Source organism: Xyrauchen texanus, chromosome 35 (genome assembly GCF_025860055.1).
Source record: "Xyrauchen texanus isolate HMW12.3.18 chromosome 35, RBS_HiC_50CHRs, whole genome shotgun sequence".
NCBI classification, from domain to species: domain Eukaryota; kingdom Metazoa; phylum Chordata; class Actinopteri; order Cypriniformes; family Catostomidae; genus Xyrauchen; species Xyrauchen texanus.
In genome coordinates, this window is record NC_068310.1 from 19,634,190 (window position 1) to 19,921,596 (window position 287,407).

At 39.6% G+C, this 287,407-nt stretch overlaps 6 protein-coding genes and 4 pseudogenes across 12 annotated transcripts; 7 read left to right on the forward strand and 3 right to left on the reverse strand.

The window, feature by feature from the left end:
• The first annotated feature begins 68,278 nt into the window (after positions 1 to 68,278).
• On the forward strand, positions 68,279 to 124,252 carry LOC127628369 (voltage-gated potassium channel subunit beta-2-like). 4 transcript variants are annotated; one of them, XM_052105078.1, is made up of 15 exons: positions 68,279 to 68,658; positions 108,638 to 108,681; positions 108,889 to 108,926; positions 109,337 to 109,416; positions 111,937 to 111,981; positions 113,048 to 113,092; positions 113,663 to 113,706; positions 113,864 to 113,950; positions 116,013 to 116,057; positions 118,242 to 118,327; positions 118,965 to 119,085; positions 120,552 to 120,646; positions 121,055 to 121,175; positions 122,619 to 122,707; positions 123,708 to 124,252. In XM_052105078.1, exons 1-15 carry the CDS (start codon positions 68,279 to 68,281, stop codon positions 123,795 to 123,797), a joined length of 1,410 nt encoding a protein of 469 aa, XP_051961038.1. In that variant the 3' UTR covers positions 123,798 to 124,252. The 4 variants fall into 4 exon arrangements, with proteins under 4 accessions (XP_051961038.1, XP_051961039.1, XP_051961040.1 ...); XM_052105079.1 differs by lacking the exon at positions 116,013 to 116,057; XM_052105080.1 differs by lacking the exons at positions 68,279 to 68,658; positions 116,013 to 116,057 and adding an exon at positions 94,097 to 94,305.
• An 11,812-nt stretch (positions 124,253 to 136,064) lies between these two features.
• LOC127628365 (ER membrane protein complex subunit 1-like) lies at positions 136,065 to 150,729 on the forward strand. 3 transcript variants are annotated; one of them, XR_007968651.1, is made up of 23 exons: positions 136,065 to 136,188; positions 136,701 to 136,828; positions 136,959 to 137,024; positions 137,100 to 137,193; positions 137,267 to 137,395; positions 137,557 to 137,683; positions 138,083 to 138,238; positions 138,326 to 138,493; positions 138,658 to 138,729; positions 139,915 to 140,013; positions 141,209 to 141,305; positions 141,614 to 141,730; positions 142,369 to 142,568; positions 142,797 to 142,946; positions 143,025 to 143,186; positions 143,262 to 143,381; positions 143,476 to 143,613; positions 143,695 to 143,868; positions 143,976 to 144,186; positions 148,049 to 148,181; positions 148,308 to 148,578; positions 148,925 to 149,009; positions 149,138 to 149,153. XR_007968651.1 is itself a non-coding variant. In XM_052105070.1 (22 exons), exons 1-22 carry the CDS (start codon positions 136,097 to 136,099, stop codon positions 149,601 to 149,603), a joined length of 2,895 nt encoding a protein of 964 aa, XP_051961030.1. In that variant the 5' UTR covers positions 136,065 to 136,096; the 3' UTR covers positions 149,604 to 150,729. The 3 variants fall into 3 exon arrangements, 1 of the variants encoding a protein (XP_051961030.1); XR_007968650.1 differs by having other exon boundaries at positions 148,049 to 148,578; XM_052105070.1 differs by lacking the exons at positions 148,049 to 148,181; positions 148,308 to 148,578 and adding an exon at positions 149,424 to 150,729 and having other exon boundaries at positions 149,138 to 149,267.
• A 423-nt stretch (positions 150,730 to 151,152) lies between these two features.
• On the forward strand, positions 151,153 to 219,084 carry LOC127628364 (E3 ubiquitin-protein ligase UBR4). Of its 2 annotated transcripts, XM_052105067.1 has the most exons (105): positions 151,153 to 151,277; positions 153,644 to 153,741; positions 153,854 to 153,957; positions 154,046 to 154,175; positions 155,752 to 155,891; positions 156,385 to 156,487; positions 156,568 to 156,709; positions 156,818 to 156,942; positions 157,081 to 157,205; positions 157,317 to 157,376; positions 157,464 to 157,654; positions 159,417 to 159,516; positions 159,602 to 159,739; positions 159,831 to 159,948; positions 160,817 to 161,004; positions 162,101 to 162,257; positions 162,375 to 162,460; positions 162,591 to 162,760; positions 163,237 to 163,516; positions 164,078 to 164,210; positions 164,375 to 164,454; positions 164,542 to 164,670; positions 164,789 to 164,971; positions 165,073 to 165,195; positions 165,277 to 165,506; positions 165,596 to 165,714; positions 165,875 to 165,972; positions 166,062 to 166,219; positions 166,790 to 166,996; positions 168,022 to 168,123; positions 168,229 to 168,329; positions 169,180 to 169,567; positions 169,893 to 169,956; positions 173,392 to 173,583; positions 175,619 to 175,689; positions 175,786 to 175,933; positions 176,708 to 176,941; positions 178,651 to 178,821; positions 178,930 to 179,112; positions 179,601 to 179,759; positions 179,907 to 180,059; positions 182,542 to 182,769; positions 182,884 to 183,041; positions 183,157 to 183,328; positions 188,328 to 188,529; positions 188,636 to 188,799; positions 188,932 to 189,148; positions 189,326 to 189,542; positions 189,888 to 189,920; positions 190,224 to 190,287; positions 191,116 to 191,250; positions 191,343 to 191,517; positions 191,630 to 191,770; positions 191,869 to 191,990; positions 192,105 to 192,216; positions 192,324 to 192,454; positions 192,753 to 192,930; positions 193,064 to 193,168; positions 195,637 to 195,774; positions 195,894 to 196,062; positions 196,597 to 196,801; positions 199,648 to 199,761; positions 199,899 to 200,108; positions 200,201 to 200,350; positions 201,206 to 201,433; positions 201,529 to 201,607; positions 201,797 to 201,997; positions 202,077 to 202,245; positions 202,648 to 202,792; positions 204,556 to 204,641; positions 204,733 to 204,820; positions 204,920 to 205,113; positions 205,250 to 205,489; positions 205,605 to 205,743; positions 206,011 to 206,136; positions 206,372 to 206,500; positions 206,594 to 206,937; positions 207,440 to 207,530; positions 207,671 to 207,755; positions 207,879 to 208,006; positions 208,119 to 208,248; positions 208,344 to 208,501; positions 208,600 to 208,709; positions 208,827 to 208,968; positions 209,062 to 209,143; positions 209,279 to 209,452; positions 209,536 to 209,657; positions 211,486 to 211,683; positions 211,921 to 212,001; positions 212,087 to 212,174; positions 212,285 to 212,412; positions 212,517 to 212,624; positions 212,731 to 212,850; positions 212,960 to 213,150; positions 213,267 to 213,440; positions 213,584 to 213,683; positions 213,789 to 214,007; positions 214,641 to 214,754; positions 214,879 to 215,021; positions 215,126 to 215,251; positions 215,550 to 215,744; positions 215,963 to 216,187; positions 216,596 to 216,686; positions 216,786 to 216,948; positions 217,850 to 219,084. In XM_052105067.1, the coding sequence occupies exons 1-105, from the start codon at positions 151,153 to 151,155 to the stop codon at positions 217,912 to 217,914; spliced, it is 15,465 nt and encodes a 5,154-aa protein (XP_051961027.1). In that variant the 3' UTR covers positions 217,915 to 219,084. The 2 variants fall into 2 exon arrangements, with proteins under 2 accessions (XP_051961027.1, XP_051961029.1); XM_052105069.1 differs by lacking the exon at positions 189,888 to 189,920.
• A 580-nt stretch (positions 219,085 to 219,664) lies between these two features.
• Positions 219,665 to 241,710, forward strand: LOC127628367 (intermediate filament family orphan 2-like). The gene is made up of 9 exons (XM_052105072.1): positions 219,665 to 220,484; positions 233,690 to 233,750; positions 234,354 to 234,452; positions 236,817 to 236,993; positions 237,166 to 237,311; positions 238,247 to 238,454; positions 238,907 to 238,996; positions 239,078 to 239,214; positions 241,423 to 241,710. The coding sequence occupies exons 1-9, from the start codon at positions 219,937 to 219,939 to the stop codon at positions 241,556 to 241,558; spliced, it is 1,602 nt and encodes a 533-aa protein (XP_051961032.1). The 5' UTR covers positions 219,665 to 219,936; the 3' UTR covers positions 241,559 to 241,710.
• Positions 241,711 to 245,753: 4,043 nt separating this feature from the next.
• LOC127628366 (taste receptor type 1 member 1-like) lies at positions 245,754 to 252,945 on the forward strand. The gene is made up of 7 exons (XM_052105071.1): positions 245,754 to 245,917; positions 246,198 to 246,480; positions 247,941 to 248,699; positions 249,502 to 249,723; positions 249,912 to 250,032; positions 250,466 to 250,836; positions 252,136 to 252,945. Exons 1-7 carry the CDS (start codon positions 245,754 to 245,756, stop codon positions 252,688 to 252,690), a joined length of 2,475 nt encoding a protein of 824 aa, XP_051961031.1. The 3' UTR covers positions 252,691 to 252,945.
• Positions 252,946 to 258,091: 5,146 nt separating this feature from the next.
• LOC127629224 (transcription factor HES-5-like) lies at positions 258,092 to 259,477 on the reverse strand. Its single transcript, XM_052106353.1, has 2 exons — positions 259,383 to 259,477; positions 258,092 to 259,287 (listed from the first exon to the last, which is right to left on the reverse strand). Exons 1-2 carry the CDS (start codon positions 259,449 to 259,451, stop codon positions 258,877 to 258,879), a joined length of 480 nt encoding a protein of 159 aa, XP_051962313.1. The 5' UTR covers positions 259,452 to 259,477; the 3' UTR covers positions 258,092 to 258,876.
• A 4,799-nt stretch (positions 259,478 to 264,276) lies between these two features.
• LOC127628525 (transcription factor HES-5-like) lies at positions 264,277 to 265,130 on the reverse strand (annotated as a pseudogene).
• Positions 265,131 to 268,571: 3,441 nt separating this feature from the next.
• On the forward strand, positions 268,572 to 269,923 carry LOC127628523 (transcription factor HES-5-like; annotated as a pseudogene).
• Positions 269,924 to 273,936: 4,013 nt separating this feature from the next.
• LOC127628524 (transcription factor HES-5-like) lies at positions 273,937 to 274,818 on the forward strand (annotated as a pseudogene).
• Positions 274,819 to 276,950: 2,132 nt separating this feature from the next.
• Positions 276,951 to 284,572, reverse strand: LOC127628559 (transcription factor HES-5-like; annotated as a pseudogene).
• Positions 284,573 to 287,407: the final 2,835 nt, after the last annotated feature.

The window sequence follows — 287,407 nt, forward strand, 5'->3', positions numbered from 1 at the left end:
TTGATATGGTATATGTATAGTTGTGTAAACACACGCACGCATGCACGCACACACACACACACACACACACACACACACACATATTGTGAAATACAATAATTACGAATTAATTCATTCATAATTAAAAGTAATCGGTGCAGAACAGTTCACTTACTAGCACACGTGTGTATTTTTCTTTATAATTTATAAAGGATTTATATAAATAAATCCTTTAGTCCTAGGCTTTTTGAATTGATGTTGACCACTGGTTGGTAACAATGACAATCTATAAATTAGTTACTACCGTGGTCTAGTTGGCCAGAAAGTACTGCAGTTATAAAAACTTTACAACGTTTGACCTTATCATACTAGCAATAATTATATATAATGTTAACGAACTTTGCCTAACACTTGCAATGTCATTTATTTAAAAACATCAATGTTTCCAATAAGTCAAAACAACAGCAAAAGGTATGGCACTTACTTGCTTAGATGACGTGTTTTTGGATAGCCGTCTTTTCTTTTCCTTTCTTTTATTATTTATTTGTCCATTCGCTCTGATAAGATGTCCTTTATCCATGTGTACACCGATGCCTCGAACCACATTCATCCGCACAGGGGAGCAGAGCCAAAGCACAACAAAAACAATGTTGTTCCGCAAGATGCATGGAGTTTTATTTTTTACATAGTGGGCTAAAAGTTACATAGTGTAGCTTTAAATGCATATAATTCTGTGAAGCATGTTTTAAGGTGACGCATGATGAAGTCTACGGGTAAGCTAATGCCCTGTTTTTCCTTTGATTTGGACATTAGCCTCTACCGTATTTCATTTTTTTATTTCATTTTTTGTAATTCAAATGTATATATCGACTGCTCTTTTTTTTGTTTGTTTGTTTTTTGTTTAAGAGACAGACATCAGAATAAAACCCCCAAAGATATTTTTGTATCATGTGGTGATTATTTTCAACCCACCTGCTTCATTTTTGGTACCAGGCTTGGGGTATCAGGACTGTTGGGAGCCAAAAGGTAATTTTATTTGTCTTTTTGAAATACAGTAGAGGTAAACATAGGTGCCTGTTGAACACAGAGTGGAGGTTGTCTTCCTTGGTACAGTTGTCCAGTGAAGAGACATCTGCTAGAGGTGACAATGCAAGGTGACAAGACTGCTGGATGAGAGAGAGAGAGAGAGAGAGAGAGAGAGAGAGAGAGAGAGAGCACCTGATTTCTGCTGATTTCACAGGGGTAATTTTTGATGAGATTCCTATCCAGTGATTGTCTACAAGGGAACATAGAAGTATTATACAGACATTTGCAACATATGCTTTTGCTCTAGAAGAGAAAAAAACAAAAACAATGTGGACTGATTAAGATACTTTTTGTTTTGCCCACAAGTGAACTGACACAATTTTTTACTGCAATGAACTAAGATAATTTGAAAATTTCAAAATGTCTCAATCTGATGATGATAGTCCAGTATTACAAAACACTGATGATGAACATGGTGCAGGTAGTAGTATGTATGATATTCAGAGATGGATTCAAGAACTCAACAGAAGGCGTGAAAGCCAACCAGGGCTTATGTATATGAGCGTCACATCCAACCATTTAGAGGCAATTTCAGCAAAGATGGGAGACATGTTGATGAGTTAATTGACAAAGTAGACAGGATAATACGTGCTAGAAATCATACCACAGAGGACCAGTTAGACCTTGTAATCTCCCTCCTAAAGGGTGCAGCCTTAGAAGACGTCAGATTACAGATGGGGAATGAACCAAAGCAACCATGTGACCTCTTTGTGTGTCTGAGAGAAGCTTTTCGAGAAAAGTGCAGTGTGTCTCAGTTATTACAAACATTCTATAACCGTAAACAAATGGAAGGCAAAGATGTTCGTGCTTACTCTCATGCTTTGTCTCAAGTTCAATTCACATATTTAATTCAATAACTGTATATACCCCTACCTTGCACATACATTACCACTTGCACATGCACATACACCATTCTGTTATATATCCTATTATTTTTATGTATATTTATACTCTTACCTTGTTTATATTCTGTGTTTCACTGTAATGTTCTGTGTGCACCAAATAAATTCCTTGTGTACTTGAGAACACTTGGCAATAAAGTTCATTCTGATTCTGATTCTGAAATGATGAGTTCTATCCTGAGGCAATCATCAAATTCGATATCAAATGTGAATTTGGCAATCCGAGATCAATTCATTGAGGGGATTAGGGATGCAGGCCTTAGAAGGGAGCTTTGTAAGCTTGTGAGAGACAAGAGTCTCAAAATTAGTCAGCAACCGAAGTGTTATGTCTGAGACAGCAGAAGCTCAGTGCGCTGCTGTTGATATACCTGAGAAAAACCCTGCTATACTTAAAGAAGTTTTAAAAATTGTATCAGAACAAGGAAAAGCTATAGGAGAGCTAACACAAGCTGTTGAGAAACTCACTTTGCCGTACACGAAGTCAGGACCTATGTCTCATAGTAAAGCCAAGATGAAGCCAAGGTTTACAGATGATGGCCAGCCAATATGTTTCTGGTGTAATGTTTAGGTCACATACGTAGCTAAGAGGTGTGTGAAGAAAAAAAAACAGACTATCACAAAGAATGCCAAATCGTCAGAGCAGATGGAAAACTTGCACCCTCGCTTGGTTTGAGCCAGGCAGTGCAAGGGCAGTCCACAGGCTCAGTCAATAGTGATACTTGCCATAACCAACTACTCCAGCGTGCTGTGGGAAAATGTCCTGTCGCTAATCTAAAGATTAGTGGATTAATGGCCTCTTGTTTACTTAATACAGGAAGCAAAGTCAGTACTATTTCTGAGTGTTTCTTCAGGGAATACCTGTCTGCTGAGGATAACGTTCTGCTGTCCACAGCAGGTTGGCTGAAGATTACAGCTGCCAACGGTTTAGACATACTTTATCTAGGTTATCATGCGTTGGAGTCGAAACCATGGGAGTGACTGCTAGAGTGTGGTTTTCTAGTAGTCAGAGACTCACAAAACTCTTCTGCTGTACCAGCCCTTAATGGCATGATCATCGTTAGCAGATGTAGACAACTGGTTCATGCAGAATTTGATACTATCCCAGGTGGAGAGTTGCAGTCTTATTGGATGGAGGCATTTTAGCAGATGCAGAGTGCCAGCAGTCTAGAGAACGAAGCGTAGTCCGACTAGCTGTAAAAGACATGGTAAACATTCCTGCTTTAACAATTACAATAAAAATGGTCAAAAGAGCAAAGACTATATTAAATGATGGTTCACGGGACTTCCTTTTAGAACCATCAAACACACCCTTACCTACAGGTCTGATTGTTGTTCCTTCTATTTTGTCTTCAGAGAAACTGTTGATTCTTGTACAGGTTGTGAATCTCTCTCCAGAAGATATCTGTTTACAGGCCGGAATCAGACTTGCTGCTCTGTCTCGTGTTGTGAACGTGAAGTCCAATGAGACATTTGAGGTGAGATTTCAGAGAATTTCTGATGATATTGAAGAGACCAGTGTAAACACAAAGACAGTCAGTTATTGGAGGACAACTCCAAAGATTTTCTCAACAAGCTACACATTGGTGGTACTCCTGAAAAGCAGGCAGAGCTGAGTGATTTGTTGATGAAGTACTCTGATGTTTTTGCTCTTGAGGATGTAGATCTTGGTTTTCAGACAAAGGGCAACATGAGATTCACGTGGTGGATGATGTACCGGTGGCCCAGCCTTACAGGCGTATCCCACCCACTCAGTATAGGGAAGTCAGAGAACACATCACCAAGCTCCTTAAGAAAGGAGTGATCCAAGAAAGCACTAGAGCGTATGCTTTACCGATGTTGGCAGTCTCAGGCTTTGTGTCGATTATAGGTAACTGAACTCAAAGACCAAACGAGATGTGTTTCCTCTGGCTAGGATAGATGAAAGCTTTGAGTCACTACAAGGAGCAAAGTTCTTTTCTTACATTGATTGATTTAGCTAGTGGATATCATCAGGTTGCTGTCCATGAGCGAGACTGCATTTACAACTCCATTTGGGATCTTTAAGTATTCTTGGATGCCCTTCGGTGTTTGCAATGGTCCTTTAACATTCAAACACCTTATGCAGGCTTCCATGGGTGATTACTTTTTTCAGATCATGCTAGTGCACCTAGATGAAAAACTAGTGTATTCGCACACTTTCCCTGAGCACTTGCAGAGACTGGAAATAGTCTTTAACAGACTGAAAGAAATAGGTCTCAAAGATAAACCTGAAAAGTGTAATTTCTTGCAGAAAGAACTTTCTTAGGTCGTCAGATGTCAGCTCGAAGTATTAGTACTGATCCAGGTTAAGTTGATGGAAAATTCCCAGTACAGTTAAGCAATTATAGTATGCTAATTCTTAGGGTTCTGTAGTTACTACAGAAAGTTAATTGAGGGTTTTTCTAGAATTGCCAGCCCCCTCCATGAATTTGTGAACCTGTGTATCAAGCAGTTTGGCACCACAAGGAGAGAGTTTAGTGCTTTGTGGTCATCAGAGTGCCAATCAGCATTTGAGCTGCTGAAGGAGAAGCTTACTTCTGCTCCTGTGTTAGACTATGCAGATTTCAATCTTCCTTTCACAATGGAGACTGATGCAAGCAGTGAAGGCCTAGGTGCTGTTTTATACCAGCAGCAGGGTGAGTTTAGGAGAGTCATAACTTATGCCAGTAGGAGACTTCGTAAAGCAGAAAGGAATGACAGAAATTACAGTAGCATGAAGCTTGAGCTACTGACTCTCAAGTGGGCTATCTTTGAAAAATTCTGTGGTTATGTGCTGGGTTACACGTTTGTGTTCATCACAGGTGACAACACTCTGTGCCATCTAAAAACAGCCAATCTCAGTGCAATTGAACAAAGATGAATCGCTCAATAAGCCATCTATGTTTTTGATGTGAAATACCGCCCAGGATGGCATAATGCAGCTCCTGATCCCTCCCTAGGCAGCCATCAACAGGGGACCCTGCCACTCCCAAGGATGCAGAAAATGATTACTGTATTGCCATCTGCAATATAATTAACAAATGAACAGCCTTAGAGCCAGACTTAGTGATGGTCAGTGAAAAGTGCTGTGAAGCAATGGAGGTTCTAGAGAGTTGGGTGGCATGATTTATCGCATGGTGAATGATCAGCATTGTGGTGGATGTTAACTCTTACCCTTATGTCTAAAAGAACAGGTTCTTGAAAATATTAATGACAGTATGGGACATCAGGGCATTGAGCGCACGCTAAACCTGTTGAGGTAACAATGCTTCTGGGTTGGCATGTATAATCAAAAAGTTTCAAAGGTGCATCTTAACCAAGATGCCACAGTCAAGGATACGTCCTCCTATGCAGCCATTTCTGGCTTCAGTGCCCCTCGAAGTAGTGGCAGTAGATTTTACTGTGCTTGAAACTGCCTCTGATGGCTGTGAGAAAGTGTTAATTGTGATTGATGTTTGCATGAGAGTGAGGATCAGAGGGCTGATACCACCGCTAAGATCCTTCTGAAAGAGTGGTTCATGAAATATGGTGTGCCTGAACGGTTGCATTCTGATTAGGGCAGAGATTTTGAAAGCAAAGTGATTGCTCTGCTGTGTAAAATGAACGGTGTAAAGAAAACCTGCACCACACACTATTGGCCTATCAGGGTAATGCTCAGTGCGAGCGCTTTAACAGAATGCTCCATGATCTATTACATCAAATTACCCCTGAAAAGAAAAGCATTGGCCAGAACATTGGCCATTGACCTTCCTGAGATGGTCTATGCTTATAATGTAACACCACATGCAACCACTGGATACTCACTGCATTACTTGCTGTTTGGAGTCAACCGGCATCTTCCAGTTGATGCATTTTTAGGTGAAGAGCAAATTGTGGACAGAAAACATGATTGGTTAGTGATTCACCAAGACAGATTGAAAAAAGCTCTTGAAAAAAACAGGGAACACAAGGCTGCTGAAAGACTTGAACCTTTGAATGACAAGGACCTATTGCCTTGTTATTGATATGGGTCAGCAGTAGGAACAAAATATAAGATTCATGGGGTCCTACTGTATACAGGGTCATAGATGTGTTGGGTACCACACATACTGTTGATTTTGGCACATATTGGCGGCTGTGGCTCAGGTGGAAGAGCGGGTTGGCCACTAATCGCAGGATTGGCGGTTCGAGTCCTGGTCCAAATGACACATACATGGGAAAGACACTAAGTTGCTCCCAATGGTAGGCTAGTGCCTTGCATGGCAGCTCTGCTATCATTGGTGCGTGAGTGTGAGTGTGAGTGTGAGTGTGAGTGTGTGTGAATGGGTGAATGAGAATCTGTTTCTGAGCAGGTTGAGGTTGTGCATTCTAATCCTAATTGTGTTGTGTTAGAAGAGGTCACATATCCTTGTCTGCAAGAGACAGAGAATGTAAACCCTGAAACCCCTGTGTCAGCCGCTGAAGCCCTTATAGGTGAACCTGTACTGATTTCAGGGAACATTGAACAACAAGGTTCGGTACCAGAAAGAGTTGAGTCTAGCAATGACACTCCTAGAGTGTCTGGTCCAGAGTGGGTTGAGTCTGACACTGACATGGCTCCTAGAGTGTCTGAACCAGAGATGAAAAAGCCTGTACCAGCACCAAGAACTAAAAGAGGCAATGCTGGCATACACTCAAATTTAATGAGCAAAAATCAACATGGAATGCTGTTTCACTCAGTCCAGAAGTCGTCGCTTAGGTGTTAACAAGCCTGGGTAGTGTATTCTTTAGAGAAGCTTTTAAAGAAGTGAAAATATGAATTAAGTCATCAGGGACAATGACTTTTAGCAGGGGAGAATGTAGCCAAATGGAGAAATTTCAATAATTTAACTCTGGTCATAAATTGTACGTGGCACTATTAAGAACTGGAATTTTGTGACAACTGCTTTCTTCCGGCACTTTCTCATGTTGCACATGTGTGCTGGTTAGAGATGTAAGAACATACGTAGTGCAAGAGAGCTACCAGTTCCCCTTCTGTCACTCACTCACTCAACATTGTGTCGAATGTAGTGACACAATGGGTCTTTCTTGAGAGTACCTCTGAACTTGAGAAAAGGCCAGTGAGAAATTGGCAGACAGAATTTGCATGTCCTGCCCCCGGACATACGGGTATAAAGGGAAGCGGGCGTGTGTCTGTCAGTCAGATATTTTCTTCAGAGCCCAGCGGTTGTGCAGCAGCAAACTGAGTCTCGCTACTGTTTCACTCACCTCTATAAGAGCATTGCTGTTGGACCTATGGTGTATTACCAGCTGTTTTCACCCTCTCTGCACGCTGTGCAGTCCACGCCCCTGGGCGCTTCGACAGTGCTTCTGAAAAAGAGTGTATACCTCTACAAGAGAAGTATATTTCCCCTCTAAAAGAGAGTATTTTCATTCTCAAAAGAGCAATACACAGCAGGTGTTGAATGTCCTTTTCAGGACACATCTTTTTAAAGATGTCTTTCCACCTCTGTGTAGTTCCTGGATGCGGCTGTTTTTGCGATCACACAGAGGCAGCATTTATTAATGGTTAATTTTCTCATTGCGTGAACATAGCCATGGTAATGTTGCGATCACGGCTTTCTCCCTTCCGAGGGAAAGCCACTTCAGCCGCCCCCCGAGCCACGCCTTCTTCCTTCGGGATTAAGGGTGGTGCGGCCAGTCATGAAGGCAATTTTGGGAGAGCAAAAGGCTCGGTTTCGCCGGGTAAATCCCTATGATCCACCTGCCACCAAGGAAAATCCTTGTTTTCCCACATTGTTAATAAAAGAGCGATTTCCTCACTTCCTGGTTCATCTAGCCAGTGTGCACCGTTCTCACGGCACCCTGGCACCAAAAAACACAGTCCTGATTTTAACCTGCGTTCAGAATCAGATTGTATCACAGCAGCAGACCTGAAGGACATGTACTTCCACATCTCCATTCTGCCCCTTCCTACGGTTAATGTTCAACTGCCAGGCATTTTAGTACAAGGTCCTCCCCATCGGCCTGTCCCTGTCCCCTCTCGTCTTCACCAACCACACTCCCGCTATGGAAAGTGGGCATCCGCATACTCAATTACCTCGACAACTGGATCATTCTAGATCATTTTTGAGAGTTACTATGCGCACACAGGGACCAGGTGCTCAGGCAACTCAGCCATCTAGGGCTTCAGGTCAACTGGGAAAAGAGCAAGCTCTCCCCGGTTCAGAGCATCTCTTTTCTCGGCATGGAGACTCAGTCTCAATGACAGCGCACCTCATGAATGAGCAGTCAGTGCTAAGGTGCCTCGCTCCCTTCGAGCCCGGTACAGTGGTTCCTCTAAAACAGTACCAGAGGCTCCTGGGTCATATGGCATCCTCGGCCGTGGTCGCGCCACTCGGGTTGATGCATATGAGACGTCTTTAGCGCTGGCTTCAGACTTGAGTCCCGAGATGGGCATGGCACCACAGCACATACCGTGTGATAATCACCCCTTCCTGCTGTCAGACTTTTTTTTGGACAGACCTCTGTTTTTTGTGGACTGGAGTCCCCCTACAGCAGGTGTCCAGATGTGTCATGGTCACCACAGATGCCTCTCAACTGGGTTGGGGCGCTGTGTGTAATGGGCATGCAGCTGCTGCCTCCTGGACAGGGCCCCGGCTGAGTTGGCACATCAACTACCTAGAGTTGCTGGCTGTATTCCTTGCCCCACGAAGGTTTCTCCCGATGATTCGGGGCAATCAGGTCTTGATCCATTCAGATAGCACCGCGACGGTAGCATACATAAATCGCCAAGGCAGCGTGCGCTCTCATGATATGTCACAACGACTCAGGTTGCTGCACGGCATTCATATACTGGGAAACCTCAACACGACAGCGGATGCGCTGTCGCAACAGGTCTCGCTCAGCGGAGAGTGGAGACTCCACCCCCAGGTGGTCCAGCTGATTTGGTTGGTTCGGCATGGCACAGGTAGATCTCTTTGCCTCCCAAGACAATTCCCACTTCCCGCACTTGTACTCCCTAACAGAGGCCCCTCTTGGGACAGATGCGCTGGCACACAGCTGGCCCTGGGTGCTGCGCTAGTACACATTTCCCTCAGTGAGCCTTCTTGCATTGGTACTGTGCAAGGTCAGGGAGGACGAGGAACAAGTCACCTAAGTGGCTCCTTACTGGCCCACTCGGACTTGGTTCTCGGCTCTCAACCTCCCTGGCAAATTGAGGAAGTACCTTCTTTCACAGGGACGGGGCACCCTCTAGCATCTGTGCCCAGACCTCTGGAACCTCCACGTCTGGCCCCTGGATGGGACGCGGAAGATCTGAGTGACCTACCACCTGCAGTTATAGACACGATCAACCAAGCCACTCCCTCTACCAGGCAGCTTTACACCCTAAAGTGGTGCTTGTTCGCAAATTGGTGTTCTTCCTGGTCTGAAGACCCGCAGAGATGCACAGTTCGGTCAGTGCTTTCATTCCTGCAAGAGAGGTTGGAGGGGAGGCTGTCCCCTTCCACCTTGAAAGTGTATGTAGCCGCTATCACGGCCCACAAAGACGCAGTGGATGGCAAGTTCTTGGGTAAGCTTGACTTGATTATCAGGTTCCTTAGAGGTGCTCGGAGGCTGAATCCTCCCCAGCCAAGCCTGTTCCCCTCATGGGATCTCTCATTGGTCCTCTCGGGCCTTCAGAGACCCCCTTCGAGCCGCTTCTCTCAGTTGAGCTCAAAGTCCTCTCCTTGAAGACTGCCCTCCTGATAGTGCTAGCTTCCATCAAGTGGTTTGGGGACCTGTAAGCTTTCTCTTTCAGCGGCACTTGCCTGGAGTTCGGTCTGGCAGATACTCACATCATCCTAACATTGCGACCGGGCTACATGCCCAAGGTTCCTACGACCCCCTCCAGGGACCAGGTTGTGAACCTGCAAGCAAGCTGCCCCGGGAAAAGGCAGACCCAGCCTTCGTTGCTTTGTCTGGTACATGCTTTGTGTATCTATTTGGACTGCATGCAGAGCTTTAGATGTTCTGAGCAGCTCCTCTGCTTCGGCGGATGGCGGAAAGGGAACACTGTCTCCAAACTGAGACTGCTCGATGGGTCGTCGACACCATTTGCTTGGCCTTCCAGACTTAGGCCGTGCCCGCCCCCTTGCGGGTTTGAACACACTCGACAAGAAGTGTGGCATCCTCATGGGCACTGGCCAATGGCACTTCCCTAAGCAGACATCTGCAGAGCAGCGGGCTGGGCAACACCCAACACCTTTGCGAGTTTCTACAATCTCAGGGTTGAGTCGGTCTCCTCCTATATTTTCTCAGGTCCGAGCTGGTAGAACTCGGTAATACGGAACAGCTGACTGGGTGTTCTGCTTGCACCTAGCGGCCTTCACCAAGTTGATCCAGTGCGCTTTCTCTCCCAGGTTAGCCACTAGCTCTCGCTTCCTGGATGTCCTTCCTCCCTAGCATTCTGGCCTGCGAATTCAGCGGAGGAATTTGCGACCAGACCCACTATTAAATATATATATACATGTAAAGGGATCAATGGAAAGGAGGAGGCGAGCACCGGCTTGACGATATAAATAATATTTTAATTAACAACTTAAACAAAAGACAAACACACACATATGACGGACATGTCCGTAAATTATCTCTCGCTCCTGCACGATCCTCTGTAGTCGACCTTTATCCCTCTCGAAGGCTTGATTAGCCTAATACGGGACCGGGTGTGTAGGATCACGACCCGGCCCCGCCCTCCGCCCTGCCACAATATATTTAAAAGGGCATATATAGGCAACTGACACATATTTATAAAAATCAAGTTGCCCTTACTCACGTTATACGTTATTCAAGGACCCTGTAGCATTCGCTAAGGAAATGGTTAAATAATCAAAAAACATATAAATTTTTTACTACTACTAAAAAAAAAAGTAATTGTTTTTTTTTATCCTTCCACCCCTGTCCCTGCTAAGATCTTTGCACATCACTGCTCTTCACTGAAGGAAAACTTGGCACAAACCATGTGACCAGGAAGACAAATTAAGCAATTTCCTCTCCCTGGACCATGTGTTGAGTAGATGTATTTTAACATTTTTAAATAGTGTTGTAATGTCAGAAAGCATGGATTTGTTTTAAAAAGTGTCATTACCGAACTTGTTGTTAGTCTTATAAATCGCAAAATGCGCTTTTTTTTCTCCCCTTTGCATTAAAGCATTAGAATTAGTTACATTCTACCTTCTGTTTTGGTAATCAGCCATAGTGAAAGTGTCAAGTGTTGCATCAAACTACTCTTCTTTTTTAATTAAATGATTGATCACAACAAATGTCATATTATTTAGTAAAATAATAAAAACAATCTAAGTAATGAGCTCCAATAAGTTTAAATACATACGATATGAAGCTTGCAGAATGGCCGAACACCGCTGTCCTATTGTGTGCAAATTGTTTCAGTCACATTTACATCCAGCTACTGTACAGGGATCAATAATTGAGGAAAACAACAACACAAGCGATTAATTTTAAACACAAACAAACACCAGAAGATGAAGTTAGGGAGACAGTTCATTGCTCAGCTGAGGTTTTAGTGCTATTCGCAGGGCAATGATACACGAGAACACTAGAGCTCTTACCTGTACTGTTTTTTTAATTATTACAATTTCAAAGGAGCTCACACACGAGTAATTGAGGATTGATTAATTTGTATTTAATTCATTTAAACGAATCGGTTACCTTACGTAACCTCGGTTCTCTCTAGAAGAGGGAACGAGTATTGCGTAAGCTAGCTTACGCTACGGGAAAGATTCATCTTTTCTGAGATATTGAAGCCAAAAAATTATCCTTAATTTTGTATCCATTGTCAATGCAGTGCAGCAACTGCATACCTTGAGCGGGCTAGCTAGCAAGCTCATAGGTTGCTCTGCGGCAACTGCTGCAGCCTATAGATGAACTTGAGTGAACTTGCGTCCAATGACAGGCGCCCGCGCCATCACTGCATCAAAGCCCGCCAAAATGGGAGTGGCTAGAGTGCATATAAGTGTAAGTTCATAGGCTGGAACCCTGGTTTTCATTGAATGAAATACGCAATACTCGTTCTCTCTTCTAGAGAGAACCGAGGTTACGTAAGGTAACCGATTCGTTCTCTTACGAGAGGTTCTCTCGTATTGCGTAAGCTAGCTTACGCTACGGGAACCCATTGTCAACGCCGTGCACGCCAAGCATCCACTGCATGAGCCCTGGGGGTGGGGGGACCCGGGGGAGCCCTTGTGAGTGGGGGAATAATATTTGGCCGGCAAGAGTGCGGGCCAGTGTGTGTGTAATACATAAGCACATAGTGGGAAGGAAAAGACAGAGTGGCGGTGCCGGTCTGTGTGGAATGTGTCCCATCAGTGCAGCTCACCAGGGGAGCTGTAGCATATTAAACCGCTAGTAGTTTCGCCTGCAGGGCGGGCACTTCCATATTGTAAAATCTGACAAAGGTGGAGGGGGAAGCCCAGCCCGCTGCCACACATATGTCATGAATGGAAATCCCGCTGGACCATGCCCACGAGGAGGCCATGCCTCTAGTGGAGTGAGCCCTAATGCCTAACGGGCATGGTAGGTCTTTTGACGCGTACGCCGCAGCAATAGCGTCCACTATCCATCTAGACAGTGTCTGTTTCGAGGCGGCGAAACCCTTGGTGCGCCCTCCGAACGAAACAAAAATCTGCTCAGAGCGTCTGAAAGAGGCGGAGCGCGCAGTATACAATCTCAGTGCTCTGACTGGGCAAAGGAGATTGGCGTCGCGTTCGCTATCGGATGCTGGCAGCGCCGATAGGGAAATGATTTGTGCTCTGAAAGGAGTACCAATCACCTTGGGGATATAGCCGTGTCTAGGCTTTAAAATGACCTTGGAGTCACTTGGTCCAAACTCAAGACACGCAGCGCTGACAGACAGCGCGTGAAGGTCTCCCACACGTTTAACTGATGACAGGGCAGTCAGAAAAACGGTTTTGAGTGAAAGGTATTTCATATCCACGGATTGAAGCGGTTCGAAAGGGGGGCTTTCATAGCTTCGAGAACTACGGAAAGATCCCAGATAGGAACCGATGGGGGGCGCGGGGGGTTCATCCTTCTAGCTCCCCTGAGGAAGCGGATGACCTGCTCGTTTTTTCCCAGTGACTGGCCGTGCAGGGGTTCAGCGAACGCCGCGATGGCCGCCACGTACACTTTGAGCGTGGATGGGGATCTGCCCTTATCCAGCAGCTCCTGTAAAAACACGAGCAGCGACGACACCCCACATGTCCGTGGGTCCAGGTCTCTGTCGGTGCACCATTTTGAAAACACAGACCATTTGGACGCATAGAGTCTTCTTGTGGAAAGGGCTCTAGCGTGTATGATAGTGTTTATTACTCCTTCTGGCAAAGCGACGGGTAGTCGTTGATCACCCATGCATGCAGCGCCCAGCGCTCTGGGTGGGGATGCCAGATCGTGCCGCGAGCTTGAGAGAGGAGATCTGATCTCACTGGAATGGGCCACGGGGCTGTCAGTGACAGCCACGTAAGCTCCGGGAACCATGTCTGATTCTCCCAGCGTGGGGCTATGAGGAGCACCGAGTGACGCGTTTCCCTGATCCTCTGCATTACCTGTGGCAATAGCGAGACGGGAGGGAAGGCGTAAAACGGGCGGTTGGGCCAGTCCTGGGCCAGCGCATCCTCGCTTTTCGAGAAAAATACTGGGCAGTGAGAATTCTCTTCTGACGCAAAGAGGTCTATCTCTGCTCTGCCGAATATACTCCATAACTTCTGGACTGTTTGAGCGTGCAGGGACCATTCCCCTGGGGAAATATTGTCTCTGGACAGTCTGTCTGGGCCGCCGTTCAGGTGGCCTGGCACGTGCGTCGCCCTCAGCGAGTGCAGGTGGCACTGGGACCAACTCAGTATGCGTTTTGTCAGATGGAAGAGGTTCCTGGATCTGACACTGCCCTGACGGTTTAGATAGGATAGCACAGATCTGTTGTCCGAACGGACCAGGACGTGGTGACCCTGAATAACCGGGAGGAAGCGCACGAGCGCGTACTCGACCGCTATCATTTCCAGACAATTTATGTGAAGGAGCTTTTGATACCATTCGGCCACTGCCCAGGGCTGCAGAGCTGAGATACAGGTCTGAGTCACTCTGATCGGCTGGCGGGCCGTGGCCCAAGCCCGGCGAGACGCGCGGGTGTTTAGCCAATGTTGAAGCGGGCGCATGCACAGTAAGCCCAGCTGAAGTACTGCTGCGGCTGAAGCCATGTAACCTAGCATTCTCTGAAATTTTTTCAGAGGCGTGATGCTGTTCATCTGAAAGGACGCGGCTAGTCGCTGAACACGGCGTGCGCGCTGTGTAGATAAGCGAGCCGTCATCGCCATGGAGTCTAGTTTTATTCCAAGGAAGGAAATTGCCTGACTGGGCTGTAGTGAGCTCTTGGTCCAATTGACTGCAAGGCCCAAACTGTTCAGATGACTGAGGAGAACTGTCCTGTGAGACAGAAGCTCCGTATGTGACTGTGCCAAAATCAGCCAGTCATCCAAATAGTTCAGAATTCGCAAGCCCTGACTCCGCAGGGGTGCGAGCGCCGCATCCATGCACTTCGTGAAAGTACGGGGTGCTAAAGACAGGCCGAACAGAAGGACGGTGTATTGATAAACCTGGCCGTTGAAGGCGAATCTCAAGAATGGCCTGTGACGGGGATTTATCTGAATCTGAAAGTAGGCATCTTTCTGATCGAGAGAAATAAACCAGTCCCCCTGGTGCACATGCACGAGGAGTTTCCTGATTGTAAGCATTTTGAACGTTCTTTTTGCGAGCACCTTGTTCAAAACCCTGAGATCTAATATTGGTCTGAGGCCGCCGTCTTTCTTGGGGACAAGAAAATAACGGCTGTAAAACCCCGACTCGCTCAGAGAAGGTGGCACTCTCTCTATGGCCCTTTTGCACAGAAGGTTTGCTATTTCTGAACGAAGCATGCAGGCTGCTTCCGTGTTCACAGTAGTTTCGAGCCACGCTCTGAAGCGGGGAGGGCGGCGATCAAACTGTAGCAAATAGCCCTGTTTTATTGTGCTTAACACCCATTTGGAAATCCCTGGGATAGCTTTCCACGCTTTGAAGCGTAACGCTAGAGGGTGAATGGCCAAGTCGCCCTGATTGCCGCACACAGCGAGCTGAACAGAATGTGTGAGCGCGCTTACTGTGCTTATGCATGACTGCTCGCAGACAGCAGGGACAGGCTGTTCTGTGAGTGACTTCCCGATTGAGGTGAATGGGGAAAGAGTCACATCTGTGAAGTGATGCGCGTGCATAGTCACGGGCATGGGACTTACATACAGAGAGGTGTTTGCTGGCCGTGTGACAGAGCGGGCAGAGAAGGGGCGCGCGCACAGATTCGTGGCCGCGTTTATTGACTCTAACACTCGAGCTGGCTGTGCCTGCTTTATGTGAGTGGGCTCTGATAGGGACACGGGAAGTGTAATGCTTGTGTGTAGGGGTGAACACTGGATTGTGGGCACATTTTCTACACATAAGGCATGTTTGCTTTTCACAAAATTTATTTTGTTCGCCGTGAAAACGGCATTTGAGTGCAGGCAAGCGGGCAGTATCACCGGCTTGTTGGCTGCTGAATCCACCATTGCAGTAGCCTGAGAGAAGGGGACTGACAGGGGGGCGAAGCTTTGACGGTGGTCCGGCCGCGGCGGGACTGAGCCGTCGTTTCCTTAACAAAGCTAGGAGGACTTCGGTTGCTCAGGTTTCAGTGCAATCTTAGGCCGAGGCCCGCAGGGTGGCGGCGGTCTGCGGCGGCTGTCTGAGCGCGTTCTAGGGCGGCCGCCCTGTCGACGCTGAGAAGTCTGGCTTTGCTGAGCTGGGCGCTGTGAAGAGGCTCGTGCAGGAGGCTGGTCACGTGGGCGGCCTGCAGAGGAGCTAGCGCGACGAGGCAGGAAGAGATTCATGGCTTGGGTGGCTTTCTGGACTTCCGAAAAACGGTCAACAATGCCACTCACCGCGGAACCGAAGAGACCGGACGGAGAGAGCGGCGCGTTGAGGAACGTGGAGCGCTCAGCTTCTCCCATATCGGCTAGTGTTAGCCATAGGTGTCTCTCGGTCACAGTCAGCGCGGCCATGCACTTCCCTAGGGCTTGAGCTGCAGCTTTGGTGGCGCGAAGGGCGAGATCCGTCGCGCTCCTTAGACCTGAAACAGCCTCTGGGTGCCTGCCTTTCTCATCCCATTCTCGGAGAAGGTCCGCTTGGAGGATCTGTAAAACGGCCATGGAATGCAGAGCAGATGCGGCTTGGCCGGCGGCGGCATAGGCGCGGCCAACACAGGCGGAAGTAGTTCTGCAGGCCTTAGACGGGAGCACTGGCTTAGACTTAGGGCAAAGGTGTGCTGCTACCGAATCCTCGACCGGGGGGATGGAAGAGTAGCCCCTCTCGGTGGCGCCGTCCACCAGAGCAAGAGAGGTGGAGACGTGGGATCGGTTCCTGGCCGAGAGAGGCGCGTTCCACGATTTAGAGAGCTCGGCGTGGAGTTCCAGCAGGAAGGGCGCGGCCCGGGCCGCGGGCACCACGCGGCGACGGCTCTGAAGAAAGCAGCCGTCGAGTCTGTTGGGAGCCTGCTCAGAGGGCGGTGACCATTCGAGCCCGAGGCGGTCGACGGCCTGTGTGAGGAGGCGCGTTAGTTCTTCCTCGACTCCGGCGCGGGTCCTGATGGATTCCTGGGCCGAGGAGGAGGCTTGGGAGCCTGACCACTCCTCGCTGTCCGAAGCCATGATGGAACAGCAGCCCTTATCCTCCGCCTCGTCATCCGAGATGGCAACAGTGCGGCCGCTCGGTGGCAACTGCGCGTCCCGGGAGGGCGGGGAGGGTGAAAGCGAGGCTCGAGGGAGAGGCTCCGGCGAGGTAGTCGCTTCTAACACCGGTTCCGGCAGCCTTTGGGAGCGGCGCTTCTTTCTGCGCGGCGAAATGAAAGGCTCTGCAGTTCAGAGATGCGAAGAGCTTCGCTGAATAGATGAAAATCAGGGTTCCAGCCTACGAACTTACGCTTATATGCACTCTAGCCACGGCCATTTTGGCGGGCTTTGATGCAGTGACGGCGCGGGCGCCTGTCATTGGACGCAAGTTCACTCAAGTTCGTCTATAGGCTGCAGCAGTTGCCGCAGAGCAACCTATGAGCTTGCTAGCTAGCCCGCTCAAGGTATGCAGTTGCTGCACTGCGTTGACAATGGATACAAAATTAAGGATAATTTTTTGGCTTCAATATCTCAGAAAAGATGAATCTTTCCCGTAGCGTAAGCTAGCTTACGCAATACGAGAGAACCTCTCGTAAGAGAACTGTAATATTACACTACCTTATTTAATATTAAACAACAGTAATGACACAATAACGCAATTTCATAGTTAACTGTCACTTTTTTGATTTTGTGCAAATAAAAGGGATAAAGGGAGAATAAATGTTTACTAGTATCCATTACAAGGGCTCTCTTCAGTTCGGCAGAGCCCTGACCGCAAGCATGACAAATCTCTCCGAAACAGGACATGAGTTTTATTCATATAAATGATAGATATACTGAAAGTGAAGATTTTATGATATACTATATACTCCATAAATACAATTAAATATATGAAATCTCGTTGACCAATTTTGCTCACTAGCAGGTGCTTCAGCACCCTCAGCACCGCCTTTCCCGTGCCTTAGTATATATGGCCCCATCAACCACAGGTTTTATGTTTAACAGACAGCTGTCAGAATAAAACCCCAAAATATATTTTTGTATTTTGTGTTAATCATTTTCATCCCACTGGCTACATATATTACGTAATACAGTTTATCCTTAAAAAAATATGTGTGTTCTGCAGAAGGACGAAGGTTATACAAGTTTGTGATGGCATAAGGGTGCGTAAATTATGAGAATATTATAATTTTTGGGTGAACTATTCCTTTAAGAAAACCTTTTTTTTTTTGCAGGTGACAGAGAGGACACACAAAGAGATATGTGCTTCTACCATTTAATTAATGTCATTTTAGTTGGTCCAAAACTGGTCATAAAATACGGAACTTGGTCAAACCTGGGAACACAAATAAATCCTCCTCTCCTGTTTTCTTAATGTGGATGATAGGATTCAGATGCTCAGATTACATACAATATCAGTTTGGGCCATGTGACTCTTTGCTGTCTGAATTCCTCTGCTCTTTAAACAGATTCTACGATGCGTGCATCATGAGAACAAACGTAACTTTATAGTGCCAGTTTAACAGCATCAAAAAAATTCATTCATTGGATGTGGCAAGCTGGAGGGTGTTTTCCTGCAAATCTAGTCCTGGCCAAAGGCTTTATTATGAGTGAAACGCTGAGAGCAGCTGTCAACAGTACTCTTAGCCCTGCAACTGGAGGTGGGAAGATAAAGTTATGGTTGTCGGAGGGGGGCCTCCCAAAATCCAACATCTGTTCATATCACCATCATTGCTGCAGCTGGAAGAGTGTGTGATGTCATCACAGGGCAGCTGGCCCCTCGTAGACAATACAGTGAGAGGGTGCGATTGTGAGAGCATGAGAGAGAGAGAGTTGGTGGTTGAATAAAGTGAGGTTGGTGGATTTACCTTCACTACTGTATGAAACATAGTTCAGTTACTCACATTCCTGGGAGTCTGTTTAAAACATTTACATTTACATTTATGCATTTGGCAGACGCTTTTATCCAAAGCGACTTACAGAGCCCTTATTACAGGGACAATCCCTCCGGAGCAACCTGGAGTTAAGTGCCTTGCTCAAGGACACAATGGTGGTGGCTGTGGGGTTTGAACCAGTGTCCTTCTGATTACCAGATTACCAGTTATGTGCTTAGACCACTACACCACCACCAATAAAGGGCTAGTATTTTATATTATCATCATTAATTTAGTTCATCATTTATTCATCCTCTTTTTGCTCAAAACTTGTACGACTTTCTTTTTTGCATGTTAGACACAATGCTAGGGACTGACAGCCTTCAATTATATAATTAGTTGTATTTAATTATTTTCATTTAAAATGTTGAAAACCACTGGTTTGCAACGCAGTGCATCATTCTTGATGTTTCAGATATTTTTATAGCACCGATGTATATCCCCTAATGATCATCATACTAGTTCTGTATCAGAAACACAGAGGCTTTGTAGCTTATTCAGGAAATTGAGGAATTCAAGTAAAGGGTGGGCTTTACCTTGAATGTTAAGCCTGCACCCGCAGAGAATGCTCTTGAAGGGAGTCAATAGAGCTATATCCTATATTTCAGAGCAGATGTGATGTCCGATAGGACCCCAAAATGATGCGATTGTTCTTGACTCCAAAATCACACACAGTCACTGTGTTTAGTGCTTGATTAATAATCCACTTTAGTAGAATATTTCAGCTGGTCTATACAATGCAAGTGGATGGTGATTAGCACTTTAAAGTTCCAAAAAGAACAGACAATCATATTAAAAGCAATCCATAGACTCCAGTGGTTAAATTAACTCAATATAAATGAACGGAGCCACATTTATTAGACTGTCTGACTGATGGCCTATTATGTAAGGGTTGTTTCGGCTCATGAAACGTACCTGTGATTGGCTGGATGGTCACTTAATCAGCCCAAAGTAACAAAATGCACAGAATACTGTATACAAATACACTAAATGGACTCTGTATGGGTGTAAATGATGGAAGAATTTTCATTTTTGGGTGAACTATTCCTTTAATAGGACATATGTAGCTGCATAATTGCTGCTGACATGACTAACAAATTACAAGCAGCACTAAAACATAATTATCCCTGTACTTAACATCTGATAAAGCAAAGGTCTTATTAAAGTGCTGTCACCTTTAACATATAATGTGGATATCTTTTAGGTACTACTGTTATTGTCAGTAAAAACCATTGTATGCCTGTCATCCATTTTTGGTCCATAAGGGTTTCTGTGTTCTCTTTCATCATCTCGTGTTCGAGATCCACCTATGGGAAGGGCATTTGTACCTGACCTCTGCAGAAGCATCCAATTGCATCAAGTCTGGCTAGACAGACAGAAGTGCTTGACCTATGCTCAGTAAGGACCCACCCCCTTACCTAAGAGCATATAACAACCTGCACGTGCTGCTGCTCCTCAGTTGACATTCGCTTCTCGCGACCTTTGTTTTCTCTCAGCTCGGTTGGATTTGGACATTCACTAATTTGTCTACAGGAGGACACATCGCTCAGATCAGCCAGACGTGACTGTCTTGTTTCAGCCAGGTTAGCTGTTTCTTGTTTATTGCAAGCCGCCCACTCTCACTTAAACTACCACCAGGCTGCCTGCCTTTCTCTCTCACCACTTCCCCTGCTCCACGCAAAGGATTTTACGGAGTTAAAATAAAATGCCCTAAATATGGCATTTTCAAAACCTACGGCTTCCTCCGGGGTCAGCCTATCGCGTGCCTGCCCGGCAGCGTGCGGTGCCCTCATTGCAGCCAGAGACCCTCATCCTTTCTGTGTCGTGTGCATGGGTCTCAAACACGTGGAGGAGGCTCTAGAGTTTCCGGAAAACTGTAGCCACTGCCTGGCGCCGCTCAAATTATGCCTTCCTAGGAAGGCGGCACGCAGCAGGCGCCTCCCATGCGACCACCCAACCCCCCTGCCTCGGGGCATCCTTTCATCACCCCGGTAAGGCAAAGCCACGCAATAAGCCACATACTCAGCAGAGTAACCCATCCTCTACTAAGCCCTGGGGTAGAATGTCTTTCGCAACGGCTGCGGCCAAGAAAGCCCCCAACTCTACCCACTCCGACTCTAAACGTAAGTGGCTGGCCTGATGCACAGCCTCAGGGGGCTTTGAGTCCACGTTCGCGGGCCACCAGCCCCCCGGAATCTTATTCTACCCTCCTAGTTCCCAAAAAAAGGAGGTTTTCACTTGGTGGGGTCAGTCCCCTCCCACCAGTGGGTGCCCACCCTGTGTGTTCAGTTCAGAACAATGTGTGTTCCCCTGTCCAGCTCATGTCGGGGAACCTCCCCGTGCTGGAAGTGTTTACAGTGGGAAAAAGTATGAGAGCAGTGTCACCACACAGCCCCTATTACATCTCTCCCCCGCATTTAATAACGGCTTCGGCCCCAGTGTTTCACAAAAACACAAAAAAATCAAATAAATCCATTACAGAGAGAGAACATCTCTCTGCAACCCCTTATGTTGCCCCTAGGTTGTCCACTAGATGGTGCCATTGCATTTCAAATGAGCAAATCGGGCATAAACGCAGCAATAAGCACTTCCCCGGCTCAGGTGGGGTCACTTGCGAGCCACACAACAGCTTGGCAGGCTGTGTCGGCTCCCAAGTGGGTGATTCGAACCATACAGACTCCAGTTTGCCAGGAAACCCCCGCCTTTTGGCGGCATTATCTTTTCTCACACAGAGAAGAGCGCTGCTCACATTCTGAAAGAAGAAATCTCCTCCCTCCTCACGAAGGGGGCGATTAACATAGTACCCCTAGATCAATGCAATCAGGGGTTTTACTCCCGTTATTTCCTAGTTCCAAAGAAGGATGGCTCTCTCCATCCTATTATGGATCTCAGAGTGTTAAACAAACATTTGAGTAAATACAATTTCAGAATGTTAACACACGGCACACTTGCACGCTCAATTTATCAGAACAACTGGTTCACATCAGGCGATCTGAAAGATGCTTTTTTCCATATCAGTATCTACCCCCGCACAGGAAATTCCTTTGTTTTGCCTATCAAGGCATATGCTACGAATTCACAGTCCTCCCTTTCGGCCTCTCACTGAGTCCGAGGGTGTTCTGTCCGAGGGCATTTATGAAGTGGGTTTTATCCCTCCACTTCAGCCCATTACGCGACCTCTGCCGCTCTGTCACAGTGACGCGCTCGTGCACAGCAGCCTTGCGCCACTGGAGGAGCGCAGACATTTACGCACATGGGACCCCTCTCTGGGCTGTTATGTTGCGAAAAGTGGTAAAGACAGATGCGTCCTTAACAGGGTGGGGAGCCACTCAGGAGGGCAGGACGGTGAACGGTTCGTGGCCGAGCGAAATTCGTTCAGCCCACATAAATTATTTGGAGCTCATGACTGTATAGAAAGCTCTGAATCATTTTCTTCCCCGCTTGCAGGGGCATGATGTGCTCATTCGCTGCGACAATACCACTCGTGCTCGCCCAAGCTTCATGCCCTAGCTCACAGGCTTTTAGTGTGGAGCAGGCGGCACTTCCTGTCGTTATGCGCGACCCATGTTCCGGGCATTTTGAACAGGGGCGTGGACCTTCTGTCGAGGGGGAACCCGCTCTACAGTGACTGGCACCTCCACCCCCAGATAGTGGGCATGTTGTGGGAAAGATTCGGACAGGCAACCGTAGGTCTCTTCACCTCGCACGAAAACTCCCATTGCCCTATGTTCTTCTTGCTAAAGGACGAGGACGCACCCCTCGGCGTGGACGCACTAGCCCACTCGTGGCCCAAAGTGCTGCTCTACGCATTTCCTCCCCTGTGCCTGTTAATACCTACCCTGGCCAGGGTGAGAGAGCAGGGCCTGTCCCTCATTTTGATAGCACCCAGGTGTCCCAAGGCACCATGGCTGGCAGAGATAATTCCTCTTCTGCATGCCCAACCGTGGTCCCTCCCTCTACGCACAGACATGTTGTCTCAGGTGAACGGGGAGATATATCACCCACACCCGGACAGGGTGGCTCTTTGGGCTTGGGTTTGGGTTTGACGGCTCAACGGCAGGGCAGCATCCCCTCATTCATAGATTTATGAAGGGTGTCCACCGTTCTCTCCCAGTTACTAGGAGAACTGTCCCTGAGTGGGACCTTTCCATGGTGCTGGAGGCTTTATGTCAGCTGCCTTTTGAGCCCCTGGGAAGCATTTCCCTAAAATTACTGTCTTTCAAGACAGCGTTGCTCCTGGCCTTTGCATCAGCTAAACGTGTCAGTGACCTGCATGCACTCTCTGTTCATTCCTCGTGCACTAAATTCTCTCTTAGTGGAGATAAGGTTTTCCTTAAGCCTAACCCAGCCTTTATGCCAAAATGCTTCCCAGCATTCTCGTGTGAGGTAATGGAGCGTTCCGCTTTTCATCCTCCTCTTTTTTCATCTGCAGAGGATCAGAGGCTGAATGGTCTGTGTCCGGTCCGTGCCCTGTGGGCTTACTTGGATAGGACCAGTGCTTTTCGGAAGAGTAATCAGCTCTTTATCTCTTGGGCCCCCCTCACTCGGGGAATCCCATTTCTAAGCAACGCCTCTCGCATTGGCTTGTGGAAGCTAAAATTTTGGCTTATGAATCTAGGGGAGTGTTGCCTCCAGAAGGCATCAGAGCCCACTCCACGAGGGACATGGCCGCCTCTTGGGCTCTGTTCAAGGGAGTTTCATTGCAGGACATCTGTTCTGCTGCCAGCTGGGCTTCTCCCCATACTTTTGTACATTATTACTGGCTGGATGTTACCAGGACCCCGGTAGCTCATTCTGTCTTGGGGGTGGGTTCTTCATAGCCCCTCCCCTGTTAGCTCCTTTTCTTTATATATATATATATATATATATATATATATATATATATAGAAAGTAAGAAAAAGGGGTAATGGGCCGGTTGGCTGTGCACATTCATGTCACAAAGCATGCATTAACATTCCTGCCTGGGTGTTGTCTTTACTGTATGCTGCTGGGCTGATTTTTATGTTTATGCCACTAACATGTTACTTATGCTCTGCCTGTTCACAGTTCTCACTTGTGTGCTTCAGGGTTGCCATGAGTGTGATTATGGGACGTGTCAAGCACCGCCTCCTTGGGGCGACCGTTCCCTTAACTGGCTTGCAGGACCTCGCTGTGAGTGTATTGTGCAAAAGGAGAGCTGTCCATGTCTCCCATAGGTGGAGCTCAAACACGAGATGATGAAAGAGAACAATAGGTTACTCACGTAACCCCGGTTCTCTGAAACATAGAGTGGAGAGATCCACCAAGCTTGCCCCGCTTGCTGCACGAGAAGCGAATATACTTTAGCAGCAGTGCGTGCAGATTGTTATATGCTCTTAGGTAAGGGGATGGGTTCTCACCGAGCATAGGTCACGCACTTCTGTCTGTCTAGCCAGACTTGGTGCAGTTGAATGCTTCTGCAGAGGTCAGGTACGGATGCTCTTCCCATAGGTGGATCTCTCCACACAATGTTTCAGAGAACCGGGGTCACGTGAGTAACTTATTGTTTTTACATGACCTTCCTCAAATGACCAATCTCAAAACATGCCATTTCACATTGCATGGTCTGAAAACAAGTTATTGTATCTATGTCACATTTCACTGTTTGGGGAAGCTTCTTATGATTATACTGTTTCATATTGATGCTTAAGGTTTTGACACCATCAAAAAGTTTTGAACACTCTACATGTGCTTTAAGGGCTGCCAAAATGTATGGGGCTTTGCAGGGGTCTTTCAACTATTTTCAATATGCTTTTGGGTGGCAGGTTGAAAGTTATCTTCTTGTGTTAAAGAAATAGTTATGCCCTGGTGATGCTCTTTTGATACATTTATGGTGCTTTTGTATCAATTTGGAACCTGACAGCTCCACTCTTGATTCACTTTCATTATATGGAAATTTTGAACTTTTGGTGTTTTACAAAAGAAAGTTTGGTAAACTATACTTGAGGATGTTTACATTGCTAAACAGTACCCCTCTACTACTTTGCGTTTGTTCAAACTAAAGATTAGGTTTCCTTACAAAGTCCTGGCATGCAGCACTGGCGATATCTCTTCAGCAACATTTTTGGGACTGTTTTTAAGTACCATACACCACATCTATTTGTGTCCCACAATGATTTTACATGACCTTGTTTACATGGCCTGTCTCTGCAAACTACCACGCAAAACATGCAGTCTCACATTGAGGAGTCTGAAAACAAGTTGTTGTATCTATAATAGGACTAGTGCTTTGTGGCAGACTGCTCTTGCCCCAGGAGATATTTTCCCCTTGGACACTGGGCTCACAAAAGCAGCCAGTGTACTTGCGGCAATTCCCCTCCTAATCTTTAGTATCCTCTTAACCCCACCACACTCCCATCACTCTCTCTCCTTCATCTTCTCCATCAATATAATAATAACTCTACAGTGCCCATACTTTGGTGTCATGTCTCTGACCTCTGGCTCATGAGCGGCAACAGTGAGCACCATGCTGATAAGCAGAGGGATCCATTTTTCGGCATTGGATTTGGCTAATAAAGATAGACAAGCAGCTTGTTGATAGCCCTCTGCTCCCGACGCCTCGCCTGCAAAGCTGCATTGGGTATTTGCATATAAACTCTGTCACTTAACTGCAGAGGGCTGGGGGTGTTTATGACAGTCCCTGCATCCAAAAACGCATACTGTCAGAGTATGTACTGTATTTTATGAAGGATGCACTACTTGCCCCATAAAATAGTATATTCTTTTAGGTATGCATGTGAGTGGTATGAATAGATTTTGGATATACTGCATCCGAGGATGTGGGTATTGACCCCTTTCCCGAATATATGAGAACAACAACTGTTGAAATACTCCCCTCTGGTTTAGTTAAACAAGCACAATTTAACTTTCTTGGAATATAATATATCACTTACAGTTTAGAAGAGCCATCGAACTCACAGGTCTCCGCTGTTCTTTTAAATCCAGCGTTTGAACGTGATGTCGCCTCAGTTTACGAGGGATTATGGGATCGTAAATTGTAGTCAATCCGTACTTCATAATCTCACCAGAAATAGTAGGTCATCCGGGTATTTCTCGCTCACTGCTTTATGAATTCTGAGGATTCGGACATAATACTTCATTGGCACACTGTTATTGCCAAAATATATTGTAGGGAAATATGGATATTCGGAGGCAGCTAGTGTGTTTTGCTCAGGAGGGTGTGAAAGATATTCTCTTGGCACAATATCAACAAACATTTACTATGTGTTTTGAACAAAAACATGCTTTAAGTGCAGCTGTTTCTACCAGTCATACTAGCATTGTAAATTCCTTGTGAAGACCCAGTAACATATTTTATGTGTGGAAAATGTATGTGTGTGTGTGGGTGTGTGTTTGTGTGTAGGACACATTATATATATATATATATATATATATATATATATATATATATATATATATATATATATATATATATATATATATATATTTATTTATTTATTATAAAAAATTTTTACAGATGTGCCTAGTGGAAACTTTGAGGTGAGTGGTAAATGTTGCAGATTAAACTGCAGACATTTATTGCTAGGAAATCCTGTGAGCAGAATACGGTAGATACTCTCCTAAAGAAGTGGGAGCATTTTTTAAACAGATGCATCCTTTGTTTTTAGTACATTATGGACTTTTCAGTCTTGGCCAATTAAATTTAGGTCATTTTCTCTGCACTAGCATACTCTGAAGCCCCCAAATAATTGATTAGGGTGCCCTCTGCTGACATGATATTGTATTGCAAGTTACTGTTTTAGCCTACACGAAGAGAACGGTTGCACTTTTGGTTTTGCTTCAGGGCTAAGGAAGAGCAATATAACTTTATATAACTGTAAAACTTTAATAAGTAAAAAAGAAGAAAAAAATGCCCTTAAACTCAAACATTATAAATTATAATTACTATGTATTATATTAAGCCAATAATTCTCTCACTGCACAAAACACCAACCAAGTGAACCTGAAAAGTAGTTTATTGGGTCTAATTTCCCTCTACCTCGCTTAGTTTTGTCCATGTTGTTGCTGTTGTCTGCCTAATTTGACTAGATTCTATCAATTGACGCATGAATTTGCTTCAAAAATCGTATATTGTAAGATTGTAAGATTGTATTAGATTTGCACTACGTGTGTGTATGTGGGTATGTATGAAGGTGAGTGTATGTACGTATATGTATAATTATTTATTTTGTGTTCTTTTTTTGTTTTTAATTACCTATGTCTTGCTGCTGTTTTTGGTATTGTTTGTATTGTTGTAGACTGGAAGCTCCTGTCACCAATACAAATTCCTTGTATGTGTAAGCATACTTGGCAATAAAGCTGATTCTGATTCTGATTCTGATATACGTAATTACATGCTTGGTTGTATTTTATTATTTGAATTTAGCATTGCTATCCCTGTTGTCCGTGACCCAATCAGAATCTGAGAAAATGTTTTGGGTTGTTGTGACACATCAGGACTATATTGTCAGTATTTATTCATTTAAAAAAATATATATATATTTCCTAGTTGCAATGCTAATTAAGTTTACACTTACATTATAGGCTTTGTAAGGTCTTATTTCCCAGTTAAATAAGTGTGTCTTCTTCTCACAGACACAATTACAGCCACTGCACAAGAGAGTAATGGTTAAAGCACTGACAGTAGCCAACAGCAGACATCAGGAAGCAACTGGGTGAGCAAATCCTGGGGAAGCGGAGGCACCATGCACAGTACAAGCCTGGGTTGGCAGCTGCATTACACTGTCCTTCCACTATATCCAACAATGAGCACATAGCTGACTGATACAAACGACATGCTCTGCTCTGCATGCTGTGTGAGAGAGGCCTGGGGACGGACACACTGACCTGCATTAAAAAGGTTCAGCCAGCCTCTCCAGCTGTGACACTTGGACAGTGACTATGTCTCCATTGGTCAGTTGTCTGAAACATACATTTTTCATCCTTTTTAAAGGGACGAATAGCCATTCAAAATTTGATCAAACTGAATCAGTGTGAATCATCTTCTGAGTTCATTTTGAAGCCTTTACAATTATGATCAAAGTGAGCTATTCTGTTTTAATTTTCCTTCTTTTTTTAAAGCCCAAAATGTGCATTATTAACTCTTGTGAATATAGAGAAAGTTTTAGAATAAACGGTAAAGGTTAGTTGTCATATTGGTTTGAAACAGCATGCGGGTGAGTAAATGACTATAGAATTTAAATTTTTGGGTGAACTAACCCTATAAATGTGTGGGCTGAATTTGAGAAGGGCTGACATCCATTGTTTATGATGCAACTCATTGAGTAGCCAAACAGCATAAGATTAATGTTTGTGCTCAGCTCACTGTGATGGTGAGTGACTCACTGAAGACAGAGATTTGACACAGCTGACTTGTCTAATGGCATGAAGGATAGAATAGAGGCAAGAGAGGGACGTAGATAAGGAAACATCTGTCCTGTTCATCAACTGTCTTCATCTCCCACATGGAAATGCACATTTGTTTCCAATAAACAGGTGTTCAGAGAGTTGAGAGAGAGAGAAAGAGAGAGTAGAGAGAGAGAGAGAGTGAGAGAGAGAGAGAGAGAGAGAGAGAGAGAGAGTTTTTGAAACTTTCATGCCAATAAAGCCCATTGAATTGAATTGAATTGAATTGAGAGAGAGAAAGAGAGAGAGAGAGAGAGAGAGAGAGAGAGAGGAAAACTTTCACACAGGAAGAGAGTCTGAGTTGGCCTTTGGGTCAAGTTGTTATGATCCCGTGTTGTCCTTCCCGTGTTCTCCGTTTCCACTTATCACGTTCCGTGTCACGATCCCTCGTTGTCTGTACCGTGTTTTCTGTTTCACCTGTCACTAGTCACGTCCATGTCATGCTCCCTTGTTGTCCGCTCCGCGTTTTCTGTCTCACCGCTCACGCTTCCTGTCATGTCTTCCTTGTTGTCCTCCCGTGTTTCACTGTCTCTGTGAAAAACTACACTTCCCTTCTTCCCGTCATTTCCGGCCTCGTCACTGTGTTATTGTCCGCACCTGTCCGTCATTTTGTCATTACCGTGTCTCGTTATTTAAACCCCGCTGTTTTCCCTTCCCTTTGTCGTGCGTTGACATTTCCTGTTTGTTCTCATGTTAGCTCATGTTTATGTGGATGTTCGTTCGTTCGTTCGTTCGTTCGTTCGTTCGTTCGTTCGTTCGTTGTTGCCTTGCCCTCCGTGAATGTTTTCTCAACCCTCGCACCCCTTTGGATGTCTTTCGTGTTTTAGTTTAATTTTCCCATTGTGGACTTTCATTTGTTCCTGTGTTTGTTTTGGTTGTCTTTATAAATAAAAACTGCGTTTGGATCTGACCCACCTGTCTGCCTGCTCCTGCTTCCCACACTAACGTTACAGAACGCACAACCAAAAGAATGGATCCAGCAGTTTTACAGGCAAACTACCGGCTGCTCTGCTTGCGACAGGGGGACCGTCCCATAGAAGATCACATCCAGGACTTCCTTGCTCTGGCAAACCACTCCGACTTCCTGGACTCTGCCCTGGTGGTTTTCTTCTGGGATAACCTGAACCCTACACTGAAGGAGCGGTTGCCTCAGGCGATGCACGGCTGGACCCTCTGCGACTTCCTGGAGGCGACCCTACTGGTGTGCGGCTCTCCGTTTATGTGGGCGTTTCCAAGAAGGACTCAACTTCACCACCGCAGCGGAGACTCTCCAGCCGCCCCTGGCGCACCCTACCACACCAGCCCCACCTGCGAGCCAGAGCCCACGCCTGCCCCAGTCTACGAGCCCTTGTCAGCCACGTCAGCCACGGTCAGCGGGCCTGAGCCCTTGTCAACCATGGCCAGCGAGCCTGAAGCCACGCCAACCAGGAACAGCGTTCCAGCGTCGCCAGTCGCATCAGCCCAGAGGAAGAGGAGGAGGGGAAAGACCTCTGCTCTCCAGCCTCCGCCTGCCGCAGCCCCGTGCCCTAAACCCCCCGTGGCTCTGCCCTCAGCGCCCAGCGAACCCAAGCCAGCGCATACCACGGTCAACCAGCCAGAGCCTGTCACCTCAGAGGTCAGTGAGCCAGCGCCTGTAGCCTCGACCGTCCCTGAGCCAGCGCCTGTGGCCTCGACCGTCCCTGAGCCAGCGCCTGTGGCCTAGACCGTCCCTGAGCCAGCGCCTGTTGCCTCGACCGTCCCTGAGCCAGTGCCTGTGGCCTCGACCGTCCCTGAGCCAGCGCCTGGGGCCTCGACCGTCCCTGAACCAGCGCCTGGGGCCTCGACCGTCCCTGAGCCAGCGCCTGCAGCCTCGACCGTCCCTGAGCCAGCGCCTGCAGCCTCGACCGTCCAAGAGCCAGCGCCAGTAGCCATGACTGTCCAAGAGCCAGCACCAGTAGCCAGGACCGTCCAGGAGCCAGCGCCAGTGGTCGTGCCCGTCCTAGAGCCAGTGTCTCTCAAGTCTTCCAGGGCTCATCCTCTCGAGCCTCCCAGAGCTCTGCCTCTCGAGCCTTCCAGGGCTCCGCCTCTCAAGCCTCTTGAGCCTTCCAGGGCTCCGCCTCTTAAGCCTCTCGAGCCTTCCAGGGCTCTGCCTCTCAAGCCTCTCAAGCCTTCCAGGGCTCCGCCTCTCAAGCCTCTCGAGCCTTCCAGGGCTCCGCCTCTCGAGCCTTCCAGGGCTCCACCTCTCGAGCCTTCCAGGGCTCCGCCTCTCAAGCCTCTCGAGCCTTCCAGGGCTCCGCCTCTCAAGCCTCTTGAGCCTCCCAGGGCTCCGCCTCCCGAGCCTCCTGCGGCCCCGCCCCCAGGGGTCTCCGGCGTCCTTGCCTACGCCTCCTTCGGCACCACCACCCAAGGCCATGACTGCTCCGCCTCAGAAGTCCACCTTGGCTCCGCCAGCTTCCCCAGTGGCCACTCCTCCTCCCAGGCCCCCCGAACTGGCCCTTGCCTTGTGGCCAGCTCCCGGGCCACCCAAACCTGTCCCCATAGCGTGGTCGCCTCCCAGGCCACCTAAACCGGCCTCTGTCCTGTGGCCACCTCCCAGGCCTCCAGAACCGGCCCTTGCCTTGCGGCCACCTCCCAGGCCTCCAGAACCGGCCCTTGCCTTGTGGCCAGCTCCCGGGCCATCTAAACCTGTCCCCCTATTGTGGCCATCCCCCAGACCACCTAAACCTGTCCTTGCCCGGTCGATACCCCCCTGGCCCCCTAAACCTGTCCCTACCCGGTGGACGCCCCCCAGGCCACCTGACCCGGTTCCCTTCACACACCCCCAGAGACTGCTTGCCTGCCCTCTCGGCCTCCCTAGTCCGCCAGTCTGCCCTCTCGGGCCCCCTGGTCTGCCTGTCTGCCCTTTGTGCCCCCGTGAACTGTCTCATTTCCCTTTTTGCCCCCGTGGACTGCCTAATTGTCCCTTGTGCCTCCTTGGTCTGTCTCTGTGTCCCTTGTGCCTCCTTGATCTGTCTCTGTGTCCCTTGTGCCCCTTTTGGTCTGTCTTTTCTCCCCCTCTTCTAGCCCCCCTCTTCTGGAACATTTTGTGTTTGTTGTTTTTAGGTTTCTTTAGACCGTCTGGAATCCGGTCCTTTTTGAGGGGGGGCTATGTTATGATCCCGTGTTGTCCGTCCCGTGTTCTCCATTTCCACTTATCACGTTCCGTGTCACGATCCCTCGTTGTCTACCGTGTTTTCTGTTTCACACGTCACTAGTCACGTCCATGTCATGCTCCCTTGTTGTCCGCTCCGCATTTTCTGTCTCACCGCTCACGCTTCCTGTCATGTCTTCCTTGTTGTCCTCCCGTGTTTCACTGTCTCTGTGAAAAACTACACTTCCCTTCTTCCCGTCTTTTCCGGCCCCGTCACTGTGTTATTGTCCGCACCTGTCCGTCATTTTGTCATTACCGTGTCTCGTTATTTAAATCCCGCTGTTTTCCCTTCCCTTTTTCGTGCGTTGACGTTTCCTGTTTGTTCTCATGTTAGCTTATGTTTATGTGGATGTTCGTTTGTTGCCTTGCCCTCCGTGGATGTTTTCTCAACCCTCGCACCCCTTTGGATGTCTTTCGTGTTTTAGTTTAATTTTCCCATTGTGGACTTTCATTGTTCCTGTGTTTGTTTTGGTTGTCTTTATAAATAAAAACTGTGTTTGGATCTGACCCACCTGTCTGCCTGCTCCTGCTTCCCACACTAACGTTACACAAGTCAAGTCAAGTCAAGTCAAGTCAATTTTATTTGTATAACGCCTTTCATAACACACATTGTTTCAAAGCAGCTTTACAGAAGATCAGCATTAACAGACGATAAAACTGTAATGTCTATAAAGTCGATGAATCATCATTGTGTAATTAGATAAAATACGATTCTTAATCGTCTTTAAAAATAACTAAATAATAATTGTATTAATAACCCCAGTGAGCAAGCTGTAGGCGACTGTGGCAAGGAACACAAAACTCCATAAGATGTTGATTAATGGAGAAAAATAACCTTGGGAGAAACCAGACTCACTGTGGGGGCCAGTTCCCCTCTGGCTAACATCAGGAATATAATGTAAATATTACTTATGTATAGTTGAAGTCATGGTTTAAAATTATTAAACTAAGTAAGTGTTAAGGGCCAGTGTTTAAACATCGATTGTGTTTGAACTATAAGATTAATGACCAAAGTCTTTGAAGTCCATACTTGATTAATTGCTGAAGTTCACATTAATGTCCTTGTTAATTGGCTGATGAAGGGTTTTGTTGGCAATAGTTAGTCTATGCATTCTATTTCAAGATCTTAGTCCATCAATACACCGAGGTGATTCAGGTTGGAGTTGGCACCAGTTCATCCTCTGAAGTCCATCATAATAGACTGAAGTGATGTTTGGCTGGGACCGGCTGCATTTAGTCATCATCATTCAGCGACATGTAGCAGTGGAGTCCAACACGAAGCAGGAATGGAGCTGGATCCAGCCGGTTCTGGTGACCTCAGGATAGGAGTCCCGAGGTTGAGACATGAAAACAGATAAAATAAAATTAGCATATATGCCATTACATTTATTGCAGAGTTAGAGATCATGCTCGATGTTTCTGATTTCTGGTTCCGGCAGACCCAAATAAAGCAGCCTAATTGTGGGTTGGAGGATAAATTCGGTGTATGCCTGGCTAAATAGATGAGTCTTTAGTCCAGACTTAAACTGAGAGAGTGTGTCTGCATCTCGAACAGTGTTAGGGAGACTATTCCATAGTTTAGGAGCCAAATATGAAAAGGATCTACCTCCTTTTGTGGATTTTGATATTCTAGGAACTATTAACAGGCCAGAATTTTATGATCTTAATGAACATGTTGGAACATAGCGTGGTAGAAGTTCACTTAAGTACTGCGGAGCTAGACCATTCAAAGCTTTGTACGTAGTTAACAGAATTTATAATTTAATACAGAATTTAACAGGTAGCCAATGTAATGATGATAAAGTCAGCCTGATTGGATGTAGAGGAAGCAAACTTAGCTTCTTTTGGACCTTAATGGCTGTGCTGAAATTTCTCAATGTGTAATTTTGTGTTGACAGAGTGGAAGCAATGTAAAACACCTCAAACAATTAGTTAATTTACTCTGATTGCACAAAGGACTTAAATTTGTCAACATTGCTGTATCCAGCGGTGTACGTCTGGATGTACGGCATCCAGATATTGTACATCTAGGATGAATAATTCAAGACTCTTTGCAAACATTTAAATTCTAAATCCAGTGCATGCTGTGATACAATTTCTGATTTCATGTGTTAATTAATATGTATATATGTTTAAATGTGTATGTTTGCATGCATGTATATATGGTTGCGTTCTCTTTGCACTAGAAGCTTCTGTCACCATGACAAATTCCTAGTGTGTGTGTGTGCCATACTTGGCAATAAAGCTCATTCTGATTCTGATAGGTGTGTGTTCTTTCTTATAATATAAAATATGAAATATGTTTAGAGCAAGAACTCAGTTCTGGCTAATGAGGTGTGAATAAACATGTAAACCAAGCCAAGTATTAACAGAAAAACCTCTGTTCTCCATTTCCATTGCTGTGTGAATCCAGAGTACCATGACCAACAGCCTAAATGCAAACATATTGGCAGAATATAAAAGTCATGGAAAGAGTACAACAAGACAGAGAGAAACATTATACCAGGATGTTTTGGGTGTAAATCTCCTGTGTGTAAGGGGATTTTGAGGTTTTCAGTGGAAGGTATGGTAAATCGATGGGGTCCATATGTTGATGGACGTCAGGGTCTTCTTACGCACTGCAAACCCAGAGCCAGATAACAGATGAAGGCAAATGCAGCCTGTACAAAGACTACTGTGTAAAACAAGGGGAAGAGATATCCGTCATGCCATGGCAGCATATTTGTCTCTGACCTGTACTTAAAGGCCCAACAAAGCCAAAACGCAATAACTACACCAACACTGAGGCTATGGAAAATGGCTTTAAAGTCAATGTGGATTAAGATTCTCGCCCCATTTTTTCTGAAGCTGAGCATAGTTGAGCCAAACATGTCCATCACAGCACAGGTTATAGTCTAAGAGACCAGATTTGAACTTAACCCAATTTAAGCTAAATGTGTACTGTAACTTTGCCTTCGCAGAGCAGTAATGGTGTCCAACTCAGGCTTCCTACTAAACTGTATTCTGTAAATTCTATGATCGACTCATTTCCTTTAAGTGGGCAATCTGGAAGTATCTTAAAGAAATTGCTCACCCCAAAATGAAAATTCTCTCATCATTTACTCATCCACATGCCATCCAAGATATATATTACTTTCTTCTGCAGAACACAAATTAAGACTTTAGAAGAATATTTGAGCTCTGTAGGTCCATACAATGCAAGTGAATGGTGACCAAAATGTTTAAGCTCCAAAAATAAGGACTTAAATATTGATCTGTTTCACTCCCACACATATTATATCACTTCTAAAGATACAGATTTAACTACTTGAGTCTTATAAATAACTTTTATGCTGCCTTTATGTGATATTTGGATTTTCTAAGTTCTGGTCACCATTCACTTGCATTGTTTGGAACTACAGAACTGAGATATTCTTCTAAAAGTCTTCATTTGAGCTCAGACAGAAGAAAGAAAGTCATACACATCTGGGACAGCATGAGGGTGAGAAAATTATGAGATAATTTTTATTTTTAAAATGAACTTATTCACGTGAGAGTCACAACAATGTTAATCTCTGTTATGACTTTGTGTCCCATGGTTCAGAGGAGTTCCAACTGATTCATAGTGAATTTCCCTTTCCCTCAACCAACTGTAAATCTAATCACAGGCTTATCCAGCCTCCCTCAAATTTCCACTCAATGGCTCCGCTTGTTTCAACATTCAAATGAATTGCACTATGCAACATTTCATCACTATCGCCTCATAAAGACATCAGTCTCACCCATGATGGCGGGAAGATGGACACAGCGAGCAGTGAAGCTGTGAGTCATTGCTTTAATCCCTGTGTCTTTATTACATCGTATGGCAACATTTCCTACAGCTGTGTTCTGTAGTAGGATCAGTTGTCTCCTTCGTGTGGGAGGTGGCTCTTTCCCGTGGGTGGTGTAATGGAGGCAGAGGGTAGCTCGCTGAAAGTGTTGATTTGACGTTGAGGTGAGAGTGATACAAGGCACGTGGGATTGGTCGAGAGAGAGAAGAAACTAAACCTCTACAGGCGTACATGTCAGGGATATTGTATCTAAGACATGTTGAAAGCCTAATAAAAACAACCAGTTATGGTATATGAAGCCACACAGTGGTTTGTTATCTTGCCCTGAAAATCAAGGCAGTTTAAGTTATGTTGGAGTATTAAGTATGTATTTTAAATGGAAAGAGCTGCTTAATCATTTATTTCCATTTCCTTTATCAACATGAGGAGATGAGCCTCCTTATATGGTGATATTTCCAAAACTATACACGCAAAAAGTTAACAAAAGTAGCAATAACATACTCTGAATTTAACCAGTTTTCATTTTTCAGATTCCATTTAATTTCACACTCTTGTCTGATCTGAAGCCAGACAGCACATTTGGATTAAAATCTGGAGAGTTTGGAGAGTTTTGATTGTAATATAATATGTTGCATCTGCATACATTCTTTTCTCTTTTAATAATAGTTCTATATGCATTATGTATAATGACATTTTGTGAGATAATTTGTCATTGGTCAGCATGTAAAATTACCTCCTTAGCAGATTTTTGAAAAGTGTGAATATCTACACCATCAAATACTGTACTGAGAATTATTAATCACTTTGGCACTCCAATAACACATTTTAGTCTTAACACATTTATTGCATTCTGAAATAGCGTTTAAAATGAACCTGATAACATATCCAGTTCCTGTGATCACATAGGCTGACATTTGTCAATAGAATGGTTTTATGTGGGTATTAGATTATAATTTGGTACCCTTTATTAGCTCTGGGTATAATTTTCATACTCGGAGGATGCCAAGACAGCCATGATCAGCTGTAAGCAATCCAATATACATAATTAAACATAGTATGATAGTTTAGTTTCTTAATATGTAGAGCAAATAATATACAGTACTGAATATCACATTTAAATACATTTTTAAATCTAGAATTCAGAATAAATATTCATCTAGGTTATTTATTTGAATGCCTACATGGAACTTCAGATTTGGATGACTAAGTGTTACTGTGAAATTATAGTAGAGCAAAGAAGACAAACTTCAGAAGAAAACTGTCCTTATTCTCAAATAAAGAAAAACAAGCAAAGTTTTGAGGCATGCTGCATAATACAGTGGATTGTTCATTTCTGCTGTGTAGGCAAAGTCAGACTCATTCAGTACAAATCTGTATTGATGATAAAAAAAAAAAAAGATGTTTTTATTTGCAAGAAGGAAAGAATAGCTCAGAGTGTATAGTAATTAGTTTACAAAAGGCTTTTTGTTTCTTCCCTATTTGCTTCTGGAGCGGCTTTACTCTGCTTTACGACAACAAAGAGGGCTAAAAAAGAAAGTTGGGCGTTTAAGAGGATGCTGTGCTGTGCCTGATTTAAGTTTGCAGCATTTCACAGATGGCACAGCGGGTGAATTTGCATCGTTAGTGTTTCTGAATCTAATCCCCATTCTTATGAGGTTACCTGGTTTACAAGCCAGTTTAATAGGCGTTCCCTCACTATGATCATATGCATCCCATAAGCTTCTTTTGTGAGAAATAAAATAAATAAATTACGAAAAAACACTCAAATGCCAGTTTAGGGGAAATGGTGAGATCCCAAAGCCCAGCCCCAGTTACTAATAGTGGCTGGTGGATTTGCACAGACTCACAGAAAATAGGCTGGCTCAAGCTACCCAAATCTTTGTTTAATCAATTTTTTCAGTTAGTTTGTTTATGTTCTGGGGTACACAATGAAGTATACTGAGTTAATTTCAGACTCAATGCTCTTTAACCAGTTAATCTCTTACCCTCCAAATTGACCTTAATTGTGTAGTTTGAACTTGATTTTATATACACACTCAAATGCACAAATACACCTCATAAAGAAAATATATATTTATATTCTGTTTATATATTTGACCACTAACATAAATGAATAAAACTCAAATCAAAAACATTTTCTTTTGTATTTATCCACACTTTGTATAATGTATAGTACATTATTCAGCAAGGGCACAATACCTCACTCTTAACTAAACACATACTACCATCTAGTGGCAGAGTTAGAAAAAAGTCCAAGTGTAGCGGATGACACAAGTACATTTTGGAAGGAGACATACAAAAGAAAATCCCAGTCCTCAAACTGTTATATACAATTGTATAATTAACATGCCATAAGGGGTAGAGCAAACAATAAACATTTAATTAATGCCATCACATTTATAAAAGTAGCCCATTTACAAGACCTTGATATTGCTGTGCCTCTGATCAGAAACTGAATATTCTTTTAATTATTCTAAATAATTATTCTTTAAGTCTCTTTAGCAAGTAAAGGATAATGCTTTTAGGCTGTCTAACAATGGCTAAACCTAAATTACTTTAGGCTACATTAAGCTTAGGGTCAATGGCATGACGCTATTTTTTTTTGTCCAGATCTATCAACTTTTACACCTCTTCTATGATGAACATGTTTTCAAAGACTGTGTTCAAATTCAACTTATATATATATATATATATATATATATATATATATATATATATATATATATATACAGTGCATCCGAAAGTATTCACAGCGCTTCACTTTTTCCACATTTTGTTATGTTACAGCCTTATTCCAAAATGGATTAAATTCATTATTTTCCTCAAAATTCTACAAACAATACCCCATAATGACAACATGAGAGAAGTTTGTTTGAAATCTTTGCAAATTTATTATAAATTAAAAAATAACATGTACATATGTATTCACAGCCTTTGCCATGACACTCAAAATTGAGCTCAGGTGCATCCTGTTTCCACTGATCATCCTAGAGATGTTTCTACAACTTGATTGGAGTCCACCTGTGGTAAATTCAGTTGATTGGACATGATTTGGGAAGGCACACATCTGTCTATATAAGGTCCCTCAGTTAACAGTTAACAAACCAAGCCATGAAGTCCAAAGAATTGTCTGCAGACCTCCGAGACAGGATTGTATCGAGGCACAGATCTGGGGAAGGGTACAGAAAAATCTCCGCAGCATTGAAGGTCCCAATGAGCACAGTGGCCTCCATCATCCATAAATGGAAGAAGTTGGAACCACCAGGACTCTTCCTAGAGCTGGCTGCCCAGCCAAACTGACTGATCAGGGGAGAAGGGCCTTAGTCAGAGAGGTGACCAAGAACCCGATGGTCAATCTGACAGAGCTCCAGCATTTCTCTGTGGAGAGAGGAGAACCTTCCAGAAGGAAAACCATCTCTGCAGCACTCCACCAATCAGGCCTGTATGGTAGAGTGGCTAGACGGAAGCCACTCCTCAGTAAAAGGCACATGACAGCCCGCCTGGAGTTTGCCAAAAGGCAACTGAAGGACTCTCAGACCATGAGAAACAGAATTCTCTGGTCTGATGAAAGAAAGACTGAACACGTTGGCCTGAATGGCAAGCGTCATGTCTGGGGCAAACAGGCACCGCTCATCACCTGGCCAATACCATCCCTACAGTGAAGCATGGTGGTGGCAGCAGCATGCCGTGGGGATGTTTTTCAGCGGCAGGTACTGGGAGACTAGTCAGGATCGATGGAAAGATAAATGCAGAAATGTACAGAGACATCCTTGATGAAAACCTGCACCAGAGCGCTCTGGACCTCAGACTGGGGTAAAGGTTTTCTTCCAATAAGACAATGACCCTAAGCACACAGCCAAGATAACAAAGGAGTGGCTACGGGACAACTCTGTGAATGTCCTTGAGTGGCCCAGCCAGAGCCCAGACTTGAACCCGATTGAACATCTCTGGAGAGATCTGAATATGGCTCCCCATCCAACCTGATGGAGCTTGAGAGTTCCTGCAAAGAAGAATGGGAGAAACTGCCCAAAAATAGGTGTGCCAAGCTTGTAGCATCATACATAAAAAGACTTGAGGCTGTAATTGGTGCCAAAAGGTGCTTCAACAAAGTATTGAGCAAAAGCTGTGAATAAATCTTTTTGTTTTTTATTTTTAATAAATTTGCAAAGATTTCAAACAAACTTCTTTCATGTTGTCATTATGGGGTATTGTTTGTAGAATTTTGAGGAAAATAATGAATTTAATCCATTTTGGAATAAGGCTGTAACATAACAACATGTGGTAAAAGTGAAGCGCTGTGAATACTCTCCGGATGCACTGTGTGTGTGTGTGTGTGTGTGTGTGTGTGTGTGTGTGTGTGTGTGTGTGTGTGTGTGTGTGTGTGTGTATATATTCTTCTGGGGCTTAAAGTAAAAAATGTCATGTGGCGTAACTGTCCAGAGACAGTAAATACTAAATGAAATAAATAAAAACGGAAACACTTGAAGAAATGTTGGCATGAGTAGTGCAGAGATTAATATTTTATTCATATTTATGAAAATAAAAGCAGCAAAGCAAATTTGTTTAAAAATATTAGTAATATTTGAAAAACGTTTGTCCACCAAATCATGTGGTGTAACCAACATGTAGGTTCCCAATTTGTTTTCATGTGACCAAGAAAACAAGCAAACAAACAGATGACCAGTTTAGACCCTCAAGACTGATATTTTGACATTTTGAAGACACATTTTGTTCAGGTCATATGGTGCAAAACCCAAGAAAATCTCTTGATATTCAAGACACTTTTTAATTAATCATATTTATAGAAAAAAAAAATTATCTTGAAAATTAATGAAAAAGTTGTGCACACTCTTGTATTCTATGTGTATTTTTAGGTGCAAAACTTACAAAAATACAAAATATGCAGAAAATGTTGTAAATGTTTTTAAAAAATGCATGAAACCAAATTGGGCACAAACTCTACATTCTTACGAACACGTATATTTAGACTAAAAACTAGATTTAAAAAGGATTTCTCAATTTACTCGCACCGGGCCTTATTTGTCAATGACAACTAAAAATAATAATAATAATAATAAAAACAAAACCATTTTTTTATGCATAACACTATTAGGGCCTACTCTATGCTTTATATTTTTTAAACTCTTCCATATCGAAACTGTTCAAGCCGAGGAATTTTTAAGAATTTTAAGAAAAATCTGTAAAAACAGATAATTGGCTACTTTAGCAACGTCTGCTGAAATGTTACGTCAATTCTACAGACAACATTATCCTATCGTTATTTGTAGGCCTATTCGCTTACTAATGACAGATTCAGTGAATTAACTTTGACAATGTTGGTTACCACGGTGACGTCATATCAGAACGGTGAGTGGATCACCTCATAGAAAACGATTCTGACCAATGGCATTGTAAACACCAAGTTGCTATTTACAACTGATGCCCAAGGACAGCTGCTCGCGGGCATCGTTCACGAGCCTGTGGTGCTTTGGTTTGCTCTAGAGCTGAGAGCACCGGGTAGTGGTCAATCTGAATTTGTTTTGCATGAGGTATTCTTTGAGAAAATATCACAGCGAGGACTCACATTTTTAGAGGTAAGGCAGCGCTCGTGAACGTTCACAGCAGCGTGAGCACATATTTGTTGACAGACTGTATCAGAGATAGGCTGAAAAGCGATACGAAATATTTATTTTAGAAGTTACTACAAGGCCCGCATTTCTCTCCTTCCTGCAAATAAAAACACGAGTCATAGTAAAAGGTTTATAAATTATATTTTAAATAAGGTTGTTATAGGTCGCGCAAGCATCGTTTGGGGCACTGCGCGTGCTCCAGTCCATCTGACTCACCAGTGTGATCACACAGCAGTTCAACTAGTCCTGGTTTATCTATTATTCCATCGGATTGTTACGATATGCATTTAAACATTTTATTGCATATAACTCAAGTGTACTTAAGTATTTCAACTGTACCAAAGTGCAGCAGGGAGCATTAGTGGTAGCTCAGGTCTATAACATGCAGAAATCTAATTGTGAGCTAACCTGATTGTAAAAACAAGACTGGTACTGTAGCATTTCAGTTACCATGTACTCACCTGTGTGATGTTGGGGCAGGGCAATTTACTTTTACGTTTAGATTTCATGAACGTTGTATTGGTTTCCTTTGTAGTCGTCTCATTTCATGCGCCCATAGTGGTATACTATATGCCTACTGTATGCTCTGTTATATAGCTGGAGGCTTATCACCTACTATGTAAAGAGATTTTAGAGTATTACACAGAGAAAATTCATATTCATCCCATCTTTATGGAATTTGAAATTATTATTGTTAGTGGAAACACAACACAACATAACCATATTGCACTGGAAGTGAATATTCTAATATGTGTGAAATGGATTTTACTTTGTGCAAAGTGGATGGCAACATGAGATATTAATATTTGCAAAATACAACTTTTCCCAAAAGTTCAAAGTTGTCTTTATGTTTTTAATAATCTTAAATACATAAATAAATAAATATAGTGTATACATTGATCTGATGTAACTATCCCTACTTGTTAACAATTAGGCATCAGATTTCTGTTTTAAGAGCCAGTAGCAAATATCGCTACCGGAACTCTAACTGAAATTTAATCTCCAGTGCCAAAGAACCCTTGAAAATGTATTGCCAGTCATGGCTTTTCTGCTCAACACTATTGACCTTGGTAAAAAGACAATCAAAAAAAATATATTTCAGAGAAAGCTGATAAAAGTACAATAGCTGTCCATTCAGCTCTGCATATTTTTTTATATGCCTAAGCTATGAATAACACTTTCTGCCAAATTATTTTTAAAGAGTGTGCATGGTAACACAATGCACCTAAATTTAAGATGTTGTTATTTATATAGCAAAGTCCTTCTCAAAAATTTAGAATTTTGGTGAATAATGAGTGCTTTGATAGATTTAAGTTATCATTAAATCATTAAACCTGATTATCTGTTTTTTTTTTTTTTTTTTTTTGCTCAAACTTAACACAGTTTGATCTTTGAGCTGCGGAGGTCAAACCACTACACAGTTAAAGGTTGAGTGTGTAATTTTTGCGCTACTGGTGGAACCAAACGGAATTACAAAAATAAAGTATGTTTTCAAACAACCTTTTCCAACACCCCTCAGACTCATCATGCCCAGATTTATTTTCAGCGCACACACAGAATGGACAGCTAGCGGACTGTGATGAGATATTCACAGAATTTGACAAAAAGTGTATTGGATTAAAATTACACACTCCACTTTTAACTTTCTTAGTCGTAAAGTCTGAATTCATATTAAATAAATCAATTTTGAAAAACACAAATTTTTTTTTTTTTTTTTTTAAGGAATAACCATTTTTATTTTTATTTAAAGCAGTAAATGAGGACTGGGGATGTCAAGATCCAAATATAATTTTTACTTATAAAACTGGTCAGAGTTAAATCATTAATCGAAAAGAACAGCTTGGACTTTCTACTATAAATAACTTGATTAAACGATTACAGAATTTGTATTTTTTGGTGGGTAAACTATTTAAGGCCCTCCTTTAAGGCACAGCTAAAGGTTTGATACATATTTTGTGGAACTCTTAACAACATAAAGGATTGTTGTTTTCACACTTTTCCTTATTTGCATGACGTAAGTGCTCTGACATCAACTGCTTCAAGCAAGTCTATCACTGCAACTCTTAGACCAGAAGTGACAGAGAGGATGGAGATGTGCCTGTCTGTGTACTTCAAGGACAGGGCCTCTGGCTGAGTTTGCTATCACCTCTATTTCCATTGATGCTTCTTGAGCTTTGAGTGAGAGCTTCAGTAAAGTGTTGAATGTTTAGTTGGATGGAACAAACCCTGTGATGCAGCGTCACATTATACAGCCCGGACAGAAACTAGAGCTTATCTATAGAAAGTGTTCCTTCACCTCTGTATCCCTGGCAGCAAATTGATAGCTTAGCCTGGTGGAACTTGACATATAAGACGATCAGACATGATAACACATACTTCGTGTTTGAAGGGTATGAAACAGCATTTAAACAATTTGTGTATTCTTCTTTCAGTAGGGGTTTTCTTGTCCAAAATGACTTGGTTCTTTTTTTGCTACAGGGACAAATAACCTGGGGTTAAGTGCCTTGCTAAATGTGATAGCTCACAAATCTATTTCAAGCTTTGGTCTGGTAACCGAAAAATGGTAGGTTTGTAGGTAACAAGGCCAAAACTTCTCCCTTGTAATACAATAGATGTTAGGCAGAATGACTAAATCACCATTCATTTTCATTGTTTGAATTTTCTTTTTTTTATGTGCAATACATTTTCGAGTAGTGCGAATATTTAAAGTTGAGCGTGTACTCGAGTATTCGATTAAACATGCACATCCCTTTTCACATTAATGAGAAAAACAGTGTTGTTGACTTGACAAAAAAGTTGTAAAAGTGGAACTGTTCATTATAAGAATATAATCCAAAATGCTCTAATCCTGCAGACTTTGACCTTTGAGACCTCTGTTTATCATATTACAATTTAAATCATCTTGCATCCTCTTGTCGGCAGCGAAAAATGAATTTGATAGTTCCCAGCTACCTTCTCTCCCCTTCTGTGCAAAACAGCTGAATGTCAAACCATACATTCCTCACAATATTTTTGGGTGAGTAATACGGGGCTGATGAACGATGCTGTCTTTTCTATGTTTCCTGTAGCTTCAAAGTTGATTTTAAGATGGCGCTGCATGACTTGATGATGTTGTGATGTGATTGTTAATCTTAGCTCTGAGACTATATTTGTGTCTATATTAGGTCATTTGAATAGAGGCATAAAACTCTCACAATGTCTCATTACGGAGGACAGCAGAGTAGGAGCATTAATGTAGAATGGTGATTAAAAGTGACTGGAACTACCTGTGCATTAAATGGTTTTAACTGTCACATTCAATCCAATCAGAATCGAGTATTCAAACAGACCATGGTATAAATATAGGCTCCTATAGCACCATTCATGCAATAAAAAGTGCTTCAGTGTACTCACTGTATTATTATTATTAGTCATTACTGTCAAATTGACTTATGTCAAAGTGTCTCGTCCTTTGAGACATTCTGAATGGCTCTCCTTTAGTTTACTCAGCACTCAAATAAGCACATCAGCAGTATTTATTATGACTGTGTGTTTCACCCCCAGATACATTACACACACACACACACACACATCTGCATAGCCCGTGTAGCAAATTTGCTTGGAGAGGAATATATTACCGCGAGCCAAAGCATTGGCAACATCCTGAGCGCAGTCCTCCATTTCTCTCTCTCTCACTCATTGCTGTCTATCTCTTCCTTTCTCTATATCTTACACCTTTCAGAGAGGATTCTGCTCAGCCTATCTGTGTTTTCACAGTGAAAGACAAGCTGGAGTTATCAGGCAGCAACACAACACAAGACACTGGTAAGTGTAGACCTGCAGCATGTCTTTTTATCCATTCTAGAGTAATATACTTTATTTGAGTGTGTCCTATGTGTGTGATTTTTGCATGTTTGGGGCCAAATATATATGCAAAGAAGAAATGCAATACTGGCAGTCATATGAACCTTTATGTTTTTTGATGCTCATGTGTTAAAACCATTTTCATGTGTTAAAACGTGCTAAAAACCATTACCTTAAGCATATGCCATACCTGGTAATGCTAGATGGGAAGATGTGTTTCATCTTTGTTTGTACAGTAATGCATCCCTCAGGTGTGGATATGCAGTCACATTGTGGGAGATAACTGTCAAGTTTTGGCTTGGGTTCAAACTCTGTTGTGCTGTGACTGGTTTACTGCAGATGTGGAGTTGCAATATACCTCATATATCCAGTCAAATTTACACTCAGGATGAGGAGTTGTGATATTCTTTTAAAAACTTTTATATGTAATTTGAAAAGAAGCATACAGACTTTAGAAATGTCTGAATTCCCTGTGTACAAAGTTTATGTCCAGGCTGCTTTGTGGGCTCAGCTTCTCTCTGTATTTCAGAGTTGAAATGAGTATGAAGGAAAGCTTATAGTACTCAGTTACGCATCATTTCATTCTGCAGTTTTGTTAATGTAGCACTGTGAAGTTAAACACAGTTTTTCAAAATTTCTGAATTACACACAATTTATATGGCTCTATTTGTCAGGTTAATTTCACTGCAGTGATTCAGCTCTGAGTTCTTCTACAGCTTATCATGTTAAGTCAATCAGAACCAGAACCCATAAACCCATGTTACTTTCTTTCTTCTGTGTAACACAAAAGGATATATTTTAAAGAATGTCTCGAAAGCCGATTTCCAAACAATAGCAGTTGATGGTGACTCACTTCAAAGCTTAAAAAAATCACCCAAAAGTGTCTTAAAAGTAGTCCATAAGTCTTCTGAATATGTACAATCATTTTGTATGATTAACAGACTGAAATTTAAGTCATTATTCACTCTCTAATCAAATCATTGATCAACCGATGTACAGTATACAGAGCCCAAATCAAATATGGTGACACATCAAAAATATCAGACCTCATTGTTTCTTGAGTCACTGATGTTTGGCCTTGAGACATGCACAACCAATCAACATTTTAACAGAATTCCCATTTTTGGGTGAACTACCACTTTAAACTCTAGCAGAGCAATAGTTTGGTGAAAGTTGAATTGGTGTTTCTAGATCACAATCACATTTTTCCAAGTCTCGAGATACATTGAGATTGGGGAGAGTTTCTTTTGTTTTGGAAATGACTTGCTTGGCTCTGGAAATGACCTCTGTGTGTGTTGCAGTGGTGCTCATGCCTGATTGAGTATGGTATCTGATGATATTAGGGATGTCCCGATACAGAGTCCCGATCCGATACTTGTAATTGTCTAGATAATCGAGCAGCAGACTGTTTTTTTTGTTTGTTTGTTTACAAAAATAACTAAGTACACAAAGTAACTAAAAGATGTCTTCAGCTTAATGCATTTAACTTAGTGTAGCTAGCATTTTTATAAAACTCACATATTAAAATCAACTTCTACTTAGAATATGTAATCGCGTATTTTAACTTTAATATTCAGGTACAAAAATAAAATCCACCGAGTTCTGTATGGATGAAAAGAAATCTTACATACACTTACAAATGGTGTAAACAGCTTGACTTGAATAGTCAAAACAAAAAATTAATTCAATAAAAAAAATTCAACTTAAAAGTGGCGTAAACAGTTACACTTGATCAGGCCCAAGTTCAACAATAATGAGACCGTTATTAATAGTTATGTTGTCAATATCAAAATGCCATTGTGAAATGCTGACAACCAGTAAAACAAATTAAAAGCATCACACACTGCAGAGATACATTAAAAAATAAGAAAAATATATTTATAACAAGCTCTAAAACAGCTCCAGTGAGAAATCATTAATATCTATGGTTTGTTTACTGTCTTTGAGTTGTGTTATTGAAGGTTAAAGGGGTCATGACATGGGTTTTTTTATTGTATTATTATGTTCCCTTAGGTGCAATTATAGTATTAATATATTTTTTTTTTAAGAAAAACTTTTAAAATCTAGTGATTTATGACCTTTTCCCACCCTGTTTCTCATCCTCTGATTCAAACAGTCTGTTTTGGGGGCGTTTTCCATTTAAGACTTCAGTGTTAACGCCCACTGTTATGATTGGCTAACGTCAGTGCCTATGTATCAATTATTGACGCCCCCAGCCAGAACAATATGCAAGTAAACTAAGTAAAAACACTGTGATTATTCATAATGAATGAAATTGTGCTTTAAAAAGTAGTTTAAAGTTTAAAATAGATTACTTACAGTTTGCGTCGTCGTTGTTCCCAGAATAGTCGGCACGGACTTATCTTTGAGCAACAGTTTTCTGGCAAAGCCAGCATCATATTGAGATTTGTTCTCAAAACAGTCATCCTTAAAATGTACAGAACAAACGCTTAAGTTAACCCTGCCGTGACTGGGACGTCCGCAAAAAATAAACTGCATCCATTTTTCCCTGACGTCTGGATCTTTCGGCAGCTTATTCAGAGGTTTTGTTTGACCACAGCCAGGAACAGCACATCTGTGTGGCATCGTAATTTTCCTGTGCACAAGTAGTCTCTGTCAGAGCTCGCTGTCCATCGACTGAACACTTGTGAGGCGCACGGCGATACTGAAATGAGCGTAGTTGTCTTGCGCTTAAAGCGTAGTTATCTTGTGCTGGAGGCGGTCATATGCAAACGCTGGTACGTCACTTCTAACCGTCACGTCACTTCTAACCATGAATCCAGAACGAGCTGTATTTTGAGCTTGATTAAATAAATGATTCGTTTAGAATGGGGAGGACGTCTTAAAATATTAAACTTTCAGGACGTTTTAATGATACAAAGACCTCTTATATACCAAAAGATCAAGGCAAATTTGGTTTCTCATGTCATGACCCCTTTAAACAGTTATATTTATTATTAGTGGTATTGTGACCAATATTAATCTGATTTAAATTGGGATGAGTGACCGATAATGAGATATTGAGAGCACCTGAAGAGTGCATGGCTTTGATTGACACAGAGAGCGCTCATGTTAAAGAGAGTGAAGCTAAAAGCAGTCATGATTGCTCAAACAGTCTCTATCACTCAACACAACGTCTGATTGTCACAACTCATGTCATGTATCATGTATTTGCATGTTTATTTGTTTTTAATTTGTTTTTAAACCTGTTAGCAGCCTCTCTATCCTCTTCCTGTTCACTGTGCAACGAGTTTGAATAACTACTTTAGAAAATGGGCAAATTAATATTCATATACTTGTAATTCTTACACAATTTTAAAAACAAACCAGCATATTCATCTCAAGTACATCATGTCTGAAAGTTTAAATTTGTGAATGCTAAGAATTGCCATTAACTCACGCTCCATAGGCCATTCTGTCATGCTTCAAGGGCTGAGAAAGCGCTCATTCATTAGAGGAGCAGTGTATGTGTGATTGCCTGCATGCTGCAAAAAAGATCGGCCCTAAATCTAGGCACGATCGGCCAAGCACAGATCATGGATTTAAGACGAATATCGGCCGATTTTGATCGCCGGCCGATCGATCGGGACATCTCTAGATAATATCCTCCCCTTTCTCTCTTCATCATCTCCTTTCTCAGACTTTTTCCTCTTCTTTCCCTTTCTCTCTTAACATCAGCTCAGAAAATGTGGGAAAGTTCCACAGATTCTGTCTGGACTTAAATATATTTTTACTAGGGCTGTCGATTTAACGCGTTAATTCAGTGCGATTCATTTGACAAAAAATAACGTGTTAAAAATCTGTACGCAATTAATCGCACCATAATAAGGGAGATTCCTGTACCACCTGTTTACTCCAGAGGCCAGTAAGTGAAATTTCAGATGTATGAGCAACGCACAATATATACAGTGAAGAAAACAACCCACACCACAGACATGCGTTACGTTCTTGCGTTCAAAACACTTGAAGGAGCGTAAATGCGAACTAAGGGATCTCAAGATGTGTTTAAAGATTGAGTATTAAACTATATTTAACTTGAAACTGTGAACTAAAATTTTTTTGTTTATGATGCAACGCACCCGAGAGGCTACACAAGCATGTCCGACACAGGTGTAGATTGACGGGCTCTTAAACAAGTCCTCATAATAATTCTCCAACTGATTGACAAATTCACTTGTGAAATGGATTGCTGTGAACTGTATGCCAATGATTCGGTATGATTATATATATATATATATATATATATATATATATATATATATATATATATATATATATATAATTTTTAATATTTAAAGATAACTATGTATAATTATATATTGATATAAATATGTATAATCTTTATATATTAAATTATTGTCATATGAGGATCTTTCTCAGCAAATATTTTTAAATACGATTAATCACGATTAATTAATCGGAACACCATGTAATTAATTCAATTAAAAATTTGAATCGATTGACAGCCCTAATTTTGACATTTAATGAATTTAATCAGTGGCAATCTATGGCAATTAAAACAACAGTGCAACTAGTAAAAACAAATTATGCTACTCTGACAGGTCCATATATAGTAACTTTTTCAGCAGTTTCTGTTCAAAGGTCTGGTTCAAATTAGTTAACTAACTAACTAATATTAGTTCAAATCTAGTGGGCACAGTTATTTGCTAATGCCAATTATTTAAAAATGGAAAAAAATGTCTATATTGGTGAACCACTAATGTGAACACTCATGCAAGCTCAGCGCATTGATTGCTTTTATCTGGTGAGCCTTAAGCTCTTGTTGTCACCGTTAAACATACAGTGCATAAGGTTCCATGCTGAAGCCATCTGGTCTGAAGCTTTATCAATAGGCTAACTGTCTACATACACTATATGGCCAAAATGTTGACACCCCCTTCTAAATAATGAGTTTGGTTACTCCATTAATTCCAGTTAATGCAATTCTAAATACCTCTCCATAACAGTTGCCTTCTAGGGCTTTGTATGCTTCCAACTTTGTGGTTATAGTAGGAGAAAGCCCTTTTTTCAAGCATGACAATGCCCCTGTGCACAATTCAAGATCCATAAAGTGGAAAACATTATGTCCATAAAGAAACGGTTTACTGTGTCTGGTGTGGAAGAAGGCTGTTATTGCAACAAAGTGTGAATTGATGCCTGTGGTTTTTAAATTAAATGTTCAAGCACGTACAGTATGGTGTCTACACATTTTTGGCCAAATAGTGTACTCTGTATACTCTGGTCTGGTCTTGTGTATATAGTCTCTCTCAAATATACACAAGACCAGACCAGAGTATACAGAGTACACTGGTCTGGTCTTGTGTATATAGTCTCTCTCAAATATGCTCATAATTTTCAGCAGTTTCATGGGTGTGCAGTGGAGTGTGTTCAGGTCATGCAGGGTGATTACAAGTCCATGCCAGCTGGAAGCTCAACGGTCACTTGAGCAAACATTTCGAGGGCCAGATTGTTGTCTCTTTGTCACAAAGACATCTTAAACCAAAGCGTTAGCCATCAGACTAAAGATGAATTAACTAGTAGCCCACAGGGTTGGCTCAGCAGGCCACTGTCATTATGAGACGTATTCTGATACAAGAGTCGTAAGACGTGACGTGATAAAGACTGGTGAAACGTACCTAACTGCTGGTGTATATTTCATGAGGTTGTTTGAGCTTCTTTGGGGTGTTTTACTGGATTTCATGTTCAAGGTTCTGTGTAGTGGCCTGTCACAGATGCAACTTATTAATCTACACAATATTGTATGCTGTAGCATAAAAAAAAAATCCCCAGAAACAGTGGAATAGCCTCTAATAGAAAGTGGTGTCCACATACTTTTGGCCATGTAGTGTTATTCTTTAATAATGTAACTGTACATTTAAATTAAAGTTTGAGGGATGAGGGATTGTGATTGGAACCCTATCCCCTCCTTATCACTTGTGCACTATATTTTAATTGTTCTGAAGCTATATGAAAGAATTATGTAAGAAACAGTTCAAAATCCTGTCTTGAATCAGCTATGAACACGAATTCGGGCACTGGCAAAGGTGATCATTCACTGAACATTGGGACACTTATGACTCAATCACCTGCGATACAATAACAAGCTTGCATTGAAGCACAGGGCTGTATCGAAGGGCGACTTAATACGCTGTAGGGCTAGTTTCGAATAGCAGTGAACCAGGTGTGTCAGTCAGAACACTACAGAGGGAGTATCAACTTATTATTATTTATTGCCACAATTATGCAAGTATCAACATCAGAGGGAGAAGTCAGCCTTTACACCCACATTAGTTAGTGTCTGCTTAACAAGTGAATAGCGCCACTTCTCAACTCACGCTACGCGCTTCCAGTCCCAGCCAATGTAAGCGTGACAGCGCACATACATTCTCTTACTAAGTGACCTTTTTCACAATACCATCACTGTATAAATTACACTATCGTTCATTTTCGTGGAAGAAATATATTCAAATGTAGGCCTACAGTGTAATTATAACCAATAAATGGCATAAATATAGAAATTAAAATATATAGGAGTGCATTTGAAACCTTTTAACAACTTAAACAGTTTATAAATCTATATTTTAAAGTATTGTTTCACTTTCATGGTAATTATGAATGAAAGACATTACATACAACATCTTTTTAAAGAGAAAATATGGCTTGGACTTCATAGTTTTACATTTGTGCTTGACTTCTAACAACTTGAGAGACTTCAGAAGACATGACGACATTTCCGGTAAGGGAACCGTAATGAGGAAGCGGGAGATGGTGATTCCAACTGTCACTGTTATTAATAAACAAAAACAAAACACGTCTACATCAAGCGTGATGTTGAAGCTCTGAGGTCTGATCCCTTTTATTTCCCCTGTGTTTCACTGCGAACACAGAAACAAGCAATTAGCAACAATTCATTTCAGGTGAGAACTCTTACCACTTACTCTCTCTCCAGACGAACACTTGACAATGCCCGCCTCCACAGGAACGGTGAGCAACGATGCTCCCTGGTTTTTACGGGCATCTTGGAATTTTTTTGGGAACGAATGTTTCAGTGCACTGGAACGATTTTGCGATTGAGCCCTAGAAATGGCCGACTCCCTGATCAGTGCCCTGACTATTGAACTAGGGAGTTGATTGAGAGACACCCTAAGTGTTAATTAACTTTTCACCCATTTTATGTAGTGCACACACAAGAACGTCTTTGTTTACATACTGCGTTGAGCGCACCTGATGTCACTTGGTGCCAGCAAGGTATAAACAAGGCTTAAAGGAATAGTTCACGGTTCACCCCAAATTGAAAATTCTCTCGTCATTTACTCACACTCATGCCATCCTAGATATATATGACTTTCTTTCATCTGAAGTCAAATGAAGATTTTTAGAAGAATTGCTCAGCTCTTTTGGTCCATACAATACAAGTGAATGGGTGCTAAAATTATGATGCTCAAAAGAGCCCCCCACTCACACACACACACACACACACACACAATACCACAGCACCCTAGATCCCCACATTTTGAGAACCACTGCTTTAAAGTAAATAAAGAATAGTAGTCCAGTCAATTGCTACAATCAGAGAGCAGATTGATTTGTGATAAACTGGAGCTGCTCTTCAGAAACACCTCTCTTTACATTACAATTGTCTACAACTTAATAGTCTCTATTTTCCTCCACCACCCTCCTATTTCAGCCTCTCTCTTTCTCTTATTGCTGGAACACTGTATCGCTCCGCTGTACCGTCAGACCTACACCAATCAAACAGAGCTGTGTGAAGTGTTGACCCTACATTTTCTACACTTTCTCTCACTTCTCTTTCCAGACTGTTATATTGTGGCACATCTCTGCAGTTTAAAATGTACTGCTGGTAAAATTCTGCCAGACTAGAGATGGGCCAGTCGGCGGTGCAGTGAGGGCAGACAGCAGGTGGAACTCATCAGGCTTTCAACCGCAGAGCCGCTTTTTCAGTATTAATTGGAGTCGAGTTCACTCATGCTGGAAATAACCCACAAGGATTATAATTTGATGCCTCATGTTGCTATTTGTTGTGGTGGTTGAGTCGTACTACTGATCAGGGGTATAAAGTAACAAAATACAAATACTCATGTTAGTGTAATTAACTACTTTTCCCCAAGAATTGTACTTTTGTAAGTAGTTTAAAAATGTTATACTTTTACCTGAGTGTATATTAAAGGCCAACTGCTTGATCGTGTCATGTGAGTTTAACTTGCTCAAGCCAGATATCAGCATTAATCCTCACCATTATTTTGAAGAAACATATCTAGGTAAATTTCATATTTCTGCTCACTAGATTTTGTGTGTCTATAACATAGCCTGTAATTTCACTATCTATCACTGAGATTATTGGACTTCTGTGAGAGTTTAATGCAGTGTTATCAATAGGGCTGGGCAATAAAATGATAGGTGTTTATCGGAAAAAAGAGCGATGTCCTTGATCAAACTTTTGAGTAGTTTTCTATATTTAGCCTATGTTCTTCATCTAGAACAGGGGTGTTCATTTCATCAATCGCAATAGATAGAGCACCACTGGTTGGTTGATCTAGATAGAATATAAAAGATTGACTTTTTATTTCCTGATGTCTGTCGCTGCATGTTGTTTGATGGACATCCTGCTAATGTTTAAGCACTAATGCGTTTTATAATTCCACCAATGCCTGTCTTGGTGAGGATTTAATGTAAGCACAGATGTTTACGTCTAAAGTGAATTTAAACAGTGGGACAAAAAGCGTATTTGTATTTGTATCAAAATGACGGACTTTAAGTGTACATGTAACTGAAATGAGCAGTGTCTAGTAGGCTATGTCATATAAAGGTTATTAATCCAACAACAATAACACTGGAATACCACTCACTACTTTTGGCTGAATAACTTTTGTAGCATTAAAAGTATTAATGTAATAGAATAAAACAGTGACATTTTTATTAATAATATTTTTTAACAATATTCTTAATCTTTTTTATATACCAACCCCTGACATAGAGAGTGTGATAATTGGAATAATCAATTACCAGGAAAGTAAAGATGATAAAATAATGTATAATTATGCTTAGCCTTTATAAAAATAGAAAAGTATCAACATTTGCAGAGCAATACTTCAGCAGAACATCTCACCAGTCAAAAACTTCAGAAAATTGTGCATCATGCATTAGAATGAGAACACAATTATTTCTTGGCTTAAAAGATACAAGAACTAAATCAATGTTGAACATTGTATCTCAAAAAGAGGACAATGTTGCCCCCCATATGTTTTTTAAAGGAATAATTCACACAAAATTAAAATTCTCTCATCATTTACTCATACCATCTGTCTATGACTTACTTTCTTCAGAACAAAAAGTAAGATTTTTAGAAGAGTATTTCAGCTCTGTATGTATGGAAGTGAAATGAAATGACAGGTTTGGGTGAGAAACCATAATTCAATATTTAAGTAAATCTTTGCTAGAAATTCTGCTCTCTGACCAGTAGGTGGCGATATGCATGAAGAATGTGAATCTAGTGGAGACTGACTGAGCATGGAGGAGAATTAATAGTAAAAAAGAATTAAATATTGATCTATTTCTCAACACATCTATCATATCGCTTCTGAAGACGTGGATTAAATAACTGGAGTCACATGGATTAGACTACTTTTATGCTGATTTATGTGATTTGTGGAGCTTCAATATTGTAGCACCAATTCACTTTCCTTGTATGGGCCTAAAGAGCTGAAATATTATTCTAAAAATCGTAATTTGTGTTCTGCGGAAGGAAGAAAGTCATACACATCCAGAATGGAAAGAGGGTGAGTAAATAATGAGAGAATTGAATTGATGAGAGAGTGTTCATTATAATGGGGCATAGGCTTTGCAACTCGGTACTCAATACTCACTACTCATGAGTAATTTTAAATTAGCTACTCTTTTACTCTTACTTGAGTAGTTTTTAGGACCGCTACTTTTAGTCTACTCACACGACATTTTTTGGGAAGTAACAGTACTTCTACTTAAGTATGATTTTTCAGTACTCTTTCCACCCTTGCTACGGATTAAAACTTTGTAATTTATCATAATGTGCTCCCATGGACAGGTTCTTGAAAAGGAAAAAATATTGACGATGGTTAGCCTATGTGGGATAGTGGTGTGCCGTAGAATATTTTAGTTGTAAAAATTGTGCCGTGGCAGAAAAAGTTTAGGAAACACTATTTTACACAGATGTATGTGCCCAGGGTCCAAAAACAACTTTTTGCCTTACCTGCCAATAGCGGGTGACTTGAGAAAGTTTATCTGCCATAAATACTTTGCTGCCATGAAACTTTATTTTTCCTTGTATTTTTATCAATTAACAACTTGCATATCACTTTGGCAATAAGGTCTTTGTGACTTACAGCATCATAGACGAGATGGACCCAGTAAAGTCGCTAACACATGCTAGCCCTTTACCTTATACAATGCTAGCAACGCCCTTGGATGAGTCTGAGCCAGTCTCTGTCTCTCGGTCAAATTGCACCCATAATCAAAATGTAAAGAAACATTGTGATTTTGTTCCTCATATTAATTTAGCTACAAAAACAAAAAACAATATAGGGCCAAAATATTTATTTAAAAAAAAACTTGAGCTACTTCTGATTGTAAATCATCCACTAAAGTAAAAATTGTTAGAAACCACAACATGTTTTCAGTGAGGGTCATATTGTCATTCTTACCATGGGCGCCTGCAGGATTTAATCTGAGGGTACACACAGAAATCTGCCTAATAAACCTTATATCTAGGGGGGGACTGGGGGCATGCTCCCATGTGAGTTATGTTGTTGCATAAAACAACACCAAAGCATTCAATTCTGGTGACTTTGAGATAAGCATTTATTTATTTTCTCGAGTAGCATTAATGTATCTATTGGCTAAAACATTTCTTCCAGTAACCATTCATACTTTTTCAAAAGTAAAACGCACCACAATGAATAGAGCAAAATGCCAGTGTCTCGAGATGTGTTTTTATCAGTTGAAGAAGTTTTTTTTAACTTGACAAAAAAACATTGAAATGTGACGCAGTTGTCAAAAGACATCCATTTAGATAATCTTTACATGGAAAACGATTGAAAAACAGTGCAAGTGGACACAAAAACAAGTGCGATTTGAACAGCCCCTTGTTCATGTGACAAGTTTCTCAAAGTTACCTCTCAAAAAGACAGCCTTTTTTCAGTTGAAATGTCCACTGTATTCAGCGCTGTTTGTTCTGTGTTGTTGTCCTGATACTGTTTTACTGTGAGAAATGATTCAGTGAAAGAGCGCTCTGAACTAATTGTACTGAATCACGAATCAATTTAGACTGTTTTGCAAGCCCGTTTCACCAATTCACTGAAAAGAACCGACTCAAAAGAATGATTCTTTCACAAATTCGGCATTGCTAGTTCTTGTAAACAGAAATACGGGACACATTTCATTATTGGTGAAATATTCTGAGAGTACATATTTCTCTGGTCAGTCATGGTACGCACAGTGCGTACGGCTGTACAGCTGCAGGCACCACTGATTCTTACAATTTGTCATGTAAGAAGTCATGGACAGTATGTTGCAATTCCTTATAATGTTGCCAACACATTTTCTAAATTTTTTGCCTGTCACATCCTCCTTTCATACCTTGGAATGAATTAGTTTGAGTCTTTGTTAAAATTTTATTTTATATGACTGATCTTTGTCTGTTATATGCAGACTGAGTGAGACCTGGCAGCTGGTCTCTCCTCCCTCAAGGCACAATGTACCCTGAACCGAGCACAGACTCCCTGGCTGTACTCTCCACCCGGCAGATCGGCACCCCAGGGGACAACAACATGTAAGCAAAACCTTCTTACAGGTGTGGTTGAGTCTTTCACCCTTAGAGAGTGCTTTGGCCTTGCCTGCAGTAATGCCATTCGAGACAGTATTGTTGGAAGTTCTTCAGTATATGCTGACTATATTCAACATTAAATGTCATTACCAAAGTTGCATACAACTGAAGACCAGTTCATGACTATTGAGCAGGCTTGGGGAGTAACGGATTATTGTAACTGCATTTTGTAATCAGGATACAAAAATTAGGTAACTGTAATCGGTTTCAGTTAAATACAAACCCATTACAGTTACATTTTCCTAAAATTGGGATTAATGTCAGGATTAAAATTTTTAATTTCTGACAAAAGAAATTGTGAATTTTCCTAACATAAAGTGATACAGACAGTTTCTTTAGAGTGAGAGATGGTTTAGATATGCATTCTCTTTCTCTCCTATGGCTCACTTGAGTCAGGAGCGCCTCCTACTGTCGCATGCACAAATTACCCCTGTCTCACATTCAGCACTCTGCTCTTGAGGCAAACAGCTGTTTCATCGCGATGGCCACGGAAGAACATGATTTATTTTCATTGAAATTTTGACATTATTTGCTCTTTAAAAGAGAAAAGAGAAACAACTTTCAAGTTTAGTGGAATTTATGCCTTCCAGCTGTGAAGATGCTCTCATTATCCAAGGACCTGAGAATTTGAAGGTAATAAGAAGCCACACAGAAATCACATTAGCTAGGTTAGCTAAAATTAATTAATATTAAAATGTGTTAAAATTAGTTAAAATGAGTTGCTAAAATAAATCTGTGGCTCTCATCATTTGGCAGGAGCAGGAATTGTGATTCCTGGTTGTGATTCTACACACCTGGTCCCTTATCAGGCTAATCAAACCTCCGAGAGGGATGGGCTGACTACGGACGGTGGAGAGAGAGAGAGAGAGAGAGAGAGAGTGAGAGAGGGAGAGAGAGAGAGAGAGAGAGAGAGTGAGTGTATGTTTATGGGCAGCTGACCTTCGTGTGTTTATGTGTGTATCTTTTTGGTTCAGTTTACCATTAAACTATTATTTGTAGTGTCAAGCCGGTTCTCGCCTCCTCCTTTCCATTGTCCCTTTACATTTGTGCCGAAATCCGGGAAGGAAGAGGCATACGCTGTAGTGGAGTTCTCGCCGCTACCATCAACCCCAACAGAGCAGCCATGGCCATCGTCTGGGGGACAGAGGAATTGGTCACCAACCGCGAGTTGAGAAGGAGCTCCTAGCCGACCGCCAGGAGCGGTCAGGGGTGGAGGAGACCCCTACCTGCCGCTGAAACGCGGCGGGGTCTGAGACCGCCAATCGCGAGCGGGGAGGGGCTCACTGCCGACAGCCTGAAGTGGGTGAACCACTGCCAGTGTCAGGGGAGACCCCTTCTGTTCCCCGAGAACGCGGCGGGGCGTTACGTCCGCCAGGGGCTGGAAGACTGCTTCCAATCCACCCGGGGAGGCACGGCTGTCGTCCACTATAGGGTAGAGGAGTGGCCGAGGACCAAGCTACGGCGTACTGGAGAACTAGCGAGTAGGTGTTTTTTTTCTTTTCTCTCCTCTCTCTCTCCCACTGCCGCTCTGTGTTGGCCTTTTCCCTCTCTTTTAAATTTTACAGTCTTTTTTGGGGGTGTACAACACTGTTACGGGAAGTACCCCCTATTTTTATAATTTTTGTTTTCCTCCCCCTGTCCCCTCCCAGATTCAGGTAGACGGGGCTTAGGGCACGCCCTCTCCTAGGGAAAGAAGGGGGGTGGGTGTACGCTCCCCGGCCTGAGAGAACGAGGGAGGAATGTGACAGGGCGGAGGGCAGGGCCGGGTTGGATATTAACACACCACCAAAAAACATGGGTTGTGTCTCCATCTTCTGATTGGACCCTCAGCAGGGTTGCCCTCTTTCCCCATAATTGTTTTGTCTTGTCCTAGAACCATTAGCAGCTGTAAGAAATGAGAATGATTTTCCAGGGGTGGTGGTGGGAGGTGTGGGGCAAAACCTTTTGCTTTACGCAGATGATATTTTACTATTCGTCACCAACACTACTATATCTATGTCTTGCCTCCACTGAATTATTAATACCTTTCCTAAATTCTCAGGATACAGAGTTAATTGGTTTAAATCCGAAGCTTTGTCTCTAACAGGGTACTGCCTGGTAACAGCTTTTCAGCAGGGCACCTTCCAGTGGCCCAAACTAGGCATAACATTTTTCGGTATTTTATTCCCAGCAAATTTGAGTGATTTAGTTAGTTAAATTTTACCCTTTAATAAAAAGGTTTTCAAGCAATGTTGGCAGGAGGGCTTCATTACATTTATCTATAATTGGGAATGTCCATATTATTAAAATTAATTGTATTACAAAATGATCTACCTGAAGAAGTATCTCCCTATAGATGTCCCCCTTTCTTATTTCAAGCAATTTTATAGCATAGCAAAGTCCTTCATTTGGAATGGAAAATGTCCCAGATTACATTTCAGTAAGTTACGTGGCTAATTGACTAAGGTGGGCTAGGCCTACACAAGATTTTGTTTTATTATTCTGCATTTGGTCTCAGACATTTAGCTCATTGGTTGCTCCCACCTGAGTTTTGTATTGAACAGAAAGTTCTTGCCCCAATTTCGGCATTGCAAATCTTTTCTAAAAAACTAGCCGGAGAAGTTAGGTTACACAAAATTATGTATAAAGTCCCCTGTCTGCTGGTCAGAGTGGATTGTGAGGGAGGTTAATACACTCGGTGACCTATATGAGATTGGAGTGTTGAGGTCTTTTGAAAATTTGGTTCATATTTTAGGATTCCCTGATCTCAGTTTTATATGTATTAGCAGCTGCACCACCTGCTCTGGCTCATTTTTGGGAGTAGTATACACCCCCCTAATGTGGCAGAAACTCTGTGAATGGTGATTACTGCTTTTGGAAAAGGTCATGAGGCATCAGTGTATTATTTGCTGCTAATTCAGAGACTGGGGGACAGAGATTTAACTTCTATCAAGAGATTATGGGAGAAAGATTTAAAATTGGTTTTGGTGGAGGGAGTGTGGGCTAGGATTCTAAGAAAATATGTCTGCATCTAGAGATGCAAGGGTGCACCTTATGCAATTCAAGATTTTACATAGATTCTATTGGACCCCCTCTAGATTGTATAGTCTTGGTCTTAAGGACATACCCACCTGCTGGTGATGCCAATCAGAAGATGGAGACACAACCCATGTTTTTTGGTGGTGTGTTAATATCCAAGAATTTTGGTTGAAGGTTCAGAGTTTTCCACCCCTGAGCACTCACGGCTTGATGATTGGTTCCTGGGGTCGGGGCGCCGCTCACCCCCAACCCCCCGGTCCCTTTCTTCCCAGAGGTGCACGACAAGCTGACGAGGTTGTGGGGGACACCTTTCACTGTCCGAACCTGAACCCTCATCTCGTCTGCTCACTACCCTTGACGGTGGGGCGGCCGAGTATTGGTGCACTTGTGCCCTCAAAGCACCATCACCTGGTGCAGTTGCCCGACACTCCCTTCCAGGGCTTGTAGGACTACGTCATCTCTGGCGGCCAAAGAGTACAGCGCCGCTGGTCAGGCCGCCTTCGCCTGTCAGTGTGGCATCCTCGTGGGCACTGGCCAATGGCACCTCTCTAGCAGACACCTGCAGAGCAGCGGGCTGGGCAACACCCAATACCTTCGCAAGATTTTATAATCTCCGGGTTGAGCCGGTCTCCTCCCGTGTTTTGTCAGGTATGAACAGGTAAGTTTGGTAATGCAGGACAGCTGGCCAGGTGTACCGCTTGCCTATAGCACCTTTCCCTCCATGAGGCGAAGATGTGCATTCTTTGTCCCATGCAAGTTCACAAACCAATAACCCTTCCTCCCTAGCCCTCTGGCTCACAAATTCAGCTGAGAAATTGGTAGTCGGACCAAGTATGTGTGCTAACATGCCCTGTACTGTGGTAGGCGCTCCACAGGTGCAGGTTACCTCGATAACCTCCTGTGATGTATCTTCCGTGGTACTGTCTCCCTATCGGTAGACTTGCGTCTCCCTTGGGCAGAGCCCTCCCTGGCCCAGTTGCTGTGTTTGTAGAGCTCCTCTCCTTCGAGGCAGGACCAACCACCGCATCTCTACCATGTGCGGCTGTGAGCCCATGTGATGTATTTGCCACATGTTAACCTCCCCTTCAGGGTGTAGGACTTGGTCTCTGCGGGGTCTTTTCCCTCTGAAAATCCCCCAGGGATGTGGGGATATGGGGAGCTATACAACGTTTTTTGGGGCGTTGTGGGAAGCTACTTGCAGTCTGAGTGCATCTGCTTTTACGCACGCAGTAGCCTGCTTGCACCTGCATCTGCAAGTTCAGCTGTTGTGGCATTTTGTATAGGAACCCTTAGTGTCACTACATCAACACAAGGCAGAGTGAGTGACAGAAGGGGAAAGTCTCTGTTACTGTCGTAACCTCTGTTCCTTGATGGAGGGAACGAGACGTTGTGTCCCTCTTGCCACAACGCTGTACTACCCGCTGAAATATCTGGGACCTTGTCTTGGCTCCTCAGCACAAAAGCAGAATGAGTGGATGCATTCCAGCTCCTTTTATACCCATATGTCCAGGGGAGTGGCACATCTTTTCTCAAAGATCTGAGGTGTTGGGTCTCCCAAGAGAGACCCCTAGTGTCACTACATCGACCCAACGTCTTGTTCCCTCCATCAGGGCAAGGAGGTTATGACAGCAACCGAGACGTTTTCTTGGTAGAAGGCAGTGTACATGTTTATTTTCGTTATATGTATAATAACAGCTACAACGGTACTCATAATATAACTCCAAGTTCTGTTTGCATTCAACTCATAATTAAAAGTTTTAGCGTTCATATTGATTTTATTTTGAATTTATTTACATATGTACCAATATGTGTAATCCAAAAGTAGTGAAAAGTAATTTTATTACATTACTTTCATATCACTAGAATTGGATTATGTTACTGATTACATTTATTGTTAAGTAATCAGTAATCTTTATCTGATTACATTACAAAGTAACCCTCCCAACCCTACCAATGAGGGGCATTATTCTTAACACGTTAATACATGTTTATGTAGTCCCCTCAATGGAGTATTTTATTCCCCTTTACAAGACTTACTAACACAACTTCTGTATTTCTCTTAATCTCTGCTTGCTGTTCTTGCTGTAGATCACAATATGGGAGTCCACAGAAGATGCTGCAGTTTTACAGGTACTGTATATCTGCCCCTCATGTGTAACTATAGCCGTCTCTCCATGAGATTGCATAAAATGCACCAGGCAGCTTTTAGCCAGAGTACTATACTGTAAAATACAGGGATGGTCCCCCTGGAGCATACTCTAGTTAAGTACCTCACTCAAAGGTACAGTGGTGATGGATCAGAATTGTAATAACAGTACAGTAATTCTGCAAATCCTGAGTCACATGTGCTTGAGATGGAACCTTCTGTCTTAAGCCCGGCGTACACGGTGCGATTTCTGACAGTGCAGTAGCTGAAAAATCATCTACCGATTTAAAAAATGTATAATTAATGAAATATGGATAATTATTACAAATGCTGTCCAACATTTGACAGATTCGGATTTCGAAGGGATGCTGTGTGATTTTATGACTACATACATCAATCATAACGTCAGTGTTTTGCTGTTGCCAGCTGCTGCATGATAATAAAAGAGCACAATATGTACAAGATTAAAAAGAAAGTGTGGAAAATTCACACACCATTTCTGTCGGTTATACTTGGATTTAATTTAAGTGCAAACATGATTTTTAGTGCAGAATTCTAAGTTAATTTAGTGGAGTTGGCTACCTGAACTATTCAGCTTTAGATGTAGGCTACATCCTTGTCATCTGTGTCACTGCTTGCATGTTGATAGCAGACATTCTGAAGAAGATCGTGAGGTTTTTTCCATGTGAATGCGATTTAAAGCCGCACACAGCAAAGTTTAAAAATCTTGTTTTAGTGCAGAGGTTGATTGACAGGTAGAACTTTCAACCTAGAAGTCCTTGGTTTCACCAGACTCACGCTTGTGGAGTTGAGAAAAATCTATCACCTATCCACTATCGTGTGCATATACAATTATTTTAGATGCTATATCCCCCTAATGAAGCCCTAGAACAGAGAGTGATAAAGATTGTTTTCTAGTGCAACCCGTTTGGCAAATTATTTGTTTTAAGAATAGAGAACAGCATGGCTTTTCTGTAGAATCATTCCCAGTGATGTGGTTGTGAATAATATGCACAGTTTTAACACACCCATTTTCTCCTAATGTGTGAAAGCTTCATGAACAATCAGTTTACATTGATCATGTGAGTAAGAACCTTTAAAGAGTGTAGACTTCCACTGTTATAACCTACTCACTACAATTACTAACCCTAATTCTACAATTCTACCAATTCTTATTTTGGAAATGTGTGGTGGCAGAATAGTATTATGAATCTGAGAAGGTAATAATTCCCTCAGTATTCCATACCATTTTACCTGTTTTTTATCTAGCAGAACAATGCTGTGGCTATTGCTGTCTTTTTTCTGTGTTCATATACAAGATGTGTGCCACAAAGCCAGAATTTCTTAATGAGGTCTGCTGAGTCATTTGAGAGAACATTGAAATGTCATGTTTATTGGCAGTGTGTTTCGGTGACTAAGGCAAGAGACAGTCCCCAGAGTGAGGAATACAGAATTGTGCTGGCCTATGAAATTAGTTATATATTTAGAGTAGATGTGACATCACTCGCAGGTCTATACTAAATAATAGATGCTATTGTTTCAAAGGCATGCCAGGAGTCTTTAGTCAGATGAAAATAAAACAGCAGTGATTGCAATGTTTTCAGAGTTGCTCAGTATAAATTACTGTAAATAATCCATCCATCCATCCATCGTCAACCGCTTATCCTGTGTACAGGGTCGCGGGGGGCTGGAGCCTATCCCAGCTAACATTGGGCGAAAGGCGGGGGACACCCTGGACAGGTCGCCAGTCCATCGCAGGGTACTGTAAATAATGCAGGAGGAAATAAACTACTGTGCTTTAAATTTTCAAAGACTAACATATTTCTTGCTGCAAAATGCTACCAACTACTGAATGAAGAATTTTATGTGGTTTTACTTCCTCTTATTTTATATGTTGTCTCTTTCTTCCTCTCACATTTCATTCACATCCCCATCATACTTTGTTATCTTTATCCGAGGCATATCTGCATTTGACAGCATTGTAAAGTAGGTATATGCACAGCCACACATCACCTCTTTTGACCTATGTGACATTTTCAAATTCACTGTTGTAGAGATCGACCGATCTTGGTTTTTAATAGCCAATGCGATATTCATAATTTTTGTGTTGAAGTGTCCATGAACCGAGACACCTATTTCTATTTTTCATTTTATTTCTTCATTAAGGCACAATAAATACTTAATAATTTATTGCTGTCCTCTGAAGGCGAATAGACTGCTTTACAAAATTTATATTGAGCACAGTCTACAAAGAATTCATAATAAAAACAAAATTAAATAAATTATTTTAAGTTGCAATATACACTTGTTCAAAGCCCCTCACTTAATAAATATTTAAAAGTATTTTTTGTCTAACTTTATAGGAAAACATGATTTTAAAGAACCAATAATCGATAATTAAGTGGGAAAGTGTAAATATTGTTTAAAAATATTGATTATCCCAATTATCAATCTAAGTTGCAATATACACTTGTTTAAAGCCCCTCACTTAACAAATATTTTAAATGTCATGTCATTTGTCTTTAACTTTATAAGAAAAGAACCAATAATTATGTGGAAAAGTGTAAATATAGGTTAAAATGTGGGTTACAATGATTATCGGAATATCTATATCTGCAGCTCCTTGTGTAGTGTCTATCCTTTGTGTACAGGACTATATGTACTATAATCAGGGTTGGGGAGTAACGGAATACATGTAATGGGATTACATATATAAAATTGTAATTAACTGTATTCCACTACAGTTAGAATTTAAATAATTGGTCATTAGAATACAGTTACATTCAAAAAGTATTTTGATTACTGAAGAGATTACATTGCATTTCATTGTCATTTGTTTCATTTAATATTTATTGCTTTCAGATGGAAAACATTTATACGTATAAATGATGCGATCCAAAGTGCATTTGAACAGTGGTGAAACACTTTCTTATGATGTGTTATGATGAGCAGACAGAGAAGTCAGTTTGAAGTAAGTTTGGAGCAGAAGAAATAGAAATAAACATTGTGTAAATTGTCAGCTTTACGCTAAGCTAAAATGCTATTTCTAGCCATTTTACATGCACGTTACCAGGCCCGGTCATATCTTTTATCAAGAAAATTCATGTTAGATCATAATTCGTTTTTTCTAGTAAGACCTTTAATATTAGGGCAAAAATCGTATTTTGATAATCATTTTTGTATTGTTTTCCTGTAAAAATCTATTTGATCTGACTATAATATCTGTATATGTTGGATTTCCTCTTTGCACCTTGAACTATGTAAGAAAACATTGTTAGGTTGTACTGCAGCTCTTTCAGGACTGGATCACAATGCAGTGCTTTTTGCAATGGTTGGTAGCACGTTACCTTGGTTGTACTTTAAAAATGTGTACTTGCACGATTTTATTACACTTTCTTTTGCTATAACATCAAAGGCTTTTAGAGCAAATTTTGTTCTGAATAATTCAGGTTTTCAGGGTATTTCTGCTCTGTGATTGGTGTGGAAAGCAATCTGTCATTTGCAAGAAGTGGGTGGTGTCTGACCTTGTCGGGTGGTGAAGCTTTCTTGCAGTTCTCCAATTGTTAAGGCTCATGCTAGAAAGGCATTCGCAGTTTAGGTGAAAAAGGTCTTCAGTAGTGTGCGGACCAGCATTAGTTAGTCAGATGAGCAGTGTAGTGCAAAATCCGTATGTGACTCGTCCTCCAAGGAACCGGGTAAGTACAAGGCTGGTGCTTAACTAGATATGGGTTCTGCTTGAGGATGTTGCATGGTGATCCTGCCCACACCCACAGCACTCTCCCAGGTTTCAGGCATCAGCATGAGGAAGAATGGAGAGTAGGAATTTGATTCACATAAGGAAAGGCTGCTGTGCCTTTGTTTACTCTGAGCTACTGCACCATGATGATTTAGTTATGAGAAAGAAGAAAGCAGGTTAGCTTCAGAATAAGTCCCTTTCTATCCACAGTACAGCATTTGCTATAGGACGGAAGACAAAGTAAGCTGTGGATAATGAGCAGAGGGTGCAATATTTTATGTGATGGACTACATGTAGATTTCTTATAGCTCTTTGGTTGACACACTTTTGTGAGATTGTGGAATGTAAAGCTTGATGCTACACTTTTGATGGAAGAAGGGTACTTCTGGACCAGGACCAAATCATTAAGGCCCAGAGACCCTCATGAGATGTGAGCGCAAATGAACAGATTTAAACAAGCAGGGTTGCAAAATGAAACGTGCCCTATAATTACTCTTTGAGTTCAGTGGCATTGTTTAAAGTATTATTATTATTTAATTTGTTACAGGCATGTTGTTCTTATTGAATTGTTTTAGTGGCTCTAAATTGTCTATTCTCACGATTTGTTATTGTGACCAAAATGTATACTCCGTTATTAAATACATATGTTTTGTGGGTGTTTTGGTGTTCTTATCAGGTAAATTATTAAGTGATGTTCTAGGTATGCAGTTCTGAGCACAATGGATTCTTGTATACAGTTTTAAATTTACTTCTGTAGTATTTCTTTTTTTAGCATGAGTACAAGTCAGTTTGATATTTGGTTGTCAGTCAAGCATACATATTGGTGCCCAATTACAGTTGCACACTGTCAACTCTTTTTCTAAAAAATTTTTTGGGACTGATCTTGATGATAAAGATTAAGAGACTAATTCATCAAGGCCACTTAGACCACTTAACAACTGATAAAACATCTCTTTTAATATCTTTTTTTATAAATATATAAATGTATTTATTAAAATATTTTAACAGAAATCCTGCAACAAATTTGAATAATTTTATGACCAAAGTAATACAAAATTATAACAATATATGTTTAGAAATTTTATATTGTATTTGTAATTTTATTAAAAATACAAAAATGTTATGCACTAATAAGTTTGTTTGTTTACATTAGTTAATGTAGTAGCTAATACGAACTAACTATGAACAATATTTCACAACATTTATTAATCTTGTTATGCATGTTAATTTAAAGGGGTCATGACATGGGTTTTTTTATTGTATTATTATGTTCCCTTAGGTGCAATTATAGTATTAATATATTTTTTTTTAAGAAAAACTTTTAAAATCTAGTGATTTATGACCTTTTCCCACCCTGTTTCTTATCCTCTGATTCAAACAGTCTGTTTTGGGGGCGTTTCCATTTAAGACTTCAGTGTTAACGCTCACTGTTATGATTGGCTAACGTCAGTGCCTATGTATCAATTATTGACGCCCCAGCCAGAACAATATGCAAGTAAACTAAGTAAAAACACTGTGATTATTCATAATGAATGAAATTGTGCTTTAAAAAGTAGTTTAAAGTTTAAAATAGATTACGTACAGTTTGCGTCGTCGTTGTTCCCAGAATAGTCGGCACGGACTTATCTTTGAGCAACAGTTTTCTGGCAAAGCCAGCATCATATTGAGATTTGTTCTCAAAACAGTCATCCTTAAAATGTACAGAACAAACGCTTAAGTTAACACTGCCGTGACTGGGTCATCCGCAAAAAATAAACTGCATCCATTTTTCCCTGATGTCTGGATCTTTCGGCAGCTTATTCAGAGGTTTTGTTTGACCACAGCCAGGAACAGCACATCTGTGTGGCATCGTAATTTTCCTGTGCACAAGTAGTCTCTGTCAGAGCTCGCTGTCCATCGACTGAACACTTGTGAGGCGCACGGCGATACTGAAATGAGCGTAGTTGTCTTGGCGCTTAAAGCGTAGTTATCTTGTGCTGGAGGCGGTCATATGCAAACGCTGGTACGTCACTTCTAACCGACACGTCACTTCTAACCATGAATCCAGAACGAGCTGTATTTTGAGCTTGATTAAATAAATGATTCGTTTAGAATGGGGAGGACGTCTTAAAATATTAAACTTGCAGGACGTTTTAATGATACAAAGACCTCTTATATACCAAAAGATCAAGGCAAATTTGGTTTCTCATGTCATGACCCCTTTAATGTTAATTGCATTAAAAAAATGTGTCTTGAGTGTCTTTAAAGGATTCAGTGATTAGTCTATTTGTTTTTATGTTGAAATTAAATTAAATAGATTAAAAATAGATTAATACATTTTTATATTAAACGTGTATGCTACCATTAGTTAATGAATTATGAACTAACATGAAAAATATAAATAATCCTGTAAAAAAACAAAGAACAAATATTGTTCAACATTTGTTCAAGATACCTAATGCATTAACTAATGTTATTGAATAGAATCTTATTGTAAAAGTGTGACCCAAAAATATCTAAACACATTTGATAAGTCTGATATTTAGATATATTTCAGGTAGGCCTCTATTTGTGTATGATTATAATAACAGCAAAGAACATCACGTTTACTTTTAGGATTTTAGTCTTTGTTGGGATCAGTGCCAGTCTATTTTCTGACTGTCATTTGCTAGGAGGCTGATTTAACTGACTGGATTTACCATTCATATTCTCTGCAACAACTGTAGCAGGGCTCACATGAAGCATTCTTTGTGCATGCCTGAATGTCCACTCTCTTTTGTGTCTTGAGCATGCATGCTTATGAAAGAACAAAATTCACACACACAAATACCCTCTACAAAGATCATTCAGTTCAAATTTGATATCATATTTGATTCACACAAGGGAGAGCAGGGACAGTATGGTCAGCTCTGATTACAATGCATGAACGTGTGAGTATGGTGTTGATTGCCAAGATAGGCGAGCACTATTTAAAGCTAGGGTCTGACCTGTATGAATCTGCTGGTCTCTGTCATCCCACTTGCTGCACTGTCTTGCGGTTCAGTGTTGGGCACTAGGTCACCTGGTTTCAGAGCATGTTTGCTACTCACAGAAGCAGTTTGACTGACATGCGTGTTGGGCACGTCGGCCGTCGCCTCAGCCTACAACTGAGTATTCCTTCCGAACAGATCCCAAAGAATGGACCACCGGGTAACAGCGTGCGAAGGAGCAGCAGCATAAGCAGTGGCAAGTTGCTGTCCCTGTCCTTCAGTGAAAGCATGCAGAGTGACATCAACCGTTACCTGTCTGACCAGGGCCTGTACCCTTTGCGGCAGGGTGGGGAGGAACTGGGCGAGATTAAGAGCCTGCGTGAGGTGCGGGCAGCTGCCCAGCTCAAAAATCTGGAGGATTTCTTGAGGACCAATGGAGTGTCTCTACAGGAGTCTATCTCATTCCAGACTGGAATGAGGTACAGGTAATGCCTCCTACACACTACACAACTTTCAAAGAAGTTGAATTGTGGTACTATTCATATTACACAACTGTCTGTCTTGTCATATATGTCGTAGTGTTTTCAAATTACACGAGGAATCGGCGACATGGGTGAACACATTACAAGACATTTCACTGTTGACGAATCCCCAACAGAGTACATGCGAGAAGTGATACAAGATATGAAAACACATGCATGATCACGTTATGCATTTCAGAATATGATGTGTATGTTTTTAATAGCTTAAAGGCATCATCAATTGTATTGGTTACAATATGAAAAAGTACCTCATACTGAAAAATCTGTCTATTTGTTTACCTGACTGTCCAAGAGAATTGGCAATTTCTCTCCAACTCTTCTCTTTCTCCACCCGGTTATGGTACAGTTCAGATGAAACATCAAATCTAGTTCTCCTGCCAATGTTCCACTAATTTGTCCTCCATTGCTTCAGTCCAATGTGACTTTCTCGATACCCCAGCCTGTTGCAGGTATCTGAAACTTCCCGTGCCCTGTTTCTTGCTCTCTCATTGGCTGTAGGTCAACGCTGCAGTTGTATTCGGTTAAACATATTTCATATTTCAATTTGGAATCGCCGACTGGTCCAGATATTTAAGAATCTAAATATCTTGCTGACATCTGCAAAACGTTGTTTTAAAGAAAATTATTTAAGTTTACTCATTGGGTTTTACAGGCTGCTTAGCTTAACCAGCAATACTGCCTTTGGTCAAACTGCTTCATCATAAAGGCCATGGTGGCTGACCAACTTTACCAGCCATGTGGTTCATCTGCTGTCCAGCACCCAACCAACATGAATAGCATAATTTCTGATCATATAAATTGGTCTTTGCAGCAAGGTACCAAACCTTTAGATGACAATTTTTAAAATTATTTAGTTTTTTCAGCTTCTGTCACTTGGGAAGTGTAATGGAGTCTGTTTTGTTTCAATTGTGCTTATTTGAGTCACCCAGAGAGAATAACATGTCTCAAGTAAAGTCTGAATGGGGTCTGGACCAGCTGTGTGGCTTGGAATAAGTGCTTTGCTTTTCTAAGCCATTGAGAGGACATTGCTCCCATGTTGACCTGCTTGTATATCTTCACATAACTACCCTGTCAATAGAATCAGAATCAGATCAATAATAGATCATATTGATATATTTACAGTAAATATTGCTTCTGACAATTTTTGCTTTTTGACTGATTAAGCTACAATGTAAATCATAAATACCTCTACTTGTATTTTGTGTTGCTTTCCACTGATCCTTGTGGAATGTTTTGGAATTTGGGACAGGAGGTATTTGCACTGCTGATCTGCATGCCCTGACAAAGGCAGCTAGTCTGTCGATATGCATTGGCTTTTTAATGTTTTGATGCCTATTAAATAAACATTCTCTATTGGAGATTGAGTGCCTTGCTCTTTTGCTATCAACTGGCATTTCATGTTTTGACAGTAACCCCATGTGGCAATGAGCACCTCTCATCAAGCCTAAGTAGCAGTCTTCATTTTCTATTCCTATCAGTGACTGTTGATGTTTTGAAAGAAGTGGTGTAGATTGTCAAAAGTTTGTGTCCATGCCCTCCTATTTATATCAAATGTGTTGTTTCAAAGATTCGTTAATGTGACAGGTCATTGTTGACTAAGTTTATGACAATGGTTTTAACAATACAAATGGTGAAGCAAAGGTGTTATGTCAAGGACAAGCCACATGTCCTGCTTTTAGTCATGTGCGAATCTGACATTTTTTCATGACTGCACTAAAATGGATGAATAGCAGTGTCGAAATAGTTCCCTATATAAAACAATGCAAATGATGCAATGCAAATGGTCCACCTACTGAAACCTTTCTGAGCATTATCACAAATGTTTACAGTGCACATTTTGGACTGGTTCCTTTCATAGTGTTGGTATTCTTGGGTGGAAGGTTGTGACTGAATTGTTTAAAGTTGTTGTCTATTTTCTACCTGCCACATGCTCAGGTCATACAGCTATATCAGTCTATTTAAACACTATGCATATCATCAACTTCCTTAGTCTCTGTGTTGTCATGTCTAAACAGTAACGTAACTACACAAAGAACATGATTATAAATGACTATGAAGAGGAGATATAGATTAAAACTCAAGAAAAAAACATTTGTTTTTCTAAAGTCTAATTGGAAAGGTTACAATTAAAGATTTTTGTATGATTAAAAAAAAAATATACATTCTTGATTGAAAAAGACTGAAAGCCTATGCACTGTTTACTTGCTCTGTCAGTCAAAATGGCATATTTTAGGAAGTAACATGCAGTTAAAAAGTTTTTTATTAAAGGGGTCATGACATACTCTTTTATTATAATTTTATTATCTTCCCTGAAGTCCAGTTATAATGTCAGTCATTTTTTTTGTTGCACCAAATAAATAAATAATAATATATGATAATTTTACACCCTGCCTCTGGCCCTCTGTCTGAAATGCTTGGTTATAAGTTTTCTGTACCTTTAAGACTTCCATGTAAATGCCCACTGTTCTGATTGGCTAACATCGTGCAGCCCCTCAAATGCAGCCATATTTAAAACAAAATCGAAAGAAATTTAACAAGTTTCACATTATATAAAACGTCCTGGTTGCTTCCGTAACCCTCATTCCCTGATGGAATGAACGAGACGTTGTGTTGATGTAGTGACACTAGGGGTCACTCTTGGGAGCCCCAAACACCTCTGATCTTTGAGAAAAGGCTAATGGGAATTGGTGAGTGGAATTTGCATTCCCACTCCCCCGGATATATGGGTATAAAATGAGCTGGCTCGCAATCACTCATTCAGATTTATTTCTTCGGAGCAGACCGGTTGTGTTCAGTGAGCTGAATTCCTCTGCCGAACCATTCACCTCTTGTATAAGCTATTGGATTTACTGTGCATTACAGCGGTTTCTGCCCCTTGTGCACCGGTGGAGTGCAGAGAACACCCCTGCATGCTTCAGCTGCTAAAATAGTATATTCTTCCTAATTAAAGAGTATATTTCCTACTAAAAGAGTGGCTCTGACGGAGCATCTTTTTAAAGATGCCTTTCCGTCTGTGTTTATTTCTTGGTTGCGGTCATTGCCTCTCCGCTTCCGAAGGCCACAACCGCTGTACCAGTAAAAATCCCTGTCCCTGTCCCCTCGCACATTCGCAAAAGTCACGGAAGCAGCCCTTGCCCCGCTAAGGGAAATGGGCGCCAGAATCCTCAACAATCTCGATGACTGGCTGATTCTAGCTCACTCTCGAGACTTGTGGCAGACGATGTCCATCTTTGTGTTCCAGGAGCGCCACCTTTGGCTCAACCTGGTCAAGATGAGGGAGGCTGACAAGGTACGATTCCTTGATGCCCCATCTCCCAGGTTGGCCTATTCGGCAACACTAAATGAGGACTTTGCCCATCAGTTCTCGGCAGTTAAGAAGCAGATGAGGCTATTCAGACATCCTGACCAGGGCGGATCAAGGTACCGCACCCCATCTGCTCACCAAGGGTGTCCTCCTGTGGTTGGAGTTAGACTCAGTCACTATGATGGTGTGCCTCACGTGCGAGCTTGTGCAGTCTTTGCTGAACTGCCTGAAGTTTTTCAGGTGGAAAATGGTGGTTCCACTGAAGCAATTTCAGAGGCTCCTGGGGCATATGACGTCCTCGGCGGTGGTCACGCCTCTCAGGGTGATGCATATGAGACCGCTTCAGCACTGGCTTTAGACAGTAGTGTACAACAATGTGCGCTCATGCCGCATGTCGCAACTCGCCTGCCGTCTCCTCCTCTGGAGTCAGACTCAGGGGAGGTTGGAGACTCCACCCCAGGTAGTCCAGCTGATTTGGAGTCGTTACGATAAAGCACAAGTAGACCTGTTCCCTCTGCCACTGGTCGCTGTGTTTGTAGAGCTCCTCCCCTCAAGGTAGGACCTACCACAGGGACTTCTCCACATGCGACACTGCCAACAAGGCTTGGTAAGACCATGTGATGTATTTCCACACATTTACCTCCCCTTCAGGTAGGGTGTTGTCTCCGCAGTGTCTCCGCGGACACTTATGGTCTCCAGCTGAACAGTTCCATTCTTTTGTAGGGAGAAAAAAGAGAAGAGGCCACTGCTGGGGCAGCCTGTCCCCATTTTTTTTGAGCATTCGACTTGTCCCCAAGGTACGTTGTGGGAGGTTACGTGACGGCCGGGTGCGCTAGCTACGAGGCATGCAACAGCTTGCCCATCTCGCACCGCCAGTCCACGTAACACAGTTCAGCTAGTCATGGCATTTCATATAGAGACCCCTAGTGTCACTACATTGACACAAAGTCGAGTGAGTGACAGATAGCAAAGGTCCTGGTTACTTTCGTAACATCAGGGAACCAGATGTTGTGTTCTTCCTGCCACAAGACTGAACTACCCGCTGAACTAAATGGCTGGCACCTTGTCTCGGCTCCTCAGCACAAAACCTGAGTGAGTGGTTGCGCGCCAGCTCCTTTTATACCCATCTGTCCGGGGGAGTATCATGCAAATAGTATAGTGTGTATACTATTATGATGATAGTGAAACTTTGTAATATGGCACTTTTTGTACCATTGTCTCCCTAAGATGATTCGCTGATGTTCCTCCTCTTTTGTAAGTCGCTTTGGATAAAAGCATCTGCCAAATGATTAAATGTAAATGTAAATGTAAATTCCACTCGCCAATTCCCACTAGCCTTTTCTCAAAGATCAGAGGTGATTGGCGCTCTCAAGAGCGACCCCTAGTTTCACTACATCGATACAACATCTCGTTCCTTCCATCAGGGAACAGAGGTTACTAAAGTAACCAGGACGATATTCATGACTTAAAAATCTATTACAGTTGTAAAATAAAAATGTGAAAACTTTATCATAAAACTTTATAGTATCTTGATTTTTTTTTTTTTTTATTATTGTGATTAAGACTCACACATGTGTTTTTCAGGTGAAAGGAAAGTATTTTAGTACATTTTTACTTTGCTCAATTTTACGGTCATTCAATAAAAAAAATTATATAAAATTATTTTAACAATTTTCAAGAATGTATTAAACTAACATAAATAAAAAGATTAGATTCCTAAAAATGTTGCACATGTGTTCTAAACTAGATTTTTGAAAGATTTCCAATTTTTTATAATATCAGACATCCTTATTTGTCATTGACCAAGTCACACTTTTCAGGAAAATCATCCCACAGATTACTTTCTGCATTTTAAGGAATATGCTGGGATCAATACACGTTTGGCTAAATTGACAGCATGTGTGGCAAAATGTTGATTACCACAAAAAATACATTTGACCCGTCGCTCCTTTTAAAAATTATTTTAAAAAATCGAGGTTATAATGAGTCACTTATAATGGAAGTGAATGAGGCCCATTTTTGCCCATTCAAGGCAGAAATGAGAAGCTTATAATTTTATAAAAGAACTTACATTAATTCTTCTTTTAAAACTTTTTTTAAGCTGTTTGCAAAGTTGTTTAAAAGTTGTTGGTGGTTAACAGTTTACAGCACTATGTCATCGTGGCAACGAAGTTTTAAATTGGATATAACTTGACACAAAAAGGTTAGTATGTGATTTTTATCACACTAAAATCATGCCACCATCCATATTGTTTACATCTTGTGGAAATTATTTTTGAAAAAGTGAGTATTTTAACATTTACGTATTGCCTCATTCACTTCCATTGTTAGTGCCTCAATGTAACTGTCACAGTTGAAGAATGGGAAGACAAGAGGTGTGGATCCAAATGCGGTTTTTATTAATGAACACAATGGTGAGGGTAAACAGACATGAGCAAATAAAACAACCACGTTGGGTAAAACGAAACTAAAACAGGGAGACATCAAAGGAGCATGGAACGGATAAACCTGGCAAGACGGGGAGCAGAGCGAACATCAAGACAGCAGCATACACTCGGGAACAAACATGAAACGGTAACGATCGACAACGGAGAGAGGAAACGACGGGGTTTAAGTAGACAGACACAGTGATAACAAAACAAGCGACAGGTGCGGACAATAACGCTGTGACAGCGGTGATGAGGAGTGAGGAAGAAGGGAAGTGTAGTTTTTAACAGAGACAGTGAAACACAGGCGGACAACAAGGAAGAAATGACAGGGAGCGTGTTAGGTGAAACAGAAAACACGGGACGGATAACAAGGAAGGGCGACATGGAACGTGACTGGCGAGGGTGAAACAGAAAACACAGGACGGACCACATGGAGACGTGACAGGAGAAACAGAGAACACAGTGAGGACAACGGGGAATCGTGACAGAATCCCCCCTCAAAAGGGCCGGATTCCAGACGGACTTAATAAACAGACGGGAAAAAACAGCAGGGATAAACAAATGTTTAAGGCGAGAGGGGCTGGACAAGGGGAAAAACAGACGGACCAAAGGGGGCACAAGGGACACGGAGACAGTCCAAGGAAGTTCAAGGGACATGGGGACAGACCACGGGGGCAAATAGGCAGTCCACAGGGGCACAAAGGGCAGACGGGCAGCCCAGGGGGGCCGAGAGGGCAGGTAAGCAGTCTCTGGGGGTGTGTGCAGGGAACCAGGTCGGGTGGCCTGGGGAACGTCCCCCGGGTAGGGACAGGTTTAGAGGGCCTGGGAGCTGGCCACTGGGCAAGGGCCGGTTCAGGGGACCCGGGAGGTGGCCACAGGACCGGGACAGTTCGAGGAGGCCTGGGAGGCGGCCACAAGACAGGGACAGGTCTAGGGGGCCTGGGAGGTGGCCATCGGACAGGGACAGGTCCAGGAGGCCTGGGAGGCGACCTCAGGACAGGGACAGGTCTAGGAGGTCTGGGAGATGGCCGCAGAACAGGGGCCGGTTCGGGGGACCCGGGAGGTGGCCACAGGACCGGGACAGTTCTGAGATGGAGCGGTCGAAGACTTGGGTGGTGGCGCCGAAGGAGGCGCAGGCAAGGCCGCAGGAGACCCTGGGGGCGGAGCTGCAAGGGGCTCTGGAGATGAAGCTGAGGGAGGTTCTGGGGGTTCAGGAGGCGGAGCTGAGGGAGGCTCTGGGGCCTCAGGAGGCGGAGCCGAGGGAGGCTCTAGGGTCTCAAGAGGCAGGGCCGTGGGAGGCTCAGGAGGCAGAGCCATGGGAGACCCAGGAGGCAGAGCCGAGGAAGGTGGCGCCGTAGGAGGCTCTAGAGGTGAAGCTCTGGAAGGCTCTGGAGGCGGAGCCGATGGAGGTGGCGCCGTAGGAGGCTCTAGAGGCGGAGGCCTGGACGGCTCTGGAGGTGAAGCCGTGGGAGGCTCAGGAGGTGGAGCTGAGGAAGGCTCAGGAGGCGGAGCCGAGGGAGGTGGCGCCGCAGGAGGCTCTAGAGGCGGAGGCCTGGAAGGCTCTGGAGGCGGAACCGATGAAGGTGGCGCCGTAGGAGGCTTTAAAGGCGGAGGCCTGGAAGGCTCTGGAGGTGGAGCCGAAGGGGGCTCAGAAGGCTCTGGGAGTAGAGCCGTAGGGGGCCCGGGAGGCGGAGCTCTAGAAGGCTCTGGAGTCTCTGGTTGCAGAGCCGTAGGGGGCTCTGGGGGCGGAGCCGAAGGAGGCTTGAGAGGCGGAGCCGTAGGAGGCTCAGGGGGCGGAGCTCTAGAAGACTCGAGAGGTGGAGCCCTGGAAGGCTCGAGGGACTTGAGGGGCGGAGCCCTGGAAGGCCCGAGTGACTTGAGGGGCGGAGCCCTGGATGGCTCGAGAGGCGGAGCCCTGGAAGGCTCGGGAAGCTCAAGAGGCGGAGCTCTGGAAAGCTCGAGAGGCGGAGCTCTGGAAAGCTCGAGAGGAGGAGCTCTGGAAAGCTCGAGAGGAGGAGTCCTGGAAGGCTCGGGAAGCAGAGCCCTAGAAGGTTCGAGGGGTGCTGGCTGCCGGACGGTCCTAGCCACTGCCGTTGGCCCTGGGACGGTCATGGCCGCTGGTGCTGGCTCTTGGATGGTCATGGCCGCTGGCGCGGGCTCTTGGACGGTCATGGCTGCTGGCGCTGGCTCTTGGACGGTCATGACTGCCGGCGCTGGCTCTTGGACGGTCATGGCTGCCGGCGCTGGCCCTTGGATGGTCATGGCTACCGGCGCTGGCCCTGGGACGATTGAGGCTACTGGCGTTGGCCCTGGGATGGTCGAGGTTACAGGCGCTGGCTCAGGGACGGTCGAGGCTACAGGCGCTGGCTCACGGACAGTCGAGGCTACAGGCGCTGGCTCAGAGACAGTCGAGGCTACAGGCGCTGGCTCAGAGACGGTCGAGGCTACAGGCGCTGGCTCAGAGACGGTCGAGGCTACAGGCGCTGGCTCAGGGACAGTCGAGGCGACAGGCTCGCTCACAGTGACGTGCGTAGGCGTTGGCTCACTCACCGTGATATGCGTAGGTGCCGGCTCGCTGACCGTGGCTGACGTGGGCACAGGCTCGCTGACCGTGGCTGACGTTGGCCGCAAGGCGGAAGCCCGTCTTCTGTTCCTCCTCTGGGCAGACGAAGTGGGCCGTGCAGGCTCACTGACCAAGGCAGGTGTGGGCTCGTAGATCATGGCTGACGTGGGCACAGGTTCGCTCACCGTGACTGGGAGAGGTGGTTCCTCTGATGCAAACGTCTCCACGATGAGCTCCACGTACTCCTGCCAGGTGTAATCTCCGATTTCCGGCAGATCGCAACATCTGTGTTTCGGTACGCCAATCCTGTATACGGTCTTCAGGAGGTTGTCATCCCAACCGGTGTAGCCGGCCATGCAGGAGAAAAAGTGGGAGAACTCACGGATGTTTAGCTCCTTGTGCGTCAGCACCACAAAGAAAGCCGCTGGATCCATTGTGGTCGATCGTTCTGTCACAGTTGAAGAATGGGAAGACAAGAGGTGCGGATCCAAATGCGTTTTTTATTAATGAACACAATGGTGAGGTGTGGCATGGGGGGTGTGTTCATGTGTCGGTCTGCGGGTGGTAGACGCTGGTACGAATCGACTTAATGCCTAATAATTCATATAGTTTGCGAAGTGTACGTGACATAAATGTTGTGCCTTGATCTGTGAGAATTTCCTTTGGAATCCCCACTCGGGAGATAATTCTGAAGAGTGCCTCCGCAACACTGCGTGCTGAGATGTTGCGTAGAGGCACTGCTTCCGGATATCGCGTTGCATAGTCCACCAGAACTAATACAAAGCGATGCCCGCGTGCAGTCTTTTCTAATGGCCCGACGAGATCCATTCCAATTCTGTCGAAGGGGATCTCGATCAACGGCAGCGGGCGCAATGGTGCTTTTGGGGTGGCCGGTGGGTTCACCAACTGACATTCCCGGCACGCCGCACACCCCCCATGCCACATGAGGGTAAACAGACATGAGCAAATAAAACAACCACGTTGGGTAAAACGAAACTAAAACAGGGAGACATCAAAGGAACATGGAACAGATAAACCTGGCAAGACGGGGAGCAGAGCGAACATCAAGACAGCAGCATACATTCGGGAACAAACATGAAACGGTAACGATCGACAACGGAGAGAGGAAACGACGGGGTTTAAGTAGACAGACACAGTGATAACAAAACAAGTGACAGGTGCGGACAATAACGCTGTGACAGCGGTGATGAGGAGTGAGGAAGAAGGGAAGTGTAGTTTTTAACAGAGACAGTGAAACACAGGCGGACAACAAGGAAGAAATGACAGGGAGCGTGTTAGGTGAAACAGAAAACACGGGACGGATAACAAGGAAGGGCGACATGGAACGTGACTGGCGAGGGTGAAACAGAAAACACGGGACGGACCACATGGAGACGTGACAAGAGAAACAGAGAACACAGTGAGGACAACGGGGAATCGTGACAGTAACAAAGATTTTTGCTTTTTTCTAAACAAAAGAAGAGGGACAATTCGAAATTAATTCATGTGATAATCAGTATTATACTGAGAATGCTGTTGATTGTGCTTAACTTGTATTGAACTTGGAATATTCCTTTAAACAGGGATAGGAGAATGTATTTGAAAATAAAAAAAATCACACTTCACTTCCTTTATGAACTGTTGTGCTACCTGTGACCACTAGATGACAGAATGCACACATCTTATGCCTTCATGTGCTGCAAAGTGTTTCTGGGAAATACCAATCTAGCTGGTGTCTTTATTTGTCTTGTTACATTTTCAGTTACTTACACACAGGGTCATTTATTTACAATAATTGCAGAATCCAACTATGGTCCAAAAAACAACATAGTTAGCTGACATCCCAAGACTCCTAGACTTTAGGATTTAATCAATTAACCGAACAAGAGTAATGATTAAAAACTGATGTGCTGGAGTGTTTGGAAGCTTCTGTATCTCTCTCTGTGTGGGAGAGTTAATGATGCAGTCCTCTTTTCTGCTCTACTTCCTCTTCAATTAAAGGCCGGCGATCATTCTGTCTCATTGTTTTTCCTTCTGTGTTTTATTTAAATTTGTTATGCTGTGTTTCCCCCAATAGGGAATGTACTCTGGATTAAATGTGGTCAAAGTCTAGGAAAAGATTTACATAATGCAGCCTGTATTATAAATATAAATACATATATGCATGCATACAAACATACATACATAAATACATACAGTTTCTACATACCAACAAAATATAGAAACATAGCAAAGCACACAGTAAATATAATCTATTTAAAACTCTATTCTTTAGCAAATGGGAATAAAGGCTTTTTTTACAGTCTTGCTTAATCTCACTGCATCTGTCTAATTGGGGTAATCACATTCTGGAGCTACAGAGCTACAGGCTCATAAGACATGCTTCACTTGTCATGGATAAATATAAGTGAGAAAATTGCCTTAAATGGATTGGATTCCCATGACAATCTTTGTGTTCTCTTTATATAAAATGTATCTTTCAAGTTTGATTTACTTCTCTTTCTTTTCTGTTCAATGTCAGAAATAAGCATTGATGGAGTCTTGGTTTCTTCACAGGTTTATTCTTCATCTTAACTTAACATGTTAGGGAGTTTGTCCTTGCCGTTGTCACCTTTTGGCTTTCTCACTGGGGATTGTAAAGCAGAATTATTTGTAAAGCTGTTTTGCAGAAAATTATGCTGTAAGAAGCACTATACGAACAAAAATGAATGATATCGAAGAGTTGATCTGTTATATATGCCCATTAGAAGAATCATGCCATTTCTATGCAAGGAGTTGGTTGCTTCAGGCTGAATAAATATCATGCTTTCTGCCTCATTCTATGAATGGAATTCACATAAGGTAAGTAAAATAAGCAGTTACAACCACTCGATAATAATTAAAATGAAGATATGTGCAATAGATAATTTTGCATTCAGCTTTCATGGTGCTAATGTTAGCATGCAAACTTTGGCCAAATAAGAGGTCTAGTCAATAGGCAGAATACATACAAAAGCAGAGGCCCTTTCCAAATGTATATATTTATACATATTAATATAACAAAATTATATTTATAGTTAAAATATTTGGAACAATTGTCATTATATGCTGCTGTCATGCATACTGTATAGGCCTACTTGTGTTAATAACTTTTGTTTAAACCACTGCGTAATGCACACACAAAATGACTATTAAAACATATTTCAAAATAGAACAATACTGTTTATAAGCTACTGCCATGTATACTGCATATTGTGATAAGTAAATTTGTTTAAAAACACTGTAATGCACACACACATAATGACTGTTAAAACAGATATTGTCAATTGGAACAATACTGATTGTATCTTATTTACATTTATATCTACTTGTGCTATTAGCTAAAAAATTAAATGTGACATTTAAACACAAAACCCATCTTTAGTCTGACCCATTCTTAGATAGTTTAATACTGCTAATGGCAGCACGGCTGTTAACAACTTAACGACATAACAGCGATAACGATTACACAGTTTTGTGGGGAAACAAAGGCACATAGAGTGCACAGTTACAGCAATAGTAATAATATTATTAATATTTGTTGAATAAAAACAAGATATCGCAAAGTAGTTTATTTAAAAAGTGATAGAAAGGGCAAAGATACTGCAATATATGTGTTATATTAGAGATATAAGAGAACTTTCATAAAATTAAACGCAAAGGCAAAAAATCCAGCAATATGGAATAGATTATGAAGACAATCCTCTTTAGATTAGATAGTTTTTAAAGGTTATGAAAGGCAGTAATGCTGCAGTTTCATTTACAAGTTAAGAGAACCCATATGATACATTTGTTTCAGTTTTTAAGGCATTTGATGCAAATAATATACACATCCTCACTGTGTTTTAGTGCCACCTGTTGCACTGGTTTTGGTTACTGCAACAGCTCCTAATATGTTATTCAATGCTCATATTTTATTGGTCTGGGCATTTCATCGCCCAGTATAGCCCAGTAATAAATATTTGTATATAAATAGTTTTCATTTGATAAATTAATGTCATACAAAGTCCATAAAAGCTAAATAAATATTTGGTTTGACCACCTTTGCATCCAAAGAAGCACCAATTCTCCTACGTAAACCTGGACACAGTTTTACTTGTATTTTAGCAGATAGGATGTGGTGGGCACTGTGTTCTTCTATTTTATTCTAATCTATTTGCAAAAGAAAAGTTTGTCAAAAAAATTTTTTCCCATTGACAATAAAACTGAAGATAGAAATAACCATCTCAAGAAAAATGTTTTTGTGCAACATATTATGTGCCTAAGACGTTTACACAGTACTGTGTATATATATACTACATATACTGTATGCCGTTGAAGTTAACGCGTTAATAATGCCTTATTGCACAAATGTTTTTAACGCCATCAACATGTAATGTGACCCTTTTAATAAACCGTAGTTCATGAGAAGCGAGTCAATTCGCTTAAACACCGTTAATGTCAAATGCACAAAAAAACAGATGGTGGAAGACATTATGATGAGACCTGCACCAAGCATTTTATCTATGTAGCATAGCAGTCGAACATGTCCGCAAAGCACAGATAGTGCTTGGAACTTTGTAAATTAATTGCAGCGGCAACAAAGCTGCCATTTGAACACTTGCCTTGCACTGCGAGGCGTGCTATGAAAGTTGTGAGCCAAGGTGCGATCATCTGTGTTCTGCTACTGGATCCTTGAATCCACCTATTTCCTGAACGTTGAAGTGTTCCACGATTCAACTGTTTTCAATTTCTGGTCTCCCATGTTTTCACTCATATCGGCGTATATTCTTAGTAGATAATGTAATATTTAGGTTGTTAGATTTGTAAAAATTGTCAAAGACATACAGATACTTCACAGAGTCGAGATGACCATTTTTTATAAACACTACCTCAACTGGGTGTGTAGATGGAATGAAGAGATGGTCTGGACAAGTTGAATCTGAAATTCATTTTTACACCAAGTAACACTTCAATGGTTGTTCTCCTCAGGATTGCTTGTTTTGACAGTTTTTACTTCGAGACCAGAAATACAAAGTAGGCAATTCGAATCATCATGGAGCTGCCCAGTGATTGCTCAGGAAAACTGGATAAGGCAGCTGGTGGGGTTTCTGGTGCCCCCCTAGGGAGTTTGTGCCCTGCGCAGACTGCGTAATATGCATATAGATAGTGGCGGTTCTGATTTCCGGCTAACAGAAACCCTGCTACTGTCTCCAAGGTTCTGTCACAGTGTCACTGTTTGCTAGTGCACTAGTCAATGCAGAAGTTGGAGAAATGGCTGGAACCCTGCAGGCAATCTGTCATTAAACCATTTAATCCCACCGGTTACGATTGTGACCGGGGTCTAAAAGGAATTTGTGATGTATTTGCACAGAGTTGTTAATTGTAAATGACAGTGCAGACTTAGCACGAGTGGTGCAAATAGTCACATGACCAGAGCTATTTAATTCCACTGTGCTCCTAGAAAGATTATTGGAGTTGTGTTGTGTTAATTTTCTTTTGTTCAGCTCTGTTGGTTAGGTAGGTTTTGTGAGGATGACTGAAAAATTAATCTGGATTAAGCATATTTTGTCCTCTCTTGTTTATAAAGATATTGCGATCAACTACAAAAGATTAAGAATAATTGCGATTTAAGTTTTTTTAAATGTTTGTCAGCCCTAATGTGTGTATATATATATATATATATATATATATATACACGATGTGGATGTGGATGTGGAGGTGAGTGTGAGTGTACAGGTCCTTCTCAAAAAATTAGCATATTGTGATAAAGGTCATTATTTTCCATAATGTAATGATAAAAATTAAACTTTCATATATTTTATATTCATTGCACACCAACTGAAATATTTCAGGTCTTTTATTGTTTTAATACTGATGATTTTGGCATACAGCTCATGAAAACCCAAAATTCCTATCTCAAAAAATTAGCATATCATGAAAAGGGTCTCTAAACGAGCTATTAACCTAATCATCTGAATCAACTAATTAACTTTAAACACCTGCAAAAGATTCCTGAGGCTTTTAAAAACTCCCAGCCTGTTTCATTACTCAAAACCGCAATCATGGGTAAGACTGCCGACCTGACTGCTGTCCAGAAGGCCATCATTGACACCCTCAAGCAAGAGGGTAAGACACAGAAAGAAATTTCTGAACAAATAGGCTGTTCCCAGAGTGCTGTATCAAGGCACCTCAGTGGGAAGTCTGTGGGAAGGAAAAAGTGTGGCAAAAAATGCTGCACAACGAGAAGAGGTGACCGGACCCTGAGGAAGATTGTGGAGAAGGACCGATTCCAGACCTTGGGGACCTCGCGGAAGCAGTGGACTGAGTCTGGAGTAGAAACATCCAGAGCCACTGTGCACAGGCACCAGAAACAGCGGCAGAAGCGCCTGACCTGGGCTACAGAGAAGCAGCACTGGACTGTTGCTCAGTGGTCCAAAGTACTTTTTTCGGATGAAAGCAAATTTTGCATGTCATTCGGAAATCAAGGTGCCAGAGTCTGGAGGAAGACTGGGGAGAAGGAAATGCCAAAATGCCTGAAGTCCAGTGTCAAGAACCCACAGTCAGTGATGGTCTGGGGTGCCATGTCAGCTGCTGGTGTTGGTCCACTGTGTTTTATCAAGGGCAGGGTCAATGCAGCTAGCTATCAGGAGATTTTGGAGCACTTCATGCTTCCATCTGCTGAAAAGCTTTATGGAGATGAAGATTTCATTTTTCAGCACGACCTGGCACCTGCTCACAGTGCCAAAACCACTGGTAAATGGTTTACTGACCATGGTATTACTGTGCTCAATTGGCCTGCCAACTCTCCTGACCTGAACCCCATAGATAATCTGTGTGATATTGTGAAGAGACAGTTGAGAGACGCAAGACCCAACACTCTGGATGAGCTTAAGGCCGCTATCGAAGCATCCTGGACCTCCATAACACCTCAGCAGTGCCACAGGCTGATTGCCTCCATGCCACGCCGCATTGAAGCAGTCATTTCTGCAAAAGGATTTCCGACCAAGTATTGAGTGCATAACTGAACATAATTATTTGAAGGTTGACTTTTTTTTGGTATTAAAAACACTTCTTTTATTGGTCGGATGAAATATGCAAATTTTTTGAGATAGGAATTTGGGGTTTTCATGAGCTGTATGCCAAAATCATCAGTATTAAAACAATAAAAGACCTGAAATATTTCAGTTGTTGTGCAATGAATCTAAAATATATGAAAGTTTAATTTTTATCATTACATTATGGAAAATAATGACCTTTATCACAATATGCTAATTTTTTGAGAAGGACCTGTATGTCTGTCTATGTGTGGACCTGCGATGGACTGGCGACCTGTCCAGGGTGTCCCCCGCCTTTCGCCCAATGTTAGCTGGGATAGGCTCCAGCCCCCCGCGACCCTGTACACAGGATAAGCGGTTGACGATGGATGGATGGATGGATATATACACTCACCTAAAGGATTATTAGGAACACCATACTAATACTGTGTTTGACCCCCTTTCGCCTTCAGAACTGCCTTAATTCTACGTGGCATTGATTCAACAAGGTGCTGAAAGCATTCTTTAGAAATGTTGGCCCATATTGATAGGATAGCATCTTGCAGTTGATGGAGATTTGTGGGATGCACATCCAGGGCACGAAGCTCCCGTTCCACCACATCCCAAAGATGCTCTATTGGGTTGAGATCTGGTGACTGTGGGGGCCATTTTAGTACAGTGAACTCATTGTCATGTTCAAGAAACCAATTTGAAATGATTTGAGCTTTGTGACATGGTGCATTATCCTGCTGGAAGTAGCCATCAGAGGATGGGTACATGGTGGCCATAAAGGGATGGACATGGTCAGAAACAATGCTCAGGTAGGCCGTGGCATTTAAACGATGCCCAATTGGCACTAAGGGGCCTAAAATGTGCCAAGAAAACATCCCCCACACCATTACACCACTACCACCAGCCTGCACAGTGGTAACAAGGCATGATGGATCCATGTTCTCATTCTGTTTACGCCAAATTCTGACTCTACCATCTGAATGTCTCAACAGAAATCGAGACTCATCAGACCAGGCAACATTTTTCCAGTCTTCAGCTGTCCAATTTTGGTGAGCTCTTGCAAATTGTAGCCTCTTTTTCCTATTTGTAGTGGAGATGAGTGGTACCCGGTGGGGTCTTCTGCTGTTGTAGCCCATCTGCCACAAGGTTGTGCGTGTTGTGGCTTCACAAATGCTTTGCTGCATACCTCGGTTGGAAAGAGTGGTTATTTCAGGCAAAGTTGCTCTTCTATCAGCTTGAATCAGTCGGCCCATTCTCCGCTGACCTCTAGCATCAACAAGGCATTTTCGCCCACAGGACTGCCGCATACTGGATGTTTTTCCCTTTTCACACCATTCTTTGTAAACCCTAGAAATGGTTGTGCATGAAAATCCCAGTAACTGAGCAGATTGTGAAATACTCAGACCGGCCCGTCTGGCACCAACAACCATGCCACGCTCAAAATTACTTAAATCACCTTTCTTTCCCATTCTGACATTCAGTTTGGAGTTCAGGAGATTGTCTTGACCAGGACCACACCCCTAAATGCATTGAAGCAACTGCCATGTGATTGGTTGATTAGATAATTGCATTAATGAGAAATTTAACAGGTGTTCCTAAAAATCCTTTAGGTGTGTGTATATACACACACACACACACACACACAGTTGAAGTCAGAAGTTTACGTACACCTTAGCAAAATACATTAAATTCAGTTTTTCACAATTCTTGACATTTAACCATAGAAAACATTCCCTGTCTTAGGTCAGTTAGGATCACTACTTTATTTTAAGAATGTGAAATGTCAGAATAATTGTAGAGAGCATGATTTATTTCTTCATCACATTCCCAGTGGGTCAGAAGTTTGCATAGACTTTCTTAGTATTTGGTAGCATTGCCTTTAAATTGTTTAACTTGGGTAAAATGTTTTAGGTAGCCTTCCACAATCTTCTTACAATAAGTTGCTGGAATTTTGGCCCATTCCTCTATACTTCTGAACTAATATTTTTGAGTCAGATTTGTAGGCCTCCTTGCTTGCACATGCCTTTTCAGTTCTGCCCTCAATCAGATTGAGGTCAAAGCTTTGTGATGGCCTCTCCAATACCTTGATTTTGTTAAGCCATGTTGCCACAACCTTGGAGGTATGCTTGGGGATATTGTCCATTTGGGGGACCCATTTGCGAACAAGCTTTAACTTTCTGGCTGATGTCTTGAGATATTGCTTCAATATGTCCACATAATTTTCCTTCCTCATGATGCTATCTACTTTGTGAATTGCACCAGTCCCTCCTGCAGCAAAGTAACCCCACATCATGATGCTGCCACCCCCATGCTTCATGGTGGGGATGGTGTTCTTCGGCTTGCAAGCCTCACCCTTTTTCCTCCAAACATAATGATGGTCATTATGGCCAAACAGATCCATTTTTGTTTAATCAGACCAGAGGACATTTCTCCAAAAAGATCTTTGTCCCCATGTACACTTGCAAACTGTAGTTTTGCTTTTTTTATTGCTTCTTCCTTGCGGAGCATCTTTTCATGTTATTTCGATATAGGACTTGTTTTATTGTGGATATAGATACTTCTTTTCCTGTTTCCTCCAGCATCTTCACAAGGTGCTTTGCTGTTGTTCTGGGATTGATTTGCACTTTTTGTACCAAATTACGTTCATCTCTAGGAGACAGAATGCAGCATCTTCCTGAGCGGTACGATGGCTGCATGATCCCATGGTGTTTCTAATTGTGTACTATTGTTTGTACTGATGAACGTGGTACCTTCAGGCATTTGGAAATTGCTTCCAAGGATGCAATGTAATCCCTACTTGTGGAAGTCCACGTATATTTTTTCTGAGGTCTTGACTGATTTCTTTTAATTTTCCCATGATGTCAAGCAAAGAAGCACTGAGTTTGAAGGTAGGCATTAAAATACATCCACAGGTACACCTCAAATTTTACACACTGCACAGCTATCTACCAGCTGTCTCCCGTTACACTTGCAATAAATTTGGTTTCTTTTCAAAACTTGATCCAACCCTGAATGCTCAAGCAGGCTAATTTACACTTAGAAAGCTCCTGATTTTGCTATAATAATGCAAAAAGCACTTACCAATTTACTTGAAGTGAAAATTAGTCCTCCTTTCCTGATTAATTAATCAGTCGTAAGATCATGCAGAACATCTCAGGTTTTTAAATCTATAAGGATCTCTTTCTCAATGTCGATAGTGCTCTTCGCTTTCAAATTTCTTACATCACTTAAAACGTGATTGTTTCACTCAAGGCCAGCTAGGAGGCCTGCACTGGGACATATCCTAAAGACCACACCCACCAAGAACAAATAAATCAATCTGATTGGCTGATGAATATGATCATTTGACTTTAAATGCCTATTCACTGCAGTGTTGAGGGATTCTGTCGAAATTCTGAAAGCCGGGGTGGAGGTCAGACTCACGTGCTGCTTCGACTAAGGAGCATGGCTTCAGGCATGCAATTTGTGAAACAAATTTGTCATCACACTTTGCTTGTAAGCATCGAGGAATAAATTCTGGTTGGATACAATTTTTGTTTTTTGCTATTCGTTTGTAGATTTATTAGGAGTGGAAAGCGATTGAAAATACATAGGTCAATGAGAATGAAATGATGAAAAAATATGTATTTATTTGGCATGTTGTGCCAGCAGAGAAGGCTTTGCTGGCCTTAAGAAATCGCCACTTCCAAAATTAAAGTTTGCTAATATGAAATCTGAGGAGTTGTTAAAAAATTTGTTTTAATGACTTCAACCTAAGTGTATGTGAACTTCTGACTTCAACTGTATATACTATATATATACTGTGTATATATATATATATATATATATATATATATATATATATATATATATATATATATTAGTAAATCCGATTATCAGTCTATCTCTAATCATGATATAGATGATAGTGTTGTTTGTGCTGGTATGAGAGGTAATTGTCAGTGTTTGTGTGCTTATGATAAGCTAGCTGGAGCCCTGCAGTGCGGCTCACTGGAGCTATTTCACACAGAGACTGAGCTCTGCTGTGAGGTTGAAGATGATTGAACGGCTCTAGGGGATTTTCCAGAGCTTATTTTACTGTGGATAAGTCTGGAGTTAGCTTCTAATCAAAGGGAAATGGAGGGAGAGCTTGACAGTTTAAATGGAGGAGAGGTGTTTGAAGTGCTGCTAGGTTAAAAGTGATGAACAATGGGAGATTATTGCTCTCAGGGACCTGTGGCCCCAGCAAAACTGTCAAAGGAAAGTGCATTTCTTTTTGAGAAAAGAACTGACCATCTCACCAGTGCTCAGATAAATCCAATTCCAATTTTGCCATGCTTCATGAGGAAAATATTAATCCGGTTTCAGTACACAACATGTATTACAGAAATTTTGAAATATAGCAAATGGCTAGTTGACATGACATGTCAGTCTGTTTACACACTATCCTACTGTGTGACATGCTGTTCTTATTTAAACATAATTTTCTTATGCTTATGAAATATTACATGCAGCTTTTAAAATTTCATATGAATAGTTCGCAATCTATTTTACTTATGTAATCTTATGTATTGCCAAGTGAAATAAGATGTTCAATAAGAAATTTGTATTTTATCCATTGGGAATTGATTGGATCATGATGGCCGTTTCATACAAAAACAGAGCCAAGGGGTTGAAAACAAAATTTGGAAACCACATAAGAAATTATGATGTCAACTGACATATAGAATATGTATAAAGAAACTACATGGGTTCAATTTTGATTTCATGTTGACTAAGTGAACAATAGCATTGTGAAAAACTTAATATAACGATGATTAGGTACAGCATCTAAAATATACTCTTTTCTTGATACAAATCTTTTCATCTTAACCTAAAACTTTGATATTGGAAAATGACGATCTACCCAAAAACATTCCATACATAATGCTTCAACTCATTTCTTATAGCTAAAGATTGTTATATAATATATATTATACAAATATTCTATATATAAACACAGACACATATACAGTAAAATGGCTTTTATACAATATCATATTCTTTAGGAATAGAGAGAGATTTTTTTATAGCTGTAGCTCTCTCTCGCTCTCTCTCTTTTTTTTCTCTCTCTGTATTCTAAGAAGGCTTTGATTCATGACACTTACCTCCAGACCGAGGCCTCTAGGCAATGCTGTGTCCCCATTCACTGGTACAAGATCTTTTAACACAAAGCCAAACTCGCATCTAATGAATGTTTGTCTTTCCTATCTCAAGTACACCTCACACATCCCACCTCTCTCATTAGAAAGGTCACATTTCAAATGGTGAGCCCAGCATAAAGCCTTACTCTCAACTGTTTGACACATAATGGTCTGCAGCTCAGGTTTCCATTCTGTTTAATATAATTCAATTACTGCTTGTGCATCCGGCTGCAATGGCATTTAAAGCTAAACTATCTGTTACCTGTACGAGTGATGTCAGATCTGATTTACAACAGGCTATCGGAATGGGCAGGAGTCTAACAGGTGCTATACATTTGTGGCAATGATAAAACATGGACTGTTTCCCTTCCCTTGTTTATTCACAGTGGTTGGTTAATTGACTATTTTCCTAGAGGATCACATTGCTGCACTTATTTAATTATTTATACTTTTTAGGGTTTATTTACCAGCTGTCTGTGACTCTTAAATAGACCTGCGAACCATTTTTGGCTGCAACCCACCGAAGAACATTACACTCTGCCCCTTGCTGTGCAAACAACCCATAGTTTTTGTTGGTATTGCTGGTGTGTGCGTTTGATTGTTTGTACAGTTGTGGTTTATTGAAGGACCACAATAAAATGGCACTGACCCATGACCGCCTATTGAGTGCCAACCATTAAGTCACGTGGGACGCCACTCATCTTTTTCTTTTTCTTTTGTTTCTGTACCACTCATTGCTTAGTCATGTGCAACTGTGTTCAAACACATCTCTTCAGTCCAATTTGCAGGCTTTCTTTAAGCACTGTATTACATCCATTTTATGTGAGAAATTTGCCTATGCCTTTTTTCCCTTTATGTGTGCACACAAGGGCATGTCAGCTTAGATTTACATTATCATCAATATTTGCATAATATTTTGGGTTTGCGTGTAGCACTCCTGTGAAGCTTTATACACAGTGCCAGAGGATTGGATATCCGAAATATAAAATATACATGCTGTAGTTTCTCATCTCAAGTAATGATTTTAGTTCCTTCACTGTAGATACTGCATAATGAAAGATGCCTGTGTAGTATCCTTTCTACCTGTCTGATTGAAATGGACCATGGCAGGCCACATCAGAAACCTTCTGTCAGACTCTTTGTCCTGAGGCTGATGTGTTGAAGTGCAATTCAGGAAATGCTGTATGTTCGCTTAAGCTTCCTGTCTACTTCATCTAGAAGTGGGATGACACACATTCATACAATCATGTGTGTATGAAAACTAGAGCAGTAATGTGCAAGACATGCGGGAACAATGTGTCATTTGTGTGTCAGATTATAAGAGAGCTCATCTCGAGAGTGATGACGGTCTGTGGTATATACCCTCACACGCACAGTCACAGACATGCATTCACGCTAAGGACTTTATTTTTTTTATTTATATGACTCCAGCTTCCCCTCTGATCTCTGACTTACAGTTCTGTCTTATTATATGTTTTAGCTTATGCTTTGTGGAAATATCCAAATATATTGCCATTTATTCAGCCGTGAAATATCCCAGCCAAATTTTTCTCTAGTAATTCTCTTTGTATTCCCTGCGGCTAGTAGTGCCATGCTAAATGTAGAATAGACTATCTAGAATTTTATAATGTATTTGTATATATATATATATTTTAATTTAAAATGTATTTCATATATATTTACAGTGTAGTCAGTTATACCACAGGAAGTTCTGGTTCACTAAACTGATAGGACAAGCGAAATTCCAAGAGTTCTTATTATGGCTTTCAATTGATAAAAATTTAAATCCTGGAGTGGTGGTGGTGTAGTGGGCTAAAGCACATATCTGTTAATCAGAAGGTCGCTGGTTCGAGCCCCATGGCCACCACCATTGTGTCCTTGTGCAAGGCACTTAACTCCAGGTTGCTCCGGGGGGATTGTCCCTGTACTAAATGCACTGTAAGTCCCTTTGGATAAAAGCGTCTGCCAAATGCATAAATGTAAATGTAATCCAATTAATTACATGATTTGCCAAATAATTTATTGATTTAATCACAGTTAATCAATTCTAAATATAATTTACAGTATATTTAAAATATAACAATTCAGATAATTTTAACGCATTACATTATTATGGCAGATGAGTAAAGCATTGACAAGACAATACAACAAGTGGCTCACTTTGTGAGCATCATAAACACTTATTACCCACTGCTGAAAACATGTGGTACGTCAAGCTATAATTTCTCAGATGGTAGGAATATTCCTAATTACGTTCCGGGAATATGATTAATTGTTAAATTTTTAAGGTGCTATATTTCATAAAAGTAATTTAACTAAATTAACGCACTTAATCGACAGCCCTGACAATTCAAAATTCTGGCACTGGAACACTTGTATTACTCATCTTGTCTTTATTCTATGGTTCGCAAAATGTAACAAAACTACTTTTTTGCAGAGGAAAAATTAACAAATGTATTGTATGATAGTACTGGAGCTCTCGTTTCACTTGTCCAGACTAAAACAAATCAGTGACAGCCCTCTAAAATTGGTACATGCTTTCCAAATGGGAAAACTGTCCCTTCTAGTGGCCAAAGATGGAATTACAGCTGCAATGCTCTGTGCAAGTGATGTGAAAGGCAGAGCACATCTGATTTTTAGAAATATTTGAGTAGTATCCATAATCCATAACAGTAATGTCCTACCATAAAAGTACAGATTTTTTTTTCTCTTGATACTTTGAATGGGTTTTGACGTGAAAGGCACTTTGTTTTTTCAAGATCTCATACTAACACCAAAATTACTTTTTCACTTACTTCTTTTGCAAATTTAGTATCTGTGATGTGACAGGAAAGGAACAGCGAGTTGTTAATTGCACCATTATTACTGGGTAATAAAATTGATTTAAAGAATATATGATATCAATCATATTTTGGAATAAACAAATACATAAATAAAAACCTTTAGGTGGAAATATGACTTATTAATGAGATTAATATTATTGGATGGAATTGGAGACTTTCTTGGTGCAAGAGAAGAGGTCAGCAGAAATGAAGGCAAGCGGGAATTTCAGAGACTAGAAATGAAAGGACAATCTGCATAATTGCTTACCTGTGATGAATATTAATGTAGGTCAGGCTGCATAACAGACATATTACTTATTTATTATTCCTGTAATCAAATACAGCAGTCATGTGCACTTAAGTTACTGAAGGTACAGTTAAAGGGACAGTTCACTCAATAAAAATGTGGTCATCATTTACTCACCCTAATGTTGTTCCAAAACCACATAACATTCTTCTGTGGAACACAAATGAAGATGTTAGGCAGAATGTAAGCCTCAGTCACCATTCACGTTCTTTGTTTGGAAAAATGTTAATATTCTGCCTGACATCTCTTTTTTGTGTGTTCCATGTATGAAACAGTCATATAGGTTTAGAACAAAATATTATTTGATATCGTGTCATAGGTATGTGGGTTAAGTAAGTGCACTGGCTTGAGCCAGACTTTGTTGTGTTTAGTCCATGGTGAATCTAGTCATTCTGTCTAGTGCAGGCAGTTTGTGATATCAGGTCTGAGTTGATCTACCAAACGTGAGTTTGGACCTTCCCACTTTCCCTTGCAATTCTCTCTCTCTCTCTCTCTCTCTCTCTCTCTCTCTCTCTCTCTCTCTCTCTCTCTCTCTCTCTCTCTCTCTCTCTCACACTCTCACTCACATGCTTTGTACACTGTCATACTATGCTGTTTCGTATACTCTCTCTCTTCTCTCTCACTCTCGCTTAACATTTATGTGTTTACTCAATACACAGTGGGCAACCTTATTGGATGTTGATCTAACAGGAAGCTAGGGTATGAAAACTCACTGTCTGTTAAAGTTAGGAACAGACAGACTGACTAATACAGCACCCGGGCAAAAAAAAAAGAAGCAAGCATCTGAAGGAACACACAAGAAAGTGAGGGGGAAAAAGAGGAGCAACTCCTCTTGGAGTAAAGACAGAGAAGAACTGTGGTTTGATGTACTGCAGTGTGACATGGATGGATGTGGAATTCCTCCCCTGTGCTGTGTTGTGATTGGTACCCAGAGTTTACTGCTTCACAGACTGCTGCTGCCCTAGAGCCAGAGCACTGGAATTCACTCACAAGCGAGACAAGCACACTCACATGCATTGACTTATACACACATTTCACAAACATAGAGACGGCTCATGGACCGATACACTCTCTGACAGCACTTCAGACTGATATGTGTACTTGTGATTTAAGCGGGACATTGCATTCACCTTTGACATCTGCAATATTCATCTGAAGGATCACACAAGAATGAGAGGGAAAAAAGAGGAGCGACTACTTTTGGAGTAAAGACAGAGAAGAGACCAGATATCTGTGGTTTGATGCACTGCAGTGTGACATGGATGGATGTGGAATTCCTCCCCTGTGCTGTGTTGTGATTGGTACCCAGAGTTTACTGCTTCACAGACCTCAGCTGCCCTAGAGCCAGAGTGCTGGAATTCACTCACAAGCTAGATGAGCACACTCACATGCAGTGACTTATGCACACATTTTACAAACATACAGATGGCTCATGGACCGATACACTCTCTGACTGCACTTCAGACAGATATGTGCACTTGAGATTTAAGCGGGGCATTGCATTCACCTTTGACATCTGCAATATCTATCTTTAACCCTTTTAAACCCTTTTTTTCTCAACAAGTTTTGGAAGAAGAGAGATGTTCTCAGCTCCTTGTCCTAAGGGCAAGAAGACAATAGACTTGCTTATTCTCCTACGTTGAGTAAGCGAAATAAAACGTTGGTGTGGAGATTTTCGGACTAGCTACTCTTGTTAGAGTCAGCATCTTGGCTGTGGTAAGATCGTCTTTTTGGGGCTCTCCGTCAGCATGCAGGTGTCATTTGTGTGCACGGACCACAGAGCTGTTAGCCGGAGCACAGAGGACCGACTGAACCGGCAGAATGCCAACAGCCCCAGCTTGGGGACCAAAATCAAGTTCCGTGCTGTGGCGATGGTGGCCCGCAGCCTGGGCCAACTCTCTGTGCAGAACATGCCCACATCTGGCGACCACTGCTTGAGAACTGGCATGAAATATAGGTAGGTGAGAGGACTTGTGCAGTTGGCCTTTACATTAATAAACAGTAATGTCTGGATACTCCTGGATTTATTTATTAAATTATTCATTTGTTCGACTAACTAACTCAGTTTATTAGTTATTTAGTTAGTTAGTTAGTTAGCTTTGTTGTTGGCTACTGTATGATTATTCGATAGATTCTTATGGGTGTCCTCATTTGTAACAGTGGTTAAAAGCATATGCTAAATGAACAAGTGTGATTTAAGTGTTAAATTTAGTTGATTAGTTAGTTATTTGTTGGCTACAGTATGATACAATTCTATATTTTTTTGTCTGTCCTCATATATAACCGTGGTTTTAAGCATATGCTAAATTAAGAAATTTAATTTAACCTTAGTTAGTTGGTTGGTTTGTTGGTTTTGTTTGCTACTGTATGATAAATTAATACATTTAAATGTTTTATACCTACAATATACCTTGAAAAAGGCTGATAGCAAAATGTTGATGAAAAATTATGTGCCTGTATTTTGAGTTGTTCAGACAAACTCTTGTCCTTATTTGTAACCATGATTAAAAACATGTTAAATTAACAATTGTAATTTAACTTTAGTTAGTAAGTTTGTTAGTTAGTTTTGTTATTGGTTACTGTATGATAAAATAAATACATTTTTATATTTGTCCTCATTTGTAACCATTGTTAAAGTTGCATGCTAAATGTAATTTAACATTAGTTGGTTAATTAGTTAGTTAGTTAGTTCTGTTGTTGGCTACTGAATGATAAATTGATACATTCATATGCTTGTCCTTTTTTTTAACCGTCATTAAAAGTGTCTGCTAAATAAATTGTATTTGTTAGTTAGTCTAATGTAGGTGGTGAATAATAACATCATAAGGCATTGACCTGCTGCCTCTCTTAATACTGTACATATTTGCCATCTCCATTACAGCACCTTTTTAATTATGTATTTGCCTGAGAATGTAGGTTTCCTGTAAATTTCAATTTTATGGCTTTTAGATCATTTCCAAAGTCAAAGATCAAGTGTTTCGTTTAAGAAATCACCTGAAATTGTCCAGTCATGTTGCTCTTCTGTCTTGGGTCAGATGAAGAGGTGGAGAAGGTAATTTCCTAACATTAACATTGTTAGTGCCCATTACATCCATTAGCATGTTCTCTGTATATAAAAAAAGAGATGTAGTGTGATCATGTACCATTGTTAAACGTTATTGGGAGCACAGAGTGTACTCTCACTTTTTAGATAGAGCACTCATGTCCAAGGTTTTTTGTAACTACACCCCGTTCCTCTTCCTATCTGCTTACTGATAAAATACAGTCATAGCGTGCTCTATCCTTGAAGTAAACCCACCCTCCCTCCTTATTTTTCCATACTGTCATTTTTGTAATTGTACATCAAAGGCACTTTGCAGCCATGCAAGTTTATAGAGTGTCTTCCACATCCTGATTAACTTAATGTGCAACTGAACACCTGAGAAGCTCTCTCGCTCTCTCGCTCTCTCTCTCTCTCTCTCTCTCTCTCTCTCTCTCTCTCTCTCTCTCTCTTGCTCTCTGCTCTGCTACCAAACGTGTTGGCCTGTATAGCTACAGTAATTCTTGTAAATTACAAATATAGCTAATTGTAATTAAGGCTTTGAAATTGAATGCTGTTAAAATTTAAATATCTTGTCAGTGACTAAACAGGCAGCATTTTGTATATGCAGGTAACTTATGAGGAAATTGGATTCTTACAGACTTCCAAGGTACCATAACGTCAAGTAGCTGAAGTGGCTGCAATTTTTATTTCTTGCTAGAAATGAACTCCTACTTTGATGTAATTAAATAAATTGACATTATAAATGTACTCCTTTCAACTCCTTTTTCTTTTTTAAATCAACAAACCACCAAACCACAAACACAGGATTGTCGGATTTCTTTGGCAACAAAAGATGTATCCATGCTGCCTTCAAAAACCAACCAGGAAGGCATGCTAGACAGGACATTTTTGCAAACATTAGATTCAGACAAGCAAACTCCCGGATAAGATATTCTTATGAATGAGAATGTTGATGTGAAAATTTTCCCCTGCATTTTGCGACAAAGATAAGTTTAGAACCTGAGGCAAGTCAACACAAAAAACCTTTAAGTCCCTAACAAAACAGGCAGCTTGTGTGACCTGCATCTGTGGCTTCACATTTAAGAAATCTCTAAGGCATGCAGCCATAATACTCTTTCATGAAATGTCATCATATGCTTCTAAATGCAACCTAGAGGGGGTTTTCCTGTGCTTTTGCATTCTGTGGCATGCATCTCTCAGGCCATCAAGGATACTCTTCACTTCAAGGAAATTGTGAGAATAACATTAATAGGATAGTTTTTCCAAAATGAATGAAACTTTATTTGCTCAGTCTCATGTTATTCCAAATCATTTTCCATACAATAAAAGTGAATGAGGACTTATTTTTTCTGTCAATCAAATGAAAATAAAACATCAAAATAAGTATCATCAACGTTTGCTATATTTAAAGGCCCAGTAGCAAGGAAACCCTTAGTTTTATTTGTAAGGCTATTGTCAGTAGTGATTTTCTTTTATTTTCTTGAAGCTGTATGATACATTTGTGTGAGGAACAGACCAAAATCTTTGTCATAATTTACTGATAATCTTGACATGACCAGTGGTGGGCTGTGTATTTACAGTCTAGGCCTTCAGTGTGATTCCTGCCATTAAGAAAACACAGTTTCACAATGAAAAAGACACCCTATGCCTTTGGGCATCATACATTATGTCGCAGCTTACTAGTAATACCAATTGACATTTTAAAAACACGTCCGCACGAAATATAGAACTTGAAACAACACATAATGCTCAAGCAAGCCTAATTTTAACTGCAGCATGACTGTTTTGTGTCCCCCGAACGGACATTCAAAAATCATAATTTTTTATCTACCAAGGAGGTCTATAATACCTGGAATATCTAATAATATTTGCGATTTAAATGTTGCTTGCAATAAATTTTGTTTCGTCAGGGTACACAGTTATGCTGCGTTCAACCAAAACAATGACGTAACGTACAAAGAGACTGAACGTGATCCACTGGCATCATGCTGACAGATAAGGTAGCATAATAAAAATACACAGTTATGATTGTTTTAGACTAAACTAAAACTACATATCTGCTAACATAGCATACTGATACCACATATACAGCTACATACTACCGAACTATACCAGACAGTTTATTGTTGCACTATTGTCTTCGGTTGTCCATCGAAATCCGATGATGATGTCCACTCGTTTAACGGTGAGATCTTTGATGGCTGAACAGTCCTATCCTGGACCCACAAGCTCTATTGCAGGTGGGTTATATATGTGGTAGTAGCTGTGGTATTGATGGCAGTGTGTCTCCTGGCTCTCTCCTGTTGTTTTCTGGTTGTCCTCTCAATCTCCAGCATACAAGCCCCATCCCCACAAAGCTGTCGCCAGATGGTTCGATCAGCAACAACATACTCCAGGTCCTCGGGTCTGATCCTACACTTTCTCAAAGCAATCTTCATTTGATCCTTATAGCGCTTCTTCGCCCCTCCAGCTGAGCGTCAATCATGATGTAGCTGGCCATATAGCACTCTGCGGGGTAGCCGGCATGGGAGCATTCTTATCACGTGGCCCAGCCACTGCAGCTGGCACTGGATGATCATGGCCACAATACTTCTGCAGTTGCTCTTTACAAGTATTTCAGTGTGAGGCATACGCTCATGCCATGTAATTCCCAGAATGCGCTGAAGGCATCTAATATGGAAGCGCTTTAAGGACTTAATGTGACGGCTGTAGGTTACCCAAGCTTCACAGCTATAGAGGAGGGTGGTGACACAGACCGCTTGGTATACAATGACGTTTGTGGAGGGATGAAGGTTCTTGTTCTCAAATACTCTGCACCGAAGTCTCCAAAGGCAAATGGGGCCTGTTTAATCCGGTTCTGGATATCCCAGATACTCCCCAGATATGTGAAGGATGGCACTACTGACAGTTGTTCCGCACCACCAGTGAATGGAGATAGAGTAGATTGGACACTGGTACTCCATTGGCAAAACACGTCTTGGTGGTGTTGACAGTAAGAGTGGAAGAGGATGTGTCTAGAACAGGAAATGTGTGCTGCTAGTTTGAGGACTCTTGGAGTGTAAGGAAGGAGGTCTCAAAGAGATGGATTATATTCTTTTTCAGAAAGTCGTGTTTAAATAGAGGATTTGTGACTTCTAACCAGCCAACTTTATATATAACTGCTACATATAAAAAAGGAAAAATACAAGTTTTTCAAGAAAAAGCTTGTCTCAAAAGCTTTGATATTATGAGGTTATAAAGCATCAAGCAAGATTGATAGACAGACAGACACACAGAATCACATCTGCTCCCACATAATTCTGCAGATTTGTGCAGAATATGCCCCGTGTGTGTGTGTGTGTGTGTGTGTGTGTGTGTGTGTGTGTGTGTGTGTGTGTGTGTGTGTGTGTGTGTGTGTGTGTGTGTGTTTTATTGACAATTTTGGCTAATTTTATTTTGATTGTAGCTACTAGTAAGAGATTGTAGCTACTAGTAAGTAGTTAACAAATTTTACCATATTTAAATCCATTACATGGAATAAGATTTTCCCACAAATCTGCCCAAAAATTTTATAAAGACTGCAGATTTTGTCTGGGCTTGATAGTAAGTTATATCACAGACAGTTTAGCTGAAACTGACACTTGTATTAAAATGGGAGACAAAGGAACACCCTATTTGGTGGGTGAAGTAAAAGTCCTGTCTTGCAGGCAATACAGCCAATCGCCTTTTTGATAGAGATATAATAGATGTTGTTTGATAGAAATCTTGACCAACCTTTTGGGACATTTCAATCTTTCCCCACAGGTAGGAGCTGTAGTTGTATGATGCTTGTATCCATAGACAATAGAGCGCAACAATGCCCGCCCACTTTTTCAGCAGTCTGGGTTACGAAAGTATTTTCCCCATTCATTTTTTCCATTGACTTTTCATGAAATCCTCAATTAAAGAGTTGTAAAGCATTAACAAAACCAACCAGCTTTGAGGTGAATCACAACATTACAGACTTTGTTTTAAGGCAAAAAATTACTTGAAAATCAGATAAAAAGACAACGGTACAAGTCTCTGTACACCTTTCATGAGGGCACAGACTACAATCCCATAAAGCATTGCGAATGAAGGAATAGAATATAAAACTATGGAAATATATAAAACTATTAATTTTGGGTTATTGATTGTAAGTATAGAAACAGTCTAGTTTAAGTTTGTTGCAAAATATTCCGATATACGCAAATATATTAGGAGTTGTATTAGGATATATATTAGAATTAGTTTGCATCATTCAGAGTGCGTCATGGGATTGGGTGGTTGCTTCCGGGCAGATTTCGCAGGCTTTGTTGGCCATGGTTCTCTGATTGGTGAAGCTTTCTCTGCTAGAACATGATAATGTAGTTGTTCATCAAGAATTCTGCTATTAAACACAATTTTTAAGCAATGAAGTTGAAATAACACAGACTGATGTTTTCAACGGAAGCACATACCATCGATAAACAAACTTGCCGCTCAAGGTAGGTCTGACTTTAAAGGTTTATAAGATAGTGTTGAAAATCTATTTTTTTTATGAAAGAAATGAATGGGATTTTTACTTCCGGAACCAGACAGTTGCGCTTCCAGACAATTCTGGACTGGTAATAAATTATATTGTACTCTATTACTGTTGTATGATTTGTTAATTCAACTATAATACTAACTGTTTCTAAATTTACTCTAAAACATCCGCTTTAGCATCTTTACTCCAATAATATTCCTTAGAAAAGATGTCGGCCTAATAGTCCATCATTCATCCACACATTGTGAAGTTTTGGCACATCTTGTGTACACACTATGGGCAGAGAGAAGTGGGCCCCGGTGGAGATAAGATTACTCATTCTGATATGATACTCATGCCTCCGAGGCAGGATAGCGCCTATACTATTGTTAGGTAGTGAAGCGTAGCCGAAAACCCATCGATGACACATCCCCCTTCTTCTTTTCCTGGTTCCCGTTTCTCAAACGTTTTATCTCTTACTTTTCCCTCATATTCCCTCCATCTACCTATTTACCATATAACTTGTGTCCCAGCCTTTCTTATGTAACCACACTGCATACTCTTCCTACTCTTCTACTTAAGTCCTTTTTTTAGTCTTTTCATCTGGAGTGATGAAATGGAGAACATATTGACTACATATCTTGTTTGAAAGCTCAGGCTTGATATGATTAAAGGGTTCTAAATGAGATTCCTGTTGGCTTACTGTACACTGAATGTGTGTGTGTTCAAATGTGTGTTGTGAGCTATATGTGTGGGATCTCTATCTCTGTCCTTAACCCCCACAAAACTTGGGGTACTTTGTCATCTGCCATGCTGATGAGCTTGAGTGTGAGAGAGAGAGTGAATGTGTGTTTTCTTTAATTAAGGCTACTGCTGTCTCGGCCGGCCATAGGGAAGGAAAGGAGATTCAGGTAGTTGTCTGTCTCATCAGTTTGAGTGTCCGTCTAAGCCAAAGCATGCTGTACGGTGAAAACAGGGAAGACTGTCTTTAATTAATCTATGTACCAAATGCTCAAGATCCCTACAAATGAGCAACAATAAGAGTGTATTCTCACATTTTGACACTATTTATTGATAACTTTCACAAAATTGTTGTTGTAAAATAACATGATGAATCTTTTCTTGTATTGTAGTTATGGAATTATCATTCAAATTATCTTTTTGAAAAATAAATCTGTCAAAATAAAGTATTCAGTAAAAATGTAGTATTAGTTAAACATAATGAAATTACACCCAAAAATTAAAGTTCTCTCGCCTTTTACTCAGCCTCATGTCAGATATGTAAGTCTTTTTTTGTATAAATCTCCACCTTTGACCAGCCCCAACCAGTAGGTGGCTGAATGTGAAAGTGACTTCAGCACCAAAATGTAAAAGTTAAATTGAAAGTGTGGATTCGCAGTAAAAAAAGGACTTATATATTGTTCTGTTCCACACCCACACCTATCATATTGTTTCAGAAGACATGGTTCCCCGTCTGTCACTCACTTCAACATTGTGTCGAGTGCAGCGACACTAGAGGACTTTCTTGAAGGCCTTGGTTACCTCTGAACTTGAGAAAAGGCCAATGAGAATTTGGCAGACAGAATTTGCATGTCCCTCCCCCGGACATACGGGTATAAAGGGAGGGAATCATGCCTCTGTTCATTCAGACTACTACTTCTTCGGAGCCGAGCGGTTGTGCGATCAGCGAGCTGAGATCACTACTGTTGCACTCACCTCTGAAGAGCATTGTTATTGGATCTACGGTGCATATCAACGGCTTCCTCCTTCTCTGCACGGCAGTGCAGCTTTGCCCCTGGGCGCTTTGACAGCGTTTCCTTAAAGAGCAAATAGACCTGTAAAAAAGTATATTTTCTCTAAAAGAGTATACACATTGCCGTTGAACATCTTTTTAAAGATGCGTCTTTTTTAAGATGTGTTTCTGCCTTTGTGTAGTTCCTGGATGCGGCAGATATCTCTCTGCTTCTGACGGTCATAAGATCTGCCTTGTGTGCCTGGGCTGCGATCGCACGAAGGCAGCATTTTATGAATGGTTCATGTTCTCAGTGCGAGAACATAACCATGGCAACATTGCGGTCGCAGCTTTCTTTCCTCCAAGAGAAAGTCTGACGCGGCTGATGATTTGGGGGGTGCAGCGGGCTCGGTTTCGCCGGGTAAATCCCTCACGGCTAGATGATTGGTTCCTCGGGTCAGGGCGCAGCTCACATCCCCCCCACTGTTCCTTTCTTCCCGGAGGTGCATGATGAGTAGAGGGCACCTTTTACTGCCCAAAACCAGCTTCCTTGCGGCCCCAAGTTGTCTCCGCCCTGCATACCATGGCCCCCCCTGCAAATCCACAAGGCCATGGCACTTAAAGATCTGTACTTGGGTAGTCCTGATCCTGATGTGTTGCAGGAACTGCGCTTGACAACTGATCGTGCCCCCGGGCCATGAAGGTCACAGCACCAGCACTCGGACGGGCGACGGCCACACTCGTGGTCCAGGAATGACATCTGTGGCTGAACCTGTTCGAGAGGCGGAACCCTGACAAAGCCCACTTTCTCAATGCCTCACACATTGCCAGGAAAAATAAAGCTGTCCCATCATTCCTTTGGTCACCTAACCTGTGCCCCCGCACGCTGTTCTCATGGCGGTCTGGCGCCAAGCACCTACAGTCACGGCACCATGGACATGATTGAATTGCACCTATTTGCAATTCTTCATCCATTTCACTACCTCACTACAAATTCAGTCCACATTCAGGAATTGATGGTTTACAACCCTGATTTAATGCTAATATGAGTATTGAAACTAATGTAAACTTTATTAAAAAACTCATGTTTTGTGACTTTGTCTGTTAGCTTTGAGGCTGTCTATATGCTAGTGTTCCCCTAAATATTTGACAAAAAAAAACTTTAACAGATATAATCATTTAACGTTTTGTGGTCCGTTCTGCATAACGCGGCGGCTCATTTTAGCTTCTCAAGGCCCATTCGGCCCATTTCGTGGCTGACCCTCCATCCCGCTCGGTTCTCCCGATGGCCAGTCCGCCCCTAATTGGCCCCAAAAACAGGTCTTTATACATAATAAAAACAGTATATACAGTAGTTATAGCCTTTATATATTAGTAAGGAAAGGTTAGACAAGGCAAGTTTATTTATATATCACATTTCATACACAATGGCAATACAAAGTGCTTTACATATAAATGACACATAGTAAAGGGGTCCCTCGCAAGGGGATCGTCATATTTTGGAGGACCTTGACAATAAAACGTTTGAAAACTCCACACCCTTTGATATTATTTTGGAATGCATTTTGGAGTGCAGGATGAATGCAATTTAGTGCAGCCTGACACCAGCATTAGCATACTAGTGTGTGCATGCACAAACACACGTGAGTGCTGACCCATAATCTGTTCTTGGTTAAGCGAATCGAGCTGGACCTAATCCTGGTCTGTGCCCCCTGATTGGAGGGGGCTGTGAGGGACATTTTACAGACTGCAGCTGTGTGCAGCTGCAGTTGTTCAGCCACATTATAGCTGTCCTCTCTGTCAGTCCTCTGCCAGTGACCTTTAGATCAATACAGTCAGTGCAGACTTCCTGCCGTGGATTCATCTGACAGACAATTGGAAATTAAGGGAAGATGGTGTATTGCAGGAAGCTTTAATTACATTAGACTTTACCTCTGAGAATCAGAATGCAATTAAGGGGAATTGTTTGTGAGGAAGAAGTTTGAGTTGGTGTACTTTTAGGTAGCCCCAGGTAGTAAATCAATGAGAAGGCCTTTAAAGGTGAATTGCTTTATTACTGTTAAAGCCTTAGAATATCTTTAGATATGAGGACCATCTAGCAACTTCACCTGTGAACATCTGGGTCCTTATCATGACCACATTATCCATTTGCACATCATAAGCTATTGGTGCTCTATACAATGCCTGAATGCTATTAGAGTAATTCTGTGAAAAGGCTGCCTTTTTCAGTTTAATAAGGTAAATCATAAAGTAAATATTTCTAAGAGTTTAAAATGATATCAATTTAATAACGAGTTCAAGTGTTCATAAATATCATTGTGCCATGTCAAGCTGAACAAATACAGTGCAACAGTCTGGCTCCGTGAGTAAATATTTTCCATAGAGGAATTGATTTTTAATGATGACTTATAAACCTTTCAAAACAGACCTACTATGAGCTTCAAGGTTTTTAATCAGTGATATACTGTATGCTTCTATTGAAGCCACTGGTCCACAATATTGTAACAAAAAAAATTATAATATCACATTTAAAAGCTGAATTTGTGATGATTACACTACCCATAATCTTGCAATCAAGTCTCCTTGCACTCTCAAGCTACTTATATATTTAAAGATATCTGAAAGTTTCACAGTAAATGTAAAATACATTGTTTCTATACTGTTTTATATTAAAATCAACAACTTAAAATGTATAGTTTATATATTTCCATTGTTATAAATTCCATTACATCAATCTACAATGCATTGTAGATCATTTCTTCATGAACAAGTACACAGTTATGTACCTTTGTCTTTTTGTCTGATTTGAAAATACTTTTTTGTTTCAAATCAAAATTTGTAACGTTGTGATTCACCTCAGAGCTGCTTGGTTTGGTTCATGCCTTAGAACTCTTATGAAGGATTTTATGAAATCCCTGTGGAAAAAAAATATATACCCCTGAAGTCGCAAGTTCAAATCCAGGGCTTGCTAAATGACTCCTGCCAGGTCTCCAAAGCAACCAAATTAGCCAGATTGCTAGGGAGGGTAGAGTCACATGGGGTAACCTCATGACACAAAACACCATTAGCGAAGATACGCCACTTCAGAGAGTAGAGCTGCCTTGTAGAATTGGCTCTGGCCTGAGTGATTGTGTTAAAAACTGCGGGCTGTAGACCAGTTAGGTAAGCCGCATCCTGTCCAGGGACCAGTTATAGAGATTCCAGAGGTCTGGGCGTGGGTCCATGAGAAAGAAGGCCCCTCAGGGGAATTCGCCAGGGAGCAGCTGTTGCGAGGAGTGTGAGGTCCGAGAAACGGGTCTGAGTGGGCCAGTAAAGAGCCATGAGGGTGACCTACTACTCATCCTCCCTGATCTTACACAGAACCTGTGCAAGTAGGCTCACTGGGGGGAACGCATATTTGCACAGCCCTCAGGGCCATCCGTGTGCCAGCTCGAGGGGAGCTCCCATCAAGGCATACCAGAGTGGGCAGTGGGAGGATTCCTGGGAGGTGAGCAGGTCTACCTGTGCCTTGCCGAATCGTCTCCAAATCAGCTGGACTGCCTGAGGGTGTAGTCTCCACTCTCCCCTGAGCATTACCTGCCATGACAGAGCATCTGCTGTGACGTTGAGGTTGCCTGGGATGTGAGTACAACGCCCGGTTCAGGACTCACAGGTCCAGGATTGGGGGCATCCCACCACCCTTCTTGGGAACAATGAAGTTAGGGCTGTAAAAGCCACTCTTCATCTCGGCTGGAGGGACAGGCTCTATCGCGTACTTCCATAGAAGGAGGGCGATCACCGCACACAGAACAGCAGTGCTCTCCTGTGGGTACCGCAACCCATGCGAGGTGCGGCGAACAGAAAAGAAGGAAACAAAAGATTTACCTCCCGGCCCTCCTCCGGGGAAGGCAGTGGTCTGTTTTAGGGGTCTTGGTGGCCGGCTGAGAAGTGGGGGGCGTCGCTCTCCTGCAGAGGGCTCTACGCCGTGGGCGAGTAGTAGGCTCGAGCTGGGGCGGAGCCGGTTTCGGGCAGTAAAGAGGTGCCCCCGGTGATCACGTCAGCTCGTCATGCACTTCTGGGAAAAACGAGACTGAAGGGGGGCGTGGCCGAACCCAACCCAGTCGTAAAGTTCCACTCAAGCCCAACACTCGCGGCAGCCCGGGCAAGCGTGGCGGTCAGCTCCGTGTCGGCCTCAGACTGGGCTGCCACACCCAAAGGTCGAGTCCTTGCCGTCTGACATCACCAGGGCAATCTCACATGCTCCGGAAAAGACACAAGCCTGTCTCATCCCAGTGCTGGACGTAAGCTAACGAGTGTACTGGGGAGTGGGTGGTCCGTGGGGAATTCACCTGGCGGAACCGTACCCACTGAAGCCCCTAAATCGCCCCCAGCATCAACCAAAGCGGTCTCTTACCCGTGGGTAAGATGAGCCGCGATGGGGGGACAACCTAAGTGGTTTTCCCCCGAAAGAATGAAAGCCATGACTGCAACGTTGTCATGGTCACGCTCTCGCAGTGAGAACATAAACCATACACGAACGCTTCCTCAACGTGCTTATAGTCCAGGCACGTGAGGGAGTGATAGTGACACGTCTTTAAAAACGTCAATGTGCCTGCTCTAATAGAGGAAACACACACTCTTTTAGAGGATAAGCTCTTTAAAGCACTGTCGAAGCACTCAGGGGTGTAGTCTGCAGTGGAGTGCAGAGTGGAGAGAGAACCGCTGGAATGTGCTGTACATCCAACAGCAATGCTTTGCTGAGAGGTGAATGGATGTCAGTAGAATTCAGCTTGCTGTTAATACAACCACTCAGCTCTGAAGAAAAAGTCTGAATGAACTTGCCTGCTGGCCTCCCTCTATACACGTATGTCGGGGGGAGTGGCATGCTAATTCAACTCGCCAATTCTCATTGGCCTTTTCTCAAAGATCTGAAGGTGAATCGGGCTCCCAATAGTGACTCCTAGTGTCACTTCATTGACACAACGTCGAGTGAGAGACAGAAGGGGAACATGTTTTTTCTTTTAGTCATTTAACTCCAACAGGGGGCATTCTATCCACTAGTGTTATACAGTTTGCTGTGTTCCATAATTAAAGAGGAGTAAAGATGTGCTACAATGTCTTTGTGTTCTCTGGTTGCAGACATTTTGCACCAGTGCCTGCTAGTGTTAAACTTTCAGCGTTGTGGAGCACATGTTGATGATCGATGTTGTACTGCTTAAGAGGAACTGAATCGTTTGATGGACACTGCAAATCATCTAGATGACTATGTGCTTGCAGTGTAGACAATGTCTCACTGTCTTCTGAGTTCATTTACAGCTGAAGTGTATAACCTTTCTGTTAAAAATATTTTCTCCTATGGTGTTATCAGAACGTTGCTCTGTTTGTTGGAGCATCTCGTCCAGCTGGACACAGCTGCATTGGATCAACCAATGGCATGAGTTTGGGGTGGACTATCAGTTTGTATCAAGATGGAATGTTTGAAAGAATTAATAGTGATACAATTCCGTATGGTGATGCCATTTGCACTGTAATTACACACTTCAGCTTTAACTAATGGTTGTGTAAATAATACTAGCTCTAGATTGTTGTTGATCAGTAATGTATTCACTGATATAAACAAGATACTCTGTGATTGAGCCTAGACATAGAGCTCAGTTATTAGGGACTCTTGAACATGTGTTGAAGGCTTTGCACATAATTTTTAGCCCAATCAGCAGGTGGGCAGTTCACCTTCACAGGCCAGTCAATATATCTCTCTTCCTGTAACTCTATCTTCATCAGACCAGTTAAAAATTAATCACTGGTTTTCAGAGCCTCCATGCTCATTGATAATTTGATTTAAGCAGATAAGTTCCCTGGTGATGTTCTGTTGAAAGCCACTTGGAGGTGACATTGCTGACTTCCTGTTTACAAGTAACGGATACACTATACAGTATGCACCTACTTATAAGCTTTATTCGGAGAGAGTCTGCCCCCAAGTTCATGCTGATTATATTTTTTACATTTAAACACCAGAGACAGTATGTGGGCCATGTTTATTTTCAGTAAATGTTTTACATTGTGTTGGCATTAGAGGATTGCTTATCATCTCACTATCATCTTTAGATTATTTGCTTACCCACATGCTTTCCTTAAGTCTATGTGTTATGCATTTTATTTCATATGTGGTGAACACATGGTGAATAACTTGGGTCTGTCTCTCAAGGATAAATGTATGACTATTAATTTAGGTCATTTTTGTTCTAGGAAATGTTTTTGTTCCTTTTCATAATATTTGTTGTCCTATTCTAAAAGGTTTTTAAATGTTTTCTTAGAAAGGCTGTCTATGTACTTGATTGTGTGCATGTGTAGTAATAGCTGAGCACTAAAATCTTGGCTGTTTGCAAACTCAAAGGATATCTAACAAAATGCACAGCTGGCTGCCTAATTGGTTAATCTGACAGAAGGTAATGTAGTGCTGTATCCAGACTAGATTTCAATCTCTGACGACAACTTTCTCTGCCTTTGAGTGGGAGTTACAAATAAAGACTTTAACCTAGCTTGTTAGGTTAAAGTCAGTGATAATAATAATAATAATAAACACATTCACTTAAAATCTATTTTCTTTATAACTGTGTGCTGCTGAGCACAGGGCACACACATGAATTTTGTAGAACAGTTTGAAAGTAGTATAACACTAAGAAATGCAGCACTTTTTATGTACAGTGTTCCTGCGGTCATGGAAAAGCTGGAACTATCAGGTTATTTTGAAACTGGTTATTTTGAAACCTGGGTTTACAGGCCTGGAAAAGTAATTGAAATTAATAAAATCTTTAAAAATATGTATGGAAAAGTTGTTCATTTCTACAGTATACATTTTCCGAGTTATACTCAGCTCTAAAATATAGCATTGACTTGGAATTGCTCTTTATAAGTGCAGTCTTTATGAAATGACTTTTAAAAACCCTTACCATCACAAACCAATAGATTGTAATGGAATTGATTTTTCAATTTGATCCCAAGTACTTGATAGGTGTTCTCTCTGTTTTCAGGAACCTTGGGAAATCTGGGTTACGGGTGTCTTGTCTAGGGCTGGGTGAGTAAAACACGGAGAAGCTCTTCTGTGCTATAACTGATTGTGTGCATTAAATTCTCTGGACCGTTCATTATGTGAGTATTCACAGAGCGTCTTGGAAAATTAAGAGATCCATTAATTTCTGACTGTTGTACAGTTACACAATACTTCATGAAAGTAGTCATATTGCACAGTGGTTCTTACACTACCTGTCCATTCTCTCTTCAGGCACCTGGGTGACCTTTGGTGGTCAAATCACAGATGAGGTAAGGATTATATTAGACTGTAACTACTTTTGTTTATTCACTAGTTACTGGACAATAGCACTTAACATGTAACATTGACCTTGATCTTTAAAGTTAAATGTGAAATATATCTTAAATATTACAGATATGTTTAAAATAATGATCACACACATGAGATGACAAATAAAGACGTATTAGTGGCCTAGAAAAAGCTATTGTATTCTCATAACTGTGGTCCCTTCTCATGGAGGCCACCATGTTAAGATCACATGACTAGCCAAATACTACTTTGGTAACCCCTCTATTTATAAGACACCTTCTGGAACAATTCAATCATGGTTGACCACTACGCCTGCTAATAGGGTATTCAATTGTCCATTTATTTCTCTCTGTGTCTGTTATCTCTCAAATCACTCTCTGTCTCCTCTCAGATAGCTGAGCAGCTGATGACGCTCGCCTATGAGAATGGCATCAATCTGTTTGACACAGCCGAGGTGTACGCGGCAGGGAAGTAAGTACTCTCTCAACATCTCCCATCATACATGGCCACACTCCTCATCAAAGATAGGGATTTACACTCATATATGGAGATATTAGTAAAGTATTAAGTCTAATTTTAGCAACATTATGATCTTTCATTCTGTATGTCTTTCAGGAAACTAAGCCACTGTGTTATATTAAGCCCTTATTAAACCTAGCAGAAAATCTCTTAAAGAATGCAAGAATTAAAATAAACTCAAACTGTGGTGAAAGTAAAATTTCAGATGCAGTGTGTAATTTATGCCCAGTTTTGTCATTTACAAGCATGAACAAATTAAATGGAAAAGAATATTCACTGTTTTCAAACAGGTTCCTGAAAATCCCAACCATCTTCCATTGGTTGTACAAACAGATAGACCTGCCCCTAAACTCATTCCATTGGTTGAGCCAATGTTCATTTGCTGGGCTGGACAGACTTTTCAAATGTTTCAATAGTGCCACGAGTTACACTTTTAGATGAAATCAACCAACAAATGGCTTATTTTTAGTTGACTGCATAATAAGCTGTATATTAAAGAATTTTAACTTTAAAATCAGCTTTAGTATGACTTTCACAATATGGTTCATGCTTCTTAGAGACAATGAGCTAATGAGTTCAATATGTAAGGGAGAATGTACAGTCAGCCGGTTGTTATCGCAAAATAAACACTGACAGGGCAATCACAACCGGCTGCTTATTACATGGATACAAACCAAATAAATACATGGACATAAAATATATATTTGCATTCAAATTATGAAATTCTGTGATAAGAAATAAATCGCTGAACAGCTGAAATCCATCTCCGGTTTGCATCAGAGCTCTTTTGGTGTTTATTATCATTAATGAACATTTGACTGCTCATTATGCATCTTGTTACAAGACTGCTTGCAAAAATAAATAAATAAATGCACATGAAACATTGATTTGAGTTGGACATATTTTATTGACTTGTAGAGATTGCATGGTGATCTGATAAGCAGGAAAGATGGCTTGCAATACCTGGATGAGTGATCTGATATGTAGATATGTAGTGCAGTTGTTACTGAGAAATATCAGACTACCAGATGGCGTTGTTGACCAATCAGAATCAAGTATTCCAGAGAGCCATGTAATAAGTGTGATTATAACATTATACTGTACACCTTAGATATCCAAACTATACACTAGTATGTTTAAATCAACCTAGTGAAAGAAATACATTTGTAAGCAGATTTTACTTGAGCAAGACAAGAAAAATAAAGAAAAAGGCAAACATGAATTGCCTCAAAACTGCTGGCTCGCAGTAAATTTAGCAGTGGCATCTTATTTTCTGCAAAGCCATGAAACTGTAATGTCAAAGAATTGCTGATAAAGTTGAGGGGAAATAACCTGACTCAGTGAAAATCCACTCAATGATACAAAACAGCACTTTAATGAAGCAGACATTAATTTATGAGTCATGAATTTACAAGGACAGACAATTATGGGTTTATGTGTTGCATTATCCATCAGTGTTTCATGCAAAGTAAGGCTGGCCATGAGATTGAGGCTGCAGCTCAGTGCGTTGATTGCTCATGCAGAATAAGCATGACAACACTGCAAAATCTTCAGCACAGATAATCAAGCCATCCCTGATCATCTACACACACACACACACACACACACACACACACACACACACACACTGTCCTCTACAAGCATCATCACGCTAGCCTTTCTTTATTCACAAAGAGTGGTTTTACTCATGGAGATTTATAATACCTGGAGAAAGCTATCTGTTAGCATTCACATTTATCTCAATGGCAGTTGCACAGCTGGTACAGGGCCTTTCCGTTTTAAGTGCCCTCCAAAACAATCAGGCACTGGTAAAACACCTACTTTAATATAGAATTCCGAAAGAATGCACAGGTTCTTTTGAAGGGCTGTAAATGTAGAAAAAAAAAGCTTTTTATAGCCATATTGTGTAGTTACGGTATCAACCAAAATGGTCTAACCGGGCCATGCTAACAGACAAATCTTGACCCCCTTGGTTTTATTTATCTGTGCTGCTGAATAGATAAAGAATAAGATTAATTTAGTTTGTAAAATGTCTAAAGACATCTGCTGCCCTCTTGAGCCTGGTTACAATAGCACTTCATTTGTTATAAGCTGTCACAAAAATTCATATTCATGCATAGGGATGACTAGGTCTGATAGGAGAACCATTCATGAAGAACACATTAGTCCTGGGGGCAGAAATGTAACATCTGTCATTAGAAGCACATAGATGATCTCCCTCCCCTCCCTTCTCTCCCCTATTTAAAAATCTGCTCCAAATCACAAGTGAGAAAACACAACTTTTTGCCTGTGTTTACACTGGAAGCTCCTTTCAAATTGCTGTGAAGTGAATGCTTCATTAGCTTAATTCTCCAGGAGATGAGAACAGGGAATCCCCAGTAAGATTATGTGTTTTTGCTCACTGACTATGATGTCAGTGAGACGTTTTAGGCTAAAATAATAGCCTGGTAATTGATTCTCACTTTTTTACAGGGCTGAAATGGTTCTCGGCAGTATCATCAAGAAGAAAGGATGGAGGTAGAGATATTGATTTCCCATTTATATAGTCAATATCACATCAAAGTGACCTTATTTGCTTTCTTAATGCATCTTCTTCTGGTCTTATTTTTCTAAAGAGCTAAAATTGTTTCTTTTCATAATTTTTCATAAAAATGTAATTGCTAACTATAACTTTTAAATTTCATATCTTTTCTGCTGATGTACAGTAACTTAGGATGTTCGGGCTTATGGATAATGTTAACCAACAGTCAAATAGCTATTTAGCCATAGTTTTACCAAACTGTCATTAAGGACACATATGTCACATTGTGGAAGTAAAATGCATTGCAAACAGCAATTCACATCATCTTTAAAGGGATAGTTCACACCACTCCCCCAGTGTTTTAAAATGTAATTTTTATTTCTGGGTGAACTTGAAGGGTTCAAAACATACAGTACATGTTGTTTGTGCAGTGTTGTCCTACTCAGACATTTAGAGAATAACTGCAGACATCATCAATGGAAAAAAAGCTAGCTTGTACCTTGCAGCTCCTGTTAGTTTATAAATGGCTAATGTGGAATTTGCACTTAAGGGGGCATTATCTTTTATTTATCCTACCATTCACTGTGTGCGAGCAGTGAAGCGAAAAGCCTCTTTGCCCCCAGGGAAGCATGGTTGTTTTTGCCCTCAAGTTTCTGCCCTTTTTAGAAACATGGAATGACTGTGGTTTCAAGTAATCTGCAACATCTATTCCTCTTGGGAGAGGAGATATTTTATCATGACCATTCTTGGACAAATAACCTTAATTTAGATCCTTTTCCTGCAGAGAATATGCAATTTATTTTTGTTTAACTGAGTAACGATTGTATACAGTTAAACCAAGTGTAGTTAAGCAATATCACAAAAACATGAGCGCTGATACTGAAAAAATGCTTTTATACAACAATTCTACCACCAAGAAGTTAATGAGTAACTAAATTCAGCTAGTTCATTTGTTTTTTTGATCTGTGTCTAAACTGACAGTTCTTTGCCCAATGCAACATGATGCCTGGCAATGTCTTGCCTTTGTTCGGTTTTTACCATTTTATCTCCTGTCTTTCACAGACGTTCCAGTTTGGTCATCACCACCAAGATATACTGGGGTGGAAAGTAAGTGTTGTGTTTATAGGTGTGTATGTCACAAAGAGTTTAATTATGATTTATATCTTCACTCTGTTGGTAGGCTAGTGCCGCAAAGCTCTAATTGTTCTATCTGCAATTCAGGTTGAATCCCCCTCTGAGCTATGCACTTTCACTCAGAGCAAATTAAAGGCCAACACCAAGCACTGATGTGAGGTCACCATAAAACACTTATGGTTTTTAATTGCCACAGTGCTCAAACTGGGGAAATGTAGAAATAACCCTACATATTAATTAGCCTGACATACAATCAGACCCGTCTCTTTACCCCTCTCTATTGTCATTCCAAACCCATAGGATATTCTTTCTTCATTTGGAACACAAAAGAGATGTTACATACCCTCAGTCACAACTCCCTTCATTACTGGGACTGATATACTGCCCCATATCTCATTTTGTGTTCCAATTAAGAAAGACAATTTACAGGTTTGGGACACCTTGAATTTACCTAACCAGATGGACCAATTCGATCTATCCATCAAGTTCAAGTCACTTAATTATCACTTTGTGTAAATATCACACTTTCTGTTTGTATTTTAGAGCAGAAACAGAGAGGGGCTTGTCACGGAAACACATAATAGAAGGTATGTCATGTTCACCTAGGATTATGTTTTATATCTTGGGCCAAAACAAAGCCAAACTATTGCATATGTATTAACCCCTCTTCAGAGTTTCATACCTTAAAATATTGATTTGTTAGTGATGGACTTGAGCAAAATACTATGTTTTCTGTCCTTTCAGGTTTAAGGGCATCACTGGAGAGACTGCAGCTAGAGTATGTGGATGTAGTGTTTGCTAACAGACCCGACCCCAACACGCCAATGGAAGGTAGGTGTGCATGTCGATATGTGGGGCGGTCTTACCCATCTCTGCTGTCTGTGTTTGCATCTGTGACTACCAGCAGCTGGAATGGCTTAAGCTTGATTTGAAAAAAAAAAACTGACTTTGCAATGAAGCATGGAACCCAGCCACACACCTCTTAACTCATAAAAGTGATATTTATGTCCAACACATGGAGACCTAACAGCAGAAACCTGAACTATGTTACTGCAGTAATGTAATAATACCATTAATATAGAAATCCAAGGACAGTTATAAATTACAAAGGGATAAATTAAAGTAATATGGGATAAATGATTATCTTTCTCAGAGCATTGAGTAGGGAATGGCATATGTTGTATGTAAAGAGGATTCAAGTTGGCATCATAGCAGTTGCATCCATTATGCAGTTCATGGTTAATTCAAGTCATAATTTAGTCAAGTATGAGTGCATGGTCTAGTTTTGGGAGTTTTACAAAAGCATTAAATTGAGATCCAGTGCATCCTCTATGTGTAGTGCTTAAAGACATGGAGGAAACAATACTGTGGCAGCGGGGGGGTGGTCAAGTGCCCGTCCGGAGAGAGGGAAGCGGCAGCCATCTGCACCCCTGGTCTGCTTGGACCACAACCCACTCCAATGGCTCTCCAGCCTTTTAAGTTCAAGGTGGTCCACAGACCGGGGGTGCAGATGGCTGCCACTGACTTCCTCTCCAGAAATGGGGGGGGGAGTGGTAGGCAGGCCGGATGGCCCCCTGGCCTGAGTCGGGCGGTGGGGGTATGTGGCAGCGGGGGTGTGGTCAAGTGCCCGTCCAGAGAGAGGGAAGTGGTAAGGGCACTTACACCTGAGCTAAATTATGTCTAATACCTGTCTCTAATTCCAGTCAGTACGGGGAGAGCGGATAAAACACCCACACCACCAGCACTTGTGAGAGAGAGAGAGTCTGGGACGCGAACTGATTATTGTGACACTGATTTGTAAATTATAAAATATGATTGTGAAGCTGTGTGACTACAGAGCGCCCATTAAAGATCCTTACCTTGAGAGGCACCAGTGTAACGCATTAAGAAGGGTAAGGAGGACACGACGGCAAGTTGCTCCTCTCAAGGTAAGGATCTGGAATTAGAGACAGGTATTAGACATGATTTAGCTCAGGTGTAAGTGCCCTTACCACTTCCCTCTCTTTCCGGACGGGCACTTGACCACACCCCCGCTGCCACAAATACTTTTTATGGACTTCCTTTATATGCACATTGAATAAGTGGGCTAAACAACCAAACCAGCATGATTGAAAGATGTTTACATTTTATCAAGAATATTCACAGCACTATAGCATGGCGATTTTGTCGAAGTCATCAACTTACCTAAAGTATATGAATTTTTTGCGTCATTTCTTGTCCTGATTGGCTGATAGAGCTCTTCTCCTTGAGGTTGTTCCAGTTTATCAGTTACAATCTGTTGTGGAGTGTTAAAGTGAAAGTTCACCGAAAAATTATATTTGTTGTCATTTATTCTTACTCTTGTTGTTCTGAACTCTTATGACTTTCTTTTATGCTTGTAACACAAAGGAGATGTTAAGCAGAATATTAGCCTCAGTCACCATTCAGTTTGACTTTTTTCCATCATGTTTTTCATGCAAGGACAGTGAATGGTGACTGAGGCTGTCATTCTGCCTATCATCTTCTTTTAGTGTTCCAAGGAAGAAAAAAAAAACACAGGTTTAGAACAACAAGAGGGTAAGTGAATCATGACAGAATTTTCACTTATGAGTGAACAGTCCCTTTAAAACTGTGAAGATTGCATGCTGTAATGGGTGTAGCTAAACTGATTAGTGTCAGAGACTGAGCCTGATGCTTCTGAGGTCATGGCTAGAGATGATTGCTCATGCTTGTCGCAGTCACACCTTGTGACTGCAGACAAGCGTGGTCCTATTAAACTGGAATTTGTATGATCCGTTGTGGTCTAGTTCTGCTGCCTTTTCCTTTTTTCTCAGAAATGTCATTATATTTGCTGGTTGGTAAACCTCTTTTCACAGTCTTTTGTTTGTTTGTTTGTTTGTTTATTTATCACCAGGAGATCCATTTAACGCTTCAAAATCAAGAATATTCATCATCGAAGGTACACGGTACCCTCAGTGAGAGTTTTGACCTCCTGTATCCAAAAGCATTTTATGACTTTGATTTGTGATAGTTTCCCCTCTTTTCCTGGTGTGAGAAACCTGACAATGTCCATAAAATTATCAATATTTCCTGAAATTCCTATTTAAACTGTTATGCAGTAGAAAGATTGAGCTCTGTGACTCTCCTGTCCATCTTGCAAGTGAAGTTTGGAGAAGGTCATTGCATCTTACTGACCCATGGCCAATGTTTTTCCTTTTTTACCCAAGTTTTATTTTAGATTTTTGGGGTGAATGTTTACCATTCATTTTATTTGATCTCAGTTTTTAAAACATCTCCATTATCCATAAATGCAGCAGGTGCTGAGCACAAAATGAATTCTCCCTCTCTATCAGGCATTGAAATCACAAATGTATAGTGTTGTACATATACAATACATATTACAATGCGCTATATTAAAACACTAACCATCTTCAGCTCATACTGTAGACTAATGTTTAATTGTATTAGCACAAAAAAGAGGCATATTTTTTTCATAAGATGATTGTCTGTGGTATAAAATCCTTAGCTTCCCTGCATGTTCATATTTTATTAATGGAATTAGCTGCTCTCTTGTTTGCATGTCTTTGTGTTCTCTTTGCAGTATTTTTCACAAATGATATTTAAGACAAAAGCTACTGAGTGAAATTCAGTTAGGTTCCTAAATTGGTCATTAATAGACATGCTACCATTTAAACTCAAAGGCTGTGTTCATATGTTAGTAGAGATTGGACATTTTAATAATAACTAGAATATATATTTAAGAGGTTTGTGAATTCTGTCTTTCCCTCCGTAGTTTTTGCTTTTTACTTTCTTAAAAATACTAATTTATGAATAGTAATACATGAATGGATAATTTAATGATGTAATTGTATTATTAAAGGGATAGTTCATCCGAAAATAAAAAAATCTGTCATTATTTACTCATTTACCTTCATGTTGTTTCAAACTTCTGTGGAACCAAAAAGAGAATGTTTTACATTAACAGTAATGTAGTTATAAATCTTGTTTAATATTAATATTACAAATACATTTTTAAAATTCAAAGTTTTTACTTAATGCATTAAAGGAATAGTTCAACCAAAAAATGAAAACGTTCTCACCATATACTCACCCTCATGCCATCCCAGATGCGTATGACTTTCTTTCTTCTGCAGAACAGAAATGAAGATTTTAGAAGAATATTTCAGCTCTTTTGGTCCATACAATGCAAGTGAATGTGTGTCAAAACTTTGAAGCTCTAAAAATCACATACAGTAAGTCAGCATAAAAGTAATCTATAGGACTCAAGTGGTTAAATCAATATCTTCAGAAGTAATATGATAGGTGTTGGTGACAAACAGATCACTTTCACGTTCTTCTTGTGTTTTTGGTGATTTACAGTCTTCATTCATGGAGCTACAGAGCTGAAAGATTCTTCTAAAAATCATAATTTGTGTTCTGCAGAAGAAAGAAAGTCATACACATCTGGGATGGCATGAGGGTGAGTAAATTATGAATATTTTTCATTTTTTCATTTTTGGGTGAACTATTCCTTAAACATTAGTGTTACATGAAGGAAAGAAAGTCATACAGGTTTGAATGACACATGGGTGAGTACATTTAAAAAAGATTTAATTTTTGGTGAACTATTCCTTTAAACTATTGTATACAATGTTCTTGTTTTTTGTATCCCTTTTATCTGGTTTCTCTCTCACAATAGGCTATGTAGCTGCAAGCTTATTTCTGGATATCAGTGTATAATAATAGCATGTAGTAGGATGTTGACTGAACCATGGAAAATGTCTCTGCTAAATGGCAATGAAATGCAGCCTTGTGGAGATGTCATACAGTCTGGAGTCACATTCTGATTTATTTTCCTATTACTTAAAAATTCTGAGTACATTACAACATGCATAACAGCCAATTTCAATGCCTTGTCACTTTGTATAAAGAATATATAATAAATAGACTTTGTTACTCTTAGCCATTCTCCAAATCTACTTCTACACCACTTCCATTAGTTTACTGTTTTTGCATATGTGTCCTTCATTTCAAATGGGAAGGTATATTGCAGTCTGTCTGTCTTCGTTTCTCCCTGACTGTATGCACCTTCCTCATCTCGTAATGTTGTCCAGACTCTGATTGTGAATGGTTTGATTGGCAGAGATAGTGCGAGCGATGACCCATGTGATTAACCAGGGAATGGCCATGTATTGGGGCACCTCCCGTTGGAGCTCTATGGAGATTATGGTGGGTCTTGAAATATAATAAACTTGTTTCTCACATTAAAATAAATAATGATAATGAATAAATATTCTACTTGTAACTAGTGATATACTGAATTATTTGCCACACTGATTAATTGTATGATATTTGGCCAATTTTAGATTAACAATTTACAGAAGGGTTAGATTCCCATTGTGTCAGTTCCCAAAGCTACAAACAGCCTTTTCCATGGACAATCCGTTTTTATTTTCTTTAGTGAATTTCCAGTAAATGTTGTGTAAAATAAGTTTGCATTGTTTCAGAAATTTGAATCTCATTTTCTGTAAGTTTATTATGGATACATGGTAATTATATCAGCCATCGTTCATCATACTCTAGATATTGGCATCTGGAAATGAATTTTATTTATTTAAAAAAAAAAAACACATATTGGGCAACCAGTACTTGTAACTTAGATAGCAAATGCCAGTGTAAGTTTTTGGATCAGTTTTGATTTTAGTCCCATATGTGCACCTAATGCATGCTTGTTTTGATTAAGAAACCCTTATCACCTTCACACATGCATAAATAGATTTGTTCCAGCATGTCTACAGTATGAGCAGCTCCTCTGCTATCTCTAATGGCTTTTATGTGTATGTGCACGTGTGTACATGTTCCTCAGGAGGCGTACTCAGTGGCGCGGCAATTTAACTTGATCCAACCCATATGTGAGCAAGCTGAATATCACATGTTCCAGAGAGAGAAGGTTGAAGTACAGTTGCCCGAGCTCTTCCATAAAATAGGTGCGTGTGTGCAAAGGTGTTACAGCCTTTCCATTTCAACCTAGAAGCTTGTCTACAAATTGGTCAAATGTTCTCAACCCCTGTAGCCTTTCTTTGGAGAACTTTTTTCTTCAAAAACCTTGAAATGTGTTGACTTCAGCTCCTGTAGAGTAATTTAGAGTTCCAGTAAAATTCATGTAGAATTCTTGTAGAATCCTGTAGCGTTCTGAACAGTCCTACAGTATAGAGTTTATTTCAAGGTAATGTAGAGTTCTCGTGGAGTGTTCCTGTAGAGGCATGTTGAGTTCCTATAATGTTGTAATCTTATAGAGGTCCTGTAGAGTTCCTACAGAGTTCATGTAGTTACAGCAGAGTCCTGTAGAGTTCATGAAGAGTTCCTTTAGAGTAATTTATAGTTCCAGTAGAGTTAATGTAGTTCTGTATAGTTCATGTAGTCATTACAGAGTCCTGTAGAGTTGATGCAGAGTACATTGAGAGTTCATGCAGAGTTCCTGTAGAGTTAATGAAGAGTTACTTTAGAGTCCTGTAGAGTTCATGTTGAGTTTTTACAGAGTCATGTAGAGTTCTTGCAGAGTTCCTGTTGTTATTGCAGTCCTGTAGATTTCCTGTAGACTTAATCTAGAGTGCTGTAGAGTTTATGTAGTAACTGCAGAGTCCTTTAGAGTTCATGTAGAGTGTATGTTGAGTTCTGGATAATTAATGTAGAAATTGCAGAGTTCATGCAGAGTTCCTGTAGAGTTCTTGTAAATTCGAGTAGAGTTATGTAAGCTCCTGTAACAGCCCTCTACAATGTGAGTAAATCACTTGCTCATGCAACAAAATGTTGCACTCTGTGTCAAAAATGTCTTGTTACTAGCCACTTGCTAGTAAATGTTTAGGTTTCACTCAACAGTTATTGAGTTGTACAGTGATGAAGTTTAGCATCGAGATCCTTTGCCACATTCACATGGCCAGCGACTTGCAGCCACAAAGCGACAGAAAACCATTCATTTTCAACGAGAGCTGATGACTTCCAGTACGAAAGGATGTGGGCGTGTCAAGAGACATCTGGAGTGAAGACCTACACGTCTCTTTTAATTCTCTTTCTGTCATTAAAAGTCAGTTGTTGATTAAAAAGTGAGAAGTATTCATTCTAATCACACATACCACAAAGAAATGTTTTAAATGAGTTGCTGTAGAGTCCTGCAGAGTTCATGTAGAGTTACTACAGAGTCATGTAGAGTTAATGCAGAGTTCCTGTCAAGTTCATGGAGAGTTACTGTAAAGACCTGTAGAGATCTTGTGTAAAATATATACCTTGAAGGCATTATAAATCACTTTGGATGAAAGCATCTACAAAATGAATAAATAAAGAAGTGTCTAGTAATCAACAAGCAAACAATCAACAAAATCAACAAGGAAGTTTAGTTGCTGTAATGGTTGCTGGTTCAGAGTATGTCATAAACACTATAATGGGGTTTCTGCAGGTGTGGGTGCCATGACATGGTCTCCTCTGGCCTGTGGTATCATCTCAGGGAAGTATGACAGCGGTGTGCCTCCTTACTCCCGTGCCTCGCTAAAGGTATTCCTCCGCCACATGAAACAGCCCTTCTTTATCTGTGAACCTGAGCACTTTTAACTGTCTTTCCTGACTGTTTTTGAATCTTTATTAATGATATTTATCAACTGTCCTTCAGGTTTGTTGTGTGTGTTTTTTTAAGTAGAGGCTTTGCTTGAGCCTTTTCAAGATTAATTTTCTTTTCTGTTATGAGACTTTATGTACTACTATGTACTCTGTACCTATGTCTCACCCCACCATGCTGTCCCTTCAGCACCCCCTCATGAAACATGTTCCTGCTGCTATGTCTGCAGATATAATCCATTCTATCATTACTTCACAAACACAGTATATTTTCCCTGGCTATTCCTGTGACTCAGTTCAATAGAAGAGTGTGGCTCTCTGAGCAGGTGTGCTGTGTATTTGAAACAGGGCTACCAGTGGTTGAAGGACAAGATCCTGAGTGAGGAAGGCCGCCGCCAGCAGGCAAAGCTGAAAGAGTTGCAGGCTATTGCGGAGCGGCTTTGCTGCACGCTGCCCCAGCTGGCCATCGGTAATAATGCTCAGGCCCTGCTACTCTCTCTCTTTCTGTCTGTCTGTTTGTCTGCCTGCCTGGAGCTCAGGACAGGCTGTCTGCACAGGTCTCCTGGTGTCTGTCCTGTCTTGTTATATGTTAAAGTATGGGGGTCTGGTTTTGGACTACTCTTGTGTCTGTTAAATATTATACATTGTCTAAACGTGTGATTTATTCAATTAGGATTCCTGTTTGTGAAACACATCTATCAACCAATCATAGCCCTAACCCTAGTCTCAGACTCAGATGGCGCAAAAACGGGGAAAGCATTTGTTAAAATTGCAAGCATCAATCAGATTGCATGACTACAATGCATCTGGCCCGAAAATTTAAAAGGGCAGTGTTTGGTTGATAGGAATGTCTTTTCAGATACCTTGTTAATCCAGACAAATGTTCCAATTGTGTACTTCTAAACCATGTTAGGTATACTGAAATCAGTCAATGATTAAAATTGCCAATTTAAGGGAGAAACAGCACAGAGAATCGCATCATTTTAAATGAGTTTTTCTCAATTGAACATACAGGTTATTTGAACGTATAGACAAAAATCACGTTTACCTCTGTATAGCTTCTGGTTTTGTTGCGACTCCAGTGGTTAAATCCATATCTTCAGGTGTGATATGATAGGTGTGGCTGAGAAACCGATCAATACTGAAGTCTTTTTTTCCCTGAACGAGATGATAATTCTGTTGTACAAGGCAGCTTTTATCAGCATAGAATGACTTCTAGGCTAAAACCGTACTTAGTTTCAAAGATTTAGAAATATTAGTTCATGCTTTTATTACTTCCAGGCTGGACTATTGTAACTCTATAAGCACCCTTTTTTTAAATGCCAGTCAGTAGCCTGGCTGCAGCATTCTGTACAAGCTGCAGGCGAGTTCCGCATAGAGTGAGTTACTATAGTCCAGCCTGGAAGTAATACATTTTTTTTTTTTAAAGTTTTAATATCATGTAATGTGGAAACAAACCCATTTATCATTATTACTTAATAAAGTTAATGTGCATCACTTACTTTTTATATCTCCCTGAGTGTCGACATGTTTGTGAGACATCATGCCCTTGCATCTCGGTGAAATCAGAGTTGAGAATTTCTGCACGAGCCTACATGTTTTAATTCTGACTTAAAGATTCATTCCGTTGCTATTTTCCTAGTGGGAAGTTGTAAAATCCGACTTTCCGAGTTGAATGGAATGCAGCACTACTTATAAAAACTTGATTTGACACTGAATGCTCAAGCAGCCTAATTTACACTTGGAAAACTCCTGATGTTGCACTTACCAACTTGCTTGAAGTGAAAATCAGTCCTCCTTTCCTGTTTAATAAATTAAGCGATCATGCAGAACATCTCGTGTTTTTAAATAAAACCAGGTTCACTGATGTTTTTACAGAGATGTTAACTTGTGATTTGGTATCTCTGTGTAGCGTGGTGTCTGAAGAATGAGGGAGTGAGTTGTGTTCTGCTGGGGGCCTCCAGCACTGATCAACTGATGGAGAACATAGGAGCCATTCAAGTGAGTCAATGAACCTGCAGGGCAAGATGCTCATCTCATAGCTCATATACAAAATGCAACAAACAGCAGAAAACATACAAAAATAAAGTTGTTATTTTTTCTTTTCTTTTTTTTCCTTTTCAGTTCTGATAACTGAAATACAAGAGCTGATTGACTAATTATTAAATGCTGATGTTTCTGCAAATTACAAATGGCACAAGAACAATGTTTAACAAGCTGTGAAATGAACATTAGATAATTTTGTAACACTCCACAGCTTTGATTTTTCACATTATTGTTGAGATTTAAAGTTGACTCTATAGAAAATATAAAACAGATTCATTTCAAACACGACAAACAGTGAAATATAAGGGGAAATTACTTGACGCATATTTAGTTTTGGCCTGATCAATTAAATTCACACAAAACAATTACTTGAATACACCTCATTTATAATGAACATATCTTCCATTTCTGAGTTTAAAGTCCTTTTCTGGAGCTTTACATAAAAAATGTCTGATAATTAAGTTGTGTACATTCTCCTCTAGTGAAGGAAAGTTTTTAAATACATTTTAATTGGTTACATAAATACATATATATACATATATATATATATATATATATATATATATATATATATATATATATATACTATATATATAAAATTTGGCAGAAAGTGCTGTAATTGTTTTCACAAATTGATGAAACAAAATTGGACACAAATATTACATTTCTACAAACTTGACTTGAAGATTGAACTTTGAAGCATTGAACTTGAAGATTTGTCTTTTTGAAAATGTATATACTTTATAAGTTTTTATACCAAACTGATTAATATACTTGCCTTTAGAGATTACAGTATAAATGTTTTGTGCACTATATTTATATATTGAATAAGGTCAGTTGCTTGTTTTTACAAGTAGTCATGACAATTCATTGTTTTTATGTTTTTTTACGAATTACAGCTGAACTTAAAGATTGATGCAACATTAATTCTTCAATCCAATACTCTCTCATTTAGGTTCTTCCAAAATTATCATCATCAATTATATACGAAGTGGACAGTATCCTAGGTAACAAGCCCTACAGTAAAAAAGACTACAGGTCCTAAAAGAAAGTCAGAGACACTGTATCTACCTGCTTCTTTCTCTGAGCTTTGACTGAATAAAACATTGCCACCTGGGACCAGCACTGTCACGGCTCCCGCTGGAAGCTTCAACTAGCACACTACATGGAGCTTGCTGATAATAGCCTGAGAAGAGTAGCTGAACCGCGCAGGCAGAAGGGAAGCATGCTCACGATCAAATCAGCAATGCCGGCGCAATAAGCACAATGCTGATCCAACCTATAACAAACCACTGAAATCAAACGCGCTGGCTCGCTTCCCCCTCCCCTTCATATAGTACACATTAAACAAAAGAGGTGCAGTGTTTTAGGGTTCCAGAGTTTGTACTTAAATGCATGAGATCCATTTGTCAATGCATAAGGTTTTTTCCCCCTATACTTGAAGGCATTTTATGTTAATAATCTTTGTCATAGATGCTAGTTTTACATACATGTGGAATATCGCTGCATTTATATCCAATATACTGCTTGTTTACAAGGCCTTATTTGTATAGGTATTTTAGTTCCAAAAGTGGCGAAGGCAAATGGCTGTTAGATAAAGGGCCATTCAGTAGTTCTGTAGCTAGCGTTAGCATTGCTCTTCTTCGTGTACTTTAAGTACTGATACGACAGTGGTGTTAGAAGCTGTATTGCCATCTGTCGATGTGGATCAGCACTGATCACACACTGCCCACTCACCAGCACCGGGTTGCCAGATTTGAACTAGTTTGCAGGCAAACAACGCTGCAAATAAAATTAATTTATTGATAATATGAGTAATTGTTCATCTGTTTTACATTTTCTTTATCAAAAAGGTAAATGTAACACCAAAAGTGTATTAAAGGTGTAACTGAATCACATTGCTGGTAACTCAAGCCAAAAATCCAAGGCACTCACATGGTAGCCAACAGACCTTTATAAAGCCGGCTATTAAAATGAGGTAATACTATTAAAAAGCATAATCAAATTGTTGCTAGAAGAGCCTTAATTATGTAAAACTATTATTTTACTTAAGTTTTAAACACATTCGAGGTCCATAAAATATAATATTTTATTGTGTAATGGCTAAACGCATAGCCTATAGTGAAGGTAAAATCTTGTCTTTATACAGGTCGTATAGCCCAGTTAAAGAGATACAGTACAACTAAATAATAGATATGGGTGTCATTTTATTCAATCAATTCATGGTTAGTTGTTGTAACCTAAAAATAAATGAAAACTATTTTTAGACATATATAAGTTTCATTATGTTCTGTTTAACAAAAATAAGGACACAAATGTTCTCCCCATATAAACATATCAGGATAAATCAAGTACTTTCTGACTATAGTCATGGCAACTTGCACACATGAAACCGCAACGTGAGCACCGCATTGTCTGCAAAAATTTCATTTTTTTTTTTTTTTTAGCAATTTAGCACTTGCGACGTCCGATATGTAAAGTATTTTATTCTGAGGAAGAGCAAATGACATTGCAGATTGGCTCATTTATTTCTTAGATGAAAAAAAAAAAAAGTGTTAAGTGTTCTCTCAAGTTTGCTAGTTTATTTCTAGATGAAAAACAACCGAACTGTCTGTTGCTGGTTATTGCGCTTTTAAGACAAAAATGAAAAAAATAAAAAATATATAAATAAAAAACGAATTATCCGAAGGTACATGGAACATCGTGTATTTGACGAACTTGTTTGGTTTCTAAGCAACCAAAGTAATATTTTACACAAAATCCACAACAATTGCTGTGCCAAGATACTTTGCACTAAACGAATGAAGACGTTTCATAGACGGCAGCAACCTTTACTATAGCTGTGATTATTAACATATGTTGACTTCACACCTAAGTTAGAAGGAAACTTGTATGAGTCTTCTATAAATTGCACTGATACTACTTTAGAGAGTAGTCTAAACAATGAAAAATGTCTTTCCTGTCCAACAAATATGAAGCAATATCGACATCACTACTCATGTTTTTCTCCGTCATCAAATCTTTCCACCCTGTGTATGCCGTAGCCTACCGATGTTTTCCTACTCTAGTTTTTTGTCTTCTTCCATCAGACCTTTCTTGCTTCTTCAGCAGTACAGCTATCTCCCGTTTTCTTCTTTGCTAAAGCACGATAAATTAGTATGATCCATTGAGTTCTTTTTGCTCACCAAAACTATACACCACTGATCTCTCTCTCTCTCTCTTTCTTCGACGTTTAGTGAAACACGGCGGGTCATGTGATTTCGACATGGCGATAGACATTGAGGGGGTGACCCGCACCATGTATATTCAAAACACTTTTTATAGAAAACTATTATGAGTACCATCTTCATCTCATGTGAGTGTACACCATTCAGATCACTCTTCGCAAAAACACAATTCATTCCTTAATGTGTAAAACTTTTATATTAACCCCAAATTACTGAATGCACCTTTAAATGGCAATGTTCAGAGCTGTCCCAAATACACGAACTAACGTATAGTTTGCTTACAGACCTTAGCTTTGGGTTGTGAGACTGTCAGAAATCTTAAATATACGGTCAAGCACAGGCCTCTTCAAAGGTGCAATATCTGTAAGTGTTCATTTAACCCATTGTTTGTCTTCATTATTACTTTTTAAAAAAAATCTTAGAATTGATTGACCTAAGACCTTAGTTATTAGTGGTTGACTGTGTACTTGGTTGCAACAGTTTTTCATCAGGAAACCAAAGAATTCCCTGTGCTGTCTGCCCTGCTGTTTCCTCCAAACAACAAATGTTTTTTTTTTTTTAATGTCTTTGCACTTTAGCTTTGGTGCACACTGTTAGTGAAGGAAGACACTTGGTAATATGGTGACCTATTGTTTAAAGGGGTCATGCAATGTCTTTTTTTTATTACTTTAATGTTCCATAAAGATAACTTATAATATTTGTGAAGTTGTTTTTTTTTTTGCACAAAAAACAAAAACTGTTATGATTCCCACTGTTATGATTGGTTATTGGTTCTTGACTGACCTACTCTCTCCTCGCCATTTCACCACTACTGGGCAATCTGCACAATATGGTAAATTAGTCGCTGATGTGTTGTGGAGTTGGTCAGACGCAAATCTCTACCACAGTGTGACTTCACAATCTGGAGGAAGTAGAGAACGAGGCATTTTGGCAGCTTGTTTTCAACTAAAGCTCTTTTTGCAGTGAGTAGGAAGTTTTGACTTCTGTAACTTACAGTATATTTTTATAATACAATGAACTCTTATATGTTAAAAGATTAAGAAATGTTTTATTCCTCATGTCATGACCCCTTTAAAGTGTTATTTTGTACTTGAATGTGTTAGCTGTACTCAGTGTTTGATGGATTGCCTTAATGTCCTGTATTTTTTGTAGTTTTCAGTGGCGGACTGGGAAGAGAAATCACCCTGGGATTTTACATAGAAAGTGGCCCAAACGTTGTTGGGGGGTGGGTCGCTGCCCCCTTCGGCATATTGCGGTGGCGTTTTGTGGCCTGTTCTGCATAACGGGCCCATTCGGCCCACCAGGAAAAACCCCAGTTCTCGCGATGGCCAGTCCGCCCATGGTAGTTTTCAATGTTTGCTGAAATGTCTAGTTACTTTTCTTGGATATTCAGTGATCCGAACAAATTTCAGTGCACTGAATTTTGCATGTATTTATCTGAGACTAAGTATTCATACAAGACACTGATTGCAGGCATTAAGGTCATTTATAGATTATTAATACAATTTCACCTTTCATTTCACTAAATTTATGTTCTTGTCCTTTTGTGTGTGTAGTGTAGAATGCTGTCTTACAGCCTCTCAATTGTAATGTTCTTGGCTAATGGCACCCTCTATTGAAGGACCGAGAGGCCAGAAATTCAACACTCAAATATAATCAGCAAGCACCATCTCATTGAAGGGTTAGTTCACCCAAAAATGAAAATTCTCACATTATTTACTTATTTTTATGCCATCCCATATGTGTATAACTTTCCTTTTTCAGCTGAATCGAAATGAAGAATTTTGTAAGCACATTGCAGCTGTTTGTCCATACAGTCCAAAAGGCATATTTAGGCAGCATAGAAAACTAATGTAAGAAACTAATTGAGAATTAAAACTTTTTTAACTTTAAATCGTTGCTTCAGGCCAGTGCTGGATTGCTGTTTAAAATTAACTAACTCTCACGTGACGTTCGTTCCTCTGTTGTAAACAAAGCGCGCGTTTCTGACTTCTTGCATGAACGCGCTGTTGCACTTCGGTATTGTGATGCGTCGACTGCTGGTAGGAAGTGATTTTTAAAAGTGAATAAAGTTTTAATTATCGATTTATTTTTTACACAAAGGTATCGCTTCAGTTCAGAAGACATTAATTGATCGACTGGAGAGATGTGGATTAATTTTATGCTGCCTAAATATGCCTTTTGGACCATCAAACTGCCAGCAGCCTGATGGCACCCGTTTATTTGCAGTGTATGAACAAACAGAGCTGAAATCTGATTATAAAAATCTTAATTTCGGTTCTACTGAAGACAGAAAGTCATACACATCTGGGATGGCTTAAAGGCAAGTAAATCATGAGAGAATTTAAATTTTTGGGTGACCTAATCCTTTAATGAAACACTATTAGCTTCAAATATATATTTACCCTGGGGGGAAAATCTATTGGCCTACTAAATAATTGCTGCTTTTAATTCAGTATATTTTACAATAATATTAACAAGTATATTTTGTGATCTAAAAAGTGGATCTTTTTCCCTAGTACAACTTAAGCGTTATTACACTGTATACTGTCATTGTGCATGTGTTTTCCCATAAAACAGTCTTCCAGTAGATGTGTCTAGAACTGGTATATCATGTTACTTAGACATGCACATTGTGTATAAGTCAATGATTAAAACAGCATTAATTTGCTGTCTGAAAAATAATAGATTATATGCCTTATTATACAGTAATGCTAAATACTCATTACCGTCAACATTAGCATGTGTTTCACATGGGATGTTAGTCATACAATTTGCTATGTTTGTATGCTGTGGTAGACCTTATATGAGCTGCTGTATTTTATATTTGCTCTCCTTCCCTCAGGAAGCCATAAATACGTTGTTGTCAATAATTCACAACACCATGCAGATTAGCTTAATTGAATGAGAAACTCCTGATGCACACAATTTCAACCTTTTAAATCAGCCTAATATGTAAAAAACAAGTTTTTTTTTACCCTGAAAGGACAGAAGTCATTGTAGAAATAAAGTGAAATGCTTCTGCTGTAAAGTGATTAAAAAGAGTTGAACAATGTCAATAGAAGTAACTATGTATTGTACATGAGTTCAGATAACTTTGAATATAATTATTTAAAGCTGATTTGATAAAAATAGACTGTTTTTGGTATGACCTTTTATTCTGACAATTCTGTATTATACTGACCAATACTGTTAAATATTTGCATTAAGGTGATTTCTGTAGATACACAATGGAATGATTTGATAATCTGTATACAACCTGATTTATATACCTATGTATATATATATATATATATATATATATATATATATATACTATACTATACTATACTGGTTTTGATGACCATAATCACATTTGCCTTGATTTATATATTTAATTGGCAATTACTGCTTATGACATTGTGCTTGAAACAATATGTACAGCTTCAAACTTATCAACTGAAAATAAATTAGTCAAAAATCACAAAAGGTATTCTTTGTATTTTTATGTGTTTAAAGGCTTTAATGAGGATGCATTTATAATAATGATCATATTGAAGTTATAATCATACAAAATATTAAAAATGTCAAATGCACGATAGACATTAGCATAACACTGTTACACTACTCTATATGAACAACAGATTAGCGAAAATGCTTTTTTGTTTTTCCATTTAACATCTATTGTAAATATAATTTTGTGCTGGCAAAAAAAAATTAAATCATCAATCCAAATGCCTGTAACAATGCATTTTTTGCATTGAGAATATTAAAATCAAGAGAAATATAGTTTAGTCATGTGCAAATTGAAACGTGAAAAATCATGACCACTCCTGTGAGATGAAGAATTCAGTCACATCTATAACCTTATAAAAGCTCTTTTGTTCTACATGGAGCAGAGGTGCCTCATGGGGGCTGCCACGTTAGCATCACATGGCCAGCCGAATACTGCTCGCTTAATCTTAGTAACTGCCCTGTTATTGGTACTTTCATTCATGGATTAATTAATCCTGGTTTACTTTAAATAGTGAATTTCTACAATGGCATCAATATCAGTATGAAAAATACTGTTTGAATTATGCAGCATCCAGGCCACTAGGGTTCACTGTACCAATGTAAGCCACTTCGGTATACTTAAAAAATAACTGAGTGCACCTATAACTGCAGTTATCTAAAAAATTTTAAAAAAAAACGTTCAAAACATTCAATGCTACAATCCAAGAAATGCACATTTCTGAACTCTTTAGAGATGCATAATCATGAATAAAATTATTGTAAGCTTCCATTAAAAAACTTGTCTTGGTGACAGGAGCTTCCAGTGTACAACAATACAAACAATACCAAAAACAGCAGCAAGACAGGTAATTAAAAACAAAAAACAAAACATAATTGTAAAAAAAATTATTATACATATACGTACATACACACACGTACTGCAAATCTATTACAATCTGTTATATAAAGAACACAAATACAGAATATTATGTACAGAGCAATGTAAGTAATGGCAGAAGTGGATATGTTGGATAATATAAATAGACTTAAACTGTGTGTTGCACATAATTATTGCTCAATGGGGCAATTTAATTGTTCATGAGATGGATAGCCTGAGGGAAAAAAAACTGTTCCTGTGTCTGACGGTTCTGGTGCTCAGAGCTCTGAAACGCCGTCCAGAAGGCAACAGTTCAAAAAGCTAGTGGGCAGGGTGAGCGGGGTCCAGAGTGATTTTCCCAGCCTTTTTCTTCACTCTGGAAGTGTATAGTTCTTGAAGGGGGGGCAGGGGGCAACCAATAATCCTCTCAGAAGACTGAACTATCCTTTGTAGTCTTCTGATGTCTGATTTCGTAGCTGCACCAAACCAGACAGTTATTGAAGTGCAGAGGACAGATTCAATGTAGCAGGTTGAACTTTCTCAGTTGGCGAAGGAAGTACAACCTCTGCTGGGCCTTTTTCACAATGGAGTCGATGTGTGTCTCCCACTTCAGGTCCTGTGAGATGGTAGTGCTCAGGAACCTGAATGACTCCACTGCTGCCACAGTGCTGTTTAGAATGGTATGGGGGGACAATGTTGGGGTGTTCCTCCTAAAGTCCACAATCATCTCCACCGTTTTGAGCGTGTTCAGCTCCAGGTTGTTTTGACTGCACCAGACAGCCAGCCATTCAACCTCCTTTCTATATGCAGACTCATCATCATCTCGGATGAGGCCGATGACAGTGGTGTCGTCTGCAAACTTCAGGAGCTTGACAGAGGGATCCTTGGTGGTGCAGTCATTTGTGTAGAGCGAGAAGAATAGTGGGGAGAGCGGGGAGATCACACATCCTTGGGAGGCACCAGTGCTGATGGTACAGGTGGTGGAAGTGAATTTTCTATGCCTCACAAGCTGCTGCCTGTCCATCAGAAAGCTGGTAATCCACTGACAGGTAGAGGTGGGAACAGGGAGTTGGTTTAACTTAGTCCGGAGAATAGCTGGGATGATTGTGTTAAAAGCCGAGCTGAAGTCCACAAAAAGGATCCTTGCTTATGTCCCCGGTCTGTCCAGATGTTGCAGGATGTGATGCAATCCCATGCTGACTGCATCATCCACAGACCTGTTTGCTCGATAAGCAAATTGAAGGGGATCCAGAAAGGGTCCAGTGATGTCCTTCAGGTGGGCCAACACCAGTCTCTCAAATTACTTCATGACCACACCTGTCAGGGCGACAGGTCTGTAGTCATTAAGTCCTGTGATTTTAGGTTTCTTAGGGACAGGGATAATAACTGAGCGTTTGAAGCAGCATGGGACTTCACACTGCTCCAGTGATCTATTGAAGATCTGAGTGAAGATATTTCCTGTATTATTGTAGTTTACCTTGCTGAATAATTACAGAAATGCTGAAAGCTTTGGATGTGGAGGGTGTGTCATGGATGACACGCCTCTTCAACATTGCGTGGAAGTCTGGGACAGTGCCCAAGGAGTGGCAGAACGGGGTGGTGGTTCCCCTCTTCAAAAAGGGGGACCAGAGAGTGTGTGCCAACTACATGGGTATCACACTTCTCAGCCTTCCTGGTAGTTTACTCCAAGGTGCTGGAGAGGAGGGTTCAGCCAATTGTCGAACCTCGGATTGAAGCGGAACAATGCGGGTTCCGTCCTGGCCGTGGAACGACGGACCAGATCTTTACTCTCTCAAGGATCCTGGAGGGGGCCTGGAAGTATGCCCATCCGGTCTACATGTGTTTTGTGGCGTATGACCGGGTACCCCGGGAGATACTGTGGGAGTACGGGGTGGGGGGGTCCCTTCATAGGGCAATCCAATCCCTGTACGTCCAAAGCGAGAGCTGTGTATGGGTCCTTGGCACACAGTCGAGTTCATTCCATGTGGGGGTTGGTCTCCGCCAGGGCTGCGCTTTGTCACCAATCATGTTTGTGATATTCATGGACAGGATATCGAGGCGTAGTCGGGGTGGGGAAGGGGTGCGGTTCAGTGGGCTGGGAATCTCATCGCTACTTTTTGCAGATAATGTAGTCTTCATGTCATCATCGATCCGTAACCTTCAGCTCTCACTGGATCGCTTGGCAGTCAAGTGTGAAGCGGCTGGGATGAGGATTAGCACCTCTAAATCTGAGGCCATGGTTCTCAGCAGGAAAATAATGGAGTGCATACTCCGGGTAGGGAAGGAGGTATTGCCCCAAGTGAAGGAGTTCAAGTGCCTCAGTGTCTTGTTCATGAGGGGAGGGGACAATGGAGTGGGAGGTTGGCCGGAGAATCGGGACAGCGGGGGCGGCATTGCACTCGCTCTATCGCACTGTTGTCACGAACAGAGAGCTGAGCCGGAAGGCAAAGCTCTCGATCTACCAGTCAATTTTTGTTCCTACCCTCACCTATGGTCATGAAGGCTGGGTCATGACCGAAAGAACTAGGTCATGAGTACAAGCAGCCGAAATGTGTTTCCTAAGAAGGGTGGCGGGCTTCTCCCTGTGGAGGAGCTCAGTCGTCCGTGAAGAGTTCGGAGTAGACCCGCTGCTCCTTTGTGTCGAAAGGAGCCAGTTGAGGTGGTTTGGGCATCTGGTAAGGATGCCACCTGGGTGCCTCCCTAGGGAGGTGTTTCAGGCACGTCCAGCTGGGAGGAGGCCTCGGGGAAGACCCAGGACTAGGTGGAGAGATTACATCTCCACACTGGCCTGGGAACGCCTTGCGGTCCCCCAGTCAGAGCTGGTTAATGTGGCTCGGGATAGGGAAGTTTGGGGCCCACTGCTGGAGCTGCTGCCCCCGCAACCCCACTTCGGATAAGCGGTTGAAGATGGATGTATTGTTTTAGGGTTCTCTTGCTCGTCCCTGGTGCTCTCTTCCCACTCTGGTGTGCCTTTTCAGGTCTCCCTCCACCATCACTATAATCAGAGACAGGTGTTAGATTAATCATAACCCAGGTGACGATCATTACCGCTCTGCCTCTCCCACAGACTGACACATGACCACGCCCCCCCATGCCACAAATGTCAAAACACATTGCTTCTTGCACATGCCATGACCAAACGCCATGACATCATGACACAAGAATCAGTGACGTGACATATTTTTTTATGAAATATTTCAGATGTATTAAAATTGAATGACATACATGAATGAAATGCATGACCTCCAATGAACTGTTATTAAATGTTTCATTAAAGATTTAAGTGAATAAAAGATTAAGTTGTTTTCTAAAATGTGTATGTTTATAGGGCTTTCAATAAGTATTAAAAGTACTTTATTCTGTTTCTTTCATGGAATTGATTGTGTTATGTTTGTTTGTTTTTTAACCTCATGCAGTTTTATCATAATTTGGCATGGCTATACATCATGTGTGTGACCAATTATGGTAGTAATATTAAAATAAAAATTACATATTTAATTTCTGTGTCTGAAATATTATTCACTGATACAATATGTGATGTGATCCTTTAGTTATATATTTTCCATACATTTGATGGATTTTAAAGAAAAAATAGATCTCAAAAACCTGAGACACTAAATATGAAAATATTACTTATGAGAAAAACAGTAAAAACTAATTTTCAAGACACTTCACTGTACTACCAATAAACTTTTAAAATACTGTGCATGGTATGGTAATATATTATTTTAAGTAAATAGTATGGTCGCCCCACATAATTTTTTTAGGGGTAAGAACATGTTGAAAACTAATTTAATTTCAAGTTTTAATTTAAAAAAACAATTGTACAAAACACTTCAAATATTTGAACTATATTCATATACTATATAAAAGTATATTTTTTATATTTTTTAAATAGCCCTTAAAAAACGTATTCTGTCTCCACACATTTGAAATAAACAAACCAGTATCAATAAAAATGCCAATTATAAATATTTTTTCTGTACTTTTCAAATACTGGACTGTTTTAATTATATGCATAACTATGGAAGATTCAATGAAAAGAACATTATTACGGTTAAATTCCCCCCTGGACAATAATATACGTATTATGATGTTCATTGTTTCTTGCAGAGAAAGAAAAATCTGCGCTCACAATCGACATGCAGTCAATATAATAGAATAATAATAAAACATTGGTGGCATTTATTTTCTATTCATGCTACTTACATAAAAGGTTGAAGAGCTCGAAACCCGTACAATGAATTGATCTCTGAAAGCAGGAATAGTAATATCACCGTGTTTCCATCCATGTCCCAGAACCTGACAACACTGCATTCAAATCAAACTGAATCCAGCATGTGTTCATGCTATTTCATTTGTAAGCTGTAACACAGAGCAGGATCGACATCAGTTGAGTGTTTACCCATACTTAAAAATGTATACTGTTGCATTGAGCAGGCGTCTACATAGGATTGACATTTTATAACAAGTAAAATGTATCTTCGATAACGATGAACAATTTCCACGTTTTTAGTCTAGCTCTCTCAATAAATTCAGTGTTGTCCTGGAGTATGCAAATAATTTTCGCATTTTCGTTCCAAAGTGGAGACATTAAAGGTCAACTCAATTATATGGCTTTTAATAATGCTTGCAATACCTTTAGCAGCAAAAAGTGTTTGGTATGTAGATTTGGTTGATTGTAGATGGAATACTGATGGGAAAACATGAACACATGCATAAAGGTACAAACTGTTAAGCACCAAACAGTGCGTGAGTTTTTTTTTTTCAAAACTTTCAAAACAGCTTACAATGACATTTAACATCAAACATAAGACAAACAGATATTGGGGGAAACATAAAACAGATCTTACATTGTACAGAGTAAAACATTAAATTCTACCGACAATTTTTTTCAAAATATGAGATATTTTTATGCACTTCTTATTTCTAGTGATTGACTTCAATGAGTCATAAAATATTTTAAGATCTTTACAAAAGAAATTAAATGAGGGTGTTATAGACATTACTTTAGCTTTATGTATATGAAACTTCCCGAGAAGAATTATAAACTTGAATGTGTTATCAATTATATCTGAGCCAGTATTACAATCCAAGAAGAAGATCATAGCCTCATCTATTCTGATTATTTTGTAGAATGCATCAAAAACCATCATAGATACCTGCTTCCAAAAGTCTTCAGAGTATTTACAATTACAAAATAAATGAATGAGAGTTTCAGATTCAAGATTACAAAAACAACATTGTGATGAGAAGTCTTTTTTAAACTTATTAAGAAATGCATTACAGGGATAATACCTGTGTAGTATTTTGAAATGAGTTTCCTTGACCTTATTTCAGTGCGTGAGTTTAGAAATGTATTTACCTATGTTGTGCTCGTGCTGCCACCTAACGACACAAAACACACTTCACAGCTCTGTACAAGTTTAACTGGAAAAAAAAAAAATCAAACATGACAAATTTTACTAAAGCGAACAAATTATATTTGCTCTTTTTTTTATGCATATGTCATATACAAGAACAGGTGGATTATGAGCATTTTAAATTCAGCGTGTAGGTAGCTCGCTCAAATGCCTGATGTAAATTTTTTGGGCAGAGGCTCAAGCCAATAAATTAGATTAAGTAACAAATAAAAAAAAAAAAGGAAACTAAAACCTTACCTCATAAGGATGGATAGAATACATATATTTATTTTTGTATGCAATTCACCGTCGGCTGTTTGGGTCCATGAGAGCAAAGCACTGTGGGAACTGTTCCTCTGCAGCAATGGCTTGGCTTGTAGTGAGAATAGCATTTTCTGTGTGTTTATTATATACCGCATTAGCGGTATTTGAAGATCAAGTTGGAAAGTTTGATTGGTATGTAAATGAGCTTCATACATGCGTTGTGGTTTCACGTGTAGCTCACTGTGCGAGTTTTGCGACTCTTAGGCACTGATGCCTAATGTAGCTACATCGGCTGATGTTCAAGCAGGTCATCATGTGATTTAAACTGGAGATTTAATACACATTTGTATTATATGGATTTGAAAGAAACGAGTATTCTTTTGTTTTACCAGTGTATTCATGCAAAGTTCTTTTGGAAGGATTTGGAAACTTGTATTGAGGGAAATTTGTGATGCGTGTTTATGTGCTGTGCTATTTTATATTAAAGGTGAAGTAGCATATTTTCGAAAATGATATAAAAACTAAAAGAACTGAAAACATGTAATGTAATAAAGGAATTACAATTTAAATACATTTATGTATTCTGGCAATGTAATATACGTTAATAATGTGATTACAAGTAGGCTACCTCTTTTCTATATTCTTGTGGCACTGATTAAAAAAAAAATATGTATATTTAGTCACTGAACTCCGTTTTCTTTCAGGAGGCAACAGTTTATCGGCAAAGTGCGTTTTGCCTTGTTTGACACACATTCTCAAGCGTCCAAAAAGCTTCTGGTGGCAACTGACAAAAACGTGTTTGCTTCCCTCAATTCTAGGACTGGCGACTTTTGTAAGTGTTAATGCTTATCAGATTATTGCATTAAATCTGACAGCTAAAGGCTTACATTTTATAAAGACAGTCTTGATTTTCATAGTATTTACCCTTTGAAAGTGCTAATTTGTTAATTTGATTCCTGCAGTCTGGCGCCATGTGGATAAGACTGGACCAGAGGGTCATATTGATTCGCTTCTTATGGATGGACAAGGTGAGAATGCAGTGTAAAATGCACGAAGAAGTAAGCTTTGTTTTCACTTCTGAAACTGCACTTGCTCTCATTTAGATGCTGTAGTTGTGATTGGGAATGGGCGTTTGCTTCGCTCCTGGGAGACCACAGTTGGTGGCTTGAAGTGGGAGACTGTGCTTGATACTGGAAGGTTGTATATTGTGGCTGCTGTAGAGTTAATGGTTTAGATTTTTGATCTGTAAAACTGATGTTGATGTCATCAGCTTTCAGGCCGCTGCCTTAGTTGGAGTCCAAGGCTTTGTGAAGTATGTTGCCGTGCTTAAGAAAACAGCAATCTCCTTCCATGACCTTACCAGTGGTAGCCAGATATGGGTGGAAAACCTACCTGACAGGTGAAGAAAAATCTTGGAATTCATCATAACGGATCAGTAAAAACAAATCATGACCTGTACTGTGCATTAGTACTAGAAATAACAATGTATTCTCATTGATAAAAAAAATACCTTTTGCTATGGATTTGTTTTTGGTAATCTCATCTCCTTGCATCCTACAGCGACTCTGTTCAGTATCAAACCATTTATTCTGGAGGGAATGGATTGTTGTTTGTTCTGGGAGTTGTCCCAAACTCCCATATTGTTATTGTTGAATACAAAATGGAAGATGGAGAAATCATGAATAAGGTATAACATTTTGTCTGCAGGTTGTTAATGTTTTATTACACAGCTCTCTGGAAAAGTTTATTTTGATTTGTCAATTACTGCATTCTGCTTTCATTGTTCTGATCCTCTTTTACACTGCTTGCACTACTCTTCTTACATATTCACATAACTTAAACTCAGATCCATATTTCATGTCCATTTATATATTAAAGTAGTCATGTAATAAGCATGTATGATACAAGGAAGGTTTTGGTCTTGATCACCCTGTTGGATAATTGATTGATTTCTATCCATATTGTGTAATTCAAGTTGTCTGTTTGCATAAATGTAAACCCATTGGGGTGAGAGATTGAGTGAGTCAGATTACACATCATTCAGTTTTCAGTAATTCAGTTTCCATCACACATTTGTTGCTCTCAGAAATCAGTTGAAGCAGCATGGATGTCAAGCTTGGAGAGCAGCTGTGCAGTCATCAGCTCAGGGATTCTCTTGTGTGTGGACCCGATCACACAGTCCCTTTACACACTGCTACTGCAGTCTACAGAACAGAAAGATATGAAACAGATCCATCTCCAGGTGCTAATATGACCACATTTGCCATTAACGTACTGTGCTATCGTCTATCACTATCTATATTATAATGGGTGGCTCTTCATTTCAAAGACTCTGGACTTGGAGGTGGCATCTGGATTCCAACCTGTTCTGACATCCACTCAGCCCAACCCTGCGCAGCCTCCTCTCGCTGAGTTCTTTCTGCAGCTCAGTCCAGATCATCACATCCTGCTGCAGCACAAAGATGGCCTCATTGCTCCACTCCGAGATTTCAGTCCAGTAAGAACTAATACCACTCACACACCAATGTAATTGGTTGTAATATTAAACACACAGTGTGACCAATATGGTCTAAGAGCTCTTTCATAATCCGTCAAAAAGACTAAAAAAATCAGCCTTGAAAACCATAAAATTTCTAATGTCCAATATTCTTTGCATTTCAGTCTAATCTGGTTGCTTTTGCCACAACCGGAGAGAAGACAGTTGCTGCTGTGATGTCACTAAAGAATGACACAGTAAGTTACCTTTCAAAAACATTTACTGAAACTTTTCTAATAGGCTTTTCTGCTGGTTATATGTGGACATATCAAATTAGAATTTTTTTTTTTTGTTCAGACTGCAGTCGCTTTTGCTAGCATGTCCAAATTAGCTGTCATAGTAACAATGCAAGCTTGTGTTCACCATGCATGAGTGTTCAGCAATGGGTGTTTTTGTCATTATTTATGTTGTTCATGAGGGCAGTATCCAAATGAATGAATTTGTCACATACAACAGCTGGAAAATGGGAGAGGTGGCAATGCAATGCTTTTGGCTGCTAGGGTTTAATTTACAACTGTCCCGTTAGCTCGAACTGTCCCGTATTTTGGCCGAGGTTATGACGTCCAATATGGGAAACCCATTGTCCTGTATTTTAGCGAGCTGCAAATTGTCTTCTATTAAAGCATAAAATGGTCGAGGGGCGAGACTCTTGAAGAGGACTCCCGTCGTGTATCCCGTATTTGAGTGTTGTGTTGTGTATTGTGTTGTAGTGGCTCACAACCAATGTGTGTTACCGCACTTTAGCGCATCTCGTTGGGTGGGTGAAACAAATGTCTGTATTATTTAAAAGAGGTTTGCACTGCTTTGGCTGACCTGTACTATATAGATAACATATGGTGCTTTCCATTCAGAAGTTATCACCCTAATGTCCAATTCCCCTTATAGAATTTGCTATCCACTGTCGTAGTAAAGGTGTAATGAAATGGTCATTCATCTCACTTTAAATAATTTATAAAAAATGATCTTATAACGATCCTACAGCGTGGCCATAATTTTTAGTTTTCCTTTTGAAGTGCACCGTGAAGACATCATTTATACTGTTTGGAACACTGTACATGTCTTCTTGTAGCAAAACCTTATGAAAAAACCATTGCGCACAATGAATGATGAAAAAACCTCATGTGTAATCCGATCTGACCATTCAGACTAAAACGCATTTACACAAATCTTACTTTAATCAGATTCCAAAACTTCTAAGAATGTGTTTTGGATCAGGCTTGTAAAAATCGGTTTTATGTGTTTTTGTCCAGTTCAGACTACAAAATTTGAAACTAATTTGAGTAAGAGAGGCCAAAAAAACTAAATTTTCTGCCAGTGTGATTGTAACCATAGGTTCTCTAGTTATGTGCTCCTATCTTAAACTTTTGTAATTCTCACAAAAGGCCTGCAGCATCAATCTGTTTAGTGCTGAAACAGGACGGAGACACCTGGACACCACCATTATCTACCACATGGACCCCAGTGGAGGAAAGCCAAACAGAGTGAGGACTGATGCTGAAGTTTTAAAGGGATAGTTCACCCAAAAATGAAAATTCTCTCATCATTTACTCACCCTCAAGCCATCCCATGACTTACTTTCTTCTACAGAACACTATGATTTTTAGTAGAATATGTTGCTCTGTATGTCATCATGATGCAAGTGAATGGGTGCCAACATTGTTATGCACCAAAAAAGTACAAGGCATCATAAAAGTACTCCATACAACTCTGGGTTTCCAGGTTGAAGACACGCAACAGGAACAAGCAAACTGACAATGGCAAGCAATGAGCCTTGCACTGTAAGTTGATCAGCTGTTGTATATGTTTGCAATATTTTTATTGTTTGCAAATTATAAACGGCTCATGTGGATTTTTTATAACTCTGTTAATGTTAGCTAGATGTATTGCTGGCTTCCAAGGCTGCAGCATGTTGTGTTTGCCGGCTAACTTGTTTCAAATCTGGCAACCTGGGGTTGTCGAAATACCATTGGGAAATGGGCAGTAGGCGGGATTGCACAGGCCAAAACACAAACAGAAATTCTGTCCTGGAACGAACAGTTTAAATTACTGGCTATAGCATTGTTTTCGGAGAAGCCAGTATTTCAACTTGGCATGTTTCCTAAATCTCTGCTAACATATTATGATAATTTTATGCTTTAGTACAGTAAATATATTCCATATTGCACCTTTAATCCATATCTTCAGAAGTGATATGTGGGTGAGCAACAGATTAATATTTAAGTCATTTTTCCTTCCCAGTAGGGGGCGATATGCATGGAGAATGTGAATCATTATAATCCCAAAATTAAGAAAGTGAAAGTTAAAGTGGACATTGACTGAGCATGGAGGATAATGTATAGTAAAAATGTACTTGAATATTGATCTGTTTCTCAACCACATCTGTCATATCGCATCTGAAGATATTGATTTAAACACTGGAGTCTTATGGATTTAATGCTGACTTTCAAAATATTGGCAACAGTTCACTTGCATTATATGGACCAGTAGAGCAATTCTTCTAAAGATCTTTGAGTTTAGCTGATGAAAGAAAGTCATACACATATGGGATGGCATGAGGGTGAGTAAATGATGAGACAACTTTCATTTTTGGGTGAACTATTCCTTTAAGCCTGTATAATTGTTAGCCAGTTTTTTTTTTTTAAATTTGGAGGTTAAAATGATTTGAATGTACTTTAGATGTATGTCCACGCCTTTCTGAAGAAAGATGACTCTGTGGGATACAGAGTCATGGTGCAGATGGAAGATCATACCCTCACATTTTTACAACAACCTGGTATGAACTACACTTAAAGTACACAGTGTGAAATTAAATAAACTTGTACTGTTTTTTTTTTTTACAACCTGGTATGAACTACACTTAAAGTACACAGTGTGAAATCAAATAAACTTGTACTGTTTTTTTTTTAAGATATAATAAATGTAAAATGGCTGCCATGATATCTAAAAAAAAATATATAGATATGAAAAAGTTGTAATCATGGGTATTCAAAGGTTAGAAGTAATTTTTGTTAGAAGTAATTGCTAGAACGTGTCTCTTTTATGGGAAACGGATAACAGCTTGTTTTTTGTGTCCCACTGCAGGCAGAGTCGTCTGGACGAGAGAGGAGGCCCTGGCTGATGTGGTTGCCATGGAAATGGTTGATCTGCCACTCACTGGAACGCAGGCAGAGCTGGAGGGAGAGTTTGGAAAGAAAGCTGGTAAAGTGCAACATAAACAGTAGTCATTACTCTTAACATGTACTATATTATTATTATTATTTTAAATGCATCCTTGTTGAGAAGTCCCTTCCATCCTGTTATTTGGATCAATCCAGTTCAGCCCAAAAACATTACACATATAGTCCCACATATTATATAGTCTATTTAGAAGTCGATGTAAGCTAAAATGTTTAAATGCAGGTGTTACATAAACCATAAACCAAAAAGAATTTCCTTCTTTACTCTGTGTTTGTGATGTATGGCTATTATGGCATGGAGTGCTTCTGCTTGCTAAGCATAAACTTATGTCTCACTAAGTTGTCCTGTTGTCCATGGCTTTCCTGCACTTTCTTTCTGTATTTATTTCCTTATGTGTCTTCTTTTGCCTTTCTGCTGCACTCGGATCCAGCCATTCAAGGTAAAGTAAGGAGCCTCTTCTGCTTTAAATAACATGCTTTGTGTATGAAATGTCACTGATTATTAAAAAAACAGTGTCTATAGAATGTAACTAATTTTAATTTGTAATGGGATGTGCAATTTTCTTTTTTTGTTTTTTTGTGAAAACTACATGCTTATTTTCTCTGAAATAAAAGATTTTCTTAATTCAGATGCTCATAGTCATCTCTTGTGATCTGCAGATGGCCTGTTACCCATGGTCCTAAAGCGCCTATCTTCCCAGTTCATCCTGCTGCAGGCTTGGTTGGCCCATCTCTGGAAACTCTTCTATGATGCCCGGAAGCCTCGGAGCAGTGTGAGGAATGAGGTCACCATAGAGACCCTGTCTCGGGATGAGTTTAACCTGCAGAAAATGATGGTGATGGTAACTGCCTCTGGGAAGGTGCGTTTGGGAAACTGCTGTTGTTTTGTCATTGTAGTTTTTTGTTGTCGATTAACATGTCTTGTTTTCCTACCCAACTCTATGGCATCGAGAGTAAATCAGGAACTGTTTTGTGGAAACACTTTTTAGAAAACATCAATCCCAATTCCGTTTTCAAACTATTGGGAAACAGCTATTTTGTTGTAGTTTTTTGTTGTTTAATAACACGTGTCTTGTTTTGCTACCCAGCTCTTTGGCATCGAGAGTAAATCAGGAACTGTTTTGTGGAAGCATTTTTTAGAAAACATAAATCCCAACTCTGTTTTCAAACTAATGGTTCAGAGGACAACTGCACACTTTCCTCATCCTCCACAGTGCACACTTCTTATTAAAGATAAGGTAAGGTTGATATGTAGATGTAGCACATCCATCCATCCATCCATCCTTTGATTGAAAACACTTGCATTGTGTTTACAGGATACAGGTCTTGGAAGCCTCCATGTCTTCAATCCTATTTTTGGTAAGAGGAGTCATACTAGTGTCCCTGCCTTACCCAGACCTATCATTCAGTCTCTGTTGTTGCCGCTCATAGACCAGGACTATGCTAAAGTTCTCCTCCTTATTGACGATCAGTACAAGGTGGGTCTTCGTTCTCCAGACAAATCTTCTGTTTTTTGGAGAATATAAATGCATCTGTCATCTTTTATCATTCAGGTCACAGCTTTTCCATCTACTAAGAATGTTCTCCAGCAGCTTCAGGACAAAGCATCCTCCATATTCTTCTACCTAGTGGAGTCCAGCCAGGGCAAACTGTCTGGTTTCCGTCTACGCAAGGTTAGTGTGCATTCTTCTTGCCACATACATACACAAACATGTAAAGCTCTCTGAGTGCTGCATTTGACTAATTGTTCTGGGGTTTTTCATTCAGGATTTGTCTACAGAGCTAATCTGGGAGGTGGTCATCCCAACTGAGGCACAGAAGATTGTGGCTGTCAAAGGAAAACGTGTAAATGAACATGTTCATTCCCAGGGCAGAGTAATGGGAGACCGTAGCGTGCTCTACAAGGTACTACTGACCTCTATCACTGCTGTTATTGGGCTGAACAAATCAAACTTTTTTCTAATCATATCTTTTATTCATCTTCAGTATCTGAACCCTAATCTTCTGGCTGTGGTAACGGAGAGCACTGACACCCATCAGGAGCGTAGCTTTGTGGGAATCTTCCTCATTGATGGTGTGACTGGCCGTATTGTACATGAGGCAGTGCAGCGGAAGGCCAGAGGACCTGTTCATTTTGTGCATTCAGAGAACTGGATGGTGGTAAGTACTCAGGCCTACATAGTTTTAAAAAAAAAATCTGAACACCTGCCACAGTCACATTATGCCTATATTTGATGCAACACTTCTTATGTGTTGTTCCCTTTTAGTATGTATACTGGAATGCCAAGTTTCGTAGGAATGAGTTTTCTGTATTGGAGCTCTTTGAGGGAGCAGAGCTCTATAACAGCACAGTCTTCAGCTCACTGGACAGACCACATCCACCTCAGGTGCTACAGCAGTCGTACATTTTTCCCGCTCCTATAAGCACTTTGGAAGCCACACTGACAGAAAAAGGCATCACCAGCCGACACCTCCTTGGTTTGTACTGTGTATTCCAATAGGTGCTTCATTAAAGATGATTATCTTCATAAAGATAGTTTACCCAAAAATGATAAAAAAATGATAATTTACTCACCCTCATGCCATCCCAGAAAGTGTATGACTATTTCTTCTGCTGAACACACACAAAAAGAGTTTTAGAAGAGTATTTCAGCTCTGTCCATACATGCATGTGAATGGTGACCAAATCTTTGAAGCACCAGAAAGCACACAAAGGAAGCATTTAAGTAATCCATGCGACTCCAGGGGTTTGATCCATGTCTTCTGAAGCCATCCCTTAGGTTTTAGGTGAGAAAAGACCAAAACATAACACTTTTATTTATTTTTTTATTATTTTCTATTATTGTACATCATGCCATTGCAATCTCGAGGCTTTTTTTACTTTTAAGCTGTCTTTGTTCTTTTTGGAGCTTCAAAGTTCTGGTCACCATTCACTTGCATTGCATGGACTTACAGATCTGAGATTTTCTTCTAAAATCCTTCATTGTGATCTGTAGAAGGAATAAAGTTATACACATCTGGGATGGTCTGAGGGTGTGTAAATGATGAGAGGTGCTCTTTCTAACATTCATTCGGTATCACTATCGGTAATATCTCGGATGTGGCCAATTCTGGAAGCTCCAATAACACCCAGTCTATTAGTTGACAGACCAATCACAGCAGTGATGAGAGGGTTCCACCTCCTTAAAGTGCCTCCGGAAAGTATTCACAGCACTTCACTTTTTCCACATTTTGATATGTTACAGCCTTATTCCAAAATGGATTAACTTCATTATTTTCCTCAAAATTCTAGAAACGATACCCCATAATGACAACGTGAAAGAAATCTGTTTGAAATCTTTGCAAATTTATTAAAAATAAAAAACGAAAAAAAAATCACAAGTACATAAGTATTCACAGCCTTTGCCTTGACACTCAAAATTGAGCTCAGGTGCATCCTTGTTTCCACTGATCATCCTTGAGATGTTTCTACAACTTGATTGGAGTCCATCTGTGGTAAATTCAGTTGATTGGACATGATTTGGAAAGGTACACACCTGTCTATATAAGGTCCTACAGTTAACCGTGCATGTCAGAGCACAAACCAAGCCATGAAGTCCAAGGAGTTGTCTGTAGACAGGAATGTATCGAGGCACAGATCTGGGGAAGAGTACAGAAAAATTTCTGCAGCATTGAAGGTCCCAATGAGCACAGTGGCCTCCATCATCCGTAAATGGAAGAAGTTTGGAACCACCAGGTCTCTTCCTAGAGCTGGCCACCTGGCCAAACTGAGTGATCAGGGGAGAAGGGCCTTAGTCAGGGAGGTGACCAAGAACCCAATGGTCAATCTGACAGAGCTCCAGCATTTCTCTGTGGAGAGAGGAGAACGGTGGTGGTGCATGGTGGTGGCAGCATCATGCTGTGGGATGTTTTTCAGCGGCAGGAACTGGGAGACCGATGGAAAGTCAAGATCGAGGGAAAGATGAATGCAGCAATGTACAGAGACATCCTTGATGAAAACCTGCTCCAGAGCGCTCTGGACCTCAGACTGGGGTGAAGGTTCATCTTCCAACAGGACAATGACCCTAAGCACACATCCAAGATAACAAAGGAGTGGCTACAGGACAACTATGTGAATGTGCTTGAGGGGCCCAGCTGGAGCCCAGACTTGAACCCGATTGAACATCTCGGGAGAGATCTGAAAATGACTGTGCACTGACGCTCCCCATCCCACCTGATGGAGCTTGAGAGGTCCTGCAAAGAAGAATGGTAGAAACTGCCCAAAAATAGGTGTGCCAAGCATCATACTCAAAAAGACTTGAGGCTGTAATTGGTGCCAAATGTGCTTCAACAAAGTATTGAGTAAAGGCTGTGAATACTTATGTACATGTGATTTTTATTTTTTATACATTTGCAAATATTTCAAACAAACTTCTTTCACACTGTCATTATGGGGTATTGTTTGAGTAAAATAATGATTTTAATTCATTTTGGAATAAGGCTGTAACATAACAAAATGTGGAAAAAGTGAAGTGCTGTGAATACTTTCCGGATGCGCTGAATAGGCACCTATGACAGTGGTTTATATTTCATTCTCATTCTCTTCCCCATGAAAATCATTGGAAGCTATCCTCCGCAGGACTCTTAAGTGGTCGCTTAACAGTTCATCAGACGAGCTACTATATAGAGATATAGCTTTACTATAATTCTTTATCTCCAAGAGAGGATGAGGTCTTCTTCTCATTCTGGAATTGTGAAACCTCAAAAAATACGGTACAAGTTCGAAATATTCATGCTAAAAACAGTCTGTTAATTCATCACAGATGCTGGTTTACATCAGTCGATCTGAAGGAGGCTTATTTTCATGTAGGAATCTACCCATCACAAAGAAAATTCCTGAGATTTGCCTATGAGAAAATAATTTTTGACAGTGCCTTTCGGACTTTCATTAGCACCGAGTGTCTTCAGCAAGTGTGTGGAGGCCACTGAGATTGAAGGGTGACTGATTATCTAGACGATCTACTGCTGTGCAAGCTATCACGGCAGCAAGCTGAGATGATACGAAAACGCTGGTGTCTCATTTAGCAAATTTGGGATTCAAAATGAATGAGACAAAGAGCTGTCTGATGCCCTCACAGGAAATAATTTATCTGGGTATCAGATATACCTCTGATCAGAATTTATCGTTTCTGTCAAAGGATGGATTTGCAGTTGTTTGTTCCTTTTTCAGAATGGGAAAAAAATTATCATTCAGGTTGTCATTCAGCTTCCCATCAAACATTCATCTAATATCTTCCTCTGAAGCCTGTATTCTATCAAGAATCAAAAACTTCAGGATCAGAATAAAAAGTTCCTCTCATTCACAAATCATGACGGTCCGTCTGTGACAATCCAAGTAGGAGATCCAGGCCGTTTAAACTGTCACTGGACTTCTATGCTGTGTCCGTAACCAGGAAAATTCTGCCTCTGGAGGCTGTATACGGAGGTACGATGCAAATAAGGTGCTTTTCAAATGGTTCAGAGACCAGTTTCTTAAAGAATTCCTTCAAAACAGCTGTCAGTTAAGCCATTAACTGATTAGGCAGCAAGGTAGCAAGTCAGCTGCCTACATTTTCGGATGCAGCCCAAGGTAAAAGCGCTTCATGTGAGACATTTACTAGAAGTAAATGTCTTATTCACTATGCACAACTGGTTTGTTTGTATGTACAATTGGTTCGAATTTGTTATTATTTTATTAAATGCGATTGCTAACGTGAACATGCCATCCATGGTTGCTGAACTATTGTGTGTAATGTTATTTCCGTCTAACTAATATATTAACAATTTCTTCATGTGCAAATAAATTTAAAAAATGTGATGACTAAAAATATCTGAACAATTCTAAAGCTACAATTTAAAATACAATATTTTTTTGTTTTGTGTGAAATTGAGTACGTAAAGTGCTAAATAAGAGTTTATTATTTTTAGCAATTTTATGTTTGTAATTTACTATATTAAATTGTGTGATGTATCAGCCTATTGACCACCCTGTTCTCTGGATATCGGCATCGGCCAGTAAGAAACCCATATCTGTTGACCACTAATGGTCACTCAATCATACTGATCACCCTGAACTGGCTGGGGAAACTGTGGCTGGCAGAGATCATTCAACTTTTGTGTGCTCAGCCTTGGCAGCTCCCACTGTGCAGGGATCTCCTGTCGCAAACACCAGGGGAAATATTTCACCTCACCCCGGACCGAGTAGCTCTTTGGGCCTGACCTGTGAGAGGTTAAATTTGAGTGACACTGGTTTACACCCCTAGAGAGATTGAAATGATTCAGTCGTGTGCACACAGACACATTGTTACATTTTTATGTTCAGTGGCAGATTGTGACGGGAAGGGTGTGGCCGGGCCATGATGGAGACCGGCCGGTGCTGAATCAGCTGATCAGTGGGAGAGAGAGATAAGGGGCATCTGGAGACGCCAGTTCGAGAGAGGGAGAGAGCGAGAGATGTACGCGGCCTTGTAGCATGTGTGTCTGTGTTCTTTTTTTTTTAAGTTAATTTATTTCATTTAACCTTTATGTTGACTGTTCAGCCAGTTCGCACCGCCTCCTTGCCCATCTTTATGCTGTTACAGTGGTGCCGAAACCCAGGAGTGAGGAGGGATGTGCTGTCGCGGAATCCTTGCCGCTGCTGTACGCCAAAGGAGCAGCCGTCTGCATGGGGACGGAGGGGTCGCTGCCCGCCGGCAAAAGCTGGAGGAACCGCTGCCATCCACCAAAGAAGGTTCCGTCTGCCAGGGGCCAGAAGACTCTCTGCCGTCCACAGGGGAGGAACGAGCTGTCATCTGCCAGAGGGCGGAGGAGCGATTGAGGACCGGGCGGGAGCATATACGGGAGTTAGCTATAGTGAGATTCCAAACGTGTGTTAGAAAGAGAACTTAAACTCTGGTTCTCTGATAACAAGAGTGAGGTATCTCATCACACTTCCCTCAGTAGAGATGTGTGGAGAATGATGTAAGCACCAATGACAGTGGTTTATATAGGGAGTTGGGACTCCCTCATTACTGCTGTGATTGGTCTGTCAACTGACAAGTCAGGGTGTTCTTGATGCTTCCAAGATTGGCCACACCCGAGAGAACCGGGGTTATGCGAGTAACCTAAAGATTACAATTTTTGGGTGAACTATTGATTGGCACACACAATTATAAGCATTACCTTCTAATATTCTGAATATTATTTTTTTTCCTTATAGTTGGGCTGACATCAGGTAATATTTTATCCTTACCAAAGATATTCCTGGACCCACGAAGACCAGAGGTGGTCTCAGAACAGAGTCGGTGAGTTCTCAAATAATAGTTACAATGTTATTTGTAATGGTTACAATCCTTACAAATTATTTAATCTGTCTGATTAACAAATTGTTTGCTTAATAACTAAATTGAACAATGACCGTTTTACTATTTAGGGAGGAAAATCTCATTCCCTATGCTCCAGAAATGCCAATTCGAACAGAGTGGTTTATAAACTACAACCAAACTGTATCAAGAGTAAGGGGACTCTACACTGCCCCCTCTGGCTTGGAGTCTACTTGTTTGGTAAGTGTTATACATTGTCAATGCATTTTTCATTACAGAGCATTAAATACATTCTTTGGTATTCTTAATTGAAGCTCTGATTTTTAATATGCATCATACATCTCAGTCTGTTGTCTCTGGCTAAGTTAAAATGACTCCTATTTCTTGACCCTATAGGTGGTTGCGTATGGTCTTGACATCTACCAGACCAGAGTGTTCCCCTCCAAACAATTTGATGTCCTTAAGGATGACTACGATTATGTACTTATCAGCAGTGTGCTCTTTGGCCTCTTCTTTGCTACCATGATCAGCAAACGTCTAGCAGAAGTCAAACTGCTCAACAGGGCATGGCGATAATCATGATGTCCTGTTGACTTCTCTCTTTCATGCACTGCAATGTGCTTGACACATTGATGGCAGGAGACTAGCCGGTGACCATGTCAAAACTGCAAGATCGTTTGATAAGTTTTGTGTGTTTTTACCACCAGCTGTCCCAGGGATCTTGTGTATTGAGAGGAAGTGCATAGACAGCTATGATAGTTTTCCCCTTTACAGAAAGACATTATTGATGTAGGTTTTAATATATAAATATAATTATTTTTTTGCCCAGCATTGAACAGATCACAGTCTTAATTTTTTTATTGTTTATTTATTGTGCCTTTTGGGGTAACATGTGGTTTAAAGTTATATCCTTATTAAAAATCAACCATCCCATGTTTTTATTGGATGCTCCCTCACATCCAATAAATTTTTTTCTTTATACATTTCATTCAGCAATGTTGTGATTTAAAAAGATTGAAGGATGTGTGAAGTGCATTTTCAAAAAGAGAATCAATGAGGGATTATTGAAAAGGTACCTCTTATCAATTTAAATTTAAATGGATGGAATTAATGATTGGGTTTTTAAATAATAATTTGAGTGCTTATTTATATCTGATGATGTGTTTGAGGATATAGTGCATTGTTCCGAATTGTGCGAAATGGATTTGAATGGGCAAATACTAATGCAAATGAGAACTGTGAAATTTCAAGAGTCAAGGCATTTTAATTGTTTTGTCCTGGATATTTATGATAGAAGGTTCTGCATAGATTAAACTAAACAATATGGATGAACTTTTTCTAGTTGTTTTATGGTATGTCAAATTCACTGGATGGTTTGGAGCCATGTTACTTGAAATATGTATGGGCAAAATCCTACTATGCCATGTCATACTTCAATTTTGACTCCTTACAAATACTTGTGATTTTACATTTACGTCAAATGTTTCCACTACTTTTCATTGATTCTACTTTAAAATGTTTGAAAACATCCTGTCTGCTACAAATTAAATACTGATATCAGAACAAAGTTTAGTTAAATTATATTTGCAACACAAGGGTAGATCAATAAATTGGTGTGAAAACCTACAGTTTTTTTTTTTTTTTTTTTAAACAAGGATAAAATATGTGTTCATTTCCCCGTTAATCACTAATAAAAGATGTCTCCCCTTCCAAATGGCTGACTCATGGATTTTATTGACAAAATTTAACAAAACATAATTTGGGTCTTGAAAAAAGAAACACTTTAAAATTCCTTCTGGTTACTTTATTTTACTTTGTGTGAGTTGATCGTAATTTGATAGATCAAGATTGATTGAAGGTTGGATTGCTCTGATTGTTATGTAAACTATTTTATAGAAAAAAATATTTTCTAAATTGTTGGATTAGCATGTGCGTGTATAAAAGTATCTTTTTAGCATGTGCGTGTATAAAAGCACCATTATTATTTCAAAACATTACCGCAGTGTTCTGACATAACATACACAAGACTAGACTTTTTTTGTTTATCTCTGACGACACTTCCTATTATTTGGCGTCTGATGATTAACCTCATTTCCGCTCTGAGATTCTAATAGAGGATCACAAGATGGCGTCGAGTGGAGGAGATGGAGAACCTGAGTGGACCGCAGCCGTACGGCCACTTTTATCAGCGTCCTACACGGCTTTCGAAACGAAGGAGCTACCTCAGCTTATAGGATCCATCGTAAACAGGTCAGACGAGGGTTGTTTGTTGAGATGCCCCGCGCAGGGGTGAAATAACGTGTTGAGTGACTCTGCATTAGCTGTGATGCTAGGGCAGCACTGAGGCTATGGCTAAAAATCTAGTGAGCTGTGTACCTTGACAGCATGTTTGCACATCATTTGCACGCTTGCCATGATGTCTAAATCGGCTCTCTAAAAATGCTTTATATGGCCAATAAATGCGTTTGAACTTGCCAAAAATGTTTATGCTATCCCTAAATGTGGTCTAGTTAGGCAGCTCACTAGGGATTGAGAGACAACCAGAGTGTTACTGTGCATTTACAGGACAAGATACATCAGATTCTGCTTCATCATCAGGCCAGATAACCATTTTATTCCGTGCATATTAACAGCCCGGTTGACGGTTTTAACAACACCTCTGACTTTAAATTGATGTACATGATCTCATGACACCCAGTCTTTAATAAAGTGATTATATATTAGTGTTGTAAGTCTTTAAATTGACACCGAAGAAGCTTGTTGTTAGCCTCCCTCGATGAACCCAATCCAAAGCTTGTTAGCCTGCTAACGTCTGTTAACTACTGTCAAGAGCACATAAGCGTCCAGACAATCTATCAGCAAGATACATCTTCCTCTGTCAGTCATATTAGTCCTCATTACTGACTGTTTGGATCATAGTCTGGTTTATTTATGCCGGTGAGGGAGATGTGTCATTTAGCTAGCAAGCTAAGACTTAGCAGCTAGTGCTAGTTTTGTTGATGGTTTGCTAATTGTCATTTAGCCTCTTTTATTTATTAAAGCAAGCGTTCCAATCCCGTATTAGTTTCTTGTTGGGTCCGTTGTATAGTTTGACTGTGTTAGCATGTCTGTCTGGTGTATACGTGCACTGCCATCAAGTTTCGTTTTTGCTGAAACCGATAACAAACACATTACCGACACTGTCATTTACTGCGGTGACCAACTGTCTGCCTACGATTTCTATAGCCAAACAGCCGTCTCAGGTAAAATACTTAATTGAGCACATTTTGTATGTCTGATATAATATATGTAATAGTCTTGTTTGTTGTTGGCCTCATTGAACTAACTGAGTCTACTCAGCAACTTATGAAAAAAAAAAGAACAGCCAACCTCGATTACACGTCTGCTGCTAGTCTTTAATTATCATTTGAAGAATGATTCATTTAGGTTTAGCTAATCTATTTTCATATCCAAACCACTGTAAATTGTGATGCTTTGCCATACTGTATATTTGTCTACTTGAGTTGATAGACTTAAGTTTATTTTTTACACAAAACATATGTGTTGTTTCCTGACTGGGTGATTGAATTGACTTTTCTTAACCTTCCAAAGTACCTTAAAGGGTTAGTTCACCCAAAAATGAAATTCTCTCATCATTTACTCACCCTCATCCCAAATGTGGATGAATATCTTTCATCAGCAGAAGAAAGATTTATATCATTTTTATTTGCGTGATTTGAGGTAAAGAAGAACAATTTATGAGACTTATCAGACTTTACAGCTGATTTGAAATATGTTCTTTGATTGAAATCTTGACAAACCATTTTGGAGATTTCAGTCTTTTCCAATTCAAGTAAATAAGAGCTGTATTTTTTTGCTGCTTGTTTACATAGAAAATAGCTGCCCAGCCTATCCATGAACTGACTTGCCTTGGAAGGGACTTTGGTGCTCTTCTCTCCTAAGACTTCTTTTGTTTTTGGCGATTTACAGTTTATGTGCATATTGCCACCTACCGTGCAGCCAGTAAAAAATAACTTAAAATTGATCAATTTCTCACCCACACCTTTCATATCGCTTCTGAAGATATGTTAAACCACTGGAGTCATATGGATGCTGCTTCAAAATTTTGGTACCCATTAACTTGTATTGAATGGACCTACAGAGCATAAATATTCTTCTAAAAGTCTTCGTTTGTGTTCAGCTGAAGAAAGAAAGACATCTGGGATAACCTGAAGATGAGTAAATGATGAGAGAATTTTCGTTTTGGGTGAACTATCCTTTTCCATTAAACAAATTGATAATTATTCAATATGTGAAGCAGTGTTTGTATTTTGTTGTAGCTACACACAAACTGCACACTTTTTGATATGCTTTCAATTAAATATTCAGCCTGTCATATAAGGTCATTATGTACTATTCTGTGTGTACAGATTTGTCTTTATCTTATTCCCTTGGGAAGTTTAGGAGCTTTTGAATTGTATGTAGTTTTCAACTTCTAATGCTGCCAGAATTGTACGTGCTGCTCACCACCAGACAGTTTCATATGAATACTCAAAATGTAGATTATGAATTTTGTCTTGCTGAGGACTCTGCTGTTGGGAGTGTTTAACTGTTGCCTTTTTTGTTTTTATATATAGTGAATCTGAGATTCTTCATCATGACAAACAGTATGAGCCATTCTACTCCTCTTTTGTGGCACTATCTGCACATTACATCACCACAGTTTGCGGACAAAGTATGTAAAGTTTAAGAGTTTTATTTGAAAAAAATATATAATTTTCTCATGATTACCAAAGTGTTTAATTTTTTTACCTTTTAATTTTGTGTAATTTTCTGTCCCCCTGTAGTCCCCAGAAATCTGTTGCTGTCGGTTGCTGCAGCCTGTAAAGTACTGATTGAATTCTCATTGCTGCGTCTTGAGAACCCTGATGAAGCATGTGCAGTCTCACAGGTCAGACATTGTATAAGGCATCCTGTCTTTTTTATTAAGCGTAAACGCTTCTTGTATGCTTACTTCCCATTCTGTGTCCGCTCCACAGAAGCACCTGATCCTCTTAATAAAAGGCCTTTGTACCGGCTGCAGCAGATTGGACCGGACGGAGATCATCACCTTCACAGCGATGATGAAGTCTGCCAAACTTCCCCAAACTGTCAAGACCCTTTCTGATGGTGAGGGTTAATTGCTTCAGAATGTCCCAGCTCTGTGTTACAGTTACCCTGTAAATCAACTCGGGCTTATGTAGTGAAGACTTGAGATTTTGGGTGGTGCTGAGGTACAATGGCTTGAAGTCTTGCCTGGTGTTTTGACTAGATTTGTAGATTAAATTTATTAGATTTTTTTTCCCCTTGTGATTAGAGATTGACTTAGTGGGACATGATGGGGAAATGGTGCAAAAGTGATTGGTGCATTTTTAATTCTGAGGCTTTTGCTTGTAATTTCAATGCAGCTGTTGGGAAGTAGACAACTTCAGCTGGTGAAGTTGATTCAAGGCTTTTCACGTTTGCCTTGCAGTTGCTTGAACTTAAAGGGACGCAGCGTCTTTTTGCATTTTATATTAATGTCATATAATGCTGATGCAGCACGGGCTTCTTCTAATAGATATAGTTGCCTACTATATCTATTAGTGGTGTAAATTGCCAGTTTTATCACAATACGATCTTATATCGATTCTCTTAGCCAGCGAGCCAATGTTTGCCGACTATCATAAAGTCGGCTGCGAATTAGATTTAAGGGCCTCCGATAGATTTGAAACTATATTATGTTCATATTTTTATAATAATATAAAAAATAAAGTCACACACGTTATCATCGATGTTCATCAATTTGCAAACAGCCGGATTCGATAAAAGAAGTTACTTACTGCAGTCAATCATATCATAAATCATGTTAAACCTTGGGTTTATCCTGATCCACCGATCCTGATAGGAATTTAAAGAAGCCCAAACAGACTACAATCTTTTGGAAACGGGGTGTTTCAACCCCACAAACGATATCAGCAAAGTGGCCATAGACAGCAGTTCTTTTCTGTGCTTTCAATATAACCCGGTAGTGCTGGAGCATAGCTATATGTTATTCATGTTTTTTTTTCTTGGCTGCTACTGCTCTTGAGTGCAAGGTTGCTGCATCGCCTGGCTTTTGCTTCACGCTTAGAAATACTTAGGGACGTGGCCGACTTAAGTGTCAAAATAACAGTACATTAAAAAAAAAATACACATCGATTTTTTGCATGTTGCATCGATACAGCACGTTGTTGGTTATTTGATCAATACATTGATGTGTATATATGTCGATGTATCCAGATTTATGTATGTATGTATGTTGTACTTGAAAGTTAAGTGTTATAATCTTAATTCCTTCTGTGTCTGTTATTCTGCTCATTTCACTGTTGTGTTGAATTATAGGCTCTCGTGTGAGTTTTACTATTTAGATCAATTAGTCTTGAAGGGTCTATTATTTTGATATTTTTAGTAATTGAATTCCTTTGCATTTAGAAAAAACATTCATGACTAATTTGCATTATTATATCAATGTCCTCATGGCACATTCTGGCAAGTGACAAGTACACTCAATGCAGTAATTGTTCAGACCAGATCATGGTGTATTAACCTTTTTTTCTCATGTAATTGCAAGGCTGGCAGAAAAGAAGCTTTGTTCTCTTTCTCTGTCTCCTTTTTCAAGATTGGTGCTCTCAAAGACTCTGTTTGCTGATATTCCACATTTTTATCCTTTGCTCTTATTTTCCAGTAGAGGACCAGAAGGAGCTGCCCTCCCCTGTTAACCCTGAACTCCGATATAAAGAAGTCCAAATGAACTTTTTCAATCAGTTGACCTCCGTGTTTAACCCTGAAATAACCGTTTTGGCCTCTCCTTCCACTCACATGCAGGTCAGTGAATGGGACACGGTGTCAATGATCAAGGATTAGCCTTCCATTTGAGTTTACATCAACTAGTAAAAGTGATTAATCGGCCAATAATTTGCCATTTTGAGATTATCTGCATTTGCCTATAACTATCCTTTAAATAGAAGTGCCAGTTGATAATGCACATTTTTTGTTTTCATGTTTTTTTGGTGAATTTAATTTCAGTAATTTTGTGTTATTTTTATTTATTATATATATATATATATATATATATATATATATATATATATATATATATATATATATATTTTTTTTTTCAACATTTTTGGAAATGTTCATAAAAATTTTTTTAGGTAAATATCTGCAGTATTTTTTATTTTATTTCTGGCCATAGGCCAACTTATTGACTAGTATCAGCTATGAAAATCCCCACATTGGTTGACCATTTTTGACCACTTTTTAGCGATTTTCAAAAAACTCAAGTTGTGAGAAAACAATCATGTCCTGCATTATACAGGGCGAGAATGAGTGTGATGACCAGACAATGACAGATAAGGCAACGCAGGCCAAAATGAAGAATGCCTTCATCTCTCAAAATGTGTCCAGTTTACAAGAATTAGGTGAGTTGGTCTTATGTCAGCCTGTACATGCCACTAAACTTGATCTACAACATAAGCCTTCACTGTTATCTCATGTACAGGGGGCTCAGAGAAGTTGCTGCGTGTGTGCCTCAACCTTCCCTACTTCCTACGCTATATCAACCGCTTCCAGGATGCGGTATCCGCCAACTCTTTCTTCATCATGCCGGCCACTGTGGCAGATGCCACAGCTGTGCGAAATGGGTAATCCAAAGACACTTTTAGTCAGCTCACTGCGGTTGAGGATTGAATTGAATCTGTAGATTTAAATGCTGCAGGATTGAGTGTGCTGACCTTCCCTCCCATTTTCAGTTTTCACTCCCTGGTGATTGATGTGACCATGGCCTTGGACACACTTTCCTTGCCTGTACTGGAGCCTTTGACCCCTGGGAGACTACTTGATGTCACTGTATTAGCACTAAGCTGCCTCTATGCAGGTGGGTTCACTGAAATGTTTTTTTTTATTTTTTTTATAGAGTATAGATGTATGCAAAGAGCTTCAGGTATGTTTTTTTTTATTTTTTTTATAGAGTATAGATGTATGCAAAGAGCTTCAGGTATGTTTTTTTTCTCAGGGGTGAGTGTAGCGACTTGCATGGCCATACTGCAGGTGGGCAGCGGCTTGCAGCTTCGTACGGCCTCCACTGGCTCCAAGGAGGAAGACTATGAAAACGATGCAGCTACCATTGTGCAGAAATGCGTGGGTGCAATATTTTGTTTTTTCATTATTTATGTTTGCTAGTAGTGTCAGGGGGAGAGGCCATGTCATTTTATTTGTTACTCACCCTATGTGTTTTGCTCTCTTAAAAAGCTGGAAATCTATGACATGATTGGACAAGCCATCAGTAACTCTCGAAGAGCTGGAGGGGAGGTAGATGAACAGTACACCATACCCTTACTATGGAGTCTCTGAAATCATTGAATCTTCCACATCTGACATTGTGCTTTGTTTCAACAGCATTATCAGAACTTCCAGCTCTTAGGTGCCTGGTGCCTGTTGAACAGCCTGTATCTGATACTGAACCTAAGCCCTACAGCCCTGGCTGATAAGGGAAAGGAGAAAGATCCCCTGGCAGCGCTACGTGTCAGAGACATTGCCACCCGAACCAAGGATGGAGCAGGATCTCCTAAACTTGGCCCAGGGAAAGGGTAAGTCCTTCTAGAGTTGATTGTCTAAAACCGGGGTCTTAAACATGACATGCGCTAATTATTGTTTGATTTAAAAAAAAAAAATGTGCATAAATGAAAATATGCATTAAACAAATATATTTTTGGTTTTAAATCAGAATGTCCCACTCAAAACTCTAATCTATTATATATAATTTATTGTATCTTGTGAATAATAATAAAATTATATTATTTATAATTAAGTTAATAATGAAAATGTCATTTATTATATATAAATATATTATATATAAAAAATATCTATTATTATACCTCATTGGTAATCCCTATATATAAATCACCTATAACATATACACTCACCTAAAGGATTATAAGGAACACCATACTAATACTGTGTTTGACCCCCTTTCGCCTTCAGAACCGCCTTAATTCTACGTGGCATTGATTCAACAAGGTGCTGAAAGCATTCTTTAGAAATGTTGGCCCATATTGATAGAATAGCATCTTGCATTTAATGGAGATTTGTGGGATGCACATCCAGGGCACGAAGCTCCCGTTCCACCACATCCCAAAGATGCTCTATTGGGTTGAGATCTGGTGACTGTGGGGGCCATTTTAGTACAGTGAACTCATTGTCATGTTCAAGAAACCAATTTGAAATGATTTGAGCTTTGTGACATGGTGCATTATCCTGCTGAAGTAGCCATCAGAGGATGGGTACATGGTGGCCATAAAGGGATGGACATGGTCAGAAACAATGCTCAGGTAGACCGTGGCATTTAAACGATGCCCAATTGGCACTAAGGGGCCTAAAGTGTGCCAAGAAAACATCCCCCACACAATTACACCACTACCACCAGCCTGCACAGTGGTAACAAGGCATGATGGATCCATGTTCTCATTCTGTTTACGCCAAATTCTGACTCTACCATCTGAATGTCTCAACAGAAATCGAGACTCATCAGACCATGCTTTGCTGCATACCTCGGTTGTAACGAGTGGTTATTTCAGGCAAAGTTGCTCTTCTATCAGCTTGAATCAGTCGGCCCATTCTCCTCTGACCTCTAGCATCAACAAGGCATTTTCGCCCACAGAACTGCCGCATACTGGATGTTTTTCCCTTTTCACACCATTCTTTGTAAACCCTAGAAATGGTTGTGCGTGAAAATCCCAGTAACTGAGCAGATTGTGAATACTCAGACCGGCCCGTCTGGCACCAACAACCATGCCACGCTCCAAATTGCTTAAATCACCTTTCTTTCCCATTCTGACATTCAGTTTGGAGTTCAGGAGATTGTCTTGACCAGGACCACACCCCTAAATGCATTGAAGCAACTGCCATGTGATTGGTTGATTAGATAATTGCATTAATGAGAAATTGAACAGGTGTTCATAATAATCCTTTAGGTGAGTGTATATATGTATGAGAGAGAGATCTTTGTAGTAGTAGTAGTATTTTTATTTTATATGTATTATAATTAAACAAACCGATTTACAATATTTAAAAAATATTGATACAATGTAGTGTTTAAATTGCAAATGACATTTTGCTAAACATTTTTGTGTGTGGTGCCATATTAATATATTTACATATTATATAATATGTAAATATATTAATATGGCACTTCATGCTTGGCTTAAAATTCAACACGGTTTTATACAATTGAAATAGGGAGTCCTGCTCTGTCTCACTTTTGACCAGGGGATCCTTGGCCTGAAAACTGTTGAAGACTTCTGGTCCAAATAACACATTTAATTCTGTGAGATAACTATTTTTTTCCATCAGGCACCAAGGTTTTGGGGTTCTGTCAGTCATACTGGCCAATCACTCAATCAAGCTGCTTACATCACTGTTTCAGGACTTACAAGTGGAGGCTCAACACAGGGTAAGAGCAAACTCAACGCCCTAGTTTTGAACTACATGACGATTTTACAATGCAAATACGAGTGGAGTTGTTTTCTCTCCTCCAGGGCTGGGCTAGTGATGGGCCTCCAGCAGAGCTAAACATCATGGCCCAGAGCACATCCATCCAGAGAGTGCAGAGGCTCATAGACTCTGTTCCTCTCACCAACCTGCTTTTCACGCTGCTCTCCACCTCTTATAAAAAGGTATGTGATCACATGTCTTCATCATGTTTGCTATGAGGAAGTGGCCTGCAGTGGTTCATGAATGTGGTATCTCTGGTTCTGCCTCATCTAGGCATGTGTGCTACAGCGGCAGAGGAAGGGTTCAGTCAGCAGTGATGCCAGTGCCTCCACTGACTCCAACACATATTATGAAGATGACTTCAGCAGCACGGAGGAGGACAGCAGTCAAGGTAACGAGCACTGTAGACGTCTAGTTATTTAACCTCAGTAATGAAGGCCACAGTGAGTTCAGAAATGAAAACTGATCTTGCAAATAAAAATGGCAGAAAGACTAAACTGAATAGTTTGTGTACAGAGAAGATGCTTCTACCAGTAAAATTACCCATTTTGCCAGTTAGAGTAATATGTAACCCCCCCATTACAGTAGGCTATGGCAATTGTGCTTAATTAGCATCTCACAATAAAATAAATATTTTATTTAAAATATAAAATTAGGCTTCATTTTCTTTGAGCTAAATATTTATTTATTTATTTATTTTGGGGGTAAATTAATTATAACCAGGAAGTTTCATGCCATTTTTGGCGAGATTAACTAAAAATTAAATTTTATTTAATTTATTATGGTACATGTTACTATGCAGCTGGGTTCAGGGGTTTCTTGTGCTTTACTGAGCTAGTCTCAGGGCTGAAGGCATTCAGGGACTTTGTCATGCAGTTCCTGAGGACTGCATGCCATAGTATAAGGACAGCAGTCAGGCCTCTCCAGAGCTCAGAGACAGGTTAGTTTATTTCCGCTACGGAACACTGTGGCAAGCTAAGCATGCTCTGCTTACTGCGCCGATCTGGCAGCCTTCACAGCTAGTGACAGTGTTCATTATTTCAGCAGAGAGAAGACAGGAGAGGACAAGAGCAGCTTGTTTCTCAGGTCAGCAGAACTCTGTATTAGGTCAGACTCGTAGTGTCTTCTATGCTTCTCTTTATTGTGATGTTAAAAATTAAGGATATTTATTTCCATGGCTAAATGAAAAAGAATCTCCATCTGCATACAGTACAATGACTTAATTGTGGCACTGAATGTGACTCTTGGCGTGTTTTTAGATGATGACAGTGAGCCCATTCTGGGGCTGTGGTTTGAGGAGACCATTTCTCCCAGTAAAGAGAAGGTGGCACCTCCACCACCCCCTCCTCCTCCACCTCTGGAAACATCCCCAAGACTCAAAAGCCCCAGCAAGCTGAACACGGCAGAAAATGGCAACATTCTAGCTAGTCGCAAGGACCCAGAGTTGGTAAGGCAATACTGAAAGTGCAAGGCATATAAACACTTTTTCTATTTTTTTTATAGGTTCACATTTCTGTTACACACACTTCCTACATGGCAAACTAAAACAACATTAGTGTTTATGCAATAGTTAAAAATCTTGGATGGATATGAAATGAGTAAAAAATTAACCTAAAGTAATATCCCATGTTCAATTCAATTTATGCTCAATCGACCACTTTTTTTTGACTTGCCCCTCCTTTTCTTTAAAAAAGAAAAAAATCTGGTTACAGTGAGGCACTTACAATGGAAGTGAATGGGGCCAATTTGTGAACATTAAAATACTCAGCGTTTCAAAAGTATAGCTAGAAGACATAAACAATATGCATGTAAACATGATTTTAGTGTGATAAAATCACTTGCATTACATGATGTAATGTCATTTTTTTTGTCATTTTAAGGCTTTTTGACAATATAAACAACTTTACAGCTCAAATAATACATGCGTTTTAATAGAAGAATTAATGCATGCTTTTATAAAATTATAAGCGTCACATTTTTGTGTTTAAACCCTCCAAAGATTTGCCCCCATTCTCTTCCATTGTAAGTGCCTCACTGTAATCCAGATTTTAGCTTTTTTTAAAAGAGACAAGTCAAAATACATTTTTGTGGTATTTAACAGTATGCCATAAATGCTGTCGATTGAGTTTAACTTGTATTGAACCCAGAATATTCCTTTAAAAATGTGTCAAACATTGGCATGCAACTCATGCATCTTATTCCAAGTCTTCTGAACGTATAGGAGTCATTTTTCAGTGGAAATCCAGATGTCCGTTGCGCATTCACGACTGTGTGAGAGAAGCTTATTCAGTGTGTTCACTCTAGGACTTGGATTGTTTAGCGCTATAAATGACGCAAGTTCTAGCATGAACATGCATGCCACTGTGAACAAGCTTCTCTTATGCACTCATGAACATATGCCTTCAGAAGACTTGGAATATGATGCATGTGTCACATGGACTACTTTCATGATACGTTTAGAGCATGAATGAAATACTCAAAAGCAGTGCACGAAACACAGTTTTCTTATTTAAAAAATAAAAATTACATTTTTTTTTCCCCAGTTCTTGAGTCTGGCATCAAGCATTCTGAACTTCATCACAAACTCCATGTTGAAGTCCAGAAACAACTTCATCCGCAACTACCTGAGTGTGTCCCTCACTGAGCAGCACATGGCCACCCTCGCCAGCATAATCAAAGATGTGGACAAAGATGCGAAAGGTCAGAACAGAACATATCATCTTGGTACTCATGATTAGCTCTGTCGTACAGTGTGGCTTTATCCCTCTGGAGTCAATTATACAGTATGATTAAACATATTAATGTTTCTTTCTCCAGTTTCCTCTGATGAAGATTTTGCTTCAGCCCTGTATCACTTTAATCATTCTCTAGTAACATCAGACCTGCCCTCTCCAGCCCTACAGGTAAACAATTAAATGTCTTAATGTGCTTAACTCATTAACCTATAAACAGCTCATTGAATCTCAATTTCGTAATGCAATAAGCTGCAGAAATCTGGAATCTGATGATTTGCATTCTGAAACTTTTGTTTAGAACACTCTTCTGCAGCAGCTGGGTGTTGCCCCCTTCTCAGAGGGTCCATGGCCCATGTACATCCATCCACAGTCCCTCTCAGTGCTCTCCAGGTTATTGCTCATCTGGCAACATAAAGCTAGCCAGCAAGGGGAGCATGACGTGTCTGAATGCATGAAGGTCTGGGAGAGGTAATTAGCCCCGAAAGTACATGACTTGTATACTTCCATTTTTGCTTCATAGGCTCTCCGTTCCAGAAGCTTTCTTTTGTGTGGCAATAACCTGAGCCTGATATTGCAACACTTTGTAGCAGACAGGGAAAATTATTAGACCAATTCACACTCTTCAGAGGTCACTTTACATTCTCCGCTGTAATATAAATAATTATTTGCACTTCACATCCACTATAATACAAAGAATTATTTGAAAGTTGCTTGCAAAAATTAAGTCAGAATACACTGCATTTACAGCAGTAAACATTTATCAGAGCAGGCTAACTGTTAATAAGCCCAACCCTGATTCCTTAGTCTTTACCGGATACTGAGTGAAGCTTTCATTATTACTTTTAACTGAAATGAGGTTTAGCAGTGACAAGGTGCGAATATGTTGACTTCTAAGCACTTGCTTCTAGTCTAGTAAGTAATCACTTTGAACATGTTTGTATTAGGTTTGTAGGAACACTAAAACAGAACACGCTGCAGAGAACCATGCCTAGCGAGGAGGACCTGAATGTTGAACACCTCCAGCTACTTCTGCTCATCTTCCACAACTTCTCAGAGAAAGGCCGCCGCAACGTCCTGACCCTCTGCATGCAGGCCATCTCTGAGGTCGCAGCCCACACGGATTCCCAGCTTCAGGCTGTACCCCTCAACCTAGCCCGCATCCTGCTTGTGTTCGACTACCTGCTGCACCAATACTCAAAAGCTCCCATGTACTTGTTCGAGCAGGTAAGGAAATAGCTTTTCGTTCAGATAAATAGATTCATACAGAAGAGGAGTAGCTTTTCTTTTCAAGAGACCTTGCTCTGTGTGGCTAGCTAGTTGCCATTGTTCTCGAGTTAGGTATGAAATAGGACTTGAAATTGAAAATAAATATATATATTTTCCTTCAATGTTTTTAAAAATTGAGAACATTTTATGTTATTATTTGTTATTGTAGCTTCCCACCATACTGCAGAAATGTACTGTTAAATTTGCTGAAAAGGGAGCAAATAATGTGGTAACAGGGTTGAGCACAAATTTGATGAATATACATTTTTGATCATTAAAATTTATTTTAATTTAAAATAAAATTATGTTGAGATTAAAATATTAAACCTTTGATTTAATAATAAAAAACAACAAGGTGAATATTAGCAATTGATGTTCAGTCTGTTTAAAACTAGTGATTTGTAATTCATATATTTTAGTTATCACATCAAAAAACATGGGATTTTTGCCTTTTAATGCTTTAATTGCCAAAGTTTAGCCAGTTTCGGACTTTGATCCACTTCTTCTTTTCATACTCAGGTCCAGTACAATCTCCTGACTCCACTTACATCCGGGGCAAGTTCGGGACAGGATGGGGGAAAGAGAGGTGCTGTTCCACTTTATTATGGTTTCAAGGAGGTCGAGGAGAACTGGGCCAAACACTGCTCGGCAGGTAGGAGTAAGTTAAACCTCATATTTCTCTGCATTCTGCTCTTGATAATCTGCAATAAATGTATTAGAGTACTCGATTTATTAAACAGTTTAAAGTGAATCCTAATCCAATACAAGCTTTCAAAGTTTCAATCCTTATTGATAGCCTGTCTTGCTTTTATTTAGATTCTACTGTACAACCAAAATTCTACTGCGTTCTGTCCCCTGAAGCATCAGAGGATGACAGGAGTCGACTTGATGCCAAGGTGAAGATACACATCACTAAACAAAAATGAGAGCTTCTGTGCCTGCTTGAGGAAAGTTAGTGTGATCTTTATTAACTTTGCTTACAGGCCTTCCAAGTGCTGTTCAATGGTGTAGTGAAGTATGATGACTTGTACTCCTCCCTGATCTCCTTGCTGAACGCGGGCTCCTGCTTTGACACAGCGAGAAGGCAGGAGAACAAGCCCATCACCCCCATAGTGAGTTACACTAATTTGGCTTTTTAGTTTTTATTATTATTTTTTTTTAAATCATCTGTATTGAAAAGATTTCACTTGATCTGACTGGTTGACCTTTTGCTGTTGATCTCTGTTACAGGAAGCATGTTCCTTGCAGTACTACTTCCTGGTGCTGTGGAAGATCCTGGGTGTTCTGCCACCATCTAAAGCCTTCATTGAGCAGCTGAAGAGTGGCAACAGTGACCCCAGTGAGAGCGACATTTTACACACCCTGAGGTGGTCATCAAGGTTGCGAGTCAGCTCTTATGTCAACTGGATCAAGGTTGGTTTTTGTTAACCTAGACTTTTTTTGTGAACTAAAATGACTAATGCCTTGATTTTTAAAGGTCCCTTTAATTCATCTCTGTAACTCTCCCTAACCAGGAACACTTGGTGAAGCAGGGAATGAAAGCTGAACCTGCCACATCTCTGATTGAAGTGGCCTCTGCCAAATGTAGTGCAGTGAAATATGATGTGGAGCTTGCAGAGGAATACATCGCCAGACAGGTACACAATCACTGGTAAAGCTTTGTCTGCAGTACTCCTGATAGAGCATACCTAATGACTTCGTAAATATATCCTCCATAGATTTCATCATTCTGCTGTGTGGACCCTACCAGTATCCTGCCTCTTCACCAAGTCCCCTCTCTACATACCATCTACACGTTGGATGCTGTTATTTCTAAGGTGCAGGTGTCTTTAGATGAGCATTTCTCCAAAGTAGCTTCTGATACAGACCCACACAAATCCTCTGAGATCACCAAAAACCTGCTGCCAGCTACGCTGCAACTTATTGATGTCTACACAGCCTTCACCAGGTTTGTTGCAGATTAAAATCCTCAACATCACAAAACCTGGTGCTTGAATGAAACTGGTGTTTAAATATATTGATCATGTGTTTGCTTAGGTCATACCTGCTGATGAGTCTGCCTGAGGAAGGAGAAAACAAGCCCACTGAAGCTAAACTGCATGGCTATGCTGCTGTGTTGTCCATCGGATCCACACGATGCAAAGCCAATTTGCTTGGTAAGAACTGTGCTCCACCGTGATGAATGATATATACACATTATGACATTTGAAAAACTTAACATGTTACTTTCTGACATGAATACAAATCTAGTTCATTGTTTTGCTGTATATTGTACAAGCAGGTGTTGCTTTATCTCTGGGATTGTTCTTTTTTCAGGTCAGAATGTGATGCAGAATCTGCCATCGGCCGTTCAGACACTGTGTGAAACATGGAACAACATTCACACTAACGAGTTCCCTAACATTGGCTCATGGGTGAGCTTGCTTGTCCTTCAGCTATTGGTTTAAACTTAATCTCTCAGTACTTCACAGTGCACTGAGCTGTACACTTTCTCTCTCCACAGCGGAATGCTTTCGCAAACGACACCATCCCATCAGAAAGTTACATCAGCGCTATTCAAGCTGCCCACTTGGGGACCCTCAGCAACCAATCATTGACCTTAGCATCCTCTCTCAAACACATTCTGCTCTCATTGGTGCGCCTTACTGGAGACCTCATTGTGTAAGACCACAGTTGATACTGAAGTATTGTTAAAGGAATATTTTGGGTTCAATACAAGTTAAGCACAATCGGAACTCAAATAGAAGTGAATGGCAGAAATGTGAAGCTTGTAATTTTATAAAAAAGCCCTTACATTCATCTTGTGTTAACTTGTGTGTTATTTGAGCTGTAAAGTTGTTTACATTTTAAATTTTTACCGTCATTTTAAGGTTTTAGGGTTTTTTGACATTACATCGTCATGGTAAAATTGACTATAAATTTAGACAGAAAGGGTTAGTTAGGTGATTTTTATCAAACTAATCATGTTTACACACACATTGTTTGTCTTGTGGTTATACTTTTGAAAAAGTTAGTATTTTAATGTTCAAATATTGAAAAAGTAAATGCCTCACTGTAACCTTGATTTTCTTTTTTTAAAGAAAAGGATAGGCAAGTTCAAATAAATTTTTGTGGTAATCAATGTTATACCACAAATGCTGTCAATTGAACCTGGAATATTGCTTTAACTGACAGATTCAATATTTTACAAATAAATAGGAAATGATAAAGATTGATTATGTTTGGCTGTAGCACACAGGAGCTGATCAGTCCTCAGGTGATTCGCACGTTGTTGCCCCTCCTGTTGGAGAGCAGCACAGAGAGCGTGGCAGAGATCTCTAGCACCTCTCTGGAGAGGATCCTGGGCCCTGCGGAGTCAGATGCTTTCCTGGCACTTGTCTATGAGCGCCTCATTACCGGCTGCTACAACATCATCGCCAACCACTCTGACCCCAACAGGTGAAACCTCTGACATTACAAAAGAAATCTTGTCATTATTAGTGATGCTCCTAAGGCATCAGGGGAGGGGACCTGTGGGCCTTTAAATGTACTTTTAAATATTTCAGGGCATATAAAGTTTTAAATAACTTAAAATGCAAGAAGACTTGTATATAATTTGCTGAGGTCTTAAATTTTGGGGCATGAACAGAGTAGATGCTTAAAATAGCAAACGAGTTGTTAGAGCTGTATGGGATGCACCGATTTGAATGATGTGAAGTCATCAAATACCAAACAATGGGGACATTTAAGTTTAACAACAAGTTTCTTATTAGTATACAGTCAACAGTAGATAATCGCAGGCACTGGGGGATTATAATCCTAATGTAAAAGATCATGTCTGATTTGATTTCATCAGTAAATTATTATTATTTAACTGGATAAGTACACTTAAATATGCACTTCCATTAAAATATGTAATTTTTTTTATATTTAATTATCAGAGATGTATATTAAAAAAAATCTTTTAAATGCATGTAATAAGTTACAGCATCTAAGCAGCATAATTCCATATTTATAGTAAGCATAATTATTTGCTTATATTTCCATTTGGTGTCACCATTGCCCAGTTCTGAGCTGATTTTTAGTCCCAGTACATCACTGAATCATTTAGCACCTTTAAGAACAAAACCTTTAGTTTTAAAGGAAATTAACTGTTTTGCATGTTTCTTTATATTAATAATAAAAATCTTTCAATATGAACTTTTCTTGATTCAGGCTTAGTTTAAAGAATCATGAACCGAAGCTTAAGTTCAGTATCGTGAACAGAATCATGAGATGAGTGTATCATTGCACCCCTAATATACATGAAAGAAGGGGGTCTAGGGACCACAAAACCTAGATTGTATTGCATTAAAGAACATGGCTCCTTAGTAACTGCATAGCAATTCTATAAGTGGATTTAAAGCAGAAGAGTGTGTTAGCATTTTAAGGATTATGTCTGTACTCTGAAAGAACCTTTTAATAATATCATCATATGCGATTAGTGGTCTGGATGAATCCATTCTTGAAGAGTGTCTGCAGTACCTGGAGAAACAGTTGGAAAGCAGTCTGGTCCGCAAAGCTATGGAGGAATTCTTTACATCGAGGTACATTCTCGTGTAATACTCGCCTTTCTTTAGACTTCACTAGAAATAATTTTGAATGTTTGCATGAATTTAATACATTTGTATATGTTTTCCCTTGTTTTGTAGTGGAGAACTGGTGCAGATCATGATGGCAACTGCCAATGAGAATCTATCTGCAAAGTTCTGCAACCGTGTTCTGAAATTCTTCACTAAGCTGTTTCAGCTCAGTAAGTAGCCTGGTGTCAGTTCCGAAGGCCTATCATAGAAATTCTTTAAGCAGGTTCCAGGGGGTTCTTGACGAGATTTACATTTTGCTTTGTTAAAGCTGAAGTATGTAACTTCTGTGATATTAGCGCCACCAAATGGAATTGCAAAAATAAACTATGTTTTCAAAACAGATTTCCAAATACGCCCCCTCGCCTACAGTGGTTCAAGCAGTAAGATAGTCCTGCCCCCAATGTACGCCATTGGTTAGGTAACGTTGTTGGGGTGGGTCTAAGTGGTTGCTCAAAACAAACACAGGAATTTGTATAGTGCCACAGAGACAGTGTTTACAGTTCAAGAAAATTTATCTATAAATGGCTTACTTATATTTGTCTCTGCATATTAAACTGGGATATGAGAAAGTATTCTAACACTGAAACAGTTACATACTTCAGCTTGAAATCTATAAAACAAAAACAGTGACTTAAAACATTAGGGGATGTCAATATTAAAATGTCAAATTATGATTAATCTCTGTTTCTTCAGTTCCTTTAAAAAAAATATGTGTGCAAGCTTTATTAATTTTTATAGATTATAACATATACATAGTATATGTGCTTAGACATTGTTTTTCACCCACAATAGCAGTTATTTGTATGTACAAGAGAGTTTGTTTTAAATTACGTAAATTATATTAACGATAATGCTAAATTATAATCGGTATATGTGTTTGTGGTAAATAAAGGTGTACTTGAGCCTTATTGATGAGCCTGTGGGGATACATAAGACAAAAATCATTAAAAACCACTGGTCTGTGAAGCGCGTGCCATCTGATCTCCTCTCTCGCACTTCCCATCTGTGTTCATTCCTCAGCGGAGAAGAGCCCTAATCCCAGCCTTCTGTTCCTGTGCGGCTCATTGGCTCAGCTGGCCTGTGTGGAGCCCACAAGGCTGCAGGCCTGGCTTAGGCGGATGACGGCCTCTCCTCCCAAAGACTCAGACCAGCTGGACACAGTGCAGGAGAACAGGCAGCTCTTGCAACTCCTCACCTCCTACATTGTCCATGATAACAGCCAGGTGGGTGAGGGCGTCTGCACGGTGCTTCTCAGCACCCTCATCCCCATGGCGACAGAGATGCTGGCCAGTGGAGAAGGTGCTGGTTTCCCTGAACTCATGATCATCATGGCCACTCTAGCGAGTGCAGGGCAAGGAGCAGGACATCTACAGCTACACAGAGCCGCCATTGACTGGCTCACAAGATGGTGAGTGACATCTTAAGGCAAATCCAGTAATGCGCTGTTAAATTATAATTTTTTTCAATACCCCAATGCTTCTAGAGCGCAAACGGCTGTGAATGAAGGATTTTTGGTTAATTTCTAAGAAAGAGATTTTTTTGTGAGTGTCAATCTGCTTAAAGTTAGTTTTGTCAACCTTTAGGATTACTAATAAACAGATTACCTCTGTGCTAACAGGAATGTATTAACAGCCATTAAACTAAAATGTATGTTACATGGAGCCTATTCAAAACATTTAAAACATCTATTTTGAGTGAAACAAGACCCTTTCCATTTTTTTTTTTTCTTTCAGTAAAAAATATTTGTATCAGAAGAATGTTGTGGAAAAGGTGACCGCCAATGTCTCCCAAGGCAAGGTAAGTGTTAAGTTTATGCAGACGGTAACTAGGGATGCTGCTATTTATACGGTTTAAATATTAACCACAAAAATGTCACTGTTAATTTAACCACAAGAATTTAGAATCCATGGTTAAAAACATGAAACGCTTTAAGACGTAACAAAATTAATATACATAATTTATAAATATATAATATAAAAGAGTTATTAAGATTTTGTAAACCCTAAGTGTGAAAACTCTTGTGCCTGTGTGGGTACAGGAGCTATTACTAGATTACGGATGGTGGCCGCGTGGTGCTTAGCTAGGTGTCGCGGACTAAACGTGCACTTTCAATTCACATGAAACTGGGGTTACTACACAAACTCCAAAATATATGGGAGGAATTTGATCTACCAGACCACCAAAAAAGTGACTTAAATCAGTTGTTGGAGTATTTAAATGACTTAACTGAAGGCAATGGCTATAAATTATGCAGACAGAAGTCATGGAAAGAAACATCCTACATATGGGACAGGATGCTCCACTAGTCATCCAACAACAAACTAGTAAGTCTAATATTTTTTAGCTGTGGAGATTTTAAAGTGATGAATTAAAAGATGCACATTTTTGTAATGTTTAAGCTTGTTGACGGGACGCGGTGCATTGCATGTAGTTACTATCAGCGAGTAAACTTTGAAAAGTTGCATCTTCATCCCCATTATTTAAAGTATTGCTTCTGTACAAATTAATCGTGTTCAACAATAAATGCCGCTTTTAGTCATTATTGGACTTTAAGTTGCCTGCTGTGAGCAATGTTCCCATTATTATGAATAGTCCACAGGTTTATTTGTAAGGTTTTGTGGATATTATTTTTATAGAGTCTGTTGTAGATTCTTTATGTTGGGGTGTCTGATAGACAACTGATTGCTTTAATAAACTTCTTAAGAAGAAAAAACTGTTGGATGCCTTGAACTAGGCTACATGTTGCTCACCCACAGTAATCTTGCATTTATAGTTGTGGCCAAAAATATTGGCACCCTTGGTAAATATGAGCAAAGAAGGCTGTGAAAAAAAATCTGCATTGTTTATCCTTTTGATCTTTAATAAAAAAACAAAATCACAAAAATCTAACCTTTTTAATTGAAGTCAAACAATTGAAACATGGGAAATATCTCATTAAATCAATATTTTTCCCAAAACACATTGGCCATAATTATTGGCTCACTTTTATTCAATCTTTTTTTGCAACCTCCCTTTGCCAAGATATAAAGCCTAATGAGGTTTGAGAACACCTGGCAAGGGATCTGAGACCATTCCTCCATACAGAATCTCTTCAGATCCTTCAAATTCAGAGGTCCATGTTGGTGGATTTTCTTCAGTTCACCCCACAAATATTCTTTATTGTTCAAGTCAGGGGACTGGGATGGCCATGGCAGAACCTTGATTTTGTCTTCAATGAACCATTTTTTATGTTGATTTTGTAGTTTGTTTTGGATCATTGTCCTGCTGGAATATTCAACCAGGGCCCATTGTAAGCTTTCTGGCAGAGGCAGTCAGTTTTGGATTTATTTCTGTTGTATTTGATAGAGTCTGTGATGCCATGTATCTGAACAAGATATCCAGGACCTCTGGCAGAAAAACAGCCCAACAACATTAAAGATCCAGTACCACATTTAACCATGGGCATTGGTTACTTCAACTCTGTGTGCGCCAAACCCATCTCTGGTGTTTGCTGCCAAAAAGCTCTCAAACTGACCATAGAATCCGGTCTCATTTGAAGTTCCAGTAGTGTCTGGCAAACTGAAGATGCTTGAGTTTGTTGTTGGATGAGAGCAGAGGCTTTTTTTTTTTTTTTCTCTTTAAACCCTCCCAAACAACATGTGGCTATGTATGTGATGTCTGATATACTTTTTGACCCCAAGACCCAACTAATTTCTTTAGTTCTCCAGCTGTGATCCTTGGAGATTCTTTGGCCACTTGAACTATCCTCCTCACTGTGCTCTGAGACAATGGCTGTGTCTCGTTTCAATGGCTTTGTGCTAGGTAGGATGCATCCTTTGAAGGCTGCAGAATACAGAGTGTCCTCCTTTAAACGAGCCTCATTTAAACCAGACTGCCTTTGTAGGACAAATGGAAATGGAATGTAACATGGTTGCTATGACATCATGCCACTCTTTAACAAGCACGAGCACTTTGACTGAGAAGGGAACAAAGTCCTTCTGGAAGGGAATGCATGAGGTACATTTTAGGAGAGTTATAATGATGTGAAAAGAGAAATTTTTTTTTACAGGTTACTTTTAGTCTAATACTTTATGTATAATTATATTAATATATAATTAAAATATTGTATAATCTGCACCCATCTACTGAGGTACTTCAACTTGAGAATTAACACCCCTTGCATTTGAACATCATATTTCATATCTTTTTTTTTTTTTAGACCTTTCCATTTGAAGCAAAGAATTGTGGGTTGTGAGTGCCCACAAAGGATACACCTCATGCATCCTCCGAATTCCTGTGAAGGAAGGTCGCATTCGCTGGCTGCATTCAAAGTGTCCTACTCACGTTTTCAAAACGAGACCGCCTCGATGACGTATGCGGCAGACAAATGCGAAATCCGGAGGACGCAGCCTTCTAAACGAGACACAGCCAATATAGACAAACGTCCTTTTTCGGGCCAATTCTTTAGATCTCCAGTTGAATGGAAATTGGCATTTTCTTATAGCCACTTCCCATTTGTGAAGCTCAACAAACTTTTGCTGCACATCAGAACTATATTCTTTAGTCTAGCCCACTGTGTTTGATTATTAATGGAATGTAGCCTGTATGTTACCTAATATTTATACCCCTGTGAAACAGGAAGTCATGACTGAACAATTTCATGTTCCTAGTCACCCAAGTGCACAAACAAATTTTAATGTTTATGTACTTTAGAAATTCTTATGAGTAAAATATATCTGGAGGTGCCAATAATTGTGGCCAATATGTTCTGGAGAAAAATATTTATTTAATGAGATATTTCTCCTATTTCAGTTGTTTTACTTAGGTTAAAGGTTAGATTTGTGAATTGGATCAAAAGGATAAATAATGTAGATTATTTAATTTTTTTAATTTTTAATTTTTTTTACCAATGGTGCCAATATTGAAGCTCATCGCTGAGCTTGGGATGCGCATAAGCTCTAGACCTCCTATTTATATTTTGTGTAATTATCAGTTTTCTTATATTAGGACTGCCCTTATTGTCCCCATATCCCCCAGAAATACATCTAAGGTGTTCAGTTGTGATATGCATTTTTTGCATAAGTGATGTTTAATGACAAATTTCAAATAATAATAAAACCGGTTAACCGCTATTTTCTCAGACTGTAATCTCACCGCCAAAAACTCACACCGCGGCATCCCTAATGGTATCTATTTGGATGTCTTTTGATTTGATTATTTGGGACTGTAAGCGGAACTATTATCTGTTTTTAGCATGCCAGCATGCTGGAGTGCGCCTGCCACATCATCTCCTACCTGGCAGATGTAATGAACGCTTTGAGGCAGACCAGTGGCCAGGGCTCATCACAGCTCTTGATGGAGGGAGAGGAGAAGGCCATTGAAGTCGACTCAGACTGGGTTGAGGAGCTGGCCGTGGAGGAGGAAGACTCTCAGGCTGAAGACTCTGTAAGGAGACTCTGTTTGCTCTCTGTGCTTAAAAAAATGTATTCCTATGTTTTTGTACTTGTTAGAAAAAATAAGTTGGTGTAAACATAGGATGTGTTCAGAACGCTGAATGCAGGGGTTTTGAGGTGCATTTTAACAAGAGATAAATATTTTCCCTTTTAACTTAATATAAATTCCTTGTTTTATTGTTATATAATTCCCAATGGATAAAATTCTGCCCTACATTTTTTTAAATGTTCTGTTTCAGGGTCTGGGTATCTCAGTGGTAAAGACACTGGCTACCACCCCTGGAGTTCGCTAGTTCGAAACCCAGGGCGTGCTAAGTGACTAGCCAGGTCTCCTAAGCAACCAAATTGGCCTAGTTGCTAGGGAGGGTAGAGTCACTCCTCATGGTCGCTATAATGTAGTTCGTTCTCGGTAGGGTGCATGGTGAGTTGAGTGTGGATGCCACGTGAAGCCTCCACATGCGCTATGTCTCCGTGACAATGGGCTCAACAAGCCTCGAGATAAGATGCATGGTTTGATGGTCTCAGACGTGGAGGCAGCTGGGATTCGTCCTCCGCCACCCGGATTGAGGCGAGTCAATACGATACCACGAGGACTCAAAAAGCACATTTGGGAATTTGCCATTCCAAATTGGTTGAAAAAGGGGATTTTTTTTAAGTTAATTTTTGTACTGTTTCGCTCAAATACATCGCATTACAAACAGTGCAAATGCTTTTTCTTGTTGACTTTTATTCCCTACACTTGATGTCAGTTATCCATAATTGAGACATTGTAGCAAACATCTGTTGCAGTTGCTATGGTTTTATTAATTTTCTCATTTTAAATACTGACATTGATGCTTAACATAAGTTAATTTGGCACAATGACTAGGGTGACCAAACGTCCTGTTTTACCAGGACATGTCCTGTTTTCACGTCCTGTCCTGGCCGTCTTTTTTGTGTCTTTGATAGATAGAAAATTGTTATTACAAAATACTATCCATACAGAGGCATAGCCTACTTTAAATGTATTGAAATTAACAACGCATCTTTGAGTAAAATTCAAGTATCATTTTAGTATCTCATTGCCGGGCTGAGTGTCCTGGTTTTTGGTAATCAAAATATGGTCACACTAACAATGACTATATTTACATGGACACCAGAAAGCCGTTTATTGCAAGGAAGCTGATTAAAGGTGAAGTATGTAACTTTTTTTTTTTTCATGTTTTTATTTATGCCACTACTATCCCAGTTTGTTCATTGACAACTATAATTAAGCCAATTTTGTATTTTGAGCAAGCCACTCAGCTCCACCCATCCAGTTCTAACACTGTTTGGGAGTGTGGGGTGTGGATACTTGGTTCAGCCAGGGGAATATGAACAATCATGGCAGATTTGTACAGAGGAAAAAAAAATTAAGCTATGCCAAAATTCGAAGACTTGCTAAAAGACACAGAAAATTGAGAAAAACCAGAGTGAAAATCGCCGTCGCATTTACAAAGTGGAGGACACACAACACCACTGGCAAATGAGAGCAGCAATAAGGAGATCGCCCCTCAAATTGCTAATACAACGCTGCCACCTCTTCAACAACAGCGATCTCGCCTAGGGTGCCAAAATGGTCCGAAACAGCGCTGTCTTAACACTTACTAATAGTTACGAAGAACTATCCTACCTCTTGTGCTAGATCCCCCACACACCCCTGCCATTCAATTCAGGGATGTTAACGGACGACCGGATTCCTCTACAACGCTTTGTCCGGTGTGTTTGTTATAGTGGTCTTGTATATCATGCGCTGTCCTCAAAAACCTGTTAAAAAGCTGCTTATGCATTTACATGGCCACAATAAGCCACGTTCTTCAGGAGAAGCCTAGGTGTGTTTAACTGCAAAAATCCTGCAATAAACCGTTTTCTTAAGTGCATGTATACATGGTCAGTGTTTTTTACATAAACCAACAATTTAAAATGAACACAAGAATGTGTCCGTCCAAGAAGTTGGCAGCCTAAATCTCAGTTTCTCAGTGGCCACTCATTTGTCTCTTATGTTTCAGGATGAGGATTCACTCTGCAACAAGTTATGCACCTTCACCATCACGCAAAAGGAGTTCATGAATCAGCACTGGTAATAGAATAGATCCTCAGTCTTCCTTTCCTATGAAAGACAGAATCGTTCTAAAGTCAAGCGCTCGTCCTTAAACTCCTGCTCTCCCCCATACAGGTATCACTGTCACACCTGTAAGATGGTGGATGGGGTAGGTGTGTGCACAGTGTGTGCCAAGGTCTGTCACAAAGACCATGAGATCTCCTATGCCAAATACGGCTCTTTCTTCTGTGACTGCGGTGCCAAGGAGGATGGCAGCTGCCAGGTGAGACCGAATACTTCAGGTCATCATGGGAAAAGAGCAACTGCGGTAACTTTGGCTTGCAAATCATTTATCATTGACTGCCATTAGCTCATTTCAGTTCTCCCTCAATTCATCAGAGTTTGCTACATTTCTAGAGTTTAAAAGTACCTTTTTCAGTAACATAATACAAAAATGTTTGCTTGTAATGTTGCTTTGATAAATATAGTCCAATTATTGAAGGGATAGTTCACTATAGATAGGTCTTTATTTATCTGCCCAGACTCCTATGACTACTATGGATTACAAAAGAACATTAAACAGTCTCTAGTCACTATTTGCTTTCATTTAGAAAAATAATAAATAAATAATTGTTTGGTAAAAAACGACGAATGAAAGGGAATAGTGATTCTACCTAACATCATCTTTGTGTTCCATGAAAGAAAGAAACTCATACAGCTTTGGAAAAATGTGTCAAATGAGTCAGTAATGACAGATTATTCCTTTTTGGGTGAACTATTCCTTTAATCATTATTACAGTAGTTATGTTAACTACTGACATTTTAGTTATGACATTTTTACAGTTTCTGTAAAAAAAAATTTTTTTAGATGAACATTTCAACATTTAAGCCATATCCACTCATGCATGTCTCCCTGATGGAAACTCAAAGCATGTAACAATCAAATTGATTCCCTTTTCTCTGTGGTGCCCCCTTGCATAAACATCCTTTTGAAATTTAGTCTAGGCAATAAATTTAGTCACATCCCTGATCCTGTTTCTGCATCCTTGTGTTATAGGCTCTAGTGAAAAGAAGTCCCAGTAGTGGAATGAGTTCCACCATGAAAGAGTCCTCGGCCTTCCAGAGTGAACTGCGCATGCCAGAGAGCGCCATCCGTCACCAGAATGCGTCACCTGCAGACAAGGGTAAAGTCACCATCTGTGACGGCAAAAGCAGCGATGATGAAAAACCCAAGAAGAGCAGCGTGTGTAAAAACATTGAGGGCTGCAGAGAGGACCTTCTTATCCAAGTGGTAAGGGAACTCAAGAACTGCTTTTTTGAACAAAACTACCTGTCACAAGTCGGGACACACTTGACTGAATTTATGTTTCACATACATTTGAAGTCAAGTTTACATTCACCTTAGCCAAATACATTTACACTTAGTTTTTCACAATTCCTGACATTTAATTGTAGAAAACATTCCCGGTCTTACCTCAGTTTGGATCATTACTTTACTATTATTCTGGCATTTCACATTTTAAAATAGAGAATAATTTATTTCAGCTTTTATTTCTTTCATCACATTCCAAGTGGGACAGAAGTTTACATGCACTTTAATAGTATTTGGTAGCTTTACATTTTTCAACTTGGGTCAAAAATATTTTGGGTAGCCTTCCACAAGACTCTCACAATAAGTTGTTGGAATTCTGGCCCATTCCTCCAGAGAGTACTGGTGTAACGGAGTCAGGTTTGTAGGCCTACTTGCCTACAGATGCTTGTTTTTAGTTCTGCCCACAAATTTTCTATAGGATTGACGTCAGGGCTTTGTGATGGCCACTCCAATACCTTGACTTTGTTATCCGTAAGCCATTTTGCCACAACTTTGGAGGTATGCTTGGGGGTCAATGGTCATTTGGAAGACCCATTCAGCTTTTAACTTCCTGGCTGATGTCTTGATGTTGCTTCAATATATCCACATAATTTCCTTCCTCATGATGCCATCTATTTTGTAGCAAAGCACCCCCACAACATGATGCTGCCACTCCTAAGCTTCATGATTGGAATTATGTTCTTCGGCTTTCAAGCCTCACCCTTTTTCCTTCAAATGTAATGATGGTCATTATGTCCACACAGTTCACTTTATCCCCATGTGCACTTGCAAACTGTAGTCTGGCTTTTTTTTTTTTATGGCAGTTTTGGAGCATTGGCTTCTTCCTTGCTGAGCAGCCTTTCAGGTTATGTCAATATAGGACTCATTTTACTGAGGATATCGATACTTGTCTATCTGTTTCCTCCAGCATCTTCACAAGCTGTTGTTCTGGGATTGATTTGCACACTTTGCACCAAACTACGTTCATCTCTTAGGGACAGAATTCGTCTCTTTCCTGAGCGGTATGATGGCTGCGTTGTCCCATAGTGTTTATACTTGCGTACTATTGTTTGTCCAGATGAATGTGTTCAGGCTCTTGGAAATTGTTCGCAAAGATGAACCAGACTTGCGGAGGTCCACAATTTTTTTTTTTCCATGATGTCAAGCAAAGAGGCTCTGAGTTTGAAGGTAGGCCTTAAAATACATCCACAGGTACACCTCCAATTCAGTACACGTCCTATCAGAAGCTAATTGTCTAAAGGTTTAACAACATTTTCTGGAATTTTCCAAGCTGCTTAAAGGCACAGTTAACTTGGTGTATGTAAACTTCTGACCCACTGGAATTGTGATATAGTCAATAAAATGTGAAAAATCTGTCTATAAACATTTGTTGGAAAAATTGCTTGTCATGCACAAAGTAGATTCCCTAAATGACTTGCCAAAACTATAGTTTGCTAATATTAAATCTGTGGAGTGGTTAAAAAATGTGTTATAATGACATCAACCTTAGTGTATGTAAACTTCTGACTTCAACTCTAAATACTTGAAATTCGTTTTTAGACAAATATTAATTCTGCCTATATTGGAAGTTCTTTATGAATAAAAAATATTTTAAAAAAAAGTCTCACTACTGTTGCTCTTTTTCATAGGCAAGCTCCTCCACAGCAGCCCTGGTGCTGGAATTGCTCATCTTCCTAATGGATGCCATTCAGACCAACTTTCAGCAGTCATCAGCGGTAGGCAGCAGCAGCCGAGCTCAGCATGCTCTCAACGACTTACACACTCAGGACAAGACCGTGGAGATGACTGACCAGCTCATGGTACGAGCTAAGCAATTTGAAACTGAAGACTTATTTTTATCAATCTCTTCAATCTTCTGAATCCATATTGCTGACCCTAAAGAAACCTTTTTTTTTTTTATTCTTCAGGTTCCCACACTGGGCTCACAGGAGGGAGCTTTTGAGAACGTCAGAATGAACTACAGTGGAGATCAGGGCCAGACCATCCGTCAGCTCATCAGTGCTCATGTGCTGCGTCGAGTGGCCATGTGTGTGCTGTCCTCCCCTCAAGGACGCAGGCAGCACCTCGCCGTTAGCCATGAGAAGGGCAAGGTAATCTGGAAATCTAAAAAGGATAATTTACCCAAATATCAAAAATGTTGTCATTTACTTACCCTCATGTTGTACCGAGGCCATTTGACCTTTTCCCCATATAACACAAAAGGAGATATTAGTCAGAATGACAGCCTCAGTCACCATACTCTTAAAAAAAAAAATATTAAGTTAAAAGTGAATGCTGACAGAGGCTAACTTTCTACTCAACATCTCCTTTTGTGTTCAGTGGAAAAAGTCATGTGGATTTGGCATAACATGAGGGTGAGTAAATGATGATAGAGTTTAATTCCCTTTAAACTTTTTATGTTAGTTAATTATTTAATGTATTTCACTGCACTAGTTTAATTTGACAGAATATCCCATTCAATTAACAATCAATTGTCTGCTAATGACTATTATCTCCAATATGGGAATTATATATTATGTTAATGATAAACCTTTTGGTAATATCCAGCTCTAATTTTCTCATGGCTGTTTCTTTGCAGATCACAGTCCTGCAGTTGTCTGCTCTGTTGAAGCAGGCAGACTCTAGTAAGAGGAAATTAACTCTGACTCGACTGGCCTCTGCGCCTGTTCCCTTTACTGTGCTCAGTCTCACGGGAAACCCCTGTAATGAGGACTATCTAGCAGTATGTGGACTCAAGGTAACAAACACATACAAAGTTTGATTAGGATAAGTTATCTTTCAATTTATTACTGTGGGCACATTTTCAGAAATGATTCTTAATCTGGATCAATATCAGGTTTGGTAATGAGATTATGAAATTATTTTCTGTCTCTCTCATCCACAGGACTGTCATGTTTTGACATTCAGCAGCACAGGTTCTGTGTCAGATCACCTGGTTCTGCACCCTCAGCTTGCAACCGGGAACTTCATCATCAAGGCCATATGGCTGCCTGGCTCTCAGACCGAACTGGCCATCATAACTGCTGATTTTGTCAAGGTTCACTTTTTTTCCTGTTGTAGAACCGCTTATGTTTTGTATTTCAGTAGTTGTCATTACTGGCCATTGGTCTGGCTGATATATTTGGCTGTTCTCACTGATGTGTCTTTGTCATCTTAGCTGATTAACAGAAGTCTGTCAGTACCAAAATTAGCAAAGAGCCTTGTCAGTGAATAATGCACATTTCTTTTCAAAGGAAAATAGTGAATTTTGAGAAACTCTCATTTCATATTTAATTTCCTAGCTTTAAATTATATTATAATATATACATTAATAAATACAGCATATGTATATGTATCAGCCACAACATTAAAACCACCTGCACAATATTATGTAGATCCCCCTTGTGCCGCCAAAACAGCGCTAACCTGCATCTCATTCACCACAAATGTACAGAGCGGTTATCTGAGATACTGTAGACCTTTGTCAGTTCGAACCACTCTGGTCTTTCTCTGACCTCATCAACAAGGCCTTTCTGTCCTCAGAACTGGATGTTTTGTTTTGATTTTGGCACCATTCTGAGTAAATTCTAGAGACTGTTGTGTATGAAAATCCCAGGAGATTAGCAGTTACAGAAATACTCAAACCAGCCTGTCTGGCATCAGCAATCATCCATGCATTTATCTAATCATCCAATCATGTTGCAGCAGTGCATAAAATCATGCAGATACAGGTCAGGAGCTTCAGTTAATGTTCATATCAACCATCAGTATGGGGAAAAATTTGTCTTCAGTTATTTGGACAGTGGCATGATTGTTGGTTCCAGATGGGCTGGTTTGAGTATTTCTGTAACTGCTGATCTCCTGGGATTTTAACACACAACAGTCTCTAGAATTTACTCAGTTCTACCAGCAAAACGTCTGATGAACTTGAAGCGTATTCTGGCTGCTGCTCAGAATCAGGCAGTGTCTTTCTTCTTCAGCAATGACAGATCAGAAACTAAAATAGTGCATTACCGCCATCTACTGGCAGCTTTTTATGGCTCGCTTGGGTAAGACGAGGCTGTCTGATGGTTATGTAGAGCGACCAACCACAGTTTGTGTACTTTTACAAGATTAAAGGGGCGGTTAAATCTGAAAATTATAAAAGAACTCCAAGAATGTTTCAGACACTTTGTTCTTTATAGACAGCACAAACAGCATATTGACCGTTTATTTTTTCATATGTTGTTCATGCTGTTAATTAGCACATTTTGAAGCGTGTGTTTGCCCTGAGATGCGTTGCAAGAACGAGGGAAGAAAAAGGGTTAAATAAAACAATTTAATAAGTTATTGCCTTTTTGAGGGATTTTATTTTTTGTTCTAAATATTTTTTAGTGTCTCATTATCTGTGCATTATTGGGAGCAGTGAGAGAAATAATTCCTGTCATGCTTAACTGTTTATCATTTAATTATCTATATGATATTCATGTTAAATACATAAATTACTGGTAAAAGAAATGTGCCATGGTTAATTATGGCATGTATTATTTCTAGCATGTATTCTAATTTTATATATTACTGGGTGACCATATGTCCTCTCTTTTTTGACCTCTTTTTGTGGACCTGAAAGAAGTGTCCAGCCATGATTTCAGACAATTCGGACCATCATAAATTCTGCGTTTTTGATATGCACATCAGTTTTCACACGTATACATGTTCTTATGTGATTATTCTGGCATAGAGCAGCAGAGCTCGCATTTTCACTATATATAAAATTATTATTTTTTATTTCTTTTTTTTTACACCCTCTCTCCCGCCTGCCTCACGTGCTATAAAGAGATCGGCAGATGTGCTCTGCTGCTTTTAGTAAGAAACCTCAATAACATACACTTTTAAAATTATGTTCCCCAACTCTGCAAATTATTAAATAGACCACCAGACAAACGCTTACTACGCAAAGCCATTTTTAACTGAAAATGTTGACTATATCGAGACCACATCAAATATACTATATACATTTAAACTAATGACCATGGTTGAAATTTTACAACTCTGTCAGATATTTGTAGCGCAACCTCTGTATGTGACCTGTAAAGCTGGCACTTGCATATGAGGGGAAACTTGACTGTAGCTTAACTTCTTTGAAACTCTAGATTGACAAGCTACAAATAATTTAAAGTAGCTTCCCCAGCACTGCGTGTACATATATATAAAATAAAATACACGCATACTGTTTTTTTTTTTATTTTGTATTATTTGACCATGTATATAGACATGTATGTACTTATGATTTAATTTAATGCGAGCAAATGAAATTTGAAATGGATGTACATCACTGTGGCTGATATATATCCATCACCCACAGTGCTATTTTGATATCGGCACTGGTCATTGGATAACCCATTTTGGTTGCGCACTGGGGGTCTCTGTGTTCATTTTAAGATAACATTTAGGCTCAAAAGTCATGGTGACAATTGACAAACATTTCCATGTGAGATCATTTCAATGTATGTTGTCACGTCAATCAAAATTAATTTCCCATAAATTACTCTTTATTGTAGATTTATGACTTATCTGTGGATGCCCTGAGTCCCATGTACTACTTCCTGCTACCAAGTTCAAAAATCAGAGACGCCACATTTTTGTTCAACGAGGAGGGCAAAAACATCATTGTCATCATGTCTTCAGCTGGCTACATGTACACTCAGGTGATGGATGAGTCTAGCAGTGCCCAGCACGGCCCCTTCTATGTCACCAACGTTCTGGAGATCAACCACGAGGACTTAAAGGTTCTTCAGTTTATATCTTTTCACTTCCATATACTCTGTTATAGAATTTATTTGCTGAAACGATTGTTTTGAATGTGACGGCATGCTGAGTGTGTTGTGTGTTGTTCTCTGCAGGACAGTAATGGGCAGGTGGCTGGAGGCGGAGTCTCAGTGTATTACTCCCACGTCCTGCAGATGCTCTTCTTCAGCTACAGTCAGGGCAAGTCATTTGCTGCCACAGTGAGTCGAGGCAACTTGGAAACACAGAGACTTTTTACCATCAACGTCAAAGGGTAGGACTCTTTTGGCTTATTTCTTTCTACATTTTGTACAGGCATATTAAGCTTTTGTTTACTAAATTGTTTTTATACTTATAGAAATGTCTCTGTTATTCTTGTCCATATGCAGTTCTAATGGAGGCAGTAAGACATCTCCAGCACTGTGCCAGTGGTCAGAAGTGATGAACCACCCAGGTTTAGTGTGCTGTGTGCAGCAGACCACTGGAATCCCTCTTGTCATCATGGTAAAGCCAGACACATTCCTCATTCAGGAAATCAAGACCCTGCCTGCAAAAGCTAAGGTCAGTTCCCAAGGTCTTTGTCACTGTGCATTTCTTATTGTGAAGACAATTGGCAATACACAGCTTTGTTTTTTTGGCAATTAAAGATGGATTGAAGTGAACAAAAAAGTGAGAGAGGGTTGAATTCGCCCCATTATACACTGCAACAAAATACCTTTTTTATTTGTTTTGGCTTGTTTTCCAAAATAAAAATCTAAAACTCCTTTTAAAACAACATACATTTCCTTTAGCAGCTATACTGCAGAATAAAAAATTGTTATCTGAGAATGTTGAATATAATATTAAAAATACAAATATTTTAAAATATCAAAAAACCCTTTAAAAAACATATTAATTCATCTGCAGCAGCATATAAGATATTTAGACATGCTTTTAGAGAATAGATCTTGAATATATGTATATTTTGTCTTTACTGCACTCGAAGTATAACTAAGTGAAAAAATACACTTGTATACAAAATACACTTATAGTTAAGATGCATTATTTTAAAGCAAGTCTAAATATCGTATATGTTGCTTCTCAAGTAAAGGTATCTTGTTAAGGATTTTTAGACTATTTTAAATGGAGAACAAGACAAACACTAACTTTTTTGCTTCACTCAGATTGCCTTTTGTTTTATGTTATATCTTGTTTGGAGATTTAAAACAATTTAGTATGGAAAAATACACACACACAAAAATAGTCAGTAAGGGGGCAAATCATTTTTCAAAGCACTTTACCTCACTCATGTTATCAGAGAACTGGGGTTACATGAGTAACCTAAACTTGTCTTTCTAACATTCGTTTGGTATCTCACTGTGGGATATAGACAACTTCCATATTGCAGAAATGCTGTCTGAAGCAGACAGTCAACCGACTTGTAGTATCCAGTCTACACAAACCCAATCAAATTAGCAAAAAATTGATTGGTGGGAGGGGGGAGAACAAATATGACACTTGTGCTTTCACCTTGTTGTTGTTTTATTTGGTCTACATTGGTAGGTTGACTACTCACACCTAGGACTGAATGAGCCAATGATAGCTCCGTAACATCCAGTCTGTAAAATCGGACAAAAGTGTGAGGCGACGCCCAATTTTTAATTGGTATAAAAATGTAATATCCTAATATAATTTTGTCCACTACCCAATGATCCCTTACGAGAATCAGCCCAAGAAACAAAAAGCGGAGTACTCTTCCTCTGCCTTAGTTCTTTCCAAACGGTGGTGGGTAAAAAGTCTAGGAAGTGAATATCACACCAAAGTGTTTTTCACACACACTCTTTCGCTTCACCAATAATGTCTTTGAGAGTACTAAGCAAAAAGATATATTTAAAAACTGTCCAAATTTGCGAAGAGACATTGAATGTCTCATAATTTCTTTTAATTAAATATTACCTTATCATTTAGAAATATCAGAGACCCCAGTTATTGAACTAATTTCACCAAGAAAATGCTTAGACCTAAGCAGAAACGAGTCATTTTATTACTTTCTGCTATCAAAGCAACTGCAAGCTCTATCTTCCAAATACATGTTTTCAATGTTTATTGTGCACACCTCCCGCTTTTTTACGTGGCAAACTCTTAAAATCGCCCCTCTGTGACGCTTTCTGCGACTCTTGTCATGTGGAGCACAATGCGCCGCTTGATGCTGGGTTCAGCATCGAGAACCAAATTAGAACTTCCAAGAGAAGTCGTCTGTCTGAGGCAAAGATGCTAAATCTAATGACAATTGCCTCGGCATCAGTTTCCCTTGATGCATTTGATTACACACAGACGAGCACCTAGTTTAAGTAGAAGCGGATGTGTTTTCATATTTTAATCGTATTTGTTTTTTGTAATATTGCGTTGTTCATATTTTATTGGCCTCCGCTGTCACTGCGGGGGAAAAAACATTCATCCGCTTTGTGTGTTGTCTCTGTTCATTTGTTCTCTTCATAAATAAATGCATAATCTGCTATATGCTCGTCCTGTAAATTCATAATTACAATGTGAACGAAAATAAAAGCTATTAAATGTCTTATTATCATTACAATATGACCATTGGTTAAACCATTGGTTATAATAGATTGTGACGGAATTTGTATGACCCTAAATGACGGACGATAAAGTCTAACGCAAGCACTGTATGTGATGTTTTTTTTTTTTTTTTGCATAGTTGAATTTCAAACATTACAAGTAAACATGCTACTAAGACAGACAGAAAACATGGACAAGTTCTTGAAAAGGATAAATATCGACTATGGTTAGCCTATGTGGGATAGTGGTGTGCCGTAGAATGTTTTTAGTCATAAAATGTGTGCCGTGACAGAAAAAAGGTTGGGGAAACACTGACTCTTAAGAAGAATCCAGCCTTTGTGCCTAAGGTAAGCCAATGTCGACAAATCCACCTCAGAGGGCATACAAGAGTGATGAACCGACAAAGCATGGAGTTCACCAACTCGCATCTCGGTCGTCAGAACCAATAACAACGATGCCTTAAGTAAAATGAGCTTCAATTCCATACTTTCAACTAGCTGAAAGGGAGGCTGAGAAAGCGCGCTCAGAACCACAGACAAACCCCATGACAGAACTAGTGGTTTTGACACCCTGTTCAAATGCCAAGCACCACTCACAAACCTGCAAACAAACTAGTGTTGACCCATTGTATTCGAGTCAATTCCCACATTACAATCCAATATGGCAGCAAGATAAACCTTGACCGTAGAAAAGGCCCTGCCTTTATCCAAAAGTTCCTGAAGAAAAAAACAAAACGTCTTCCACCGAACATAAGTGGAACAACATGTCTGTGTGCACACCACTGCTCAAAAACACTCCATTTCTGATCATGCGCATTGAGGCAGCCTTCACTCTGAATCATTTCAATTACGCTCTGGGGTTAACCGTGAAACTCAAATTTAGCCTCTCACGGGCCACGCCTAAATAGCTAATCGGTCCGGGTCAGGGAGAAATAGCGGGAGGGGCCTAGGCTGTTTTATTATCTCAGCCAGCCACAGTTTCCCTGGCCAGTAGGTGGAGATCAGTATGACTCGCTCTTCTTAGAGTTTAAATGATTAAATTCAGTGGGGGAAACGTGCAAAGTAGCGTGTTTTTTCACAGATGGGCTAGAGCATCCACACCCATAGGAGGACCATCTCTCACCAGAGAGAAGAACAGAGGGCAATGAGCATTTTCAAATTACATGAAGAGATCTACGGCAGCTTGCCAGTATCTCTCACAGCTGACTGTCACCCTGCGATTTTAAATTACAGAGGACACAAGTGCTGCACTGCTATCCAGTGCTGGAACTCTCTCATTCGCAATAGTCCAATTCTTCCAATCATTTATTTTGACACCTAAGTTCTCCAAATGAGACCCCAGCGCTCTCGTATCTTTCTCTGCTTGCTTCCATGGCAGAGCAAAGAGCAGTAGGTTGTCTATGTAAGCAAACACTTTGAGACATGTTAATCTCAGCGACTTTAGCTCTGCTTCCACACACTTGCTGAACACTGTCTAATGACAGTTCAAAAGGCATCGAAAAATTTGTAGGCAACTCCCTGATAAGCAAACCTTAGGAATTTTCTGTGTGACGAGTGAACGCCAATGTGAAAATGTGTCTTTCAGATCGACTGATGTAAACCAGTTTCCGGGACAAACAAACTAAGAGCGCGTTTTGAGCGTGAGCATTATGGATTTATACCTTCTGAGGTGTTTGAGGTTGTGCAAGTCCAGAATGGGATTGAGATCTACCCCTCAAGTCAAGTGACTTTTATTTTCATTTCAACCATATACAGCTAATACAGTGAAACGAAACAAAGTTCCTCCAGGACCATGGTGCTACATAAAAACAACATAAATGCAGAGCTACATGAGACTACACAGAACTAAAACACCTACACATCTCTACATAAAGTGCATGTGCAAACGTGTGCTAACAGTACAAACGGTACAATAATTGCTGAAACGGGAGAATAGGCACAGTAAGAGACAGTGCAGTGCCGACCATTACACAGTTCTGGTGTGAAAGTGTCAAATGTAACAGGTAGTGCAAAAAGATATTTCAATATAAGAGAAAATGCTGTGACTGTAAACATAGTGTGTGTGTGTGTGTGTGTGTGTGTGTGTGTGTGTGTGGTGAGATCAGTCTCTGAGCGTTGAGGAGTCTGATGGTTTGGGGGAAGAAACAGATACACAGTCTGGTTGTGAGGGTTTGAATGCTTCAGTACCATTTGCCAGACTTCCCTCACTCAGTTGCCATGTCAGAAACTGAACTCAAGAACACAGCCAGTTCACCACAACATGCCACTTGATTCTGTTAATCCCGGATCTCCTCTTAATTTGACAAGACCACACCACCACGACATGCAGGAGATCCTCTTAGAAGCTATAACCCCTTTTAACTCTACTTTTTAAATGCGTTACCCGCCTTGATGCGCTGGCTTACGACACCTGGAGAAACCAGATCAACGCTGCAGAAAAGTATATTCACTTTGACAGTGAATATTTGCGCGAAAGAAAAAGCCGCGCTCTGAGACGTACTTGAACGGCTCCTCTAACGAACTTTTTAGTGACCACTACTTGCACGTCCTGCTGAGGATAACATCCAAATAATCTTCATGGAGAAAAAAACAAAAATGAAGAGATCTGTGTCGGTGTCTTTTATAGGGTGGTGGGGCTCCCTTGTCACTGCTGTGATTAGTCTATCAGCTGACAGACGTGGTGTCATTACTGCCTGCGTCTGATACGCCTGAGGCAAATCTCAATGTGAGATACTGAATGAAAGTTAGAAAGAGAGCCCTGCAGTCAGGTTACTACATAAAGTACAGTGGAAAGCCTTCCCAGAAGAGTGAACGTTGATATTGAAGCACAGGGGGAATTGACATGGATGGTGTATAAATGGTATCCACAAACCTTTGGCCACATTGTATCTTAAAAGTGATACATATCACTTGTGCACTATATTCCATGTCTTCTGAAGCCATTAGACAGCTTTGTGTGAGGAACAGATTGAGTTACAGAAGTTATGTTTTTCTCTATCATTCAGATTCAGGACATGGTTGCCATCCGTCACACGGCCAGCAACGAGCAGCAACGCACCACCATGATCCTGCTGTGTGAAGACGGCAGCCTGCGCATCTACATGGCCAACGTGGAGAACACATCCTATTGGCTCCAGCCCTCCCTGCAGCCCAGCAGTGTGATCAGTATCATGAAACCTGTCCGCAAACGCAAGACAGCCACTGCCAGTGAGTCAGACCTTATTTATTTTAATGAATCATATGTTGTTTCAAGTTGATTGTGGGATATATTAAATTAATATGCCTCTTTTTGTGTTTTCCCTCGTCTTATCAGCCACACGCACTTCCAGTCAGGTCAACTTCCCCGTGGACTTTTTTGAGCACAATCAACAGTTGACGGAGGTGGAATTTGGAGGCAACGACCTGCTACAGGTCTACAACGGCCAACAAATCAAACACAGACTGAACTCTACAGGGATGTATGTGGCCAACACCAAGGTCAGAAAAATGCAGCCATAACATAATTGACAAATGATTAGAGCATGGCTTGCTGAAGCATTTAAACCTTTTTTTTTTTTTTTTTTTTTTTTTAACCTTTTTTGAGACATTTGTGTTCATTCTTGCCGACAGCCTGCAGGTTTTACAGTGGAAATGGTAAATAACAACAACTCGATGGTGATGACTGGAATGAGGGTACAGGTGGGCACTCAAGCCATTGAGCGAGCTCCCTCCTACATCGAGATCTTTGGACGCACCATGCAGTTGAACCTGACGCGCTCCCGCTGGTTTGACTTTCCCTTCATACGTGAGGAAGCCCTGCAGGCTGACAAGAAGCTCTCCATTTTCAGTAAGAGCCAAAAAATAGCAAAAAATAATCAAATATTGGATATGTTCAGATAGCATACTGCCATGCTGTGTGTGTACTACTACTGCACTATGCTACATGTAGAATTTGTATAATATCCAAATATTCTATATTTTAAAATGAGTAACTAGCATGTGTATATTTTGTGTTGTATTTCAGTTGGTGCTTCGGTTGATCCTGCTGGCGTCACCATGTTGGACTCCATAAAAATCTATGGCAAAACCAAAGAGCAGTTTGGCTGGCCGGACGAGCCCCCAGAGGACTTTCCTTCAGCTGCAGTCAACAACGTGTGCAGCCCTAACCTCAACCAGGGCAACGGCACTGGAGAAAGTGATGTCACCAGCCCCACTGCCCCCAGTGGCACTGTACTGGAGAGGTACACTTGTCTCTTTAACCCTGTGTGCTCTTCTGTTCTTCAACCTATTACTTGATAACAGTCTTGTATGTCTTTGTCTTCATTTCACTATTTATTCACTACATTAAATGTGTATTATAACAAGACTGTGTCATTGTAGTAATTGATGTAAATTAATGTAATTGAAAAGATAAGAGGAGTGGAGGTGGTGGTGCGTGAGGTGTCAATGCATGGCTGCCATCATAATGACCTCATGCTTGCATGCTTACGTTTTCTGTGTTGACATACAAATCATTTTATACGTTTCTTTTCTGTGATCCTCACACATTTTTCTTTTTCTTTGCTCCCTAAAACAATAAAAAAAAGTTGTGAAACTGAGTCCTTATCAGCCTTGGACCGGTTAGTAACCGCCCTTTCTCTGCTTGTGTGCATGGTGGTTTGCTCGTGCGTGTGTACTTGTATGTGCGAGAGACAGCAGTCACACTTAGCTTGCTCTGATGTAGAACATGCAGGACATATTACAGCTTTTTTTATGAAATGATTAATCACATAGGTGTTTTTCTTAAGTTTTTAATGTTTGATACTGTTTTATGGATTATTAATGGCAATGCTTTGAGAATGGTGTAGAATTGATATGCACTGATGTTATTTTTAATATACTATACATTGTTTTTCTCGATCTAACTGTTGTCTGATCTGTAGGTTGGTGGTCAGCTCATTAGAAGCTCTGGAGAGCTGCTTTGCTGTGGGTTCCCCTGGTGAAAAGGCAAGTAAAAGCTTGTATTCTCTGTGATGGGGATTTCAGAGGTGCCGGTGCTTGGGTACCAAATCAATATGAAAATGAAATAATTATTTTTTTTAGTATCATTAGTCTCGTTTCGGTTCACAGTTCAAGTTAAAAATCATATGATGAATCCACAGTAGGATTTGGAAAGTACAAACTTATTAACATCTGCCTTCTAGCAAATCATGAAGGCCTACTGGTCAAACATGAATTAATTTTAAACATGACATCAAAAGTTAAAGGTATGCAATTAAAATTAAAGCCAAGCATTCACCATTGTAGGATTTTTAAATTTTTTAGAAATTCTAATCCCAAGCACAACAGGAAAACATGAGCAGTAGTATATCCAGGTTCAATACAAGTTAAGCTCATCTGGCATAATATTGATTACCACAAAAATGAATTTGGACTTGTTGTTCCTCTTTTTTTTTTTTTTTTCTTTTTTTTGTTGTGTGGAATTGAATGTGTTTGAATCAAAAGTGTCGCCCCAAGTTGTAAACAGTATGCTTGTTAACATGATTTTAATGTGCTAAAATCATTGAGTAACCTTTTCCGTGTAATGTTATATCCAATTTTACAACTTCGTTGACATGACGACTTGGATTCGTAAACCCTTAACTCTTTGGTATCGAAATTGGTGTCGAGATAATCAAATTTCACTTGTATTGGGATTGATTACTATAGTATCAAAATGTTGGTATTGTGATAACTCTACTTTGTCCTGTTGTAAGAATCATTATCATGCATGCTACAAACTTTCTGACTTTTTAGTCTATAAAAGTGTTTGTTTTCCCTCACTAAAATTGATAGGAAAAAAATAAAGCTGCAGCTCTAGAGTTGGCCACTCTCCTCCTGTCCATCCCCACTCCTGCTGGAGTACAGCAGCAGACCAAAGGTCTCCTGGCAAGCCTGCACACCAGCCGCACAGCCTACCACAACCACAAGGTACACATACAATCCCATGCTGCTAATCATGTTCGAAACTGTGTTAAACATAAACCCTTTTAGTTTCTAACTGGTGCTAAATGTGTGAGCAGGATCAGTCTCTGCTGAGCAATGCAGTGCAGTGTCTGAACAGCTGCAGTAAAGAAGGGAGGGAGCTGGACCCTGATGTGTTCCAGAGGCTGGTGATCACAGCCCGCTCCATCGCCATCATGAGACCCAACAACCTTGTGCACTTCACCGAGTCCAGGCTTTCTCTATCAGACACTGGTATGCAAAGTGCTTTTAGGCTTTGCAAATAGATGTTATGATCTATTTCTACACAGTGGTTCCCTATCACTTGTATACTTCATTTTATTGCATTGTATATGCCTTTGTTTAGATGTAGGGGATGATGGGAAGGAAGGGCTGAAACAAGCTGATACTGAGAGCTGTAGCTTCATCATGCAGCTGGTCACTAACTTCTGGAAGCTTCATGCTCTAAAACCCAAGAATGCTTTTCTTGCACCTGCCTGTTTGCCAGGTACACAGCCACGACCCAGAATTCTTTGATATGAGCTGCATTAGAACTTCATGTATTGATTCTTTCAAGAAACTGACAATTTTCTTGTATATCTTAAGGTCTTACCCACATTGAAGCCACAGTCAACGCACTGGTAGATATCATTCATGGCTACTGCACCTGTGAGCTGGACTACATCAATGTGGCATCCAAAATCTACATGCAGATGCTACTCTGCCCTGTATGTGTCCTTTTGTCTTTTGATTGCATATAAAAAGAAATTATATTTCTTGCAGTGTCTTTTAAAAAAATTAGGGTTAAGCTAATAACTTTCACATCTATCTGGTTTCTACAGGACACCTCTGTGAGCTTTGCTTGTAAACAGGCTCTAATTAGAGTTTTGAGACCCAGAAACAAACGCAGACACGTGACCCTGCCTTCTCCACCACGCTCAAATACACCCATGGGTATGAGCAGCGACTTTCAGCAATTAGTTTAATGACTGTGCATAATCACGTTCATGCTCTAGTCTAGAAAATGATGCATTCTGAGTCGCTATGCTTTGATGTTCTAGGAGATAAAGATGACGATGATGATGATGATGCTGATGAGAAGATGCAGACCTCCAACATGACTGGAGGGGAAGGTGGCAGACAGGAAAGTCAAGAGCAAAGTGAGGTGGACCATGGAGATTTTGAGATGGTGGTGAGTTTCGCCCAAGGAGCAACCACTTTCTTGCTTCCTGCTGGAATGTTAATAGTGTAATCATAGCCTAATGGTTAAGGATCTTGGCTGCTAATGCAGGGCTTGAAGATTTGGTTCCAAATAGCTGTTACCCAGAGGCGCTTTCACTGTATTTGGTGTGCTGTATAAATTTTATATAATGCATCTTATTCAAACGTAGTGGAGGTTGTTCCTTTAAAACAAGTCTGTGTCTTGTTTACTGTGTCTAAAGAAGGCGGTTGTTATGTAATCCCCTTCTCTCTCTTTATTTGATATGCAGTCTGAGTCCATAGTTCTGGAGACAGCAGAGAATGTAAACAATGGGAATCCCTCTCCTCTAGAAGCTCTGTTGGCTGGGGCAGAGGGCTTCCCACCCATGCTAGACATACCCCCAGATGCTGATGATGAGACCATGGTGGAACTCGCTATTGCTCTCAGTCTGCAACAAGACCAACAAGGTCACTATTTCTTCTTAACGCCATGCAACATGAATGTTATAAACAAATCCAAAAACATTATATAACTAAAATGGGGGTTACGTGGCTTCAGTGTACGGCAGGTCTTTGATGTGAATGTTTGTTGATTCTGCAGGCAGCAGCAGCAGTGCTCTGGGGCTGCAGAGTCTGGGTATGTCAGGTCAGGCCCCCAGCTCCTCATCTCTGGATGCAGGGACCCTATCAGACACCACAGCATCAGGTAACTGCACCCATCTCTCCACTATATATTATTTCTGTAATTACTGCATGCTCAAGGAAAACCCAGAAATATTATGGAATATACAATATCAGGACATTTTTCATTTGTTATTTCCAGACTTGTATAAGTAATTGAAATGAACAAAATCATGTAAAAGTCTTGTAAATTACAATAAGGAATGCTATAGATTGTATTTAGTACCGGTAATTACAGTGCATCCGGAAAGTATTCACAGCGCTTCACTTTTTTTTCACATTTTGTTATGTTACAGCCTTATTCCAAAATGTATTAAATTCATTATTTACCTCAAAATTCTACAAACAATACCCCATAATAACAACGTGAAAGTTTGTTTGTATTCTTTCCAAATTTATTAACAATAAATAACGAATAAATTCACATGTACATAAGTATTCACAGCCTTTGCTCAATACTTTGTTGAAGCACCTTTTGGCACCAATTACAGCCTCAAGTCTTTTTATGTATGATGCTACAAGCTTGGCACACCTATTTTTGGGCAGTTTCTCCCATTCTTCTTTGCAGGACTTCTCAAGCTCCATCAGGTTGGATGGGGAGCATTGGTGCACAGTAATTTTCAGATCTCTCCCGAGATGTTCAATCGGGTTCAAGTCTGGGCTCTGGCTGGGCCACTCAAGCACATTCACAGAGTTGTCCCATAGCCACTCCTTTGTTATCTTAGCTGTGTGCTTAAGGTCATTGTCCTGTTGGAAGATGAACCTTCACCCCAGTCTGAGGTCCAGAGTGCTCTGGAGCAGGTTTTCATCAAGGATGTCTCTGTACATTGCTGCATTCATCTTTCCCTCGATCCTGACTAGTCTCCCAGTTCCTGCCGCTGAAAAACATCCCCACAGCATGATGCTGCCACCACCATGCTTCACTGTAGGGATGGTATTGGCCGGTTGATGAGCGGTGCCTGGTTTCCTCCAGACATGACGCTTGCCATTCAGGCCGAAGAGTTCAAAATTTTGTTTCATCAGACCAAAGAATTCTGTTTCTCATGGTCCGAGTCCTTCAGGTGCCTTTTGGCAAACTCCAGGCAGGCTGTCATGTGCCTTTTACTGAGGAGTGGCTTCCGTCTGGCCACTCTACCATACAGGCCTGATTGGTGGAGTGCTGCAGAGATGGTTGTTCTTCTGGAAAGGTTCTCCTCTCTCCACAGAGAAATGCTGGAGCTTAGTCAGGGAGGTGACCAAGAACCCGATGGTCACACTGACAAAGGCCCTTCTCCCCCGATCGATCAGTTTGGCCGGGCGGCCAGCTCTAGGAAGAGTCCTTGTGGTTCAAAACTTCAATTTATGGATGATGGAGGCCACTGTGCTCATTGGGACCTTCAATGCTGGAGAACATTTTCTGTGCCTTGATACAATCCTGTCTCTGAGGTCTACAGAAAATGATTTGGACTTCATGGCTTGGTTTGTGCTCCGACATGCACTGTTAACTGTGGAACCTTCTATAGATAGGTGTGTGTGTGCCTTTCCAAAATATGTCCAATCAACTGAATTTACCACAGGTGGACTCCAATCAAGTTGTAGAAACATTTCAAGGATGATCAGTGGAAACAGGATGCGCCTGAGCTCAATTTTGAGTGTCATGGCAAAGGCTGTGAATACTTATGCACATGTGATTTTTCTTTTTCTTTTTTCTTTATTTATTTTTATTATTATTTATTTAATAAATTTGCAAAGATTTCAAACAAACTTCTTTCACATTGTCATTATGGGGTATGTTTTTAGAATTTTCAGGAAAATAATTAATTTAATCTATTGTGGAATAAGTGAAGCACTGTGAATACTTTCCAGATGCACTGTATATCTATATTTAATTGGCTAGAATTTACTCTTTGTGAGTGCAGACTAAACAATTATTTCCAAAAATCCTAATCCTGTTATCATGAACAACTGAATAATTCATGGAATTCATTGGTCAAAAGGTGTTTGAACAATGTTTGGAGTGTTAAATAATATATCACAGAAAGCAAGATGATGCGCAAGGCGACTAAATCTATGCCGGAATATTATATTTAGCATATTAGATTATATTTGGTGCTTAATATACAGTACATTTAATGCAGCTTTGGTTTTTGGAACAATGAGATTTCACTGGGGATGGGACTACTCAAGTTGGCAAAGAAAATAAAAACCAAGCGATGTCTTGTTTCAGTCACTGTTGATTTGCACAAAAACGCATGCATGAAGACATTTATGCTTGATGCTTTGTGCCTGGTTAGAATATGGTGTTTGAGTACCCAACATTTCCTCGGCCATCAGGCATTTGATTGAATTTTCCTCCCTCAACCATCCTGCACCATAAATTCTTTGTCTCTTTCAATCACAATCATTTAAAAAGTTTTTCTTTTAATATGTATGTTTGTATGCACCTTTAAGAACCCCCCCCCCCCAGCAAAGCCTGCTGTTTTTTTCCTGTAACAGCTCTGGTTATGCTTTCAGCCCCAGCCTCGGATGATGAGGGGAGCACAGCAGCCACAGATGGCTCCACGCTGCGCACCTCTCCCGCCGAGCACGGGGGCAGCGTGGGCTCTGAGAGCGGGGGCAGTGCCATCGATTCGGTGGCCGGAGAACACAATGGTAAGACACATGAAGATCTTAATGTTTATCTTCACTTACAACCATTTACTTCCCAAAATATCATATTTAAATGTTTGTGATGGTTTGTTTAATAGAGTTTTCTATGACTTCTGCTTCAGTGTCAGGCCGCAGCAGTGCTTATGGAGACACCGCTGTTGAAGGTCACCCTGCTGGTCCAGGAAGTGTGAGCTCTAGCACAGGAGCCATCAGCACCACCACAGCCCAGCATGAAGGAGATGGATCTGAGGGAGAGGGGGAGACAGAGGGGGACATTCACACCAGCAACAGGTCTGTCTGCATGATTAGCAAAATCTCCTAATATGCTATAATGAAGCAGAATAAGAGTTTGACAATATAGGCCAACTCGGAAGTCTAATTTACTACTTTAAAGGCTATCAACATGCGACTTTGTAATGAGTTGCTACATAAGGACTCTTAATTTACATGTCATTTGTTTAATGATGAATGACGTAGATTTAAGTGGACAAACTTTGTAGTCCTTATGTAGCAATTTGTTTTTAAGCACACTGTTTCAAAATTCACACTTGAGGTATGACTGTGTAATTTGTTGTTGAACAAAATGAGGAAGTACCTGGGTCAAATAATGTTAACCACAGACCTTGCAGCACTCATAAATCGCAAAACATTGTAAAAACCCATATGAAATTTCAGAGGGAATTCCCGTGGCTTAAAATAATTATTATCTTGAATTTAGGACTTCAAACTAAACAGCTCAAGACTGTGTGGCATTAAAATGTTTCTGTGCAGATACTGCTCTTCTCCTTGCAAATAACTCAATCTGTGTCTTTCTCCTCTCTCCAGGTTACACATGGTGCGTCTGATGCTCTTGGAGCGTCTCCTGCAGCACCTGTCTCAGCTCCACACTGTGGGTGGAGTTCAGGCCATCCCCTACATGCAGGTCATCCTCATGCTGACCACAGATCTGGACGGAGAGGACGAGAAGGACAAGGGTGCACTGGACGACCTGCTGGCTCAGCTCATCGCAGAACTCTGCATGCACAAGAAGGTAAGAGCACACCAGCAAACCTTTTTTTTAATTTATTTTTTTATGTTCTTTATAACTTGACATGGTATCTAAAATGCTTCTGAGCGAGATACTAACAGCAATGTCAATTATCAAAAACTTCCGTCTAGCACATATTTACATAGAAAAACAATTAAAACAATGCATATGGATGCAAAAACGCTTTCAATTTGGTCAGCCCTGAACAAGCTAATCTATATTTGCATTAGTTATTGGTATATTTTCATTAGTCCAGCAAAGGTGGGTTTGTGCGCATAGGTGACTTTGTTGGCAGTGATGTCTGCTAAGGACCTGCCTTACAATAGGCCTACAAGCCCTCAGTCCAACCTATTTATTTCAACCTATTGCAGACAGTCTGAACACTGATGGAGGGATTGTGTGTTCCTGGTGTAACTCGGGCAGTTGTTGTTGCCATTCTGTACCTGTCCCGCAGGTGTGATATTCGGATGTACCGATGTCTTAGGCATCTCACTGTACAGATGTTGCAATTTATTGCCCTGGCCACATCTGCTGTCCTCATGCCTCCATGTAGCATGCCTAAGGCACGTTCACGCAGATGAGCAGGGACCCTTGGCATCTCTCTTTTGGAGTTTTTTAGAGACAGTAGAAAGGTCTATTTAGTGTCCTAAGTTTTTATAAATGTAACAGCTTACAGATGGTAGGCAAATATGGTCAGTGTCTTAATGACCATTCCACAGGTGCATGTTCATTAATTATGGTTCATTGAACAAGCATGGAAAACATTGTTTAAACCCTTTACAGTAAAGATCTGTAAAGTTATTTGGATTTTTACAAAATTATCTTTAAAATGCTGTGTCCTGAAAAAGGGATGTTTCTTTTTTGCTGAGTTTATATGCTTGTTTTGCATTTAGTTCCTTATTAGAAAAGAAAACTATTTATAACGTTTAATGTTTTATAATGTTTTCACAAAATTTTCCAAACAAATATATTCACAGTAAAAAGATAGAAAAGCACCAAAGTAGCACCATTTCAAGTAACATTAAATGTTTCCCAAAGTCTAAGTAGTAGGTTGACTAATTAAAATATCTAGTCCCTGTAGTTTGCATTTTCATTGCAATGGGCATTGAATTTCTTCACAATATTAATCATCTGGCAGACTATGGCTATTCTTTTTAATTTTGTTTGCTACAGCACTTGTAAAGCTGCATTCACATGAACTCCGGATGAGAAGTGCTGCAGAGAATCTTTTAGCGCTGGCAATGCAGACATAATGAAACTTAATCCGAATTGTCCGTATTGTCAGTTTTTTTTTTAAATGCGTTAATCATGAGACGTTAAACATTTTAATTGAATTTTTTTGACAGCTCTACTAATTTGTGATTTATTAATTAATAAATCAGACTATATTCTAACTATTTATCGCACCGGCCGATAAATGTTCCAGTTTGGCCGATTTGTTTCTTGAGGGTGCTGAAAATTGCCTGCTTGCATGTGAAGCTTCTGAGACATGTAAACAACCGGGCATGGTTTGTTTTCATGTTACTTCAATAATAGACCAGTGTGCAACAGTCTCATTTAAACTGTACGCATATCAGAGCCGCAGTAGGCGTGTTTGAGCTCATGTTAAAGTGCTCGCCTGTTTTCCTGTTCCCTCTCCTCAACAGTTCTATTTTTAACTGTATTGTCTAATGATAAAAAAGACACATCAATAAAATTAATATAATATGTATCTGCAAATATGTGCTGATCTTGTTTAAACTGCTGTAATAAACCAACCTCACACAACTTCAGCAGATCCTGCATCATTTGGAGCGTTCATATATCTTCCTCCTAAAGCACGTATTCTAACAGTCTCTCCTCAACTGTTCCCTGTCACTTTTCTAATGATAAAAGGCAAACATAAATAAAACTTCTATTATATACAGTCTGCAGATATCTCATTTAAAAAGATGGCATTCATGAACCTCACGAAAATCCAGGGTTTTCTAACCTCTAATATCTTCCTCTGAAGCACTTATTCTTATTCTATCAGCCAGAATCAAAACTTCAGAATCAAAAGTTCCTCTGATTCACAAATCATGATGACAGTCCAAGCAGGCGATCCAGGCCGTTTAAACTTAAGAGATTGAGGCTCTGTGTACGCTGTGTACGCATGAGCGTGCGAGTGCAACCAATGTCTTTCTATCAAGTCGTTCCATGTCGGCCATGTTTGGAATGCTCTCAGGAGGCTTTTCCAGTCATGAAAGTGCAGCTTCTATCTACTTGAATGGAGAAAGACCAAAATCTCCAAAATGGTTGGTCAAGATTACGATCAAAGATCATATTTCAAACACAGGTATCATAAGTGGTGGTGCTTTACCTAAGATTAGCTAAAAAATCGCTGCAGGTGGGCATTCTAATTTTTCCCATTCGTTTTAATAGAAGTGGCCCGTCTCTTCTAAATATGCTACATGCAACTTCAAGTAAATGCAATTGCTAATGTGGGTATGCCATCTATGGTTGCTGGACTACTGTGTGTCCTGTTATTTACTCCTTTGTAATATATTAACAAGTTCTTCATGTACAAATAAATTGCTAAAATTTGATGACTAAACATAAATCAGAAGATACTGCTATCTACCATTTTAAAATGCATTATTATTTTTTACAAAGTTAAAGTTTTGTTTGAAATTGAGAAAATATAGTGCTAAGAGTTTATTGAATTTTTTTTTTTGCAATTTTATGTTTGTTATTTACTACATTAAATTGTGTTATATATCAGCATTGTATTGGCCTATCAGCCACCCTGCTCTCTGGATATCGGCATTGGCCATTAAAAAGCCCATATCGGCAACCACTAATTTGAGAATCTTATGTTTGTCTTCCAGGATGTTTCAAAGAAGAATGAGCGAAGTTCCATTAACGAAGTGCACCTTGTCATCATGAGACTTCTCAGTGTCTTCATGTCTCGTACCAAGTCTGGCTCAAAATCCTCCTCTGAGGTAACCATTACCTACATTCGCTTATTCATCTAAAATATTGTTTACATTATACTACCAGGTTTTAGTTCCCAGAGCGACAAGCGTGAAAACTGTTAAATAATCTCATTTCGGCTCTGTCATCTCAATTTTCTTGCCAGTCGTCTTCTCTCATCTCCAACGCAACAGCCACTGCTCTGCTCAGCATGGGATCGATAGACTACTGCTTGCATGTGCTCAAATCCCTGCTGGAGTTCTGGAAGACCCAACAGGGAGAAGAGGAGCCAACAGCCACCAGTCAGCTCCTCAAACCCCACACCTCCTCCTCTCCCCCAGATATGAGCCCCTTCTTCCTGCGCCAATATGTTAAGGTATTTACCCATGCATTAAAAAGCCTCCTGTTACCCAACCATTATGTTAGATGAGATATTGTGGTTAAATTGTTTGTGTGTGTGTTCTTCAGGGCCATGCTGCTGATGTGTTTGAAGCTTACTCTCAGCTCCTCACTGAGATGGTCCTGCGGCTGCCATACCAAATCAAGAAAATTGCAGATTCAAACCCCCGTATCCCACCGCCAATCTTTGATCACTCCTGGTTCTATTTCCTGTCAGAGGTAATGCACATGCTTCATTTTTTGCCATCAGTACTATGATGATAAAATCAATACAATGATTTTCAGGGATCGTAATAAAAAAAAATAATTTGTTCCAGTCCACTTAATTCCGGAACAGTAAAAATTCCATTAATGGGCCATTTAGTACTTGGGGGGGAAAAATGTTTTTTTCCAGCCCCCCTTCCATGGATTATTGGTCCTTACTATTTTGCAAAACTATTGGACAAAAACAATACCATGGTTTGGTAATTTTTTATTATTATTATTATTGTATTATCATTATTTAAATATATTTTTTTAAAGTACACTTTTTAAAAAATTTGGTTCTGAACATTTATATTCAAATGCGTTGTCATGAAGAACCAGTCTCATACATATAATACCGTAAAAGTTCTCAGTTTATTTAGAGTTGGGCACTTAAGTTTAAGTTTTAAGTTTAGAACCACTCCAACTGAATCGGTGAGTGAGTGAGAATAATTCACACTGATGTCTCATGAGTTCGAGACTGATTGATTGTTTTTGACCAATTGTTCCTTTTGCTTGCACACTGAGAATAAACACTAGAAAGACATATTGTCTGTTTAATGTCTTGTATTATTTCACGACAGCTATTTTTACTCATCACATTTAATTCAGACTAAAACATAATTTCTTCTGCTGTAGATACAGTATCCCCACTGAATAGCTGAAGAATCGTAAATGGAACCAAACATTATGACAATCATTAGGTTCCAGTATTAAGAAAAAAAAGAAAATTGTAATCAGTTCTGAATAAAAATCAGTTCCATGTACCCAACCCTAGTGATTCATCAATTATTTATCATAAATGCTTCATCTTCCATCATCTTCTTCTAGTATTTGATGATCCAGCAGACGCCATTTGTGAGGCGGCAAGTGAGGAAGCTGTTGCTCTTCATTTGTGGCTCCAAAGAGAAATACCGTCAACTCCGAGACCTGCACACACTCGACTCCCATGTGCGTGGCATCAAGAAACTTCTGGAGGAGCAGGGTATCTTCCTGAGGGGAGGAATCGTCACAGCAACATCAGGCTCTGCTCTACAGTACGACACACTCATTAGTTTGGTATGTAACAGGCCTGTTTAAAACCTTACCCTCCATTTGAATCATTTTTTTCTCTTTCTGCTCAGATTTGCATAACAATTTTTCCTTTTACACAGATGGAACATCTTAAAGCATGTGCTGAAATTGCCACACAGAGAACAATCAACTGGCAAAAGTTCTGTATGAAGGAAGACTGTAAGTGTACACAAATGAGATGTATTTAATAGGGATGGACATTTTAAAGTTTGAGTAGTTTTTTTACAAGTCAGATAGTTAGAACTCAAGCACATCTCAAATATTAAGTATTTTGTCCAACTTGTGAAGTCACTGTTGCATTTCTTGTCACTGTGGTACTAATTGAGTTGTCTCTTTCTTTGTGCATAGCGGTGCTGTACTTTCTGCTGCAGGTGAGTTTCCTGGTAGATGAGGGGGTTTCTCCAGTCCTGCTGCAGCTGCTCTCCTGCGCTCTTTGTGGCAGTAAAGTCATGGCTGCCTCTAGTGGAGGTTCAGGAACCTCTCAGCCCTCTCAGAGCAAATCATCCAGCAAGAAGAGCAAGAAAGAGGACAAGGAAAAAGACAAAGAAGGTTAGACTGTGGCTGTGTTGAAGAGTGAAACGGCAGTTTCATGACACTTTGCTGAATGTTTTCATGGTGTTGATTGCAGGAGAGGGAGCTGGAAGTCAGGAAGATCAGCTCTGTACAGCTCTGGTCAGTCAGCTGAACAAATTTGCAGATAAAGAGACACTTATTCAGTTCCTGCGGTGCTTCCTGCTTGAGTCCAACTCTTCATCTGTGCGCTGGCAAGCCCACTGCCTCACCTTGCATATCTACAGGTGGGTAGTTGACATGAAATATTTTTGCTGACATGTCCTGTGGTCTGGCATGTTGCATGCGCTATATTTAAAAAGAAAAAAAAAGAAAAACTATTTATAAAAAAAAAAGGCATATGTTAAAATCATAAGGCAAAGAGGTTATTAGAAATGTAAAAAAAATAAAAATAAAATCACAAGAAATGGTGACCAGTTGCAGCAGTTAAAATATACACCTTCTCTTATACATTTATATGTTGATGTTAATTAAACAAGAACTTCATAGGACATGCTTTGTGTCAACTATGTCTTAAGTTGAGCACTTCAAATCTAGTGCTTTGAGCATAATCCAAATGTCCAGTGTATTATATCAGTTATTTTTCTGGTCCCATCTCACCAATTCATACTGACTGGTTTACCTTTCAGGAACTCAAACAAGTCCCAGCAGGACTTGCTGCTGGACCTAATGTGGGCCATCTGGCCAGAGCTTCCTGCTTACGGACGTAAAGCTGCTCAGTTTGTGGACCTGCTTGGATACTTCTCCCTCAAAACACCTCAGACAGAAAAGAAGGTACTCTCACAATGCCTTGTCAGAACTTTTTCTCAGGAGCCATAATAAAATACTGGCATGAATGCTGGCATCATAGAAACTCAGAATATGAGGATAAAATGTTATCTTTTATGGACATATATTAGGTCTAGTGATGCACCAATCGATGGACTATCAATTTGGTATCGGACGATTTTCACTTCGAATGGCTCGTTGGTCTCCTCATTTGTCTGGTTGCATAAGCCGACCACCCAAATCGCAAAAGACACCTGGCTCCTTTAAGCATCACCATCATGCCATCACAGGAGTTTGGAGAATATTGGCAGAATGTTGTAAGACCCATAACAACTTTCGGCAGTTTGGTTTCATTCCCACTAACTGCCAGAAACAATGTTAAGTACTAGTGGATTATCGCTATGCCAGCCAGATAGGTCAAAAGTATATACTAACAAAGTCAAGTGGTGACATGAGCTGGGCTGAGCCCTGGGAAGTTATATGCCTTAGTAGCTCCATCAGGGTGGGCCGTGCTCTGGAAATAGAGCAACACGTCGTGACATTGGTGGTGTCAGCTGACACAGGTGCAGCGCAATCCTACTTTTAAGACTGCATTGCAGATTGCTCTGCACAGTATGTGTGATGTAAATTTTGTCATAATCCAGTCTATATGCCAGCCAGATTATCTCGACTCACTGACACGGTAATTGTCTGTGAGCATAGTCAATGCACGCGCTGGCCATTGACTGCAAAAAAAAAATGCTCATGATCAGAACAGTATACTCACAAAGTCAACATGGTCGACCAGGCACGAGCCAATCCAGAACACACAAAAAGAAGTATACCTGAGCCTTTAGGATGCAAACAGCTCAAGCTTGCCATTGCTATGCGAAGCCACATCAGCGCTTCTGTCAACACCCCACTTCGCAGCCACAGGCCCCCAGAAGTTTTGTGCTGGCCACACAAAAGCTCTATGCTTCACATTGGAAGCTTTTTTTCTGCATGGTGCAGGGAATGTGGGATTGATCCTGCAAAATGTGATTTTCCAAGAGACTTCTTCAACATCTGTTGGATGATGGCAAGGCAGTCTCCACACTGAAAGTGTATGTTGCTGCCATTTATGCCGGTCACGTCCCAGTTGGTGGCTCTTCTCTTGGCTGTCAGAGTCTTGTCTGCAGCTTTCTGATGGGTGCGAGACTTTTGAGACCAGCCCGTAATCCCCATTTCCCTGTGTGGGATTTGCCACTTGTCCTTATATTCCTCATCTCCATTTTAGGCCTTGCAGAGCACTGATCTTAAATGGACATCCTGAAGACCACTTTTCCACTGGCTATTGCATTTGCAAAACGAGTTGGCGACTTACATGCACTGTCTGTTAGTGAATGGTTGCGTTGGTTGCCTGAGGACTCCAGGATTGTCCTTCGCCCACTCCATCTTTGTTCTGAAAGTCCTCCTTTGAATTAATAAATCAGTCCATTTACCTGGCTGCCACCTTTCAGCATTCTTCAGGGTTTGATGACTCAAGAGCTTACCTCTTGTGTCCAGTACATGCCTTAAAGCTTTACATGGAGGCTACTGCCCAACTCAGTCAGACAAACTTTTTCTGTTATGGTGGTGTGAAAAAAGGTGCCCCTGTGTTGAAACGATCGGATGACAAGAAAGTAGGTAACTGTAGCTGCGAAAATCCTGATCAGAGCATCCCTAAGTAGGTCTATGTTTCTGTTTTGCTTTTTTTTTTTTTTAAAGGTGAGTTTTTGCATTGCATTGACTTTATTGTTCTACATTCCCAGCTGAAGGAATACTCTCAGAAGGCTGTAGAAATCCTGAGAGCACAGAACCACATCCTGACCAATCATCCGAATTCAAATATATACAAGTAAGTGTTCCCAACATGCTCTTATCACACTAAGATATCAATCAAGTTTTTGTCTCAAAGGTTAAAAACTTTTTTCCTTGTGTTGTCTCAGCACCCTGTCTGGACTGGTGGAGTTTGATGGGTTTTACTTGGAAAGCGATCCCTGCCTAGTGTGCAACAATCCTGAAGTGCCCTTCTCTGTGAGTGATCATGGAATATCAATCAGTAAATACTTATTAATGCTTGTCTTAGTTGTTATGGTTTTCAATGTTGGCCTACTTTATTCTCCATGCTATTAGAACATCAAACTGTCATCTATCAAAGTGGACACTCGTTACACTACAACTCAGCAAGTGGTGAAGCTAATTGGCAGCCACACTATTAGCAAAGTCACTGTGAAGATCGGTGATCTCAAGAGAACCAAGATGGTTCGCACAATCAACCTCTACTATAATAACAGAACCGTGCAGGCCATAGTTGAGCTGAAAAATAAGTGAGTATACTTTTATTAAACTCTTTTAAAATAAAATGTAATCTTTTATTAAAATTGAAAACAAGAAGTTCCAATTTCTTTTGAACTGGTTATGTTTGCAGAATTTCTTTTAACACTTTTATTGCTGATTTCTTAGACCTGCTCGCTGGCACAAAGCTAAGAAAGTACAGTTGACCCCTGGACAAACTGAAGTGAAGATTGATCTTCCTCTACCCATCGTTGCCTCCAATCTGATGATTGAATTCTCAGATTTTTATGAGAACTACCAGGCTTCTACAGAGACCCTGCAGTGCCCTCGCTGCAGCGCATCTGTTCCTGCCAACCCAGGAGTGTGTGGCAACTGTGGAGAGAACGTCTATCAGTGCCACAAGTGCAGGTAAACCAGAAATTACATTTTGTGATCTGGTTTAAAAACGTATAATTTACAAAGAAACAAACATAGAATTGCCATTTTGTTGAAATTGCGGGTTTAATGGAATTTTGATTTCCAGATCCATTAATTATGATGAGAAGGACCCGTTCCTGTGCAATGCCTGTGGTTTCTGTAAATATGCCCGCTTTGACTTCATGCTGTATGCAAAACCCTGCTGTGCTGTAGATCCCATAGAAAATGAAGAAGACAGGAAAAAGGTCATATTGTATTTAATAACAATAAAAATGTATTTTTTTATTTATTTTATTTTTGGGACCCTATTTGGGATTCCAGAAAGACATTGGGTTGTAATTTGGTAATATTGTCTAAATTGGAATTATTTAATTAGGTCTCAATGTGTTTATAAAGTTATAATGGACTCATGGGTAACCGTGCAAAGTAATCTTGTAAAACTATGATAGTTAACATAAACACTTTCTCACTGTGTGAGTCCCCTTACCAAATCTTTTTAAAAATGTGTTTAGGCTGTGACCAACATCAACACTCTGTTGGACAAGGCTGACCGTGTTTACCACCAGCTCATGGGCCACCGGCCACAACTAGAGAGTCTGCTGTCCAAAGTGAATGAGGCTGCACCTGAGAAACCACAGGTCATTTTCTGTCAGCTGTTGTCCTGTCAGACAAAACTTTAGGACAGATCTATGACCACATAAGCTCTAAGATTAAGTACCTAATAAACTGATTATGAACTTCTGGAAAGTTCTGTTTAAGGCACCACTAAATTCTGGTGTTTTAATAGTGGTCATATAATCCTCAGAAATAGTGTTACTTAACACACAGTGCCTATTTTGGGTGTGGCATTCATGTTTTCATGGTTCATCTCAGGATGATACAGGAGCAGGAGGCGGGTTGGGCACCTCAACTGCCAGCGTCAACCGGTACATTCAACAGCTGGCTCAGGAGTACAGCGGAGACTGTAAAACTTCTTTTGATGAGCTCTCCAAAATCATCCAGGTTAAAGGACATAATCTCAGTGTACAAGCAGTCATTTTGATTCCCAATTACTATTGCAGAGTTTCTGAATTTCTGATTTGATTCCTTATTCAGAAAGTGCTTGCGTCTCGTAAAGAGCTGCTGGAGTATGACCTGCAGCAGCGAGAAGCAGCTACCAAATCATCCCGCACATCTACCCAGCCCACCTTCACAGCCAGCCAGTATCGAGCCCTGTCTGTGCTGGGCTGTGGACACACGTCCTCAACCAAGTGTTACGGCTGTGCATCTGCAGTTACGGGGCACTGCATAACTCTTCTGCGTGCACTGGTGACCAACACTGCCATCAGGCAGATCCTGGTACTGCAGGGTCTCATCCGAGAGCTGTTTGAGTACAACCTGCGCCGCGGCACTGGAGCCATGAGGGAGGAAGTGCGCCAGCTCGTCTGTTTGCTCACCAGGTATATTTGCACACAAAAAAACATTAAGCGCTCTGAAGAGAATAGCTATTGGCAGTTACCACTGCTGGAAGTATCTGGGTATTTTAAAATGGTGTTATTGAGGCCTGGGAAACTTAATATCTTTAAGTCAAGGAAATGTATATTTATGCTGTGCTTTAAAGTATTTTACCTGCTAAATATTACTCTTGGGTAAAGTCAAACTTGCTCGTAAACCATAGTGATATGAGTTGTTAGCGAATTGTTCTTTTGAGTCTTTATTTCTCAATGAATTATTCTCAGGAAACTGGTTTACAAATAGATCTGAATGATTAGTTGGCGAATCAATCAGAATATTTTTTTTTTTTATTCTTATCCACTGATCACAAAAAACTGGAAAGGCCATGAAAATGTAATTGGTCAAAAACTGTGGGCTTCAAGGCTTTACTCTGACTGCTATCTTTAGAGCAGACTGTAGTAGTTAAATGAACTTCTTTTGTGTCAATGTTTTTTTTTTTTTTTTTAGAGATCATCCAGAGGCCACTCAGCAAATGAATGACCTCATTATTGCCAAGGTGTCAGCTGCCTTGAAAGGACACTGGGCCAACCCTGATCTGGTACTTAACCATACTTCTTACATAGTAGCTTTTAAAGATTTGTTGCAAGAAAAGTTTTTCTTTGTTTGGACACATGTTGTAGATCTGTACTCATTATTGTGGCTGTTTAGTACTCATAGTTGTGGTCTCCTCTCTTCCAGGTCAGCAGTTTGCAATATGAGATGCTACTTCTCACAGACTCTATTGCTAAGGAGGGAGGGTGCTGGGAGCTCAGACTCCGCTGTGGTGAGTTCTGCTGTGTATTCCTCTAGCGTGTACACATTGTTGTGTCCTTCAATGACTCTTCAATGAAAATAAATGATTAAGAAGTTACCACAGCAATATAACCATTCTCCATTTAATTTTCAGCCCTGAGTTTGTTCTTGATGGCGGTGAATATTAAGACTCCTGTGGTGGTGGAGAACATTACACTGATGTGCCTGAGGATTCTGCAGAAACTCATCAAACCGCCTGCCTCAACCAGCAAGAAAAACAAGGTACAACAGACACAATCGCAGTACTGATGGACCTGTATATTATTGTATTGATTAAGATGAATTAATTTACTGCTTTTACTTGACTCACTTTTTGATATTTTCACTTTATCAGGATGCTGCTGTTGAATCCCTGACTACAGTCAAGCCATATAACAATGAGATTCACGCACAGGCCCAGCTCTGGCTCAAAAAAGACCCCAAGGCATCATATGAAGCCTGGAAAAAGTGCCTTTCTGCTAGATGTAAATTATTCAAATTCTAATTTCAAAAACTTTACCTGTTTGTGTTTAATCTCTATTACTTATATATTTAAATTGTGTACAATTGTTTTTCATAGGTCAGGAGACTCTTTCTAAGCCCTTGAACAAAGCTGAGAGCAGAAGGCAGTACCTGATGGAGAAGTACGTATGGAAGTGGAAGCAGTTCATGAAGACCAGATCGGAGGGGCTGTTCCCTCGCCTTCTCAAACTGGGTCACAACAACTGGCTGAGACAGGTACATATTGCATCTGTTTCTGCCTCCCAGGACTCTGGTGTATTCAATCCCCAAGTTCTATTGTAATGTGGCCTAATATTATCTGTCCCCTCTCATAGGTGCTCTTCACCCCAGCCACACAGGCAGCAAGGCAGGCAGCCTGCACCATCGTTGAAGCTCTAACATCAATCCCAAGCCGCAAGCAACAAGTTCTGGACCTTTTGACAAGGTGCATATCACTGAAAAGCAGACACATCAATATTTGATTTATTTTCAAATCAGACTCAAGCAAGTCAGTGATTTAGGAGCCATTGTAACTGGACTGAAATTCTTGTGTGTTCTGCAGTTATCTTGATGAGCTGAGCATTGCAGGAGAGTGTGCTGCCGAGTACCTGGCTCTGTACCAGAAGCTCATTAAACCTGCTCACTGGAAAGTTTACCTGGCTGCCCGTGGTGTCCTGCCATACATTGGCAACCTAATCACCAAGGTACAGTTCGAAACAGTACATTTCATTATCTTTAGTATGGATGAGATGTCATTCCCATTAGCCTGCACTCACTTTTGTGTCTTTCTATTTCAGGAAATTGCTCATCTCCTTGCCCTTGAAGAAGCAACACTGAGCACAGATTTACAGCAAGGATATGCCCTTAAGAGCCTAACAGGTGAATAAATTTAGGTTTTTATGTCTTTTGATCAAGATTAGGTTTACAGCCAATAATGCAGTGAAAACACAAGAACTTCCTGAGAGTTTGCAGCTTGTTTTAAGGCTGTGATGTAATTTGTATCTGTTCTCACAGGCCTGCTGTCCTCTTTCGTGGAGGTGGAGTCCATTAAGCGACACTTTAAGAGTCGGCTGGTTGGTACTGTTCTGAATGGCTACCTGTGTCTGAGGAAGCTGGTGGTGCAGAGAACCAAGCTTATCGATGAGACTCAGGATATGCTGCTGGAGATGCTGGAGGATATGACTACAGGTTCCAGCCTTGAACTTCAGAAGTCTCATACTTGTTGCCTTATTAGAGAGAAACATGTTTCGATGATTTATCTTCTCTTTTAGGGACAGAATCTGAGACCAAAGCATTCATGGCTGTGTGCATTGAAACTGCAAAGCGGTACAACCTGGATGATTATCGCACCCCTGTCTTCATCTTTGAGAGGCTGTGTAGCATCATTTATCCTGTGAGTAAACTCCTCCTTTTCAGTAGCTCTTGAGCGGTCATCGCTTTTGAAATCTGTGGAGCTGGAGCATCCGCTAACTTGCATGTTGAGTGTCTTTAAAGGAAACACCCCAGCGTTACATCTTAAATGCAGTTACACTGTAGTTATTAAAGTTCAAATAATATGGAAGCAGATCATGTAATTAACTACAAACTATGAAACTGGCATTTCTCGGTGCGGTCAGCGCCTTTTCTACGATTTGCGCTATGTGTCCCATTCCAAGGGGGATTCATTGAAACTGCACCCAGCTGATGCACCCTCTGGCGTGGGGACGCTTGTCCCAAGAGGGCCTCTCTTCTGAAACTCAAGCTGCTTTATTTCCTGTGCTTGGGCTGCAGCTAATGTTTATTTTGATAATCGATTAATCTAACGATTATTAGAACGACTATTCAGTGATCATTGCTATGATTAATCATTAGCTCTTAACTGATTATTCAGCTTGTGACCTGACTTAAAAGGTTGTATTAAACATGCTTACTAACAATAAAACAAAAAAATAACTCTTTTAAAAATACCTCTAAATAACATTCACTGAATTAAAGGGAAGAAAATACATTTTATTAATTTTAATTCACTGAAGAAATTCACTGCAAGAAAATCCAATTGTTATCAAGTGTTTTGTCTTGTTTTCCCATTTACATTTGTCTAATAACTCCTTAAAACAAGATGCATTTACATGAGAAGCAACATATACTATATTTAGATTTGCTTTAAGATAATGCATCTCAACTATAAGTGTTTTTTTCTCTTGGTTATACTTCTGCGAGTGCAGTAAAGACAAAATATACTTGTATTCAAGATCTATTCTCTAAATTTCTTATATGCTACTTTTTAGATATTTTAAAATATTTGTATTTTTTATATTATATTTAACATTCTCCGATAACAATTTTTCTTTTGCAGCATAGCTGCTAAAGAAAATTTACTTTGTTTTAAAGGAGTGTTAGATATTTATATTGGAAAACAAGCCAAATCAAAAATGTATTTTGTTGCAGTGTATAATGGGGCAAAGACTACCTCTCTCACCTTTCTGTTCACTTCAATCCATCTTTAACTCACAAAAAACAAACTCTCTCTTATTAATAAATCTGCCAGTTGACTTCACGATAAGAAATACACTGTGACATTATTGTGATTCAAGAAGTCATGAGTCATTATGTTGTAATCTAGCTGCAGCAAGCGCGCACGCGTGCTCTGGACAAGCGTCCCCACGCCAGAGGGTGCATCAGCTGGGTGCAGTTTCAATGAATCCCCCTTGGAGCGGGACACTTCGCGCAACTCGTAGAAAAGGCGCTGACCGCACCGAGAAATGCCAGTTTCATAGTTTGTAGTTAATTACATGATCTGCTTCCATATTATTTGAACTTTAATAAATACAGTGTAACTGCATTTAAGATGTAACGCTGGGGTGTTTCCTTTAAAGACACTCAACATGCAAGTTATGCTTCAGCTGGAGCGGATGCTCCACATATTCCACAACGAGAGGGCTTTTATTTTCTATTTTTGCTTTTTTATTTATTTATTTTGCATTATAATACCCTCATACTTTGCGATTTACTTCACCTCAAACTATTTGGTAAGTTTAGAGTGCATCTGGACTGTGAGCTGTGTAATTCTTCCTCTCCTCAGTCCGGACGCGAACTGCATTGCTGCTCTCGCGTGTCATCATTAGATATAAAGTGATAAAATGAGATCAAACGGCTATTTTGATAATAGTTTTTTTTATTTTATTTTATTTTTTTAAATGGTCTAAAGTGTCGACTAATCGATTCCACCCTACTCTGTGCAGGAGGAGAATGAGGTGACTGAGTTCTTTGTTACTCTGGAGAAGGACCCACAGCAGGAGGACTTCCTGCAGGGCCGTATGCCAGGAAACCCATATAGCAGTAATGAACCAGGCATCGGCCCTCTCATGAGGGATATCAAGAACAAGATCTGCCAGGATTGTGATTTGGTGGCACTGCTGGAGGATGACAGCGGCATGGAGGCAAGACATCTGTGACTGTCTTTTGTGTTGTGGCTTTACATGTAAACTAATATAAATTGTCATATCTTTACATAATTAAAAAATTGGTTAAAGCTGAAGTGTGTAACTTTTTCGATGTTAAAATACTTTCCTGTATTTGGTGGCATTAATAGTGCTGTAATTACACATTTTGGATTGAAGGTTTTTTCAATAATGCCTATTAATGCCTTTTCCTAACATTTTGGCTTTTCTTTGCAGCTCCTTGTAAATAACAAGATTATTAGTCTGGATCTGTCAGTTGCAGAGGTCTATAAGAAGGTCTGGTGCCCCACAAATGAGGTGAGTCAAAAATTACAAAATAGGCTACTGAAATCGTATTTTATTATCAATTATGCTGTAACCACACTGTATTCTGCATACCAAGGGTGAGCCAATGAGGATCATCTACAGAATGAGGGGGCTTCTGGGAGACGCAACTGAGGAATTCATCGAGTCTTTGGACTCAACTACAGGTATCTCTTGTTGTTCTAGTGCTCCTGTTTTGCTTCACATTATTGTAAGTCTTCTAGTTTAACTCGTATTTCTTTTTTTTTTTTTTTTATTTGCATTCATTCTCTTGCAGATGAAGAGGAGGATGATGAGGAGGTCTATAAGATGGCTGGAGTGATGGCACAGTGTGGAGGGCTGGAATGCATGCTAAACAGGCTCTCTGGAATCAAAGATTTCAAACAGGGCAGGCATCTTCTCACAGTAAGTACAAAGTTCATCCAACCCTTTCATTACATTTAACAGATTTAGTGTTTGGTTGTGTACCACCTGAAAACTCTAATGGATATTTTACCATCATTTTAAAGGTTGTTCTTAAGTTATTTAGCTTCTGTGTGAAAGTGAAGATCAACAGACAGCAGCTGGTGAAGCCAGAGATGAACACACTGAATGTCATGTTGGGCACACTGAATCTGGTAAGAAACATACCTTTTAGGGTTGATCACTAGAGCTTTAATGTGGAATTAATTCCAAAGAGAAGATGTGAAAGGATGTTGTAAGTGAGGTACAATATTGTTTCAGGCACTGGTTGCAGAGCAGGAGAGCAAAGACAGTGGAGGAGCATCTATAGCGGAGCAGGTTCTTAGTATCATGGAGATCATTCTGGACGAGGCCAATGCTGAGACTCTGTCTGAAGACAAGGTCAGCAAGATAATTTTAGGATTACAGTTAATTTTACAACTCTATGAACTAGAATATTTTTTAAATCAGTCAGTTGTTTTCATATCTCTCCATCGTTTTGCTCCTCAAGGGTAACCTGCTGCTGACAGGAGATAAGGACCAGCTGGTGATGCTTCTGGACCAGATCAACACATTATTTGTGCGTTCCAATCCCAGTGTATTGCAGGGACTGTTGCGCATCATTCCCTACCTGTCCTTTGGAGAACTGGAGAAGATGCACATCCTGGTGGAGCGCTTCAAACCCTGCTGCAACTTCGACAAGTATGGAGTTTATTCATCTCAGCATGGAAATATTTAAATTACCAAACACTCTTTGACTTCTTGAAGGAATGGAGAATATTTGCAGCTTTTCACACCACTTTCTTTCTCTCATGAAGGTATGATGAGGAACACAGTGCAGATGACAAGGTATTCCTGGACTGCTTCTGTAAAATAGCTGCAGGAATCAAGAACAACAGCAATGGTCATCAACTGAAAGACCTCATCCTACAGAAGGGCATCACCCAGAGTGCTCTTGACTACATGAAGAAACATATCCCCTGTGCTAAGAAGTATGATATGTCTTCATACATTAAAATAAAATCTTAGTCCACATCAATCACTCCAACACTCTCCAGAAAAAATTACATCATTATTAATTGTACAGAAAACTTTTTAAACAGTTTTTTTGTCCTGACTATAAATTATTTTTTAGTCTGGATGCAGATGTTTGGAAGAAGTTCCTTGCTCGACCTGCCCTACCTTTCATCCTTCGACTGCTGCGTGGTTTGGCCACCCAACATCCCCCTACACAGGTAATGCTTCTACCACTAGAGTGAAATATTTCTTAATATTTTCCCTTTGACACTGTAGTATCAACCTAACCATCCCTTCACCCACTCTCTGTTTGTACCTATTAGATGCTAATCGGAACAGATTCAATAACCAATTTGCACAAGCTGGAGCAGGTGTCCAGTGACGAGGGTATAGGCACTTTAGCAGAGAATCTTCTGGAGGCACTTAGGGAGCTTGCAGAGGTTAACCTGAAGATCGATGCGGCTCGAAGGGAAACTCGAGCGGAGAAGAAACGCATGGCCATGGCAATGAGGCAGAAAGCTCTCGGCACGCTGGGAATGACAGTGAGTTGGATGTTCAGAAGCTTGGTGTATAGAACAGTTGAAGAAAACTGTTCTAACGCCCCAGTATAGTGACAGGGAAACGCTATACTGTAAAAAGGGACCATCCTCCGGATGAGACGTTAATCCATGGACCTGACCCTCTGTGGTAAAAACATTTCTCGTAAAGAGTAGGGGTTTAACCCTGGTGCCCTTGCCAAATTCCCCCCCATTGGTCCTCATCAATCATGGCCTCCTAATAACCCCCATCCCTGAATTGGCTCTATCACTCTTCTCTCTCCTCTGCACCAATTGCTGGTGTGCAGTGAGCACAGGAGGAACAAGATTGGTTTTAGGAGGAAGTTTTTAGTTCTGAAACTTACAGTATGTTTTTATAGTGCAATGACCTCTTATGTCAAAAGATCAAAGAAAATGTGATTCCTCATGTCATGACCCCTTTAGATTTTGTATTATACTGTGTCAAAAACAAAATAATTCATAGTCATTTTATTTTAGATTTTCTAGTTATTTTTTGTTTACAAAATGTTTTCGTTGTAATTTTCATGAACAACCTGTCTTGTATCACTGTAATTTGTTGACTGTAGTTTCATTATGCTGCCACTGCGAGGTCAATAGTTTGATTTTGTTTTCTTTCAGACCAATGAGAAGGGTCAGGTGGTGACTAAGACGACCCTGCTTAAACAGATGGAGGAACTCATCGAAGAACCTGGGTTGACCTGCTGTATTTGTCGAGAGGGCTACAAGTTCCAGGTATGTATGCTGATTGTTTGCATGATTTTACTGTAGATCCCATGATCAGTTGTGCCATTGTTGTGTTATTAATATGACCTCTTCATTGTTATCTAATGTTTGCACATATTCTGCTCCCACACAGCCTACCAAAGTACTGGGCATCTATACATTTACGAAGCGTGTAGCCCTTGAGGAGTCTGAGAACAAACCGCGCAAGCAGCAGGGCTACAGCACTGTCTCACACTTTAACATAGTCCATTATGACTGTCACCTTGCAGCTGTCAGGTGTGTGAAATCATCTGGTCTCTTTTTGATTGCATTGGATTTGATCAAGGAAGGATCTATAGTCTCACTGGTATCTTATTTTTCTCTCTGTATGTCTGGATCAGGCTTGCTAGAGGGCGTGAGGAATGGGAGAGTGCCGCACTGCAGAATGCCAATACAAAGTGCAATGGGCTCCTACCAGTATGGGGGCCACACGTACCTGAATCTGCCTTCGCCACATGCCTGGCAAGGTATGCCCTGTTTGCGTTCAGTTTGAAGTGAATGAGTACTAAGATGTACTCCTGCACAAGTTGCTAATTATTTAAGGGATAATGTACAGTCAGCCAGTCACTGTCACAAAGTAGACCCCAAATTAGCACAGCTATGTAAATAATTTGAATGGGGCAACGGTCAATTATGCAGTTTTAGCGGTCATTGCAGAAAAATATTTGACCACAGAATGCTGCAATCGACCAATCAGAATCAAGTATTCCAGTATTATAAATGTGTCATTCTGGATTGAAACACTGTTTTGGTACCATTTTGCAGGCACAACACATATCTGCAGGAGTGCACAGGGCAGAGGGAACCCACATACCAGCTCAACATTCACGATACCAAACTGCTTTTCCTGCGCTTTGCCATGGAGCAATCCTTTAGTGTGGACACGGGGGGAGGAGGCCGCGAGAGCAACATCCATCTCATACCCTACATCATTCACACTGTTCTCTATGTCCTAAATACGTTCGTATTTCAACTTTGGCTTTGTTACTACAGTTTTAGAAGTTCATGGTTAGGGATTAAGTTGTGACTGTCCTTCTTTGTCTTGTTTATTGATTGAATGCCCCAGTTTTAGCTTGGACCATTTGCATTGACTGGTTTGAATTTCACACATTGATATTTGCACATTCTAGAGTTGTTTGAGATGTTAATGATGGAATACTTTTTTTATTGCTCTTAAGAACAAGGGCCACATCACGGGAGGAGAAGAATCTTCAGAGCTTCCTGGAGCAGCCTTGTGAAAAGTGGGTGGAGACTTCATACGAGGTGGACGGGCCACACTACTTCACCATATTGGCCATGCACATCCTGCCACCTGAGCGCTGGATGGCTACACGCGTTGACTTCCTGCGAAGGCTGCTGGTTACCGCTCATACTCGCAAGGTTTCACCAGGGGGTGCTAATAAGTAAGGGACCAATGCTTTACTCTGCACGTATCAGAGTTGGAACATTTCATGTGCAAAATATTACGTGTTTGCTTAGGGTTTCTATTTTTGGTTTTGGCCAATGTTTTGTGCTTACTCTCAAGCAGTTATGTTGCCATTCAAGATTAGTGCTTGATTTTATGAGGCAGTGGTTAGGCTTGGTTGTGTCAGATTGCATTAGGTTTTAGTACTACTTATTAGTAGTATTATTGTTTGTGGCCATGTACTCTGTAATGTTTCTGTTTTCAGAAATTTTTGATAATTGCACTTTGTGAGTCAAAAGTGCAAATATAAAATGTTTTGGAAGAAAGTTTGAGTAAATAGTTGTCTGAAAATTAAATGCATCTGTGTTGAGTGATTTAATAACAAATTTGATTTTTATCATTTCAGACTTACAGACAAAGCAGTGAATGAGTATGCTGTTTACCGCTCACCACTTCTCTTCTGGGGTCTGGTGGATCTCATCTATGACATGTTCAGGGTATGAAAATATCCTCTAAATTCTTTATTTGTGTGCATTATTTGTAATAAGTGCATAATTTCATGAATTAATCAGTTTTTTACTATGTTTTCACTACAGAAAGTGCCCACCAGCAACACAGAGGGAGGCTGGTCCTTCTCACTCGCAGAGTACATAAGACACAATGATATGCCTATCTATGAGGCTTCAGAAAGGGTGTTGAGGGCCTTCCAGGATGAGTTCATGCCTGCTGAATCCTTCTCAGAGTTCCTGGATGTCGTAGGTGAGAAATGTTAACACACTTTTCTGCCTTGTTCGAAACACAAAGTTAGCAAATGGATAGATTGCAATCTTGTGAGATGTTCTCAAGTAGGTATAGCTGCAGGCCGGAAACCACCAAATGGAGGTGGGATCTTCAAATGAGGGTGGGGTTAATATGAAAGGAGGCTTGGTTACACCAACTCAAAAAGGTGGCGTCACTTCCACTCACTGTTAACATTATGGAAAGGGTTATGTAAGGGGCTCCCTTTATCGTTCAATGGCATTTTGGAGCGACTGCCCCTTTTGGGAGCAATGCCTGCAGTTCTGCACTTCTCAATGGTTCTAGGTTTAATTAAAGGAATGTTACGGGTTCAGTCGGGGTTCAAGTTTAAATGACTATTTGTGGCATAATGTTTGATAACCTCAAAAACTAATTTTGACTCATCCCTTGTTTAATTTAAGAAAAACAAAATTGCGGCTACAGTAAGGCATGTACAATGGAAGAGAATCGAGCCAATCTGTAAACATTAAAATACAAATTGTTTGAAAAGCATAGCCACAAGATGCAAACACTATACGTGTAACATTATTTTTGTGTGATAGAATCACTAAACTTATCTGTGTAAAGTTATATCCAAAGTTACAACTTTGTTGTCATGATGACGTTAACACTAATCTGTTTAATACTGTAACTCTCAGATTTTTTTTCACACTAAAATCCTTTTTGTAAACGAGGAAATATATATTTTTTGTGGTAGTCAACATTATGCTACAAATGCTGTTGAACCGGGAGCATTTCTTTTAAAGGCAGTCAAGCTGTAAAATAATGTTGCTGTATATTGTTTGCTTTGGTGGATTTTAAAAACCTACAGTCATGAGTTTTTCCTCTTGTTCTGACTCTGCTTTGCTATATCTTTCGGCAGGACTTCTGTCTGACATCCCAGACCCTGACGCCTTCCTGCAGGACCTGTTGAACTGTGTACCCTGATGGCGCACATTTACGCACCTCACATATGGACTTGAGACCGCTCTGTCCAATGCAGGTGTTCCTCACCATGGAGTCTGTCTGCTACCTGGACCCAGCTATTCGCTAACTCCAAAGGGACACCGTTCAATCGGGGCCCAGGCTCCCAAAATGTCAAAATCAGCTCACCCATACTCATTCACATCATCTTCTGATCCTGATTTCTGCTTTGGTTTATTCAGTTATAACTCTCCTGAACCAGAAAACGACATGTAGCCTGACGAGTTAATGCACATTTATTCTAAAATGGTTTCATAACAGCTAATACACAGAAACACACCATGCTGTTTTGATCTGACATGTTGCAGGTGATCTGTTTGGGAATCTAATTATTTGTCAATCTGATGGCTTTTATTTTTTCCAGTTTTTGATTTGTTTTATGTTATTGTTTTTGTCTCAAGTTCTATATTGGCTAAAAGTTACAGTTTCACTGAAATGAGAACTAATCTCTCGTTGTCGTGTTCCATGTTTCTGGATCTTTTTTTTTTTTTTTTTTTTGCAGTGGTGTTGTATGAATTGATTGCAGTTTGTGAGAAAGGCAAGGCCTGACACTGGTGTGTGGTGTGATGCAAATGTGTGAAGATTGTTTTTCTTGTGTAAATGGTAAAACAATGAGACGAAAGCTTGTTTAGTGTGTAACTTCTTTGAATTGGAAATATTTTCAGATTTGTAAAGGGTTTTTCCTGCATCAACAATGAAACACAAAGATAAAAAGAATAAATGGCCTGCATATTTATTTTGAAAGCTTTTTTTTTTTCTGGTAGGGGTTTTTTTTTTTTTTTTTCTCTTTTCTTTTTTTTTGAAGCCACAATACTAAATGTATTTTTTGTTTTGTCTTCCACCGACCATAAGTCACAAAATAATATTCCGCAGATTAAACATTTTCCCAGAGCAAGCTGTGCCTCTGGTAAGCAAGGTGCCACTGAGAAATGTCTTGGTGATTTTGTGTATTCTTACAATATAAACACACACCTGCAATGGGGTATTCTTGAGCTGAATGCATGGTGTGAAGTTTAAAAAGAAAACAAGAAAAACCCAATTAGTGTTTGCCTATTCCCGCTGCTACAATGTTCAACTGTTGCTGAATGTCTGCTTTTCGAATTAGCTCAATTTAATAAAGGTGTAAGAATACCACATCTGGCTCTGTGTGTCATCTAAGATGTAACACAACAGCAAAAGTAGTTGTTTGCATATATTATAAAAGATCCTTTCTTACAGTAGTTTATGTTATATGGTAATAGTCATGTTATACAATACATATTCATGTTTTTGTGGAAAGTATTTCCAGTGTCCTCCTTTTTTTTCTCCCAAACTTTCCAAGACTAGAAATAAGCATACTTGTTTTCTCATGTACACTGTGCATACAAATGCAAAATATTTAATATATAAATAAATTTTTTTTTTTTTTTTTTGTTATTTTGTAAGGACAGCACTATAGGTGCATGAGACAGGAGGGTGGAGCCACAAACATATACCCGGCCATCATTTAATATGTAAATTTAAAATTTAAGGACAGTTAAGGAGGGCGGAGCCACAGATATACTGACGCCCAACATGTAATATTTTAACCAAGTGGGCGTGTCTTAAAAGCACAGTACCCAATGCGACGTTTGCTGGTGGGCGGAGAAAACATGTCTTCCTCTCCACCCATTTTCACTTTGTGGGTGGATGTGCTTAACTCCGACTGGGATGATTCCTGAGTCTTTACCGCAAGTTGACAACCAACTCTCCAGCCCGTTGTATCAGTGGATAAAACGCTGGCCGCGACCACCAACAAATGGTGGAAAGGCAGTTGTGAGTTCATGAAATATGTACTAGTATCACTGTGTTTTATCTGGCCGAAAGAAGTGCATGTAAAGAAGTATATGCTATTATTTGTGTGACATTAGATAAAGGGAGTGCACCTTGCGTCCGCGAGTATGGGGTGACGTATGCTGCTTTACAGTATATGTAGTTTAACGCGAAGAGACATTACTCGAGAAAAAGATGGATTTACCTCGTCGTTTTCCAGACCCGGTGCTCAACCCAATAGTCTTCAAAGAAACCGCGGCATCCTACGGAAAAGGTGCAGCTTCTGCAACCAGGACTGGGTCTGGCGCCACGGTATCCAGCGCACTAAGAAACGATTTGGGCACTAACATTAATGTGTTAAAAACACTGAATCTCCGTTTCCGATGTTTCCTTTACAAAGTGCACGAATTGGAGCGCAGAAATAAGTTATTGGAGATCAAGCTGCAGCACGCGCAGGAGCAGTCCCGGTACCGAGTCGTGTTTTCCCGAGAGCAAGCGGTCCAGACGAACCTCGAGCTGCCTTACGCAAACACACTGTGTCAGTCGAGACTTCCCGGTAAAATCTGGAGTTTCTCACATACGTCCAGATACGGAGGACGGTTCGAAACTCATCAGGGGCCCGGAGTGTCCTGGACTCATCCTGATGGTGTCGGGGTTCAGATTGACACCATCACACCTGAACTCAGGGCCTTGTACAATGTTTTGGCCAAAGTCAAGCGCGAGAGAGACGAATACAGGAGAAAGTAAGTGCAGCTCAAGTTTATTTCAAGCTTTTATCTCTTGGAAATGTCTACATTTAAATGAAACTCATGTTTGCCTGCAAAAATATAACCAGTAGTATTTATTTATTTATACTTTATTTACTTGATCTGTTCATAAACTGAAAGTAAAATGTTGTAAACCACTAAAACCATGTTTTGGAGGTTTTTGCTAACCAACCCTGACTAAAATGGTAACCCAGCAAAACTTTCAGTTACTATGCTACAACAAAACTGGTAACTCGGTACTGTCATACAAAAAAAAAGTTTAAACTTGTTCCCTATGGTGTCTCCAAAACTTTTGCTATTAACTTCACTTAACTTGGTGTTCATATAGAATTAACTTTACTATTTAAGTTAAGGTTACTAAATGCGAGTACACTCAAGAGACTCAACTCAGATTTCCTATTAAAATGTTGTTAATCATTTTAGTTGAATATACTCAAATTTAGTTCATTCAATTACACAGCTTAAACAATATGTATTATAAAAGATTTTTAAGTCAATCATTAAATAAACTTAATTCTCCACAGAAATGAAGATGCACTTCAGTTGCACATGCACAAGTGGAACTTAGATAGTGTTAATGAGTTAAGTTTGCTTCCTTTTGTTCAAACCTAACCAAAGGAGACACAGATCACCCTAATGGTAACATAACACGAAACATCTATTTGCAACACAACAACATAAATAATACTGCAAAAGAGCTGAAACCTCTATGAATTCTTAATTACATTTATAATTTAGAATTCAAATGCCCCCATATATTCCCTTTGACCAAGGAAACGTTAAACAATTCAAGCGCAAGGCATTGTGGGTATTCCATAGCCTCAGTTTTGTTCTCAATACTTTGTTATTAACACTTAAAATATTAAGTCTATGTATTTTAAAGAAAAATAAGTTCAAGGAACTTAGATATTTGAGTTATGAGCCCAAAACTTGACATTTCAAGTAATGATTAATTAAGACTACTTGATACTTCCAGTAATGGCAACATTAGGGTTTACAGTATGCTCCAAAGAGATAGTTGATCCTTGCTCTATGTGTGTTCCTAGTAAACAAAAGTGTGCCTTTACTTTCTTTTTTATGTGGCTATCCTTGGGGTATGTTTCTTGATAGTGTCTTTACAATATAGGGCTCCATCAGTATCCCCTAGATGTTCTCCAGTGTCCTATTGCAAAGCATCCAATTTAGACTTGAAACCTGAGGAAGGAGATGTGATATTTTATCTTGCAGAAACCATTAACTTTTTCTCTCCTTCAAATGGCAAACTCTAAAACCAAGAGTCCCGGAGTGCAAAGCCCTCTTTTTGAATAGGAGCTTCTGAGAACTGGTTTAAAACTTCTGCTGATCCTCTTTACATAATTTTTCTTTTTCTCCATGGGGACCGATATTTATTGTTATTACTTCAGGCTATACATTTATCTTCCACCCAGATTGTGTAAGTGGGAAGGGGATTTCCACCTCTGGATTTATGTTTTAGAAATATGTACATCATTTGATTAATTGGTTGAACCAAAAAAAATGTATGTTGTCAGTGTAAATGAAACCATGTTGATTTGTAAAAGGAATTTCTGGTTTGCTAAAGGATGCTTGATTTAAATGTCTACTGCTGGGAAAGTGATGAATAAATAATTTGTCCCAAATTCCATGTTTCTGACTAGCACACATTCATTGCTCAACACAAATGAGTTACTGTAACTTTAAGACATATTCGGCCCTCTAGAAACCCCAGACTCATGAAGGACGCTGAGGCATTTAGAGTGAATTAATCAGGACTATTTTTGGAGGAAACCCCACAACATCTGACCCACAACATCTGCCTTTGTGATTCCCCAGTCATGACTGTATCATTTTTGAAACTATGGAACTGGCTGAAGATAGTCGCTACAAAAATGTGTCTAGATGTCATCCATAGAGGGTTTTCTTGGCTGCCTGAACAGATGTTGACTGTCTGTGAGAAAAAGCAGACTGATAGCTACACAATGATCCATTTCCAGGTCTTGAGTGGGCTGGAAACCCCACTATATCAAGTAGTTACATTATTGAGTGCCGGTATCCTTTGATATATCTGTGCTTACAGTTGCCATGTTGTTATGAATGGGCTATATCTGAGATACATCCTTGAGTAACTTTTTTGTGCCTTGATACACAATGGGTCTCCCTAGTTGTGTTATTTGTCTTGATATTTACTGTCTGTGGCAAGGACGAGGGCGGGGCCGGGCCGTGATGATGCATGCCCGGCCCCTAATCTGGCTAATCAAGCTGACGAGAGGGATAAAGCAACCAGACAAAGCATCAAAGTAATATTTAATTAAACAAAAAGACACAAAAATAAACACATGCAGGGCAGCTGCCTGTAGCTCTCTCTCTCTCTCATGAACCTGCGCATCCGGCAGACTTTATCCCTCTCCTCGGCTTGATTAGCCTGCTCCTTGCCACACTGTCATTATAGGCCAATGGCACGAAGGTTTTAGGCATTACTAGCGAATAAGAACAGAGGATTGACTTCAGTTAACTGTCCATACAGACATTATTCGATCTGCTGCTTTTCTCTTCTGCTGTATGTACAGGGAAATTTGAGAGTCACTCCTGTTAGTAGCCAAAATACGGTTGTCAATTCCAAACGCTACTGTGAACGTAGCCACTGAGTCCATTTGTGTTCACATAACTTTTCTTCTGTGCTCAACATAAAATTAACTTTACGGTTTGAGATATAGTATAGGCTAATGGTTTCATTTTTTGCATTGCTCTTTGCCCTGTTGTCGTCTCATGTTTGTTCTTTCCTCGGATAGAGTGTCCTAGTAGCAGCCGTTGGGTTAGGCTGGATGTTGGTGGTCTGTTGTATTAAGTGTGAACCGAGACAGGTGGAAAGTGTGACATCAGGCTCATATGTGAACAAAGACCATCCCCCAGGAAATCACTCAAACAAATATAAAATGCAAGGTTTATAAATTAAGCATCTGTTTGGCAATAGGCAGATTAGACCTATTTATGACCATGTGTTCTTTAAAGTAATTGGTGCCAAAATAGAAGGAGTTTCATATAGAAACAAAAACAGCTCTTATGAACACATTTGCTTCATAGCAATCTGTTGAAATATTGGTATGTGACAATTTTAATAGTCTTTTGCTATTTTCAGACTTTGGTCATCATTATGCCATTGCTAAATTGAAGAATTCTGTTCTTGGCTCAAACGCAGCATGCCATGAACTATTATGCAGCCATGCAGAGATTCTGTCAGCGAAACTGACTTCATTTTTGGTTTGTTTGTTGACGTTCATTGCGCGTTCATGAGTACTATAAGAGAAGCTCATTCACACGAGAACTTGCGCTGTTTTGCGATAAAAATGTGTGCTACCCTGAATGAGCTTCTCTCAAGCATTAATAAACGTATAACAGACGTCAAGATTTTCACTGAAAAATTAGACTACAATGTGGCAGGGCGGAGGGTGGGGCCGGGTCGTGATCCTACACACCCGGTCCCGTATTAGGCAGGACCGGGTGTGTAGGATCACGACCGCCCCGCCATCTGCCCTGCCCTTTTTCAGGATATTTCGTATGCCTTCAAAAGACTTGGAATACGATGCACAAATATAATGGACTTTATTAAGGTTGAAATTGAGGCAATATCCACTGCCATTGTATTGAAAAGTACTGAAATGATTGCCAGTTTTGAAAAGATGGACCAAGACATTAAATAAAACATCACCTTTTGTGTTCCACATAAAGAAAGTCATACGTGTTTTGAAAGACAGGAGGATGACCGAATTTTCATTTTTTGTTAAACATTTCCTTTAACGTTTGTAGAGAATGGAGTCATTCTACCACACCCCTTGGAGTGCTGTACAACCATATCTGTTTATGTGTTCTTTACCCATCCTCCCATTCCTTTAGCCATGTGGAATGCTTTGTCTGGCTGATTAATCCTTTGTGAGAATTCCAATGGCTTTTCATACGTATTCAGGTTTATTAAATTGTTTTAGACTTTGCAGAAAGATGGATCCGTTACTCTTGTTTTGTTAATGAACCAGCCCAAGTAACCTGAGAAGAATACTATAATTCTCTTTCTATTTTCACGTTTGTAGATTGATCGCCATTTTTATAAAAGCATGCGTGTTAGGATTGATTAATATGTGATGCTTATGGAAATTTGAGTTCTAGAGATTTATGCATTTAATATGTGAATGTGCCGGGAGTCAGTTTTCTAAGTTCTATCTTTACGATTTAGGACTCGCCATATTTCTTTGAATTACAGTCAAGCAATAAACCTTTCCGATCACAAAAGCCTGGCTTTCTGCAGATGACAACTTCTAAAGAACACACACTTCTGGAAAATTTTTATAACCCCAGCAGACCCTCTCCACTGACCCGTGTTTTGGGCTGTAAAGCCATGGCCGCAGACATCTGTCCAGTTCTGGTCATTGATGTTGGGAGTCACCACATCTGAGGTGATGTTTGTGGGGGATCAGTGGTGTGTGGACAGGAGGTAAGCCGGCAGCAAAGTGAGGTCATCTCTCCAGGGAATTATTCATAGCGCTGCATCACTGGGCAGGAAAGTAGTTCTATCCCCCCACACAAGCTGGGGATCTAAGATCATGGGAATCAGAACATTTCTAGAGGTCTGCACAGTTTTACAGAACTAAGAAGCAGGTGTTCTCTGACTGCATGGAAATAAGTGTCTCCAGGAATATCTTAACCAGTGCATGTTTCCTTTACCCCAATCAATGTAGCATTCAGTTCAGTATTCTGTCATAATTTGCTAAATGATGATATTGACAGAATTTTCATTTGAAGGTGTCAAGAAAATTTTCTGGTCCTGTTTTCTGCCAAAATATAAAACAAATAAATAATATTTTTCATATACAAACGGATTCTATTTTTAGAGCCATTAAGTTGTAAGTTGCTTTGGATAAAAGCGTCTGCCAAATGCATAAATATAAATGTAAGTTATATTTCGGTCTGTTCTCACTCAAAATCATTTGGCTCACTTTAGAAGACATGGATTAAACTACTAGTGTCTTAAGGATTAACTATATACTGCCTTTTTTTTGTTGATTTTTAGCTTGAAAATGTTGTCTTTCTTCAAAAACAATCCTCATATCTCCATTAAAATATCTTTGTTTGTGTTCTGCAGAAGAAAGAAAGTCATATAAGTTTCAGATGACAAAAGGGTGAGTAAATGATGAGAGAATAACATTTTTGGGTGAACTACTCTGTTAATAACACAAAGTGACACAGGGGAGATTGGTAAAAATATTGTTTTCCATTTTCTTTTGCTAAACTTGACATTTTTAGTTTTTTTTATATATTAAATATAACTCTGGAATTTTGTAATGAAACTGAAATGTGTCAATCTTGAGTAAATGATTCAGTTATTTGTTTGACAATTAATCGTCAGCCAGATTTCATAATCATGACAGCCCTAGTCACAATGCAATCAATCTTAAGGGTTCTTACATGTAGGCTTAGATTTCTTTATGAAAAATATAATTTCATGTGTATTTGTTTTTTGTATTGATTTGGGGTTAAAAATGAACATTTTCCTGACAGGTTTCTTGTGAATCACCCTCTTCATGAATTAGTTCTAGTTGTCTGAGAGAAGAAGCAGGTTGTAGAATAATGATAAATTACATGGCACATACACTACATGGCCAAAAGTACAGATACACATTAGTATTTTTTAGTTTTGTTGTTTTAGACTTTGCTGGAAGATATAATGGTTATGCTTGTATTAATGGAACTAATTTATGGAACTAGCCCAAGTAACCCGAGAACTCTCTCAGTCTCTTTCAGTATTTCCAGTGAAGGCAAATCTCAATGCTACAGGATACAATGACATTCTAAAGAATTTTGTGCTTCTAACTTTGCGGCAACAGCTTTGAGAGGGCCCTTTTTTGTTCTAGCATGAAAATGTCCCTGTGTACATAGTAATGATCTGAAAGAAACTCACTGATGCTCTTGTGTCTGTACATGACCAAATCCCCATATCCATGTTCCAACATCTTGTGGAAAGCCTTCCCAGAAGAGTGGAAGCTGTTAAAGATCAAAGGGAGAACCAACTCCCTATTAATGGCTATGGTTCACAAGCACATACTTTTGGCCATGCAGTACATGTACAGTACATAACTCACTTATTGTTTCACACCATCAGAAAAGCAGATGATCTTCATTGCGTGAAATATGACAATCCATCCAGTCTTTAGTGAAAATCAATGCACTAATGAGCTCTCACAAATTATTCAGGCTGGCCCGTTTTCCTGAAAGATGCTATTCTGCCTTTTTTCTGTGAACTAGAAATTATTTCACAATGATGCACATGATCGATTTTCCTCAAAAGACTTTTGTGAGCAGGTCCAAAGCTTTCATCTATGTGGTAAATAGATGCATAACTGAATGGCTGTGTTTATTGTGTGGCTTTGTATATGAGCAGCCAGTGACGTGCATGAGTGATGAAACAGTGGATGTGGGCAGCCAAGACATTTTGAATTAAAATACAGAACCTGTAAATGCTTTAATCAATCCTGGCTGCAATTATAATTATTATTTCTGTCTTGAATTCCTTTTTATTTGTTACTGATTTATTTCTATATAGAACTTTGTGTCACAGAAAGGAGGGGTTTGGGTCTGTGTGTTCATGTGTGTCTGAGTATATGTTTCTTGAGTGTAGTTTATCTTAGTGTAAACTAAGTTTGGACTGAACATCTCCAGGGGAGATGAATATGTAGGTATACTATGCACATTTTGTCAGTATTTTCTTTTAAAATGTGTTAATAACTGAATTAGCACTTGACTCCTTAGCCAAATAATAATTAGCTATTTCTAGTAGTATTTCTGGCTATACAAAATTAATGTCCATATTTTGGTCTGCGTGGGACTTACTTCCTGTTAATGATAAATTTTCTGGTGAAGGCTGTTCAGTCAATAATCTATGGCCTTGGTGATAGTTATGTCGGTCATGAATTGTTCTGATAGTATTCTAAAGGCTTAGGTGTGACAAACCATTGTATCCCAATTTCTTAAAGTCTAAACCATGAAGTAAAGCTTTAATAAGTTCTTATTAATATGTTTTATAATGAAGAAATACCAAGATATTAAAAGAGAAATACAAATTCTGGCTTTGTCTCTCTAGCCTTATTTGTCTTAATATATATGTATCATATTAAAAGAATGATCCATTTAACCTCAATGCTTTTAGCTCATGATCAGAGGGGTTGGGACAGGATGTTGCCAAAAGCTGATTTTGGCACAGGACATAGACTTAAGTAATTTCTCTCCATCTGCAGCTGTTATCATTAATGTTTTCTCAGAAGAATTAAGAGTATGTAACCTGACAGCTTCATTGCAGAAGCCGTCCCACCACTTATGCTATGACAAAGTGCTGTACAATTTTTTTACAAACATTAATAACAGAATTAAATAGAACTTATAAAATGTTAAAAAGAACAAATTAATAAAACATTATAAAACCTACACAAAAAAACTGTTATAATTCTCAACCAACATTATAGGCTAAAGAGAAAAAAATGTGTCTTCAATCTAGATTTAAATATAGGCAATGAGGAAGAAGACCTAACGACAAATGGAAGAGCATTCCACAACCTGGGGGCCGCAACAACAAATGCCCAATCACCTTTGGTTTTCAAACGGGATTGAGGAATAGAGAGGAGTAACTGATTTGATGATCGACGAGACCTAGGTGCCTAATGTAGATGAAGTAAATCGGCAATGTACTGAGGGGCTAAACAATGCAAGGCCTTATAAACATACAGACTTGAATTTAACTCTATAACTAACTGGAAGCCAATGTAGAGAAGCGAGAACTGGGGTAACATGCTCTCTATTCTTGGTACCCGTTAGAAGTCTAGCTGCTGCATTTTGGACTACTTGCAGGCGTGAAAAAGAAGATTGAGACAGACCCACATATAAGGCATCGCAGTAATCCAGCCGGGATGTAATAAGAGCATGAATAACTATTTCCAAGGCCTTCAGTGAGAGAAACTGTTTTAAATAGCTATGGACCTTAGATAAAAAAAAAAAAAAAAAAGCTTCCTTTAACAACAGCATTTATCTGCTTATCAAATAATAAGTCAGAATCAAAGATGACACCCAAGTTCTTAACACTATTCTGCATGGTTAAAGACAAAGTACCCAAATGATTTTCAATGTCAGCGATATGTAACGAAGAGCCAAAAGAAATGACCTCGGTTTTATCCTCATTAAGCATGAGGAAGTTTTCAGATATCCATAATTTAACTTCCTCAAGACAGGAGATGAGTTTAATGATGGAACAACAATCGTTAGACCTGACAGAAAGGTAAAATTGTGTGTCATCAGCATAACAATGATAGGCTACACTGTATTTCTGAAAGATGGAGCCTAAAAGGAAGCATATAAAGAGAAAAAAGTGGAGGACCCAACATAGAGCCTTGTGGAATGCCACATGTGAGCAGTGTTGGGGAAGAGAAGTGATTATCAATACTGATAGAAAAAGTTAATTCCTTAAGATATGAGGAAAACCAGTTTAATGCAACTTCCTGGATGCCAACCACCTTCTTAAGGCGATTTAAAAGAATGGAGTGCACTATTAAAGGTGACCAATGACATTTTAGTCTCCCTGGATTCTGGCAACGGGGCCATTTTAATCCTTCTAGACCTCAGCAGCATTTGACATGGATCAATCGATGAGAGTGGAAGAAATAAGTTTGAGCATTAACAGAATGGCACATTCTGTGAATTCAGCAATCAAAGAAAATACATATGTAGAAGGCAAGGTGGTCAGTTACATGGCTAGCATACCACTGAATTTATGATTACAAGAAATATCTGAACAAGGTCACTTTTTACAAATTTTTGTTTAATAGAGTTAAGAGCTCAGTGGTTCAAGCTCAGACACAGAATCCCTCTGTCAGAAAGAGAGAGTGTTCCAAGGCAATTTTGATACCACTGAAATACCATTTATTTAGTTATTCATTCATTTATTTGTTTGTTTGTTTATTGATTTATTCATTTAATGACACAAAATTGTAGGCCTACTTCAGACTTTTTTGAAAGCATCTGAAAGCACAGTTGGTGTGGCTCATCTGTCCCACTTTGTAGTTAAAATGGTCATTCACATACCTAATGTACCCTATTAGATTACATTATAGCCTATGCAACAATTCTGCCTTTTGTCACCATATATGTGACTAAATTTCATGCTATGTGACTAAAATATGTCTGTTGTAATCCACTGGCTAGTAAATATTAACATTTCACTTGCCAGTGATTGAGTTGTGTAGTGTCCAAGTACTGAGTTTCTTTTTACTGAAAAATGCAGGCGATTCAGCCCTGTGTTTTCCTGCATGCTGTCTCTAATTAGCATGCAAGAAAACGCATTTAGTTGAACTTCGAATGTCTCATGGAACCGCATCACAGACATCACCCAGAGCAGCTCTCTTGAGAGCACCTGAAGATGAGTTGCGTCTCAAGCGTTCTGTGTTTGGAGTATATAAAGATGACCCCTTTCTCGGTTTTCTTAATATCTTTATCATTTGTATTGCGCTTGCATGTCGTCAAATATCTGGCAAGTAAAAACAAAAATGTACTAACCAATGGCGATTCAGTCTCCAACATGACCATAGAGGGTTGTTGAGTTGAGGTGGAGGGCGTGGTCGGGCCGTGAGGCTGAACGGCCAGCGCTGAATCAGCTGATCAGTGGGAGAGCGAGATAAAGGGGAGCTGGAGTTTGAGTGAGATGCACGCGGCCGCTTTGCATGTGTGTCTGTGTTCATGTTTGTTTTATGTTGTTTTAAGTTGAGTTTTACCATTAAACTTTATGTTTACTGTTCAGCCGGTTCATGCCTCCTCCTTGACCATCCTTTAACTGTTGCGGAGTCCTCGCCACTACCATCTGCCAATGGAGCAGCCGCGGCCATCTGCATGGGGACGTAGAGGTCGCTGCCGAGAGCCAGAGGAACGTCTGCCGAGAAGGCGAGGAGCGGTTCCATCCGCCAGGGGCTGGAGGACTCGCTGCCATCCACCGGGGTAGGAGAAAGCTACCATCCGCCAGAGGGCAGAGGAGCAGTTGAGGACCGGGCAACAGCGCATCTAAGAGCCGACGAGCCATTTCTTCTCTCTCTCTTCTCTCTCCTCTCTCTGTATCTCCGCTCGCCCTCTCCAAACGCCTTCCCTCGTCTCTCCCCCAGGTTCAAAGGAGGTGGATTGGACCACCTGCTGACAGAACGGCCAGAAGTGCAGTGTCTCCCCTCCTCTCCGGCCTGAATGGGGCGGGGGAGAAATGTGAAAAGGAGGAGGGTGTGATGGTGCACGGCCTTGAATCAACTGATCAGCAGGAGAGCTAGATAAAGGGGAGTCGGAGACTCCAGTTCGAGAGAGAGAGAGAGAGAGAGAGAGAGAGAGAGAGAGACGCAGCGGCCGCATTGCATGTGTGTCTGTGTTCATTTATGATTTATGTTGTTTAAGTTCTGGCCATGCCCTCCTACTCCTCACAGTTGTCTATAGTGAACATATATATTATATATGATTAATTATATATTATACAGTATATTATATTACAATATCAAACACTGTAATTCAGTAAAATTAAAGATCTGGTTGACAAGACACTGTTTATATGCTTTAATTTGTTAATTAACAGTGGTGCTCTAGTGATCAATTAGAAAACTAATCAAAGAGCCATAATTAATCATTGTGTTATTGTCATTTGCCAAACTAATTAATAGGTGAGTAAGTGTCATGGCTTTGTTAAAATTAAAACTCTTAATGCACATCAGGAGCTCTGTAGATGTAAGGTGTTTGATTATTGAGTATGTACTGCTGAAATGAAGACAGTTAAATGACAGAAACCTTATAAGATTAGTTTTTATATCCTCATAGTGGTCTGTAATGCCATGTGCTCTGTAAATTGTGTATGTAAGGCTGATCAGAGTGTTTTTGAAGCTTCCAATATCATTGCAAGTGCCCATCAGCAGTCTCTAGATACAGATGTTCAGCTGTCTCACACTGAGCTCCTGTTTTGAGAGTAAATAATAGACAAGGTAATGTGTCTTTGCACGGCAGGCATTGTAGAGGTGGTGGACAAATAAGACTATGGGTGTGACTTGATTTGTGTCTATTTGGGGATGTAGTGCTTTGATGGTCTTCACAGGCCTTCATGGCCACCTAACTTGATCTCTTTCTGCCCTATTCACTTCTACCCTTTTGATCTGGTTTAAGATAACAATGTCACAGACAGAACATTTGACTGATAAATGCTTTGCCTATACATGTCCTACTTATCTTCATGTATAATAGCTCGTTGGAACTTTGGCTGCAAATGCCATTTGAACTCCCATAAACTGAATAATGTCTCTTTAAATTTATTGGCTCTGGCTCACACAATGGAAGATGTCCAAGCCATGTGTACAGTGTGTGCATATGGTGGAGAACAAAGAAACTGTCTACTTGTTATGTGGTGTCTCTTGAATTTCTTTTTCGCATTTCAACTAGCAGCTCATTAACAAGTTTTAAGCCTTTTCGACAACCCTACTATTAAAAAACAGCCTACTTTGCTGGTCTGAATGGGTGAGACTGACCTGTTTGCTGATTTTAGAGGGGTTTTGTGCACTTGTCAGCTTGTCAGGCTGATCAACTAAACGGAAAAATGAGCTAGACCAGTTTAAACCAACATTTTTTTTTTTTTTTACAGAAAAATAGAGGTGAGGACTCAAGGAATACTCAATAACTCTTGATACTTTGAGATAATTTTAGTGTGCAGTAGTCATCTACATGTCCTTTGTCCTCACTACCTGTTTAGAGTGAGAGTGTCAGCACTTGCCTCACAACTCTTGGCAGGTGTCTTAAAGGGATAATTCACCCTCATGATATCCCAGCTGTGTATGACTTTCTTTCTTCACCAGAATACATTTGAAGAAAAATAGAAATGTTTCTTGGCTCAGTAGGTCCTTAAAATGCAAGAGAATGGAGATTTCTCTTTTGAAGCTCCAAAAATCACAGACAGTCAGCTTAAATGTCATCGATACGACTCCAGATGATATATGTCTTCTAAAGTGATACAATCTTTTTTGGTGCAAAAAAAGATCAACATTTAAGTACTTTTTAACTACAGTATAATCCAACGCTTCAGGAGAGGGTGGATTCCAAGCGGTCTCTTGTGTGACATATTTGCTTTGCCATGATGCAGAGGTAATCTGACATTCTCCTCTCGGTTGAGACTTCCAGGATAAGCACACATACGCACCATTGTGAGTATAGAAACAGATAATAACAGATCAAAACCAAAATCAACCAAGTTAGTGTACTGTGTTCCTCCTTTTCATTTGTAAACAGTGCTGCTCTTCCGGCTGTGAAGCACACGCATCAATTTTAATCTAACTAAGGAATCCCACTGTATCCTTTGAATCCTTTGTCAGAGAAATAGAGATCCAAAGCATTTTTAACAATAATCCATAAGGCATTCTTCTGTAGAAGCGACAAATCGGTGTGGTTTCAACTTCAGTGTTAGGAAATGTTTAATAGCAAGTCACTGTTACCATGGAAACATAAATAATGGCAAAAGAGCTCCGCAGCGATCGGCCACTTACATGAACTATTGCAAATGATGTCATTGAGTCTGTCTTACTACACTCTCAAACTACTTATATATTTGTACATATCTGTATATTTTGCAATACATTTTACAAATAGTTTTTATACTTCTAAGTAATGACTATAATTCTAGTTTTATGCACCTTGGATTTCTGCCAGAATATTAAATCGGATGAATCACAAAGAAACAAAGTGCTATGCTATGTTTTCATTTTATTATCTCAAGGTTTCATTTGCTTATTCTGCGATGCACTTCTGTCACCATAGTGATTTTAAGGGAGCTTTCTAGCATGTTTTAGGACCCTTAGAAGTTTTAATGAGTTCCTCAGTGGCCACTGCTAGTGTGTGGATACAAAACTGTTTTATCACAATTCCTTTTTGAGTACTTTAGATGTAACTGAACGATCTGTACGAAAACACTTCTTTAATATTTGTGTAGTAATGTAATTGTATTAATATACAGTTTAATGAGTGATTAATTAAATTATATTACTGAAAATCATGAACCCTGAGATCATTGTAACTGAAATGCAATTGAACTGACTCTACCCATTATAATACATTTTGGATTATTCCAAGTACACATTTATTTTGTGTTCCAGATGGGAGGAGGAGTTGTCCAAATGTCAGCAGATGGAGTCCTTGGTGAACACCTTACAAGAGGTGAGAGCTCAGGCCTCTTATAGTTAGGTGATGTTTGAAATCTATTTAGCTGCACTGATGCATGTCTAGCTGTTATATAATGCTAGTGCAGAGGTTTTCATAGTATAAGACCTGCCAAAAGCATGTGAATTGTGAAAATGTAGTAAATATTTAATAAACAATCAATATTTCCTACGGGCCTTGACACTGAACTTTGCAGTACTTTTATTAAAAAATATTTTGTATGAAATTAGTATTATGCACAGTCTGATTTTGTTTTTTAGAATGTTTTTACAAAAAGTGCAGATCGATTATTGGTAACATCATCAGATGAGCCAGTCTTGCTGTTAAAAAATAATAATAATAAAAATAACTTTCTACAAAAATGTAAAAAAAAATATTGTGATTTTGTTCATCATATTTTCATTTTGGTGGCTTAATGTTAGTAATATTGCACATATGTATTGCATTTCAGCATTGCTCCATTGCTTGAATTTAGCTCCATTCACTGTGCCTGGGGCCCTCTAGGGGGGTTGCTGTGCACCACACTTTAAAAAAACCACTGTATTAGGGCGCATGAAAATTCTCCTTCCATAGCAAAACTTTCTGGTTGTCTCTTTACAGAATGTTCTGTCATCTGAAGCAATGCAAGGAGAATTGACTGAGAAGATGAAACTGCTTAAATCAGAGTTGGTGGTCTTTAAAAGCCTCATGTCTAATGATGTAAGTTTCATGCTCATCATTCTGCTACCAGTTTCAGCATGCAAAACATGAAAATCTATTTACACAAGTGACATACGTTTATATTTTAAAAGAGGGCAAACAACAGTTGTTTCATTCTGCTACCAGTTTAGCAGAATTATATTTTAGGGCAAAGATACAAAAAAGGGCAAACAACAGTAACACTTGACCAAACCTGTGAGATTATTCTTCACCCTAAATTGCATTCTATAAAGATTACACTATTGACTCTCTTAGGAAAATGAAGCTGAACCATTATGTAAATTTCTTTGGCATTAGGCTGAATAGATGCCCATAGATCTGTGTGGACAAATAAACAGTGGCATAGTCAGGTTTCTGGCCCCTGAACAGATGCATATTGTTCTCATGTTGGGCAGACTTTGCTCAGCCCCTAGTAATAAACTACAGTTGAGTTCTGCCTCACTGAATGAACACTGTTGCAATGAATTTCAAAAGAAGACTGTACCATCTGATGGTTGTATTTTATCTTCTCATTGAGTGTTTTTGAGCCATTCTAACCTGTAAACAAGTTGTGTAATGCTGTGTATCCATCCATTTAAAATAAATACATTTGATCTGATATGTCATTACTTGCAAAAGCAGGCATTACTTGCTTCTGGAAGTCTCTGGTTCTTCCAGGCCTTGAGTTGCACATTAAAGAACAAGTTTATTATTTAAAATTTTTGTAATTCTTGTATGATTATGGTTTTTGTGGCCTTATATTAATTGAGGGACCATTTTTGTTAACCTCTGGAAAGCTAAAAGACGATTAAAAATTTAAAAGAAAAGAAAGAAAGAAATAACACTTGTTTGCATGAAAACAAAGAAAAGGTGCGCACTTGCAACATCTACAAATATTATGATTTTTTTTCCATATAGACCTGCATACATTTTAACCTAAAATTTTTATGTAAATAAAAACTTAAAAGGAATATTCCGGGTTCAATACAGGTTAAGCTCAATCCGCAGCATTTGTGGCATAATGTTGATTACCACAAAAAATTATTTTGACTCATTCGTCCTTTTCTTTAAAAAAAAAAAAAAGGAAAAATTGCAAGGGGCCCGGGTATCTCAGTGAGTTAAGATACTGACTATCACCCCTGAAATCGCGAGTTCGATTCCAGGGCATTCTGAGTGACTCCAGCCAGGTCTCCTAAGCAGCCAAATGCTAGGGAGGATTGAGTCACATGGGGTAACCTCCTCGTGGTCGCTATAATGTGGTTCTTGCTCTCAGTGGGGCACGTGGTGAGTTGTGCGTGGATGACGCAGTGAATAATGTGGACCTCCACACGCATTATGTCTCTGCGGTAATGTGCTCAACAAGCCACGTAATAAGGTGCGTGGATTGACGGTCTCAGACGCAGAGGTATCTGAGATTCATCCTCTGCCACACGGATTGAGGTGTCACTATGCCACCCTGAGGACTTAGAGCACATTGGGAATTAGGCATTCCAAATTGGGGAGAAAATGGGAGGAAAACCAAAATAAATTGTAAAATAAATCGGGGTTACAGTGAGGCTCTTACAATGGAAGTGAATGGGGCCAATTTTTGGAGGGTTTAAAGGCAGAAATGTGAAGCTTATCGTTTTACAAAAGCACTTACATTAATTCTTCTGTTTAATATTGTTTGTTGAGCTGTAAAGTTTTTAAACCGTTTTTTACATTCATTATAGGGTTTACGGCATTGTGTGGCAGTGAAGTTGTAAAATTGATTATAACTTTAAATAGAAAAGTATAGTAAGCTAATTTTTAATTCTTGTAACACATATTGTTTCCGTTTTGTGGCTATACTTTTGAAACAGTGAGTATTTTATGTTTATGGATTTGCCTCACTCACTTCCAATTGTAAGTGCCTCTCTGTAAACCAGAGTGTGGCAGGGCGGAGGGCGGGACCGGGTGCGTAGGATCACGACCCGGCCCCGCCCTCCGCCCTGCCACACAGAGTTTGGCATTTTTTTAAAGAAATCGAGAGAGAATGCTGTTGATTGAGCTTAACCCGGAATATACCTTTAATGTCTACGTTAATTGTCAAAAACCCCAGTATTAGTTTGTGGTTGCTAAGGGGCCTATTTTTTACACATTTTAGATGATAAAAATGTCTTTGAGACATTTTGTCCTATACTATTAATTTAATTCCAAGTTCCTATTGCAACACAGTTGTAAGTTTTAATGTTTCTGACATGCATTTCACTGTTGACTGTAGCTCATCTGGTAGAGCATATTTTTTATGTGGTCCAGGTTGTCAGCTTTCGTAGGACAGTTAACAATCTACTTGTGTCTCTCTGGTGAATCAATGCATGATGAATGAAATCATTCGACATTCTCATCATGACTGCATTTGTACAGGAAGTGTCTGACTTGGACACTAAAATCCAGGAGAAAGCCATGAAGGTTGATATGGATATCTGTAGACGCATCGACATCACAGCCAAGCTGTGTGATGTAGCACAGCAGAGGAACTCAGAAGACATGACCAAGATATTGCACGGCAGCCCGTCCAGAGTTCCTCCAGAGCAGAAAGGGGTACGGAAACTTACACTTGCAAGTGACCTTCCATTTTACTGGAGTACTGCTTGAGTAATGTGTGCTTGATTTTTTATTTAAGAACAAACATGCGATTTTGAGTGCATAGTTTATAGCAGCATGTTGTGCCATTTTAATCTTTTTGCAATCAAAGAATATGTGTGTTTTGCAGGGGATGTCAGTATGCAGGAAGGAGGAGTGTAAAGGTGAATCAGAGCAGCAGAAAGTGGAGACTGAGCTTGATTCTGGTCACTGTGAAGAAGAGGTGCCTGGATCTCTCAACATCACTGATGAGATGAAGCGTATGCTCAACCAGCTGTGAGTCTCTCTGCTTACAGCTATTAGAGAGTGTATCCTCATGCTTTGTGTGTGGGGTACATAGTTATTTATAATTTGGGACAAAATTGTGAGCTAAATATGACAAAACCTCCCTTTAGGGACATCATGGAGGTCCTGAATTGGAAAAGCAATTAATAAATTAAGCAATTGACATAAATAAATTGCTCACACACACGGAGAGAAAAGATTGTAAATGGTCATATAAAACTAAATTGACTGACAATGTATGTGAACTTATTGAAGAAATAAAATGCTACCAAATTGTCAAATACCTACATTGGCTTGTTGTATGATCGTTCACTGACACCTAGTGTTCATATGGTGAAGTTCCTTGTTTTCGTGCTGTACTTTCCTGTTTAAAGGGATAGTTCACCCAAAAATGAAAATGTTCTCATCATTTACTCACCCGCATATTGTCCCAAACCCGTATAAATAACTTTCTTCCATGGAAAACACAAGCAGGAGATGTTAGCCCGAATGTTAGCCTCAGTCATCATTCACTTTCATTGCATCTTTTTTTCCATACAATGAAAGTAAATGGTAACTCACGCTAACATTCGGCCTAACATCTTCAATTGTGTATCATAGAAAAAACAAGGCATATGGGTTTGGAACAATACAAGGGTGCGTAAATGATAATTTATCTGAGATTTTCATATGACTGGTCTTTCTTTAATAATAAACCCTGAATCTGTATATTAGCATGTTGTTCCTATCTTCATTGCTGTATATTTGTTTTCCTTTCTTGTATTATAATTTTTTGCTTTAAACCCCTTTTTAATGTGGCATTAGATTAGTTGATTTTCTTTTTTTCTCTCTTCCTATATCTTCACCTTTTTTCCCCTCATTCTGCTGTCTATGTTTGCTGCCTCCCATGTGTGCAACATTAGTTCAGCTAATTGGTTTGTTGGCAGGCGGGAAACGTTTGAGTTTGACGATGACTGTGACAGTCTGGCGTGGGAAGAGACTGGGGAAACTCTACTGCTCTGGGAGGATTTCTCTAACTACAACAGCCTGAACCTCACCACCACCCTGAACAACACAGCTGCTGCTAGTGCAGCCACCACCATGACCTGCACCTCCAACTCACATGAAGAAACCCACGAGCAGGTGGGTCAGCAGGTCAGCACTCTATCAACAACGTATTAAGACTCTAATATTATAATATAGCACACACAATATGTAGCACACACAAATATTGGGTAAATTACATGGAACTATTTTCTATTACTACTTTTCAGTACTTAATAAAATAGAACTGTATTCAAAATGTAGTTGAATACCCTTAACTGGATAAAAATCTTTACATTTTGCTATGCATTTTGAGATTGCCTTTTCTGTACAGGACACATGCGCTGCTGCCTTAAAAGTTAACTTATAACTTATCTTATAAGGCAGTTTGATGCCTAAAAATGTTGGTAGGCAGCTCACTGGGGTTTGGAACAGTGCCAATGTTTGGATGGCTCTCATGGCGAGATATGCAATCTTATTAACATGAACTACTATTGATTATAACATTGATAAATCATTTAGAAACATAGAAATTACTTTAATACATTTGTTAATCCTGGCAGGATTGGAGTCTAGGTAGCCTTATACATGAGACTGAGTCTCTCTTTAAAACCAGAGAGCAGGAGTACCAGGACACCATCGGAGAGATAGAGGTGAGATCATGTTTGTAAATTATATATTTCACTATTGTGTTTTTGGTTCTTTGCTGGCTAAATGTTATCTTCCTACCACAGCTTGAACTGGCCACAGCCAAGAGTGATATGAACAGACACCTGCATGAGTACATGGAGATGTGCAGTATGAAAAGAGGGCTGGATGTACAGATGGAGACCTGCCGGAGGCTCTTTCAAAGCACAACTCCAACCGGCAGGTTGGTTTTACCATATTGTCTAGATCCTAGTTCCATATTCCTCATAGTCATGATGGAAATGCAGGGGGTTAGATAGAAATGCTATATTGTGAGAGAAATGCCAATGCTGAATTAATTAAATACAAATGTATACTTAAAAAAATATAACATATACAAATACAATACTTACATGATCTTGTATAAATGAAAAAAAAACTATGAGTGATAACAGTTCAGTCATGACAACTCTCAGAAAGGTTTAGCATGTTAATGTGGGTATGAGATATTGATAGATATGACACAAATAGACAAAATAATACCCATGTAGTAGATCTAGACAAGTGGTGCTGGGGTGGAGGTTGGTTTCAGAGAAAAACTTGCAGCACGCTGCAGTGAAACGGGTATGCTTACAAACTGACTGAGCAATTTAAATGTTAGGCAAAAAGAGAAAAGGAAGTTCATTGGCTACCCGATTACATGTCAAAGGACCAATCAGCGTACACATGCAAGGTGATTTGCTTAACATGTCATATATGAGCGAGCCAATTTGCAAAAAGATAGCAAGTTCAAAGAACCTACCAGTTTACAGCATTTGAAAAGATGTCATATAAACAGCTAAGAGATTAGACGTGTATGGTTAGAAATGGGACAAGTACTTGACCTTTCTAGAATGCTCTCAGGACCATGTAGCGAGAAAAATTATTAAGGTTGAATTTGTGAATTGTATCCATTGTGGACTTTTTCTTTTCTCCTTTTCTCTCTTTATTGTTGTATATATATATATATATATCACACACACATGTTGTGTTTCCATGATTTATGGGGACTTTCCATAGACATAATGGTTTTTATACTGTACAAACTTTATATTCTATCCCCTAAACATAACCCAACCCCAAACCTAACCCTCACAGAAAACTTTCTGCATTTTTACATTTTCAAAAAACATAATTTAGTATGATTTATAAGATGTTTTCCTCATGGGGACCGACAAAATGTCCCCACAAGGTCAAAAATTTCGGGTAAAGTGATAAATACACGCTCACACATACACACACACACACACACACACACCGGTCAAAAGTTTTGAAACACTTGACTGAAATGTTTCTCATGATCTTAAAAGTCTTTTGATCTGAAGGTGTATGCTTAAATATTTGAAATAAATTTTGTAGACAAAAATATAATTGTGCCACAATAGTAATTTATTTCATTATAAAACTAAAATGTTATAATAAAAAAAGTTTTTAGAATTGATGACGTGGACCAAATAATGAAGAAAAGCAGCCATTAAGTGCCCAACATAGATGGGAACTCCTTCAATACTGTTTAAAAAGCATCCCAGGGTGATACCTCAAGAAGCTGGTTGAGAAAATTAGAACATGTCTGCAAATTCTAGGCAAAGGGTGACTACTTTGAAGATGCTAAAATCTAACAAATTTTTTATTTATTTGGGATTTTGTTTAGTCACAACATAATTCCCATAGTTACATTTATGTTATTCTATAGTTTTGATGACTTCACTATTATTCTAAAATGTGAAACAAATATGTTATTATATTATAATATTATGATGAAATTATATAATTATAATAAAGAATGAGTAAGTGTTCAAATTTTGACTGGTAGTTTGTGTGTGTGTGTGTGTGTGTGTGTGTGTGTGTGTGTGTGTGTGTGTGTGTGTGTGTATATATATATATATAATTATTATTTTGATATTGTGTTTATATAAACACAAGTTTAAGTGTTTATATTGTATGTGTGTAACTCAGATTTGACCATGGTTATGTTTGTTGAGGGTTGGGGTGGGTTGTGATTGGGATTGGGATGGGGAATTAATGGGGGTTAAAAGGGATAATTGTTGATTCTGTTCATTCAAGTTGTATTTTTGTATTTATTTGGGAGTCAATAAAAATGTTAATCACAAAAAGTTAATCAGCTTGTGCCCGAGGATTTTCATAGTTGATCTTTGGTTATTTGTGAAATTAATTAAAGCTACTTTATTTTTTGAAAGGTTAACACTGCTCAACATTTTAGGGTGTACTTGAAGAACTGTTAATAATTTAGATCAAAGTAATTCAGCTGACCAAAAAAGGTTGGGAGCCTCTGGTTTAGAATAATTCTATAGACTCCTCCACTAGCAAAATTGTGTGATCTGAGAACATACACTACACTTGTGTCAGTGTGCAGGGAGAGTTTTGATTAATGTTTGTGTTCTGTCTGCTACAGACATTCCCCCTCTTTCAGCTCTGTGGCCAGCAGTGATTCTGGAAACACAGATGACATCCAGGATGAGCTGGAGCATGATGGAGTGAGGGATGGAGTGAAAGAAGAGGCAGTAGAGACAAATGGAGATGTTAGATGATGATGAGCCCTTCATCATTTGGCTTGCTCAGCTTCTCTTCCAGAGTTCTAGCTCTCTTTGTGAGCTCCTTTAAGTCTCTGGTCTTTGGATGGATAAGTGTGGAATTCTAAATTCCCAAAGAGCAAGTATTGGTGCTACATATGTTGTCTTAGAGTGGGACCAGCCAAACGAAAGTTGGTCCCTCTTCATCAGCACTGCCAAGGCATGGCTCCATAGTCTTCCTCACTTGCTTTAACTGCATTCACAATAACCTCAAACAGGAGTTCACACTTTTTACAGTGTGATGAAAAACATGATGCATTTGCAAAAATGATATAATTATTTATTAATTTCTGTTATCTTGCTCACTTGTTTACATGAATCTAAAAGGCTGGTTGTTTTTAAATTGAAGCCTGAAGTCAATAGCTGTTCTAATTTATAAAATTGTATTTTATACTGTACTAGATACAAGTCTACAATCAGTTTATAAGCATGAAACCCTGTTTGCAACCCATTTGACATCTAATCAGATGTAGTTTTAAGTTAAAAAGGATATTCAACTGGTTGGACTTGATTTTTTCCACCGGGAATTGATTGAGTTGAAAACTGGCCATTCCATAGCAGAATGGAGCCAGACCTAAATGAAAATTCTCCCCAATTTGTAATGCCCAATTCACTCTTAAGTCCTTGTGGTGGTGTAGTGACTCGCCTCAATCAGGGTGGTGGAGGATGAATCTCAGTTGCCTCCGCTTCTGAGACCATCAATCCGTGCATCTTATCACTTGTTGAGCACGTTACCGTAGAGACGTAGCGCATGTGGGGGCTTCACGCTATTCTTGGCGGCATCCACGCACCACATGCCCTACCGAGAGCGAGAACCACATTATAGTGACCGCGAGGCGGTAACCCCATGTGACTCTACCCTCCCTAGCAACCGGGCCAATTTGGTTGCTTAGGAGAACTGGCTGGAGTCACTCAACACACCCTGGATTCGAACTCGCGATTCCAGGTGTGGAAGTCGGCATCTTTACTTGCCGAGCTACCCAGGCCCTAGTTTTTACTTTTAATTCAAGATTACAAAGGCAAAAATACAACAGTCGGAATAACGTGATAATAGGATGAGGAATATGTGTTAAGAAAGTAAATAGGGTCCATTTTGATTTCAAGTTGACTTTAACATTTTCCTCTATACTGTTTTTAAAACAGTTTGGTATTTACTCTTCATCTCTTCAAGCTCTGGAATATAGGTTCAGACATTTAACGTCACATTATTAGTTCGTAAATCAGCCATGCAGTATATGCTTCATGAAAATCTCTGTGCACTGTGTCAATTTTCACAATATATGACTGTCACTCAAATAAACTAAGATCGATGCAATAATCTAAACTGGACTAACATTACGTTAAATCATTCTTTTTGCTAAAGACATTTTGTAAGTGTGAGTTGATTAGCCCTAAGTGCAGTTCTTCCCTTGTTTATTTGTTTAGGGCAAGTGCTTTCAGAATTTGGAGAGTAGCAAATGTCAAAATGCCAGTAAAACTCAATCTCATGTGCCTACCAATATGCTGTATACAGTGTCTCAGTTGCCTTATTATATTTTCTCTTTGAAATATTTGAGTACATGCTTGGCTCTGTTGTAAACCATTAAATCAGATATGAATCCTCATATCCTTTTTACAGGTAGAGAACATAACATTATGCCTAAATATTAAATAGTGCATAAGATCTGTTTTGTGGAAGATTTTAAGATCTAGAAGCCATATAAATATCTGTCCTCAGGTGTTGGATTGTTTGGCCAAGCTGCAAATTTGCTTCTGAAACGTTTTGTCATTTTGTGACATACAGCCCCACCCTTCCCAAAAATGTATGTATGGATTGTAATTCAATAGAGTGCTGGAAAAATATTAGTGTTGTTAATTGATCTTGGATTGTACAATGTATTAATAGGTTTTTTCTTATTATTTCTATTTTATTGATTACATTTTTATTCATTAATCGTCTTGATTTAATTCCATGTAATGATTTATTGCTGACAAAAAGCAGGCCGATATGTGTAATGGAAAACATGCTTTGCAATTATTGCCTTTTTTTTATTAGAAATGTGTCTAATCATTCTGTACTTTTTTAATATCTTCTATGATCATTAAGATTTTATGTTGGTGTAGTTATTAGTTCATACTTCTTGCCTTCAATGTGGGCCACTCTAATAAAATGTATTGGTTTGTGCTGTATACTAAAGAAATCTGCTGAGAAGTTGGTGTTGTGCTGAAAACAGATTAGATTGCTTTACCCCTCCTATTGTCTTAATTTTTGAACCAGTATTTGGCTCTGGAACCAAACATTGTGAGAACCATGAAAACAAACCAAATAAAAAAAATTAAATCAATTTTGTATATCATTATTTAAGAGAAATAACTATTTAAAACAAAAATGTCCATGGCCTTTCAAATTTTCTGGATGTCATGCAGCTTTAAATCGTTTTTTGCATAATTCTGAATCAAATTTGACCTAAAAATAATAGGGTACAATGGTACTGAAGGCCCTAGAATGTTAAAGGACCTTTTGGATGGCAGACATAATCATTACAGCACATTCCTAAACCCCTGTAACACTGCAACAGTTGTTTGACATTAGTATAAAGGAATAGATTTGTTGCAATGGACATGCAAAGTGGGCCCGTTTTGAATGCTGGAAAAGGCTTTTTTTTTACAATTAGAATAAATGAGAAATTGCTGTAATATCTGAGATATTTTTAAATGCAAAAAGTGATTGAAAAAAATTTAACACAAGACTGTTTGCCAAGTTTTTAAACTTTTTTTCATTATTATTTTTTTATTATTACTATTATGGAACTTCAAGAATATCAAATATGTAATTGTTTTCACCTATCATGCACTCTGGGACCACATTAAATGAACACATTTTCATGAAGGGGGTCCCTTAGTACTATTGAACACTAATTAAGAATTCATGCATTATTTTGTTTTCAATGCTGATTAAAAATGACCCAATGGTCAAAAGGAGGGTTACTGGAAATCTGGAGGGCTACGCAAAGCTTATGTAATTGTACTCTGATTTTTGTTTGGTTTTAAATAAAGAAGTTTGCCTTATCACTGTTTTATGACTTTGTTTTCAACCAAAATCCCTGCTATATCGGTCAGAACAATACATTTCACTTTAACTTCAGAAAGCTTTCTTGATTACCTTTATTGTGTTGGAAAGTAGGCCTATAAACAATAAGGCTTAGTCTTACAGCAAGAGTAGACTTGCTCAGTGCTGACTGTCAGTTAGTGTTCTTAGATGTGATGTCCTCAAGAGTAGCCTAATCTCCAAAACTGACTTTTTGGTGTGTACTAGTCTAAAATGTATGATCTGTGTATTGTTCTCTCGTGGATATCTATAATGTCTATATAAGCCTATATCATTATATTTCATAGTAAATATTGTTTGGACTTCTCGAAAGATTTCACATGGAAAATTTGGTTTTGCATGATTGAGCACTTCTTATGTATTTACATGAATTTGCCTGTTGCTTGGGTACTGAGGTAGTGTACAATATCAGTCTAGAGGAGCAATAACAATTGTGGTCTGTTGTTTAGGTTAGAGCTGTGGAATAAAGCTGCTGAGAGAGGCAAATCCATTCTCAGTGGTTTAGTGATACAAAAGCCATTAATGCTTGGATATACACCTGTTACTGAAAAGTGAGACACATTAAAAAAAACAGAATTTGCATTGCAGATGAAGACCAACATTATAGTGTCAAGTTCATGATAGGGCATGGGAGTAGGCCTATAATGTATAAAGAGAACTGTTTTTGAACCTGTACATGCAGATTTTCATCCACAGATTATATTTTGTATTATAACAAAGGAGCTCTGATATACGGAAGACTTAAGGTATAGAAAAGAAAAGAGAAAATACAATTCTGTCATTTACTCACTGTAAAATATTCAAATGACGTTTGTCTAGCATATGTTTAGAACAGATGAAAACAGCACTTATGGACGCAAAAACGCCTTAGGTGTAAAAAGCCTCTAAAAGTGCTTATTTTTAATAGGTAACAAACTAATTTCCCCAGGCAAATGCTTGCTGTGACAATAACACATACCATGCAAATCATTCGCCACCATCAGAGCATTGAGAATTAGTGGTCTGGTGTGAAGAGAACGTGTTTATAAGGCCGTGGCTGTCTGAGGAGCTCAATGCACAATTAGTATGGGTAAAATGCTGGTTTGTTTCGTGTTATCTCTCTCTCTCTTGAGCTTCAGTGATAGCACAGGGCTCAACCTTCAAGGAGATTACATTATCTCTGGCTGGTTCCCTTTCCATAATTCAGATTCCACCATGTCATCTACACCATATCTGACTGACTGCAAACAGTAAGCCTGACTTGCTTTATCTAATACATTATGATACAATTGTTCTGTATTTTGCATATATCTATAATCATATCAGTTGTATTTTCTGGAGGTATTCTGACATACTATTTTTGCTTTAAATTATAAAAATTTAAAACATTCTAAAAAAATTATGGAATATGACCATGGTTAATGTTAACCTGTGGTTATTCTAAAAAAATAATTGCAATATTGGAGTTAATTCTGAGAAAAGGTCTAGTATGTCAGTGCAAAGATGTGGGTCTTTCATTTTTGTTTTCAGGGGTGCGACCAACAAGCATGGCTATCATTTGGTGCAAGCACTCAGATATGCTGTAGAAGAAATTAATAACAACACCCAGGATCTCCTCCCGGGGGTCACGCTGGGCTACCAGACATATGACTTATGCTCCCTCCCAGCCAGCAATCTGGCCACCCTGCAACTGCTGGCCCAGCAGGACAGCACTTTGGGTGTATACAGCCGCACTGTGGCCGTCATCGGGCCTGATAGTAGTTCTAACTCTTTCACACCAGCTTCTGCTCTTGGTGCATTCCTGATACCTCAGGTATGGCATGATCACACAAGCCATATTATTATTTTTATTTTTTTTATAAATTAGATCTTTAATAATAGTTATAATGTAGGTAAACCAGATTAATGATGAATATATAAGTTTGGGTCATTCCTACTCAGCGGTACATTTTCATATCCCATTATGTCTGGTATATTTGATCAAATATTACTCAGTTTTTAAAGATGAAAATCATACAAATTAGTTTTCTTTTTACCATACTGTGATGGTGAGCCTGTGGAGTTGTCTCCCATCATGGAATTTGACTGAGTTCCAAGGACTTATTTATTGTTTTACACTCCATTTTGCTATCTTTATTGGGGGTTTATTGTGCAAATGTTTTATCCATCATTATTATTGATTTTGTTTTTTAACTCTCATTTTATCTCTCCTTCTTATTTATTTAATGTGACTTTCAGTGCAAGAATGGGGAGGTGAGGGTTAATTTTAAGTTAAACAAAATGGCATGTTCCAAGTGGTGTGACCGCTCTAGTCCCTATCACACATACTATCACAATTAAGTGATCAATCAAGGGAATTTTAAATAAATGGTTTGCTGTTACATGGTGTCCTATGCACTAACTTTAAAAAAAAATGCTAAACTTGCCAAATATTATGAGATGTTGCTTAATTTTATTCATATCTCTAATCAAAAGCTTTCATAGAAAAAGTGTTTCCTTTGAAAGTTTTAAATTGGTATTTAATTTATAGATTGTTCTTTAATCCTCAATACTAAGTTCCATCCTGTTAGTCTTTTGTAATATTAACTAATAAAGCCCAGTTCCTTAATAACACCATCCTCCAGAAAATTATTTTGGTGGTAACATTAGCAAATACTTACAATGGATTGGATGAATTTTGTGATGTTTCGTGGTATTAGCTGGTTTGTCTCACTTTAACACTAAAATACATAAGTGAATTTACCCCCATAAAATGTTAAATTAAATGTAAAAAAAATATTATGCCTCAAAATTATGATGGCTTGCAAAATTCACATTTTAGGGATACATATTCCACCATATTTGATACAGAAATCCCCATGATACAATCTAAATTTCAAAAGATTAACTTCAAGATCTCTTACTCTTAATTCCTAAATTGTGTTCTTTCTTTTACATTCTGCTATGTGCCATTCTGTTTGGCATTCTGTTACTTTGAGTTATACCAGAACACATTTCCTAATGTCTGGTACATGTTTTTGTATTTTTATATGAAAATAGTTTTCACTCAATAATAAGTTCTTTAAAAAATAACATTTCTGAGTTCAAAAGGAACTGCATGACAGAAATGACCCGTTTGCATCACGCATCTAAACTGCTTGCATGAATGCATTGATGGATTTGGTTTTTATTTCTGTTGTTGGAGATCTTATTTTCTGTCAGCCTTCCCTCATACCATTTAAATTTTTCCTATCCATCATTCCAATCATTTGGTTTCTTCTTTGACATTTGTAGATCTCCTACGAGGCCTCAAATGAATTGCTGAGCAATAAGATGCTCTATCCGTCTTTCTTTCGCACCATCCCCAGTGACAAGAACCAAGTCGATGCAATGATACAGATTCTCAACCGATTTAACTGGACCTGGATTGCCCTTCTTGGTAGTGACAATTCATATGGTTTACAAGGAATGCAAACCCTATCCCAGCAGGCTTCACTTCACAACTTATGTATTGCATACCAAGGTGTGATACCTGGTGTAACAGACAAGACAACACCATACATCCGAGACATGGTCAAAAACATCATCAAAACCAAAGTGAATACTATAGTTGTCTTCTCCAGCAAGAGGCGGGCTGCTGGCTTCTTTCCTTTTGTTATTGAACAAAATGTGACCGGTAAGGTGTGGATTGGGACAGAGGATTGGTCAGTGGCATCAATAGTGCGTAGTATCCCAGGGATCAGTTCAGTAGGGACTGTGCTTGGGGTTTCAGTCAAATATACTGAATTTAGTGGGTTTGAGGATTTTGAAAGGCTTTCTGTGCCCGGGCTTAAAGACGTTGCACCTTCAAACAGTCTGTTTAACTTCAATGTCCCATGTCTGCAAAATACAGATCTGTACGAAATGGCAACTAAAGGTTTTTCACTGGAACAGTATGACATTGTATCCTCATTTAATGTGTATAAAGCTGTGTACGCAGTGGCCCATGGACTGCACAAGACCCTGAACTGTGACACAGGAGAATGTCTGAAATCTAAGGTGGAGCCATGGCAGGTATGTGCTTTTAGAAATCACATGACTAAAATAATATGACAGATATGCAATATGTGTTGTGAATTGTGTTACAAGAAACAATCAGTAGACAGTGGTGCCTAAAAATATTCAGACAATTAAAGGGACAGTTCACCCAAAAATTAAAAATCTCTCTTCATTTACTCACCATCATGCCATCCCATATGTGTATGACTTTCTTTCTTTTGCTGACCACAAATGAAGATATTTAAAAGAATATCTCAGCTCTGTAGATCCTCACAATGCAAGTGAATGTTGGCCAGAACTTTGAAGCTCCCAAAAGCATACAAATGCAGCATAAAAGTAACCCATATGACTCCAGTAGTTAAAGAAATGGTCAGAAACAGATCAATATTTAAGTCCTTTTTTACTATAAATTCTCCTCCCTGACCAGTAGGTGGCAATATGCCCAAAAAATGTGAATCGACAAAAGCCCAAAAAGAAGAATGTGAAAGTGGAGATTTATAGTGGGTTAAGGTTAGGTTCAATATTAGAGTCTAGTAGTTATACTGTCATTGTAATTACTATAGTACATACTATATTTCATCCTGTAGGACAGGACTGTAAAATAAACTGTTACCATAATTACTCAGAAAAGTGACGTTTGCTCTGAGCAAAGATCTGTTTGTATATGTAGATGCCACTAGTTTTGACATTGTGTTGTCTAATCTAATTAAATTCATAACTATATAAGTGTGACTAAATAATTTTTGGGACCACTGTGACACAATCTGACACCATTACTAATTTAATTGCTGTTCTGTTTCTTCTTTGAATCCCACAGCTCTTTCAGAAATTGAGGCAAGTTCGATTTTCAATTCGAAACACATCATTTTATTTCGATAACAATGGAGACCCTCCAACTGGTTATGATATAGTGACATGGGTATGGATGAATGGCCAGTGGTCATTTAAAGTGGTTGGAAGTTACAGTCCAGATCCTACTGATCTTCAGGTGGATGCCTCTCAGATTCAATGGGCAGGGCAGATGTCCCCTGTGAGCAAGGTTAGTCTGAATCGCCCCTTTTTTAACCATAATTCCCATATCCTGGCAAATTCATGAGACTGTAACATGAGAAGTACTGGAATTCTAAGTTTCAGAATTTACCAAAAAAAGAATGAGCAATTACAGAGATGCATGTACGTCTACATACACTAACTATGCATGTGTGCAAATGTTTATACCCTGCTCAGATTCCTGAGTCCCTGTGTTCTCCGGAGTGTCCCTACGGACACAGAAAGCTCCAGACGGGACAGCACAAGTGCTGCTTTGACTGCATGGCATGCCCTGCTTCCACCTTCCTTAACAAAACTGGTATAAAATAAACCCCTCAAATCATAGATTTAAGTACATGCAAGTATAAACAGCTGTTTGGAATCGCCACACATAAGCTGTTGTTCACACTATATCCAGCAGAGGTTGCACATCTTTCAGTCAGCACTGATTAGTCACTGCTGAACTTTATGTCCTTAGATTCCTTAAAGCTAGTAATTGTTTTGGTTCTACCTCTAAAGAAATTAATATAACTTGTTTAAAATGATCACATGAGATGAAGTCATCAGTAGCCTAATAAAAGACATTTTATTTTACATGGAACTCACATGACCAGACAAATAATACCTATTTTATCATGATAACCCCCCTAAAATGGGATACTTTCATTCACAGGATACATAAAACATTTTTATATTTTGCTTTCACATTAGTGAAACTTATTAAGCAAACATGGCTTCATATTTCCTCTTAGGCTACACTAGCTGTCAACAGTGTATCTTAGACGAGTGGTCTGAACCAGAGAGTGAGGCATGTCTAAAGAGAACAGAGCTCTATCTGTCATGGGACGCTCCGCTCTCTAAAGCCCTGCTCACATATCTGGCTGTGACCCTGTTTCTCACCCTGAGCACAGCTCTAATCTTCCTGTTCAACCTCAGTACCCCTGTGGTGAAGTCAGCTGGAGGGAAGACCTGTCTGCTGATGTTGGCGTCTCTTACCGTGGCCTCCTTCAGCACGCTGTGCCACTTCAGCAGACCCTCACGCATAGGCTGCCTCCTCAAACAGCCCCTCTTTGTTGTCAGCTTCACTGTTTGCCTGGCATGTGTGACTGTGCGCTCTTTTCAGGTATATGAGGCATTTTATTTGTAAATTGTCGAGGCAGAGAAGAAATTAGACTTGTTCTAGGGTACAAATGAAAATAGTGGGTAGCTTTAGTGGCACATGTTTGTAGAAAATGTCCATAGTTAATTCCGGATCAATACAAGTTAAGCTCTACAGCATTTGTGGCATAATGTTGATTACCACAGCAAAAAAAAAAAAAAAAGAAGCTATGTTTGAGGTTACAATGGAAGTGAATGTGGCCAATTTTTGGAGGGATTAAAAGCAGAAATGTTAAGCTTATTTTATAAAAGCACTTACATTATTTCTTCTGTTAAAACGTGTTTGTTATTTAAGCTATTTGCAAAGTTGTTAATGGTTACCGGTTTACGGCAGTATGTTGTCGTGGCAACGAAGTTGTTAACTGGATATAGTTTACAACTATATCCATTTATATATTTATAACTTTTCTGTGATTGACACAGAAAAGGCCGGTAAGTGATTTTATCACGCTGAAATCATGTTAACACACATTTTGTTTTCGTCTTGTGGCTATACTTTTGGAAAAATGAGTATTTGAACGTTTAACGTAATCCAGACTTTGCTTCTTTTTTTTTTTCTTCTTTTTTTTTTTTTTTTTAAAGAAAAGGAGGGACATGTCGAAATTAGTCTGTGTGGTAATCAATTATCTGTCAATTGATCTTAACTTGTATTGAACTCGTGTGACAGGGCGGGGCCGGGTCGTGATTATACACACCCGGTCCCTTATCAGGCTAATTAAGCCTCCGAGAGGGAAAAGAAAGAAAGAGAGAGAGTGCATGTGCGCGTGTGCGTGCGTGCGTATTTGAGCGTGTATTTATCACTTTGTGGGGACCAAATGTCCCCATAAGGATAGTAAAACCCGAAATGTTTGACCTTGTGGGGACATTTTGTCGGTCCCCATGAGGAAAACAGCTTATATATCATACTAAATTATGTTTTTTGAAAATGTAAAAATGCAGAAAGTTTTCTGTGAGGGTTAGGTTTAGGGGTAGGGTTAGGTTTAGGGGATAGAATATAAAGTTTGTACAGTATAAAAACCATTATGTCTATGGAAAGTCCCCATAAAACATGGAAACACTACACTACTGTGTGTGTGTGTGTGTGTGTGTGTGTGTGTGTGTGTGTGTGTGTGTGTGTGTGTGTGTGTGTGTGTGTGTGTGTTCGGTCGGTCGGTCGGTCGAAGATGGTTAAACGTAATTGAAACATGACTTTAAAAAGTTACAAATAACATTACCATTTGTAATTTCTCATGTCATACAATCTTTTTTTTTTTTTTTTTTTAAGGTGGTTTGTATATTTAAATGGTCCTCCAAGCTGCCAAGATTCTATGACACCTGGGCTAAGAATCGGGGCCCTGAGATGTTCATCCTCATTACATCAGTGGTGGAGTTTTTCATCTCTGTTCTTCGCATGGTCCTAGATCCTCCATTTCCTTCTCAGGACCATGACTTCTACTTTCACAGCATTGTTCTAGAGTGCAGTAAGACTGTGTCTTTCTCAGCCTTTGTTGAGCTCATTTTGATGTGTATCTTAAGCTTATTTAATTTCTGCCTGAGCTACATGGGAAAAGATCTGCCGGCAAATTACAGTGAGGCAAAATGCATTTCATTCAGTCAAATGATCTATATGATTTCTTGGATCACATTCTTTACAGCTTATTGCGTTTCTAGAGGGAGTTTTACTATGACCCTACATGTGTGTGCCATACTCTCCAGTGTGCTTGGGATACTTGGTGGCTACTTTTTGCCAAAGGTGTATATCATCTTGATAAAGCCCCAAATGAATACAGCTGCTCACTTCCAAAACTGTATTCAAATGTACACAATGACCAAACAGTGAAATAGTCTACTTCAGATTGAAATAGGGCTTATATTTTCAGGGCTTAATAATAAGGATGTAAGAGAGTTTAGGACCAATAGACAAAACTGTCACTTACACTATGGGGCCAGTCTTGCCCTGTCACTACATCTTACATGAGTTGATTAAGTACATGTTTTATGACTTGCGAACTTAAATGTTTGATTTTCTAGTTTAAATATAGGGTAATGTTATTTAGCTGGATTTCAAGAATGACTTATGATAGTTTTGGAAACATCAGTTATACACAAAACAATATATGCAATTATACATGAAAATAATATACAAATAAACAATGGCTACTGTGTAAAAATTGATATGAATTTTATTTAAAAAAAAATAATTTGTTAAAAAAAACAAAACATTTAATGATACTTTTTTTTTTCATTTCTAAAATTATTGCATTTAAAAAAAATTTATAAATCAACTGAAAAGTGGATTACTAGTGGAATATGTCCATAGTTATATTGATGAACTATACCTGTGGTTACTCTAGAACTCCTTTATGAGCAAGATACACTAAAAATGACATTGGGAGCAGATATTTAAAGGTAATTGAAACATTGCTTAATTTAGTTCTGAATATATATTTATATAGGTAAGGTAACCCCCCCCCCTTATTTATACCATGATCAATGGAAACATGCAAATGCTTCATGCTGCAACCACTCCCAAAAGCAAATAATTGTAATGGAAAAAGGAATAAAAGGATATAATATTGCAACAGTAAAATAGTAAAAGTTTTTTATATATACAGTGTATATACACTCACCTAAAGGATTTTTAGGAACACCTGTTCAATTTCTCATTAATGCTATTATCTAATCAACCAATCACATGGCAGTTGCTTCAATGCATTTAGGGGTGTGGTCCTGGTCAAGACAATCTCCTGAACTCCAAACTGAATGTCAGAATGGGAAAGAAAGGTGATTTAAACAATTTTGAGGGTGGCATGGTTGTTGGTGCCAGACGGGCCGGTCTGAGTATTTCACAATCTGCTCAGTTACTGGGATTTTCACGCACAACCATTTCTAGGGTTTACAAAGAATGGTGTGAAAAGGGAAAAACATCCAGTATGCGGCAGTCCTGTGGGCGAAAATGCCTTGTTGATGCTAGAGGTCAGAGGAGAATGGGCCGACTGATTCAACTGATAGAAGAGCAACTTTGCCTGAAATAACCACTCGTTACAACCGAGGTATGCAGCAAAGCATTTGTGAAGCCACAACATGCACAACCTTGAGGCGGATGGGCTACAACAGCAGGAGACCCCACGGGGTACCACTCATCTCCACTACAAATAGGAAAAAGAGGCTACAATTTGCAAGAGCTCACCAAAATTGGACAGTTGAAGACTGGAAAAATGTTGCCTGGTCTGATGAGTCTCGATTTCTGTTGAGACATTCAGATGGTAGAGTCAGAATTTGGCATAAACAGAATGAGAACATGGATCCATCATGCCTTGTTACCACTGTGCAGGCTGGTGGTGGTGGTGTAATGGTGTGAGGGATGTTTTCTTGGCACACTTTAGGCCCCTTAGTGCCAATTGGGCATCGTTTAAATGCCACGGCCTACCTGAGCATTGTTTCTGACCATGTCCATCCCTTTATGGCCACCATGTTCCCATCCTCTGATGGCTACTTCCAGCAGGATAATGCACCATGTCACAAAGCTCGAATCATTTCAAATTGGTTTCTTGAACATGACAATGAGTTCACTGTACTAAAATGGCCCCCACAGTCACCAGATCTCAACCCAATAGAGCATCTTTGGGATGTGGTAGAACGGAGCTTAGTGCCCTGGATGTGCATCCCACAAATCTCCATCAACTGCAAGATGCTATCCTATCAATATGGGCCAACATTTCTAAAGAATGCTTTCAGCACCTTGTTGAATCAATGCCACGTAGAATTAAGGCAGTTCTGAAGGCGAAAGGGGTCAAACACAGTATTAGTATGGTGTTCCTAATAATCCTTTAGGTGAGTGTGTATGTATGTATATGTATATATATATATATATATATATATATATATATATATATATATATATATATATATATATATATATATATATAGTTATATATAGTTATATATATATAAACTTTTACTATTTAGTATTAAATTGCATGTATTGTCTTTTTAAAAATCATTTCTCACCATGGTAAGGTAACTACCGTAGGTATACTTTTTACTGTAGCAATATTATATGCTTTTAATCCTTTATATATATAATGTTTGATTTAACTTATAGTTATCAGAAATCATTTATGAAGTACATGCTTGTATTGCTTTATTTTGGTGTTGCATGTGTTACCTTGATTGTGTTTTGTTTGTGTGGGTGACACTCTGTAATGTATTATGTATATTGGCCTTTAATCCTGTAAGGCCAACTCACGATGAACTTGAAGTCATCATGTGACCTTCTGTTCTTACTATGGTGATTAACAAGTCATTTTAAAGTAGAAAACAGATTGACTGAATTTCCAGAAGTTTTATTTTATTTTTTACATTATGTAATTTTATTACATAGACAGTAATGAACTATCAAATATACAGGCACCAAAATTACATCCCAAAATGCCTGACGCATGCTCACTGTATTTTGTACGGAGAATTTCTGACAACCACAGCTACCAGTTTTTTACTGTAAATTAAAAAAATAATCAATATATTTAATAATCAAAATTATGTTTTAGAAAAAAAACCTCCTTATGGTTTAGCCTTCACTTTCTCACCATTAGGTTGATAATCCATTAGAGCCAATTATATAACAGAGCAACATTATCCCAGTTTCAGCCTTTTAGAAGCAGCCGATACTCTGTATTTGGACTGTGACTGCTTGGCATATGCTTTGCCAGTGGGCAGAATGAAAGAATACAATCCTAATTGTTTTAGCGACCAAAAGGGCAGCACTACGGATTCGACTGCTATGGGTGAACATCTGATATGTGCTCTGCTCTCAGGCATGTGTGCCCAGTTTCACTCGAAAGAATTCTGAAAACGTTTAATTGTGCAGCTGATTTAAATAATGATCTTGGTCTTCCATCTTCGAGGACCCATGCCCTTAAATGTCATGTTTATTTGTAGTAACTTAATGCCACAAGTCATCGATAAATTGTACAGTAAATAATGTATGTTGCGTACATATAGATTTATTTTATTTATTTTTTTATTTAATTGCTCTTGTATCAGTTATCGACTTGTACAGTTGCTTCAAAAAGTGTGAGATGACATTGAAAGTCTGGGACTCAAGATCTAACTTAAACCTGGAAATAGTTTTAGCATTTAAAACATGAAATGTTATGACAGAAAATGAATAAGGAACATTAAAGATTCTCCATTATTTCCATGCATTGTCTTCATCAATTTTTTTTTTTATTATTATGTTTTGCAAATATAAGCTCTTATGCCAAATGTTTTTTTTTCTGTTAATAAAATCATACCATGTCAAATAACTTTTTGTTCTGTTCACTGTCCAAATATAAGCTCTTGTTATATAAACTGCTGAAGTAATTGGCACAATATGTGCATGTACTTGTCAGTAGTTTGGAAAGGAAGCAACTGCTATTACAATCAAAGGAATTGTAACTGTAAAATGACTGTTAACAAGAAAATTATTTTAACTATATGGAACTCCACTTGTAGCAATCAGGTGGAACTCTCTAATGGACCTTATTCAGAGTTGCACCATCTTGGATTTTTGACGGGAATGACAACGATGCTGTGAGGGATAGACTAACAGCCTCTTCAATGGGTTGTACAGTTGTTTATAGTGTTTTGGATCGTTCTGCTGTGAAATATTGAAAAAACAATTGCCAAAAAATTTCAGTAGACAAAAAAAAAAAAAAAAGAGTTTTGGATAATTACAATTAAGGAGCTTTTCAGCTTTATACAGTGCATGCCATTGATGAGTGAATCCCTCACCGCCTCTTTTCATTCATGACAAAAATCAAATATGGCACGACTGTGAAAAAGGTCTGTTGTGGTTAAACTGAGGGGCTGGAAGTAAATAGAAATCAGTTTATTAAGCTTCATCTCAGTGTGAGTGCATGAACCATTGACTTTTTTTTACTAAACCTGTTACTTTACAAGATCTGTCATACCTTTGAGACCATTTCATTATGTAGTTACATAAAAAATAAGGTGGTCCAGAATAGAGATAGCAAGAATACAGGTTTAAAACCTTTAAATGCCATCTACTGTATCTGTTTATTTTCAAGTCAACCTTTATAAATGTTCTTTTAGTTTAAGATAGAGAGTGTGAGATAAATTCTGTTAATTCTGTCATTATGTTTATAAAATACTTTTATAACAAATGTTTTGTTTTATTTTGAGAGCAATTTATAATTTGAACTCTGAAATAACTCTATGTCTATATTAGGTATCTACTGGCACAGATGCTGCTTTGGACAAAGCCAGTAAATAGAATTACACAGCCTCCCCTCTACAGGCACACTTCTATTGTTCTGCCCTCCTGAGAATATCACACTCTCAATGGGAAAGTAGTGTGGGAAACACTTCCAAGCACCCAACTCACACATTCCAGAGTCAATGGGGATGACCTCCCTAACAACAGCAAGCCCTTTCATCCTATCTTCTTTTCCCAGGAGCTGAAGCAAGTGTGTGTGTCACTGAACATTTGTGAATGATTAGAAGAGATACAGTGGGGTTCAAAAGTCTGAGACCACTGGTGAAAATGTTTCTATTTTTGTGACAGATTTTTTTAGATTATATTAACAGCATAACAATTCAGTTTGAGCGAAAAGTTGAAGTAAAATTATAAACAAGAATTTCAGAATTTCTTAGTATTTGGCATGTCTCCCATTTACAAGAGAGCATGCACTTGATAAAGTTTTTGCAAAACCTGATAAAGTTATCCCAGCATTGTTTGAGAATGTTCCAAAGAGCATCTTGTGTGTTTCAACCGAACCATTCGTGGTATGGAAATAATGGAGAATCTTTAATGTTCCTTGTTAATTTTCTGTCATAATGTTTCTTTGTTTTAATTTTTTTTAAATCCTAAAACTATTTCCAGGTTTAAGTTAGATCTTGAGTCTGAGACTTTCAATGTCATCTCACACTTTTTGAAGCAACTGTACAAGCTGATAACTGATACTAGAGCAATTTTAAAAAAAACATTTTTTTTTTAATAAGGTCCATTAGAGAGTTCCACCTGATTGCTACAAGTGGAGTTCCATATAGTTAAAATAATTTTCTTGTTAACAGTCATTTTACAGTTACAATTCCTTTGATTGTAATAGCAGTTGCTTCCTTTCCAAACTACTGACAAGTACATGCACATATTGTGCCAATTACTTCAGCAGTTTATATAACAAGACTTAAATTTGGACAGTGAACAGAACAAAAAGTTATTTGACATGGTATGATTTTATTAACAGAATAAACCATTTGGCATAAGAGCTTATATTTGCAAAACATACAATAAAAAAAATAATTGAAGAAGACAATATTATATACATCAGAGTAAGTGGAGTGATTTTAAACTCATTTTTTTCCACTTTTCCAAACAGCCCTTATTGATTTTGAGTCTATACAATTTTCTATAAACAAGAAAGCCAGTAAGGCTGTATCATTGTTATAATGATTTTGATTTATGTTTATGATGCCCTTTTATCATTTTTTGTTGTTGTTGTTATTTGTACCGTATGTGTCAAAGGTTTGAAATTGTATTCTCTTATAATGTTATGAATGTTGGGAATGTTCAATACAAATGTAAAAAAAAAAAAAAAAAAAAAGTACAATGAGCCTTCCTTAAAAAAAACAATGCAAAATTTTCAGTGCAAACTCTGAAAAAGATCTGTAGTACACAGTTCAAAGTTCTGATACATAAACTACAAACTCCACTGGAGTCAACCTCAATTAAATCCACATCCATTCAAATATAAAAAGCAATATACAATGTAATAACATTTACAAAAAGATGATATGTGGTAAAAATCACATTAAGAGCTATTGATTCAGAACAAGAGGCTGTACATATAAACCCACTGCCTTCCACTGACAAACACAAGTTAGTCTAAAGTTTTTGTCAATCAATATGAAGACAAGACATAACAAACTTACACTTTGGAAATGAATATCTCCTACACTTATGAGAGACATTTACACAACTGTCCCTCAGGTATTTTCAAAATCTCAGGCTTTAGCTTCTCTACCATGGTCTCCATATGGGCCTCCTGCTGTCAGGCTGATGTAAACTGACTGTGCTCAGTTTAGAAGAGTGTGTTGGTGGAGTGGTGCTGACAGCTGAGCTTGCTCGCTGGGCGTTATGGAGATGCTGGAGCTCCCGGGCAGATCCTCCTCCAGTGGAGTGAAGAGTGAGGAATTGCATAGACTCCCTCCAGCAATGAGAGTATCCTTCATTATAATCCCTCTGAGCCCGAGCTGCTGGGAGCCGCAGCTGCTTTTTAAGAAAGCTGACGGTCATCTCCAGGATATCGGCCTTCTCGAGTTTGGTGTTGGGGTCATGGCTGTGTAATTCCTTCTCTAACAGACTTTTGAGCTGGTCGATGCAGCTGTTGATGCGATCTCTCCGCATCTTCTCAACAATTGGTTTCCTTAGCTGAAATCAAATGGGAACACTGGTTAGAACATGTTTCATGCTGTATACAGAACAAAGTTTTGATAAAACTGAATTGAGGTGGAAATGGAACATGCCTTTAATTTGTCCTTATCACTGAAATTAAGATGGTCAAAAGAGGCAATTGTAACTGAATGTGGTGCCATATTCTTCCTTGTTTTTCCCTTGCAGTAAAAAGAGTTCTGAACCTCTCTGAGGAGCAGCCCTCCTGTATTTATACTACAGCATTACCATTACAAAGCCATGTGGCCTGTGCTGTGTTACTGTTCCCACACTCTCAGACTAGCTCATCACAACAATAGGGGACATTAATTTTATGGTTAACTGGCTGCTCGCCTTCCACTAAAGGAATGTTTCCCAAGGAATCAAAGGGACGCCACATTTATTATAGGGATTACCTTGAAAGTTTAGTGAAAGTTGAGGAATTTCAGACGATTAGATTAATAGATTAGGATTTAATCTCTATCTTAATCTCTTAAGTATTGTTATAAGTGAATGTACATTATGGAAAATTAGTATTATAAAAATACCGTTGAATACATTTAATAAAATTCAATAGCTTTTTGATGAACCATGACAAAACTAAATTGATATATTTGTGCATGTATCTAATTCATATTTAATTACTAATTCAAAATTAAGAGACCACTGCAAACTGATCAGTTTCTCTGGAATTACTATTTATAGTAATTAAATATTGTTTAATTAAAATATTATAATAAATTATAGTGTTTCAGTAAATTAACATTTTTGTTTTATTCTATAAAGTACTGACAACATTTTTCCAAATTCCAAATAAAAATATTGTCACTTAGACAATGTAATGTAGGCCCTATATATTTTGCTCTTATGGAAATAAATTGGTACTTTTATTCACCAAAGTGGCATTCAACTGATCACAATGTATAATCAGGACATTAATAATGTGAAAAATTACAATTACAATAAAAAAAGAAAATAAAAAAAAAATCAGAACTTCTTAAACTACTTTAAAGAGTTCTCATCAAATAATCCTCCACGTGCAGCAATGACAGCTTTGCAGATACTTGACATTCTAGCTGTCAGTTTGTCTAGATACTCAGGTGACATTTCACCCCACACGTCCTGTAGCACTTACCATAGATGTGGCTGTCTTGTCGGGCACTTCTCACGCACCTTACAGTCTAACTGACCCCACAAATGCTCAATGGTTTTAAGATCTAGAACACTCTTTTCCAAATATCTGTTGTCCAATGTCTGTTTCTTTGCCCACTCTAACATCTTTTTGTTTTTCTGTTTCAAACGTAGCTTTTTCTATGCAATTAAATTATTAATTGATACATTTGTGCATGCTTTTATTAAATAAATATATTGCAGAAAGATCTATCCAAAGCAAAATAAATAAATAATATAAAAGTAAGTTTGCACATCTTTTTATTCCGTACAAATTTCCTACGCAAATATTTTAGAAGCGTGACCAACACATACTTGCGACAATGGCACGTGGTAAATACACCGACATCAAAAACATCAGAGACAGCTGCAAACACAGATTTGGGCTGTTCCCACGAGTTTTCGCCTTTGATAACTGTTAACAACTCTACTGGAGTTAGGTGATAGAAGTGTCACGAACACGTGCCAGATTACGGAAAATCTCTTGTCGATGTGAAACTACTGGACGAAGACACGCGCGTGAAGGTAATAAAACGTCTTCCAAAGTTGCCTTAAGGGTATTACAGATTTTGCTGTGAGATTGTATCCTTGCCTGCAAATTTGTTGCAAAATGATACTAATTCGTTTTGGGACGTGAATATAAAAAGGTTCACTTGTTTTGCTTTGAGGTATTTGTGTAACTTGTCGCTTCATGTCCACCACGCGCCAGGCGCTCGTGTTTGGAGGTCAGAGTGGGCTTTGGTGTGGTGTTGCTGCAGCTGCTGCTGTGATATTTATTGCCACTCTCACACGCCCAGCAGAAGTGCTGATTCTCATGTCACAGTAAACGTTTGACTGATGCCTTCCATTGTTTCTGGTGTGGGAAAGCCACAGACACGATGCCTGCGTCCTGCTTAAGTTGTGTGACTGAAAAATGTCTGAAAAAAGTTTTACAGAACATCAAATTAACTGCATCTTAGCGAATATTTATCATTACTGGTGTTTGCTCAGGCAAAATTACTATTGCTATAGGGTTAAGGATTTTAACCAATAGATTTATACTGAAAGAGGGACTCAAAATGAACACCCACCTAGAACACTAATGTCTGTGTTAGTGTCTCCTTGTATCTTCACATACTATGGTAACACTGTGAGTTTGTGTATGCCTACATTCCCACAATCCTGGGTGCTTTAATCTGATGAGTGAAACTAAAGGCAATACAATGCTAATTGGTCCATTGAGAATGTTAATTGCTTCTTTGTTGGGAAACAGACCCTTTCACAGGCAAGATTTTGGGAAATCAAACTTGGGGTTGTGCAAAAGTGGGGAGAAAGAAGAGCGTTTTCACTTGCGAAGCCTTTTTCTTTACTATTTATTTAATTATTATTTGAACACTAATTAATAAATAGTTTATTTCTATTGAGGTTTTTTTTTATATTACCATGTAGAGATGTGAGTTGAGTTGGAAATGTGATTTTGCAAGCTGTGTAGCAGATACCATTGGTATGTTCCTTAAATGCTAAACCACCTGTAGCAGGCCTCAAGACACAGACATAAGGCCCTAGGGTTTTACTGAGGTTCCCATGAGTTGTGTACAGAGTCCTTTCTCACAGTCTGTTCATTGACTAGCCACAGTGAGGAAACAAACAAAGTGTGTCTTGTTACACATCACATTAGCTATGGTGTTTGATTCCTCTTTATTAGAGAGGGCCTAGAGGAACAAGAGCATCTGGACATGGAGAGTTTATAGATGCTATCGAAACACTTTATATGTTCCCAAGATTTAGCAAGTCTGACTATAAACAACATGTTTATTTGTCTAAAATGTTGTTTATATTACACTTCTATGTAATATAAGTGTTGTTGTTTATGTTAATTATACATTAGGCTCTTTTACCATCTTTACTGTTTAAAGGGAAAAAGCAGGATACCCAATAAGCATAAAATATGTACAGAGAACTCACATTTCTGCATTTTTTGTCATTATCTTAGTAATTTTTTTGAATATGTGAATCTTTAGTGGATGTGTGCAGTTTTGTAGACTCGCCATCTGAGGTGAATGTTTACTATGTCTTCATCACTGCTGTTTTGTTTCTAGTCACAGATGTGCATTTCTATTTGACCTAGGTATGTTGGCAAGAGATTTCAAAGCAAATAAAGGTTATCGACAAAAGGAATTGATGTTATAAAAAAAATAGGTACCATCTTTCATTAGTACCATCTTTATCAAGATGTGTCTGTACTTGTTTTAGCCTAATGTTGAAAATAGCTGGTTGTTAAAAATGTACATTCAGGACCACATTGAGCACATTTTCTGTAAAATAATTGTTTATTGTATTTATAAATGTGCATACATCCAGCATCTTGATTCAGTGCCTTAAAGTGTTATGTGCAGTACTTTATTGTTCGATTACATCTCTCACTTGTTTAAAACAGTTACATACATTTTTATAAATAATTTGTCAGTCAGAATTCATTATACAGACTCTACATTACAACAACATTTTCAAACAACAAGTTAAAATAAATTAAAACATCCATTGGATCTATTCAGAAACATAGAATACGTTTATAAAATAAAAAACTTCCACCTCTATATGAAATTTCTGAAAACTGCACTTAATAAAAGTTATAAGATCCATTCAGAAATATGTTTATGAAATAATAATAAATTGCACCTCAGTATGAGATTTCTAATAACAGCAGTTGATAGAAGTTATAAAATCCATTGGATCTGTTTAGAAACATAGATCATGTTCATAAAATATTTGTTTCACCTACAGTATTGCTAACATATATATACAAAATTCCTAGAGTATGAATATAGTAATTGACCTCTCTTGCAAGTAGACCTAGAAACTTCATTTACTCCTATAACAGTCATGGGAGTCCACGTTGATGACTTTTAAGCACATATGAATGGACAAACATTTTTTGCAAAAAAAAATTTGTAAGACCAGGATTTTTTACACATCCTCTGTAGTGTCAACGTTGCCCTAAAGGGTCTACACACTTTTGCATCACCATTATTAAGGACAGGATCCATTAAAAGATTGAAGGCTACACACAAACCATATGGAAGAACCCAGCTGCTTGTAACTTTCCCACAAGGTCTATAAAAAAATGTTCTGATCAACTACAGTGAAGCCTTTTTAAGAGTTTTTGATGAGACTGAGATACTTTAGTAGTTATGCAATTATGTGCACTGTAAAAAGTATTTCTACCTGCCCTAACTCTTAAAATTAGTTTTGTTGGTGTACCTTAATTAATTCAGGTTATTTCATACGTTAAATAATATTTTTGACTTAAATGAATAAAACCAATTTAAATATTATCACACCAAAAAATGTAGGCTAACATTTGGTCATGGTACTGAGAAACATCTTAAATAAAACACTGAACCAGGACATTGATTGTACAGTTTATTTGTAGTACTATGATTGCTGTTCTTCGCATATGAGTGAATCTGATAATGAACACTTGCTCAAACATTCTGAGTAACAAAGCAATTATGAATGCAAAGAAATGGTACCTTCACTGAAGGCAAGATTTAGCTTATTAAAGATAAAATCCAAATCTCTAACAGAGAGTATTATACAACTGCCCTTTACAGGAGAAATATCTAGTTCATGTAAAAACATGCAAACATTAAAAGAAGAATCTATACTTTTCATGCACAGCAAAACATTTCCAATAAAGAAATATTACTCGTATAATATGAGAAGCTTTGGATGTATTTCAAACAACAGAAATGCATATGCTTTCAGTAAATGAAAGCAGTTTAAGCATCTTTCAGATGCAGAGAGGATAAACCCAATATGGGTCAAATGCTTGCAGGAGCTCAAATGTCTAAATAAGACTTTATCTTATCCATGACCATTTTTTTTGGTAATCAATTGACATGGCAAATTATTCTACATGTTCTGACAAAATGTAATGGTCACACAGTTTCAATAAATCACATGCTTTCTCTGAAAGTAGTTTAAGCATTCTGCAAATGCACCAGAAGTGGAAATTCCTACATTAGAATTTCAGTCCATGCCAATCTCAGACTGGCATTTTGATTTTTGTTTCATAAATCATGGAGGTGTCATTTAGGCTCTACCAGGGTCTCCAGAGTTCACTGCAGGCTGAAGTTTGCTCTTTGCTGCTGGTCTGACAGGCTGGTGAATTGAGTTGAGGCAGGACACTTGTGCTCTTCTCTCTGGAAGGTTGCATGTTGAGGAAGTACTTCAGCAGTCTGCTGTGGGACTGAGTCTGCACTTGACACTGAGACAGGAAGTTGACAGCCTCCTGCACATCTGGAGTAGCCCTCATGAGCTGTCGTGGAGCAGGTGGAGAGATTCTGCTGCTGTCGTCTCAAGAAATCAACCATCATCTCCAGGATATCAGCTTTCTCCTGTCTGGAGTCGGGCTGTTGTGTCAGAAACTCGACTCAGAACAGACTTGAGCTTCTCAGTACTGCTGTTGAAACATTCTCTGCGGATCTTCTCCACTATTGTCTTTCTTAGCTGAGGAAAGAATAAAAACAGATATTTAGAAACACTTTTCAGTCAATCATATTTTAAAATTCCATAAAACTGGTTTTAATGTTCATTGTGTTCAATTTTCAATTCAATAAAAAACGTTTACCTTATTTGCCAATGAAAGTTGTTCTGCGGTAAATCAGTGATCCACTGATTGTAGGTGCCATGACCATGTCATTTCTGTTCAGGTCTCTTTTGAGGGTCAGTTCTGAGCTGTGCTGAATTCTTCACTCCTATTAATACTCTCAAATCTCCATGTGAATGTCTGTGTTTTCAGTTTGCTGGAGGTTCTCACAGTCTGCTGCAAATGGGTGTGCCTGAAAGACTCAAAGGAGCAGAGGGTTGCCACATGCTCAGTGAGGCATTTATAGCACAGGAAACTATGAACTCCTCTCTGGCAGGCAGGTGGAGAGGGAGTTTGTGAGAAATATTAGACCCCATTTGAAGTCTCATCAGATTTTGATGGTTGATATCCAGTAAGAGAGCATTAACTGTTTTTTATGAACTAAGTAGGGTCAAAAGTGTAAGGCTGTTTTAATTTTTTTGAAACGTGAATACAAAAGTTTTCACCACAAATGACATGAGTGAAAAATGTACAAGAATTTCAGAATTCTTTAGGTATTTGAAAGTCTTCATTTTAATTTATTGACCGCATGTATTCCAAAATGTCTTAATTTCACATAACTTTTGTTTTAAAATTTGAACGATCGTATATTGTTTATTTCCAAATTTAAATGAAAAAATGTAATCTGATTGTTTTAAACCCAACATAGTCTTAAGTTTCAAATACCGTAATGTTTTCACTAATACCTGACAAATCAGTTCAGTCTCAATTGCAAAAGGCATACATTCTGTTAGACGAATAGCTCCTTATAATTCTGGTATTTATTTAGTGTACATTATGAAGTAGCGATTAAGAACACCAAAATTTTGAATTTCTTTACTTTTACTCCGCTATAGCCACTAGACATCAATCAAATCATATCAAATCACTTTATTGTCATACTACTGTGTACACAATTGCAACAGTAGGTGAAAGTCTTGTGTGCAGTTTCAAGCAACATAGCAGTCATGACAGTGACGAGACATATACCAATTACAATAAACAACATATTTACACAACACAATTTACATATCAAATGTACACATACTTACACAACATAATAATAATAATATACAATGTACAGTAAACAATACACACAATATAGAATACACACAATACAAATAAGAGTATATAAAAAAATATATATATATTTACAGTAGCTGTATTGAAGAGAATATAATTATGACAGTCCACTGTGAGATATAAGATTAATAAAGTACCGTGCTGATAGAGATCAAGTGTTCAAAAGTCTGATTGCTTGGGGAAGAAGCTGTCATGTAGTCGGCTGGTGTGGGTCCTGATGTTGTGATACCGCCTGCCTGATGGTAGCAGTGAGACCAGCCCATGACTCGGGTGGCTGGAGTCTCTGATGATCCTCCGAGCTTTTTTCGCACACCACCTGTTCTATATTTCCTGGAGGGAGGGAAGCTCACCTCCGATGATGTGTCTGGCAGTTCGCACCACCCTTTGCAGGGCTTTGCAGTTGTGGGCAGTGCTACTGCCGTACCAGGTGGTGATTCAGCCAGTCAGGATGCTCTCTACAGTATTGGTGTAGAACCGTGTGAGGTTTATTCAAAACTTCCTCAGCCGTCTCAGGAAGAAGAGGCGCTGGTGAGCCTTCTTCACAATGGTCTCAGTGTAAACGGTGTGAGTTCCTCAGTAATGTGGACACCGAGGAACTTGAAACGGCTGACTCTCTCCACCGGTGCTTCATTAATGGTGCTTCATTAATGGTGCTTCATTAATGGTTCTCTGTCTTTCTTCCTGAAGTCCACCACAAGCTCCTTGGTTTTACTGACGTTGAGGGAGTGGTTGTGCTCCTGACACCAGCATTTCAGAGTGCGCACCTCCTCTGTTTCGTTATTGTCAGTGATCAGACCTACCACCGTCGTATCGTCAGCAAACTTAATGATGTCATTGGAAATATGTGTCGTCACACAGTCATGTGTGTACAGTAGGGTTGCAACGGTATGAGATTTTCACGGTATGATAACGGTCTCAGAAAATATCACTGTATACGGTATTACACAATTTCTTTTATCAGTGAAAACAGAAGTTGTTTGTTTTTTTTTGAGCAAACACTTTATTATAGTTGAAACTTGAAACCATTTATTTTATTGCAGTATGTGTTCATAAATATTTTCTAGAAGTTTATTTTTTAGGTTACATCCTAACTAAGTTTAATGGTGCAACACAAATATATTGTAGTTTAGTTGTTTGTGTAAATTGTGACTTGGTGCCCATTTTCACCACATCTAGGCAAAGTTGTAACATATGTTTAAGTTGTAACGTATAGCTGGTGCAACCGGCCCATGGTGAAGTGCTACATCAACATTATTGTCTAGAAGATTTGATAAGTAGTCACATTTTTATCAGGTTATTGCTTCAGTGTTCAGTTGGCAAACTCAAACAAAAGAGTTCTTCAGTCATTTTGTTCTGAGAAGGACCATTGTTCTTTTTATAGTTTTACTGTTCTGGATATAATTAAGAATAAACTAATTGCCAAATAGTTTGCAGGTCAGTATATCATTGCTGATTTGTAAATTGGCCAAAGATGATAATAAATTTGTTTCTAATCAATAGATTAACTGCAGATCTGTTCATCAGGGTTAAACAGGACTGGATTTCTATAGTAAAGTGCCACGGGTTTACTCTAATAGATGGCCTCTTTCAGAAAGAAGTCCTAGCTGATTATGTTGTGCCTGACTGGGACTGGGATTTTCAGAGCTTTCCCACAGTCTGCCTATTCATGCAGAGCTGAATAGAAGTGTGCCTTACCGAAGGCAATTAGGCATGTGGCCAAGGGACTCTATAGAAACCTCACAGGAATGTTTATAGAACACTGTCCTTAATTGAGATGCGCATTTGTTTGGTCATTTGGACTCCTAGATTCAGACTTTAAATCAAATCCATAATTTTACTAATATGTATTGCCATGCAGCTTCACAAATTTTGAGAACACTTTTATTGTTCTGAATTGACATTCCAGAGAATGCAGCTACTACCATATGAACCACATTTGTGTTTGATGTCCTGATTTTATACATTTCTTCCTTATTATTATAAAAAAATAATACAAGATTTACTTTTCAATATATTATATTTATTGCCAATTGAATCTTCTGTATCTAGTGAGATATGATTTGATTTCATCAAGCCTTCTGTTTAAATAGCACGTGCTGTTATTAGTAATTAGTTCCAGTGGCAAGGAACAGGGCTGCACTGAATATAGGGTTTACAATTTCACACACACACTTTCTTTGCAATGTCCACCCCTCCACCTGCTCCCCAGAGACATTATCATTGTGTTTAAAGCAATAAGGGCTTCACCAGCCATGTGGCAACCAAACATTCCCATTGGCTGTAGACTGTGAGAACCTCCAGCAAACTCCAAACTCACACATTCATATGGAGATTTGGGAGTATAAATAGAGGAGAGAGTGAAGAGAGAACAGGACGGCTCAGAACTGAACCTCAAAGAGACCTGAACAGAAGACACACGGTTATGGCACCTACAATCAGTGGATCATTGATTTACACTGCAGAACAACATCCATTGACAAATAAGGTAATATTCTACTTTAACTAATACATATATAATAGTCCACCTGTTATGAAATACAATATGATTGACTGAAAAGTGTTTCTAAATATCTGTTTTTATTCTTTCCTCAGCTAAGAAAGACAATAGTGGAGAAGATCCACAGAGAATGTTTCAACAGCAGTATTGAGAAGCTCAAGTCTGTTCTGAGTCGAGTTTCTGACACAACAGCCCGACTCCAGACAGGAGAAAGCTGATATCCTGGAGATGGTGGTTGATTTCTTGAGACGACAGCAGCAGAATCTCTCCACCCGCTCCACGACAGCTCATGAGGGCTACTCCAAATGTGCAGGAGGCTGTCAACTTCCTGTCTCAGTGTCAAGTGCAGACTCAGTCCCACAGCAGACTGCTGAAGTACTTCCTCAACATGCAAACTTCCAGAGAGAAGAGCACAAGTGTCCTGCCTCAACTCAATTCACCAGCCTGTCAGACCAGCAGCAAAGAGCAAACTTCAGCCTACAGTGAACTCTGGAGACCCTGGTAGAGCCTAAATGACACCTCCATGATTTATGAAACAAAAATCAAAATGCCAGTCTGAGATTGGCATGGACTGAAATTCTAATGTAGGAATTTCCACTTCTGGTGCATTTGCAGAATGCTTAAACTACTTTCAGAGAAAGTATGTGATTTATTGAAACTGTGTGACCATTACATTTTGTCAGAACATGTAGAATAATTTGCCATGTCAATTGATTACCAAAAAAAATGGTCATGGATAAGATAAAGTCTTATTTAGACATTTGAGCTCCTGCAAGCATTTGACCCATATTGGGTTTATCCTCTCTGCATCTGAAAGATGCTTAAACTGCTTTCATTTACTGAAAGCATATGCATTTCTGTTGTTTGAAATACATCCAAAGCTTCTCATATTGTACGAGTAATATTTCTTTATTGGAAATGTTTTGCTGTGCATGAAAAGTATAGATTCTTCTTTTAATGTTTGCATGTTTTTACATGAACTAGATATTTCTCCTGTAAAGGGCAGTTGTATAATACTCTCTGTTAGAGATTTGGATTTTATCTTTAATAAGCTAAATCTTGCCTTCAGTGAAGGTACCATTTCTTTGCATTCATAATTGAATGTTAAATATCTGACATTCTTCCTAGTTGAAGGGAAGTACAAATATACCTGCAATGATGGTGAAACATGTATTTACATGTAGAATGTAAGCCGCTATGTTTCTGGTGTTGCTGCTTTGTTACTCAGAATGTTTGAGCAAGTGTTCATTATCAGATTCACTCATATGCGAAGAACAGCAATCATAGTACTACAAATAAACAAATATACAATCAATGTCCTGGTTCAGTGTTTTATTTAAGATGTTTCTCAGTACCATGACCAAATGTTAGCCTACATTTTTTGGTGTGATAATATTTAAATTGGTTTTATTCATTTAAGTCAAAAATATTATTTAACGTATGAAATAACCTGAATTAATTAAGGTACACCAACAAAACTAATTTTAAGAGTTAGGGCAGGTAGAAATACTTTTTACAGTGCACATAATTGCATAACTACTAAAGTATCTCAGTCTCATCAAAAACTCTTAAAAAGGCTTCACTGTAGTTGATCAGAACGTTTATTTATAGACCTTGTGGGAAAGTTACAAGCAGCTGGGTTCTTCCATATGGTTTGTGTGTAGCCTTCAATCTTTTAATGGATCCTGTCCTTAATCATGGTGATGCAAAAGTGTGTAGACCCTTTAGGGCAACGTTGACACTACAGAGGATGTGTAAAAAATCCTGGTCTTACAATTTTTTTTTTATATCCTCTCTTCTCCCAATTTGGAATGCCAATTCCCACTACTTAATAGGTCCTTGTGGTGGCTTGGTTACCTCAATCCAGATGGTGGATAAATCTCAGTTACCTCCGCTTCTGAGACTATCAATCTGTGCATCTTATCACGTGGCTTGCTGTGCATGACACCGTAGAGACCCACAGTACGTGGAGACTCATGCTACTCTCCGCAATCCACGCACTACTTACCACGTGCCCCATTGTGATCGAGAACATTCTCTCTCCCCTTTGCTGTTCTGTCTTGCCCTGGAGCCATTAGCAGCCAAAATAAGAAAAGAGAATAATTTTCCTGGTATTGTATATTGTAATAAAAATGTACTCTATACAGATTATATATTATTATTTGTCACTGACCCTGGAAGACATATGCCTAGCCTCCATAGAAATATTAATTATTTTCCATATTTTTAGGATACAGGGTGAATTGATCTAAATCAGAAGCTCTCCGGCTCCCAGCAGAACACTGACTCCTATACAAACTCAGAGTAAGCCAAAAACAAACAAACAAAAAACATTTATCTACTGAATCCCATCTGGCTAAGCGGGAATATGATTGTGGTCTAACGAAAACTAGAGTGAACATCGGCAGGGCATTTGATTCCTGGAGGGACCTTCTTACGGTTTTGGGGACCAAAACAGACCCTGAATTGGCGTACTTCTTATTGGACAGGTAAGCTTACATAACTGCAAAGCATGTGACATATAGTGCCATAAGGATCACATCAATACTGAATTGTGTCAACATATTCATAATGTACAATCTAATTTATAAACAGCTACTGTCATCATCCATTTAGCTAGCAGCTATTGGTAAAGCTGGCTGGCTAGCTAACGCCGACATAGGCTATCGTATAAATGCAGTCAATGTATCATGCAAAGAAAAGTGATTACTTCAAACTACAGTTTCGCATAGTTAGACCTGTATCCACCCTTTTTTTTAGCCCTGTTCCAGCACTGGAGAGTCAAATATAATATACAGTATCAAAGTTTGTAGTAAAACAATCATAATTTTGTCATTTTAATTATGCTACCTCATCTGTTAGCATGATGTTGGTGTATCACATTCTGTCTCTTTGTACGTTACATCATTGTTTTGGTCGATGCTCGCGTCCCTATGGAGTGTGTGTGCAAGCAAGAGCAATAGGTAGCTGGATGCAGTTCACTTAACGGCCACATGTGTCATTAATAACAAGAGTTTCTGAATCTTACATACTGCATCTTTAAATGTCCTTTTTTTTTTTTCTCTCCGAATAAGTAATTTTTTTACTCTGACATGAATGACAAATTTACTTGTCTGGAGTACAAGCACATGACAATGCTTAATGTTGAGCCCTACCTCAAATGTATGCTCCAGTCGAACTTTTGTTTTGAACATTTGTGAACTGCGTTAAACTCCAGTTCGTTTATGCTTTGTAGGTGTGACTTTTTTGCCGTGTCATCGCCATTCATATTTATGCAACCAATGTGTTAATGATTAAATTACTACTAGAGTACACCATTTTTTACAAGAGGTCTAGCCTCTTAATTTTGCTCTCAAAGTGCACCAGTTTGATGCATTTAACTTTAAAATGTACAATGTGGGTCCACCCACCAAATCTCACAAAATCCTGTGGTATATACTGCTGCTGACACTCTGCATGGTGTTCACAGTCTTTGGAAAGGGGCATGAAGCGTCAGTGTATTAGTCCTCATTGATTCATAGACTTTGTGATGGGGCCTTAACTGCTCTTAAGAGGTTATGGGAAAGAGATTTGAACTTGGTATAGGAGGACGGGGAGTGGGACTATATCTATGTCTAGGGATGCAATGGTATGCCTTATTCAGTTTAAGATTTTGCATAATTTCTACTGGACTCCATCTAGATTTTTAAACAATGCATAAACAGACACACCTATCTGCTGGTGATGTCAGTTGAATGATAAAGACATAGCCCATGCTCTGTAGTTCTGCGCTTAGATTCAAGAATCTTGTGGGAGGGTTGAGTCACATGGGGTAACCTCTTCGTGGTCGCAATTAGGGTTTCTAGCTCTCAATGGGGTGCGTGGAAAGTTGTGCTTGGATCACGGAGAGTAGCATGAGTCTCCACATGCCGGGAGTCTGCGCATGTTGACTGTCTCTGAAGCGAATGCAATTGAGACTTGTCCTCCGCCACCTGGATTGAGGTGAGTAACCGTGCCACTACAAGGGCCTAAGTAGTGGGAATTGGGCATTCCAAATTGGGGAGAAAATGGAGATAAAAAAAGAGGGAACATTTTTTTTTTAACGTAAGGACACGTTCAAGTTCTGTGTAAAATGTCCACAGAGTGATGCCAAAAGAGAGTTTCAGTTTTTGTTGCAAATGATGTAATACTGTCAACAAGTATCCACATTTTTTAACCCTACACCTGGGTTTGGGGTTCAAGCCTAAACTTCAGTGGAGCAAAAATGTTTACAGCAAATTGTGCTAATCAGTCATTAAGTGAATTACTTCCTGGTTTCCACTGGACTAGAATATGTGTCTTGGTGATTGCTTGTGTAATGTGCTATCAGTAGTGTCAGATGGCCAAGTTATCACATTTGTATTGTTGAAAAATGTCTGATGGGAAATGCTGCTTGTCAGTAACTTTCAGAATGGGGTTGAATTTCAAGGAACATGAACATTCAGAAGCAACATGTTGATTTTCCATGTGATCTTGACAACTCACATTCTGAATACATCCATCCATCTTATACTTACTTATCCTATGTAGGGTTGTAGAGGGTGCTGGAGGCTAACTTTGCTAGCTGGGGCTAAAAGCTCACATCTACACAGTGGATGAATATTAATGTTTAAAAACTGAGATTGCGCAACCTATAGAACACATCCTACATAGAAGACCTTTGCATAACAAAAAAACTAAAAATAATAATAAAAATATTACAAAAATCAGGAAAGTGGAAACTGTCAAATACCAAAACACTGCAGTACAGTGGTCAGTTTCATAGTTTAAACATAGCGTTGAATACTTGGCAAAAAAAAATTATCCAAGAGGATACGCTAAGTAAAATATATATAAAGTTATAGCAAAGGATAAAAAAGGATATGAAATATGTTGAGGTATAACATAGTTGTGGCCATGGGAAGTTTCCAGTATAAATGGCATGTGCTTTGTCAATAATTGACCCCAGTGCCAGACAACAAACAAAGCTTTAAACAAAGGGTCTCTACTTTCTCACACACTCTCCATCCCCAACACCCACCCCTCCACCTGCTCCCTAGAGATGTGCTAATTGTTTCCTGAGCAATAAGCACATTATTTTGCATGTGGTGGCCCTCTGTGCCTTGTGTCTTAAGTCCTTTGCCATTGGCTGTAGACTGTGAGAACCTCTAGCAAATGCTAGACTCGCACATTCATATGGAGGTTTGGGAGTATAAATAGAGGAGATAGTGAAGAGAGAACAGGACAGCTCAGAACTGAACCTCAAAGAGACCTGAACAGAAGACATACGGTTATGGCACCTACAATCAGTGGATCATTGATTTACACTGCAGAACAACATCCATTGACAAATAAGGTAATATTTTTAAATACATTTGACCTAATTTATGTATATTAATCCAGTTGAAATATATGAAATATAACATATATTATTGATTGATGAGTGTTCTAAATGAATGTTTTAATCTTTCCACAGCTAAGAAAGCCAATAGTGGAGAAGATCCGCAGAGAATGTTTCAACAGCAGTATTGAGAAGCTCAAGTCTGTTCTGAGTCCAGAGTTTTACACAACAGCTCGACTCCAGACAGGAGAAAGCTGATATCCTGGAGATGACGCTGATTTCTTGAGACGACAGCAGCAGAATCTCTCCACCTGCTCCACGGCAGCTCATGAGGGCTACTCCAAATGTGCAGGAGGCCGTCAACTTCCTGTCTCAGTGTCAAGTGCAGACTCATTCCCACAGCAGACTGCTGAAGTACTTCCTCAACATGCAAACTTCCAGAGAGAAGAGCACAAGTGTCCTGCCTCAACTCAATTCACCAGCCTGTCAGACCAGCAGCAAAGAGCAAACTTCAGCCTGCAGTGAACTCTGGAGACCCTGGTAGAGCCTAAATGACACCTCCATGATTTATGAAACAAAAATCAAAATGCCAGTCTGAGATTGGCATGGACTGAAATTCTAATGTAGGAATTTCCACTTCTGGTGCATTTGCAGAATGCTTAAACTACTTTCAGAGAAAGTATGTGATTTATTGAAACTGTGTGACCATTAATATTTTGTCAGATTGTGTAGAATCATTTGCCATGTAAATGTATTATTACATTTGTGAAAAATAAGGTACCAAGTGTTTGGTCATAAAAAAGTTCAAGTCTGATTCAGACGTTTGAGCTCTTGTAAACCTTTCACCCATTATGGATTTATACTCTGCATCTGAGGGATGTTTAAACTGCTTTTGTTTACTGAAAGCATGTGAAATATATTTGAAATGTCAAATCCTAGCCTGCTGTGTACTCTGGAGACTCTGGTAGAGCCTAAATGATTTATGAAACAAAATTAAAAATGCCAGTCTGAGATTGGCATGGACTGAAATTCTAATGTAGGAATTTCCACTTCTGCTGCTTTCAGCAGAAAGTATGTGATTTATTGGAACTGTGACCATCAATATTTTGTCAAAATGCATAGAATCATTTGCCATGTAAAATGATCATTACATTAATGAAAAAAGGTTCAATTCAGACATCTGAGCAAGTGTAAGTCTTTCACCCACATTGGGTTTACACTCGGCATCTGAAGGATGTTTAAACTGCTTTTGTTTACTGAAAGCATTTGATACATATTTCTATTGTTTGAAATATATCCAATGCTTCTTTTATCATAGAAGAAATATTCCTTCATTTGAAATATCTTTTATTCTGTTTGAAATACACAAATGCTTCATTCTATTGTTTGCATGTCTTTACATGAATTGTACATTTCCTCTGTAAAGGGCAGTATTTATAAACATACTGTGTGATTTGAATTTTATCTTTAATAAGCAACGTTTATTTCAATTGTTTGAAACATCTATTATTTCTCTTATAATATAAGAAATATTTCTTTATTTGAAAGATGTTTCATTGTGTGTGAAATGCACAAATGTTTATTATGTTTGTGTGTATTTACATGCGTGTATTGGACTTTGCCCCCCTGTACAGGGCAGTTATATTCTCACTGTTAGTGATCTGGTTTTATCTGTCTCAGAAGACTCAAGTTATCACCTACTTTGAAGGTACACTCTATGCAGTGCTTTATATTTGAAGCATAATAAATGTATAAAATATAAACCGAATACTGTCATTTGATTCTTCATCAATCATTTTAACATAAATTCACTTATTGACAGGCACATATACTGTAGTAGTACACATTCTTGAAATGTGTCAATGTCTTGTTTAAAATGAATTTAATACACATTTGTTCATGGGAGAATTCTACACATAATCGACGATTAAGCTTAAGTGTCCCACTTTACCTGAATTCCCCCTAATAGATTTCAAGGTGTGGTTTAGGTCTATTTATTTTTAAATTGGCTTAATCAGGCATGGAGAATATAGACAACTTATTGAGCACCAAAATAGGCCAACATGTCAGTAGAAATTTGTTCTTGGATCTCACCTATGAAAGCACTATCTAAAAATATATAAAACATATCTGCCTTTCACAGAGTGATGACTTGAGGAATTGAGGAATTGACCCTGTTGTCATCATACTGGACACTTTTTGACAGTCTAATGTTTACATGGAGTAACCAGATTTTCTCTAATGGAAAACAAATAGAGCAGAGGGATTCTGTACCTGCTGTCACTGCTTTCATTTTCACTAGTCATGAATAACTTAAGGAAATTTTCTTCTTTTGCAGATCATTGATCCACTAGGTGACTTGGATGTGTCTTGTCTCAGCTGTTATTTGTGTACTTGGAGTTGAGTACTGTAAATTGTCTTTTACATCCATCCATCCATCCATCTTCAACTGCTTATCCGAAGTCGGGTCGCGGGGGCAGCTGCTCCAGCAGGGGGCCCCAAACTTCCCTATCCCGAGCCACATTAACCAGCTCTGACTGGGCGACCCCGAGGCGTTCCCAGGCCAGTGTGGAGATGTAATCTCTCCACCTAGTCCTGGGTCTTCCCCTAGGCCTCCTCCCAGCTGGACGTGCCTGAAACACCTCCCTAGGGAGGCGGCCAGGGGGCATCCTTACCAGATGCCCAAACCACCTCAACTGACTCCTTTCAACGTAAATGTCTTTTACATTGAATGACTAAATTAAGTAATAAAAGGTCAATAATCATATGAATGAAGTGCAAATTAGACCTGTATATACAGACTATAAACCTGATTATGAATCTTAATTGAAAAAGGTATGTCTTCAAATATTTGTGGGCGAACAACACACAAGCAGAACAAAGGAGGATTTAGCTTAATCATGTTACTCAGACTGATGAAGCAGAATCATGTGCTGTGGTTTATTATGTGAGGTCATTTAATTGTTTAAGAATTCAAAGACAATTTACAGATTATGTTTTTCCCATTTATTTTTATGTTGTACTTCAATATGAATTAAATCAGAAGGCACCTTCAAATAAGGTAAGAACTTAACTTTTCTTATAAAAGATCAAATTCAATCACACAGTGAGTATACAACTGCCCTTAACTAGGGAAAAGTCCAATTCATGTTAACACATGCAAACAATAACATCAAGCAATTGTGCTTTCCACACAGAATAAAATATCTTCAAATGAAGAAATATTTCTTATATAATAAGAGTAGGATTTGACATTTCAAATATATTTCACATGCTTTCAGTAAACAAAAGCAGTTTAAACATCCTTCAGATGCAGAGTATAAATCCATAATGGGTGAAAGGTTTACAAGAGCTCAAACGTCTGAATCAGACTTGAACTTTTTTATGACCAAACACTTGGTACCTTATTTTTCACAAATGTAATAATACATTTACATGGCAAATGATTCTACACAATCTGACAAAATATTAATGGTCACACAGTTTCAATAAATCACATACTTTCTCTGAAAGTAGTTTAAGCATTCTGCAAATGCACCAGAAGTGGAAATTCCTACATTAGAATTTCAGTCCATGCCAATCTCAGACTGGCATTTTGATTTTTGTTTCATAAATCATGGAGGTGTCATTTAGGCTCTACCAGGGTCTCCAGAGTTCACTGCAGGCTGAAGTTTGCTCTTTGCTGCTGGTCTGACAGGCTGGTGAATTGAGTTGAGGCAGGACACTTGTGCTCTTCTCTCTGGAAGTTTGCATGTTGAGGAAGTACTTCAGCAGTCTGCTGTGGGACTGAGTCTGCACTTGACACTGAGACAGGAAGTTGACGGCCTCCTGCACACATCTGGAGTAGCCCTCATGAGCTGTCGTGGAGCAGGTGGAGAGATTCTGCTGCTGTCGTCTCAAGAAATCAACCATCATCTCCAGGATATCAGCTTTCTCCTGTCTGGAGTCTCAGAACAGACTTGAGCTTCTCAGTACTGCTGTTGAAACGTTCTCTGTGGATCTTCTCCACTATTGGCTTTCTTAGCTGAGGAAAGAATAAAAACAGATATTTAGAAACACTTTTCAGTCAATCATATAGTGCACCATAACAGGTGGACTAATATATATATGCATTAGTTAAAAAAGTAGAATATTACCTTCTATGGATGTTGTTCTGCAGTGTAAATCAATGATCCACTGATTGTAGGTGCCATAACCGTGTGTCTTCTGTTCAGGTCTCTTTGAGGTTCAGTTCTGAGCCGTCCTGTTCTCTCTTCACTCTCTCCTCTATTTATACTTGCAAATCTCCATATGAATGTGTGAGTTTGGAGTTTGCTGGAGGTTCTCACAGTCTACAGCCAATGGGAGTGTTTGGTTGCCACATGGCTGGTGAAGCCCTTATTGCTTTAAACACAATGATAATGTCTCTGGGGAGCAGGTGGAGGGGCGTTTTAAAAGGGATGAAATCTTATTCAGCTAGTGGCCTGTGAATGTGGGAAATTTGTGACCTCGTAAAATGATCGAAGTGACCGCACAATTACAACCCACTTGAGTTTTTAATGCACAGTTTACTATGTTTTTCACACAAGGTCCAAAATTGTCCCCTCTTGAGGGTTAGAAATTAGTCCCACAGGGTATTGTGTATGTTTTGCAAATTATTCTAATAAACAACTTTTGTACATATTTCTATTCAAAATATTTTGTAACTTACAATTAAATGTCTTCAAGATAATTAGTGTCACATATGATATATAAACATCCTGCAGTATTAGACAACAAATATAAAGTATATCAAAATTGTTAGTTGCTGAGCAAAAAAGGTGCCTTGACAATAAAACACCATAACAACAATCATCAAATTAAGTCATTTTATTTATAAAGCACATATAAAAACCAAAGCATACAAGATATGGGCAGTTATACTCTATATGTGCAAGTATTAAAAAAAGAACAAATACATAGAAATTATAACAATACAGTAAATGAATAATGAAAAACATTAATAAAATTATGAAAAAAACCCATGAAAGATAAAACGTGGATAAAAATAGAAAAATAACGAAGTATTAGCATTAATAATAATTAAATATTATTATGAATAATATGACAATTATAATTATTAATATAGCTGCAAGCAGCGATGGCGGGCCCAAGCCGGTGGCACCGCCACCCCCGTGCCTTTAGGGTTGCTGTGCACGATGGGCAATAACGTAACCTCGCTTTGACTGTCGAGAAGATGTGTGCTGTAGAGCTTGCCTCAGTGTGGGCTCTGTAAAAGTGCGCATCGAGGGCACATATCAACCACAAAGTATGCGTGAGCACCCTTCTGATACCTAAAATGAAAAATGAGACACCCTACGGTCTCATGGAGTTAATGGACACATGAAATAAGTACACAAGACTGAAAATTCATATGAAGTGTGCCATTTGGGACAGGGCCTATGACCGTGAACCACAATAGTCACATCTATGAGGTAATTCAAATGTAGAATAATTTTGATGTCATAGGTCAATATCTTTTGCAGCACTTAAATGTGTTAATCCAGAAGGCCAGTATTTATCTGGAGGTCTTTGTACAGGTTTATTAATGTAATTATAATTAAATGCACTGCTGAAGTTTCATCAAGATCAGTTAATGTATGCAGAAGTCTGACAGATTTTGACAGACTACCTTGCTTTTAAGCTCCCTTTATGTGCTTTTTGGAGCTTCAAAGTTCATTTGCAATGTGTTCCACATTCAAACCAAAATATCTGACTTTCTGTTGGTCTGTTTGTTCACTTGAGACATAAGAGTGTGATTTCAAAGCATTTTGAAAGTGACACACTTCCTTCTGCCAGTTGGTGGTGCTATAACTTTGACTCACAATAGTCACATCCATGTGACACACTGCTGAAGTTTCATCGAGATCAGTTAATGTATGCAGAAGTTATAACACACTTCCTTGCTATTTGCTCTCTTTATATGCTACCTTTATGAGGTTTTTGGAGCTTCAAAGTTTCATTTGCAATGTGTTCCACATTCAAACCAAAATATCTGACCTTCTGTTGGTCTGAGCTAATGACTGTAAATTTGGAAAGTTGTCCGGCTCCCTCCCCTCCCTCCCTCACACACACACACACACACAGAGAATTGGCAGGGGGCACTTTGTCAGAGAGAGACAGAGAGAGAGAAAACACAGAACGGGAGGGGCCACTCTGTCAGTCAGAGAGAGAAAATTCCAAGAAATCCACATTCAAACCACAATATCTGACTTTCTGTTGGTCGGAGCTAATGACTGTAAATTAGAAAGTTGTTCGACTCGACGAGAACAATATACACGCCGAGTTTTGTAACTGTAGATAGAACTAACTAAGTTATAACACACTTTATGTGTCCTTTTTTAGTCCTAAATTAATTTCCTCGCCACGGCCAAACCGTTCGAGATATCAAAAATCCGTCCGCAATGTAGCTTCCTCAATATCTTGACTTCATGCCGACCGAGTTTGGTGGCGATTGGATTCATTCTCTAGGAGGAATATATATAATTCCAGAGCATGTGTTTCCAAACAACCCATAATAGCCGACTTCCTGTTGGGCTGGCGTAAAACTTAGAGTACGAAAGTTGTTCGGCCCGATGAGATCTTCAAGTGTACCGAGATTCATATTACATGCAAGCATGTTTGATATATGGACAAGTGTTCGAATCCCATTCCAGGGGGCGCTGTCGAGCCCCCCTGCCACACCCGGGTACCATCTTCGGCCCGGCCCTGATGGCCATGGGTTCTGACCTGTGTGCAAAGTTTCAAGAGTTTTCGAGCACGTTAAGGGCCCCAAAACCTTGAAAAACAAAAATAAAAGCATTCTCACTCATCAGCCAAATCAGCACCCTCCCCACAGACACAGAGAGACGTAGGGTCAGTGAGAGAGGGAGAGAAAATTCTCCAAAACATCCACATTCAAACCAAAATATCTGACTTTCTGTTGGTCTGAGCTAAAGACTGTAAATTAGAAAGTTGTCCGGCTCGATGAGAACAATAAAATGACTGGGTTTGTGACTGTGGGTCAAAGTGTAAACCAACCCCCTCACTTTTGTCAAAAGGTGGCACTACTGAGCCCCTGCACCACACCCGTTTCTGAAACTTTGCACATGTGTACTGGCTAATAAATGTGATGTGTCTATCGAGTTTCATGCAATTTCAAGTATGCTAAGAGTCTCAAAAGCATCAAAAAAGAATATTCAAGTTTGAAGCGTTGCCGCGGCAACAGGTATCGAAGATATCAATAATCCTTACACATGTCTACATCTGCCGTGTGTTTACATTATACACCTAAAGTTTTAATTAAATCGGGTAAAAATAAGAGGGTGATTTCAAAGCATTTTGAAAGTGACACACTTCCTTCTGCCAGTTGGTGGCGCTATAACTTTGACTCACAATAGTCACATCCATGCGATCGGCCTATTACAGCGAACACACTGCTGAAGTTTCATCGAGATCAATTAATGTTTGCAGAAGTTATAACACACTTCCTGTTTCTCTTTTCGCGCCATCATTTCATTTCCTCGCCACGGCCAAACCGTTCGAGATATCAAAAATCCGCCAGCAATTTTTCATCCTCAATGTCTTGACTTCATGCTGACCGAGTTTCGTGGCGATTGGTGGAATTCACTAGGAGGAGTATTTCAAATTCCATTGCATGCGTTTTCCAAACAACCCTAAATAGACGATTTCCTGTTGGGCTGGGGTAAAAGTAAAAGTATGAAGGATATATGAAACGATGAGATCTATATGTGTACCAAGTTTCATATTATTACATGCAAGCGTGTTTGATTTATGGACCAAGTTTTCGGACCCCGTTCCAGGGGGCGCCGTCGAGCCCCCCTGCCACGCCCCGGTACCAGCTTCAGCCCGGCCCTAATGGCCGCGGGTTCTGACCCTTGTGCAAAGTTTCAAGAGTTTTAGAGCACGTTAAGAGCCCCAAAAGTGCCCGAATAGTCGTAAGAAAAATTATATTCTAACGAAAACAATAGGGCCTTTTCAAGGCTTGGGCCCTAATTATAATATTCTTCAATAGTTGCTTTTACAACAATTTACGTGAGCACACGTGGCAATAAAGCTCTGATTCTGAAAGAGAGTAACACCACTTTGAAAAATTTGAACCTATAAAATGTGCTTCATGTCACATCTAAATTAACTGGTTTGATCTAAGTAAAAAAACAAATTAACACCTCCGAATCAATCGGAATACATTTGGTTACAACAACAAAAAAATGTTTAAGGGTTAGGTCAGGTAGAAACAGCTATGGCAACAGTTGCAGGTCACCTCTTTTTACAGTGAAAATAGTGTGTGCAGGCTCCTTTTTTAGCTTTAAGAGGTCTTAGCAGCACACTTCTCTCTTAGCACATACGTTGCATACCCTCCCCACACACACTTATAACACAAACACACAGCTGGCTGGCTGGCTCTCGGTCACACGCTCCACTCCAAGCAGTCATAACCTGGGAGTGCTGATGCTGCAAGGCTTCTCACACTTATTAATTAATGACACTGATCCAACAGATAAAAGAAGTGTGGTCCATTACACAAAGTCAAAGTGACCCTGCCTCCCACTTCCCAGCTCTGTGTTCTCACAGCAGATCACAGGCAGCCAGGCCAACCATCTGGAGGCTTAATTCAATTATCATCCATTTACAAAACCATCCCAGCTCTAGCATGGTCTACATAGACCATATCCGTTAACAAGCTTTCCTGACATATTTTTGATACAATTGTATAATAACATACCATCTACTCTTAGATGCATTTATAATAGTTATCACAGTTTCATGCATTTATTGACAACTTTTTTCTTATTAAAATGGGATTTTTATTGCAAGGTAGCACTGCTATTATTTTAATGGTATGCATCAGATTTGCCTGAACTTGTGTCTATGATCAGGGCGATAAGTCTAATTAGTTACATTATGTAGGGGAGACCAAAGCAAGTAGTTACAATTTTTACTCCTATGAATATCTCGGTATAGGTGCATACCTTAATGTCTTGGCTACAAAGATGCTCAGGAAAAAGACAGAAATGTTGATCTTGTGACAACATGCCCCTATAGTTAAAATCTACCTTCTTTAAATAGTTTGTTTATATTGTGTTCACTTGTTTATCCAACAACTAAGACAAATTATAATGACATTTTTGAAAATGTGCTTTGGATTCACAAACATTATTCAAATTTTACAGGGTTTTAAACTAGGTGTTTCAAACCAAAATACAAAACCAGATGTTTAAGTGCACATTTCTACCATATATTATTGGCTGAGGACAACATGAATGAGGTCAATGCTGCTCTTTCAATGTCACAATCCCTTGAATGACAGACAAAATAAAACCATGCTCGCTTAGTTCTCAGGGCCTTTGCATTAATTATTTAAACAATTCAGCCTTACACCATTGTCACACTCGGGTATCCTGATTGGTTAAAAAGTGTGAGAACTTATATATCATTAAATTCAACTGGGCTGTGTATAAATTCAAAGAGGACTGAGAAGACTTGATGCAAATCATTTCTCAGCACTGCACACAGAGGCATGACCCAACAATTCAGCATGAGATATCTACAGAAAACGTAAGTTAACAAACAGTGGCAAAACGTTTTTGTACATTTTTATAATGCTGTGGTCAATACGTTTTTTCTAAATCTCCAAATGTATTCTCAGCATGATTCTCATGAGAGAGTTCTCATCTTTTAGGTGTAAAATTAGGAGCTTGGAGAGGAAATGCTCAGATGGTGTAGAGCAATTTAAAGGTGTTCTGGAGTATCTGCAGCACAATGGTGCCTCTCCCACCGACTTCTGGGAAAAGACTGTCTCTTTCTTCACCACTAAGAAAAACCTTGATATTCCACAATGGATACTCCGAGTATTCAAGGGATACCCTTCGTCTATCCCCAGCCCCCGAGGAAGATGTGGCTCCTCTGTGTATTTAGCAATAATCTCTCCAAGAACCAGAGATATTGAGGAGCTGCAGAATAGCAGAATTTCCCAAATCTAGATCTGCTAGATCTGTCAGAAGGTGCTGAGATGAACCTACCCTGCGTACTTGAAATGGAAGCGTTATTCTATTTTAATATTTTATTTCTTTCAACTGCATATTTATGTTGAAAAGTCTTTTGTAAAGACTGACTTAGAGCTGAAAGGAATGCTACCCTGAGGGGGATTTTTGTGTTTGTCCAGTAGTGGACCTTTTGCTGGGAATTGTTGTAATAACAATTATATGTAATTGCTTTGATGCAATACAGAGAAAAAGATATTCAACAGGTACATGTTGAATGATAAGTTTGAAATTAAAACTATATTCCATTCTGACAAGGAATATTGTGTATGCTGTTTATGCAATACCTGCATGTGTTAAAGCCAATGTTGATTACTTATCAAGACTGAAACACATACTGTATATTGTTTTATGTGAGTGAAAGAAAATGAAAGCTTTCTTAATGAAATTTTTTTTTTTGGCATCCTGCTCATTGATGCTTTTTATATTATATTTTAGGCCTATTATACAACCTAAATACAATATAGCTTTGCGGACATAATAAACACAGACAGTGCTTAAAATACCTGACCACCAATAGAGACCATTTTAACTTGTGGAGAAAAAAAAGTTAGATTTTTGCTGGCAATATTTAGTTGTGGCATGGTCAAGCTGCATGGATTTAAGAGTCTGTGTCATCCACACCCTCAGCAAGATTTTGCAAAAATATGTTGTAACACAAACTGTTCTGTACTGCTATCTAGAGGTCCCAAAAAGTTAATACAACTACATTCATTTGAAGTGAGCAGAGTTTGGGGGTCCTTCCATGTTTAAATCCCTTATATACAGTAGCCCATGTGACTTAAAAAAATGCAATGTATCAAACTGCATGAACATTTGATAACTTCCTAAATATATAAAAATAAAAAAACACCTAAATGGCAGCAGTGTTAGCTTTAATTGATTAGAAGTAAATCTCATTTTTACTTGAAATCTTTACAGTTTGATGTTCAATGCTTTATAAACTGCAACATGCTCTACAAATCACTGTGTTCCAGGGTGTTTCTAGCTGAAATTGGTAGGCTACATCTCAGTCATGTGTGATGCCCTAACATTAAAAAACAGGAGCAGGGGTGGTTGATTTGTTGCCTCCTGCTGCAGGGCAGCCCACCAGCGTTCCCCAGGAGATGTGAGCAACTTATTCTACTGCTGTTCCACTGGACCCCAAAAACCATCACCTCCACAATGCTGCTGTCATTCACCAATCATTCTTTAAACTTCTGGCCTTATTTCTGTATGTGATCAAACCCTTGGGAGATGTACAAGGACTGAACCCCTCCCAGTTTAATCACACTTACAAGAACACACCGGGTCCGAGCAGAACAGAAGTGTGTTGTTTAGAAATCTCATGCTGTGCGTGGCCGCACAGTGACATTATTTGTCAGTATCTTACGGTGTTAGAATTAACCTGGAGGAAATATAACCTTTTTGGGGGGCCAGGAGTTAATGTACTATGAACTAACAATGAACAATTGTAGTTTTATTAACAAAAATGAACAGAAATGCTGTGAAAAGATACTGTTTATGATCCAAATGCTAATGTTAAAGGAATTGTTCACCCAAAAAATGAAAATTCTCCCATGATTTACTCACCCTCATGCCATCACAGATGTGTATGACTTTCCTTCTTCTGCTGAACACAAATTATGATATATAGAAGAATATTTCAGCTCTGTAGGTCCAAACAATGCAAGTGAATGGGTGCCAAAAATTTAAACTACAAAATCCACATCAATGGGGCATAAAAGTAATCCATAAGACTCCAGTGGTTAAATCCATGTGTTTAGACATGCTATGATATGTGTGGGTGAGAAACAGATCAATATTTAAGTAATTTTTTGTCATAAATTCTCCTCCCTTCCCATTAGGAGGCGGTACGCAAGAAGGATGTGAATCACCAAAAACAGAAGAAGGAGAATGTGAAAGTGAAGTGGAAATTGACTGAGCAGGGAGAAGAATTTATAGTTAAAAATGACTTAAATATTTATCCGTTTCTCATGCACACCTATCATATCGTTCAGCATATATGGATTTAACCACCAAAGTCATCTGGAATTGTTTTATTTTGCCCTTTTGTTGATTTTGGAGCATCAACATTTTGGCACCAATTCACTTACAGTGTATGAACCTAAAGAGCTGAGCTCTCAACGAAACAATTCGAGCCCATACGTTCACTCAGCATGTACATGTAAACATGGTTGGGGAGTAACGGAATACAAGTCAAGTCAAGTGGTTTTTATTGTCGTTCAACCATATACAGTTAGTACAGTATACAGCAAAACGAGACAACCTTCCTCCAGGACCATGGTGCTACATAAAATAACATACGACAAACACAGAACCACATGAGACTAGAGCCTAAATAACATTTCTGCAAAATATTTCTACATAAAGTGCACGTGCAAACATGTGCAAAAAAGTATGGGACAGTACAATACATAACTAAAAGGAACAGGACAATCGACACAGTGAGAGACAGTGCAGTGCTGACCAGTACACTTTTGTAATGAATAGTGCAAAAAGATGACACTTTCTAAAAGTGCCAAAAGTAAACATAACATACTATATAGTGTTCTATGGACATAAAAGTTATTGAGGTAGCCGCCAGGTAAAGTTACAATGAATTTAAGTGCAACTCTGGACATGTGCAAAAGTTGGATGGAGTTGGATGTAACAGGATTATGTATTTAAAATACAAAATATAAGTTATATATAAATTGTATTCCACTACAGTTACAATTTTAATAATTGGCCATTAGAATACAGTTACATTCAAAAAGTATTTTTATTACTGAAGAGATTACTTTGCATTTTATTGTCATTTGTTTAATTTAATATTTAGTCCTTTCTGATGGTAAATATTTATCCATATAAATGATGCGATCAAAAGGCATTTGAACAACGGTGAAACACTCATAGACAGAGAAGTTTGAAGTAAGATTGGAGCAGAAGAAATAGAAATAAACATTGAGTAAATTGTAAATTTACATGCACGTTACCAAGCACGAACATATTTTTTATCAAGAAAATTCACGTTGGATTATAATTTCTTTTTTCTAGTAAGAACTTTGATATTAGGACAAAAATCATATTCTTGATAATAATTTTTGCATTGGTTTCCTGTAAAAATATCTACAAATATTTAAAACAAGGCACATTTGATTAATCTTGATTTAGAAACAACACTGCATAAGATATTTATGTTTTTCAGAGAATATACTTTTAACATGTGTATTTTGTCTCACTGTTCTGGCAGAGATTTTATAGTCAAAACAAGTGAAAAAAATCTACCCGTGCTGAAGAACTAATCCAAAGTATTTAGAATACATTACTGAAATTGAGTAGTATAACTAAATACTTTACAAATGACATTTTACAGCATG

Bases quoted from the DNA above. Each gene is read 5' to 3' on its own strand.
- LOC127628366 (XM_052105071.1), top strand. From the start codon at position 245,754: ATGGGTAAAATGCTGGTTTGTTTCGTGTTATCTCTCTCTCTCTTGAGC. The intron at 246,481-247,940 runs GTATGGCATGAT...TGACATTTGTAG, and splicing joins GTGCATTCCTGATACCTCAG to ATCTCCTACGAGGCCTCAAA. The intron at 250,033-250,465 runs GTATAAAATAAA...ATTTCCTCTTAG, and splicing joins CACCTTCCTTAACAAAACTG to GCTACACTAGCTGTCAACAG.
- LOC127629224 (XM_052106353.1), bottom strand. From the start codon at position 259,451: ATGGCACCACATTCAGTTACAATTGCCTCTTTTGACCATCTTAATTTC. The intron at 259,288-259,382 runs GCATGTTCCATT...ATTTGATTTCAG, and splicing joins GTGATAAGGACAAATTAAAG to CTAAGGAAACCAATTGTTGA.
- LOC127628365 (XM_052105070.1), top strand. From the start codon at position 136,097: ATGGCTTGGCTTGTAGTGAGAATAGCATTTTCTGTGTGTTTATTATAT. The intron at 140,014-141,208 runs GTGAGGACTGAT...AATGTACTTTAG, and splicing joins GTGGAGGAAAGCCAAACAGA to ATGTATGTCCACGCCTTTCT. The intron at 149,268-149,423 runs GTAAGTGTTATA...TTGACCCTATAG, and splicing joins GCTTGGAGTCTACTTGTTTG to GTGGTTGCGTATGGTCTTGA.
- LOC127628369 (XM_052105078.1), top strand. From the start codon at position 68,279: ATGTTTGCTACTCACAGAAGCAGTTTGACTGACATGCGTGTTGGGCAC. The intron at 108,682-108,888 runs GTGAGTAAAACA...TTCTCTCTTCAG, and splicing joins GGTGTCTTGTCTAGGGCTGG to GCACCTGGGTGACCTTTGGT. The intron at 113,707-113,863 runs GTATGTCATGTT...CTGTCCTTTCAG, and splicing joins ACGGAAACACATAATAGAAG to GTTTAAGGGCATCACTGGAG.
- LOC127628367 (XM_052105072.1), top strand. From the start codon at position 219,937: ATGGATTTACCTCGTCGTTTTCCAGACCCGGTGCTCAACCCAATAGTC. The intron at 220,485-233,689 runs GTAAGTGCAGCT...TTTGTGTTCCAG, and splicing joins AGAGACGAATACAGGAGAAA to ATGGGAGGAGGAGTTGTCCA. The intron at 236,994-237,165 runs GTACGGAAACTT...TGTGTTTTGCAG, and splicing joins TTCCTCCAGAGCAGAAAGGG to GGGATGTCAGTATGCAGGAA.
- LOC127628364 (XM_052105067.1), top strand. From the start codon at position 151,153: ATGGCGTCGAGTGGAGGAGATGGAGAACCTGAGTGGACCGCAGCCGTA. The intron at 188,530-188,635 runs GTGAGTCAGACC...TCGTCTTATCAG, and splicing joins ACGCAAGACAGCCACTGCCA to CCACACGCACTTCCAGTCAG. The intron at 196,802-199,647 runs GTAAGAGCACAC...TTTGTCTTCCAG, and splicing joins AACTCTGCATGCACAAGAAG to GATGTTTCAAAGAAGAATGA.